At 42.7% G+C, this 288,358-nt stretch overlaps 1 protein-coding gene across 7 annotated transcripts; it reads right to left on the reverse strand.

Moving 5' to 3' along the window:
- Positions 1 to 9,769: 9,769 nt before the first annotated feature.
- Positions 9,770 to 201,323, reverse strand: FYN (FYN proto-oncogene, Src family tyrosine kinase). 7 transcript variants are annotated; one of them, XM_075923995.1, is made up of 16 exons: positions 200,974 to 201,323; positions 154,918 to 154,974; positions 112,139 to 112,197; positions 85,147 to 85,230; positions 65,224 to 65,481; positions 64,750 to 64,846; positions 59,587 to 59,685; positions 57,696 to 57,799; positions 52,044 to 52,193; positions 45,846 to 46,010; positions 45,241 to 45,396; positions 41,542 to 41,721; positions 34,109 to 34,185; positions 33,851 to 34,004; positions 22,094 to 22,225; positions 9,770 to 11,367 (listed from the first exon to the last, which is right to left on the reverse strand). In XM_075923995.1, exons 5-16 carry the CDS (start codon positions 65,468 to 65,470, stop codon positions 11,159 to 11,161), a joined length of 1,770 nt encoding a protein of 589 aa, XP_075780110.1. In that variant the 5' UTR covers positions 65,471 to 65,481; positions 85,147 to 85,230; positions 112,139 to 112,197; positions 154,918 to 154,974; positions 200,974 to 201,323; the 3' UTR covers positions 9,770 to 11,158. The 7 variants fall into 7 exon arrangements, with proteins under 7 accessions (XP_075780110.1, XP_075780105.1, XP_075780109.1 ...); XM_075923990.1 differs by lacking the exon at positions 45,241 to 45,396 and having other exon boundaries at positions 200,974 to 201,322; XM_075923994.1 differs by lacking the exon at positions 45,846 to 46,010 and having other exon boundaries at positions 200,974 to 201,320.
- Positions 201,324 to 288,358: the final 87,035 nt, after the last annotated feature.

Consider the following 288,358-nt stretch of genomic DNA (forward strand, 5'->3'; position numbering starts at 1 on the left):
AGTGACTTGTCCACGCTCACACATGGAACTGGGAATAGATCCCCAAAATCAGGAGTCCTCATGTTCCTTAATCAGAAGGTCATCCTTCTTCTTACAAAATAACAGCAAGGAACAATTCCCACCTATCTCAGTCAAATTAGAGGGTTGCTCGCAGGGGGCTAATTAGAACCCACTCAGGAAGAAACTGGAGTCTGAGATCTGCTGGTGATTTCCTCAGGTGAATTATTCTAGGGGACCAGTGGGCTGAGTTTGCCTGACTGACACCAATCCAGGCTTTGTTAGCAAAATACCTGTCACCAGTGACAATCATAGGACATGCCAGATGGGAGTCTCATCTGAGCTAAATGGATTGTAGCTACTCCCCCTGTGTGTCCACTTCTTCTGCAGCAGGCTGCTGGCATTCTGCCAAAGAGCAGCAAGCAGCAGCTGATGGGCCTGTGGTTAGTCTGCACATCCACTATGGACAACTGGAAGGGAACTCTGAGCCACAGGGGAGCCAAAATCAGGATCTCAACATGTGGAGTGCCCAGTTTATACCTTTCAGTTAGCTCTGTTACAGTGCAGCAAAAGGGGATAGTCACAATCACAGCCATACAGGCAGCAAAAACTCAAGTTTTGGTGCTGCAGCTGATTAGGCAAGTTGAAATGGGGAGGGCAATATTTGACAGTGTTTTTATAGTGCTGAAAAAACAATAGACATCTTTAACAGGACCTTCCAAAATCAGCTCCTGGTCTCACTCATGTGTGGGTATGGGAAGAACTGCCTGTAGGCAGAGAGCATTGATACTCACAACCCCAACATTTATTTGTGTAAAAGGCTTTCTTTACAATACGTCTGGGTCTGAAATCTCTTACCTGAGCAGCAGCATCAGGAAGGCTCTGCTCTGATCCCTGTGGTGCATCTGCGCCAGAGTCAAACGCACGCTTCCAATTTTACCCCGTGCAGGGATGAAAGAAGCAGAAAACAGCCAAAAGCCTGTGAGAAGGAGAGGAGGTGAACCTAATGAGCAAAGTGGAATCCCTTCCCATAGAGTATCCTAGATGTCGATATAGTGCTTCTCACTCTGGTCTGACAGCACCAAAGAGAGTCCAGTGTGTGTGGTCCTGTAGAGGGCATGGCTGGCAGGAAGATAGAGCCATGCATAGGTCACTTTACCCAGCATCAGTAAAGCCATGATGAAATACCCCAAGAATCAGTATTGACCTCTTGCTGCAGATCGCCTGCGCTTGGATCACAACCTCTAAAACGGAATGCATGTTCAGAGTGGCAAATGCTCCAAGATCCACAGGTTTGTCTCAGACCTTAGGACAGTTACATGCAGAAATGTTGGACTAGGCTCTGTTCCTTTTATGGCTTGCCAAAGCTCGCTCATAGGATGGCATGATGCAGAAACTTGGTCTCTCACCTAATTTGGTCCCTGTGAAGAATTTTTTTTTCCACAAGAGGTGGCATAATCCTACTGAATATTTATTTTTAGTGAAACCTACACAAATAAATATCAGTGCCTACCAACCTAATAGTATAACTCTAGTGGTGGAAAAACCCTTCTCCTGAGGGTATACGTTGCTATCATCTGTTCTGTGGAGATTAAGAGGCTCCCTTACAGTTGATTCTGCATCTCAGATAATGAGCACCTGTCCCCTCCTCTCCCAAGCCACATCAATAGTCTGTTGCTTTCTAAAGGCCTAAACCTACAGCTTGGAAGTTTTATCATTGACTTCAGTGGAAGCAGGCTCATACTCATAATTGCTTTAAAGCCAACACTTCTGTCCCCTCATTTTACAGTATTTCAAGCTGAATGTGAGGTGTCATTTGGACTGTCCATCTTATAAAATGCATATTCCTATTCAAAGAGCAGAACTTGACTGCACATGCTTGACAAGGCACATAACAGGAAACCTTTTTATTAGACATGGTCGGTGAACAACAAGATCTGTAGGATTTGGAATATTTTTCTCTTGATAGGTAGAAAATGTCACTAGCAAGCATGGTTTCTTACATTACCTACCTGGTCTGTTTATTCAGAGGAGTATTCAGTAACTCATTTTTGCTTCCAACTGATTGATGGTTGGAAGGATAACAGTTGAGTTTTTGATCTTAAAATTAAAATAAAATAATGATTTGAGTTAATATTAAAAGAATTAATGCACAGAGACTTTGCCCAGTATTCTTTAGGGTAAATAAGCATTTAGTTACTTCCCTTCTTGTCCACAGTCTGCCAGGTGCTTACCATTTTTGCACTCACAACACAAGAGGACTGCTCTCATCCCTTTCCAGCTGTTTGAGATTCTTAATCACATGTCTATATAAATGGTCTTTACATCTTTTAAGCCTTTGTTTTGCTGTTTGTTAGTTATGTCCTGGTGCACTACCTCAAAAGGAAAAAAAACCCCAGTGTCTCTGTTAATTTATCAGATGCTTCCAATTAATCTTCTCTTAATGATAAAAACCCCTCCTGACATTTGTTAAAAACTTTTCCCACAGCATTATATATCCTCTTAATTAAGAGCAGAAACAAACTAATAACTGTTTTATTCCCTCTTGCTTCCAATTAGTCCTCCATTGATCATTACCCACCAGACTCAAGATAATTAACAGAACAAAAATACCCAAACAGGATATATATTTCTTCAGAAATGACATGTCTGGAATAATGAAAGTGACCCAGCTTTGGAGTGTAAAGGGGTAAGAGGTGGCAGAGGGGGTGGTAAAGCATCCCTTGTGCATCAAAGACACAAGGGACATGAAAAGGCAACATAGGTAACATGTACACTTTATATGCACCATGCATTTGAGATGTTGCAACCCATATCTGCACAAACACCTAACTGGGAAACACAGGAGCAAAAGGGAAAAATGTGGCTTTCATTTTACAAAAGGTTTCTATCCCTCCTTCCCTTGCTCCTGAAGTTTGCCTTGAAAATGTAACCCAAGCACTTGATTGGGTGGCTTGTTGCTGATTTTTCATGAAGACCATAGGATATTCGTAGTTCCCCACCAGTCACCCATTGACTCAGCTCCCTCATGCGACTGAATAGCTAAGATCAGTTTCCAGCACTGACGCAGGGCTTTCCTGGCTCCCGATGGCAAAAAAGGCTCCACAAATGTCCTCCCAGATAATGAGCGCTGCTAGCATGGAGCCCGTGCGAACTGTGCAATGGAAGTAGCTCAATGGCACCCGAGGCAGCACAGAGGAGGCACCAGGAATTCAGCACTTTCAGCAGGGCCCTCTCTGGCCCCAGACATGTCACGTATGCTTCTTGTTGAAATATTCCTACTTGTAAATCAGATATGCTTCAGGGAGAGCCAACAACAGAGTCAGATAATCCAACATGCCTGTAAAAACCAGCTGTGTACCAATATACACCAGAAAGCACACACATCCGTCCCCCCGCCCCCCACCTCCTCCATGTTAGCAGCCTAACAAACCCCAACGCCCTGCTTGTTTTCCGTCACCAGCTTTTTAAAAAGTTTTCAAGGGACAATTATGCCCAGACCTCACCACAAGATGCACTTTTATAGCTGTGGTGTGGGGAGGGACTGGGACCCATGCCCCCCCACCATTATTAATTTATTATGTAAGTTTTGTCCATTGTGCCTGAAGCATATAAATTTTAAAAAAAAATCACATTACTCCATTTCCCCCCAATTCTTCCGACTGCTCACAGAGTAGCACATGGCAGTGGTGTGAAGTCTATTACATTTCCTGGGGAGGCTGCAAAATATCTGGCAAGCATGTCAGCATATTGAGTCAGTTGCGGCTCTGTATTAATACACTTTTTATATGTTGCAACACCTCATGTCCACAATAAATAGAGAACTTACTTAGATGGATTCCAGGAGCTGATTTGTCAAATCAGAATGTTAAGCAAACGAGAAGCCTCCACTGATAAGCGATTGCTCACGTGCTTAGAGTTAAGGGTGTACTAGAGCGCTTTGCTGGATTGTGGCTTCAGAGCATCTTGCAGGACTGAGCCGGGGGACCCAGACACGTCTTTTCCACATGAAAAGCTGTGGAGTGAGAGGAGGCAGCTTTAGGTTTAGATTTATTTACCATGCATCCCAAAGGGGAAATGGAGAGTAGCATCCACTGCCATTCTTTTAAAGATCTTTGTGCATTTTAAAGCTCACCTCACACACTCTTAATATGCTCTTGTGATCAGCTGGAGTCTCTTGTAACTATTCTGACCTCTCAGGATGAAAGGAAGAGGGCTGGTGCTTTATGAAGCCAAAGCTTGCTTTATTGGATGATAAACCAGACCTGGCAAGGGAACAATGCTGGGCATAGAGGTCATTGTATGCTGGCACTTGAAACACAAGTCAGTCGTGCTTTCACTCCCAGTGCAATTCAGAGATCCTACAATCAAGAGGAGTGGGGACAACCAGAATCCCTGCCTCTAAAGTGAGTATGAGCCAAATGCTGAGGCCTTCCAGATATCCCTGAGGAAGAGATGGGAGAGAGAAAAAACAAACAACCTTCTAGGAAGGAGGAAAAACACATACACGAGACCTGTTTAAACATACTGTGAAGGAAAGTTATAGACAAAAAACAAGATAAAAGTGAAGTTCAGCCACACAAGTTGTAACAGCCCCTTGGCACCATCTGAGTCTTTAGCCTCAATTCTGAGCTGCTTTGAGCCACCTTTCAGTTCTGGGCCCGGCCAAGTGCCTGACTAGCCCCAGTGTAAATTTAAAAGTGGCGAGGAGTCCTGTGGCACCTTATAGACTAACCGAAGTGTCGGAGCATAAGCTTTCGTGGGCAAAGACCCACTTTGTTAGATGCATGAGTGTAAATTTAAAGCATCCATTGGCAGTTCTAACAAACACAGTTGCTTATAGGCTGCTCTACCAGAGCAGAATAGCTAGAAGATGGAGTACCCATCCAGCCAAGGGTGGTGCTGTAGGCTCTTTAGATTGGATCTACCTCACCCAGGAATCACTCTATTTGTGGAATTTCCTGTCTGGAGGAATCCAATAATATAATGGGGCTGGAAGACAGCTGAGAACTGGGCCTCGGTGACAGATGTGTGTACAATTGAAATGAAATGGTCCATAGGCTTTTGGACAGGCCTTCTGCACAGGAGTGAGTCCCACTCTCAGTGAGTAAGGTTGTACTTTTGTTAGCAAGCCATGTTTCTTAAAAAGAAAAAAAATCCTATTAAGTCTTTAAGATAGGTGTGAGCAGAAGTGATGATAAACAAGTCAGTGATGATAAACTTCACGGGGACCACCAACGTGCATTTTGCTTGGAAGCTGAGGGCAGGGTTTTAGAAGCAGCACTGGGAACATGAAACAGCAAACCAGAACCATCACCTCATCTGTGACTTTCTTTGCTGTGGAGGGGAGGGGGATAATCTTACTTTTTTTAACCTTTGCTCATTTAACCATTTTGACAGGGCCTTAATGCTCAATTATTCTAGAAAATGAGCAGAATGATCAGTTCCCCAGCTCTCTTATTCATATGGCTAACAGTAGCTCAGATTTAGAAAGCCCTTTTCCTATAGTGACTCTCACACTTGCAGTTTCCTGCCTTGTGTAAATAATATCTTGTTGCTCCTGATTTAAACACAGGACGCTGCTACATTCTGGTATGAAAACTGGAGCGCAGACCCACCAACATTGTTTTAATCTGATTATATGAATCCCTGGCCAGAGTTAAACATACTGATGCTGAAAGCACAGCTGGTGCTGCAACCTTTAAATCTGTCCGTAAATGACATGATATATTTTCAACACAGTCTGCAAGCTAGTGACCCATTTTTTCCCCCCAGAAAGGTACTCTCAGAATCCACCCTCTTTTCTGCTCTATCTGCTCCTCCCTGCACACCCACGTCACTGGTCCCAAGTGGCAGTTATTCTCCAGGGCTGGCTGGATGAGCTGCTCTCTGAAGTCTGTTTATGTTGCTCTTTGCAATAGCCGAATAGCTTACTATACATCAACTCACTGCTACACTGCAGGAGCAGAGCATGCTTCTCCCACAACTCTTCTAGCCCTGTGTTGTTCCAGGGACAAGAATCATAAACACAAAAGTAATTGGACACAAAGATTACAGTCTACTCTATTGTTACACCATCCTCTCCTCTAGTCAATTACTCTGTTTTAGGTCTCACAAGTAGCTGTTATTTTGCTATCATTTCTCTGAGAAATGGGATGAATAAGAAGGAATGGATTAGTGTATTTACTGCTTTGAATTTTTTACAGCCCCTACATTCTCATACACAAAAAAAAATTTTTTTTTGTCACTTGCACATTTTTGCATACAGATGTGGAGTCTAGTTTGAAACTCCATGCAAATAGGTTAGTTGAGAACACAGAAAGCCCGGCCCCATTGAAGTAGATGAAGAAACTCCTATTGACTTCAAGGGTGCCAGGATTTCACCTCCTATATCTGGGCTGGGGAACCTTTTTTGGGCGAGGGCCACTGACCCACAAAAAAGCCAGTTGAGGGCTACACATAAGCAAGAAGCAAAACAAAAAAACCCAAACCCAAAAAACAACAAAAACCCTACCCCCACTGACATGGCCCCCAACTAAGGAGAAAGACACTCCCCACATTCCCCTTCCACAGCCTAGAGGGGTCTAGCCTAGTAGATTTTGTGTGCTCCAGCCCTGCAGTGGGGCAGCAGGGGGGCTGGAGCACCAGCACAGGTTCCCCAATATGGGGGGGAGAGGGGACTGGATCCAGGCAAGCCAGAAGCTGCATCCGGCCTGAGGTTCTGCACCCCTGTCCTATATTAAACAGAATCCTTTTCCTTCAGGTTGGACAATGAACATTTCTATGATAACTAGACCTGAGGGTTTAGGTGGGCAGAAGCTAAACATCCAATAGAGGTACAATCACATCTAACATCTGAACCTGCTCTAGTTTGTATAGCTAACCTGTTCATCTTCCTAAATTAAGATAGTAGGGAGGACTGTTCAAATTAACACTACAGAAATCCTTTCAATGGTGAATTCCCTGCATATGAATTAGTCACTGGGAATTATAATTGCTTTTTAACAGGCCTGTAGAAATGCTATGTAATTGCGAAGTTACAAACCGCCTCTAATTATTCTTTGAAGATGGATAGTCCCCTTCTTGTCACGACCTGAGGGAAAAGGTCAACATCCTTCCACCTGAACTGTTTCAGCTTATGCTCTCTAAAACCCCTCTTACTTGTGCCTTTGGTTAATGAGTACAGTACACATATTAAAAGAGTCACCACTGTGTTATAGCAACTCTTTTACATTTCACCAAATTATCTTGTTTCTAACCTCTAGATCCCAATATGTATTTATATTAATTATTGAAGTATCTGAGGGCAGAGCAGTATGTATTAAACCAGTGTTTCTCAACCTTTTTTTTTTTTTAATAAAATGCTCCCTTTAAAAAAATTATAAGTACCCCCCAGTACCTACAGTTTTCAGACACACACAAATTTTTTCTACCATTGTGACACACTTTTGTTTAAACAACTTAATCGTAGCCGGGCGGGCAATGAAATTTTTCGGTGTAAAAAGTACAAAAATAATAGAGCACTGTAAAACTTAACACAAAAATTCAGCTCTCTCCAAATTTCAGTTGTGTTGACGTACTACTCAGAGTTCGAGTAACCCTTAGGGTATTCGTACCACTGGTTGAGAAACACTGTGGTAAACCAACAAAATTTAGGCAGCCTTCCACTTACCTTCTAGGTCTGGTTGGTCCACCTTCTTGGCCCTACAACTACTTTTGAATTTGTGGAATCTACTAGCAACACCAGCAAAGGAGGGAATATTCTCCATTTTCATTTTTTTTAGCTCTATCAGTTAACCAGTTTTTAACCCAATCAATGCTTTCTACATTGATTTTCTATCATGCTAATTTTTTTTAAATTGAGAATTTTATATGTGGCATTAAGTCAGATGCCTTGAAGAAGCCTAAGTTCAATGTCAACACCTTTATCAAACTTACGATCTCATCAAAACAGAGCAAGACATTTTTGACAATACCTATTTCCCACAGAACTATATTTATTGGCAACAATCATGTTTACATAGTTTATTCTTTATTGTGTCCCATAACTCCCTTTCCATGTTTTTGCCCTGTTTGATGTCATGCTAACCAGATTATATAGTTATCCAGGTTATCCCATGTACCCTTTTAAAATATTGGCAGTTTATTTTTTTTCCAGTAGTACTCTAGAACCTTCCTAATGTTAAAAATCAGCATTAATTCTTTTAATACTCAGCCAATTATTTTAATACTCTTGGAAGCAAGCTGTCTGATCCTGCAGATTTTAAAGCCTGGATAGGTGAAAAAGTGTGATTTCAAAAAAATTTGATGGTGTTCCTTTTCAGAAGTTTCAGAACAGTTAGATATCTGTCAGTGCCTGCTAACGGATTTTTATTAATTTGTAATATGCATGTCACTGGCTTGTTTCAATATTGCCAATATTTGCATTGTTTCATGGAGGTAGGAGAATTTGTGTACGTGTGTGTTTTGTTTTAATACTAGGCATTAGAAGCAGAATAGCTACTACAGGAAAAAGTCTGCATTTGTCAATCTGCAACTGCAAGGATTTGCATATAACTTACTTGCAGACTGGCCTAAGGCAATCATGTAGCAGAGTCCAACATGGTGATCATGGCTTGGCAAATGAGTCAAATGACAAACCCAAAACCAACCAAACACACATTTGCTTCCCACTGGAAATACATACAAGATCTCAGCCATTCCCAGTGCATAATCCCTATCCTATGTGCATGTAGTAATAGAACAAAATTCTTAAAAAGAGCGGGAAATAAAAGGAAAATGCTTAGTTGTACTTAGTTTGTTAATTGGGGAGTACTTTTTAGGATTTGACGCATCATCAATCAGCTGTATCAAAACTCACTATGCTTTGAAATAGTGTATCAAGATAATTTTTAAACTTTACTTTAGCAATCTCTACTCCATACGTTTTATTTTTAAGGTTGGTAGTGATTAAGGGAGAAAGATGAACATCGCTCATTTGGGAAGATTTATATGATGAGAATGGTTAAACAATCCTAAAAATATTGTCATCTTGAGTATTCAATACCTAGAAGGACAGCAATATCACATGCACAATATTCATTTACATAAATAATGCTACCGTTTTTGTGGTAATTGCAGCTAAAGTTTTGAGCGCTTTTCTTTTTTTAACAGAGCATTAGCTTGTTAGATAGAAAGTAATACTGTGGTACAGTTTTATAAAGCTAGATTTGTGAGCTGCTTCTTTGAGAGAAAGCTTTCAGTCATGATCAACGTTGCAAGCGCTGAACAACTTATTTCCTGTATTTCACCAGATTATTGTTTTACTATTTAACAATTGAAAGAAGGCCTATTAAGTTAATGTGAATATTCAGAATATGAATATACAACCTAAGCAATGTAAAATATTAAATAAAAATTGCATTTCGACGATTAGAATATATTACTTGAGTAAACATGGTTTCATTTTTATGTAATACAGTAATAAGATTAATCAATTTGTCTATGCATAAAACAATCTTTTCCCATGACACTTAAATGCCCAAATATTAATGATGAAATCAAGAGAGCTACTTTAGAATAAATAGTTCTTCAGAACACAGAAATGTGAAATAGTCTGTATGTTTACCCATCCTTGACACTGAATCATAATTTGGACAATGATCCACAAACAACAAATGCCCAAGCACAACCACTATTAAAAGGTGATGTCAAATGGTATTTTCCCCTTCTTCTCTCCTTGATTTAAACAAAAAACAAAAAACAAAAAGCAACCAAAAAAAACCTCCAAATATCCAAAGGTAAAATGCTCTCTTTTAATTACTAAATTAAGAAAGTTAAACAGTTTTAAAATGTAAACTTGCAAATAAATCATAACAAAATGTAATTAAGACTTTAAGTTTGCAACTCAGTATTAAAAACTCAATAGAAATAGAAAGGAATTGTTTTTTTGGTTAAATGTAAGTCATTCAAGGCTGGTACAAATAGACAGCTGAAAAAGTAATACTTTGTTCTGTGCATCTCCCATGAAATGTAAAGAAGTGCATAGTAATTCCACTGGAGAACTTGCAGACATATAGAAAGTAATTTCATTAGCAGTACAGGACATTTAACACACTTATTTTACAATGGGCAATGTTACACATAAAACAGAAAATCCTAGTTGCATGATAAACAGTTTAGTAGGTGATCATGACTAAAATCCTATGGGTTTAAGACCATTTGAATGTGGTTACAATGTTTATTAAATAAAAGTTTTTGAAATATTTCAGTATATATGTTTTGATACAAGGACTTGCAGTTTCAGTCTTCCAGTTCAAATGATGATGGTGTGGTTTTTCTTAATTTAAATTATGTTCATTTTAATTTGAAGAACAAATCATAACACGCTTGTCAAACATTGGAAACATTACTGTAAATACAGCACATGATTCCTGAAAGAGCAAAGTTACAACCATCTACAGGTATATATTCGTAAACAAAAAGTGCAATCCATTGAAAAAAAAAAATCATGCTTGGCAGAAGCCAAAAAATTAGTTCACTGGCCTTCAGAATCTCACCAGTGTTTACTTGTTTGCAGTAAAATTATCATGTTCTGGGTACTACTGCATCAGCTTGGCTCATTCAATCCAAAATGAGTTCCTCTGCAACAGAACCCATATACTGTATGTACAGGTATGTATATATTATATATATTATATATATATATATATAAAAAAAGCAAAAACCAAACACCTGTCCTGATTTATTTTTGTTAAACCATGAAAAAAATGTTTTAGACAAAGAGGCCACTTTTGGAAAATAATACTTTGAGTTGAATTGGGAGAAGAGAGACTAGTTAAAATCACATAGGTTTTGCATTTTAAAAAAGGAAAGCACTAGGATCAGTTATTGGCACTAAGTCACTATTTACACTGAACAGAGGTTTTGCAGTTTACATAACATCAATACAATGCAGTTTCGGAGTCTCTGATTAAGAAAACGCAAGTGTTTTTCTCCTTGTCATAGAGGACATTCAGATTATTAGGACAAGTGGTCATGGACAAGTTCTGTAGAAGTTATCAACTTCAGACTTATATGCCTTCTGATGCTGGAAGATGCTGCACTTTGGAGAAGCCAGTCACTGAGTTGGAAGCTAATGTTGGGGGACACCTGATAATGACAGTCTGTGTACACCAAGAATTTACAGGTTGTCACCAGGCTGGTACTGGGGTTCTGTTGCAGTAAAGTAGTCTTCAAGGAAACCCTGCAAATATTCAAAAGTTGGACGTTCCTCTGGGTCTTTTTTCCAGCAGTGGATCATAAGCTCATGCAGGGAGATGGGACAGTCCTGAGGACATGGCATCCTATAACCACGTTCTACCTGCTCCAAGACTTCACGGTTATTCATACCTACAAAGAGGCAATGTGAAACGATCATTGTTAAAATACATAGACTTCTCCATGTGTAACATATACAATTTTTCCAGGCTTGTTCAGTCCTTTTAGTAAAAAACAAAAACAACCAAAACCACCACCTGAAAGGTTCTAGCTTTACAACTAGAACTCCAGTATAAACTGGATCCGTTTTCTTCCTAAGCAATGAACTCCTCTAAATCAGTTACTATCAACCAGTGGTACGAGTACCCTTAGGGGTACTTGAGATATGTCTGGGGGATACATCAACACAACTGAAATTTGGAGAAAACTGAATTTTTGTTTTAAGTTTTACAGCGCTTTATTATTTTTGTACTTTTTACACCAAAAAATTTCATCACCCACCCGGCTACAATTAAGTTGTTTAAACAAATATGTTGCAATGGTAGAAAAAAAAATGTGTGTGTCTGAAAACTGTAGGCTTTCTTATCCTAATCACAATCCTAAATTTTTTTTAAATATGAAAATTGATTTTTAAAAGACAGTCTGAGTTTGCAAAATTTTGTAATTTTTCTTTTTAGTATTTGCCAGGAACCTAATGGGCAGATTTCACTAAGAGTACAAACGACACTGCTTTTAGAATATCAGATCTCACGGGAAGCATCTTGATATTTGTACAGAAACTTCTTATTATTGGTGACCTACTTTCCCTTGTTCTGAGTCTGACATTCTTCATCCTGAGTTATTTGATATTAACTGTAGAATTTGCTTTGACACCAAACTGTCATCTACCTATACATTTTAGAAATGTGTGTCTGCCTGTCCATCTGTCTGTAAGTCCATTTGTTTAAGAACTTTTCCTAAACAATCAGAGCCAGGACCACCAAATTTGGTATGAAGCTTCCTCTTAACTTAACTTAGAGCAAGGTAAGGGTTTGGTGGTGCCAGGACAACGGGATGTGCCTAGAATTTGATTGTTTCTCATCAAAAGGAAAGGGAGAGGTCTGGCAGGAGGAACAGTTATATTATGGAATGACCACAAGTGGCCCATTCAGAAGCCACTGGCCAGCAGCAACCCACACACCACCCTAGGTCTGGGGAGCACTGGTGGGTAGCCTGCACAGCCGCCCCACCCTTGGGCCATCTCACCCCGGGAAGCTGCTGGCAGGGGCGCATGACCCCCCAACCCTCAGCTGCACCCACGGTGAAACTGAACCCCCCCCAGCACAAGGAAGAGGTTGTGCCCCCCCATTCCAGGCTGACCAGGGGAGAAGACAGCAGCCAGGGTGAGCAGCACCACTCCAGTCCCAAGGCAGACCTGGGCTATTGTGAGTAAGTCTTCTGCTGGATACATATGGGAGTTCCATTTTAAGAATGAGTTAGTGCTAGTATAGTTTCGAACACATGCCATTGTTCCTTCTATTACTTCCTATCCCAAAGAGAACAAACTAGTTCTGACTGAGGAGATGGACAAAATACAAACAAGATTACCCTGCTCACAAGGAGACCAATTCTCTTTGTATGGATATCTCTACTCATGCTATGAGATATACTTCCCACAATGAGGTCTGTTGCCAGATATCTGCCTTCTTTATCTGTGCCTTGGGTTTCCAAGTTATTCCCTCAACAGCAGATCACTCAGCTGAAATTTTTTCACTCTAAGAAGTTAAAACATATTAGCAACCTTAACATCAGCTTAACCAAATTCTTTGATATTTTTCTTGGCTTTTTAATAATATAAAGGAAAAATACCAGTATCCCATCATATGGAAGTACTTATTAGAATATACGTACATTAATTATATTTTAAATGGCAGCTTAGATTCCAGCTTACTAGTACTGTAATACGTTTTCGACCAAGCTATACCTGCAGACTAGTATCCTTAATCTTGTGAGTCCTGCTGAGAAACTCTGTAGGCATCTCAGTGGGTTTAGGACCTGCAATGGTTCTTACAGCTACTAGACTCCCTGGAAGGCTTAACAGTCTTATTAGTTCAACGTCCTGAAGCCTACATTTGACAATTCTGCCAAGTTCATAAGACTCTAAGTTCACTAAGTCAGCCAGACTTTGGCATCTCTTAAAAATCTGCCACATACCAAATGGACATGCAGATGGACCTCATTTGTCAACATGTAATTTCCAAAATATATCCCACCAATGGCAAAAATACCACCACCAGTGCTCTCTCCACAAGTCGTTCACCAGAAAGGGAAGGTGATGTTTCTAGGTCTCAATGTCTTTGAGGCATGCCATCACAGCAGTGAAAATGTGTCACACAGGCAAGTATTTGTTTCAAGACATCAGTGTACAACACATATAATGCACAAAAGCATAAAGGCAGCTCTTGCCTCAATGAGATTACAATTGAAAAGAAGGCAGATAAACAGCATGCTTTGGGAAATACTGAAGTTGTTTGACAAGGTTTTGTTTTTGAATTACAAATGCCCCTAATTTTTCAAACCCTCATCTTTGAATCAGCTGGATCAAGTCATCTCACATTTTGGTGTAAAAATCTCTTCAACACTTCTCATCCCTCACAGGCTAAATTATAATTCTTTCAAGATTACATAGATAAGATATTTTTAGTAACATAGGTAAAAATATTGTTTACATTCTAGAATTTTTAAGTTGGCAGGGCCCCTCTATGTGTCAGGCAAGTACAACACCATCACCACAAACTGCCCTCCCAAATTGGAATTAATTAGTGTTTTGTTATTCTGGGATATAAGTTTAGTATTTGTATCCAGTGTATTATTTTCTACAGGCCAATACATGGTGACACTTGATAGCAGACTATACGCTGTAAGGAAAACTTAAGGAGAGAGTGAGGGAGGGGAAGGAGAAACCATTCTCAAACCTTTTCTCTTTTTTAAAAACACGTGGGAAAGATTAACAAATTCCATGTACTGCACTAAGTGGAAACATATTGACATTCTCCCTCCACCCCCAGAAAATCCAGCTATAAAACAATGAATCTGGCAATTGCTTGTCATCCTAGTGCTGTCCAGAAGAATTCATCCTGCAAAGTCTGAGACTCAATCAAGCTACCCTTGGCATTCATTCTGAAATTCCGATCACTGCCAATAGTCACAGAACCCATACTTATCCAATAAACTTCACGTTGTTTTAAATGAAATGAGCTATCAATTTGAAAGGAACACTGCCAAGGTAAAAACATTATCACATTTTAGTCCATCTGAATTACTAATATATTTAATGTATTGACTCACTTAAAACATTTTTTAATTCTTATGCTGTTTACTTTTTAATAGGATACGTGCATTTAGATAGGTCCGTTTCACTGTTATTCTATATTACCACAAAGCTGTTGTATTTCCATTTCTAACAAAGCAGAGAATATTTAAACAGTTTGTACAGTTCTAAAAAAAGTCCAACCTTTTCATTTACTTAAACAAATACATACATATTTGTAGGAGGCTTCTAAACCCTTTGAAGGTTCTCTTATAAAATCTATGTCTAGAAAACAGACTAATAACATGTTATTTCAGACAGCAGAGATTTCACTATACTGGATTTCAGCTACATTCAAATTTTTTCTAGTAGTGAAGGATGTTGCCATTTTAAGATCATACATTTTCCTCTCTCAGATTATTAGAGATTTGTATGTGAATCACTAAAGCTGCTGGGAAGCTATACAAATCTGCTACCTAAAGCTATACTTATCAGAAACAGAGATGTTCTCCCACCTGGTTCACCTAGAAAAGCTCTGACAGTTTCTCACTCCTGATCACTCACTTTTATTTTGGGGTAAAGGGACAGAGTGTCATGAATGAGATCTAAAAGCTCAGTTCTGGCTTGGAGTGAAGTCCTGATAGCACAGACTGAGGAAGAATACTGCAGGCTCTCTTCCCAGGACCTCCTTGTCAGCCTTGGCGCAGGAGGCAAGGCAGAGGGGGGAGGGGCACATGTGCTACAGAGACTGAGGGCAGCAGTCGGGGAACAGGTTTTTGTAACATAGCCTCTAGGGCTGTCTACATTTCAGCAGCAGCCTCTTTAGCCCTAAATCAGGAGGCTTTTATCGTGATGGCTTTATGCTTACCCTTGTCCCTCAGCAGAATTTTATGCTGCATCTTTTAAAGGCACAGCACATAATCACATTCTAAATTAAAAGTGGGATATTTCAGGACACCCATGATTTGTCATATCTTTTCCACAGGTTAATTTAGGTTTCTCTTCCTACACAGCTCTTACAATGATGAATGGCTTTATCATCCAAAGGGTATCTCCTTTAAATAAAAGCTCTCTCATTTCCTGCAGTATCCTCCTCTGCATGAATTACTTCTCTGTCCCCGTCTACCAAACAACCACCCTCTCTGCTGTCACATCCCTTCACTGTACATTTCTTCTGGGCTACCCATAAAAAAAGTTATATGTACAGCCGTAACACCACCAAACCTCAAAGTCAAGCCCACAGCTAATTTCTCACAATACCTTTTGCATCTTTTAGACTGCGTCTCATTACTTGGGTTATGTTACCATTTCTTGTGTATTTTTCTCTGAAAGCAAGAATAATCCTCATGGCATTAGCCAATATTCTCAAGAAACAGCTTGGACATTTTTAAGAGCTAACAGACTCTTCCTCACAGTGAACAGTATTTTATGATACAAACAGTTCCACTGAAATGCATGTGTATATGTTGTAGGTACAATTTGCCAGGAGACCTGGCTGCACAATCGTGCCCGTCACTTTTGCAAAGGGAGCTTTGCTATTTTCCAAAAGCTGCACTCAGAGGGGATTCTTTACAGAATTTGATAGCACAGTGGTATTTACTTCCAGTAGAACATGTACATATGCTGCCATTCTGTGCAAGAACATACTAATAGCAATTTTAACACCAGAAAGCAGGCTAGGCAAGGCCAGGGGCAGCCCGTGAGCATAGACAGATTCGGCGGTCGCCTAGGGTGCCGCCGGCCCAGGGCACTCAATGATGACATCACAGGGTGCCCAGGCATCCGATGACGATGTCATGGCCATTGACAGCCGTGCAGGCAGGGGCACCAATTGCATCTTCTGCCTGGGGCGCCAGCTGCCGCACCCGGCCTCAGGCCGCTCCTGAGCAAGGCAGATGTGAATGTTCAGTGTAGCTGGACTGCCTGGTAGACAACATTTAGAAACAAGGATACTGAGGTATGACAGCCAAAGATTTGTAGCTCCTACTTCTGAACTGTGGTAAAAGATTAAGATTCGAGGGGAAACTGGGTAAAGCAAAAATGGTAAAACTAAAACTAAGATGAAGTTCATTTTTTACTTTGCTTCTCTCCCACCCCAAATAGTTTTTATTTCTCCCCACATACTACTAGGCTGAGTCTAGACTGGCATGATTTTGCAGAAATACTTTTAACTGAAAAGTTTTTCCATTAAAAGTATTTCCGCAAAAGAGCGTCTAGATTGGCACAGATGCTTTTGCGCAAAAAGTGCTTTTGCACAAAAGCATCCATGCCCAGTATAGACGAACTTTTGCACAAGAAAGCGCCGATGGCCATTTTAGCCATTGGGCTTTCTTGCGCAAAAAATGAAGGTGCCGGTCTACACTGGCCCTCTTGTGCAAGTATTCTTGCGCAAGAGGGCTGTGACGTAGTGGGGGTACCTAGCTGGTTTCTATGCTGCTGGCTCTGGGGTAAACCCCACTGGCTGCCGTGGGTACCACGACCCAGCAAAACAGGATGAGTCACTGTGCAAACCAGTATGGCCAGACACCCCCCATGGAGAGGAACAAAGGAAGGTGGAATGCTGCCCTGGCTGGGGGGCAGGGCTGGAAGAGGGTTAGTTAGTTGCTGGCTGGAAGCATGGAGGAGACAGCCTAGGGAAAGGGGCTGGAGTTTAGGGGCCCAGTCTCCCCCATCTCAAGGGGGCCTGAGGCAGCCTAGCCCAGCTCTGTGACCAGACTACATCTGTGCTGTGCTGTAACCTGGAGAGGCAATAAACTTCCTCTATTCCACCGGCTGGTGCAGTCTGTTTGTGCCATTTCGGGGTGCAGGAGACGGGGGACCCCCAACGCGCCGTCACACTGGTGTCAGAAGTAGGATGCACTGCACCCCGTGAATGGAGCTTCCAGCGGCGAGCGACAAGGTGCAGTAGAAGCAAGAGCCCTGGAGCCAGGAGGCCAGGAGGCTGGCGGATGAGTTCACGGAGAGCCGGTCCGGGTGTGAACGGGAGTCCCGGAGAGAAAGGGAACCGCGCAGAGACCGGATCTCGGCTGAGCGATGGAGGGAGTCAACTACGGAGCGAGACCAAGGAACAGGTCGTCTGTGCCCCAGAGAACCAGCCAGGGCCTGGACAGAGACAGCCCAAAGCCTAACTTGCCATCGCTGTGGGCAAAAAGGCCACAAGAGGGCTCAGTGCACCAGGTCCCATGACCTGGGACTTTCCAGGGTTAACTGGCTGGGGCGGGAGGAAGGGCAGGCTGCCCCAGAGGCAGGGGCTGGCAGGCAAACCTCAGCTCAGAGAGAGGGGAAGGATGCTCAGTGCACCTCCCCTGGGAGGTCTGACCCTCGGGAGGCGGATTTCTCCGTGTACCAGGTGGGGGCAGGACGGCCCCTGCGGAGCGAGTGCCTCATACCCCTGGAGGTGGATGGTAGGAAGGTGACGGGCTTCTGGGACACAGGGGCGGAGGTGACTCTGGCCCGATCCGACAGTGGCCCCAGAGCGGATACTACCCCACACCCAGCTGACCCTGAAGGGCATAGATGGGTCCCCGTTTAAGGTGCCTGTAGCCCTGGTGCATCTGAAATGGGGGGCGAAGGAAGACCTCAAGGAAGTGGGGGTGCACCCGCACTTGCCCACTGAGGTGCTGATGGGGAATGACCTAGAGGAGTGGCCCCATTAATCCCAGCGGGCTCTAGTCACTACCCGGAGCCAGAGCCAGCGGGGGGCTGACAACGTGGGTCCAGGGAAGGACTCCTGGCAGCGTCCTCAGGGTCCCATCCCAGTGGACACGGGGTCCAGCCGGGCTGGGACTCCGGACCTAGGTAAAGGTGGGGAACAGGTCCCAATCCCTGCCTCAGCAGCTGAATTCCAGGCTGAAGTGCAGGCAGACCCCTCCTTGCAGAGGCTGAGGGACCAGGCTGGCCTCCGTGCAGCTCAGCCCCGGGGGAGAGGTGGCCAGGAGAGGTTCCTGTGGAAGCGTGGATTCCTGTTCCAGGAATGGCTTCCCCCCAGGAAGGTGAGGGCATAGGGGGTCCAGCGGCAGCTGGTCGTCCCCCGAAAGTATCACCTCAAGCTGCTGTATTTGGCCCACGACATCCCCGTTGGGGGCCACCGGGGGATCCGGAGCACCCGGCTGAGGCTGCTCCAACACTTCTATTGGCCGGGAATCTTTACAGCCGTGCAGCGGTACTGCCGGTCCTGTGACTCCTGCCAGAGGGGCGGGAAGGCCCAAGACAGTAGGAAAGCAGCTTGGGGGGTCTCTACCCCAGGTAGAGGACCCTCTGGGCTCGCTGAGAGAGCTATGGGAGGGGAAGACCCCCCTGGATGGAGCGTCGGGTGTGGGAGCCGCCCTGGCTGTCCAGAGAAGGATCGCTGGGCTCATGGCCCTGGCCCGAGAGACCCTGGCCAGAGATCAAGGCCAGCGGAAGGGTGGGTGTGACCCCCGAGGACAGGCCTGTGCCAGTCGCCCTGGAGCGGGGTGGCGAGTGGACAGAGGGAAGCCAATTCATGTGGGGCCTCGCCACGGCCGGCCCGAGTCAAGGGGAGCACCCATGTCCCCAGGGCGGGTTCCCACGCAGAGGACCCAAACTTCCCTAGGTCACGAGCGGAGTGACCCTGCTCAGTTCGCTCTCGGATGGGGGAGAACTGTGACGTAGTGGGGGTACCTGGCTGGTTTCTATGCTGCTGGCTCTGGGGTAACCCCCACTGGCTGCCGTGGGTACCACGACCCAGCAAAACAGGATGAGTCACTATGCAAACCAGTATGGCCAGACACCCCCCATGGAGAGGAACAAAGGAAGGTGGAATGCTGCCCTGGCTGGGGGGCAGGGCTGGAAGAGAGTTAGTTAGTTGCTGGCTGGAAGCATGGAGGAGACAGCCTAGGGAAAGGGGCTGGAGTTTAGGGGCCCAGTCTCCCCCATCTCAAGGGGGCCTGAGGCAGCCTAGCCCAGCTCTGTGACCAGACTACATCTGTGCTGTGCTGTGCCCTGAAGAGGCAATAAACTTCCTCTATTCCACCGGCTGGTGCAGTCTGTTTGTGCCATTTCGGGGTGCAGGAGACGGGGGACCCCCAAAGCGCCGTCACAAGGGCTTATTCCTGACTGGGAGCATCAAAGTATTTGTGCAAGAAGCACTGAATTCTTACATTAGAACGTCAGTGCTCTTGCGCAAATTCAAGCGGCCAGTGTAGACAGCTGGCAAGTTTTTGCGCAAAAGCGAGTGCTTTTGCGCAAAATCTTGCCAGTCTAGACGCACCCCTAGAGACTAATATCTTTGAAGTTGCTTACTTGAATACCCTGTATTATAAGGGGTTAAAGAGAGCATCAACACATTTATTGAATATTGCACTCCATGGGCTAAGAAATCACTGCTGGTAGTGACTACTATGGTTGGGATGTAAGGTTTAATTGTGAACTTTGACATCTCTTCAATCTCTACCTCCTTTTCATCTTAGGCTATGTCTAGACTACCTCCCTCTTTCGAAAGCGGGATGTAAATTAGGCAGATCGAAATTGCAAATGAAGCCAGGATTTGAATTTCACATGCTTCATTTGCATAATGGCGACTGCACATTCTTTTGAAAAAGGGCTTTTTGAAAGTGAAATCGCCATCTAGACGTGGTTCTTTTGGAAAAAACCATTTTCGAAAGAACCGTAATGCCTCAAAAACTGAGGTTTACAGGATCTTTCGAAAAAGTTTTTTTCCCCTGAAAGAACCATGTCTAGATGGCAGTTTTACTTTCAAAAAGCCCTTTTTTGAAAGAACGCGTGGCTGCCATTATGCAAATGAAGCACGGGAAATTCAAATCCTTGCTTCATTTTCAATTTTGATCTGCCTAATTTACATCCCTCTTTCGAAAGAGGGATGTAGTCTAGACATGCCCATAGCATCTGAGGGTCACAGCTTTGCTCCTTCTCACTCAAAATGGAGCACTAGGGTGCTTGATTTGCAGACTGAGGGAAGAGAGAATGCCAGACTTTCCATTCATACACACAATTTCCTCTTCTCTGCAGCGTGTTCCCGTTTCTGCTCTATGCTGTGCCTTCCCTTTTAACGCAATCAAAATAAGATGATAAAGTAACCCTTTTCTCTCACGCATTCGATGGCATGGCATCTTTGCAATCCAGACATAGGTATGTATGCACAGAGGCAAACAATCCACATACATTCTGTCTTCTCATACATTTGAAGTGAAAATACTTTCTTTTTTCCAACCCCAAGACTATAAGCAGCAGCATATGTAGACTGCCCTTCAGAAGCTGGCATTTGATATATGGCTCTGAATGCTTTGATAACTGCAGAAATGGACTCTAAAGCATCACACACACTGCTTTAGAGTACTTTCAGTTATAACCTACCATCAGTCTGTTATTTACTATATATTTGAAAGAGTTTACCGATTTTTTGACTCTTTCCCATTGCTGGCTGTTTCCCTTCATCTGGGAGCTATGGTAAAGTGCACAGTTTGCTGCATTCCTCATTCTAGCTGGGGAGTGCAGGGGGCAGATGAACCCAGACCTGCCCCATCCAGGGGACATGCACCCCTCCCCTGGCCGTTCCTGCTGAAACTTCAGAGGCCATGAAGAGGCGCTTCTCACCTCGCCTCAAGTGGCTGCAGTGAGAGGACTGGGGTTGTCCTCTCTCCCCAAGGCAGCCTTCATACTGAGCCCCTCATCCCCAGCCCCACCCCAGAGCAATGATTTAAATGAAGAAAGACAAAAATTATGTGACTTAAGGTCCCAAGCAATGCTGGGTAAATCTTCTAGAAGCATATAAATCCCATGAAGTGATAAGCTTAACCAGTGCTTTCACAGATTGTATTCACAATGTTAGGTAAAGAAGAGATTTATTCTCAATGAAGCGTACTGTGTTCACTATTCCCTTCCTCCCATATGAACACCTTCATCCTTCAGAAACTGTTAAAGTGAAGCTGGTCCTTCTGAAAACATACACAAGTATATCCATTCATCCTTAAAGTATCACTCCATGGCAAGGTTTCAACAAAAAAAGTAATAGACCCTCACGTTCCCCGGCCTGGAGAATTAAACCCATTTTGAACTTGCATTGGATTGGGACCTACATGTTACATTAACAAATTCTTTCACTTCCATTCATCTTTATTCCCAGGATTGAGATTTAGAAGTATCTAAAAAGAGATTTGGAAATGTTGGGTATCCAAAACTAGTACAGCTCGACTGATGTATAATCAGTTAAATCCATTCTGTATCTTATCTCCAATATCATTAAGAAAAAATTGAATGCAAGTGCTATTGAGATGTTTATGGGCTAAAATCCAGCACTTCTACATTATTTTACTTATTTTGCTGGCAAAACAATCATCAGCTTAATTGATATCAGTAAAAAGGGATCAGAAAGAAAGTAGGTTAGATGTACTGCCCAGATACAACCTTTACAATGGTACACACATACTAAGGCCCAAAATTAGGAAAGTGTTTAGGCACATGTTCAGCTTTAAGAATGTGATCCCATCTGAAGTCAATGGAATGACTTACATGTTTAAAGTTACATGTTTGCTTAAGAACCTTCCTGCATTCAGGCCTAGAATGGTATTGCTGACTGTTTCAATCTCTTACCTGGGTATGGAACTCTTCCTTTTGTTACAAGCTCTGTGAGTAATATTCCAAAAGACCATACATCTGATTTTATTGTGAACCTTCCATACAATGCTGCTTCTGGCGCAGTCCATTTGATGGGGAACTTTGCACCTAATGAAAGAAACAATTGGGTTATGATCAAAATGTGGTCAAGTACAGAAGTAACAGATGACAGTTTCATTCTGTGGGAGCTGCAACAGTCAAAATATTACATACAGATATTAGCAAATAACTCAGTGGAATATGTTCAAGGCTACAATGTGTGATTCACAGAAAACAGGGTGGGTAGAATTTGTGGGTCAGAAGGGAAAGCTTAAGAGGAGCTTGTGGAATATGTCTCTCTACCCCAGCGTCCTTGTTAGCATGTTTCTCTCAAGGAAACATCAAAAAGTTTAAATTCAACATTGAGGTTTTATAAAAGGTTAAAAAAAAAATCAACAGAAACCTCTTGTGCAAGTTCTTTCCCCAACAAGAATGTTTTTAATTAACATTTCCCTGCAGCATTCACAACTCAAACATTGCTACACCAGGCTAGTGCATTAGAAGTGAAATTTATTAGAAACACACCTTTCTAACGTTACTGTCCAGTGGGAGCAGAAATACAAACAGTAAAACATACACTTCAAAATTATCTAAGATGTTACTAGTAACATTCAAGGATTTAAAAAAAAAATTGCAAACGAAGTTTCTTTGCATGTGATGTCAGGGCAGACTTGTGGCCTGTGATTTATGTCTTGACAGTTTCCTTTTAAGTTCCTAGAACTGAAAGGTCTATAGAGATGTGCATTTCTAATGTGTTCATCCATCAACCTAGCATGTAGGAAACAATGATGATAGCAGGGGTGATTTTTACCTTTATCAGTGAGTAAAATAATGGATCCTTTAAACATTGATTTATTTGCTTTTCTAATCACTCATCATGTGGGTGCCTAAAAAGTTAGATATTTAGATACCTGAATAAACATGGCCTGATTCCACAGTGCTGTGCACCAGCCATTCCCGCTGCCTTCAAGGAGACTTGTCTGCACTCCGCATGCCTGAAAGTCTGGCCATTTCATACTTTTGTGCATACACCCAGGATTAGGAGCTTAATTTTAGGCATTCAAGTTTGAAAATTTTGAATACGAATGTTTCCTTATGTTACTTCCTGAAGAAATTGGTTTGAGATTACAGAGCTTCTTATCAAAATCTGCAGAGAACCACTTTATCATCTTCTAAATTATTCCTTAAAATCCAATTTGCGGTGGTGTCTACAAATCACAGCTGTCTACAACTAATGAGACTTTCTGTCTGGAATCCATACTCCTCCACGCCCTCTCCAGCATCAGCATTGGCTCTGGGAGGCTGGCACCTAACTGGCTTCTCCTCAATTATCGAGAATGCTAGGAGGACTACAAGCCCCACACAGCACCCTGGAGAAAGCACAAAATGCACATGAATATGGTTTGTGCTTTGTATCTGTTTCAATTGCTGCTGCAGATGGCCAGTGGTGAAAGTAACTTAAAATTTCTTATGGGTACTGTCCTATTGCAGCTCGGCTCCCTGCAGCTCTTTAAATAGCTCCCTGCTGGCTTTTGCAGCAGCTCAATCACCCTTTGCCAGAGCTGTGCACTGAAGCACACTCCCTTACTTCACCTCTGCAGATGGCCCTGTTTTGCTTGAGAATGGGTCATGAAGGGCAGGGACTACATCCCATTGTGTTCACATACATGCAGGTGCTACAGTGGAGAGTCACCTCTCTTTACTAAGTACAGGCAGTCCCCGGGTTACGTACAAGATAGGGACTGTAGGTTTGTTCTTAAGTTGAATCCGTATGCAAGTCGGAACTGGCAGCTGAAACTGACCAGCGGCTGACTACAGGAAGCCGGAGGCAGAGTTGCTCTGTCCCGGGCCTCCTGGAACCAGCCGCTGATTAGTTTCAACAGCGACTGAATCTGGACGCCAGTTCCGACTTACATACAGATTCAACTTAAGAACCCCAGGCGTCCCCAAGTCAGCTGCTGCTGAAACTGATCAACTCTGCCTCGGGCTTCCTGTAGTCAGCCGCTGGTCAGTTTCAGCAGCAGCTGACTTGGGGACACCTGGGGCAGAGCAGCTGGGGTGCTGCCGGGTTGGTTCAGTAGCGCCGAGAGCAGCACTGCGGGACCAACCGGCAGCGCCCCAGCTGCTCTACCACAGGCGTCCCGAGAAAAGCCTGGTCTGCTGGGGGGGGGCAGGGGCGCACTAGCTGCGCCGCCCCCCCAGCAGACCAGGGAGACGTGGGCGGCGGGACCGAGATGTGCTGCGGTCCCGCCGCCTGGGTCCTCCGCAGCTTTGCTTCACATCTCCCTGGTCTGCTGGGGGGGGGGGAGGGGGACCCTCAGCAGACCAGGGAGACGCGGAGCAGCTTTTCTCGCCCCGGAGGACGCGAGCGGTGGGACCGCGGCGCGTCTGGGCAGTCCTGCCGCCCGCGTCCTCCAGGGCGAGAAAAGCTCCATTCGTAAGTGCGGATCCGACATAAGTCGGATCCGCGTAACCCGGGGACTGCCTGTAGTCTTAGATCTGGAGGATTGGACTTCGGATAGGGGTGCTCCAAGGAAGCCAAAATCTTAGTTTCATTGTTATTTATTTATTGTGCATGTTTAGTTTGTTAAATTTTCCTTTTTCTGTTCCACTCAATCACTGAGCAGTTTTCTTCTCTTGTGCTTCCTGCTAGGATCCAGAGATGGGAATCATCGGGGTCTGGCCCTGGAGGAAAGGCACCCCACCGGGCTTCTTCACACAGCTCAGTGTTTTTATAGATGGTTGAGGGATTGCAACAGCAAAATACTATCACAAATAAGCCTCCTGAATGCTGGGGTGGGTGCTCAGCTAGGCTGATAACTTTGGCACAAGGCTATGGCCAAGGCCTGGCTTCCATGAAAATCAGCTTTAATTACCACCAACGGTGCCATTTATGGCAAGCTGGGGGGAGTAACATTCCCCCTCCCGCCCGAGTTTGAACCACTGGATTTCATATTTAAGGTCTGCTTAAAGCCCATGTCCTGACTCCAGAGAGAGTTCTTAAATGTAACAGAGTTTGAATTGCTTGCAGGTTGCCTTTTGGGTAGAGAATTTGTTATAAAAAGAAGGAGGCAGGTAATTTTAAGAACAACAAAAGGCTGGGCGTTCAAGTGATTGAAAGATCATTAGATCCTGAAAACTTTGCTCAATACTGCACTTAAAAGATGGGGGGGAAGGAGCAGGAATGAAAGTTGTGGTACAGGAATCTGCATTTGGACCAGTGCTGTTAAATTCATAAATGTTCTTGAAAAAGGGTTGAACTGAGACTAATCCAAAGCTGTCTGCAAAAAGTTACAAAGGGATCTCACAAAACTGGGTGACTGGGCAACATAAGGACAGATGAAATTCAGTGTTTATAAGGGTAAAGTAATGCACATGGAAAAATATAAACCTAACTATAGATACAAAAATCATGGGGCCTAAAATAACTGTTACCACTCAAGAAAAAGATTTTGGAACCCTTGTGGATAGTTTCCTAAAAAATCTGCTCAGTGTGCAGTGACAGCCTAAAAACTAAAAAGCTAACAGAGGATTGGGAATCATTAGGAAAGGAACAGATAAGACAAAATACCATGTTGCCGCTATATAAAGTCATTGCATGCCCACATCTTAAATATTATATGCAGATCTGTTCATCCCATCTAAAAAAAGATATTCTGGATTTGGAAGAAGTACAGAAAAGGCAACAGAAATGATTAGGGGTAAGGAACAGCTTCTCTATGAGGAAAGATTAACAAGACTAGAACTTTTCAGCTTGGAAAAGATAGGACTAAAGGGTGAGGGGATATGTTAGAGATCTACAAAATCATGAATGGTGTGGAAAAATAGAATAAGGAAATGTTATTCATTTCTTCACTAACATAATACAAGAAACTAAACCAATTAAATGTATAGGCAGCAGATTTAAAACAAACAGAATAGGTGACAGGGGATGGATCATGATGATTGCCTCTTCTGTTTATTCCTTCTGAAGCACCAGGCATTGCCCACTGTTGGAAGACAGGATACAGGGCTAGAAGGACCATTGGTCTTTTCTGATCTTATATAGAGCTGAAATGTATCTGCCCCCTGTTGTAACCCACTAAACTCTACTCCTCTTCCAGAGCCTAGGAGTCCTGACAGGGTCTCTCTCTCTGTCCACAAAGTAAGGATATACATTACAATTTTGAGCCTAACCAGTGTCCCTTAAGTGACTTGCCACAAGAAGTCAGAATATGTTAGTGTTAGAGCTGAGTGGGTCTAATATTTATTTAATTTTCTTTCTTTGATCTAGGAATTAGATACAGTGCTCCTATTAGCTAACTACTAAGTTGTCTGCCAAAAAAGGAGAGTTTTCCAATGCCTTAGTAGCCCCTGGATACAGGTGACACGTGTGTGGGCAATGGCAGATGCGGCTGGTTCCCCTCCCTCCATTTGGTGCTTGGTTTGTACTAAGCCTGCTCAATAACATTGCTGAAGCCTCTGTCTTCAGTCCATTCCCCTCATGCTCTCATTCTTCTCCCCACCCCCGATCATGGCATGCTAAGTCATTCCCTCCTCACCAAAATCTGAAAAGGCGCCCCGACTGCCACTCCTAAATGCACTCCTCAGTGTGTCTGCCTCTGCCTCACAGGGGTAGTGCCTCAAGACGCTGCAGTTCAGATGCTACCCCAGCACATCTTTTGATCTACAAACTGCAACTGAGCCCATAGGCTGCAGTACATTATGTAAAGATGCAGACAGGTCTAAGACAGTACATTGAACTAGCCACCTTCATGCTGTGAACAAACATCAGATAAAAGTATCTGACTGACAAATGTGCTAAGTCATCTCATGGGCCAAATCCTCAGCTGGTGTAATTTGGTTTATCTCCATTGGTGTGAATGGTGCTCTGCAGATCTTTATCAAAGGGGAAATCTGGCTCAGTGGTTTCTGCTGGCAGGGTAAGTATTGTGTTAATATTAAAAGCTAATAGATCTATAACATGACTGACATACCAATCACTATTTAAATGTATTCGGTCAGCACAGTCTGTCCTTGCCCTCCAGTCATGTCTGAATGGATTGCTTTTATACACACTTATCAAGCCAGTTCTGAAATTAATTCTCAACGAGAGAAGCAATTCTTGCTAGGCTGTGCTGCTTACAACGTAGCCCTCAGATGTATGGCTAGCTCAGTGGAGTTAGTGAGAGGAAATAACGTTCGGGAACTTTAGTTGTTAGGGCAGCAACTCTACTAGAAAAGGAAGTTAGTAAGAGTCAGAGGCCTGTTGTTAAACTCCCTGAATGTCTGGGCAAGATGAGAGAGAACCAGACTTTGTCAGGATCCGGAGGACTGTAACCCAAGGTTCCCTCTAAGCTAAGCAGCTGTCTAATAAGCCCCGTGCAGGGGCTCAGATAAGCCCTGTGCAGGGGTTCAGCAGGGCTAGATTCAGAAAGGAGTTTTAAGGACTGCAGCCCTTAAAGCCCCTCTGTTCTGGGTCAATTCTTTCTGGTGGGTGGGAGGGCAGTTCTACATGCTACCATTCCTTCCCCTTGGGCTGGAGCGGTGTCATTGCAAGTGCTAGGAAGCTCTTTTCCAGCAGCCCCCATTGGCTGGGAATCACAGCCAATAAGAGCTGCAGGAGGGCAGTGCCTGCAGGTGAACACAGAGCAGCACAGAACCACTAGTTCTTCCCATCAATGCCAGGTAAGCACCCCGAATAGTGATAGAGATGTAGCCGTGTTAGTCTGGGATAGCTGAAGCAAAATGCAGGACAATGTAGCACTTTAAAGACTAACAAGATGGTTTACACCCCCACCTCCTGCCTCAGCCCCTTCCACCAGCCTAGTCCCTTCCTAGACCCCATACTGCAATCTGAGCCCCCTCTTGCATCCTAACTGCCCGGATTCCAATCCCTACCCCATCCTCTGGCCCTGAGCCAGCTCCTACCCTCCAAACCCCTTAGCCACAGCCTGCAGCACCTCCTGCATCCCAAATGCCTCATTCCAGAGCCTGGACCTCCAGCCAGAGCCCTCAGTCCTTCCTAACCCTGAGCTTCCACCCCACACACTGAACCTCTTGGTACTACCCTCACCACAGATCATCCATGAATGAATTTTCTTATTTGCATCAATATGGAGGTGAAATCTCACACATCACCTCCATATTGAAAGTCCATAGCCGTGGTAGTCTGTAACTTTAAAAACAACGAGTAGTCCTATGGCACCTTAAAGACTAACTATATATATATAAAACGAGCGTTTGTGGGCAAAACCACTTCTTCAGATGAGATGTTCTTGAATGGAAAAAAAGGGACCTTCAGAACAAGAAGGGAGAGGGAGAAAAAAAAGTACTTGTCAAGTCCCAGTGCTAATGAGGCTAATAGTGTGTCCCGGAAGCATCCCATACTGAGCTTTTGATGTCAATAGGGTGCTGAATTTAAGGAAAGCTGATTTTATAATATATCAACCAATTCAAGACTTTATTCAGGCCAAGGGAGATTGTGTCAAATTTGTATATGAAGGTAAATTCTGCACTCTCTCTCTCTCTCTATAGTTGGCTTGTGAAATTCCTTTGTAGAAGAATGGCTACTTGTAAGTCCATTAATGAGTGCCCAGGTAGGTTAAAATGTTCTCTTACAGGTTTCTGTGTGTTACCATTTCTAATATCTAATTTGTGTCCATTAATCATTTGTTATGGAGATAGTCCAGTTTGGTGTGTGTATATTACAATTTTGTTGTATGTACCCATATGGAGGTAGGTGTATGTACACACACACACCCTCCATATTGGTGCACATGAAATTAATTCTGCATATGAACATAAAAAATTTAAAGGGAACAGTGCCCAATTCAATTCCCCTTCTCACACTAAAATTTCATAACTGGAATATGGTAGTGCTGAATGGAATTGCCAAAAGGTATTTTCTCATGCTAAGGAAACTTTTCAAGGTTTTTGTTTTGTACTTTTAAGTTTAACACCATGCAAAAAAATAAACAAGCAAAACCCCACAATGGAAACTGTGTTCCCACTGTCCCAAAACTGCTGCTGTATCCCTGCAGCCTATACTGAAACAAACCTGTTTCTAGGTCACCAAAGACAAGCATGGAGCCTGACAGAGGACACTATCTTTCTTGAGTAGAAAAGAAAAAAAAGACTCGGAGGGTTTTTTTTTTTTTTTTTTTTTTTAAAGAAGCTAACATGATAAACTATGGAAACTATTAGGTCAACTATTACAGCATTTAGTTCAATGTTAAGTAAAATGTGGTGCTGGAAAGGAAAAGCCACAGAGATAATAAAAATGCTGAAGCAAGCACGTAACAGGAAACAATTCAGTGTTGGTAGACGACTTTGAGTGACAAATACTGTGTGTGGGAGGACCTGAGCCAAAAATGCACTATTAAAACTTGTATGCTGAGAGAACAAATATGAAATTACAAGTTTGGTAAAACATTAGAAATGAGAACAAGGATCTTTATCCCATCTCACATGGGGAAATGGATCATAGGGAACTCCAAGTTTTTATCAGATCTCTGACTCTTCTATTCTTTGTCCCCTCTTTGAAGCCCCAACCCTTTTTGACCTGCTCACTCTCCTATTGGCAGAGGAAAACTGGATGAGATTTCCTTTGAAGTCTATCAGTGATTTTCCTCATACACCCAGGGCTTGCTACTGAGGAAAACAAAACAAAACAAAACCAAACCCCAAATAAAAAAATGAGTCATTATTCCTTTTCTTCCATGGTACTGCTGGTCCTGGAAATGAAAGATGAAAAACTAAAACCTGGATGTTCTGGACCATGGTAAAGTCAGTTACAAACGTGGTGTGTTAGGTGGAGAACCAGATGACATTTCTCTATAGAGCACAAAGGAACCTCCCATTTCAAGAAAAATCAAAGCAGATACACTAGAGTAATGGGACAAAAAATGTGTCTGAGAGTTCACAAACACAAGCTACAAATATAGCTCTAGGTGGTCTGGAAGGCATCAGAAGAATCCTTATTGTGTCATCGGTGTTGGAGTAGCATGACCGCAAGTGCTGCCAATACATGCAATAGACACATGGTTTGGAAAACACATCCCCCTTTACAAAGGCCATTTTAAATTTGTATCAGCTGCTACTGCTTTTAATAGGAACCACTCCTTCCCAGCAGCTCTCCCAAGCAGACTACTATGTGCCTGCTAAGACTCACATCACTGATCTGGTTCAAGGTTTAATGGGAACAATACCATACGGGAAGCTGCAAGTAGGATATGATGCAAGGACTCTGACTCACTGGTCTGCAGGAGAAAAGGAGGTAGTATGGAGACATCTAACTCTGAAGCTTGCCTTACAAGGCTGACAAGTAAAAGTAACACCACTTAAGTCAACCATGCAGAAAAATGAGACTGTGACCTGGAAAATGATAAAATGGCAACTAGGAAAGAGGATGCACGCCTTTCAAATGAGTCACATTTTAATATACAATTATTTTCCTTTAATTATTTGCTCATTTACTAGAAAAGCAAGAATTTTTGACAACAAAGCAAGACAAGAAAAGTTAAATGTTCACTAGAAGCCAAATGACCTTTTTCATATATTCAATGGCAGAACATAGTTTCTAGTCACATTCTTAAATCACACTGGGTGTGACCATCTATTTCCTGCCTGATTACTAAAAAATGATGGATGCATGGAACTAACCGCTTTCTATTTACACCTTTCATAAATCGTGAGCAGTCAGACCTCTTCGCTTAAAACCAAAATAAATGTTCTGGTCAACAAAAACGTTACGCTGAGAAAGATTAATCTGGACCAAGAATCTCTCATTCTAAAGCACTGGGGTTTAGATAGCCCCCCATCTGTTTACTTTCAAAATGGATCCAAAAGTAACTCTTTTTGGGAACTTAGGGGAAAAAAAGCCACCCAACCAACCAAGCTCTTGGAGAAAAGTGTGTGACCCTATACTACTTGATTGTAAGCTATAACCTTCAGAAAGGAACTGGCAGTCTGTCCCCCCTCTTTTTTCCACTCCTGTGTGTCAGAATCACCACAAAGGCAGTAGCTGCCTAGATACACAGAGAACTCCACAGATGAATGCTCACAGAGGACTAGACTGATAGGTCATGGGAAACGCACAAAGGTAGCACAACCATACTAGTGGTCAAAATTGAGTTAAGAAACCATAATTAAAGTCAATTCAAATCAGATTCCAGGCAAAAATGTTAGGTTATGAAGTGATTTTAAACCAGTTTCTAAGTCCCTAGGTTTGCACTGGTTGCCCAAATTGTATTAGAAACTAGGTTAAGTGAAACTGAGGATATACACAGTTGCTAAGCTCAGTGAAAGAGTAACTTAAGAGCAGGATTCATCAGCATTAGCAAAATTAGGAAACCAATTTAAACAAGATCTATAAACCTTTAGCACAGTAGTGGCTGGAGTAATCCTGGGAGCATGCAGTTCATGCACGCCTCTTGCTCAGGGCTCTGCTGTAAAGCACAGCTGATAGATAGCTCTCAATGAGGTAACTACGATGCAGTATGGTAAGTAAGAAAGAATCTACATTTCTCAGCAGCAGAAGCTGTGGCATAGAAAGTACTTGTGCACAGTACATTTGTGCTGGACACACAGAACTCAGTTCTCCTGACTTGCAGGCATGTACTCTAACCACAAAATTATCCTCTCTCCCTAACTTAGAATGCTTGCTTGTCTTCCCATGTGCAAACACTCTTTACTCTCAGTCCAAACTTCCTATCCTAACTTAAATCACTTTTTATTAGCCTACAAAATCCAAGATCATCTACAATGTATCTAAAACAGGGCACTTGGGGCTTCCAGGGATTTCTAACATGAAAAGAGCAAAGTTATTCCAGGAGATGTAACCCAGAAAGGAAACAGGACATGTAAGGGTTTCCTATGAATTCTGAGCTCAGAAAAAGTTGTCCAGTGATCATGTAGTTGCCTGGGTGACAGGCAGGGATCACGTGAGGATTGCCTGTAGTGTTTCCTCCCTCTGAGCATCTGGCATTGGCCACTGTCGGCAGACAGGATACTGGGCTAGACGGACCATTGGTCTGACCCAGTATGGCTGTTCTTATGTTATGTTCTTACTAATACAAATTGTTAGTCATGCAAAATATAAACTGGGGGCTTTCCAAAGAGATTAAAAAGGGCACTGAAACAAAAAGAAGATCGTACTCTTTTCTACTGTGCATTTTTTCAAGCTAATGTTATGGGCTGGATCCTGCTGCCTTTACTCAAGCATACTTCTCAGTCTGCAGGGACTAGACGCTATATATCAGAATGTGCACTGACTACAATTGCTCTGGAGATGTACATCTGATGTGTAGCTACTCCTGGATGCCAGGAGTGACTGGAGCCCTGAGGCTCAAATCAGCATTAGTTAACTCTCTGACTCAGTATTTATCACAGCTTCTTTACAAGCCCAGGCAGGAAAAAAAGAGGCTCTCTGTAAGCGGATCCCTTAAACTGCTCTCAAATAAGAGGAAAGACACCGTAAGCAACTGTTCGCATTAGTGTGAGTGCAGGCTGGTTAGGGCGCTACATTTCTGTAAACAAGTACAGCTGACAACAGCTGAAAGAAATTTATAGGGATCTGAATGACATGATAGATTTTATTCTGACTGAAAAATGCAGCAATCTGTGAACTCTTTGGCTCATTTGGTGAACATGTGAGAGCCAGAAAGCAAAAGAAAACTTTGCTAAAACAGAGATTCGACATTAGAACAGCGACATTTAGTTAAGATAAAAGCTCTTAATGGGTTATGAAGTACTTAACACTTCCTACTTTTTTAATCTTGATTGGTTTAACAAAAGGCCCATGGGTTAATGGAATTCCAATATCTGGAGTGGCATTTATTGATACATATTGGGCAAGTGCTGCCACTGGACACACCAAAACCAAATCCACTGGCTTTGTAAACGTGAACAAGCATTGAAAAGTTAGGAACGATTAGTAAAGAATTATGAGTACCAAGTTTGTGTGTGTGAACATCATGGCTCAGCATGAACATAGTATTTTTAAAAAGGCATCTTTAAAGGGAGTGCAGTAAGAATTGCTATAAAAACTAATCAGCTCAAACAGTTTTGTGTATCAGTGGTTGCTCATGCCCAGCAACCTGTATGGCAGTGGAGAATGGTTTTTATATTAAAAAAAAATCCCTAAAAGTTCCCAGAGAAAATAGTGCTCTCAGACACGCAGCTACATTAAAGAATGAGTACTTGATAAAAGTAACTTACTCCAAAATGGACAAAAACCCAAGAAAAATTAAGTAGAGCACAGCAATATTTACAATGGTCAGTGTACACAAGAAGAAAAACATACATTTAATTAGAATATGTGTATGAGTGCGTGCCTCAGCTTACACACATAAATGAGGAGATTTTTTTTAAATTGTTCAGCTTTCCTTGTGAAGACAGGGGGAGGCGGGGAGGAGAGGAGTCCTCTATCTGTTTGGGCACTCACATGATATTGTTTTCAGTTGAGGGTTGGCCAGAATTAACCAAACAAGTGACAGTTAAGCAGTTACACATTCCTTTTCTCCTGGGCTTTAGGTACTGCCTCAGCAAAGCTCTCAGATCTCTATCAGGATTAGGAATTAAAACATGGGTTTTTTTTTTCATAGAAGGTCAAATCCTGACCCTGGAGCAACCTCTTGGTACTTTAGCATTTTTTTTCTTTATCTCTGTTTAAAAAAAAACCATATTCAAGGTTACATTTGTTATTGCTCCCACCTTGTCTTGCTGTGTATTCGTTGTCTTCAATCAATCTTGCTAATCCAAAGTCAGCAATCTTGCATATTAGGCCATTCCCCACCAGGATATTTGCAGATCGCAGGTCTCTATGTATGTAATTCATTCGCTCAATGTAAGCCATCCCTGCAGCAACCTGTTAGAAGCATAGTTTTCAATAGGTGTGATTTAAAAATGAAGTTCTACACAGTTGCAATACAAAACACATTCAGTTAATTACTTATAATTTTGAAGACATACCTGTGCTGCCATGTCCACCAAATTTGGTAACTTCAAGGCTCTTCCTTCTCCATCTTTTAAGAAGTCTAGCAAACTCCCTGAAAATGTAAGAGTTAACACTGAAGAGCCACTTTAAGAAAACAAGATTATAAATGAGGGAAGGATTCAGTTTAGTGAACAGTATTTAAAAGCAATATTTTTGGCTGAAATGATACTATGTCAAGTTTTTGGAATTAAGGAAATATTTCAAAAACAAGACAAGCCCCAATTGCAGATACATGTTAATTACAAATGAATTCTTCACTACATTCTTCTTGTGGAAGATTATGTAACTAAAGCAAAAAAACCCCCCCCCAAAAAAACCCAAAAAACAAAACAAACAAAAAAAAAAACACAAAAAAACCCACACACCAACCCGTTTTTCATGGGTGGCAGATATCAAAAGCCCTTCCCACACAGCTTTTATGTGGCCCTTCTCATACTCCTCCTCAGACCCCCTTCTGCTTCTCACTGGCCATCTGCTGTGGCTCTTTTCCCATAGCTGGGACTATTGGAGGCTGGCTTGCAGCCAAAGACTCCGGGTGGCAGGAGATGGTGCTTGTGCCACTCGCCAGGTACACTAGGGATGGAGGGGAGGGGCATGCAGCCTGCCTGGTGCTCTAGGCTTAGAGGTACTCAGGCAGCGAGGGGGGCACTCTGGGCTCTGGAGGTGGACTGGGGGTGGCAGAGCGGGGCTTTAGGCATAATTGGTGGGCCAGGCCAGAGACTAGTCTCCCTGAGTCCATGGTTCACCGCCCCCATCCCCATGTCAGTTTTAAATTTTCCTAAATATACTAACAAAATACATAGGTCTAACTTTTCATGCAGGTGCTAATGTTCTTTGGGCCTGATCCAGCTGAAAATATCCACACAATTCCAAGACTGGAAGACTAGCAAGGGGTCAAAACAACTCCCTTATTAGCTCTTTAGTGACCTGAAAATTTTAAAAGAAATCCCAGAGGCAGGGATCTGAGCATCCTGGAGAGGAATACAGATGGCGTCAATAGAAGAACTGCTGCTTTCTTGACCACAGGTTGCTGTTCCAGGAGGGAGGATTGTTGGGAAGAGATAGGGCCCGTCTGAGAGCATCTTTGTACATCTTTGAACACTGACTCATGATGGGACAACTGCCCCATACAGGGAGAAGAACGAGTTAAAAACGGCACCAGGCAGGCTGAATAGAACCCGTTAGCCAGAAGAGGGCTTATTGAGACAGCCAATAACCTAACAGAAGAACAACTACAGGAGAAAAACTGAAACTTCAGTAGAGCTTATCAGAGAAACTGAAGAATTGGTTTGAAATCGAAAAGATGGAATTCACTGAAGACAAATGCAAGTATTACACGTAAGAAGAAAACAATCAAGAGCACAAATGTAAAACAAGAATAATTGGCTAAACAGTACAAGTTGAACCTATCTAATCCAGGACCTTCTGTAACTGACCAGTTCTGAACAAGAGAATCTTCCTGACCTCAGGAGGTCAAAATTGTCTAGCAGCATTACCAACCCTTCTACTGCTTACTGGGCTGTTAGAGGACATTTAGAGGTAAATTAGAGCTAAATAACAGCACAGAACACTGAGAGCCAGGACCGCAGAAAACTTGGCCATACCCATGACAAGTGGACATCTAGCTAACTAAAATAATTCTGGACAAGAGATGTTTCCAGACCAGAGAGGTTGGACAGGGGCAGATGACCATTTTGTGGGGTCCAGGGCAGCACAATTTCATGGGACCCCCCTTTACCACAGCGCATGCGCGGGGTTTCTTCAAGCGCGGGGCTCAGGGTGGCCGCCCCACTCACCCTGCCATATATCCGCCCCTGGGTCTGGACTAGAGAGGTTCAACTTGTCGCACTGCTGAAAAAAAAGATGGGGAGGGTGGGTTGTGGTTTACGAATTGAATGAGAGTCAGCAAAGTGATGTGGGTGTGAAAAAGGCCAATAAACAGAAGTGTTGTAAATGTAAAACACAGCAGGGGACTGTCCCACTCTACTAGGCACTGGTGAGGCTTCAGCTGGAATAATCGTCTCCTGTTCTGGGCTTCACAGTTTAAGAAAGTTGTGGACAAACTAGAGAATGTCCAGAGGAGCAAACATGATAAAAGGTTTAGACCTATGAGAAAAGGTTAAAAAAATGGCATAGTTAGTCTTGAGAAAAAAAGACGGGGGACTTGATAACAGTTTTCAATCATGTTACAAAGAGGATCCTGATCGGTTGTTCTCCACGTCTCCTGGAGATAAGACAAGTAATGAGATTAATTTGCAGCAAGGGAGAGTTAGTAAGATAAAACTTTCAAACTATGAGGATAGTTAAGTTCTGGAGTAGACTTCCAAGGGAGTATGTGGAATCCCTGTGTCTGAAGTTTTTTAAAAACAGATGACAAATACCAGTGTAGATACACTTGGACTTCCCTTGCCTCAGTGTGGGAGGTTATATCATGTGACTTCAAGAGCCTCTCCGGCTTCTATTCTATTCTGTCCTTGGAAGGTTGCAGATCCTAGCTTAGCCTATTCCAAGAGAAAGACCAGACTGAAGCCCAGCAGGCCTACAGACCCAGAATTCACAAAGACGGATTTTCTTGAAAGATCGAAATCAGTAGCACATATATTAAATACTATGTAATAAGACATTACATTTCAAAGACTGCAGTGTGCAATTGTTGAAGACAAAGTGGAGGGTTGAACAGAGGACTGAATAGAAGCAGTGGTTAAAGCAGACTGAAAGAGGAGCAGGAGCTCTCACTGCACCCACTAAATTGTCTGTGGGTGCTAAGCCACAGGAGAAATGGGTCTCCCTGATGGCTCATTCATGTGGGAGGGAGACATCATCTCTCTCTGGTTAGCCAGTTATGCAATGGATTGATTTTCTACCTTTGTAACCAACACAGAAAAGTCAATGCAAAACCATCCAAGATAAACTACAAACACTGAAAACATTTGGCAGTGAAAAGGAATATGACACAGAGGGGAATCACTCTGTCTGTGAAAACAGACCAAAAACTTATTCAATGTATCACAGGGGAAGAATCCATTCACTGCGGCGATACCTTGATGAGTGGAGGTGCTTCATGAAAGACTGCTAGCCCCACGGAACTAGAAAGACTGAGCTTTAGGGTGAGAATTTTCTTTACTAGTTACTTTTGCTATTAATAAATTATAAGCCCTAGCTCATGTTATGTATGTAAACAGTTGTTTCCATCATTCACACGTGTCTATTTGAATCTCCAGTCTCAAATCATTTTCCTTTCCTTTTACTATAATTGAACTCATGCATGTGACACAGAATAATGAGCGAAGGCAAAACTAGTAAATAGAAGAGCTGGGATCTGTGTATGTATCCAGTGATCAGCAGCTGATTATCATAGGGGGACACTGAAAAGATGCTGAACAGGTCAATTGGCAGGGCTTGGGGAGGAGGGGAGGGAAGTGCTTGAGTAGCTGACAGGCTGGCTGTGGAAGGAGTTGACACCTAGCTGGCACAGGCAAGACTCCCTTGCATTGGTGGCATGTAGCAACAAGATGACTCTTAGTCCTGCCAAGCAGCATACCAGGGAATTCCCCTTCACTTTCAGCAGAGTAGGGAGAGCCACGCCTCCTGTTTCCCTCCCCCATTACTTGAACATCTGAGAAGTGATGGGAAAGTATTTAAGTGAAGAAACTGATTTAATAAATATATAGAGAAGACAGAAGATTAGGCATTTCCCCTTGGTTAAATCTTCAACCAAAGCCGTGAACCAAAGGTCCATAATGGTACAATAAAACTTATGTAAAGTTTGAGCCAAAATAAGCTTCATCTTTCAGAAACATTTCTAGAACAGAGTGAGTTTTCAAGAAAAGCATGGACTTGCACTGAGAGCCTTTAATTGTAATTAGGGATCTTAGATCCTCGCACTGCTGCCTCTGATACAGAGGCAGCAGCGTGGGGTGGCAAACAGGAGCTGGTCTGTGAAGGGAGCCAGTTTAAAAACCAGTTCCCTGCACAGATTGGTTGCAGTGCAGGTTGGCAGCAGCTCCTGTCCATGAACAGAGGTGGTCTGTATGCAGAGCAGTGAAGGGGGGCAGAGGGCAACATAGAGGGGAGGGAACTGGCTGGGGGAACTGGCTTTTAAGTCGGTTCCCCCCCAGCACTGGCTCCTGCCTAGCCCCCCTCGCTGCCTTTGAAAGAGACTGCAAGGGAGGGGAGAAGGAGGCGGGTGCATGAAGCCGACATGCACAGAGAGCCAAAAGCCAGCTCCCCGCACACATCGACTCCAACTTGCCCCCTCACCTGCTATGCTGCTGCCTCTCTATCAGAGGCAGCAGCGTGTGTGTGTGTGGATCCAATGCTCAAGGAGAGCCTTTAAAGCTGGCTCCTCATGAGCACTGGCTCCCACTCCCCTCCTTGCTGCCTCTGATACAGAAGCAGCGGGGGAGAGGGGCAGCAGGGAGAGTGCGAGTAGTTGATAAGATTACCTGATAAGCCAATGCTTATCAGTTAATCATTTACTGGACTACACATTGACATCCCTAATTGTAATATGCAAGTTAGGCAATGCTTGGATGCCTCTGAGGAAAGACAGGGAGGGACACCTGCCAGGAAAAAAAAATCATCTCCGAATAGACTAAAAGAAACCACTAAAAATGTAAAAAGTATCCTCCACTGTAATGAAATTCTGTTAGAACTTGTTCCTTTATTTGGTTCATTTAGTTTTCCAAAACAAACATGTCGTTTGGTCTTCTCTTCAGCACTGGTGCAAAATTTGACTGACAAGTTAGCTAAAAGTTTTCCTTTGCTCATTTTACTAGATTGTTACGATAGTTAAGTAGCTAAAAGCATGTGTTCACATCATTTAGAACAGTGGTTCTCAAACTTTTTGGCCTACGGCCCACCCTGCTCAATGCAAACCTTTCCATGGACTACCAGCCAACCACCCAGAATGACAAAATGCCTTCACTTATCTCTAAATTCCTTAAACACCAAATTATTCATATTAGGTTACTGGAGGTATCACATGAGGGGGTGTATACAACTGATAAGAAAGGAAATATTATTAATCAAAATCAAAAGAATTACACCAATTAAGCGCTTTAAGTTTGTCATTTTAGCTTACTAAACTTTGTTTTAAATAAAGTAAAATATGAATTTATGTCCAACACAAAAGGTTTCAATGTTGTTTTCATTTATGGCAGGGGTGGGGAACCTTTTTTGGGTTGGGGGCCACTGATTCACAGAAAAATCAATCGGGGCACACAAAAGTGAGAGGCAACACCTCCAGCTCTCTCTGATGTGGCTCCCAACTAGGACCCTCACTCCCCTGGTGCTCCAGCCCCAAAGGGGGGAAATGGCAGGGAGGACCAAAGTTCAGAGCTTTTCATCGGCCAGATTAACTCTATTGGGGTCCCAGGGTTAATAGATTTTGTGAGCTTTCTTATTCTCTGCTATGAGACCAAAAATGAGGGGCTCAGTGTGCAGGACCGAACTGCCAGGGAGTGGGGGTAGGGATGGAGGTGTAGGAGGGATTTAAAGAGGGCGTGGGTCTGGGTGGGAGGTAGAATGCTGGAGTGGGCTGATGGTGGGGTGTCTGGCTGGAGAGAGGGTACAGCAGTGAGCTGAGGGTGAGTGAGGTGGATGGAGTGTGGGGTCTGGGTATTAGGGCCATGGGGGGGCCACTTATCTGGCTTCATGCACCCCTGCCACTCATGGCCTCCTGCTGCTCCCACTGACCGCAATTCTGAGCAATGGAAGCAGCAGGAAAGCCTAGAGGGAGCGCATGTATGCGCTGCTGTTGCTCCAGCCGGAAGGGTGGGTGGTGCAGTGCATGGAGCCATTTGCTCTTCCCATGAGCTAGATCCAGCAGCAAGGCTCAGGGCTTTCTTCCTCCACCCCCCAGTAGGAAGCTGGTTCTGGTGCTCAAACCTTGTGGGTAGGGCACTGCGAGGCTGGAGTGCCAAGGTGTGCTCCCTGCTGTGGGAAAAAGTGGGGAGGTTGAGCTCAAGCCACTAGTGGTCAGCAGACTGCAATGTGAGAACCACCGATTCACAATGGTACATAGAGCAGGCTGATATTTAAGCTGTCTTCTGAGAACAGTGCATGTGTCCTATAAGAATCAGCATGAACACTGACAAGAGATTCAATACGAACATCCTGAAGCAACATCATTTACAACAACATATATTTGAGAGAGTTTGTCCAACTGTGTTTGCGTGTTTGTCTGATCAAGAACTCCTCCTAAATGGTAAGAGCTAGACTGCTCCGTGCATCATTTGTAAAGGACATGCACATACACTTTAAACCAAGGTAACAGTTTGGTTGTGCCAGGCAAATGGGATGTGCCTGGAATGGGATTGCATCTCATCAAACCTAACAGAAAAGAGAGAATCAGGCAGGTGAAAGGCTCCCAGCCTCCTGGCACCTTTTGAGGGAGGTGGAGGCATCCCTCCAGATTTATACAGGGACATCGCAGGCTGTTTCCCTTCATCAGGGAGCTAAGGGAAAGTGCAGTTTGCTGCATTCCTCACTCTGGCTGCGGAGCATGGGGGCAGACGAACCTAGACCTGCCACAGCCAGGGAACATGCACCCCTCCCCTGGCTATACCTACTGGAGATGCAGCAGTCAAGTAGAGTTGTTCTCACTAGGCCCCAAGGTGCTGCTGTGAAAGAGGGCAGGGTATTCCTCTCTCCCTGGGTAGCCTGCATACTGAAACCCTGATTCGCAGCCCCATTGCAAAGCAATGATTCAAATGAAGCATGTACATTTTCCGAAAAACAAAAATTGAGTTAAGGACCTGAGCAACACCGGGTAAATGTCTAGTACAATATAAATCAATGGTAAAAAAATCTGAAACTCTTGTTATCAATAGGGATGTGAATGGTTCACCCATTAACCAGTAAGCATCAACCTTGCCAGGTGATACTTCCTGATTATGGTTGACCAGTGGGGGCTAGAGCAGCATGCCACCCACCGCAGGCAGAAGGCTGGTCCAGCTTGGTGGGACCTAATGTGAGCAGGGGTGCACCAGCCCAGCTGGAGCAGCCCCTGACTGTGGCAGGCAGTGTGCTGGGCTGGTGCGCCTCCTTCCCCACAGATTAAGCAGTTAATTAGTTAAACATGACATTTAATGAGTTACCTAATAAAACGGGATTTTACATCCCTAGTCATTAAGAAGGATAAGATACTACTTTAACTGGAACACTTACACTACACCTGCCTGTTTAATTTTCTTCTTCAAGCTGTGTGCATCTTGTACCATATAAATGTATTCAATTCTTGGGACCCAATTCTGATTTGGAGTAGTAATATGTGCCTACATACGCCCAGGACTGAATTCAGTCCAATTTTGTTTACACTGTGCATGCGCAGCCACCAACCCAGAGTGCTTGAACATACAAAAAAGCATGTTATTGATAAGGCCTGAGGTCAGAAGCCCTATTTTACCTTTATTCATATATTCTGTGACAATGTAGATTGGCTCTTCAGACACCACAGCATAAAGCTGGACTAGCTTGTCATGCTTTAGCTTCTTCATGATTTGAGCTTCTTCTAGAAAGGATTCTGGGGACATCGTGCCAGGCTTCAGAGTCTTTATTGCCACTTTCGTATTTCCATTCCACGTACCTACAAACAGTCCACATATATTTGTTATATTAAACATCCTTCTGTCTGGTAAAGACGACAAATTTCTAACGTTAAGTGCAAAGACACCGATATTACTTTTATTTTTAAAACTGCTTTATGTTTTTTTTCTTTTTATTCTTTACACTTCTTCCTATCGAGTTAGTCCTTTTTTGTTATGGCAAAATAGTATTTTTCATTTCCATTATCAATACTGGGCCTGAGCCCTCCATCCTTACTCAGGCTCTGACGTCAGTAGAAGTTTTGCCTGAATAAGAACTCTTGATGTGGAAATGAACACTTTCCCACCTGCTTTATAAGACAGTATCAATGATGTCACTGAAGCTTCAGGAATAGGGCTGGTTAGGTCATTACTACTACATAGCCAGCACTTTCCAAGAAGTATGGCTGTACCAAATGTACAGCCATGAAAAATGTGTCATGGACTGTGAAATCTGGTCTCCCACTGTGAATTCTGTTTTTTTAATGCTTTTCCCCTATACTATATACATTTCACAACATTTCTCAGATTGTGGGTTCTGACCCAAAAGGCCATTATAGGGGGTTGCAAGGTTATTGTGTGTGTGGGGCGGGGGGGAGGTCAGAGTATTGCCACCTTTACTTCAGTGCTGCCTACAGAGCTGGGTGGTCAGAGAGAAGCACATGTTCGCTGGGAACCCAACTCTGAAGGCAGCACCTCACCAGCAGCAGCATAGATACAATACCATACCATGCGACCCTTATTTCTCTGCTGGTACTTTCAGAGCTGGGTGGTGAGAGACTGGTGGTTGCTGAAAGCTCAGCTCTACAGGCAGTGGTGCAGAAGTAAGGGTGGCAATACTGCTGCTGGTGGTGGGTCTACCTTCAGAGTTGGGATTCCAGCCAGCAGCAGCTGTTCTCCAGATGCCCAGCTCTGAAGGAAGTTCTTCTGCCAGCAACAGCAGTACAGTAGCAGTACCACCTTCCCTGTCTCCAATAACCTTGTGATTCCTCCCCCTCACAGCTCCTTTTTGGGTCAGGACTCTTTCAATTACAAAATTGTGAAATTCCAGATTTAAATAGCTGAAATTATGTAATTTATAATTTTGAAAATCCTAGGTCTTTGAAATTGACCAAAATGGACTATGAATTTGGTAGGTCTCTACAGATAAAGTAGTGAAATACAAGCTGGAAAGAACACTGGCTTGACTTTTAGATTTCAGGGGGAACATTGCAGGGTTGTCAGAAAATTTTACCACCTGCAAAACTGTATGCATTTTATATGGACTCACTGAAAAAGAGATACATACAATACCATTTACAGAGTGACTTTGTGGAATAACAGCACATTTTTAAATGCCATGTACATGTATACTAAGGGTGAAATTCTGGACCCATGAAAGTCAATGGGAGTTTTGACACTGATATCAAGGAAGCCAGGATTTCACTCCAGCTTCATGTCAAATTAATTACACATTCTCTATTTATTCTTGACTTATTAAAATATCCCCAAACTCATTCTATCAACCTTTAGGGGATGCATGGTTTGTGATTCCATTGTAAAAGTATTTTCTCTTCTCCAAATTTCTCCAGTTTTTTTAAATCAAAATTAAAAGGTTGTTTAAAAATCCCCAGAACCTCACTACATTTTTAATTAAAATAGTTATAATTTTTTATTATAATTTTCTATTTTCATATGCTATTGTGACCATCACTAGCAGTAATTTCCATTATTGGAGATACACTTATGTGCAGTATTTTGTCAATAGTTGGGTGCCTACTATTAAAATATATTATTAATGGATAATTAGCAAAATCTGAGGGTTTTTTCAGTATTTAATCAATTCAAATTTTGTGCTGCTTTAGGATCGATCAGATTATTACCACATGTTATCTATTTGTTACTATAGACATGTTCTTAATTGTGCTTGCATTTCTTTTTTATTTTGTTAGCTGCACTGCTTAAAACTATGATTGCAGTATATTTAAGTACTAGTATTTGGGACAAATTGTATTATATTTGCAGCTGAAGTTGATTCTAACTATTTAAATCTATGACATTCAGAGCAATTCACTTAAGTTACAGAAACTTTCAGGAAAGTTTATACAAATCCCCTTGTATGTGTTTCTTTATTTTCAGTCATAGATTGATGGCATTTCCTATGGACATTAATGTAAAATACAGCTGGTTTCCTTTGTATTATAGGTCATTAGCAATTTTGTTATCCAAAGCATTTAAACAAATACTCAGATTCACTGGTCTAATCCAGCTGTTTTGCACCATTCTCACAATGCAAAGCAGCTGTGAAGTCCCAGTTTAACCAACTAGTTGAGATGGGTTTATAGCTGCTTTGTGTCACTGCAGTAGCACAAAAGAGCTACACCACACTGGCCCACGATTCTTAGGTAATAAAATTGCTAATGATGATGTTTTAGCATACCAGGAAGCTTTTAAATTAATTTTGATAGGGCTGTATAGAGTATAATTGAAACTGGGCAAGTGACAGGAGTGGGAGCAGGATCATGGATACTGAATTGACCATTTGCAAGAATCCCTTGTTTTCAAAAGCTGTGGCCCAGCTGTGAAGACCATACTTTGTCCTCCCAATCCCCAGATTTCTGTACTCAGGGGATATGAATTTCAAACTAAACTGCTGAAAGGAACACATGGAAAAACAGGCCTGGCAAAGTCAGCTATCTCCACATTCACTTATTTTTAAAATGGGGAAGTGGCTCTTTTAAGGCCTGATTCTGTAAAGACTTCCCTGTGTGAGGAACTTTACACACCTATGTGCTTTTAGGACCAGCTGCTTAATTAACAGTTTTGCTGTACACATTCAGTATTACTTCTGCTTCATTAGCAAACTTAGTTATTTAGTCATATGAGTATATTTAAAGCAATTAATAAAATGTAAAGTAATAAATCCCTCACACCAAGGCTATGTCTACACTCGCAGCTTCTTGCGCGTTCTTGTGCAATTAGTCTTGCGCAAGAAAACGTCCACACTGCCATGTGCGAGCTGTGCTTTTGTGCAAGAGCGCCCATGGCAGTGTGGATGCTCTCTTGCGCAAGAAAGTTCTGGTGGTCATTTTAGCCATAGGGCTTTCTTGCGCAAGAAATCCCTGCCAAGCATCCACACTGCCTGGTTGCGCAAGAGCTCCTGCGCAAGAGGGCTTACACCAATTAAAAAAAGAGCGTAAGTCTTGAGCAAGAAGCCCTCTCCTACCACACCGTACTGTAAATTTCCTTGCGCAAGAGCGGGCGGGCAGTATGGACGCTCTGCAGATTCTTGCGCAAGAACGGCCATACTTGTGCAAGAAGCTGCGAGTGTAGACATAGCCCGAGTGAATGTCAGTGGAAGAAAGCAAACACAATGTTTGCCCTGTGGTGATCGTAACAATCTCTCTGATCACTTCAACAGACACAGGGCAATACTTCACACAACTTAAGTGTTTTGCTTACAAATCTGTACTCAAAAGGTTTATTTCTTTTAAGATGGCCTGAAAAGATCCATCCAAAACAAAACATATTCTCTGCCTTACCACGCCACACTTCAGCGAAACACCCCTGACCAAGCTTCTGTTCCAGAAATAATGAATCACGTGCAACTTCCCATGCATCTTTAGCCAATCCAACAGTTTGTGGGGTATGATTCGAAGCAATCACAGTTAAGTTAAAACACAAACCATCAGCTTTCTCTATGGGAAAGGAAATTAATAAAAATACTTATAATCCACAATTATGCATGCATTGAGAAAGATGGAAGGTGATTTGCTCTTCAGTGCCATGAAGTTCATTTGCCAGCACTCACATTTGAAACTGAAGGTATGGAATTTATGACATCTTGCTAAAAGGACATTTGTTTAATTAAGATAAGACCACAAGCCTTGATGTATTATTAAGGCAAGGGTAATTTGTCAAAACTGAAACCTTTCAAAGGAACATATGATATCAGTTTTCTTTCACTATAAATTACTTCAGATGTTTGCAACTAAAATTTTTCAAAGTCAGAGACATGTTGTCTAAGACATTTTTCCTAATTAAAAAAATTTTTTTTGGGGGGCTGGCCACAACATTTTGACTTCCACCTTCCACCTTGTAATTCCCAAACAGGAAGACTATTTTAGAATAATAGTTCACTCCATACCCATCCATACTTCCCCAAACTGCCCATTTCCCAGTCTCTTGATCAACTGTAGGGATTCTCGTGGAATTTCCCAGACATCTTTGGTTTTGACAGATAGATCAGTAAGCCTTGGCATTCCTTTATGACAGGGGACTACTAAGCGGCAGCAAAGACCCGCAGCTCTCTCTGATGGAGCAGAAGTGCAGCAAAGAGGAAAGAAAAAAGTTTGACACATGAAACAAAAACAGTAAGCATAAAACCAATGCTACTCACAACAGCTGTTAGCAGCATAACAGAGCATATTTGAAGATTAGAAATTGAACACAAACATATTCACTTGAGACAGAACAAGAAATAATTTAGTACCTGCTTCTACTCTCTTGAAATGAAGCTGACTGCCAACTGTTTTCTTGCTTGAGATAATGCCCTGGTATTATCTCAGGTTTTATTTGTAATACTGCAATAATTCATGTTCATAATTAATTGGTACAGTATAAATTAATATATTTATCTAAAAATACCCAATGGTAACCCATAAATGGGGTTATTTATATATTTCATGTGAAATTGAATTACAAAAAAAAAACCAAACCAAACCAAACCAAACCAAAACAAAAAAAACAAGTAACAATTGTTTCAGTTTTTCTGAAAGCCACTGAGTGGCAAAAAACTGGCAGGCACTTTATGGAATTATAGGTTTTTGTATGCAGGAACAGAACTGGGAAATGCTAGACCTGAAAGCATAAGCTGCTATAGCTTCAACTAAAGCTTTGTAGACAAGGGCTGTATATTCACAGAGAGGTGGGACCAGTAACACCTACTCCCTGGTACATTACAGCTGCTCTTTTTTGAACAGATTAACACTACTTCTCATTGTAAAACACACAGAAAACAGGTTAGCAGAAGATAGGATTGGAACAGGAATGACTCTTTTCACACAACTTGAGGCTTTCCATTCTATTATTAATGATCATTATGATTTGTATGTTGCTGTAATAGCACAGTCCACTTCCAAAAAATATATTGGGCAAGAAGGCTCCCTGCCCAGATTACTTTCCCACTAACAGAGACAACAGTAAATGGCAAGGTGCTAGACCAGGGGTCTCCAACCTTTTTAAGCATGAGATCACTTTCTGAATTTAAGTGCAATCCAAGATCTACCTCAGACCCAAATACCCTGGTCCCACCTCCTTTGTGCCCCTTCTGAGGCCCCGCCCCCTGCTCACTCCATCCTCCCTCCCTCTCCCATCCTCCCTCATCTTCACCCGGCAAGGGCAGTGACGTGGGGTGCAGGCTCTTGGATTAAGGGATTTGGAGTGCAAGAGGGGCTCTGAACTGATCTTGGGGCAAGTAGTTGGGTGCCCGAGGGGATTCTAGGTGCAGGCTCTGGGAGGGTGTTTTGATGCCGGGGAGCTCAGGGCTTGGGCAGAGGTTTGGGATGAAGGAGGGGGTTCATGACTGGGGTAAGAGTTCGGGATGTGGGCTTCAACTGGGCACTGATTACCTCAGGTGGCTCTTGGATGATGGTGCAGTGGGGCTAAGGCAGGCTCACTCCTGCCCTGGCCCTGCACCACTCCTAAAGCAGCCAGCAAACTCCATCCCAAGTCCTGTTGTGCCCCCTCTCTGCTCTGTGGAGATAGGATACTGAGTGGGAGGGGGCACCTTGACATCAGAACTCCTCCTCTCCCTCCTCTGCCCTGCACAGAAAGCAGGAGGCTCCTGGAAGTGGGGGTGGGGAGAGCCACTCCAAGACAAAGGGCAGGAGATATGCAGCACTGGGAGGAGGGGCAGCTGAAGGTGCCAGCACTTGACAGTATCTTCACCAAACCAGTCAGGATGAGGGTTCCTTTGGATGTTTGAAAGCCTCTGCCTGACTTTGGGTGGCTATAATGCAGAATTTAGGAATCTCAGGTCTCCTGCTCTCCTTTAATTGAGAGGAACGCTTCAGTGCTGATATACAAGGAAAATATGTGCCTAAGAATTAGGGCTCTACCAAATTCACAGCCACAAAAAATGCGTCATGGAACATGAAATCTGATTTCTCCCTGTGGCTATGTCTAGACTGCCACTGTTTTTCAGAAAAAAGTATGCAAACTGCTCTGCAATTTGCGTACCTTTTTCCAATTGTTTTTTTGGAAGAAGCTTTTCCAAACTTTGGCCCGTCTACACGGGGCCAAATTTTGGAAAAACCTCCTCTTTCGGAAGAGTCCTTATTCCTCATAAAATGAGTAATACAGGGCTTCCAAAAGAGCTCGACTGCTCTTCCGAAAAAAATGTCAGAAGAGCAGACATGTTCCCTGGACGCGGTGGAGTTTTTCTGGGATACCACCCGGAACCTCCGGTATCCCGGAAAAACTCCGTAGTCTAGACACAGCCTGTGAAATCTAGTCTTTTATGAACTTGTATCCTAGGCTATAAAGATTTCATGGGGAGACCAGCATTTCTCCATTTGGGGTCCTGACCCAAAAGGGAGTTATTGGGGGGGGCTTATTTTAAGGGAGTTATGGTATCGCTGCTCTCATTTCTGCATAGCCTTCAAAGCTGGGCAGCCAGAAAATGGTGTTAATTGAGGCCATATCTCTGCAGGCAGCAGCACAGATGTAAAGGTGGAAATACCACACCATGTAATCCTCACTTATGCACTGCTAATGCTGGCAGTGGCTCTGACTTCAGATATGGGCTAGCAGCCACCTATTTCTAGCTCCCCAGTTCTGAAAGCAGCGCAGAAGTAAGGGTAGCAGTACTACAACCACATTTCAATACCTTGTGGACCCCCGCCCCCAACTGCTTTTTGGGTCAGGACCTCTACATTTACAATACTATGAAATTTGAGATTTAAATAGCTGAAATAATGAAATTTACCATTTTTAAAACCTATGAGCGTGAAATTGACCACAATGGACCGTGACTTTGTTGGATCCCTACTAAGAATAGACCAGACCCATTTTTTCCATGAATAACTCATCACTCCTCATATTAATGCCTGGTTGACTGGAATTGTAGCTTCAAGTGCCCTGTTAGTGAAAAGAATGATTGAGCTCAGGCTATCCTGAGTAAGAGTTGGCATTACAACTTTATCCATAAGCCTATGTCTATACTACCAGGTTATTTTGAAAAGTTACTTAGTTAATTCAGAAGTTATTATTTCAATTTCAAAATAAGTTTATTCCTCTTCACAACCAGGAGTTATTATTTCGAAATAATGTGAGTGGTAGTGTGGATGCTTGTCTTGTTATTTTGGAATAAGGGGAGTTATTTCGAAAAACTCCCCAGAGCAAGCGTGCCCTGAAAGTCAGGATACTGTACCAGAGATTAGAAGAAATGCTTTGGACCCAAGGGTCTAAGTAATTATTGTTTTGTGTAAAATCACCTGCAGCATAAGTTATAAGAACTCTCTCAGGTAAGACCATCAGGAAGAGGGAAGAAGAAAAAGCAGGGCAGGGCAGGAAAATGGCACATAAAAAAGAGAGTATGGATATAAGATACAGAAAAAAATCCCATGAAAGCTTTTCTTAAGGCAATTCAAGAGCTTAGATGTTTCAGTTGTGTATATTGTATACACAATTTGAAGCTAATCATGAAAGATAAAACAACACAATACATCTTGCACTTCTGGCTATAGGAAAAAAATATCACTTCATTATTTTTATGCAGTGAAAAAATGTTGAAGGATAGATGGAATATAATCCATTGCCCCAAACGAATTACTGCAGAAGTCATCCTCTTTACTTTTTTTTTAAATCAGATATTATTTTATATACTTAGAATATGGAGAGTGTTGAACATATAATACTAATTCGGTGGAAAAATATAGGCAATATAATATACATACATGTATAAGGCAGTAGTATACATTTCATGTCAAATTATTTCTCTCTTTAATTCCACTGTGTTTAATGACACTTGCAGACATGGAGTCTGCTTTGTCCACTAGTAATAATTTTCTGTAACATGTTATATGTCAGCACTTGCTAATGCAGAATAAATTCAGGCGTTGAAATGCAAGAGCAGGGCTGCAATTGCCCCATGGCAGTAGTGGTGGCTAGAGCCCTGAGCCATTTAAAGCCCTGCTAGAGCCCTGCAGGGTGAAGTTTAGATGACACTGAGGGCTGGTTGTCCTAAGACCCTCCCTTTCCAGGGGACCCGGAACCCCAGCAAAGTCAGTCATCAGCCCCATGTGAGAGTTAAATTCTGTAGCTGTGTTGCCTTACACATGTAATTTTGGCAAAAAACCTTTATCATAAAAAATACTATGTTTCATAAGGTATGAATCAGTTTCATGTACTATTTTTGGCCAAATCAACTGAGTTCTTTAAACTGGTTTCTTGTTTGTACTAGTGACCAATCAGTGCACATAAAAATGGTCAATATCAAGAGACTGTGCAGGATGCGTGGAAAGATTATATGCTTTTTGTTTAAAGTGCAAGGTGCTGAAACGTGCAGCACTGCCGTTTTGAATGCTCTGGGAGTGTTTCAAAGAGGCAACACCCGCAGAGGTTGGGGTCAGTGGGGGAGTCCCATCTGACCCCGGGCTTCGGCGCTTTCACCTTAGAAGTGTAGCAACAGCCCTAGGCTACATTGCTACACTTCAAAGGCAGAGGTACCCTATCGACTAATCGAATAGTTGATGCAAAAATGCATCAACTATTCGATTAGTCAATTACCCGAATCTTAACTTCCTTAATTTAGAAAAGTACGCAGATCACATTTGTGCCTTGTCCCAACTAAGGGGTGGCCCTTCACAATTATTCCTGTCCGGCCTGGCTGAGGGTCATATTTAATACTGGTGATCAAAAAAGTTAGTGGAAAAAGACTCTTTTTGTATTAAAAGTGTGGCATAGCCTTAGAGGGATAGATAATGAGGTTTGAGAACCTTTCACCTTGCTGAATTAAATCCAGTTTAGGAAGGTGGTGCCAGAAAGTTGTTAATATCTAACATCTGTTTGAAGGCCTGTGTATAATATGTTTGCAGTCTGAATCCACTTTCCATTAAAAAGTGGAGACAACACATCACCATGACAGGTATTAATTAGCAGAGGCACGCTGGCAGTTTTGCACTGGATTCAAAGACTGAATCAACACGGAGACTATACTATTTTTCCACCCTTGCATTCAGGCACAGTGGCATGGTTGTATGGGGAAGGCTGCACTACAGCTGTTCATGAGCTATTTGATCTGCTTCTAAACAGAAGACTTGTTCTCCAATTAAACACAAAAATCTAGAATATGATATTAAAAAGGACACAGTGTTGGCGCCATTCTCCTTCTACGGGCCTGTCTATGCAAATAATTAGTTTGCAGCAAGCCAGACAATGAATCTACACCACACTAAACTGCCAAGGACTGTATGCACCCTTGCTGACATACATTAACAGTTCATCAGTTCCCTCTGATCTAGTCCTCTTTGAAATGGGACTGGATCAATATGCACTAACAAACCCCACATTCTTACAGATTCTGAATCCAGATACTGATCTGAATTTTGCTGTTGACCAAGATCTGATTTTTGTGGTTCAAGCACATCTGTAGTCTAAATCCTGGTACCTGCAAAATTATTTTTGTTGAGAGAACAAAATGTATCCAATGCAAGTAGAGAGTTTAAAAAATGATGTCTGAAATGCCACATACCAAGCAGCAATTATTTGGATAATTATGCTACTAGGAAGTTCTATTTAGCCCTGCCCCATAATCATGCAGTTCACAAAAATGAGTGCACCAAAGTGCTTTGAGGATTCTAGAAAGGAAAAAAACAACACAAAACAAAACAAAACAGGAGAACAAATGAAATGTCACTGCCTATATGTACCCTATGAATGGGGTGTAAAACTCTAAACAATGGGAAAGGAAGAATAAAGATGCACTGCAGTGAATGAGAAACCTAGTAAAAAGACCCTTAGGACAGTGGTTCTCAGACTTTTGTACTTGGGATCTTTTTCACAAAGCAAGCCTCCGAGAGCTACCTCCCCTCCCCCCCATCTTATAAATTAAAAACACTTTTTTGTATGTTTTTAACAGGATTATAAATGCTGAAAGGAAAGCGTGGTTTGGGGTGGAGGCTGACCGCTTGCAACTTCCCATGTAATACTCTCGTGGTCCCCTTAAGGTCTTAACTCCCCAGTTTGAGAATTCCTGCCTTAGGACATCTTAGAGGAGAGCTCAACAGCAAATATTTTTGTTTTGCAACAGCTGAGAGTATCAGATATTTATCTGCAAAGTTACCTGAATAATGCTGAACTAGCTGCTGAAGAGTTTCAAATTGTGCCCTAGTTGTGATATAATATCCTCCACTGTCAAGTTTACGGATCTTATAATGTTTGACATGGTCTCCTTTCATATCATCCCAGTCACGAATAGACAGGGAATAGGCACCTGTTCAAAGGGGAAAAATATAAGCAGTCATTTGCACAGGTTTTTTTTAATAGAACGTTAGTCACATATTATTAGATAAAAAACCAAACGGCACATTTTATACTTTAAATAAAAACTGGTAAGCCTAATACAATTACAAAAATCTTAGGCCAAGGCTTTCATTTACACAAAGTCCCCTTTACACTGGTCTAGCAGGAAACAGGGATCTTAGTGTAGATGAGAATTCACGTCTTAACATTTACTAGTTGAGGTTGTTAAATTTACTTTCCCGATTTTAAGTGTCATGTTACAGTGCAAATACTGTGGCTTAAGTAAATGGCAAAACAGGATAAATGTTGAGATTTTCACGGCACTCTCTGGATATAGCGATTTTACAGTCATGTACTGTAATGCAGAAGAATCCCAAATTACTTTTCAAACACTGACAACCAATTAATAAATGTTATATGCAGCGATCACTTTGTCTACTACTGCAATGCAGCCATATCGGAGAAAGAAAGCACGGCAACTTAGTCTATTTCTTAAGTAGGAACAGAGAACTGCAAGTATGAAGCCCACTGAACATTTGTATTTCCAAATTCATGGCAGGACTCTAGATCAGTGGTCCCCAACGCGGTGCCTGCGGGCACCATGGTGCCCACCGGGGCATTTGTGTGCGCCCGCCTAGTGACCAGGGCCAGCCCGAGCCATTCTTGCGCCCCGGGCTCCCGGCGAATGCACGGCCCCTACTCTGGGCATGCGCCATGCGCGGTGCTACCCCCGGGCGCCCAGCAGCCCCAAAAGGTTGGGGACCACTGCTCTAGACTTTAGACAGACTGGAAGACGACAGTTACCTATTTCATTACTGGTGTTCTTCCAGATATGTTGCTTATGTCCATTCCTTATTAGGTATGTCAGCTCGCCACATGCTCTGGTGCCGTAAGTTTTTCCCTCAGCTGTACCATAAGGGGGTGACTTTGGAGACCTGTGGAGTGGTGCCCTCCTGGTATTGTGTAAGGAGTGCTGCCAGCTCCCCCACCCTCAGTTCCTTCTTGCTGGAAACTTCAACAGTAGGGAAGGAGGACAGGTTGTGAAATGGACATGAGCAACACACCTCAAAGAACACCAGTTACAAAATAGGTAACTGTCTTTTCTTCGAGGGCTTGCTCATGTCCATACCCTACTATGTGAATCCAAGCTGCACGCGTGGAAGCAGGTAAAAGTTCACAGCCACACCGATTGCAGCTCAGCCCTGCTGCAGCAGCTTCTGAACCTTCTGCATGAGGAGACTTGTGAGAAGGAACCTTGAGGAGGAGAGAATGGGGAGGGAAAGGGAAGAAAAGAATTGGAGGATATAGCCCTGTGATACTATGTTCAAGACCCAGCTGTCTAACACTATAGTGGACCAAGCTATTTCAGTATGTTGTCCCGGGGCACACCCTCAAAATGATTTTAGTTGCATGTGTGGTGTGGGATGACGGTGGGGGCAGCTGACTTGGCATGTGTAGCCTTTGCTTTTCATGGCAGGTGATTGCTGATGCAGCTGGGTCCTTTAAACTAGAGGGTGTTGAGGCTGGAACCTTTTCAGGAGAGGGCCAGGACATAAAACCCAAGGGTCTTTAGGGTGGTATATGAATTCTTAAGACTGTATCATTTTCCAGGAAGGCTGGATGGACCCCCGGGGTACCCATGGCACTGCTCATTGTCCCTATGGACACACAGGGAGGTGGTGCCACCCCTGTATGGCACTGCATCAGGCACTGGTGCGTGTCCCTGTGGCAGAAAGCCACGCTCAGTGCCAACTTCTGAGGCCTCACACTCACTGCCTAGAGACCAAAAGAGCTTTTTGACTATATTCTGCATGGTGGTGAAAACTGCAGATCTCTGAGTGGGACGAGTCTCTGCCATAGGACTTCAGGGATCATTGGGGATAGGTGGATCAGTGATGAGAAACTAGGAATTGACGTCTCCCACCACTCACATGGTACCAGGTCCTAAGGCCAGAGGACCTCTGAGACCACGAGGACTTGCAAGACGGGGAGTGGAGCCAGCATGACTGAAACTGACGACATTGTTCACCTGAATGGTCCCAGGAGCAGTGCCTAGGTCTTGGGGATACAGAGATCCCATCTGAGTGCCCATGACAGTGGTCGCAGGCCTCAGCTGGTTTGTCTGAAGGCTCTGGCAAGTGTTGCCTATAGTCTGGGGACCGAAAGGGCGCTTGTGAAGCCTGTCTTCCATTGTCCGAAAAGTGAAGGGTGCACTAGTGGGATAGTGCTTTGGCCGGATAGTGCTTTGCTGGCTGACTGGGGTGGAGACACCTGAAAAAAGCCCAATGGTGGCCTGCCGTGGGACTGTGATACCAACTAGGTCAGTATCACTGGCACTGGCAAAGTCAATATGCCCTGCATTGCCCACAGAGCCTTCCTCACAGCTCAGTGTAACTGGCGTGGGATGGGAAGGGCTGGACTTCTCTACCTGAGCTGGGGCCTGACTCCCAGACAGAGGTGATGAGCTGCCCATGGTGGGTCTCCCGTCTTCACTTGTCAGGATATTGGGGACCATCCACTTGCTGAAATATTTGATTTCTTGACTGGAGATGGTGAGGAGAAATGCTACCGGATTGAAGACGGCCCTGCTGGAGCACTCCTCACCAATGGCACAGCACTTGAGGCTGAGTCTGATTTGTGCTCTGGTGCCAGAGTCAGTGCCAACTCCCTCAGGAGCACCCTGAAGTGGATGTGTCTTTCTTCCTCCCTCATCACTGAGGTTTGGAATACAGCACTTCTCAATCATGGGCATTTCAGACAACTAATGCACGGGACATTACTAGGCACAGGACGCTTCACAAGTTTTGAAGTCTGGGGATTGGGGCATGTCCCATCCCTAGGCTAAAGTCCTGTCTGGGGCAACTACAAAAGCTACAAACTACCACTAAACTATATACCAAGGGAACTGAGCGAACTATAACACAACAGAAAAACTGCATTTGCGGGTAACAAACAAAAAAAAGAATGGTTAAAGCCACACTGTTCCATTGCACCGCTACTGGTGGCACGAAGGAACTGAGGGGGAGGGGAGGGGAGTGTGCGCAGTATCCCTTATATTGTGCTTTGAGGGTGCCACTCCATGGGTCACCAGAGTCACATCTGGTACTGCTGAGGGAAAAACTTCTGGCACCAGTGCATGTGGCAAGCATACATACCTAATGTAGAAGGGACATAAGCAAACACTCAAAGGAGAGGATATACAGATCTGTCCTTTTCCTTACCAGAGGTGACAATATATCCTACAGCATAAAGCAGTTCTCTGACTAAAAGATTAATGACTCCAGATCAGAAGCTGAGATATCATCTCTTTATTCAAAGCTTAAAGGAGACTGTGTCCACACAGACTTGATTCAGTCTCATTAGAACCTGCACTATCATAAATTCTATTATTCTGGTACCATTTTTTCTCCTCATAAATTAAGAGGTAATCAGAAACAAGTTGGTGGCAGTTGCCAATTTCAGTCTACCCAATATACGGGATTGGTCACTAACACCTCCAGTTTTGATGAAAAACCATACTGACTGGCTGTCCATTAGAACTAATTGTCTCTTTTGTCACAACCAACAGATTAATTCCTTTCAGTACTATCACTGGCGAAACAGTGCTTAAAAACAGCTACACAACCAGCTTTTCTGCTGGAAAATTTCTCTCCAGGACCATCTTGGAGACAACTGCAAGGAGGAGTCAGATACAGAATTAAAAAATCCTCTGGTCATATTGGATGGTACCAGACTTCCTATGAGCTATTCACCACAGATATGAAAGCATTGCTCACCAGAACTCAAAATTACGTCTATGCTGCAAAGAAAAACCTGTGTTGAGTCTCAGACCCCAGATTTAGGTTTAGGCTGAGGACTAAAAATATTGTAGATATTCGTGCTAGACCTGGAGCATTGTCTCAGAATCTCCCCCTCATTGCTGAGTTTTGAGAAAATCAGCATTGCTATTTTTAGGTCCGTAGCCTAGGTATGTAAGTGACTAAATTGACTAGTCGACTATTGGATGAACAAAGGCTTATCAGATAGTTATCTGATGAGTGTGTCTAGCTGCTTCCCCCCCCCTTCCTGTCTCTATCACAAAGAGGCCGCAGGAGGGAGGGGGGGGGAGAGGAGGAGGTGCTAGGAGGTGCCGGCTTAAAAGCTGGTTCTCACCAGCTCCAGCTCCATGGGAGGGGGGGAAGGGGCGCAATGGCAGCGTTCCAACTTTGAAATGTACAAGAGTGCCCACTGGGGATCTTGTAAATTTCAAAGCAAAAGCACTGCAAGGAGCATGGGTCCCCCGCTGGCCCCAGTCTCCATGCACCGCTTCCGCTTTGAAATGTACAAGAGCCCCAGCGAGGACTCTCGTCTGTTTCAGAGTTGGAATGCCGCATGGAGACTGACCCCAGGCTCCAAGCGGGTGCTTCCCCTTTGAAATGTACAGGAGACTCCCCACTGACCCCAAGCTCCATGTAGCATTTCAATCTTTAAAATGCACAGGAGGGGCTCTTGTACATTTCAAAGGTGGAACGCCCCCCCAATCCTTATTGACTAATTGAACAGAGAAAGGAAATCCCATTGACTATCCGATTTGTTAATTAATCAAAATTTAACATCTCTTCTGTAGCCTCAGTAATTGATCTAGACTCTGGGACCTGGTGCTGCAGGTTTTTCTTTTCAATGCACACACATCCTGAAACTGCTGCAAGAGTTCTCCAACTTTTGTTATTCACCCTTTAGGATTAGAAAAAATGCCACTCAGAAAACTGCCAGTGTTTTTATATGATTCTGTTTCATAAAAGAGGGAAATATACTCAGCAAGAAAAAGATTTTTGTTAGCATGGAGCAAAAATTATAGATTTTGGAGCTTATTTTTCTGAAGAGATTTCCCTATTGAGATAAACACATCTCTGAGTTGAGAGATTCTTTCTAAAAACAGTTTGGGGGCCAAGGGAATAAGCCTTCTCTCAAGCTATGTTCTGTATTGATATTTTTACATCTGAGTCCTACTCATGCAAGCTTTCTGGGTATAGTTCTTTACCTAGATAAATCAGGCTTCTGTGAGAACAGCTGTATTTTTCTTAGTCACACTCGTTGGCTGATTTGCATTTTAGATTATTTGGGAAAACGTAAACAGTCTTAGGTTCCAGTCCTTCAAATGGATCTGCATGGGCAACCCCTTAAATTTAAAAGTATTAAAAACATTCGGTGCAACTAACATTCAGAAGAGATGAGAAAAGTATGGAGAAACACTGCTCTCTTCAAATCCCTTACTTATATCCAGCTGAGGTGGTGAGATGTGGACATTTTAATTGTACAGCAATAAATAATGGTTTTCACTGAATTGAGTTGAAGTGATCATAGCAGTCTGGCCAGGCAAGGTCATGCAATCCTGGTGTCATTCACCAGAGAATTTTACTGACCTGTAAAATAATCACAAGCTAAAATTCTCTTTGACATGCACTATTAATAGTCGTAGAACTGGCCATCTTACCTTTGGTGGTTTCACTTTCACGAATAAGGAAGGTACCTCGTGGATTTCCAAATGACAACAGCTGTCTCTCAGCATCTTTACGGCCAAGTTTGCCAAAATACCACCTTGAAAACATAAGAGGAGGTTTGAAAAATGCAATATAGGATGCTCAGTAGAGTCACTCAACTTGCAGAGTTCCTAAATTGTAGATCATTTAAGAAAACTACAGGTCCCATTGTTCTGTCCACTGTGGTCCTCATGCGTTAGGCTTTGCCCTGTAACATAAGTGATGTTCTGCTGTATAAAACAGGGTCATTGCCATAGTGGGCCTGAGTGGGCTGTGGCCCACTCACTTTGCATCCAGGCCTAACCCCTGCAGCCCTCTATGACTCTCCTCATGCCCCAGCATTTGCTCTGCTCTACCAGCTTGCTCTGTGCTCCAGCTGAGGACAGATGGGACGGGGAGGCTAACCTCGCTCTGCTGGGGAGCAGAGTTGGAGTTCGGGGGCTTGCCCTATTTCAATAGGCATTCCAATCGGGGAGCAGGGACGAAGACTCGCTCCACTCCATCAGCCAGGTGCTCCAGTCAGGGACAGGCGTTGGAGTGCGGGGGTTTACCCTGCTCTGCCTGGGACTCCAGACAGAGTGCAGCAAGCCTTTGTCCCTACTTCCTGACTGGAGCGCTCCAGCCTGGGAGCAGGCAGGCAGAACAGGGTAAGCCCCTGCACATGTTCTCTGAGTGCATCCCTGGGGCCTGAGCTCCCCTAGCCAGCACGTCCATCCTTTCCTCCCAAAGTGTGGTTTGGGGAAAGGTGGCCCAATCCCTCTTGCCTCCTTGCCTGCCCACCTGAAGTTGGGGACCACCCAACTGTCCTTTTTTGGCTACACCACTGGTATAAAGGTTAAATGAAGTAGCCTCTCTTTGGGTTTGCAGGGGTGATCGACATCCACCTCAAACCCCTGGTAAGTGCTGATACATGGTGCTTGCCAGAATTTGGACCATTGCATAGAATGGAAAGAATAAATGAAAAGAAGTTGGAACACATTTTTAAAATATGCTGCCACTGGAAAAAGCTGCAATCAGACTAACTTATAAGTTAACTGTATATTTTACATTTTGTGTTAAATTGCAGTATAATAGTTTATTGACCAAAAACTTCTTGATTATATAGCCATTTTATTAATTTCCAATATTTTCTCTTGAGCCAGAGCTAATAAAACTGAATACAAGGCCAGATACAATCTACGAGGGTACTATTTTTCATGATTCTTTAGGTTTTTATGCTCTCAGTGCCAGTGTGCTAGATTGATTTCTTTGTTCTTAGCACCTAATAATTTAAATTTGTTTGGACTCAAACCATTCATTACAATAAGGCAATTTTGTAATATAACATTTATGGTTGGTGTTTCAAATACTGATTGCTCTAATGGCACAGAATGCTGATTATGAGATAAATATAGGTCTAAAATGAAGCCATGGCCTCTTCAAGTGTCAGTCCACAGAGGCTACAGGACCTAGGAAACAATGCTTTATTAGCTGTTGTAGACTTCCAGGCCATCACACCACATTCAAAACGATGGTTGATATATCTGTTCTGTTTTTATGTAACAGAGTTGTTCCTGGGGCACTGATAAGTTGGCATGGGCAACTCTGATCTAAAGCAAGAAACTGACTAGAACAGAATAAGGTCTGCTTCATTTGCAATGGTTTCTTCCTCTTTTATTGACATTGAAAAATGGCTCAGTTTGTGCTCCCTTTGTTACTAATTACCTAATTATTTATCAGTGCAGCTGAAACTTGAAATAAAAATGATGTAAGTCACTTGAAAAACACTACAATCAATCAACTCAAATTCTCAACTCTCCTTCAATTACAGTGTTAATATCTCTTTAAAATGAGAAGAAAACATACTCCTCTGCTTGGATGGAGTCCACTGGAGCCACATAATTACTGGGAATGTAACCAGTTTCTCCTGTTGTCAAGGAACGTGCCTCCCACCAATCTCCTTCACTGAAGGAATAGAGGTGAGAAATAGTCAAAGAGAAATTCTGTTGCAAAGAAAATTATCTGACTGTTAAAGCATGAAGCTATAGGTAATGCTAAGAATTAACAACAACTCACCCCTTTATCATACAGCCATGTTGGAGAGAGAAGGTGGCACCATTCTAAGTCAAATTACGACACATATCTGTATGCACCAATTTATTTTCTTAATTGATATCAGAAGTATAGTCTTTCAAATTCAGCATAGAAGCATAAATGGATATTTATTTTCACTGCAATCACCCTTAGTAAGGACTGAGTTTGACCTGGAGCGCTGAATAATTGGTGTGGGGCCAGTTTTCAAATATAGGCACTTTAAGACCCTGAAACAAAATACCAGATCCAAATTTCTTTGAAAGTTTGAGTCATGTCAAACTCTAACCTTAACAGGACATGGAAACTCAAGAATGTAACAAGGCTCGTTTACTTGCTTTGTTACAATTCTGCAGCTTGAGAAAGCCTCTGAAAACTGGGCTCTGTGTCGCTTTTCAGGGTCACCAACAAAAGCAGTTTTAAACAACAAATGATGTGGCTACATTTTCAAATCATTGTGCAAGCTATTTCTCCCAAATCTTTCTAAAGAAAGAAAAACAGCCCCCTTCCACACATGTACACAACTTCAGTATATGTCAATAAGAGGCATTTGCATACAACAGCAATGGGCAACCTAGGCTATTGAGAGGACTGCATGAGTGGCCCTCCATCTCAGTGAACTGCAAGACTGTTGTAACTAAGATGGTCTCCTAGGAGAGGGTAGTTTTGCTAACTGCACTTGGGTACTTAGACTTTGTGGGGTGTGCCAATTGGCTGTGAGAGCTGTGCACTCTGTTTGCATCCAATCAGAGTGCTGCTACAGTTCCGTGTTGTGTGCAACTAGCACACATCCCACTTTACAGGCTCTTGCTTTATGTGCGTGTCACTTTAGTAATATCAGTAAGAAAAAAATTATGTGGATGGAAATCAGAGGACTTGGGCAATCCTGCACATGGGCAATGGTAAATAAAATGTCTTGTGGGACATTGACATAGAACCCCAAAGGGCCACATGCAGCCTATAGGCCACAGGTTACACACTGCTGGTATAGAATGAAGACAAGAGATGGCCCTTAGAAGAAAATCTGCTGTAATGAAATGCAATAGTTTTCTTTCTCAGCTTTTTGGGAGCTGACTAAAATATTTTCAATCAATAACTGTTGAAATTTATAGATAGGCAAAGAAAAATGCTGCTTGAGAACATAGTAAGTTTGACTTGAGGCTAAAAGTTTGACATATGATGAGTATGTTTTAAGTTATAAAGCTTTAGCTTTCTGAATCTCAGTATCTATTGTCATTAATTAATTGTCTTATGTAGATTTTTAAATTTTCAGTTGCAGGAAAAATGAGTAAACGTTGAAAAAAATATCAAAACAAATATTGATATCGTCCATTGAAATAACAGTAATTCCACAAGGTCTGAATCTCTTCCATATGTAAGTAAAACACTGTGGGATATTTGTTTATATTAGAAGTGTTCTGACAACTTGAGGTCAAGGCATGAGGTTAAAGTGCTCCTAATCATACTGTACTCCTGATTTAGGAGAACATCCCTATTCCGGACATCACTTATGCATGTATTTAATTTCAATGAAGTCACTGAAACTTAAGTATTTGCTAAAAGTGAAGCACATGTTTTCCACCAAGGAAATTAATTGTCTCAGTGCTTATGTTTTGGCACCTCACCATGGAGAGCTTTTTTTTTTTTTTTAAACAGATGAGATGATTCTTGATTGAGTGGCCTGAACACAACTCCAGGAGCCAGATATTCCTGACTTCTAATTCAATCTCTAACCAAGGCCACCTCTACCCTGCACACAAGAGTATGACTTACATGGGACTGAATCACAGAACTCACGAAAGCACTGTGCTCTAAGCGTCCTGTGTGAACACTACTGGTTTGAACTAAAAGGTACCTAATTCACATTAGCATAGTCCTCTTTCAAATAGGACTATGTAATCACAAAGGCCAGGTCTGCACTATGGGGGAAGATTGGCTTAAGTTACGCAATTACAGCTACGTAAATAATGTAGCTAGAGTTGATGTACCTTAAGTTAAGTGTGGTGCCGTCTCCACTGCAGGAGGTCAATGAGGAAATGCTCCCATTGACTTCCCTTACTCCTTGCAACAGTGAGGAGTACCGGCTCTGACTGGGACACCCTCAGAGTTCAATTTAGCAGGTCCTTACTAGACCCGCTAAGTCAAACCCAGGAAGACTGATTGCCAGAACGTCGACTCTCCTGTAAGTGGAGATGTGCCAAAGTAGGTACTATTTTGTTAGCATCAGTATTGTCCACTCAGGTAGTTCTCTCTCAACACTTTGAAGCTCTCTGCAATTCACACTGTGGCACAATGTTGCCAAGCTAAAGATCTTCTTAGCAGCTTTGGACATTTTATAAAGTATCTCTAGTTCCAAATCCATAAAATGGAGATTTATTGAAATTTATCAAATCATGAAATGCAAACTAAGCATCTTAAAGATTTCAATAAGCAAACAGGAACTATAGAAATCAGATCTGGGCAATGCTGTTTTGAACAAGTTTTTAAATTATAAAAAGATGAAGTATTTTAAAGATTTCCTATTTTTCTGTGAACTAGTTTCTGAGAGAACTTGTAAAATGCTTCAGAGGATAGTTCAAACAGCTGAATGTAGAAAAAGAACATCTCCTTTTTTACATCTTTTGAGCTGTTGATTTGTAATCTTATAAAATGAATAACAGAATATGGATTTTTGAGTGTGATTTTCCTCCCCGCATGTCTGTTTGCAGTAGGCTACAGGCAAACTCAGACATGATAATTTTTATTCTAGCAATTTTGGTTAACACTATCTAACCGGAGTACCTAAAAATGGTCATAGCCTGGTTCTCAGGAATTGCTGAGCACACACAGATATCACTGGCTTCCTAGTGTTTAGCACCTCTGAAATTTGGGCCACTTCTATTTATGGGCCTGACTTTAGTCAAAGTCTGGAAATCTTTTGTTAATACAATTTAAAATTCTCTATGAAATCTTTGTTTCTATTATTGTACAACAGCGATGTATTATTTGTTTCTTATTTCAAATGTATAATTGCACATAAATTCCACTAGATGGAGGTATTTTATCATATCTATAAATGTTACATACTGTATGTTATAAAGTGATCCAAAAAGAGAAAAAAATAAATCTCTCTCAATGTGCCAGTGAGGAAGGGAATTAAATTATATTTTATATCAATGTACATCAAATCCCGCATTAATTTTAGGGAGCCATGAAATAGCTCAGATAAAGTTTATTACTGATTTGAACTTTTACTCAGGAGATTAACCAAACCCGAACCTCTTTTAGATTCAAAAAGAAGTCTGTTAAATTGAATACAAAAAGTCATTTTGTGCACCTGTGGGCTTCATGATTCCTAGGAGCACCAGAAGAGCACAAAAGAGGTTTATCTTGAATTATAACCTGCCGGAACTGGAACATAAAAACAAGTATGAATTCTCACAACAAAGCCTGTTCTTGTAAGGTTTCCATCCTGATTTTCAACATTCCAGGAGTGTGGTTAGCAAGTATGTAGGGCCTGATCCGGATGCTTACTGAGCACTCTACTCTTAAGGCAGTCAAATGGTAGCTGATTTTTCCTCTCTATAAAACCTTCCTCCACACAATATGCACCAACATCAAAATGCATGCATTGCTATCATTCATGTGTGGGTGGAATCTGTTCTTTTTCTCTGTCCTACAATAACTACAAATAATGTGGCTTACTGTGAGCTCCCATTGACTTCATTAAGTGGAATGTTTAAGGAATTTATAACAGGTTTTTTTCATTTCAAGCCCTGATACAGCTTGTGTCAAGGCCTCCAAGGAACCAGGCCATGTGAAAAAAAGGGGGCAATCTAAAATCTTTTGTCAGATTTTTTTTTTGCAATTGCTAATTTAGAAGGGGAGATGTTTTTAAATTGCTGTTCTATTTACAAGTCTTATCTAAGGCTTCTGTACTTTCATCCACATCAAAGCTCTCCAGCTGTACAGTTTCATGAAATATTCCACAGAACTACCTGACTCTTCATTTTAATGCACACTGGGCCAATCTGAGCCTCAAAGTTATTCTATTAAAACTGACAGAGTTACATCAGGGATTAATTTGCCCCATTGTCATACAATAAAAAAACAGAATGGGATACTTCTTTCATCCCTTCTTGTATACTTTTGAATATTACCGCATTTTTATTTCGTTTTGACGACAACAACATTGCTCACAACACATAAAGCTTTCTAAAAGTTATTCTGAGATAAGACTTGCAGTAAATCATGAGTATTATAGTTTTTTAGAAGCAGATTTTAACTCCCAATGAGTTCATGGACAGTAGCTAAAATTCATTTTAAGAAACTGATTCAAAGTGAAGTTCTAAATTACGACTGTAGAAATGGTGCATTATTACTCAAGGGGTTACCTGCCTGTGCATATTCAGAGTTACAAACTCTTACTGTGGTGTCAAAAATAAGACGTTATTGCTTTTTACTCCTTTGGCATACAAAGCTGGACTGTATTCCTTCTTGTGAATCAAAGTTTTTTTTTATATATACTAAATTCCTATATGTAAAATAGTGAAGACAATGAAATTGTAGAGGTGTTAATATAGGCCAATATTGGTTTGTAGCACTTCTATTATTGACATGAGGCACTAACGCTTTGCTCTTAATTCTAAGATTGAATGTGCTGGGAATTTAAATTCTATTAGCTATGGAAATCACTGAAAAGCTGTCATCATGGAACTTTGTGGTGCCACTTTTACAGATGCACTTTACAAAGAAAAATTGCAGTTCTGGAAAATTATTCCACAATAAAGTCCTTCAAAAGCAGTGGAATACGAGCACAAGACTTAAAAAGCATATTTCTTGAATGTGTGTTACATAATCAGTAAAAGGAAATGAAAGTTGATTAAGAGAGTTGTTGGCATTGTCATCTTTAAATTATAAAATAGTAACTAAAAAGCATGCCACCCTCTTAAAACTCACGAGCTGTTAAGTATCTGAAATTTTTCTCCTTTCTGAAAACTTAAGTCATCTTCTGTTCTTGCTTCATAGTCATAAAGTGCCACAAAAAGAGTTACACCTGAAAAAAAGAGAAGATATCTGAATAGTCCTTTCATTGTGATACCATGCAATGATGTATAAGTAAGAGGGTTCAGCTGGGTTTGTCATTACTATAGGTAATTAGGTTACCCAATTGCTTACAATTAGCAAGTACTATATGTTAGTAGTAACATGGTTGAAATTATGGTTATTCTACTCAGCAACTTCAAAGCTTAGTGAAGTTTATTTTAATGATTACATTTCAGGGGTGACTTTTCCAAAGTCCTTTCCCTAAGTCAATAAGCTTCTTTAGAGCTCAGAGACGTCTTTGAAATTAGATGTACTTTATACCAAATAGATATATTTTTAAACAATGCACTAAAATATACCATGAAATAAGCTCGTGTCAGGACCTACCTGTTCCTCCTCTTGTACGCAAAGTTCCAGTATGAGAAGAGGAATTGACACCACCAAAGACAGTCAGTCCCTGGCCTCCTGTTGCGTGGAAGTTGTTGTAGTTTGGAATTGAAGTTACACCAAAGCTCGGGTAATGCTGTGGAGTGGGATCTGTGCCATAGCGATACCCTGAACTCTGAGTTAAACTGCCATCCCTCTCGTCTGTCAGTTTTGTTGCTTCTTTATCCTTGCATTGCACACAGCCCATTATCTAAAATCCTACAACAAAGAAAGACAAAAAGTGCTTATAGCAGTGATGTATTTCATAGGCACTAGAAGCTAAGTTAGGCTTGCCACTTGTGAGCAAAAGTTCAATTTTTGCTGATAAATCTATATTTACTTAAATCTAGATTTATGCATCTAAAAAGTGGTTTATTTTAAAAAGAGCTGAGAACCTACTGACTTCACATGGAGATAAGGCAACACTGATGCCATTATGCAACAGACAAACATAACGAAACAGGGTAAGAATAATGGAGGAGACATTACGCAACCAAACACTAAAGCTATGGAAGAGAGAACTGGGAACAGAAGAAGCTGAAAAACAAAACTTTTCTGAGTTCAAATCTGTCCGGACCTCCGGGGTACGTATTATGGCAACTAACTCAAGGTGTAGTCTAAGCTATCCCTGGCTACACTTCTTATTTTTAATGCACCAGCTTGAACTGAGCAAGTGTCTCTGCCTGTTTGCACTGCGAAGTAGTCTCGTTTCTCGTAACTGCAATGTAGACAGACTCAACAGAGTGGCTGGAGAGGGGGCTGGAGAGAGCTGGTTATGATTCCCCAATTCTGAAGAAGTGGGCTGTGCCCACGAAAGCTCATGATTCCATCTACATGTTTTGTTAGTCTATAAAGTGCTACCAGACCATTTGTTTGTTTGTTTGTTTTTTTTTAAGTGCAGTTAGGGCTGCTTATGTAGTGTAAATTGGCCTCATCCAACTTGAGAAATGCATCCATATTTCAAATTAGTGTCATACTGCTCTTTAGCATCCTGAAAATGCTTCTTCCTTTAAAAACATGGGAACACATGCAGCTGCGTAAGGACAAGTCACTTAATTTCTTTCTTTCCCCAACTGCATATAGAACCACCATTATCTACTATATGTTTGAGAGCGTTTGTTTGTGAAAAAGCGAGTGAGTTTGTCTGTCTGTTCAAGAGCTAGGACCACTAAATTTGGCATGCAGCTTTCTTTTACCATAACTTAAAGCAAGGTCAGGGCTTGGTTGTGTGCGAGGGAGGAAAGGCTGAAGCTCCCCCCAGATGCATATGGAGGCGCATAAAACCATACAGAAAAGACACAATCACTAGGCAGGTGAAAGGGGCTGGCTGGGGGGTGTGCTGCCCCCTCCCGATTCAGGCCTGCCCAGCCCCAAGTCTCCCACTCCTCTTTAGGGAGGGCAGGGGGGCTGCAGCCCTCCCCCAGTTGTATGGAAACATTACTGGCTGTTCCCCTTTGTCAGGGAGTGAGGGGAAAGTGCACAGTTGGCTGCATTCCTCACTCTGGATGGGGAGTTCAGAGGGAAGACAAACCTGGACCTGCCCTAGCCAGGACACCTGCACCCCTCCCCCAGCTGAGCTTGCTGGAGCTGGAGCAGCCATGGAAAGGCACTTCCCATCTGGCCCCATGCTTCTGTGATGACAGACGGCCCAGGGGCAGCCTGCATCCTGAACCCCTCATCCCCAGCCTCACTCCAGATCAGTGACTTAAATGAAGAAAATCTAAAATTAATTGATTTAAAGACCCTAGTAATGCCAGGTAAAATATAAATCTCATTCAAAGCTTAATATTTCATTGGAAAATTACATTTTCTTAATTCTCTGGAAAGTCTCTCTACAAATTGTAAATAAATAAGAAAATAGGTTTTATTGCAGAAAAAAGCTCTTGTGGGCACTCTATATACATGCTGCCATCATGCAACTTTAAAGACGGAAGTAAGGTACAGTCTCTATAAAAAAGCAACACAACAGGAATCATGCACATCTAGCTTTGCAGTTATGAGGATTTGGCCTCTAATGCAGAAGGCGAACAATACAAATCTTAACTAATGAATTGTGCCAGTGTGAGTGAAATTCCTAATCACACACAGATCCACAATGAATAGGAAAATGCAAAAATGCTCTATAAAAGTGCAAAGTATTAAGAAACTGGAAAATCTCTCAAGAGATAAAAGAGCAGAACAAAATTTTTTCATTTGGAAACTTTTTCTGTCATGAAGGATTTATTATTTTATAAGAAGTGACATTTTCAAGGACATTTTTATAAAAAAATAGGCTCTGACAAGAGAAAGGAAATCCTTCCTTTCCCTCCTCCTCTTCCCACTTTGGCACTGAAAAAGGTAGCAGGGCAGAAAAGACGGAAAAAAGAGAAGGAGTACACCCCAAGAACTTCATAACAAGAAATAAAATTTATCTGAAAAAGGCTCTCTCCCAGCAAATTAAAAAAAAAAAAAAATCTATGAAGATAATTATTGTCTTTTTGCCCAGCTCTACTAAATATACATAAATCTCAACTGGTATAAACTGAAATACAGGTTGAACTTCTCTAATTTGGCACTCTCTAGTTTGGCAACATCCGTGGTCTGGCATGTTTTAGTTAGCTGGATGTCCACTTATCATGGGCATGGCCAATTTCCCACAGTCCCATAAAGTTTATTTAACAGCCACCAGTCCTGGCTCTCAGTGTTCTGTGCTGTTACTTAGCTTTAATTTACCCCTAAATGTCTTCTAAGAGCCAAGTAAGAAGTGGAAGTGTTGGTAATGCTAGACAACACTGACCTCCTGTGGTTCAGCAAATTCTCTGGTTCTGCACTGGTCAGGCCCTAAGGGTGCCAGACTAGAGAGGTTCAACCTGTAGGTCTACTGAAGTCTGTTACTATGTGCATTAATTTATAGCAGCAGATGATCTGGCCCCACATATTTGGTTGACATGTTCAGTCAGTCAATGAGAGGAAGTTAAAATTACAAATGCCTCAAAAGTAAAATTATTCAAGTGAATAATTCTAAAGGAGTGAATAAATTAGAAAATCATAACCTCAATGAATACATTTGTAGACCTTGAAGAAAAATACCTTTGCATTTTAATCATAAATATTAACAGAGGATTACTAAACTGAGTTCTTTCTCCAGATCTGCGCCAGTGGCTTTTAGTGTATTTGCCCCCATTCTCTTTTCTTGTTGGCGTGCAACTTGTGAGTCAGAGTTGGGTGCAGAATGAAGAAAGGTCTGATGAAGAGGGCTTTTTCTTTCATTTGTCCTTTTCAACTCCGTCTAGACTGCTCAAGTATAAAGACTGCATGATTGTAGTATCTTGTAAAGTGACACAGAGGGTGTAACATACATGCGCCTTTTCAAGCCAAATCTTTGAAAAGTTGTCCATTCCTGGCTCAAAGAAACTAACTAGGCAACAAATTATATCATGCATAGTTACATCTGGGAGACTACACAAACACATTGCTGGAAATGAATCAAGATTTCTCTGGGGTTTTCACAGATAATAAATACCTCTATTCAATATCACTGCTCTAGTTATATCAATGACCAGACTGCAAGAACTGATCTACATTACCACAGAACTGATCCACCAAATGTCAGGATTTACAGTTTTGTAAGGTTGGAAACATGTTCATTAACAACAGACCACAGATGACCAAATAAAATCTGGAATGAATTGACACCAAACTCTCAGGAGATCAACATACCACATTGTTCATCCAACATACTGCAACTTCTGGTAAATGAACAAGTTTCTGTTAGGAAATGCAGTATTTTTCGCACATACAATGTACTGGGTCATGCGGCAATTTGTCATTGGTGTTACTACCAAAGCAAATAAATGGCTTAATTATGGTTAAATTTTCAAATGCAAACAAGTTACATGTGTTTCTGGTTTGTTTTGGTATGTACAATTTCATGAGGAATATAAAAAGTTTGAACGTTTTATGAGACTTCCGTAGTGACGACTGAAAATATCTCCTGTAGGACTCGCCTCTTTCTTGTCCATGTGAACTATCTGGAATCTGGTAATTCCATTGCAGGATACTTGGTGTTAGTCTGGACAAAGAAAGGGTTTCTTTGCAAGTGGCAGAAACATTCTTCTTGCATAAAAATACAAAACCAATTCTGTCATTATTATTTATACTATTGTAGCACCTTAAACTTCATTACTTTTGATTAGTAACTAAATAGTCTCATATTCTTTTATCTATTAAAATGATACTACTCTACTTTTTCTTGAAGATTACGGATTTTGAAAATTATTCTAGAGAGAAGCTGAGACTAAAGAATAACAAAACCACCTACACTAGGGCGTTCAAAATTAAATTATCTATTCACAAATTCCTGCTTCACTAAGTCAGGTTTTGTTTCAATATTTAGCTCTCTTTCCCTGACACTCCTTAGATTATTTTCATGGAAGATAGAGATGTAATCATGAATATGCATTATAATTTTAGAACTTTAACAAGCAAAGCATTTTTGAGAGCAGGGGGAGGTTATTCACGCACTTTGCTATCAGCATTTCATTTTTATTGAAAAAAAGAAAAATGGTTTTACAACAGGCTACAAACATTGAAAACATTAATGGTAACAAAAATATTTGTGTAAGCTCTTATGCTTGCTTTCCTCCCACTCTCTGCAGCCATACTAATTGTTTCCTGTTGGAAGAGAGAAGAGAAGCCAAATGAGCTGAATCTGACTTAAGCCAGCTTCTTGGCATGCTATAAAGTTTTGAACAGAACAGTCAAAAAGCAGGTCAGTGTTATGCACAATTACATATCTTAGTTAATATCTACATGCAGTCTCTGTTTCATGTACATTAAACTAAAGAATACATTAGACTTGGAAGCTTGATTTTTTTGGTAAATGTCAAACACTAATTTCACTGTACTTATTTATACACATTGACGACAATATTTCCAATCAATAATCGTTGAAATTTACAGACAGGCAAAGAAAAATGCTGCTTGAGAACTTTTTAGAGTTTGACTTGAGGCTAAAGTTGTCTCACCTAGATTTTTAAATATTCAAAGTTGCAGGAAAAATGAATTAAATATTGAAAATTATTATTAAAACATTGCTATTATCCATTGAAATAACAAAAATTTAATGTCACCAAATCTAAATCTGTTCCACATATATGTTTATACCAGAAGTATTTTGAGGTCATGGATATGAGGTTGAAGTGCTTCTAATCACACTAATTCTGATTTAGGAAAACATCCCTATTCAGGACATCATTCACACATATATTTAATTTCAGTGAAGTCACCAAAACTTAAGTATATGCTAAAAGTGAAGCACATGCTTTCCACTATCAAAATTACTTCTCAGTGTTTATGTTTTGAAACTTCACTATAGGGAGCTTCTGCTATTTTAATGGTAGTAGCAGTTACTACTATACCCTATCTGTATTTCATAGAAGATTAAGATTGGAAGAGATCCCCGGAGGTCATCTAGTCCAACCCCCTAGTCCAATCCTGTGCTCAAAGCAGGACCAAACCCAGCTAAATCAATCCAGCCAGGGCTTTTTAAAGTCTGGCCTTAAAAACCTCTACAGATGGAGATTCCACCACCTTCCTACGCAACCCATTCCAGTGTTTCATTAGGTACACCAACTGAGATGTACATGTTAGGTTCCATGATAGGGGCAGAAACCCCATTTCTTCAAGGGACAGCTACTAGTCAACTCCTTACTAGGAAGGGACAGAGCTTTGGGATGTGATCATATAGTCCAATACTACAACTGTTCCATTGGTCCCTGTTCAGTCAAACTAGAAACCCTCTAGTTTCTGAAGCATGTAGAAAATCTGAAAATTTCTGTAATATTTTTCACTATGGCACAAAGGGGTCTTAAAGGAGAAGTTCAATACTTCTTGCTTCTCAAACTAAACTGAAGCTGACAAACCATAGCCTAACTATGCCCATACTAAAAGTCATCAGAAATATTTGGAGTGGACATTTACCACAAATGTATTTCTTTAGGCTATTAATGACTGTAAGAAGAGTTGTACAGCCTTCTATTGCAAATCTAAAAATTTGCTATTCTTAAAATGCAGCTTTCGTTAGAACTGAGTAAGTACTAGATTCAGGAAGAGAAGATGCAGCTCACAGAGCTATTGATGCCATGCCCCTTATCCTCAAATCTATTGTCGTGATGATAAATCGCTGCAGCTCCAAACTGAATCTGTTCACTGGGACAAAGACAATGAGATGCAGCAGGGACTTATTCTTCCTCTCTCTCTCTCTTTTGGCACCTAGAGTTGACCACAAGGTAAATTCCTTGGAGAATTTTTCCTTGAGTTGAGAAAGTGAAAAGTCCAAAGGAAGTAAATGGCTAACATAACTGCTTCTTCATAACTTTTAGAGGTTGGTTGGAAATTACTAGCAGTCAAGCTAGAGAAAGGAGTCTCCGGTTTCACTGAATGGCAATAGGAATAATGAAAACCTGGGCTTTTACTCAGTTAATATGATAAATGTTCTCATTAACTCTGCCAAAGGGAAGCACCCAAACACTTTCCCTTAATATTTTCCATTTTGCTGAAAGCATCCCAGATGGCATCATTCTGTAACATCAAGGATACTACACTGAATGAATTAATAGTAGACTTCAAAGGCTAGATCTATATTGGAAATGTTTGGTGATGAAAGTGCAGTAGACATGCAAAAGTTGCCAAAACTGAACACTCACCAAACCTATTTTTCTGCCACCCTTTCTCAACATATGGTCGCATTGTTAGCTCTCCTGTTGACAGAAAAAGCAAAGCAATGTGGGTAAGCATCCCACAATGCCTTGCATCACCTTCAGTCGCTAAGCCTTGTAGGAATGCGCACCATAGTGCTAGACATTTTGGGAACATGAAACGCATCTTGTCAATCATCTCTTTGCTTTCTAGCCCTTCGGGGACTTCCGGCTTAATTTCTTGCCACTTGAATGACAGTCCTTGTTGTGCAGCAGCATCATGCGTCCCAGACTTCTCTCCCACATTGTGTTCAATGTGCTTAGAACATCAAGCATTGCAGTAGAGCTATTTATACCCTTAATAGCAGAGGACGAAGACTCTGATGTAGACGACAATGTAAGTGAGAGAGACAGCAGTGAAGTGGCATTGTATTGCCACAGAGCAGCTGTGCACAGTATAGTGTGGCTTTTGGGTTACGGAAACCAACATTGAGTGGTGGTATCACATTTTCATGCAGGTGTGGGATGAAGAGCAGTGGCTACAGAACCTTCCAATATATAAAGCAACCTTTCTGGAGCTGCATGCTGAGCAGGCTCCCGAACTGCAGTGCAAGAACACCCAAATGAGAGCTACGCTCTCCATAGAGCGCCATGTTCCAATTGCTTTGTAGAAACTGTTGACTCCCAATTGCTGCCATTCAGGTGCAAATCAGTTTGGAGTGGGGAAGTCTACACCGAGACAGCACTCATGCAAGTGAGCAGGGCAATAAATCACATTTTGCTGGATAGGACTGTGGGTGACATAAAGCCTGGCTTTGCTGACATCAGCTTTCCAAACTGTTGTGGGCAGTTGATGACACACATATCTCCATTATAGCACCACCCTACATTACCTCAGAGTACATCAATCAGAAGGGATACTTCTCCAAGGTGCTTCAGGCATTTGTGGATCACTGTGGATATTTCACAGATATACATGCAGGGTGATCTGGAAAGGTACATGATACATGCATCTTCAGGAACTGTGGCCTGTACAGAAAGCTGAAGGCTGGGACTTTCTTTCTAGACCAGAAAATTCCAGTGGGGCATGTGAAAATGCCCATTGTGACTCGGCTTCCCTCTTAAGAGTCCTGACTCATGAAGCCTTATATATGGCACCTGGACAGCAGTAAGGAGTGGTTCAACAACAAGCTAAGCCAATGCTACAATGTTGTTGCATGTGCCTTTGGCAGATAAAGGGAGATGGAGGTGTCTCTATGGCAGGCTGGACCTTTTGGAGGATCATGGGGGCCTCATGCTGTTGCTTACATAATTTGTGTGATAGCAAGGGTGAAGTGTTTGCCTGTGGATAGAACAATGAGACACACTGCCTGGATGCACAGTTTGAACAGCCAGATACTCATGTTATCAGAGGAGCCCACAGGGTGGCCATCAATATCAGGGAGACTCTGAGGAACCATTCTGACAATGAGAGGCACTGACATTTCTCTGTGTTGGGATTGATTCCTTACCTCAGCCCACTGCTCATCCTAAGTGAGGCATTTCCATGAAACTAAGGCTTCCACTGGGGACAAAGGGATTGGTGTAGATTATGTCATACAAAATAAACTCATGGAAACCAGCATCACATTTATCTTTATTGATGTCTTTCAATCAAGATGCAGCAGTGGTAATGGATAGTAAAGTTTATTGGAAGACTTCACAGTGGTGCTAACAAAGTTGTCAAAGCCACAGCTGCTTTGATGGAGCGTGGCGCATGCTGGGAAAAAAGCATTACTTGATTAGGAAAATTAGTGTGCAGGCACAGAGGGAGGATGGCTGGTTAAAGAATTTTGCATGTGCAGCCATGGAGGCTGATGTGTGGGCATAGATGGATGACTTCTGCCAAAAGAGCTTTGCAAATGCTGACAGGGAGGCCTTTGATTCTGTTCACGCTGCATCTTTATAAAACACTTCATCTCATTTTGGTCTTCCATGAGCTTTAGCATGCGCTCAGCGACTTCTGTTCTGACTTGTATCTCCCTGTCACTCCTTTCCTCTCTTTTCTCCATTTGAAGCATTGAATGCAACAACACATCCTTGTCACACAAGATCCTCTCTTGTCCTCCAAGGTTTTTTCCTTAATTGATAAGGGTCAGTCTGTGGGGAAACATGCCTGACTTTTCAAGGTTTGGTCTGGAAAAGAAACCATTCACAAAAGAGTGACACTACTTTTCCTGATAAAGATTGTAACATTTCACTAACATGCCCCTCTTCCCTGGCTGTACTAGAGCAACTTACTCTCCCACATGGCTGCTGCCTGCACTGCCCTGACCCCACTTGCATAGTAACTTACCCTGTGTCTCTTCCCTTGCTTCACACTCCACGTCCAGTTGCTGAGAGTCCTTACAAACACTGAGAATTGAGAACAATTCCTTGCTGCCTCGCGCACAGGTGGTCCCTGGATTGAGCCCCACTCTCTTCATCTGCTTCCATCTCTTTGTTAATAACTTCTGTCTTCGGGATAACTCCAGTTCCTGTCTTTGTGCTATTGAAAGCATCCACATTCTCCTTGGGATTGAACATGGGTTGCCTACGCAGGACTGCTTTCAGTTCTTTATAAAAATGGTATGTTTTGGGAGTAATACCAGACTGACTATTTGCTGTCTCTGCCTTCTGGTACCTTCTGGTATGCTTGTTGGAGTTCCTTTGTCTTGGCTCTGCATTGTAGGGTGTCTCGCTCATGCCCCTTCTTGTGTGTGTTCCAGTTCCTATGGGTCACTTGCAGCTGTGAATCCTCCAATTCTTCACCCCACACACTAATAAGATCCAAAAACTCTGTGGTTCTCCTGGCAGGGTGAGTGACTGAAATGACTGCCTGTCTCAGATTTCTCCAGCAGTTTTCTCTCTGTCTCTCTCTCTCATCCTCCTCCCCCAGCTTTCCCTGCCTTAAAGAGACAGTACATGGCATCTCTCAAACTTATCCAGTAGGCAGACAGCACACACATGCTCTGTCTCACTTCCCCACACACATTCTGTGCCCCCCCCCCACACAATCTCTCCCTCTAGCCCTTGTCTTGCCCCTTCTGCCTGAGGCCTCACCCCTGCTGGGGGCCCAGAGATGGACCCTCATGACTTACTAAAATGCATGGAGCGGCTCCCCTGCAAAAATTATTGCCCACTCCTGATCTCTAGTATCTTTAGCTTGCCCCACCCATTCAGTTTTCTTAGATTTACTCTGGAATTTATAGTAGTTAACAGGGCTTTTTTTTTCATCTTTAATAGTTTTTTTTTTTCAAAATTTTAAACCAGCATAATATGTGCAAAGTAATAACTCAACTTTCACTATTTATTTTTTTTAATTCTCAGAAGTTTTCGGAAGACCACTTTCATTTTGGTTCTATTAGTGATTCTACAGTTTACTGGACTCAGACAACAGTTGATGAAGATGCTCTACAAATATTAAATTTAACAATTTTGAACGCCATCTATTGTTTCTCAATTTTTAGAAGGCATTTTCTAAACATATTTATATTTTTAAAAACTGTGACTAGATAATGAGATTTTTAAAGATACAAAGAAAATTAAACAGATACATTGATATTTCTCAGCAAAAGGCCATATATGCCATAGTCAAAACTTGTGTAACAACAAAAAAATCAGTGAAGGTGTTTAAACAAGATTCATGTGAAAAACAGGAACAATGAAAGATCAGCTGCATGTATTTGATTTTTGAAAGAGCTATCCTTTAGAGCTCCAGACCCAGGATTTACTTAGCTGTATGAGCACAAAGTTTCAGCATTTTATGATTACCTGCTTGCCTGAAGCAACTAGATGTCTGAATAGCATGAATAGGCTGATAACGAGTAACAACTCCCATCTATTAGAGGTACAGCTGGAAGATGTGGCCTAAATGAATTCCTACGACTGCATTATGCTGGCCCAAAGCAAAGGCCATTTGGCCAACTCAGTGCTCCAATCATCCCCAGTTGTCCAAAAGGATCTGCAAGAAGTTTAATATGAAGGAATTTTCTAAAATGAAGCCAAGGAATATTTTAGGCAAATGAGACACTCCTAAAGCCCTGAACAAACAGAACTGGTTTCTGAGCTTCGGGGAGACAAATCCATTGCGTCATTCTTTGACACTTAAGTGGTGCCAAGAGAGAAAGTCCCCAGAGTAAAATGCTGGAATATTCACAGTACAAGAGAAAGTTTAGTTTGCATCATATGCCCTGTAGAGGAGTATGGCCTGGCTTGACTGCCTACTGTTCTTCCTTTAGGCTATGTCTAAACTACATTCCTCCTTCAAAAGAGGAACATAAATGAGGCTGATCAAAAATTCAAATGAAGTGCAGCGTTATAAATCTTATGCTTCATTTGCATAATCGCGTGAGCACTTTTTCAGGAAAAAACATTTTTTTGAAAGAACCCGTACACCTCATTTTTTCAGGAGTATGGGTTCTTTCGAAAAAGGTTTTTTTTCCCCTGAAAGAACCTCGTCTAGACTGCCGTTTCTTTTTCGAAAAACCCCTTTTCAAAAAAGCTCACACGATTATGCAAATGAAGCACGAGACTTGTAAATCCGCACCTCATTTACAGTCCTCTTTCAAAGATGTGCCCTCAATGGTCTTTCTTTGTCTCCCATGCCTGATTTTAGTTTACTCACATATTTCTGTCCCTGGTCAGCCAGCATGGGAGCCCACAGATTGGAGAGGGTGCATGTAAACAAAAGAAGGTAAGAAGGTAAGGGACAAAATGCTACTGGACTGGGCCTCTCTGCCAGACCAATCAATAGCAGATATGTTCACAAATGCAGAATGGTGGCAACTAAATCAAAGAAGGAAAGATTTAGATGACAGTCTGAGAAACAGTATGATTCTTCCTAATGTTGATATTCAGGAAAGCACCTCTCAGATCCCTGCATTGCTTTAATGTAAAAATCCATAGGCAAGAGAGGAACAGGAAAGTCAGTGTTCCATCTGGGCAGTTGTGGCAAAAACTGACTTCACTTGCTGTGCTTGTTTAAGGAACAGTTGTTGTGGTGGAACTGGCCTGTTGCCCAAGGGTTGGAGGTCACCTGGCAAATTCACAAGAAAACACATTAGCACAAAGCTTCTGTTTGAGCAGGCGTAATCAAAAATTCCCCAATGCAACAAGTGAAAGAAGAGGAGGCTCACCCTCCAAAGTCCAACAAAAGACCACTTTGCCACTCTTTCTAGTTTCTGTAGTGTTTCCTTGCCAGATGAGTTTGTGAATGTTATGGCCTCATCTTTTTTAGAAACAGGGAATTCTTTTTCATTCTCTAAAGCATGCCAATTTTAGTCAAAACTGCAGTATCTTAAAGAAACAGTAACTGCAATTGAACCTTGTAGATCATTCTGGGTCATTGTAGTCTTACTTGATTTATTATAAGCACGCATCATTGAAATCCACAGCTCAGAAGGTATGTAAGTTAGACATGTTCTGCTGAATAATTCAGAATCTAAGCTTATAAATTGTATTTTTTTCCTTAAAGAAAAGAGGATGTATGCAAAGCTATCCAGGTAAATAAAGCCTTCGGTCTTTAAATGAGTGCACAGTGCACTCTCTCAGTGCAAGGCAGATAGTCTAGAGATGAGAATTTATTTTTTTTATTTTAATGAGTTAATTTTAAAGCCTTATTTAAGGGTTAACACCAATAACTAAGCAAAGTGAACATAATGCTTATTACATACTTTAATTTAAACAATGAATAGAACTGTGGGTGAAATTTTGGTTCTGAGTGTGAAGGTACATTCTATCTATACCCAGCTGTCTGTGCCACTCTGAATGCGGGACTTAAGAAGGTCTACAGGAGCATTTTAAGACACTGATTCTAAGGACTTGTCCACACTTGAAATGCTACAGAAGAACAGCTGTTCTGCAGTGGTGCTATTGTGTAGGCTCTATGTATGCCACTGGAAGGGTTTTTACCAAGGCAGATGACTATTTTGCGGGGCCCAGGGCAGCCCAATTTCGTGGGGCTCCCCTTTGCCACGGCGCATGTGCGGGGCTTCTTGAAGCCCGGGGCGGCTACCCCACTCGCTCTGCCCTATATCCACCCCTGGTTTTTATCATCAGCACAGATAATCCACAGGAAGAATTCTGTTTCAACCTAGCTCTGTCTATGCTGGTGATTAGGCTGGATTAAGTACCTCACTTGGCGATGTTGATTTTTCACACCTCTGAGTGACGTAAATCATCCTATAACCCACCCACTCAATTTTTACAGCTGCAAAAAACTGACAATTCACCTGAAAAGTTTCAGCCATTTTGTGGAGGGAGAGGGATTGTGCTACTAGGAGTGGGAGCCAGTAGGTAGGGCTGCTTCTCCTTTACTCCTTGCCAGACACTGGAGCTGAGAACTGTGCAGGAAAGTGCAACTAAGCCTGAGCTACAACTCCTTGAAGCACGGATCCCCCTTGCTCTAGAGTTCAATTATCTGAGCGAGTGAGAAAAAAGCGGTGCTCGGATTGGGTGAAAAGCAGACGGGGCATAAGAGGGATGGAGGCAGCAACCACATCAGTGAGAGGAAATGAAAAGCTGCTTCTCCTTCCTAGGCTTCTGCCTAGCTCTACTGACCCAGAAATTTTGATGCTTGAGAGCCACTTCCAGGTCACGTCTCATTGGCTGAGCAATACCGGCCTAAATCTGCACAGAGCGCTGCAGTATAAACCGACCACACTTGCTAGTTTTCACTGTTGCTACTAGAAACCTAAAGGGCATCAGAAGTGACAAGAAATCAGATCAATGTAACTCTCCTGAAACCCACAAGCAGAAACAGAGGAAGTTACTGCTCAACTGCTGGTGGTAACAGAACAGACCATGTTTCCATCCTACACACTATGGAAATAATGTCAGTACAAGGTAAACCTTGTGAGGTACTATTTAAAAACCTCAAATTTCTGATCAATAATATGGCACAATACATGTATCAGCATTATATGTCAAGTTATAAACATAAGCTGAGAACATGACTAAAAGTGTGTTTTCCAGATAAGTCTGAGAAATGGCTAAATGGTTCCTCAAAGACAAAGGGCAAGCTGATGCCTCAGCCAGGTGTAACCAAGGCTGATGGACCATTACCTGCTAAGTGGACATTTTGTGGCAGAAAAGAGGCAAGAATTTAAAAAAAAAATCTATATTTTAGCAAAGAAAGCACAGAGATCTCCTTCTACACAGAATGATTGTCACCTTGCTCCCAGCTAGAAATGCTTCTCAAAGGGGGAGGACAGTACTATAAAATAAGGGCTGGAGACCCCAACACATCCTTCCTTCTCTCCTTGCCCATCACATGAATTGTACTGACAAAGACAAGGAAAGCAGCCATTAGTCTCTTGTAGAGGGGTCCTAACCTGAGAGCTTGGTCAGTAACCTGCTGGAGCGTATGGGTAAGACAACAAATTCTACTGGATTCAAAGCAAAGTTAATTTAGGTGCCTGTTGGTGTTTTATATTTATTTTTCTTGTAATTATTTCTGGCTTTTATATCTCATGCCCTGTACTCACTAAAATCTGTCTTTGGAGTAAATACTCTTGTTTTATTGTTTCCTCTAATCTGGTGTGTTTAAGTTGAAGCGTCTGGATTTTGAGTCCCAAGTTGTGTGCATATTATTGCCTTCAAGGAACAACGGACTTTATATATGAACTGTCCAGGACATAGATTTCCAGTGTGAAAATCTGGGACTGAGAGTGTGTTGGAGTCACCCTGTGGTAATCTTTATAGCTGGTAAGAGCTATGGCGTGGCTGGCTACAGACATACACATAGCTGGCAATGACATACATGATGGAGGTTCTTTCTGAGCAGTCCAGGTTGGAAGCTACAGCATCAAAACATTGTAAAGGTTATGCCTGGCAAGGGTGTCCCAGCTACTCTGTCTGGACTGAACCCTAGTAAGGCTACGTCTAGACTACAGGCTTCTTTTGGAAAAAAATGTTTTGGAAGAGATCTTTTGAAAAAACTTTTTCCAAAAGAGAGCATCCACACACAAAAGTGCAGCAATGTACTTTTTCAAAAGAGAGCATACAGACTGATTGGATGCTGTTTTGCATAAAAGGCCACCTAGAACTACTTGAGCCAGGACTTTAGGTCCCTAGTTGCTTCTGCGTGCTGGTGCCTTGCAGAGAGACACGCTTAAAGGGACCCTTCTCCCTCCCCCCAGACAGCTGTTTCTCTGCTTTTGTTGCGTACTTGCCTACCTCTTCAAGGGACAGCAAAGCTCTTGCAGTGCCTGCTGTGGATGCCCTGCTTTTTTGGATGCCACAGCTTCTCTCTTGGTGCCATGGAGCCAGAGCTGCCCCTGGGCATGTGATGTCCCCACATGGCCATACTGCAGTTTTTGCAGCACTGTGTACCAGCTGCCTTCCTAGTCCTGACCGAGCTTGATCCCGAGCTCATTTTGGGGACCCTCTCCCTGGGTACAGGAGCTACACTCTGGCAACTGCAACCTACTGTGGAGAGGTGTTTCTGGAGGCTGAACACCAGTTCGGACTGGTGGGACCAGCTGGTCATGGAGTGATAGGTGGCCAGCAGTGTCTCCAAAACTTCTGCATACAGAAGGCCACCTTTTTGGAGATATGTGCCTGGCTCGCCCTTGCCCTCTGGAAATGCGACTCCCACCTGCAGCCCGCCGCCCCCTTGGAGAAACAGATTGCAATCACCCTCTCAAAGCTTGCCACCCCCCGACATCTACCAATCAGTGGGCAACCAGTTTGGCGTGGGGAAGTCCACTGTTAGGGCTCTCCTCATGGAGGTAAGGCACTCTGGGGCTGCAGTCCCAGCAGAGGAGGTGGGGAGGGAGAAGTCCTGGTTAGAAGATGGATTTTGTCTTTTTACCCAGACATTGCTCCTTCCACCCATTTAGTCCTGGATTTACTTGGTGTCTGATCAAATTTTTTAAAGCCCTGTTTATGAGCCTTTGGATAAATATGCAAGAGGTTCTTGGGGTGAGCTTTAGGAGCCCAAAATTAGTTTTGTGTATTTCACGGATCAGTGGGAGTTGTGTGCCATATCCTGGCCTAATTAGAGAATATAAGTGTTATAGCCCCCAGCTACAGAGCTTGGCTCTTTAAATTGTAAAGATTTCTGGTTTGTCAGCCAAGATGGTGGCTATTCCATTTGCAGGGGTGACAGCACACAAACTTGAGAAAGTGGGATTTGGAGTCACTTAAAGGCAGTAAACAGCATCTCCTCTCTGACATTGGTTGGATATAAATGCTTAGAAACGGCACTTTAGATATAACCTGGTGGGTGCAGACACCATTTGCAAAGTGAAGAAAATACCTGTGAAGATCAAGCTAACTGAACGGAATCAAGGATGGCTGCTCAACCCAACTCGCAAGGCTATCAAGTCAGGCCACAAAGAGCTCTGGCTCTCCAACTGTCCAAAGATGACAGCTGATCCTTGTTGGGGAAAGTATGCTAACAAGACTATAAAAAACCACATTCCTCAAGGTACAAGTGAACAACTGTAATAGTGTACTGTCCTTCCAGGATCTATCTTCAAGACTGGATAGTCTTCTGAAGTTGACAAACAAGGCTTCCTGGGTGGTGATGTATATCAGCACTAATAACGGCTTCAAAGGACACCTTGTGGATTATAGACTAAGTAATCTTCTCAAAATCTTTCCTTTCCCACAATGAACTGGCTAGGTAAGTGGTGTAGGGTAAAAAAAGGCTTTTGTTCACTGGAACAATGGCCCAACTTCTTTGGCAGTGATCCCCAACCTTTTTAAGCCCAAGATCATTTTCTGAAGTTTAAGGGCAACCTAAGATCTATCATGCTCCTTCCCTGAGATGCTGCCACCAGCACTGCTTACTGGCAGCTGAATAGAGCCTGTGTGTGGGCCCACCAGCCGAACGGGATTCTGGACCAACAGAGGAGCACCTGGACACAGGGTTGGTTACTGAGTGGAGTCCTGTGGAGCAGACTAGTGCTTCCATGTGCAGAGTCAGTGGCCGAGTGGGACCATGGGCAAGCAGCAGAGCCCCCAGCCAGGATCCTGGGGCTAGCAGCAAAATCTGCTGGGTGGTACTTACTGTGGATGGCGGCACGGTGAGGCTATGGCAGGCTCTCTGCCTGCCCAGCCCCATGCTGCTCCCAGAAGAAGCAACAGGCCCTTGTGGTGGGAGACATGTGGCTCTTCATGCTGCCCCTATCTGCTGGCATTGCCCCTTAGCTCCCATTGGGCACAGTTTCCCGTTTCTGGCCAATGGGAACTGCAGGAGCTGGTGTCTGCAGGCAAGAGCAATGCACTGGGACTCCTGCTCCCCCCCCCTTCCTCCATACATGTGGGGCCACAATGACTACTCCCAAGAATGGCCAGAGGTGTGAGGCCAGGGCTAGTTGATCACAATCCATTGCAGGGCCCCCAGGGTCAACCAGTAGATTGTAATCGACTGGCTGATGACCACTGTTCTATGCAGAAGGGCTTGTAGAGCTGGGAAGGCCTCCAACTCAGTAGAATGGGAACCAATCTTCTAGGGGACAGGCACTAGATTACTATCATGCCCTCCTGACTAAAAGCCAAAAGATGAAAAGAGAACAAATGAGTGTTTGTTTATCACAAAATGAATAAAGGCACCCAGGGATGAAATGAGAAGAAATTATTTAATTGCTGGTACACCAATACTAAGAGCCTGGGTAACACACAAGAGGAATTGTAACTGCTCATTTATGAACATAAATCCAACCTAGTTGATAACTGAAATCTAGCGGGAAGATTCATTGATTTTGAAAAGATCAAGAAGGGAAAAGGGGAGGGAAAGTGGCACTCTGTCAAAAATGCTAGTGACAAGTTGGAACCAAATGATCTTTTGCATCTGGAAAAAAGCCAGACAATGTATATTCATGTATACTCCAGTCATCTGAAGTTACCGTTGGATTGGAGACAGCGGTTACTCAAATTAAACATTTTAAAATCAGCAAATCTGGATAATTTGCATCCAAGAGTTTGAGGAGAGCTGACTGAAGAGCTCTCTAGATTGTAAATGTCAATTTTCTGTAAGCATTGGAACCCTAAGGAAATTCCAGAGGACAGGAAGAAAGTTTACTCTTGTGCCATTTTTAAAAAGGAGTACTGGAATAACTCAAGTAATTATAGGCCTGTCAGCCCGACTTCCCTCCTCAGTAAAAAAAATGGAATGGCTGAAGTGACTCAGTTAATAAAGAACTAAAGAAGAGTAATAAAATTAAGGGGGCAAATAGATCTTGTCAAACTAATTTGAGATGTTTTTATAAGATTACAAGCTTGAAGGCATTTGACGTGATATTGCATGGCTTTTTTATTTAAACATGAATGATACAAAATCAACATGGCACACATTAAATGGATCACAGCAGCCTGACAGGCCTCAAAATATAACTGTAAACAAGAAATCAAACAGGTGGCTCTCTCACAATTGGTTCTGGCACTTTGCTAGATTTATCATTTTTTAATCAATGGCCTAGAAGAAGATATAAAATTGCTACTGATAAAATTGGCAGATGACAAAGTCTGAGAAGTGGTAAATAATGAAGAGGACAGGTAACAGCAAACTGGATTGCTTGGTAAGATGGATACAATCAAACCATTCGCATTTCAATGTTGCCAAATAAAAGTTCATACTTTTAAGAACAAAAAATGCAGCCATGCTTACAGAATGGAAGATTATCTCCTGGGAAGCAGTAACTCTTTGACATCACATGTATACATCATCTGAACACGAGTGAATAGATATATCAACAGAGAAATATTATCTTTGTATTTGGCACTGGTGTGACAGGGTTGCCAGTGTCCAGTACTGACCCGAACAGTCCGGTATTTTCACCTCCTGTCCCGTAAAAAAATCCTGAAAATACCGGACACCTAAAATGTCTGGTATTTTCTGATTTTTTTTTAAACCAGACAGAAGGTGAAAATACCGGACACCTGGAAACCCAACGACACACTCGGCACCTGCGTGGGGTGTTAAAAGATGGGAGTATAGGGGTACTTTGATCTGTGTGTCAATTGTTGGCATCAGTTCATTTTAAATTTCTGGAATGAACCCACTTATTACAATTGATTGCTTTGATATAAAGCTTCTGTAAATAAAATGAATGGAATAGTCTAATTTACTTGAGCTAAAATCTGATTCATGAGTTCCATTCCAGAGATTTAAAAAGTATTATTTTATATAAACATTTAATTAGACTCAAATTGTCAAGTTCATTAAAAGGAGAAAGTGTGTTTGGTACTTTCCGTCACTTTGGTAAAAAAGATGTCTGCTAAAATACAGTACTCCATTTAAAAAAAAAATACACACACACACACACACACACACACACACCCCCCCACCCCCACACACCATTGCTCTTTGGCAGAAACACCACAGTAGCATCCCAATAAAACACAACATTTTTGTCATGGAAAGTTTCTGCAACAACAAGTGAAATTCAGCATGTTAGCAGTAAATATGGCCAGTTTCAGTAAGAATGGAAAAGCTAAGTAAGCATGCTGATGACAATCTCTCCTATACCTTGATCAACAGTTTCCTGAGACACTAACTGTGCAATTGGCAATTCTTTTTCAAAACTTTTGTTAAGCTTATATCAGTTTCAGTAGAATGTAAAATGGGTCAGATCACAGCCTCAGAACTACGGATAGAATTATGCTGCATCACAGAGGGCCAGTGACTATCTTGTATGCGAGTGTCTTCTCAAGAGGAGGCTTTTCTAACTGTTGGATCCCAGAACTGTCTATTTTTATCTCAACGGTCTTTGTCCACTCAGAATCTCTTCTTTTCCCTGGATGACTCCCACTTCCCCAGTAAAGCCCAGGTGATTCAATGTCATTTTATGTATAATCCTGTGGTCTCCAGATTTGTTATTCATCTTAAATGATACGTTATTTGCACTCAGACACCTGAAAATAGGCAGGATAGAAAACCTAATTTACGGAAAAAGAGACCATGTGGTCCTGGCAAATTTCCTAATTCATACATACATTATCTACACAGAAATGGTATTTTAAAGAGCTCTAAAATACTGAAGAAATTAAAAATTCCATATAATAAAAATAATATTGAGGTTAATTTTTGAGTCCCAGACACGAAGAGAAAGGGAACTAAATAGGAGCATGCAAGACTAACCTTTGTAATGCAACCAGACTAAAGTGAGAATAGGCACAGAAGCTAATGCAATGAAGCCCAAGAATAGCTGTTTTGCAAATCTCAAGAGGCAACACTGACCTGAGTTGGCTGCAGTTTCTGACTCAATTGTAGTTTGAAGTATTCCAGTCTGACCCTCAAGTGACAATGCTGCTGGAGGACATACTAAGACACAAACACAAGCAATTGTTTCACATAATTCTTTTAGATGCAAGCAAATACAACCTGTTGATGCAAACAGAAGTACTAAAAGGGGAGGCTTTATTTACTCCTAATTTAAAACATGACTGAGTGGGGCTCGAACAACAATGTTAATATGAGAAAGGGAGGAATAACATTATGTTGCATATCAGTACGTAATCACAAAACCGCTTTCCCCACACAGAACAACAACAAAACCCCTAATATATTTGTGTAGCATTACTTGTTTTGTAATTTGGATTTATAACTCAAGCTAGTATGAAAGAGGTCCTTTTCCCATATTATACATAGGAAACATGTTCTTTCTCTATGGGATGTTAATGTAAAATCCCAGACTAGTGTCTATCAATTCTTGAGAGCTGCAGCACCGAGATACTACTTAATGATTATCGCATCTTCCTCCTCCCCCATCCCGTTGTCCTTTTAAGATTCCAGGGACTGCAAGAATAAGCCAAACCCACTTTCACTAGTATGACCAGGATCAAACACTGTCAACAGTGGTTTATATAAATGGTCTTTAAATACTTCTTACAGTCATGTAGATGGTATGCCAACTCCCAGCATGCCAGAACAATGCAGGCAACTTAGTTTCTGTAATCCCATCACAGTAATAAAGATCTTTAGTTTCAGATCTAACTGAAATTGGGTAATAGTGAATAATTCAAGGAAACAATGAGAAACTCCAGCTTCAATTCCAAATGGCATATACTTTCAGACGTGTGTATTATGGTGGGGTGTTAAGTAGTCCAACTTCAAACTGTGCTACTTCTGTAGATTTATGAACAATTCTCAAAATACGTGTGTAGTTAATCTGTATCACTACCACCACCATCCCTTACGTGCCTCCTTTTTCCTTGGTCATTCTTTACATTTCTTCCTCCATACTTTCCATTTTCCTTCCCTTCTCTCCTGTTCCCCAGTTTTTCTTCACTCAAGATCAGCTCAATCATACAATGCTAGGGCTGGCAGAGACCTCAGGAGTCATCGAGTACAACCCCCTGCTCAAACCAGGACCAACCTCAACTAAATCATCACAGCTAGGGCTTTGTCAAGATGGGACTTAAAAACCACTAGGGGTGAAGATTCTAGCATCTCCCTAGGAGTGCTTTGCCACCTTCCTAGTGAAATAGTCTTTCCTAATATCCAATCTAGACCTCCTCTACTGTAATTTGAGACCATTGCTCCTTGTTCTGCCATCTGTCACTACTGAGAACAGCCTCTCTCTATCCTCTTTGGAACCTCTCTTCAAGAAGCTGAAGGTTGCTATCAAATTCCCCCTCACTCCTCTCTTCTGCAGACTACATGAGCCCATATCCTTCAACCTCTTCTCATAGGTCATGTGCTCCAGCTCTCTAATCATTTTGGTTGTCCGCCGCTGGACCCTCTCCAATGCGTCCACATCCTTTATATAGTGGGGGCCCCAGAACTGGATGCAATACTCCAGGGCTATGTCTACACTGTAGGCTTCTTGCGCAAGAACACTTGTTCTTGCGCAAAAACTTGAGGAGCATCTACAAGCCTGCTCTTGTGCAAGAAAGTTTACAGTAGATAATCAGAAGAGAGGGCTTTTTGTGCAAGAGTTATTCCTCTCCACGCGAAGAATAAGCCTTTTTGTGCAACAGCTCTCACGCAAAAAGTCTCGTATGAACGGGAACCGGGGTTTCTTGCGCAAGAAATCCCTACGGCTAAAATGGCCATCAGAGCTTTCTTGTGCAAGAGAGAGTTCACACTGCCATGGACGCTCTTGCGCAAAAGCACATGGCAGCGTGGACGCGCTCTGGCGCAAGAACTTTTGCGCAAGAACTCTTGCACAAAAAGTTCTTGCGCAAGAAGCCTGCAGTGTAGACATAGCCCAGATGTAGCCTCACCAGTGCCAAATAAAGGGAGATAATAACTTCTCTAGATCTGCTGGCAATGCTCCTCCTAATGCACCCTAATATGCCATTAGCCTTCTTGGCTACAAGGACACACTGTTGACTCATATCCAGCTTCTCATCCACTGTTATCCCCAGGTCTTCTTCTGCTAAACTGTTGCTTAGCCACCCTGTCCCCAGCCTGTAACAATGCTTGAGATTCTTCTGTCCCAAGAGCAGTACTCTGCACTTGTCCTTGTTCAACCTCATCAGATTTCTTTTGGCCCAATCCTCCAATTTGTCTAGATCACTCTGGACTCTATTCCTACCTTCCAGTGTATCCACACCTAGTCGCTGCTTGAGGGGGAAGATGGAATGAGTTTCTGCCTTTTGTCAATGGCTTTACAGGTTGAACCTCTCTAGTTCGGCACTCTCTAATCCAGCAATATCTGTGGTCTGGCAGGATTTTAATTAGCCAAATGTCCATTTATCATGGGTGTAGTCAAGTTTCCTATGGTCCCATAAAGTTTGTTTACAGCTACTAGTCCTGGCTCTCAGTGTTCTATGCTGTTATTTAGCTCTGATTTACCCTTTAATGTCTTCTAAGAACCCAGCAAGCAATGGAAGTGTTGGCAATGCGGTTAGACAATATTGACCTCCCGTGGTCTTGCATAATCTGTGGTTTGGCACTGGTCAGGCCTGGAGGGTGCCGGACTAGAGAGGTTCAATCTATACAAGTCTTTTCCTTTCACAATTTTATTGTCTTTAGTGTAGCTTTCTTGAACCATGAAAAATGACACTATATATTTCTTGTGGTTATTCTGCAGAGCACAGTTTTAAATGCCTCAATGAGAAAAGTGAAACAGAAGAGTCTCTGACTTTCTTTAGATTTCCACTAGTGCATTTTGTACTTTTTTTGTGCTTTTTCTCTTGTAAGTTCAGCACTGAGTCTAACCATGCCACTTTTTTTTTTAAAGTGATACATATTAGTTCATCTGTTTTCTCTGTAAAGTCTTTTGAATTCTTTGCAGAGGACAGGAAGGATGTGGGCTCCTTTTCATATTCAAATCAGGCAAATTAGTCTTTGCTTAGTTCCTGCAATGCAATGCTTATTTTACATTTAAAACACGAGAAAGGAGGTGGAAAATACACTCTAGGTAGACTATCTCATTTGGCCTGCTCTTTCAACCTTATTTTAGACCTATATAATATTGGGGAGAGTAACATTATAATTATGGAAAGTATGATCAAATAATTTGCATAAATGGAAAGCATCCAAGTGGGTTTGACCATAGTACACTTGAAAAATGGCTTGAAGACTCAAGGCTAAAAATGGAAACGATCTTTACATCTGCTTAAGTTATCCACCTCCTCCCTATGACCGCAACCATTAATTTTATAAATACACCACTGTAAAAGAAGCATGGGAAGCATTTTACAGGCAAGTAGAACAGTTAAGTACCTGCCCTTTCAGAATACAAGCTCTGAGCAGACAGCCAAGGGATGGGCTACAACAAAAGCAGGTGACTATTTTTTCTTGCATTTCAGAAATCAAGTGTGTAAGCACATACTATTAAGCTTCTTCTCACTCCAAAGTGGATAGTATACTCACATTATTTAGAACATTCCACAGCTAAAAATACAAAATCTACTGTTTTATATGCCAAGTTAAATCCTGAGGGGATTTTCCCCCTACCACCACCAGGTGGGGATTCATGGATAGGCATGGAAAAATGGAATGGGGAGAGTAGTGTAAATGGAGAGGCAATGGCTTTGGTGAAGACTAAGGGAAGCTGAAGCAGCAGGCAGGTAAATCAAAGCCATGTTGGGAGTTTTCAGGGGTGCGGGGGTAAGAAGAACAGATACAAACAGCAGCTTGTGCACCTATGAACATTACAAGTGCTGCTGGTTGTGTGAGAAGGGGCATGTGCATGGTAGAAGAGGTGAGCCTGGTAGGAGAGGGTCTGCTGAGATAAAGTATAATAAATGAAAATGCTAAGAAAGCTTTCTGCACATGGCACTGTATTGTCTAGCAGTTAGAGCAGTGGATTGGGAGTCTGGAGACATTGGGTCATATTCAAAACTCATTGACTTGCCAGGTGATTTTTGCTATGTGACCACCCCCTCTCTGTGCGTCAGTTTAACTATTTAGAAAATTGGGATACGCATCTGCCTCTGCACAAAACATTGTGTAAAAGGCACTGAATACTGAGGCTATGTCTTTACTGCCAAAACGGTGGCTTTTTATACTGAGATAATTAATATGCATTAGTTATCCCTATGTAAGCCTTACAGAAGATACAGGTAGTTCTTATCCTAATGCAGCTGGATGAGGTCAGCGCTAAACCCAGCACCTGTGGTTGACCTAAAATAGATAGAGCAGGGTAAAAACTACTGCACTTCATCTCTTCTAGGATTTCAGCTTTATGTGAAAGAACAGTGAAACAACTAGCCATGCCACTGTAAAAATACACCTATTTTGATAATGATTTGCACTTTCAGGGTATCTTCACTATCAGTGTGAATGACTTAAAAGCACATTTCCATAATGGAAAGTCAGGACAATTTTGGAACAAAACAATGCTACAGTAAAAAGTTATGATGTACAGCATCAGGTGTGCAAAAGGAAAGAAACAACAGTGAATGCAGCTGTTAGAAAGGCTGTTACTATCGTCAAATGAATATCTTTCACTAAACCATTTGATTAGTAAAGCAATAACAACATGGCATGACCTTTTGGCAATGCCAACGACATTTAATTTTAATTGATTGTTTTTTGTGTAGACAGCTAATCATATGAATTACCCACTGACTTTAAAGTGATCAGACTACTGATGGGAAACCACAGTGTGTGTTCATGTGTGCACATGTTTGCAGTGTTTCTACTGTGAGCTCTGCAGAAAAAAGGCTTAGAAATGGATTTGAGTGGAACATCTCTGTTCTTAACCATTACTCTAAGGCAGGGTGTCTCAAACTCTCGGCCTGTAGGCCATCTGGGACCCAAGCAGTTCCACAATCTAGCCCGCACACAGCTGCTGGCACACGAGTACCTGCAGCACTGGCTATTTAAGGGACAAAAAGATTTTGAATACATACATACATACAAAGATGCACAATAAACATGAACCAAAATATGTCTAGGAAAGAGTACCACAGAAAGGGATCTAGGGGTCACAGTGAACCACAAGTTAAGCATGAGTCACCAGTGTGACACTGTTGCTGAAAAAACAAACCCCAAACACATGATTCTGGAAGGCATTAACAGGAGTGTTGTAAGACATGAGAAGTCATTCTTCCACTCTACTCTGCACTGATTAGGCCTCAACTGAAGTACTGTGTCCAGTTCTGGGCACCACATTTCAAGAAACATGTGGAGAAACTGGAGAAGGTTCAGAGAAGAGCAACAATAAATGATTGAAGATCTAGAAAATATGAGCTATGAGGGAAGACTGATAGAATTGGGCTTATTTAGTTTAGAGAAGACGACAGAGGGGACATGATAAAAGTTTTCAGGTATCTAAAAGAGTGTTACAAGGAGAAGGGAGAAAAATTATTCCCCTTAACCTCTGATGATAGGACAAGAAGCAATGGACTTAAATTACAGCAAGGGAGGTTTAGGTTGGACATTAGTAAAAACTTCCTAACTGTCAGGGTGGTTAAACACTGGAATAAACTGCTTGGGTGGGTTGTGGAATCTCCAACACTGGAGATATTTAAGAGCAGGTTAGACAGACACCTGTCAGGGATGATCTAGACTAGGGATGTACCAGTATAGTCGATTAACTAATAAGCAAAAGCTTATAGGTTAATGATATAGACTACACACATTACCACCCCCACCACCCTTTGCCAGCAAATTTTTTAGCAGGCTGGCCAGCAGCCCAGCTCAGTCCCGGCTTGCATTGGGTCCTGGACCTACCCCCGCTACAACTCTGCATTTAAAGTGTATTAAAAGCAAGCAGCCTGGCTCAGTTCCGGCTTGTGCTGGGTCCGGGAGCTCAGATCCCTCCCTCCCGGACAGGGGCTGCCCGGGGACTACAGAATAGTCAACTAACCAATAAGAATTCATGAGCTTAATCGACTATTCAATTAACCGATATTTAACATCCCTAATCTAGACAGTGCTTGGTCCTGCCGTGAGGGCAGGGGACTGGACTCAATGACCTCTTGAGGACCCTTCCAGTCCTAGAATTCTATGAATATATCCAGTTCAGTGTCACTGATTCAATTAACACGAAAGATAGTTCTATTACTCCTAATGCATTTATCAAAAACAGATTTAAGTATGTTCAAAAATAATAAATGTAGCTGTTGATTGCAATGGAAATTGGATGCATAAGAGACGTAGGCCCTAATCCTACAAACAGGTACACAAGCTTAACTAAGTTCACCGAGTTCAACTGCATATGTATTTACAGGACTGAGGTCTTACTGGATTATTTATTCCATTTCCCAGTGGGGCAATGCAAGATTATTCCCCATTTAGAATATGATTTTTAAAAGGCGTATTCAACTGTTTAAATCAGTTGACGAGAGATGTTTCAAATCACTTTAGCGATCTAAAAAAAAAAATCCCCATTTAGCTAGTGTCAAGGATGATTAGTTTACAGAGACCTGCTGAGTTATGCGGGTCATCACAGAAGCAAGCAATATCTCAAACAATTTTAGAAGTCTCAAGATGCTATCTAATTTTTTTTCTACAAAACAATGTCAGTTTTAAGATGAGCTTTCTTGAAAGCTTGAGGAAGAATGGAAAATTACTTATCCCACTGGGAAAATGCAGGTGAATGGTTTTAAGGTACACAGTAATGCAATTTCTCGCATACATTGCATCTACTTCTTTTTGATAGTCACAGCAGGCTGTGACTACACTATGAGCTAGGGTGCAATTCATCTGCTTGTATGTACAGACTTATGCTACCGCTCCTTGAACTAGCAGCATAACCATTATAGCATAGGCTCAGCCATGCTCAGTACATCTCCACTATGGGTTTGTGATCAGCTATGCTTCCACTGCCACTACCAGGGCTACTATAGCTACACTGTTGCTTATACTCTCATTAACTCAATGACGGCTAATGTGAGTATGTGTATACAAGGAGTGGAATTTGCAGAACAGCTAGGATAGATAATGTGATGCCAATTTTTAAAAAGGGTTCTAGAGGTGAGCATGGTAATTACAGGCTGGTAAGTCTATATTACCGGGAACAAAATACAGGACTATGTAGCACTTTAAAGACTAACAAGATGGTTTATTACACGATGAGCTTTCATGGGCCAGACCCACTTCCTCAGATCAAATAGTGGAAGAAAATAGTCACAACCATATATACCAAAGGATACAATTTAAAAAAATGAACACATATGAAAAGGACAAATCAAATTTCAGAACAGAAGGGGGATGCGGGGGGGGGGGGGGGGGGGAGGAGGGGGGAGAAGGTAAATGCCTGTGAGCTAATGGTATTAGAGGTGATAATTGGGGAACCTATCTTGGTAATGGGTAAGATAACTAGAGTCTTTGTTGAGCCCCCCGCGTAGAGTGTCGAATTTTAGCATGAATGACAGTTCAGAGGATTCCCTTTCAAGTGCAGATTTAAAAGGCTTCTGAAACAGGATGCAGGTAATTAAGTCATTGAGACAGTGTCCTTTCTGGCTGAAATGGCAAGAAACTATTTTTTCTTTGTGATCCTGTCTAATATCTGTTTTGTGGGCATGATCCTTTGGCGAAGTGTCTGAGACGTTTGTCCAATGTACAAAGCAGACGGACACTTTCGGCACGATAGCATAAATTATATTTCTGGATGCGCAGGAATATGTGTTCTTGATCTTATAACTCACTTGGTTAGGTTCAATTACCGGGCAAATTGGTTGAAACTATAGTAAAAGAAGAATTGTCAAACACGTAGATGAACATAATTTGTTGGGGAAAAGTCAACATGATTTCTATAAAGGAAAATCATGCCTCATTAATTTACTAGAAGTTTTTGAGGGGGTTAATAAGAATGTGGACAAAGGGGATAGTGTACTTAGATTTTCAGAAAACCTTCAAGAAAGTGCTTCACCAAATACTCTTAAGCAAAATAAGATGTCATGGGATAAGTGGAAAGTCCTCTCGTGGACTGATAACTGGCTAAAAGATAGGAAACAAAGAATAGGAATAAATGGTCAGTTTTCAGAATGGAGAGAGGTAATTAGTGGTGTCCTGCAGGGGTCTATACTGGAATCTCTCCTATACAACATATTCATAAATGATCTGGAGAAGGGGGTAAACAGTGAGGAGGTAAAATCTGCAGATGATGCTAAACTGTTTGAGATAGTTAAGCCCAATGCAGACTGTGAAGAGCTTCAAAAAGATTTCACAAAACTAGGTGACTGGGAGACAAAATGGCAAATGAATTTTAATGTTGATAAAGTAATGTATATTGCAAACTAATGCATATTGGAAAGCATAATTCCAACTACATGTAGGATACTAATTTAGCTACCACCACTCAGAGATCTTGGAATCATTGTGGATAGTCCTCTGAAAACATCCATTCATTGTGCAGCAGCAGCAGGCAAAAAAGCAAACAGAATGTTACGAATCATTTAAAAAAAGGATAGAGAATAGATAGAGAATATCTTATTGCCTCTGTATAAATCCATAGCACACCCACATCTTGAATACTGTGTGCAGATGTGGTTACCTCATTTTAAAAAGATATTTTGGCATTTGAAAAAGTTCAGAAAAGGGCAGTAAAAACAATTAGGGGCATGGAATGGCTACCATATGAGAAGAGATTAATAAAACGGGGATGTATTAGACTGGAAAAGGAGACAACTAAGGGAGAGTGGGGGAGGCGTATGATAGAGATCCATAAAACCCTGACTGGTGTGGAGAAAGTAAATAAGGGAAAGTTATTTACTTTCTCCCATAACACAAGATCTAGAGGTCACCAAATGAAATTAACGGGTAGCTGGTTTAAAACAAACAAAAGGAAGTACTTCTTCACATAACACATAGTTAACCTGTGGAATTCCTTTCCAGAGGATGTTATAAATGCTAAGACTATGGCAGCATTAAAAAAAGAGCTATATAAAAATTCATGGAGGATAGGTCCATTAATGACTATGATTTCCGTAGCCTCTGTTAGTCAGAAGCTGGGAATGGGCGACAGGGGATGGATGACTTGATAGTTACCTGTTCTGTTCATTCCTTTTGGGGTACCTGGTATTGGCCACTGTTGGAAGACAGGATGTGGGGCTAGATGGACATCTGATCTGACCCAGTATGACTGTTATGTTCTTATGAATCACACCCTAGCTCATAGTGTAGCTATAACCTCAGATGCATGTTATACAAATTTCTCTTTCATACAGACAGCCGGGGGGGGGGGGGAGGAGAGAGACTAGTCCAGCAACTAGTTAACTATCCGATAAGCATTTGCTTATTGGATAGTCAACTAGTCGCTCACATTGCTAGAAAGGAACACTAATGTGCTCCAATGATCCTGGATATGCAGGTGGGACTGTAATGTCTGAGCGTCTGTCAGGCTGGACTGATCAAAGAGCAGAGACTAGATAAAAAGCAGACCACTGGTTCTCCAAGTTGGTGGTTGAGCAATAGACCAATAAGCTATATCCTTGTAAAAAATGTAGTCATAGAAACACAGCCACATAGTCCTATCATACTGTGGAGCCTTGTTTGTGTGCTAAGCAATGTCTGACCTTGCAGGGAGGATTCAGATTAAGCTATTACATAAACATTCACTAATAGCAGGCACTGAAGCTAGCAGCCACTGACCACTTCTTCCTACAATCCAACAGTGGTATAAGCTCTTATAATCCTGATGTGTGCCACATGAGCAGGTCATACAGATAAGTCTTATCAGTACTCTCCCGTGTCCCACGTCCTTATTCTCTTCCCCCAAACAGAAAAGTACTAGTGTGTAAGAACGTATCTACCATCATTCATACAGGCAATTCTGTGAAGCTCTTCCATAAAAATAGCAGGCAGCTAGACTAGCCTAGAATAGATGATCCTGGAACAAAGCTCAATCACAAATTGATCAAACATAATGAAAGGGAGACAATTATAAAAGATAAAAGGTATGCTCTAGACCAGAGGTTCCCAAATGAGAAACCCTCATCCCCCCCTCCCCGCCAAAAAAAAATAGCAGCAAAACTTGTTAAAAAAAGGGGGGGGGGGAGACACTGACTGGGGACAAAAAACAAAAATAGCAGCAAAACTTGAAGGGGGGGGGGAGATTGATCGCCTCGTGCCCCCCCTGGAATTTCTTCACCCCTCCCCAGTTTGTGAACCCATGATCTAGATGGTGCTTGGTCCTGCTGTGAGGGCAGGGGAATGGACTTGATGACCTCTCGAGGTCCTTTCCAGTTCTATAATTCAAACCACATTTCAAGGGGATTAGTCCCAGATTCTCCAGAACTTTCTAGATGGTCAGTCATATCAGTCTTACAAAAGTAGCACATGAAGTTTGCTGGTGGTCTACCAGTGTCACTGAGCAATTGTCCATTAAAGGACCTTAGAAAACTCTACTATTCAAAATCTGCTATGGTACTGGCCACCTGCTGCATTCACACCACCAAGTAAAAGATTAAGAGGTTGAGAAGAGATCTTATATAGACTACAAGATTTGAATTTGCAGGATGCATGAAGAGTAGAAACAATGTCACGGGGACTATGAAGCCACATAAAACTCCCAGGATTTATCCCTGACATATTGGAAAACTAATAATGCTGATGTGCAGCCCGAAAACAGAAAAAATAAATGAAAAAAGATGGAGTTGTGATGTTGATCATATGGAAAGTGATGGGGAACTTACTGTTTATTATGTAAAGAAGCTTTACAGAGCAATCAAATCTAAAGAGCTTGTTGAAACAAGATAGAGGTCTGGGGAATGCACTCTGGGAATGGCATCAGTCTGCTAATTGTGAGGAGTAAAGGAAGAGATGGTGGTGAGAAATTAGAATCTAGCAACAAAGTCTTCATCTTTATTTATTCAGTTAGTAGCAGAATTACATAGAAATTCAATTTGAAAAAACAGAAGTCTCACATGCAGTTATAAATGATGCACGCATTGCTAGACTGCGTATCAAAGGGTATGTCTAGACTACATGGCTCCCTCGATGGAGCCATGTAAACTAGTTTACCCAACATAATCAATGAAGCAGGGATTTAAATAATCCCCGCTTCCTTAAAATAAAAATGGCCGTCGCTCTGTGCCAACAATCAGCTGATCCGGCACAGTGCAGCAGTCTAGACGTGGATCAATCGACAAGGGAAGCCTTTGTCGACCGCTCCCTTATGTGAAATCCCTTATTTAAATCCCTGCTTATGTAGTTTAGACATACCCAAAGAGAAAAAGCACCTCATAATTTTACAGCCCCCATACATATTCAGTAAAATGTCTAGCAACAAAAGTCAATTAGCCACTTCTTCTAAGAGTGTAAGGCCCCGATCTGGCAAATATTTACATGCAAGTAGTCCAAGACAACTCACATGAATACAAATAAGCATGTGGTATAAATGTTTGCAGGTTTGGGGCCTAAATAATGGACTTATCTGACACACGAAGACATAAAAATGTGCCAGGAAGGAAGAGGCAACGATTGACATAAATAGGATTACAACCTTACTCTGTTTAAGTAACACATGAGCACACAAAACCATATGGAACTGATGGCATACGTCCATCAGTACCATACCTTGGTTCAGATACTGCATTCTTTCCCCTCTGAGCTTAGTCTCTTCTTCACCTTTTGAGAGTGTAAAGCTGCTTGGGCAGAAACTGTTTTTCTGTGCATCAATACAACATTCAATACTTTGGACATGACTAATGTCGCATATATAATATAGTTTATTTTGAGTTTTAGTCTATGATCTTAAGCTTTTTGTTTTTGTTTAAGCATTGAAGTAGGTTACTGTATCTCTGAATAGCCCATCTCTCTCAGATGAAAAGTTTTCTGTAACTCTGGTTTAATGGAGGATAACTGGTGGTTAGATCCAAACCAAACTTCTCTATATAATTAGAACTTAGTTAGAGAGCCAAACTTAAGACAGTGACTACAGCAAACTAAAAAAAAAAAGTAAATCAAATCAATTTTTGGCATGTAGCATATATTAAACTGGGTTTAATTGATTTCTTAGAAGTAGAGTTATGATGGTGCCTATTTCTCCCAAAAGACAAAATAGGGTAACTTATTCTTAAAGTATCACATTTGAACCACTCAACCATTGTTCTGTGTTCTAATACCGTAAGCCAAACTAACTGTTCAGAGCAAACTATGACGAAGAATTATGAGATGTGCATAGTATCTACCATCTGTCAGTCTCCTAGTCACCACATGGAATAAATTTGCAGAGACCATTCTGCTTCAGTGACAGTGCTTTATTGTAATTATTGGATCTTTTAGCTGCCCCCTTTCTGCGATTAAAGTTTCTGGATATACATATTAATTTTGTGATGTGTTAGATATGAGGAAAATAAAAACAATAGGACTATACATGATAATCAGAATACTTGATAGAAAAAGAGAGAGTTCAGGTTGTGTCCTAAGAGCGCAGAACTAGGTGAAGGGGGAAGGAAAGAGAATGACTTTCATAAAATATTGCAAAACAAGAGTAAGGCCTTCTCTATGCTGGAGATTTGCCCGTTACAGTCATCAACCACTAGTGTCTGATACAGAGGCAGTAGCACGGGGGGCAGCAGCTCCTGTTTGCAGAGGGTCTGAGCTCCCCACAGACAGAGGCTGTTCCATGGGATGCAGAGCAGCCTCTGTCTGTAGGTAGCTCAGACTCCCTGCGGACAGGGGCTGCTTTGCGGCAGCCTCCCCTGACCTGGCCCCTGTGCTGCTGCCTCCAACAGAGGCAGCAGCATGGGGGGAGGGGGGCAGGACTGTGGAACTGATGCTGGGAAAACTGGCTTTTAAACTGGCTCCCTCCAGCACTGACTCCTGCCTCTCCCTCTCCCCCACTGCCTCTGTAGGAGGCAGCAAGGGGTGGGACAGGTAGGTCCGTTGACCAGCACACGAGGGGAGTCTGCTTGAAAGCCAGCTTCCCACATGTATCGGCTCCAGCCTACCTCCCTCACCCTCTGCACTGGTGTCTCTATCAGAGGCATCAGCGTGGCGGGAGGGGACAGAGGGGAAGAGGCAAATCCAGTGCTTGTGGGGAGTCTAGGCTCACCGGTTAATCATGTAGTTGTCTGTATGATGAAATACCTAACTCAGTGGGGCACATATTAAAAGATAGGAAATAAACTTCCAACTTGTGGTGAAAGGCAGAAAGAGCAAAAAGCACTTGACAGGCATATCCAGTCCAAGGCCTATGGCAAAGTCTGTCTGCTTTAAGAGACATGTTATTGTCAGTTGGTAATTTGGCCAAGTGAATAGGAACAGGCATCACAGAGTGGATCAAAATGTAACAATATTTTACATTTTAGCATATACTGAAGATCTTTATGTAGTACAAAGCAAGCTATTTTAGAAAACTGTGGGAGAAGTTTTTACAATATTTTTTCAGTTCCACTGTCTGTAAAAGCTCATGAATAAAACAGAGTAATTGAAGCAAAATGGTAAAGGTATAACTGAAATGAGGAAATACAAGCATAAATGAATTATTAAAGACTAAAAGTTTAGTAAATAAAGTCTCCTCTAAGTCAGCATGTTGTGAAACACCTTCTCAGGCTAACTACAAACAAATTGCTAATAGAAAGGTAGGATTCCTAAGCTCCTACTTGTGTTCAAAACTGTAACAAAGTGTGAGTTATTATACTGGAAAGCACTCATTGTTTCTTTGGTTTAGTTATTTCTTGGCATCTTTCCAGGACTGCATACCATTCAAGCCTTGAAGTAGTACAGATTTTCAAATGTGGCGCTTCTTTGATCAAGTCATTGGGCATTGGGAAAACCTGGATAACAGACTACAAGGTTAGATGTCCACCTGAAAGTGGGCAAAGGTGGGTGACAATGCCAGGAGGACAAGATATCTACCTCTATGTTGTTCTTAGAGATGTGTTGCTCATGTCCATTCCAATAGGTGTATGTGCACGATCATCAGAAGGTTTTACCTCAAACGGTACTAGGAGCGCCATTTGGGGGGGGTAGCCCCCCCTCACGAGTTGAACCCCTGGATTATATGCTTGAGGTCTGCTTAAAGCCCATGCCCTGACTCCAGAGGCAGTTCTTAAATGCAACAGTTTGGATGGCTTGAAGCTTTGCCTTTGGGGGCCAGGAGTTTGCTATAAAAAGAGGGAAGGGCAGGGTGATTAAGAATAACAAAAGGCGGGTTATTTAGGTAACTGAAGAGAGCATCATGAAAACATTAAGTGAGTACTCCACTTAAAAGATAGGGGGGAAGTATAGGAAACAGTGTTGTGTCGCAGGGATCCTTGCTGTTAAAGGTCTCATAAATGTTCTTGGAAAAGGCGTGAACTGAGACTAATCCAGAGCTGACTGCAAAGAGTTACAAAGAGATCTCACAAAACTGGGTGACTGGGCAACACAGAGGCAGATGGAATTCAGTGTTGATAAGTGCAAAGTAATGCACATGGGAAAATATAATCCTAATTATAGATACAAAAATGATGGGGCCTAAAATAGCTGTTACAACTCAAGAAAGATCTTGGGATCCTTGTGGATAGTTCCCAAAAACATCTACTCAATGTGCAGTGGCAATTTAAAAACTAAAAAGCTAACTGAATATTGGGAATCAGTAGGAAAAGGAATAGATAAGACGACAATAATTCATTCCTTCACTAAAAAACACAAGAAGCTGACCCTACATTTATAGGTAGCAGATGTAAAACAAAATTAATTATTTTTTCACGGTCAACTTTTGGAACTCTTTGCCAGGAGATGGTGGAAAGGCCCAAACTATAACAGGGCGTGAAAAACAACAAAATAAGTTCAAGGAGGATAGGTTCCTCAAGGGCTACTAGCCAGAACGGGCAGGGATGGCATCCCTAGCCTCTATTTGCCTGAAGCTAGGAATGGGCAACAGGGGATGGATCATGATGATTGTCTCTTCTGTTTATTCCTTCTGAAACACCAGGCATTGGCCACTGTTGGAAGACAGAATACTGGGCTAGACGGATCTTTGGTCTGACCCAGCATGGCATTCTGATTTTCTTATATAGAGATGAAATGTATCTGCTTTCTGCTGTAACTCACTAGACTCCACTCTCCTTCCAGAGCTGAGAGCATGCTCAGGAGTCCTGATAGGATCTCTTTCTCTCCTCAGAGTTAACAAAATAAGAATATACATCAAAATGTTAAGGCTAACTAGTGTCCCTTAAGTGACTTGCTACAAGACGTCAGAATACGTTAGCGTTAGAGCTGAGTGGGTCTAATACTTATTTAATTTTCTTTCTTTTATATGGGAATTTGATACAGTGCTCCTGGCAGCTACTAAGTTGTCTGACAAAAAAAGCAGTTTTCTAGTGCCTTTGTAGCCCTGGGAGAGAGATGATGCGGGACTGGGGGCAGGGACAGAAGGAAGTGCTTCCCCTCTCCATTTGGTGCTTGGCTTGTAGTGAGCGTGCTCATTAACACCACTGAAGCCACTGTCCTTTGTCTGCCTCCCTGTGCTCTCACTCTCTCGTCTCCCCCGCTCCCATCATGGCATGAACAGATGGCCTCCCCCACCAAAATCTGAAATGGTGCCCCTGACTAGTACCTGTTGCGTCTTCTGGGGAGTTCCCTGGAGTAGCACCTTCATGGTAGTATATTTAAGTCCCTGCCAATCTGCTGCCTACTCAGTTCGTTTTTGCTGGAATACTCTGACAAAGGGGGCAAGATTTGGTATTGACATGGGCCACATATCTGAATTATTATTCTGCGAGAGGTAGATAATTTTTACTTCTTTGAGTGCTTGCTTACGTCGATTCCACTAGGTGACTCCCAAGTAGCATCCTTGGAGGACAGGCTGGAGTTCATCTGGTTGCTAATCACAGTTGTCCTTTGCCTGTTGAGTGACACTGTAGTGAGATGAAGATGTGAAGGGACAATCATGTCGCAGCTCTATATACGTCCTGAATAAGGACTTGTGCAAGGATGCCTGTGCTCTTGTAGAGTGAGCTGTCAATGCTGGAGCTGGAACTTCGGCTAGGTGGTGGGCTCTGATGCAGTATGTGACCCACAATGGAATGCGCTGGGACAAGATGGGAAGGCCCTTCATTCTCCCAGTTATTGCAATAAAGAGCTGTGGTGATTTTAAAAATGGCTGAGTGCATTCAATGTAGAAGGCTAGGCTGGGCCTGACAACCAGCGAATGGAGGGCTTACTCTTTATTGCTGGAATAGCATTTTGGGAAGAACTAGTTCACATGAAAAAATGAGACCACCTTAGGTAGGAACGTTGGTTAAGCATTCAGCTGCACCTTATCTTGTAAAAGACTGTACTGGGTGGGGGGAGTGTCAGAGGCAAGGGCTCAGAGCTCTGAGGCCCACCTAGCCTAGTTTATGGCCACCAGGAAGGCAATCTTCCAGCAGGACAAGGGGCATGTCACAAAGGGCTTGAAGGGAGGTTCTATGAATCTAAAAAGGACCAGGACAAGGTCCCACTGTAGAACAGTGTCTGAGACATGGAGTTATAGTCTATTCAAACCCTCAAGAAAGCCGCCTAACATGGGGTTACGAAAGATCAATCTGCCCTCAGCACCATAAAATCATGAGTAGTGTGGAGAGGGCCAATAAAGAAAAGTTATTTATTAGTTCCCTAAATATAAGAACTAGAGGACACCAAATGAAGTTAATGGGTAGCAGAATTAAAACTAATAAAAGAAAGTTCTTCACACAGTGTGTAGTCAACCTGTGGAACTCCTTGCCAGAGGAGGCTGTGAAGGCTAGGACTATAATAGAGTTTAAAGAGAAGCTAGATAATTTCATGGAGGTTAGGTCCATAAAAGGCTATTAGCCAGGGGATAAAATGGTGTCCTTGGCCTCTGTTTGTCAGAGGCTGGAGAGAGATGGCAGGAGACAAATTGCTTGATCATTGTCTTCAGTCCACCCTCTCTGGGGCACCTGGTGCTGGCCACTGTTGACAGACAGGATACTGGGCTAGAAGGACCTTTGGTCTGACCCAGTACGGCCGTTCTTATGTTGTTATGTTCAAGATGGCAGCCAGGTAGACACTAATGAATGAAATAGCAAGACCCTATTGTTTCAGGTGTAACACGTAGCTAAGCACAGCAGGGAAAGAGGCTTATTGAGGGGGAATACCTTTTTGGAGGGACCAAACTGAGAAGCACTTTTTGCCACGAATGCTGTGCATTTGGAAGGTTTTTGGCTACCCAAAAGGACTTCCCTAAATGATTCTGAACACTGCAACTCAAGCAAATCAGGAATGGAGTTTCCATGGCATGAGGTGGAGGGACTTCAAATTGTGGTGCTGTAATTGATCATGGTCTTGCAGGATGAGGTCTGAGAGCAAAGGAAGAGCCATTGGTCTGTCCTCGGATAGGTTCAGTGGTGAACCAGTGTTGCCGGGGCCACATGGGTGCAACAAGAATGACTAATACTTTGTCCTTCCTGATCTTGATGAGGACCTTGTGCATTAACAGGAAGGGTGGGAATGCATACAGGATGTGGCTCAACCACAAGAGATTAAACACATCCATTGCAGAGTGAGGGCTGCGATTCTGAAAGGAGCAGAACTGGTGATGTTTCCTGTTGCTTGAGGTTGTGAAGAGATCCCTATGGGGATGACCCCACCTCTGGAAGATGGCGAGGACAATGTCTGCTCTGAGTGACTCATGGGTGTTTAATGAGTGGCTGAGGTCATGGGCAATTGGTGCAGCTGGGACTGGGGAAGGGCAGGCCCCCAGCCCCACCTACAACCCCGCCTCCTGTGGCCCCACTCCCTACCATGGGGAGGCGAAGAAGGGGCCCAGCATGCTAAGTGCGCATGTGTCCCCCCCACGATGGGCAGGAGAAGAACATGTTCACATGCCCCCGCATTCTTGGAGCAGTGGAGAGGGAAGAAGCCACGTGTCCTGAGCCTCCCTGATCCTGGAGCAGAGGAAAAGGAGGCAGCCAGGGCCTTAGCCAGCCCAAGCTTCCCCAGCCATGGGAGCAGTGGGGAGGGAGGAGGCTACACGGCTCTAGCTTCCCTCTCCCCAGAGCAGCAGGAAGGGAGGCGGCCAGAGCCCAACCCTCCCTGCCCCCTGAAGCTGTGGGAAGTGGTGGCATGGCCCGAGCAGCCCTGGAACAGGGAGGGAGAGTGCTGGGGGCAGCAACATGCCGCCCTCAGAACATCTACAGCAGGCGTTCTGAGGGCAGAGCATGGGTGAGGCCAGGCTGGTGGTTTGGGAAGGCAGTGCCTTCCCCTGCCTAAGCCACTGGATACCCATGGTTGAGGTGGCCCGCTAGGTCATTCTATGTCCCCGGCAGGTCAGAAGCCTGTAAATGGATGTGATAAGCTATGCAGAAGTCTCAGAGTTGGAGTCTTGGCAAAGGGCACCAACTCTCCACCCCCGATGCTACATTCAAAGTGGTTCCACACTCAGAGCTGAGGTAGCTGGCATTGTCAGTACTGTGATCGACAGTGCAGGGGCATCCGGTGCCATCACTGCACAATGGACTGCAGTGCCAGGGATTGCATAGGCTGGCCTGGGGACACAGATATCACAGCTATCAGATCCTGTGCAGTCTCACATATATCTGATGTGGAGGGAAGGTTGAGGCCTTCTTCCTCCAAGTGTACCAGAACCGGAGAGTTCAACTGCACTACTCTGGCCACCCTCAGCAGGCTGTTGAATGTCAACGGTGGCAACTGTCAACTGTAGAATGGCCCCTGTCTGCTTTCTTAATGGCACTGGTGTCTGTGAATAGTACTACACACTGGCGGTAGGTCTCAATGTTGCGGAGCTGTGCCAGTGCTCCTTACTGGAGACCTTCCTTTGTGCCAAGGAGAAATTTTAAGTGCAAGTCTCTCTTCCTCTTCATTCTGAGATCAAAGCCCCTACAGATATTACACTTATCCTCCTGAGGACCTTCCTTGAGGCAGGCTTCATGTGGATCCCCACATGGTATAGGTCTCAGGCATTTCAGGAATTTCTCATAAGGACCAAGGCATGCCCCAGAATGGGGAATGAAAAACAGGGAAACTTCCCAACTACTACTATTTTAACTACTACGAACAGCAATTTAATACTACTACTATTTAACTAACAACTAACTTAACTAAGAACTATTTACAACAACCTGGAAGAAAGACCATTACATACGTGTGTGTCATAAGCAAGACTGAACTGTTCCAACAACTGTCACTGATGGTAAGAAGGAACTGAGGGGGTGGTGAGTCGGAAGGGGCGTATCTACTCTGCCATGAAGGCCCCACTCCAAGGGCCTGTCCAATTGACCAGACATGTACCACTAGAGGAAAAATCTTCCGACAATCATGCGTGTAGTGTGCACACACACCTATTGGAATGGACATGAGCAAACCCTCAAAGAAGAATACCATTTATAATAGGATTGCCTAAATTCTGCCATTGATTCCAGGGCTTTCATCATAATACATACACCATTCACCAATATAGACTAAATACTTATGAGTAAGGATTTAAAACCTTGATTAAAGTCTTTATTAAGTTGGTTTCACTTCAGGACATAGTATTATAATATTCCTTTCCTTATCAAGTTTGAATGGGACAACTCCTTCATAGTTCACAAGTGTCCAGATGATTTGATTTAAATCACCAGGCAAGAAACTTTTATATAAATATAGATAGTGTTTTGCAATTGTACTTAATTACTTTCCTAAGCAAGATTGATCCTGACACCTAATTGATTTGCAATTAAATACAACTTTACATTAAATTCAGTGTTTCTCATTGCTAACCAGGATACGCTGTATCTATACATTTATTTTAAGCAATTACATAGTTGAACTTCTCTTTATTCAGATTATTTTTACATTTTTATATTAGAAAATAGAGAAAGACACATTTTCTAGTTTAATTTTTTCATTTGTAATTTCTGCCAAATTCTATTAAGATGTAAATTTAAATTAATTTAAAATGCACAAAGCCACCTTTTTAATTAAATAAATCTGCCTTAAAAGTGCTAGAGAGATGAGAAAAGGTTTTGTTTAAACCAAAGTGATTAAACAAAGGCATATCATCTATAATTAGTGAATTTGGACATCAGGTCCTTCGGAATTTTAGAACTAATAAATCTCACACCAAGTTTTTTAGATTAAAATGAACCTTCCTGCTTTTTTTCAACTCTCATTTGGTTTCTTAACTTGGAATGCACAGTCATGCACAAGCTGAATAAGGTGAAATGAAGAAAATATGCCTTCTCTGTACCTACAGAACAGTCTACCACGGTCAAAAGCTGGCTTAGCCCTTCTATATAGTCAGGTGACTTTTACCAGTTCAGTAGTTTGACTTCCTTTAAAACTTGGTAGAAAATATGTACTACATTTTTTAAAATTAATTTAAAATATGTTAATAGGATTATAATAAGTTTAAAGTACACCTTGCCATAGGTTGGCAATTTAATTTTTAATAGATTAAATTAGTATTTTTTTTAAAAAATAAAGCTATTTAATTTAAATACCAAAATCAGGTAATTAAAGAACCCTGATGTTGAATATTATTAATTTTTATCTGCCCTGATAAATGATTGCTACTCATTTAGCCACAAGGGTTTCTTGAGAATAATGGAGGATGCTTTAGGCAGTATTCCCAGTTCCAGTTGGCCTAAAGCACGAGAGACCAGCCAGGAATCTGATCTAGCTCTGAGTGTAGCTCAGTTTGCTTTTGTTTTGTAAATGGATATTATGATACAGCTTTTCAGACATGTTAAAAATTCCCATTAACATATGATTTTCGTAATCTTTTTTCAGTGTCTATTCCTGGACATTCTGGATCTCTTCTCAGGTTTTCATTTTTCTTTGATCTTAGCAAACTGATTAATATAAACATCTTGTCCAAAAATACTCAGTCTTGGTCATGCAAAGGCGGGCAGGGGGAAGGGATACAATCATCTTCTCCTGAATAAATGTTCATAATTCTCATTTCTCACACCAAAGAAGAGATTACCAAAAAGAAGAAAAGAAAGCTAACATAATAGAATGGTGTTTAGAATGTAGGAAGTGAAAGATATTTGTGCCCACAAATATTACCACACAGTTTTCTGCAGAGATATGATGAGACCAAATGCAAGGTTTAGGAATCCCAAAATACATTTCACAAAAGGCACTACTAATCTCTTAAAATAAATCCCATAATTAAGTAAACTTTTTTGGAAATCTTACAATACAAACTTCTGTATTTCATCTAGTTTTGTGGACCTCAACTATGCTGGACTGGAAAATAACTCTCTAAGGGATGCAGAGCCTCATTGTCTATAATTGGTCAAGAATTCATATGCTGTATTGAGTGGAATTAATATTGACATAAATCAGAGTATTTCAGACAAAACACAACATCCAAATTGAACTGATTTATTGCGGCAATCCTATGAAGCATAATACTCAGCTGTCAAAAAGTGACCAGTCCATGTGTGTGCACATAAGCTTATTCCAACCAGCAGATGGTCCCTCCTCCACTCCCCTCCCTTTCATAAACAAGGCTTACTGTCTCAGATGGCACATCTACACTTGGAATGGGAAAGCATATTTCCAGCTGAAGGAGACATATCCATGCTAGCTCTGACCGAGCTACCATGATAAAATATATTTTAGCCATGGCTATGAAAGATGCAGAAGAGGCTCACCACCCTGAAACCTTATATATCCACTTAAGACACTAGGTATGTTTGGTAGTGGGCAGCTAGCAATTGTGACACCACAGCTACGCTTCTCCTCTGATCAAATTAAAAGTTACACTTCCAGTACAAAGTGCAGATATAGCTGTGATCTGTTGTAATAAAAAATGTTGGTGGGAGCAGGTACAAAAGGGAGACAGAAAGAATAAATTAGTCTAAACCAAAAGGGCTTACTGATAAGATTTAAGAACTATGTTAAAAACATTCTTGTTAAAAAACAGAAGATGTTCAACAGGAAATTAATAACCCAATAGTAGTCTGTTGGGTATTAGGCTTGATTGATGGTTAGAATAATGAGGGGGATTAACCCTTTTTGGATTCTTAAAGCTACCATGAAAAGAAAATCTCAGCATTCTTCATCTTATTTCTACTCTTCTCAACTGTGGGCCTCAGCTGGAAAGAGCAAGGTGCTAGCTCCCTCCCTCCCCCGAATGAGGGTGCTGTGACACCATGTCCCCATTTTTTATGGAAATGTGTTTTGAATATGAATGTGCATAACTTGAACATGCTTTATGCAAAGTGGGGCAAATAACCTATCAATCACAAGCTTGCAATACCCTAAATGTATATATTCCTTTTTTTATGTGAAATTAGAAATATGGAGTTTATTAATCTAGGCCTTCTAGTGAAAGCGATTAAGGGCACTTAAGGAACTTAGCATCCTGGTGCTTGAGTCAGGGATCAATGAATAGTCTTGTTTCCTGTAAGTCTAAATTGTGTTTGGTCCTACAAAAACATGAACAATGCCACCTGGTGCTGAAATTCATTTTGAATTTGGGATTTTTCCACAGACGGAGGAGCATGGAAAAAAAGATTTCCCGCCCTAGGGAAAATTCTATTTAAGGAAAGGGAAGCAAACACTAATTGTTTCAGTTGGCTTTACAGACTGCTCCCAACTTCAAGAAAATACATGAAAGGACTGGGAAAGAAAAAAATTCTAATGAGGGGAGAACTGTTAGTCCAAGGTCAAGAAAACATCAACTCTGGTTTGGAGCATTTTACCTTAAATCAGGAGTAGCCTGCTAAATTTCTAACAATTTCTTTATTGTAGTAGACTTAGCTGATGTGTTCTGCTTATTCTAGCTTAGTAACTTGCTTGGATCTGTCGGACATCACTTGCAATTGCTTAAATCTTACTTTTTATACTAAAAATCACTTTTGTTTATTATCAAAACTCTATGAGCTTTCTCTGAGTAAAACTTTTATACAGAGTAAGAGATTCCTTTGGGGGTCTGGTCTCTTTGGGGGCTATGCTCCTGGGTGCTGTCAAGTCCCTATAACAGAGCCCTCCCAGAACTGAGCTGTAATCAGTGTCTGTCTTACTCTGCTGAGGGCCTGTTACCCCAACTCTGTGCCTTTTCTGGGGGAGACCAGAGCTTCCGGCCTAACAGGACAGGGTGGTGAGGTGCCCCAGAGAGCAGGTAGGTGGGCTCAGAGGTATGATCTGCACTTTGGGTGGCAGTCTCACGGGGATCTCTGTAATCCAACCAGTCACACATGCATCTCATCTTCTCTGACTGGAAGACTGAGGGAGCAGAGCAGATGGAAGAACTTTCTCTTACACCAGTTTAAGAATATTGTTTTTTTACCTGCAGGCCCTAAAAGACACATATCATGACATTCTGTCCTCAGCTCATCAGAGGTGATTCCTGGTTGTCAGAAACACAGAGACTGTAAAGTCCCTTCCCCTTTCTATTACTTTCTGTCCTTCTTTCCTTGTACCTTGTGTTTCACAGTTTTAGCTTTCCACTGAATCCTGCAATCAACTACATTGCATCAGCACAGTGAGAGGATACAGTCATAGTATTGCTCTGTCTAAACAGAAAAGATCCAGACAGATGATGTCCCTGACTAGTGTGAAGCAGGATCCAAGCAACAGGAATCATGGTTGGCCTGCCGGTCAACACATCGATTCACAACTACCAGCTGTTCAGTGTTCCAAAAACAGTCAGTGACAGCAGTGTCCTACCCCCAACTGTTTCTATTATCTATCTTAAAAACAGAAGTCAAAACCCCTTACACATTATGATTGAGTAAAACTAGCTCTTTTCTTTTCATCAAAATGAAAATAAGAGACTAATATTTTGCCTGCAAAAGATTAGTGACTTTCATAGATTTTGATTAAGTTTGTTTTGCATAATTAGTCAATTTAAATTTCAATATAAATGCTGGTTTTGATTTCTGGTTCTTTCTACTGATTGAGCCAGAAACGTTCAACTTCAGAATCAACACTTTCAGGTCGTCTTCACAAAGAAACCAAGTAAACCAGCACTTTTGTAGAAATCTGCCCCCCCCCCCCCCCCAAACTCTGTATTACTGTTTTAATGTTGGATAGTGAAAATTTATATCACCTTTAATACTTTTGACACTTGTGGTCAATACAACAGACCTCAACTAAAACTCCAACATCAGAACAATGTACTGTGTGTGGTAACTTCTGATGGGTTATTTGTAGGGACTGAACATCAGGTCCTCTAGACCTGATAGCATGAGCCTCTATTGCTGAGATAAAACATGTATTTTAAGCCAAGGGCTTCAGTGAACTCAAACTTCTCTATGGTCCAGACTATGGTGGACAGAGAGACACATTGTGTAAGTATGGATTACACTTGGAAAGATTAAGTGGGTAAATACAAAAGGAAGGTGACTAATTTTATGCAAGGACACTGTGGTAACAGTTGGAAGGAGAGGTGTGGACTGGTATGAAAAAGACTGAAAACAGAAAGTTAATATACAAAGTATTGCTCTCTTTTGTACCAATCCAGATACTTAGATCTTCCCTTAGTAGTATATTTACTTGGGAGGGACTAGAAGCTGATGACTGTTTCAGCACTTTTCTGCTGAAAGCTGCACTAAATTACACTGGTCAAATTTATAAATGCCTGGCCAATATCTGTGCTGACATCCAGAAAGGAGCTTTACTGAGTTCTTATTTAAAAACACAAACAAACCAATCAACCACTGGTCACCCTGCCCAGAAAGATACCATCAGTCTGGTTGATTGGGTTTTAAATTCATCTGAGACATCCCACCCAGCACTGAAGTACACTTCACTAATCAGCTCCTTAATCCATTATGATTTTTTTTTTATTCAGAGACCAAATGACCTTTCCTAGGACCTCGATGCAAGATGACTAACCTCTGAGCTTCTTAGCTCAGCTGCTATGTCAAGATAAATTCAGAGAGCTCTCTTGATGGCCAGCATTGCAGCCTACCCTTCTTGAAAAATCAGTGGATTAGCAGCTATTAGGAGCTGGAAACAATATTTATTTTCCCAAATAAAACACAGAAACTGTTCGTGCTCTGAATTCAGGCAGAGTCCCACAGACAAAATATCATAAGGACTCTTAAAAGATAGGACCAGATGTCCCCTGACTTTTCTGGCTGAAAATGTGGCCACAAAGAAACACCATGAGGTATGAGCATAGGAAATTGAAGTGAGGGGCTGTGAGAACAACAAAACCCTAGAGACTTCAGCCAGTTGTAGCAGAAGAATGGAACTAGCATGCATTCAAGTCCAAAGGTGCAGAAGCGGTGGCAAACAGTGATCTACTCCAGAGGCACAGAAGCAGATATACATGGGAGGAGAAACAGCAGGAGGAAAGAACCTTTTCTAGATTTTGGTGGGTGAAGGGCCTGGATGAAGGAAGGAGGGGGTTGTTCAGTATGGAGATTTCTGTGGAAGGGAAAGATGCTTGTCTAAGGTGAAGTGTGGTCCTAAAGGTTCTGCGCTGAACAGATTAAGAGCAAAGGTGCCAACCCTTGCACTGTGGAGAAGTGAATGGCGCTGATGAAGAATATTAGGGGAGATGAATATGGTATTCCTAAATAATGAGCTTAACTATTGTTAGGCAGTGTCACCTATGGCCTAGTTCGGGGGGGGGGGGGAGAACATTTTTGGGTCAGGGTCACTGACCCACAGAAAAATCAGTCAGGGGCCACACACAAGAAAAGCAAAGCAATCCCTCCCCCCAAAAAACCCCAACCCTCACTGACTTTGGCTTCGTAGGCGTGAAAGTGGGAATTGTAGGGATTTTATTCCCTTTCTTACGTTGCATGTGATTTCTATTGTCCTGAAGTAACCCTGTGTGTGCGTGTGCATCATTTTCTGTGGGCATTGCGCCAATACCTACTTGGGGACAGGTATTTTGGTTGTGACTTCCAATGAGAGAGGATGCTTCAGCCTCTCCCCAACACAATGGCAGATACCCTTTGTAAGAGCCCGGGTGACACCTTTTGCCCAGAAAGTGGGACAAAGACTGGAGAAGGAGCCTGAGTGTAGGGCTGGGCCCAGAAGCAGGAAGTAAGTCAATCTCAGATATCTGGGAAGAAGGCCTGGGCCCTGGCCCTTTCAAAGACAAATTGTACTGACTGCTTCTGGTTACTCTGCTGACAAATCTGTTCTACACTGTGTCCCCGTTACCCAGTAAATCTTATGTGCTATCTGATGGCTGTGAGTCTCCTCTAACGGTGGATAGGAGAGCAGGGCTTTCTGGCTCCCCTGCGCCTCGGTGATACTTGGTACCTAGGATGTTTAATGTGTTTTAAAATCTTTATTAGGTTTTCTCTGTAATGTTTTTACCTTAAGAAAAAGTGTACTAGCTTAGAAAGAGCTGTGTGATTAAGCGTAACTGTGAGCAATACATTGGTCACAGTTTTTGGAGAAAAAGCAAAGCACAGGCAATGACAGCACAGCAGACTAGGAATATCACAGGAAAAGGCAGGAGTGATTGCAAGCTTACCCCTCCTGATCAAAAGGCAGTGGGACAAGACTTCCCTACTCTGACACAGATGATGGCTGGAGTCCTGTCTGGGCATTCTGGGAGTGGACCATATAAGTGCATGATACAGGTGTTATTTTGAATCTGAGACAGTTACCATGAACTTTTTTTAAAAAAATAGATCTTTATGATTCCCCTGCTTCAGGTGTTAGCTTAGAGAGCCTTTGAAGTACTCTACAACAGCTTATGCATTAAACAGAAGCCATCAATAAATTAAGTGGTCAAGTGCACTCTTTGCCTTAGGGCCTGGTGTAGTTTTTTAGAAGTATCTCATTATCCCCTGAAAGTCTTCATTAAAAAAAAAATAATAAATCACCAGCATTAGTGACTGTGCCTTTGTAAAGTTAGATTTTCCCCAAGTAAGTTTGTTTTTACACTGGAAATGAAAAGATTTAAAACAGCTTGCCTCTACTATCACCACTGCAAAACAAAAAAAGCAATGAAGGCAGCACCACTTACCAGAATGTCCCCCCAACTGAAGTAAGTTGATATTCACCACATTTCTTCTAAAACAGGCCCTGCAAACACAAAGAGGATTGATCAGTGACTGACTTATTTTCACAACTAAAACAATGTGAATTATATTACAGTGCTTTTCCTCCTGGCATCTTCCCCATCCTCCATTTTTAGGCAAGAGGTAATTGGATTTGATCTTTCACAACTCATTTCTGAAATCCATCAGTTGATCTCACAAAACATTAAAACGATTATAGAATCCCTTCAGATCTGCTCAGACAGATCACTGTTACAGACTGCTGGTTATTTAGATTTCAGCAGCACAAGATAAAGAACATACAGCAGGCAGCAGCAGTAATGAAAATGTAGCAATTATTTTAATCCCACCTCCAGAAGGTTGATAAACCTGATGATTTCTCATGGGTAAAGAAAAGGAACTGATAAACTGGTTTTATAATCCTGCAGTCTGTCCTAAAATTTTAACAGATTTGAATTCACACATAAGAGAAGAAGCGTTGTCTAGAAAAATCAATCTTTAGATTTCATTTGTACGTACAATGGAGTGCAATTAGCAAAAGGTTAAAAAACTAAAACAAACCAAGACAGACATACATCATAACAGACTTCAGGAACAGTCTGAGAAGCCTGAAGAGTAACACTGACAAGTGCCACTGTTTTGCTAAGACTGACTAAATTTCAGATGACAGCTATTTTTCTCTCCAGCTAAATCATTAGACAGACTGACTCGCAGTGTACACTAGCAGCAATGTCAAAATCAATTTTTTGTTAAAAAAATTGCTGGAGGCGAGAGAAGCGGTGTTTTTGTTGTTATACAAATTTGGGGGAAAAGCGCTAGCATGGACTCAAAACTGAGGGGAGGAAAAGGACTCTGCCAACAGTATCTAACGGTTTAATAAGTGGAAATGGACATGTATTTAACTACCCATCTAAAGTTAGTTCTAGGTTTTTCCCCCCATCATCAACAAAATAATAAATGATATAAAACAGTTTCTTAAAAAGACATTTGAAATGTCTTTGTATGGATAGTGGGGCAAAACAAGGAGATGAGTTTTCTCATTCCTTCTCTAAGCAGAAAGGCTTCAGAAGTGCAAGCACAGACACCACATGCATGAATTCTGATAAGAATGGTTTTGTTAGAAGAATTTCACTGAATACCAAAAACATATGGAAAAAGGTTTCATAAGAACCAAAAGCAAAGAGAAAATATGCTTAGTCTGCAGCCCAAATAAAGAATCTTCTAAGAAAGTGCGAGTAGCTATCTGGATTTTTCAGGGTAGAGGTGAGCGTGCAGTTAAAGCGGAGTAATTCAACAATTTTGCACAAAAATTAAAGGACTGAATTACTGATCCAACGGCATTGCAGAGGCTATTGTGGTGACAGATTATTACACCAGTAACGTTCCCAAAGTTGTGGGGTGCACATGTATTTGGGAGGGAAAGGAAGAGCAGAGATTTTTTCCCTGGATTAGATTATCTTTTTCAGATAAGATTATTTTTGCAAAGAAGCATCTGAAGGAATCTACAGTAGAGGAGGCAGGGGGCGGAGAGAGGAGGGGAAGGGTAGGATTCTTTCTACATCACAGGGAGTGAGGGTTGGATGCTATAATGTGAATGGGATGAGAAACAGGTGTATATTACCTCAGGTCTAACTGCTCAGAGTTTGATGTTGTACATAAAGGTTTGGCATTAAGGACTATCAGGAACACCAGAAATAATAGTTGAAAATATTTCCTCCAAAGTAGTAGGGGCAGAAATACTTGCTATGGATCTTGAAAATGAAACATACAGGGAAGAGCCAATTTCTGTTAGTTTGGTGGTAAAATGATCACCAAGTTTACAGCTAGAGGGAATTCCCAACAACACTAAAAATGAACGCATTTTCTGAGACTTAGTTAAGACATTTATAATTCCAGTCCAGTCTACTTCCCTCAGTTTCTAGGAATTTGTATTAAAAAGAAAAAAATTAAAAAGCCTACTTCTTCCACAATTTGGGTAGCAGAAGTATCTGAGGCAGTTAACATTTTAAGAGAAGCCAGGCTTTTGCATGTTCTTGAATAGTGAATATCCCAAATTGGGATGTAAGATAGAATTACCTTTAAAGCTACGTGAGAGAAAAATATGGTTTTTACAGTTCCTTGCTGACTTTGCATAGTTGCCTCATAATTACTGATGAACGTTTGTTTGAGTTTTTTTTTTTAAATCTATTTTGTATTTTGTCTGAATGAAGCAATTTTATACTTTATTCTGCTAGTAGTAAAAACATTTTAAAAACATCAGACAGACAGAAATTGGGACCTTCCAAACAAAACAGTGAACTTCTCCCTGCAGGCTTCTAAGTCTTTCAGGAACTGACTTTCTTATCCTAAAGAGAGATGGAGAAGAGTCAGCCAAAACCTAGTAAATTTCTCATCTACCAGTGAACCAACAGGGGCCAGAAACAGAAAATAAGGGGAATCCTGCACATCTAACAAATAGAATAGGAAACTAAAATATCACCTCCTGTATAGAAACTCTCAGGGTATGTCTACACTACAAAGTTAATTCGAACTAACAGACGTTAGTTCGAATTAGCTTTGATAGGCGCTACACTAGCGCTCCGCTAGTTCGAACTTAATTCGAACTAGCGGAGCACTTAGTTCGAACTAGGTAAACCTCATTCTACGAGGAGTAAGCCTAGTTCGAACTTACTAGCTCAAATTAAGGGGTGTGTAGCCCCTTAATTCGAACTAGTGGGAGCCTGGCCCTCCCCAGATTTCCCTGGTGGCCACTCTGGCCAACACCAGGGAAAATCTATTGCCCCCTTCCCGGCCCCCTTAAAGGGGCACGGGCTGGCTACGGTGCCCGTGCCAGGTGCATGCCTGCCAGCACCCAGCCAGCAGATCCTGCACCTGGCACGGCTCGAGCCACCCACCCGATGCCCCCCAGCCCTCCCCCTCTTCCCGGGACCAGGCTGGCGGCTCTCGGGAGCTTGCCCGGGACCGCAAGAGGCGGGCACCCGCCTGGTCTAGTGCGGACATCGTGGACCTCGTCGACGACCTCCGCACTAGGCACAGGAAAGTGGCCGTCTAGGGCAGGAGAGCTGCCAGCCTGGCCACCCAGGAGCAGGTGTGCATGAAAATCAAGGGGGTCCACTGAGACCCCCGACCCTGAGCTTACAATGGCCGTACTGGGTCAGACCAAAGGTCCATCTCGTCCAGTAGCCTGTCTGCCGACAGCGGCCAACCCTAGGGACCCTGGAGGGGATGGACCGAAGACAGTGACCAAGCCATTTGTCTCGTGCCATCCCTCTCCAGCCTTCCACAAACTTTGGGCAGGGACACCACTCCTACCCCCTGGCTAATACCACTCCATGGACCCAACCTCCATGACTTGATCTAACTTCTCTTTAAACTCTGTTCTAGTTCTAGCCTTCACCGCCTCCTGCAGCAAGGAGTTCCACAGGTTGACTCTTTGCTTTGTGAAGAACAACTTTCTGTTACTAGTTTGAAGCCTGCTACCCATTCCTTTCCTTTGGTGTCCTCTAGTCCTTCTATTATGGGAACTCAGGAAGAACTTTTCTTGATGCACCCTCTCCACCCCACGCGTGCTTTTATAGACCTCTATCCTATCCCCCCTCAGTCTCCTTTTCTAAACTGAAAAGTCCCAGTCTCTTTAGCCTCTCTTCATATGGGACCTGTTCCAAACCCCTGATCATTTTAGTTGCCCTCCCCTCTTCCACCCTCTCTCTTCCCCTCTCCCACCTCCTTTTCCCAGTCTCCCCGAGTTTTGTTCAATAAAGAGAGATTCTATTTTTGACCACACGTTTTCTTTATTTTGTACCTCAGGAAGGGGGGCTAGGGAAGGTTAAGTGGAAGGAGGTAAGGGAGGAATGAGGTACGAGCCCCCGATGGGGAGGACTGGGCTGGCTCTGCAGGCTTGGGGGAGTGGAAGCTCTCCTGCAGCCCCCAATTGCCCTCTCTCCCCAGATGGCAGCCTGCGGCAAGTGCAGCCGGTCTGATGGCCGAGTGCTGTGATGTGCCCAGTATGGGCACTCCAAGCCAGGACTGCTTTGCAAGCGGGGCACCCCTGAGAATTGTCTGGGACCCCTGAGAATTGTCAGGCGGCAGCTTTGCTCGGGTGTCCCTGGTCTCCTGGGGGGGTCCAGCGGCTTTACTGGATCCCCCCCAGCAGACCAAGGGGACAGGAGCAAAGCCGCACAGGCAGCATCCCACCGCCTGTGTGGCTTTGCTCGGGGGCAAAGGGGCAAAGCCACACGGGCGGCGGGGTCCCTCTGGCTGTGCAGCTTTGCTCTGGTCTCCCTGGTGTGCTGGTGGGGACTCCCCCCAGCACCCCAGGGAGACAGGAGCAAAGCCGCACGGGCAGCGGGGTCCCTCCGCCTGTGCGGCTTTGCTCGGGTCTCCCATGTCTGCTGGGGGGGGGGGGAAGGGGGCACAGATAGTGCGCCCCCCCCAGCAGACCAGGCTTTTGTTGCGGGACGCCTTGGGTAGAGCAGCTGGGGTGCTGCCGGGTTGGTCCTGCGGGAACCTACCGGGCAACGCCCCAGCTGTTCTGTCCCAGGCTCCAGATTCAGCAGCTGTTGAAATTGATCAGACTGATTCCAGGAAGCTGGGGGCAGAGCTATTCTGCCTCCAGCTTCCTGTAGTCAGCCCCTGGTCAGTTTCAGTGGCAGCAGCTGAATCTGGAGCCAGTTCCGACTTACATACAAATTCAACTTAAGAACAAACCTATAGTCCCTATCTTGCACGTAACCCGGGGACTGCCTGTACTACTGTTCAGGAAACTGGGCACTTTAGCATGCCTCTAGCCTACCATTCTAAAAACTTAAACTTGACTAAAAAAAAATCAGGGACTTTATCATTTTGGCCTCATTTCAGGAAGTAATTAATATGTATCCAGCCCATCTCTCTAGTTAGAGAAGAAACCTGGCATTTGGGGAAAACAAACAAAAGAGATGTGTTCCCTATAAAGAGAAGAAACAATTCTGGTTACATGAACTTTGTAATCAAATGACAGTGCAGTATAGATGGTTGAACAATGGCAGGCTGAGAGAACAAGACCTTCCCAATGATTTAAGTAAAATTTTAAATTTCTAAAATTTAAGTTTAGAACCTTCTTAGGGGACCTATTTGTAGTGCCTGTATAGACAGACTTCATAATTCTCTACTTCAATAATTCCAAAATATCAATCCCTTTAATTGAAGGCAATCTGAAACAGGATTCTGATACTGTTAATAATTAATCACTGACAGACACCTTTCAGAAGAACTAAACTACATTGGTAGAGGCAGGCACAGAAAAAGACAACTATTTGAATACAAGGTCTAAGCCCCAGACATTTTTGGTCTCATCTCCCTAACAGTACTGCAAGCAAAGCTGGTCAGGAAATATTGTTTGGTTCCATTACATGTTTCAATACAATTGTTTTTGTTACATATTTTTGGGATTCATATTTTTGGGTTTGTTGAAAAAAATTAAATCGCTCTTCCCCAACAATGAAATTTCAGTTTTGTGATTTTCAATGAAAACTGAAAAAATACATAGACAATAATGGACATTTCCATAGGAAAAATCATTTCTGAACAAAAATTTAAGGGCTTTTTTGTTTGAAAAAAAGATTCAAATGACATTTTTTTAAATCAGATTTAGCCACAAGAGGCTAGCAAAGGCCAGTGCACACACAGGAAAAAAAAAAAATTTTCAGAAGGTTACTAGGTCTACTTGTAGGTATGTAACATGGGGAACCCAAGAAAGCTTTAGTTACTTTTTTCTCCAAAGTGAAGAAGGAAATGTAAGGAAGAGATAGGACACTGGGAATAACACACTATTTGAAAGGCAGAGATCCCCTCTAAATCACACATTAAAAATAAAAATGAATCTAAAAATGTACATCTTATAGTGCACTAAAACTAACCTTCTTTCTGTAGTATTTTAATAGGAACTATTCCCGAGTATGTGGTATCATGAGCTTTCGTGAGCACAATCCACTTATACCCACAAAAGCTCATGATATCATCTACACGTTTTGTTAGTCTCCAAGGTGCTACAAAACAATTTGTTGTTTTAAGTTTTTTCAGTTACAGACTACCTCGGCTATCCCCCTGAAGCTTTTATTCCTGAGTATGCCAGTCTCCTCAAACAAACAGCAATAAAAAACTTTAGCACAGAACACACCACTGTATTTTGTCTGTTCTGCTTATTTTTATTTAATTTTTGCCTTTAAATGTCTCATACCTATTTCACCATTAAAGTAAAGCTGCAAAAGCTGGATGCTAATATAAGAACAGAGAAGTAAAAACATAAATGTAATGAAAGTTAACATGCGTAACAAAATTTTATTTAGCATTGGTATCTGATATAGCTTTAATACATCATTTATATTACCAAAAAATGGAAACTATTGTATGGCTTGAGCCAAGAGATTTGTAGAAGTCTGGTATAAAAATAATTTTTGAAATTATATCATGTTCTGTAGAAGACAGAACCTTTTGATGGTTATAGCCACTGTGTTGACCACAGCCCTCTTGGAAGAGGGACATGCTGGAGTGGCCTCTCCCTGCCACAGATGAGGGCTGCTCCACCCAGGTTGGAGCACCCACCACCTATGGGAGACCACATGGGACTGAAGCAGCCCCTGCCTGTGGTGGGCAGGGGGCTGCACCAGCTCCCACTGGTGAACCAGTGAACCATTAACTTCCCTAAACTAGACATCTGTCATCAATACTGGACACAGAGTTAATTCTAGTATTAACAATGGAGGAAGACAGATCACTGACTTGACATTAAAATCAGGTATCTTTTTAGCACATGGAAAGACTCATCAGCTTCAGGGAGCTTTGGATCAAACCCAAAGGCAGCAAGCTTAAAATTACTCAAAAAGAAAAAACACAGACAAATTAACTACCAAACTCTAAATGCTCCATCAGAAAGGTTCATTTTTGTTTTAATGAAAATCACCACCAATTGTCATTTAATTCAGTGATGCCAATGTGATTTCTGTCACTACTGACAATGCAGAGACAAGATGGGTAAGGTAATATCTTTTATTGAATCACCTTCAGTTGATGAGACATAAAAGCATTTGAGACACACAGAGCAAGGCAAGATGTTTTAATAAAAGATGTCACCTCACCCATCCTGCACCTCTAACATCTGGGATTGACACAATGAAAATATACTGCATACTTCTGGTAATGACAGATGATTCCTAAGAGTGAGAAAAGACTTCTGACGCCACAACTTGAGAGAGATCCCTCTAGCTTATCTGCTGGAAAGGATGGATGACCTTATTAACCACTGGACTGGGCCTCTGACGCTGCCCTTCTTCTGGGTGCTTTGATAAGTTTCATGTGGGACGTTGCTTAATCCATCTGTGCTATCTGGAGGAGGGGGGATATTCATCTTTCCTCACACTGGTTTTAGGAGGGTGAATTTCCTCAAGTTTGTGACATGGTCAGAGATTACATTGATGATAACCACAGAAAAAGTCTCTAAATAAATACTGACTAAATATGGATCTTGTTAATAAATAGATATTATTTAGCCTGTCTGAGTACCTCCAACAATCCAGTCAGACTCGCATATTTGCTATGTCATATGATCATAATTAGGAGGGTGCAAAAAACAAATATACACACACACACACACACCACATGCAAGATTAAAAGCTTATTTTTCTAGCACTGAGAAATCTGGATCAGTATCTGCAGTTTGTGAAGGTTTTAATGTAAGATTTGGATCTACACATGAAGGAAGTGGTGTTCACTACTGTGCTAAATACACTAAGGCTTGTACAAGGGACGTTAGATATCAAATTGAACATAACGCACAGCTAGTGAACTTATTATACCCAATTCCATACAGAAACTATATAACTTAAATTCTGCCTACATAAAAGCAATCTAGTACCATACAATACCAAAGTATACATAAAAGATTCTTGTCGCATGAACATCTGAAAGTTTTCCATCAATAAAACCTTTTTTTTTTTTTTTTTTAATCAAGGAAACGTTTAGGTTAACCAGAGAAACAGAAGCATTGCTGTTAGCTTAAAGCCATTCTTTAATAAATGGGAGTTCAGATGGCAAGCATGTAATATGAAAAAGTAGAGTCATCAACAGGGGGAATCTAGAAGCAGCAAACTGTAAGCTCCCAAGGGAACAGACTCCCTCAGTCTTCCCCCGCTGTGACTGACAATACCCTGGACATTACCAGCCAAATCCGTCAAGAGTACACACTCACTTTTGATGGTTTTCCTCTCAATGGGGATGAAGTCAGAAAGAGGGCAGTGTCTATGAAGTAGGGCAAGTACAGTATCAGACTCTTTCAAAAATCCAGTGTCTTCTTATAATCATTTTGTACCACCAAACTTCAAGAGATGAGCAAAGGCCCTACTGGTTCCTACTGTGGCCCCCGAGAAAATAGACAGAAATCGTGTTTATTTCCAGCACCATCTTCATAATATCTAAGCTCTATATGAGTATTCTCATGATGCAGGCCTCATCATGGAGAAACATCTCAAAGTCTACAGCTCTTCCCAACTGCAGTTGTGGGGATCTACCACTCTTGCAATTGCAGCAAGTGTTTATGCACAAAAAAAACTTCAGGAAAGTATTTACGTATTTTTAGATGTGTTTAATTCAATGCATTATCATTTAAAAGAGTGTAAATAACTTTTTTTTTATATATAATCTCCTGTCACATCCAATCTATTCTTTTACTGCCAGCATATGCTTCTTTACCACCTGGGGCCATATCCTGCACGTGCCTGCACGCTGGCCTGCCCCTGCATATGCTTCCCTGTATGGACCTTCTTTTTCCTCCTGGACATGCTGCTTGGCTCTCATCTCCCTTGGATACTTCTCACATACTGATGGCTTCCGCCTCACTGGCATTCCTGCTAGTGCTTCAGCTGATGGTACACATCTTCAGTTCACCTGGCTGTCTAGTCCCTGACTTCTTTTCTTTGCTACCTACGTGGAAAAAGCTAAACTGTTCAGTTACTCTTACTATCATCTATTTTCATTTCAAGAGCCACCCTGGACATGGGCTAAAGCAGCTGGAAGCATGAAAAAACTGACACTGTGTGACTGCCAACTTTCTAAGGCTGCTGATCCAGGTGATGTGCAAATGTTTGTGGACAAGTGGTAGAGAAGGCTGAAATATGTACAAAGATAGGAAGACAGAAGTGCTAAGAGCCAGGAACAAGAAAGGTAATGAAAAACAAAACACAAATGAATAGATTGGAATGCCTCAGTGTGAACGAAACTGAAGATATTGTAGATTATACAGAGATACTGAGACTGTAGCTGCAATCAGAGTGTTTCTAACTTCTGCGTTTTGAAGTATGACAAAAAGCCCCATATTCTTAAAATCCCCCTGCTATTCATTTTTCCTTGTATTTTCTAAATGAAAAAAATCCCCATATTTTATCTGTCTTCTTTTTAAATGATTGAGAAACAACGTAAAGCACACATGGCTCATGCCATCAGACGTCTGGCTTGGAGTAAGTTTAGGTTATCTCGGGCAATCAAAGGAATTGGACAGTCTTCAGAAAAAGTTACTGTGAGGTTCGAGAATATGTGCATTTAGAATGGGCTAGCCTATAGTTTCCAGATGTTCTTCCCCTCAGTTGCATACTCATAAAAATTGTGTATTCCTCAAATAGTAGGGAAAGGATATTTATGAACCATGGGAAAAGCACTTACATTTTTACACCCAGGAAACAGGAGTCCTATGCAAAACCAGCCAGCCAAATACTTTTTTATGAATGGGCCCCACAGTTCTCAAAATAGATCAGAGAATAACTCTCATAGCTATCTCTTGGAATGTTTCTGGGATACTGTGGATGGTCACGGAAAAGGACAGTACTCTACCAGAGTCATTAGGGCATGAAAATAAAGGGCATTTTACCAGTGAATTGAGCAGTGTTAGAAGTATTTATTGGTATTACAAAGCCACCTAAGATCCTCTTATTACCACTGTGTGTGGCACTGTACAAACACAGAGCAAAGAAAGACATTCTCTGTCCTGAACAAGTTATAATCTAAGGCCTTTATCCTTCCACGAGTTCTGCATGCATGGGACCCTGGTATTCACAGAGCGCTCATTGCAGAATAAATCCCCAACTATGCATCACTTTCTGTATCCTTAGGATATTTTTGGATCACAGAATTACAAAGAGTTTCTAGTAATCAGGTATGTTCATAGTCACCTCAATTTTTAATATTTATTAACATTTCTATTTGAGCATTTATTTGGAAAAATTCTATTTTACCACAGTAGAATCTCAAAGTATGCTACAAAATTAGGGATGTTAAAATGTGGGTAATTGTGTAAACGTGTAACCGCTGAAAAACTCAGCCGTGACACTGTTACACCCACCCACAGCTGGCTCCCCAGTACACAGCCAGTACACGCGGTGAGCCAGCAGGTTTTTAAGGCATATCCCCACGTGTACCAGCTTATCAGTTAGCTGTTTACATGGTTATTTGCTCACATCCCTACACAATACATTAAATCATTTTCATAATGCCAAAGGGGAGAAGGCAACACGGACAGTTCATAAAGTTAAACTAAAGCAAAGACATTAAGGGGCTTGTCTGATGTCACAGAGGAATTGTGTGCCAGAACGAGAAATAGAATCTAGGAGGCGTAGCTTCCTACCTTCCTGTAAACATAATGCTGAAAACTATGTTACTTCCAGAGAATGCAAACAGAAAACTTACATACATCAGATTCTCCTGTTGGAACATTGCAATAAAAAACAATTTCACAGAATTCAGAACAAACATGAAAGAGAGAAACAGAACAGGCTACTCACTAAAATAGAGTGACATAATTCAACTCATTTCACTTCAAGGTGGTTGTTTGGAAAACGGATACCAATTGCAGGCTTTGCTACAGAGATTTCCAATTCTGCAAGGAAACATAGCTAAGATCCCCATTCTTAAAGCACAAGGTTGCAATGTCAACAGTCTTCAAAAAACACAAACCATTTTTCAAAAATTCTCTTAAATACTCATACCTCCTCTCAGTCCAGAGTTTCATGTGCCGTCCTATTTTAACCCCTAGACTTTCTGTCCTGATCCAAGTAGAACTTTTTTTCATTCGTTGGTACCAACAACTATATGCAGGCTGCACATGGTTCGTATCTTTGGCAGGTTCAACTGCTCCTCAACAGGGAGAGCATGGTCAGAGGCTACAGCTATATTATGCTCTATTGGGAGCCTGGGCAGGCTGGACAAAAGATGGGGGATTAACGTAGCATGAGCTTGGTGGGTGAAGAACTGGGACTAGAAAAACTATATGATTTGTGGTGACCAACTACATCCCACAGTAGACACAAGAAATGCTCGAAGTATGACACTTATTTAAAAAAAAATCTGGACTGCAATAGAATAGATATGACACGTACTTCAAAACTTTTCCCATGAAGTCCAAAGAAAAATAAAAAATATAAGTTATTCTTTTTCTATAACCAACTACCAATGTGGCGTATCAGGCATAGTAAGACTCTAGTTGAAATTTAAGTCTGTAAAAATGCACAATTTGCAAATTAATTTCTCTGCTAAAACTCATTCAGCAGAAGAATGTTAGTACAACAAAAATTACAGCAACATGACCACATAAAAAGGCAAACTGCATTCCCAAAACAAGTTAAAATGTATCATTTTTACTTAACCAATTGTTATATCACAGTCACTTAGGCTCTGGCAATATGGGAAAGAGCAAATGAAGATTTTTTAAGAAAGCACTTAAAAAATCACAAAAAAGACAGAATGATATTGATAGTGGTTTCACTGCAATCTGGAACTTGAGCTTGTTACTCTTTAAAGCAGGGATGGAGAACCTATGGACTGCAGGCCAGATCTGGCCCACAGCTTGCCTTGATCCATCCTGTGAAGCTCAGGTTTCCCCACTTCCGGGTCAGCTGGTGCTAGTTTCTGAGCCTTGGCAACCCTTCCCCCCCCCTCCCCCCCGTGGGTGGAGCATCAGTTCCAGCCCCCTGTTCTCCATTGTGGGGAGAAGAGCCCTGAGCCTCTTGAGCTAGACCAAGACAAGCTGCAGGGGCTGCATGCTACCTGCAGGCTCTGCTTGGCCAGAAGGAGGAAGCGGCTTAGCATGGCAGGGCAGAAAAGTTCTGTCCCTAGACTGCGTGCAGGCTCCACCCTGACACTCCCATTGGCTGGGAATCAAAGCCAATAGGAGCAGCAGTGGGGAGAAGGCATCTGCAAATATAGTAATGCAGAGCCACTTGTGCCCCCTGGGAGCTGCACCAGAGAGATGCCCCAATCTCCTGCTTCCTCCCTCCTAAGCCCCACACCTCCACCCTATCTCCTGTTCACACCCTGCACCCCGACCCCCAGTCTGCTCCCTGGCAGCCCCTCCTCCTCCACACTGAATCCCTGATTTCTGGCCCCACCCCAAAGTCTAACAGAGCTTTACAAACTCTACAAGCCTCAGGTCCCCAGAAAAAAAGCTAATCCAGTGTTAGGGGGAAGCCCTGAGCCTCGGTGCTCCCCCACCCCGTGGGGCTGGAGTACAAGGCAAGTGAGATGAGTGTCTCTTTTTTTGCATCTCAGCTGGGGACTGCATCTGTGAAGGTTCTTCTTCTTCTCACCTGAGGGGCAACATCAGTGAAGGATTTTTTTATTTTTTATTTTTTGCGCTTTTCACTTGTGTCTGGCCTATGTCCGATTTTTCTGTGGCTCAGTGGTCCCTGACCCAGAAAAAGTTCCCTAATTCTGCTTTAAAGGGTCACTAAAATAATTTTGTCTAAATTTGTTTTACCTATTATTGTTTCAACTAAGAATACTGTAACTAAAAAAGATTGAAAATAGTTGATTTTTCTAATTTTACTTTGTGCATTAGACTAGGGATGTTAGACTGTGATTAACTGAATAATCATGTAACTGCACAAAATCTTAGTGGTTACACAATTACAGGCAGTCCCCGAGTTACGCGGATCCGACTGGGGAGGGGTGCAGGCGGCTCTGTGTGCTCTGATGGGTGCAGGGAGTAGGGATGTAAGCAACTAATTGACTAGTTGACTATCTGATAAGCAAAAGCTTATCAGAGAGTTAACACACTAGTCAGAAAGAGGCAGCAAGGCGGAGAGCAGAGAGGAGGAATGCTGGGGGGAGCTGGCAGACAAGCTGGTTCCCTCCAACTCCAGGGGTCAATGGAAATTCCAGCTCCTGTGCCCCCCCCCCCCCCGCCCTGCTTAACACAAAGTTAAGTTACATTCTTCTGCCCCAAATGGAGGTGGGTTTCAGCCCTGCCTCCCAACACTTGGTCTTTGGGCATGGCTCAAGTGAATAACAGCAAGGCAAATCAGCCTCCTGGAAGGAATACAGTAGTCTGGAAAGGTTGAGAACCACGGCATTGAACAGTAGCTTGTGTATAGCAAGTATCTCTATTTGGCATACAGCAACAGAAGACGGAAAAAACAGCTTTAAACAAGAACAGGAGGTTCTCAAGCTTCTGACAACAAAAATTACTACAGGATCCTAGGAGGGAAGACCTATTCTGAACTCACCTGAGTCTCTCCACCTTGGGCAAGAGGACCAAAGCCCAAGCCCAAGGGCTTCAGCTCTAGGAAAGGGACCTGTAACCTGAGCCCACCACACCGGGATGGAGCCCTGGGACTTTGGTTTTGGCCCCCGGCAGTGGGGCTCGGGCCCTGGCCCCAGATGGAAGGACTCAGGCTTTGGCTTCTGCTCCAGCAAGTCTCATGTCACCCAAGAGACCCACAGTTTGAGAACCACTGAACTTGAAAAATGTTGCTGTAAAAACTACTGTATCTGGCAGGGAGAAGGACCAGAGGAAGATATCGTTCTTTAAACTACGTTAAGCTTCATTTTTTAAAAAATAGTCTAGATTTTGAGGAGAAAACCGTCACAGTATTTGGACAATTTTTTATTCCAAAACAAAAGCCCTGTTCAAACAAAATGAAGAAACAGGAAATAAAGTTTTCAATACACAACTACAAATGAAAAGATTTTGCAGCGACATGCTTCAGTACAGAATTCATGGATGAGTTTGTACATTATAGCCTAAAATACAGTTATTCCCTTAAAAATAGCCATCCCATGGGCTATGTTAGTATAAACCTCCTGATGTCAAAAACATTATTTTTCTAGCAATTGAACTACAGTATTCTATGGGTTAAAAATATCATCCTATTTTCCTAATAACTTGCTCTAAAACAACAAACAGCAGCAGCTCCTTCCTTTTAGTTCATTACATTAAACAGTGAAAAAACAAAAAGTGGTATTAGTGGCATACAAAAATAAAGTTTAAGGGCAGTACTTTACCCTCTAGTAACCTAGAACAGAATCTGGCCTATTGTTTTCTGCACATTTCAGATGTGTCATTGGTTTCCTGCTTAACATTCTTTTATCATTACTACATAACCGTATAAAGTAAGTCTTGTCTCTAAAGGCAATACGTTTGCTCACATCCTTATAATGGATTCTTGACTCTGCTCTTCTTTTGTTCCTGTAACTCCTTTTACTGCTGTCAATAGGAAATTGGCACATGTTGAGAAAGCAGAAAAATCAGTCAAGACCTATTAGAGTAATCAAGGCTATGTCTCAATTAGATAATATTTCTTCAAGTTTCCTATTGTTGCTTCCACTGTTTGAGCATGTATCAGTGGGAACACTAGGGCTGTGTCCAGACTCAGGGGTTTTTTCGGGAAAAGTAGCCTTTTTCCGAAAAAACTTCCCCTGCGTCCAGACTCAAGCCGTGTTCTTTCGAAATTAAATCGAAAGAACGCGGCTTTTCTTTCGATGGCGGTAAACCTCATTTCACGAGGAAGAACGCCTTCTTTCAAAAGTTCCTCTTTCGAAAGAAGGCGTTCTTCAATGTAAATAGGGCTTCTTCAAAAGAGAGCATCCAGACTCACTGGATGCTTTCTTTTGAAAAAGCGGCTTGCTTTTTCGAAAGTTCAACGTGCAGTCTAGACGCTCTCTTTCGAAAGAGGCTCTTTCGAAAGTATCTTTCGAAAGAGGCTTGCAGTCTAGACATAGCTTAGCATACAGAAAGGGCTGCAGTTAGCCATCTTGTCATCTAGAACTACTCTAAGCACGGTTAGACAACAGTGGTTAAAATACTGATCCATAATCAATACCCACCATCAGCTGTGTAGAACAAAAGTGGAAAGTTTTAATTCACAAACTGCGAATACGAGAGATTCACAATGGTTTTGCTTTAACTTTATCCCCTTTTCTACATGCTGTGAATTGCAACACTTTAAAACACCCAACTTAAAAAGCTAAAGAAAACTAAGCATTGTTATAAGGGCAAACTTCTTTTCTGTCCTCTATTACTGAACTGACCAAGAACACTAGTAAGTTTCTTCCACAGGTTGAACCTCTCTAATCTGTCACGCTCAGGACCTGACCAGTACCGAACCAGAAAGTTTCCTGGAGCATGGGAGGTCAATATTGTCTAGCAGCATTATCAACACTTCCACTGCTTACTTGGCTCTTACAAGTCATTTAGGGGTAAATTAGAGCTAAATGATAGGATGGAAAACTAAGAACCAGGACTGGTGGCTGTAAGCAAACTTTATAGGACTGTGGGAAACTTGGTCACACCCATGATGAATGGACATCGGGATAACTGAAAGCAAACCGGACTACAGAAGTTGCCAGACCAGAGTGGTTCAACCTATACTTTCAGTTGAAGCATGAAAAAAAAAAAAAATTCTATAATGTACTGTTAATGATTTACAGTACAAGGCAAGGCAAAAACAATTGGACAAAATGTTCATAAAGCCCCCCTGCTTTGCTGAAAATGTCTAGTTTGGACTTAAACAGGAAATGTCACATTCAATTTTGACCTATAATCAAATATATTCAGCCTCTTTGAAATACAACACACGCCATTCATGCAGTGTACTAAACATGAATTCCAACTGCAGAATGTGGGTTACCAGAAGCAGAAGATATTTGAGAAAGAGCATTCAGAATAGAGAAAATGTATTATTTGCAGCAGTGAAGACATTTTTATGGAGTCTGAAAGTCTGCATATTGGAGAATATGTCAATAAAATCTGTGGAAGTACATACCCACACACAAATTCTAAGACAACAGCATAAGTTAGCCAGAGTCACAATGAGGCAAGAATAATTTGTTTTACATATAGACAGGACTCTGAATGAAATCTGTAATGACACTCAGAAATGACATCAGCTCAAACTGACAGATATTTTAAATTATTTTTAAAAACAAAATACAATATATGAAAGTTATTTCTTGATCACAGAGGGTCTGACCTAGCAAAAAAGTCTACAGCTTCCCAGGTTCTATATGTTCCTACAGGCCCCAGAAGCTTTGCAGCTGGGCATAGTATGATGCAGAAAAGCCCTTCACAGCTGGCTGAACTATAAAACAAAACCCTACCTTCATGCTAGAAAGCTATTAAACAGAGGAAAGCTCTTTTCTGAGCTTCCTATCCTGTGTTCCCCATATTCCCATTCATGATGTTACAGTTCCCCTCTCCTAGCCCACCTGTACGGATGTGCAGATAATCATTCCTGTAGTTATACAAGCAGGATGTGGTCTCCCCCACTCTCCCACCTCCAAACACCCCCCACAAGGTCAGGTTAGCCTATTTGACATTTACACAAAAAGCACTTGACACGTGGGTACATGAGTGTCGCTCCTATTCGCACTGGCTTCTTTAGCCACCCACTTACTATTTGTTTGAGTAGTGGCCTGCATAATCTCCATCCTAGGATATTAAAGGAACTGGCATATGAAACTGCAAACTCAATAGAAAGGATTTAATCATCCATTTGGGGGTTATGCCCAAAGTGAGGAGTATTGCTTATATAGAACTTATTTTTAAGAAAAGAGGAAAAAAAGTGAGCCAGGAAAGTATATACCCATTAGTTTTACCCCAGTTATATGCATGATCTTGGAACAAATTTTAAAATGGAAAGTAGTTAAGGACTTAGAGGTAAATGGTAATTGGGAAAAATATAATACCGTTTTATAAAAGGTAGATGGCATGGTGCCAGACCAGCCTGATCTGTTTCTCTGGGAAGATAAGAAATTTTCTAGACTGGGGTGGCCAAACTGTGGCTCATGAGCCTCAAGTCACTCTTTTATAATTCAAGTGCTGGTCTCCAAGTTGTTCCCCCTCCCCCCCCCCACATTCTCTACGTAATAGAACAGGGGTGGGCAAAAGGGCCTCCATGGGCTGGATTCGGCCCTCCAAGTGGGTTGATCGGACCCGCAGAGGCCCTACTGCTCCCCCTACCCCTAGGCCAATTAAGCCTGGGGGGGGCGGAGGACCAATCATGGTCTGGGGGTGGGGAAGCCTGGAAGCATCCTGGCCCCACCCCTTCTGGTGCGGCCCCCGGCAAAAAACTATTGCCCACCCCTGTACTAGACGGTTTGGGAGAACTCTGGGCTTATGCTCTATAGCAGGGTGGTTACCCTGAGCCCACCCTGCCCCATGGGGCTAAAGGCCCCCAAACCCTTAACCCTATATGGCAGAAGCCCCAAGCCCCTTCACCTCACCACAGGGCTGAAGCTCCAAGCTCCAGCAGACAAACCCCAGCTCTCAAAAGCTGAAGATTGTTTTACGTGGCACAGAAGGTTAGTAAGTTTGACCATCTCTGTTCTATACAAAGGAAATAAAGTTGATTTAATCTACCTGGTTTTCAGTTAGGCATTTGATAGCGCCACATGGGAAGTTATTAGTTAAGTTGGAGATGATGGGGATTAATATGGGAAATGAAAGGTGGATTAGGAACTTGTTAAAGGAGACAGCTGGTCATACTGAAAGGTGAAGCATTAGGCTGGAAGGAGGTTACTAGAAGTTCCTCAGGAACTGTCTTTGGACCAATCTTTCTTAACATTTTTGTTAATGATTTTGGCCCAAAAAGAGAGTGTGCTAATAAAATCTGTGGGTGACAAAGATGGGAGATGTTGCCATTATGCAAGAGGACCGGATATCATACATAAAGATGCAGCCACATTGAAAACTGGAGTAATGGAAATGGGATGAAATGTAATAGCGCAAAGTAACACACTTACAAAGTATCAACAAGAATTGTTGCTATTAGCTGTGGACATGGCAGACAGAAGCAACAAAGGTAGAGAATGACCTGATAATACTGGTTAATAACACGATGACTAAGCCACTACTGCAATGCAGCCATGAATAAAACTAAGCCAATCCTAGGCTTATGAAGTATTTCCAGTAGACATGCAGGTGTTCGTACCATGATACATGGAACTGGTAAGATCTCATCTGTGCAATTCTCGTTTCCCAGGTTTACAAAAGATGAACTGAAACTGGAACAGCTGGAGGAAAGGGCTGCTAGGATGATTAGAAGAACTGAAAACCTACCTTACAAGAGGAGACTCAAAAAGCTTTATTTGTTTAGCCTAACAAAACAAAGGCTGAGGGGAGATCTAATTGCTCTCTATAAATATATCAGAGGGATAAATAACTCCTCTTTCTCTTTGGCATTGAAGCCAAGTGCCAATGTGGACACAAGAACAAATGGATATAACCTGGCCATCAACAAGTTTAGATTTGAAATTAGATCTGTGGCTGATGGGTCTTGCTCACATGCAAGGTCCAGCTGACGGCCATATTTGGGGTTAGGAAGGAATTTTTCCCATGGTCAGATTGGCAGATATCCTGGGCCTCCCCCTCCTCCACAGCATGAGCTTGGATCACTTGCAGGTTTGAAACAGGGCAGTGGTGGGCAATAGTGGTCCTATCGGCTATATGCAGTTCACCAGGGTTAACCCCTGAACTCCCGCCAGTGCTTTTATTTATCTGCACCTATGAAGGTACGGCCACTCAAAGCTCCTGTCTGCTCTGGATTGCTATTTCTGGCCATGGCAGCTACAGGAAGTGGCACAGACTGGGACACTACTGCCCACAGCTCCCATTGGCTGCGAACAGTGATCTGCTGCTGATGAGAGCTCCAAGTAGCTGTACTTACAGAAGTGCAAGTAAAACATTAAATGCCGGCAGCTGACCAGGGGCTAAGCCTGGCAAGCTGCATCTGGCTTATTGCTCAATCCTGAACTAGAGTAAACGTTGAATTCTCTATAACTTGAAGTCATTAAATCAGGATTTGAGGTCTTCAGTAATTCAGTAAGAGGTTCTGGGGCTATTATAAGTGTGGGTGGGTGAGGTTCTATGTAACGTGCAGGATGTTAGACTAGATGGCCAAAATGGTGCCTTCTGGCCTTAAAACCCATGAGTAAGTCTGAGAAGATTTCCTTTATAAACCTATATGAGCATCCAAACATTTCAGTTAGCCAGAAAGTTCTTTTGTCAAAACGTCGTCTATATTTGACTGACTGGCAGCATATGGGCGGGAAATGCACTGAGCATCATAGATGAAGGGAAAAACAAAGAGGCAACCTAATAAGGGGAGCTCCAAGCTACAGAGGGTTTTTACTCCTGGGCAAGAACCTTTGATTTTAGGAGTCACAAGTGGTTATTGATAAGTTCCTTGAGTATGCAGTGAGTCTTTCAAGGTTTGAGTAGGCTTCAGAGGTAGTCTTTCAGCAAAACCAAAAAGCAGTCCAGTGGCACCCTAAAGACTAGCAATTTTATTATGGCATAAGCTTTTGTGAGTTGCAACTCACGTCATGAGATGCATGAAGTGAAAGAAATAGAAACAGTGGGGATATAGAGATCAGAGTGCTACAGAAGAGCTAATTCAATCAGGGTAGAAGTGGATAAGAAGGTTTAAGTTGCTACAGTTTGAACTAGGCTAATTGGACACATTTACGGAGAAACAAGTAGTAGGACATAAAAAAATATTGAAGCTTTTATTAAAAGGCGAACATATTACAGAGCTTGAGAAAAAGAATCTGTATACATCTGACTGTCATGCTTACATTATCTACAAATGAAAATACTACATTGCAATTTAATTTTAAAATCTCAGATAAAAAGACCTCATTCAGCAAATTGTACCCTAGTGAACCCCCATTCCCCTAAAAATCCAACAAGTATTGCTTTTACTTTTAACAATGGAAATAATTTTTACAGAGATCAATTATATGATTCCAACAGCAATTAGATAGTTTTATTATATAGATTTCACCCTCAACTCTCTTTTGAGGGTTGGGATGGGGGCATGAACAGGGAAATGCTGAAGTCCAAAGAGGCACGAACTAAATTGACAGGGACACACTAAGTATTTTGTAGGATTGGAACAAAACCCCTTTTGTAGATTTCATTTAGTGAAAGAATTTATGTTAACACAGTGAGTTGTTTATAGCAACTTTCCATAGACATCAACTGTCCCTTGGTTCCTGTCCTTAGAAAGCTGCATTTCATAACTTGAGAAATCCTCTTTTAATCAAGAAGAATGGGAAAGGGTGGGGGCTGCAATTCCATGAGGCCCACCCTACCACCTCCAATTATACCAGACATAGGGTCTTACTGTCCTGTCAACACAACTGCACTGATGTTTGAGTGCGGATACAGAATAAAGCCATTCTTTTGCAGATTTAAATCACGAGGAGTGAGTTGCAATTGTAAATATATATGTGATCATTTAAAACTTTCAGGGCTATTCATTTCAGTAACACATCCCAGAATAATGAAAAACAGCATGTTCCTCTTCAGTGTCACACACACTAAGTGAAGGCTGTAGGTAACACTAAAACCAACATGCACTATGAAGGGTTACAGTAAAACCCATTAATGATGTACAATACAATCCGGTTTAATTGGTTAACTGGTCAACTTTATGTTTAACAGGTTAACCAATTAAAGGATTCATGGGGGGCGGGGTGGGGGAGGTGGGTCAGCCCCACCATCTGCCGAGGCTGGGCTGGAGCACTCTCCTCCAAGCCTCCCTCCCACGGTAGGCAAGGGCTGCTGCAGCTCTGGTGGAGCAGCCCCTGTCTTCAAAGTATCTGCTCTCCGATTATCCGGAGCAGCCCTTGACTGTGGTGGGCTCCCCATGGGGCTGGAGCAGCTCCCTGCCCGTGGCATCACTCCAGGCCCCACCCATCAAGAGTGATGCTTCTCGGTTAGCTGGTTAACCTTTCACATCCCTAAAATGTATAAGCATTTAAAAGTATGGAAACAAAAACTGGGGTGGGGGAAAAGGTATGTATTCAAATGTCCTCGATACCTCTCAAATAAATGTACGTTTTGAAAACCACATTTATTTTTCCCCATGTACATCTGAGCTACAAAAAAAAAACCCCATCACCAACAACAAAAAACCACACACACACACAACCATCCTCCCTCTTATATCTACTCACCCTGAAACATACACATTTTGAACATAAAGTATAAACACTCTGACAAAATACTACTGATCCACCTCACAGATCATCTTCCACTTCTCATGGCCACTGCAGGTTAAAGGAACATCAACGTTTGACTATTTACCCTAAATATACAAACTGAAGTCCACTACTCTTCAGCCTGAATTCAAAACTATGATTAAGAAACTACACATAGTGTAATACACACAAAAAGATGCGTTAGAAACACCATCATTTCTCCACTCATATGGGGGCAGAAAACCTAATTTACCCACCTCCACTCTACAGATTAATAATGTCATAACACCTTTCCTATTAACTTCTATATGGGTATGTCTACACTTACAGCCTAATTCGAACTAGGGCTGCAAATGTAGGCATTCGGAATTGCAAATCAAGCCCGGGATTTAAATATCCCACGCTTGATTTGCATTTTCCTGGCCAGGCGCCACTTTTTGAAATTTACAAGCCCAAACTAACTGCCCGCATCTACACGCGGCAGTGAAACGGGTGTTCGAAATAAAGCCCTAGTTCAAACTACCTGTTATTCCTCCTGAAATGAGGTTTAACAGGTAGTTCAAACAAGGGCTTTATATCGCAGCCCAGTCTCCCAGCTGGGACCCTCTGGTTGCGAGCAGAAGCCAGGGAGGGGGAGTGGCTCCCAGCCCCTCCTGGCTTCTGCTTGCAACTAAAGGGAGTGCCTACAAGGGGCGCGGCCCCTTGGATTCCGGCTGTGGCCAGTGGCTGCACCCCCTCCCACCTCCAGCTCTGCTTCCTGCTCCCCTTCCTCCAGCCCCCCTCTTCTCCCGTCCAGCCCTGCGGCTGCCGACCCCCCCCCCAGCTCTGCTTCCTGGCCCCCCCCTCCTCCCAGCCAGCCCTGTTCTCCCCCCACCACCCCCCCACAATCAAGTGTGTCTGTTTTTTTGGCGGGGTCTACCTGGCAACCCTAGGTGGTGGGCAGGTTTTAGGACAAAGTCAATATTGTTTTTAGAATAATCTGTAGAGCCCTGCATATCTACAGACATCTGCTTTATATCCACAGGTATACACATATCTGCGGATATCTGCGGCTCCTTTTTGTGAATACAGATGCAAACTGGCACAGTCGTATCTTTTTGTAAGCATTCAAAATTAATGAAAGTATCCCAACATTCCTTATACATTCAGCTTCCCATTGGGATCATAGGGAATTCTGAGCACACAAATGCCTGAACCCGTGAGAAGCTATCTGAACTCAACTTCTACTTCATATCAATAAGATGGGATGGCACATCATAGGATCACTTCCAACAAATATTCTGAGGCAAGGAACAATAAAATAGTTCACAAAAAATATTTTGCATAGAGGAAATATTAATTTATTAGTAATAAAAACCACTGTTGGAATTTATCAAGCTTGCTTTTTTTTTTTTTTTTTTTTTTTTAAATAAAACAGTGCATGGTTTTTCTTCTTTGTTCTCCATGTAGCAATAAGCAAACTCATCTGACTTTTAAATATTACTGGAAAGTAAGATTCCAGATTAAATTAAAACTGGTGCCTCCACCAAAAAACAAAAACACAAAATACAAAAAACCAAACCTTAAACTTGGAGAGGGAGCGTGGAAGTCACACTTCTATTATACTACCTTCTCTTTCTTTCTTCCCACTTCTTCTCAACATAAGTTTTCCACACACTGCTTATCCTGATTTTCTCCAGTGGTGGGATTTTTTTTTTTTTTTGTGCTATCCAAGCATGATGAATTGGCCCCAGAAGATAAATAGTCAGGAAATATCTGAATCAATTACAGGTTCATATTTCCCACAAAGGCAATGGTCTTGTTGAAAATCAGGCCCATATTTTAACATATTGCATTAACATCAATATACAAGAAGTGAAAAAAATAAAATCCAATAAAGCTTCCTCTCCCCCACCAAAAAAAAACCCACTGCACATTCCGCAAGAGAGAAGTTGCTACTTAGTTGTCATCTCACCTTCTGTACCTGAGACATCAGGTGGGTGAGGTAATATCCTGTAATGGATCTACTTCTGTTGAAGAGAGAGAGGAGAGAGAGAGAGAGAGAGAGAGGTTTTCAAGGTTACACAGACTTCTTCTTCGGGTCTAGAAAACATACTCCGAGTATCTTGGCATTTCTTCAAATACAAGATCTGGTCTCTCAATTGATATCCATAGGAGTTTTGCCATTATCTTCAGTACAAGCAAGGTTAGTACATAAGACTTGATTCTGGAAAGTGCTAAATGCGTGCAGTGCTTATTGAAACCACTGAGTTTCAAGCGCTGCACTCAAACAATTACTAACATGGCATTGAGGGGCTCTATGTTGACAGTTTATTCAATTTCCATATCCAAAAGATCAGTTTATAAAATGATTGCAGTCACAATAATTAGAATTGCAAAAATCAACTAAGGATTGAAGAGTTAAGCTAGTTATTTCTCTAACTCTTCCTCATCACTGGTAATAAAGATTCCCCAGGTCAAGCAAACTCTCAGATCTATGCTATACCAACCCTCACATTGTGTCCTCAGTGACATGTCTAAACCTACACCATCTCTTGCACGCCTCAACAACTGAAATTTAGTTTGCTGGTGTCAAAGAATATAGAATCCATCATGCTCTCTTCTCTCTCCAATACTAAAACAAAAAGTGTCACATTTAGGACTCCAAACACAGCAAGTTTTCTGTTGAGTAGAGTGGTCATTTCTGCAATCATAATTCTAAGATTCACATTAAGAATAGATTTTAGCTCCAAAATTTTGTAGCTTGTCCTTCAATCCCTGAACTATATTGGCAAAGAATGACATCAACCATATAATAATTTCTTGCATAGTTAAAACCTCCATCCATCCAATGTCTCAATCATATTTCCTGGTGACAGAAGTCTACCAAAAGAGCATATATTACGTTCACTATGGCTTCGTCTAGACTGGCATGATTTTGCAGAAATACTTTTAACGGAAAAGTTTTTACATTAAAAGTATTTCCACAAAAGAGCATCTATATTGGCAAGTGCCTTTGCGCAAAAGATTTTGCGCAAGAAAGCTCTGGCGGCCATTTTCACCATCGGGGCTTTCTTACGTAAAAAATTCCTGTCCCTGTCTACACTGGCCCTCTTGTGCAAGAACACTGACAATCTTACATTAGATCGTCAGTGTTCTTGCGCAAATTCTCGCGGCCAGTTTAGACAGCTGGCAAGATTTTGCGCAAAAGTGGATGTCTTTTTCAAAGATACACAGTAGCTGAAAACTAACTCAAAACAGAAGTTCTAGGATTCAGGCAGGAATCTTGGGATGAAAAAAATCTATGATCTGTCTAATTCAGGAGGGCAGACAACATAAGCATCATGGGTTTTTTAGTCTTAAAGTCTTTGTGGCAATTTGAAGTCTGAACCTACAATCTAATGTAATAACGCTGAAAAACTGAAGAAAGCTTTAAAAGATAGGGCCCATATTTTATATATAGCTATAATAGGACATGATTAAATAATAAATCAACTACCACTTTCAACTTCAAAGGCAGAGTTATTTTCAAGTCAATCTGGTCAAGACAGTACTGGTACTTGAGGTTTAATTCTGTAACGATTATACTGAGTATAAATTGATTAAGAATGCATAGATAGCTACATCTGAATACATTTTTCCCTTTTACTTATAACATCTGATACACTTAAACTTGTCTGCAATGGTTCCTCTTTTATACGTTTTAAAATGAATTAAAAAAAAAAAAAGGAAGATTTCTCCTCACGCACTATTTCCAAAAGTCTGTTCACTCTAATTGTAAAGTATCAGAGAATACAGAGAACAATAGATATCGGAAGCTTGTTTGTGGGTATGCTATGAACCATTTTATGCAACAGTCATAAATGATAGTTATTTTTATGGTAAGCTAGAACAGTTCAACTGATACTCTAATGGTCCCTATTATAAAGTCACAAGGTGGGGATTGGACAAAACTTTTAGATTCATGAGTATCAATAAAGCCATTGTGATTCTCACACTTTTCATGGACATTCACAGTTGACGCAGACAAAACTAAATACAATGGCAATGGTAACAAATACTATGCAAACATCAATGGGAGTTGGCGTAGTAAAAAGACTATGTTTCTTCCATTCTATTCTCACATAAAAAGGTGCAGGAAGAGAATGTTAATCAGAAAAACAACAAGAGATTATGACAATGCAACATCATCTTTTCCTCACTGGATCAGATACTCTTGGTACTTTGCAGAGATGTAAATGTAGATATTTAGACCAAGGACTAATGGGTGTCTTTGGTCCCAAACATACTAGTCCCTGGCTATGTGTGTTGAGTCGCCTTCCCTCCAAGTTCCTACACCATCATTTCTCAACCAGAGCTCCAGAGCCTCTGAGGGGCTGCCAGAAGGTTTCAGGAGTCCACCAAAATAAAGCAGAAAGCAAGCAGGACTAATATTAGATACACTGGGGTCCAGGGCAGAAGCCTAATCCCCACTCAGAGCACTCTTGACAGTTTGGGGCAGCCCTACCAGGCGCAGCACAGTCTGGGGAATTACCAGGAGGACCTGGGGCTGGCAACAGAGGTCTGGCCTGACTCCACATTCACCAGTGGCAGTGGGAAGTGGAGCAACACAGCAGCCTGCTCCACTCCACCATCTCTAACCAGATCACTCCGCTCCCCCATGACAGCGAGAAGTGAAGCAACCTGGCTCCAGCCCACTCTGCTCCCTGAGCTTGGAGGAGAGGGCTTCCAGGAAAAGGTGTGGTGGGAAAAGGTGTGTCTGGGGCCTCAAACCCCTCAGACACAGCCCTGACCCCATCACCTGAGGTGGAGGCCCAAGCAACTTAACTACATGCAGTCTTCTGTAGCTGAAGCCTGAGCAACTTAGCTACATAGGGAGTCCTGTGGTAGCAACTGCCTTGCTTGCTACCCCTTAGCACCAGCCCTGGCTTTTATTCTACTGGATATGCAGAAAAACCGTTGTGGCACAGGTGGGCAATGGCATATTTATAATATGTTGCAGATGGGGGGTGGGGAGAAGAGGCTCAGAATGAAAAAGGTTGAACATCCCTATCCTATCTTCTCATCCCTCAAGCCCTGGTGGCATGGTACACTTGTATCCATATCACCACTGGCTTCCCATTATAGCCTGTGTTCTGACACACCTCTGGGGTATATATGGGGGAATTAGAGCATTTAATCTGACTTTATTCCCTGTTTTCACATTTCACAGATGGCTCACGATGAGGCACATTTTTTTTGTTATTTAGGGTTTTTTGTTGTTGTTTTTTGAAGTGCAGATGGAGTCTGCTATTGAGTGGAACATGCCCCTCATATACCCACTAGGGTTTTCTTTATTGATACAGTTTTGTTCCTGCCCATGTTGCAGAGGAGGAGACAGCAGACACAATGACATGATTTATTTATTCTATAGCCTAATGTTTATCTGTAATAAGTGTTCTGAAGGCAGACTCCCAGCACTGGCTCTGTCATTTATGACAGCTGTCCCTCCCGCCTCAAAACAAAAAGTCAGTGCCAGTTATTCACAGCATTAATTTTTCAAAATTAATGATATTTGTGGCCCAGAGTGAAGCAAAAGAAGAAAGCTATTCCCTTTAAAAAAGTGCATTAAATTCAAACTAATACAACCAGTATGTAACATGGGGGGGAGGGGAGAAGACGGGGAGAGAATTGGACTGAATCATAGCAACTATTTTTTTCATAATCATCATTGTGGACTTTCTTAATAGGCAATTCAATAACCAAAATAAAATTCATGTAGTGTCTTTATTTTCCCCCTCTGCTGGAGCATTTCCATGTACTCTGCCACAGTTTGGCACTGCAGTACTCCATACACTGTCAGTGAGTGTCTATAACAGATCATCTCTGTAATGTTTTTTATTTTACAGTGTATTAATTGTGCTTGCTCTACTGCCTGATTGTAAACTGAATTGGGAAACAACTGTACCTCAATGAATAAAAAGTTTGTTTAACCAAAGCATAGCTGGAGTTGCTTAGCACCGGGGATGAATATACCAATACACCAGCTGATGCATCTCACAAAGATGGCTGTACTACATCTTCTACACTTACTTGTATTGAAAACATAATAAACTACTACTTTGGAAGCCTGCAATTTATCCAAGCAAGATTTTCTCATTAACTCAAAATAAGGTCTTTTAGATTATAGTAGATTTAATTTGTCTATCGACAAAGTTTAAATAAGTCTTAATGCATTTTTCACAGCTCAAGGGTTTTTTTTGGGGTGGGGAGGTGATTTGAGGATCTATATTCTGCATAGACATTCAAAACCATAAACTCTTACTAGTATTTAATATGAAAGTGTAGACATACCACCCCATATATAGCATTAAATGTAAAAAAATGACTCCTGCTGTTTGCTATTTATACTGAAATTTGTATGAAATCTGATGAACAACGTTAATCTCAAGGATTAAATTTCTGCAAATGCCAGACTACTGAAGACATTTTAAACCAACTCTTATGTGCTATTAATGCATTTGACTTTGCCACACTGATTTCATGCTTTTAAATATGTATGTGATAACTATAGCAACCAATTGTGCATATTTTCCCCTCTCCTACAAGTTTTTACATCATTTGTATTTTAGGGCTCATAAATTTAAATCTACTGTGTCAGCAAATTCAAAGTTTCTGCCAGAGTTCTATTTGAATCCAGAAATCATAGTTCTCAATGTCAATGGTTACAAGGAGCAGCCTCTTGAGCAGGGCAAGAACAGATGCTTTATATTAAAGGGCAAAATCTACCAAAAATCTCAAGATATACCAATGTGGAAGTACTGCAGACGCAAGAGGCACAATTCTGCTTTCTACAGATGTTAATGGCAAAAATTCCCCATCGTTTTTATGAGTCAGGCTCAGGAAGTGAATAAGTCACCCTGTGCTCACAGATTTGCTGCCAGTCCCCCACCTTTTTATTACAGAAACATTAATTACAAACATCACATTTAGAAATCACAACCACTTTCTTTCAAGAACTCTATATGAAATATGACAATATAGACAAAACCATAGACTGATATTTTCAAAGGCACAGAGGGCAGTTCAGGCATTTAACTCACAGTTGTTTCTCTGAAAATCTAAATAAAACAGGAACAAGAATATAGACAGACAAGAGGACCCAACTTACACTAATTTTAGATATTTCAAGAAGCCTTCTTTTTACAACTAAGTTGGTTCTGGTTTCTAAGCTACCAGGTAAATTACAGAACCACGAAGTGCAACAGGAGCTGAAAAGGAAGCTCATGGAAGGCACATCAGTGGTAGCTCAATACTTCTTTCCAGTGCAAAAGCACTGGATAGCAATTTAAACTACAGTTAACCATGAGAATTAACATTTCTTATAAGCACACAGAGGAGGACATTGTTCTTCTATGTAGCTATCTCCTATGGAAGGCTGAAGAGGATGAAATTAGAATTCAGAACAACCTCAACAAATGGAGAATTGGTCAGAAATCAACAAGATGAAATTCAATCAAGAAATTACAGACTATTGCATTTAGGAAGGAAAACAAAAATCAAATGCACAACTACAAAATGAGGACTAACTGGCTAGGTGGTAGTACTGCTGAAAAGGATATGGGGGTTATAGCAAATGACAAATTGAATGAGTGTCAATGTGATGCATCAATGAATAAGATAATATTCTGGCGTGTATTAAAAGTGCTGTATGTAAGGTACAGGAGATTAGGGATGTAAAATTCCATGTAACTGATTAACCAATTAAGCATTATGTTTAATCAGTTAATTGATTAAAGGGGGGCTGGAGTATCTCCCCCCACCCCGTGGGGCACCCAGGCCTGCCATAGTCAGAGGTTCCCTGTGGGGTGCCTGGGTCCACCATGGACAAGGACTTCTGCAGACAACCGGAGCAGTTCCAGCCCATGTCAGGCAGGGTTTGCTCCAGCCCCCATCGGTTAATGGTTAACCAGAATCAGTAAGCATCACTGGTTATGGGCAATGCTTACCAGTTAACTGGTTAATCTTTCACATCCATATAGAAGATAGTTGTCCAGCTCTACTTGGTATGGGCAAGGCCTCAGCTAGTGATCGATTCTGGGCAATACACTCCAGGAAAGATGTGGATAAACTGGAGAGTCCAGAGGAGAGGAACAAACACTTATGACACTTTTCTCATAGATAACAAGGTTTAAGAAATTGGGTAGTTAAGCCTTGAGAAGAGACGTCTGGGGAAGGGACAGACACAACAATTCTCAAATATATTAAGGGTTGCTATACAAAAAAAGAGGATTCAATTGTTCTCCATGTCCACTGAAGGTAAGAGACGCAGCAAACAAGTTTAATGTGCACAGGCACGGCCCTAGACGAGCTGCTGGCAACTGACGCCCTAGGCTAATGCGCAATCGGCGCCCTCACCTCCAAAGCCCTCAACGGCCGTTTATCTTGGCGCCCTAGATGACCGCCTAGTTCGCCTGTATTGACGGGCCGCTACTGAATGTGCAGCAAGGCAAGCAGGTTTTGGTTAGATATTAGGGTAACGAGGTTCTAGAATAGTGCTGGGCAACCTAGACTGGTGAGTGGGATGCATGAGTTACCCTCTTTCGTCTCATTGGGTTGTGGTCAAGATGGTCTCCTGGGATAGGCTAGTTTTGCTAACTGCTCTTGCGTATCTAGAATTTGCGGGATGTGCCGACTGAATCATGGTAGCACTCTGATTGGATGTAGAGGGAGTGCACAGCTCTCTCAGTCAATGCTGTGTAGAATCAGCCCACAACTCACTTCACGGGCCCTTGCTTTATATGTATATCACTTTAGTAATACCAGTATGAGAAAAAAAAGCCACAGATGGAAACCAGTAGAATCGGGCAACTCTGCACATATAAACAAAAGGACAACGGTAAACAAAACGTCTTGTGGGCCCCATATAGAACCCTGATGGACTGCTTGGGGCCCTTGGGCCACAGGTTGCCCACTACCATTCTAGAATAAGCTTCAAGGAAGTTTGCAGAATCCCTGCCATTTCTAGGGTATTATGAAACATAGCTTAAATTGAGTCAAGGTTGGCATGGTTATCCCTGGTCATCTGAAGCAACTCCAGAGATGCTGAATAAAAAAAGTAATGCAGAAACACAATGGTACATATAAAATATTTTATCCATATAGCAATCGTAGTAATTGTTATTCAGTATCATATGCTTCCTTAGCCCCTTTTATAAATTTCCACTTCCTCCAAGGCCTAGTCCACCATTTGAGAAAGGATTAGAATGTGAGGATATATTGTTCAATATTACTCTGTGGGCTTATTTTTCTTTTTAAATTCACTCACAAACACTGTAGGTTAAAAATATGTTGGCTTTATTTTTGCCATTGGGCACAGAGGTCAGGTTTACATGTGTTCTTCTTCAGTAGTATATAATTTGAACAGAAATAAATTGTTCAGATGCGAAGAGGCCCATATTTCTTATGCAGACTAAACTTCCATTGAGTTTGGGAGTTTTCCCTGCGTACAGAGTACAGAAGGAGGTACAAGATGTCATCAAGCAATTGAATCCCATAGGATATCAGAAGCAGGAACAAAAATAAGTCTATAGAGCCTTGTTTGGATACCACATGGCAGTATTACATAAAAGTATTTGGGGTGCAACTTTTTCATGGGCAGGTTGGAGTGGTTAATATTCAAAAGTCTATTTCAGATTACAGAAATCAGCATAACAGAATGACGCACCTCTGTGTTACACCAGTTTTCTTCCAACATTAGTCTACTAAAGTAGTGGAGTAACACTGATACAGTGTTGAGGTAGGGTCTCTCGTGGCTTGACTAGTTCTGCACTGCACTGCTGTAGTACTAGACCCCACCAATGGGAGGGGTTCGCCCATCAGCATAGGTACTTAAGCTCCCAGAGAAGTGGTGGTAGCTAGATAAATGGAGGAATTCTTCCACTGACTTAGTGCTCTCTACAAAGACACTCAGGGGTGTGGTTATTTTCATATCCCTAAGTGAAACAACTGAGTTTACCTAATTTTCTAAGGTAAACCAGCTCTCTTAGTAGAACTTGGCTAACATAGTTAGCTAACACAAGTTCATAATGATACCGGAGACACATGTACCCAGACACACAGAATGGAACACAAAAACATTAACCCAGCCCTGAGTTCAAAGAACAGCTGTCTTTCGGGCTCTCTCCCCCTTCTTGTTTCTGGAGCAGACATATTCTATGGCATTTTCCTGCAGTAGAAGTAGGACCCCAAGTTGCTGCCAATTCCTGGCTTGCCAGGAGCAGAGTAGGTCTCTACCCTACCACATATTGCTTTTAGTTTTCCTAAAAGCATCTATGGAATCACACTTTAACAAATACAGAAAATAATGAGCCAATATACATGAAAACAAGCAAAATGGCAAATGAAGGTCTATATGCTCAAACACCACACCATAGCAAAGGGATGCAAATCCATAGGACCAGAAAGGGGAGAGGGAAACATTTAAATGTGCTCCCCTCTGAAGATGCTGCCTGCCCCTTGGCTTGTGCAGAAATGCATCATTTTCAGGGCAGGAGCCGTCTCAGCTAGTATGCTCACTCTGGTCCATGGCAAACCTAGGGACAACTTGAAAACATTAATGTTACTCAATGCTGTTAACTCCAAGCCCCTCTGCAGATCTGCAGAGCACCATCAAGAGCTAGTGACCATAGACATCAGTAGTTTCCTTCTTACTGCCTTGGGTGGGGCCATTTGACTAGAGAAGCCCGTCAACAACCCAGAAACAGGCTGTTCAAACTACTGATTAGAGCTAGAACCCAGGAGTCAGAGGCACAGGTCAGAACAAGAGTCAGATGTTATTAACCAAAGCCAAAAAGGTCAAAGCCAAAGTTCAGCACTAAAATCAGAAAACACAAGTCAGAGTCAAGGGCCAGGGCTGGAGTCAAAAGCCAGGAAAGGGGTCAGGGTGGGAGCAAGGCTGACAACAAGGCAGGCACAGAAATAATTGGAACATTACACAGCCAGTGACGAGGTGCATGCCTGCTGGTTCCCTCCAGCCAAATTGGGTGGGCCTGCCAATTGGGCATTTCTGCTGTAGTTTATTGGTGTTCATTAATCTGCCTAGACACTGAGATAGCTAGTCCCAGAGCCAGCTGAAGGCCCTCATTCCTGACACTCCATCTGTGGAGCTGGCCTGCATTCATGCTGTTGAGGACCAAGATGTCTGGCCTCTGCTCAATTTTTGGACTGCACAACCTATTTCTTCACCCTTACATTAGCCCTGTGGGCCAAAGTGTGTGAGAGGGAAGTTAAAAGAGTAATAAGAACTTTCTTGGTCCTTGCTTTAATTTTTCCATTGCTTCCATCCATACGCTTCTCCATAGAAAGAAGAAGCTGGGTTTTGTATTCTTCTGGATTGCTGGCAGATTATAATGATTAGCACCAAATCAGTATAGAGATGTAAAATCCCGCTTAATTGGTTAACTAATTAAATGCAATTCACAACCCTAATCAGTATCAGTAACTACAAGAGTCAAAGTAGTTTAGGTTTCAAGAGAAACCTGTAGTATTACAAAAAAAATAATTAATTATTCCAGAATACCCTCTGTTCTAAAGATGAATTCATTTTTTATGAAAACTGTTTCAAGTTAAAATGAAAAATATGGCCCTTATTAGGAAATCTTCAAGAAATAGAAATGATTAACAAAGGAAGATGTCAAATATGTGCCCCACATTTCTAATTTAACCTGCATTCAAAGTATAATCAAAGCACCTAACTACAACTGAGTAGCAATTAGATTTATGCATAAATCTAAACATTAAAAATTGCATATGTTGTAATCTGATTGTCATGGATAACCATGCAATACTCAGGCTGCAAAACACTAGTGTCCATCCACTTTCCTCTTCCCCTACAAGTTGTGGGTGGATAAAGATGTTACATTTAAATTAACCAACTAATTGAATAGTTGATGGAATTTGCTTTGACTACTCTATTGGTCAATAAGGGTGCCTCCACCTTTGAAATATAGCAAGAGCCCTATCAGCTCTTGCTACATTTCAAAGGCGGAAGTGCTACCAGGTCCCTGCTGCACCTCTGCCCTCTCCACGGAGACAATGGCACGCACTTCTGCTCCCACCCTTGCTGCCTCTCTCTGACAGAGGCAGCAAGGGCTGGGGAAGCGACTAGTTGAGTCACTAGTCGACTATCCGATAAGTATATACATCCCTATGGTTGAAATGGAAGCAAGCCAGAAGCCATGCTGATCCCCGAGTGCTTGGGGAGGGGAGAAGAATGTGACTTATCACTGGCAAGATCAGCATATATGGCTCTGTTTTAAATCTCTGTAGGAACTCTGAGGATTCCCCGGAACACCCCACAGAACATTGTACCGGCCTGTAGTCTCATCACCTCAAGTTATGACTATCAGATCTCAAACCAAGCAGAATCTGACCTGGTCAGAACTTGAGAATGAGAGTTCCATCACCGGTGCTTCAAGAAGTGATATTGCCAATACACTAACATCCACTTCCCTGAATCAGATGCCAGCCAGGACTTAAGCACAGCGAAAGAGCTGGTAACAGCACCAATCTCAGCTTTCATTAAAGAATACACAAACCTAACTTTTTCCATTGCTAAAATATAGGGTAAAATGACTGCTAGAAAAGAAAGTTGGGTTTCATTTTTCCTAAAAACCTATCGGTGATTTAGTCCGTCCCCTACCCAGAAGTGACCTTCGAGGTCCGTGAAATCCACAGCTTATGCATCTTCCCAATATTTTTGTCTCCTCAGATAGTGAAGTTACCCAGCCCACAACCAATGTTACCGTGCCTCTCTCTCTGTAAGACAGAAAATAGCCTGCAGTTCAGTGGAATGAATAGAAATAATTGTGGTGAAAGAAATACAAGAGTCTGCTACTGTATTTCCAAGTCTTTAAGACTTCTCCCCTAGAATCATTTTTTAACACTGTGTCACCTGTGCAGAGGTTCCATCACAAGTAGCTGAGTGCTCCAGCCCCCACAATTAACCATTACGAATGAGGCTTACCAGTTGATCAGTTACCTATTCACATCCTTAATAGATGTTGATCTAGCGGATAGATATTTAAGAGCAGTCTAGATCAACATCTCAAATTGTGGAGATTCTACAACTTCCCTAGGCAACTTATTCCAGTTCTTAACCATCCTCACAATTAGAAAGTTCATCCTAATGTCCAACCAAAACCACCTTGCTATAATTTAAGCCCATTGCTGCTTGTCCAATCATTAGAGATTAAGGAGAATAACTTTTTTCCCTCATCTTTGTAACACCCTTTTAAGTACTTGAAAGCTGCTCTCATGAACCCCCTCAGTCTTCTATTTTCAAAACTAAACAAACTCAATTATTTGTAGGTCATGTTTTCTAGATCTTTAGTCGTTTGTGTTGCTCTGCTCTGGACTTTCTCCACATCTTTCCTAAAATGTCGTGTACACATACAATACTCCAGTTGGGACCTAACTGGTGCAGAGTAGAGCTGAAGAATTACTTTTTTTATGTCTTGCTCACAACAGTCCTGTTAATGCATCCCAGAATCATGTTTGCTTTTTTTGCACTTTTTCCTCACACTGTGGACTCATATTTAGCTTGTGGTCCACTATGACCCCTAGATCCCTTTCTGCAGTACTCCTTCCTAGACAGTCACTTCCCATTCTGTATGTGTGAAACTGAGTCTACTGCTGTTCATTTATCCAATTCTTTAGTGGTCTTTGGGACTGGGGAGTGAGTAAGGTGATTCTGTGTGGTTGGGGAGTTGGGAGATTGTAGGTAGTAATGGATAACTGCCAACTTACTGGAAAGGAGTTTGTTTGTTTGGATAGATGGATAGGTAGATATCTTAGGGTTTTTTTCTTCCTGAATTAACTGTTTCCTTTCCCTTAATAAAGATTCCTTTGTTTTTAAAGTTTCAGAGAAAGTTTGGTTTTCCCAGATCACTAGGGATGGGGGAATCAGCTAGTTTACTTAATAATCGAGAGGGGGGCCTGGATATAGTGAACCTGTTCCTTTTTATTTCTGTTAGTTACCTGCAGAGTTTATTTTACCCAGTTAAACAGTGGGTGAAATAAAAGATTCCATCAACTGAGGATCATGCAGGTTTCGTTAAGCGAAAGCCCATATTGAATGATACTGACATTTGAATATCCAACAGGACTTTTCCCTCTTTATGGCGATGTGTTTAGTGGCATGATGCAGCACTCTTTTGATCCAGCACAGCAAGAAAGCTGCTTAACCAGGAGCACGACAGTGGCAGACAGATCAGTTCTATTCTTAGATAAGTCTAATAAGTGAGGCAGGCTTATGCTTTACTCAGGGCAAATATTCTAACTTGCTCTTTAACAAGTCACACTGAGTCTTATCCATGTGATAGGTGTATATGAGTCTCCTAATTGGGGTTTCAGATTGGTTCCTGATTTAGCTCCCCCACTATAACAGCCTTTCTTGAAGACTCCTGCTAAGATTTCAGAAAGTAACAAGTGATTTGGAATACCTGAAATGAGACTCCTCTAAAGGAGCTTGATCGTCACAAAGTGTTGAAAACCACCACCTGAAAATCAGGTCCTTTGGGGGGGCTAGATTGGCCACACAGCGCCACTTTTGAAAATCTTGCCCCCCCCCCCCCCCACATATTTATATGTCTGCATCTTTCAGTAGTAATCAGTGGTTCACTGTCACATTGGGAGGATGTAGCTGTTGAGGTCCCACAAGAGTCTGTCCTGGCTCTGGCACTACTCAATATTTTCATTAATGACTTGGAAAATGAAGTGGAGACAGTGCTATAAAATTTGTATGACACCAAGCAGAGAGGGGTTGCTTCCCATGGTTCCCCTTGGCTGGAAACTGTGAACTGGAGCCAATGGGAGCTGTGAGGCTCCATGGCTACAGACCCTTTAGGTAAACAAAGTGGCACGGGCCTGCTAGCAGCTTACCCAAAGCAGGCCCATGACCTAAATTGAGAAACGCTGTTCTAGGATATAATATATGAGAAATAAGGTCAGGGATCTAAAAGGTTAACTGGTGAACATCACCCTAAACAGGTGATACTTGCCGGTTCCAGGTAACCAGTGGGGGGCTGGAGCAGCTGCTGTGGGCAGGGGTCTGCTCTAGTCCCGCAGGGTGCCCACCAGGGACAGAAACTGCTCTCATCCAGAACAGTCCACAGCAGTCTGGGTGCCCCATAGGCAGGAGGTGCTCTGCTGTTTAGAGTATCCTCTGTGTGTGGGGAACTGGCAGCAGCCCCAAGCCTGGATCCCGCATTAGTCGGTTAACTGTTTAAACATTAGATTAACCTAACATTTAACCGGTTTACTGATTAGTGAGGATTTTACATTCATACAATCTAGATGGTCCTTGGTCCTGCTGTGGGGGCAGGGGACTGGGCATGATGACCTCTCAAGGTCCCTTCCAGTTCTAGTGTTCTGTGATTCTGAGAATACTTTAAGTATCTCTGTACGTCTGTCTCCCATCCCAAGGGAACTACTTGTCCTAGTCCTACCTGGATGTGCCACCCACTACCCAGCCCAGCTTCATGAGTCAGCTTAGTAAGAAGTCACAGGAGCATTTAGTACCTTTGAGCAGAGTCTGTTTGCAAGTGAACTCTTTGCAACAAGGTAGAGTGCTCTCTCCTCACAGAGGTCCTACCTCCCAAAAATGCAACTTCATGTATAGTTATGCGCGGAAGTTACACTAAAGGAATTGTGAGTGATACGCAAGTCAGGTTCTCTACAGCAACACTCTTCCATTTTCCTCCTCAGAAGGAATACAGAACTCTTTCCCTCTGCAGCTACTGGCCATACTTACACAGCAAAGAGAAACTACCAGAATTATCATAGGAAAGGAGAAAGCTACAATTGGAAAATCACGAGGCTACTCTAGAAATAATTCTAATGAGATGCTGACAGATTCTTGCTTAAACGCCATTTTTGTTAGAGTGAGTGGGCAAAACAGATGGAAAATTTAGTGAAAAGTGTCAGAATGAAAGCCATGGAGGCAGATGCCCTTCCATGTACATACAAAACAAATAAAGCACAGGCAATGGCAACAGAAGTCTACGCACTCTGAATTAACCTGTATCTAGGATTGAATGGACAGCGCCACTTCAGCAATGAGCTGGGAGTAGGGTTACCAGATTTTATAGGGACAGGTCCAGTATTCAGGGCCGTCTTTTACAGTAAACTTCCAATAATCCAGCACCTTTAGGATCCAGGGGGGGCCGGATTATCAGATATGCCGGACTATCAGAAGGGGGGGGGGGCTATGAGGGGTCTGGGATGGGGTGGGGGGAAGCTACCCCAGACCCCCTCATAGCACCCCTTCCGATAGTCCGGCTCTGCCCCAGGAGTCCCTGATTCAGCCGCTGCTGGTCAGTTTCAGCAGCAGCTGAATCAGGATGTCTGCAGCAGAGCAGCTGGGGTGCTGCCGGGTTGGTCCCGCAGCGCCACTCCTCGGCGCTACTGGACCAACCCAGCAGCACCCCAGCTTCTCTGCTCCAGGTGTCCCCAAGTCAGCCGCTGCTGAAACTGATCAGGGGCTGATTCCAAGAAGCTGGGGCAGAGCAGCTTTGCCTCGGGCTTCCTGGAGTCAGCCGCTGGTCAATTTCAGCAGCGGCTGAATCGGGGACAGCTGGGGTGCTGCCGGGTTGGTCCCGCAGTCCCGAGGGGCAACGCTATGGGACCTACCTGGCAGCACTCTAGCTGTTCTGGCCCCAGCTTCCCCGATGCAGCCACTGGTCAGTTTTAGCAGCGACTGAATAGGGGAAGCTGGGGGCAGAGCAGCTCCAATGGTCCGGCTGGCCGGAGCACTTCCAGGTTCCTGATGGTGCCGGAGCATCAGGAGTGCCGGACCATCAGGAGTTTTACTGTACATAGGCATCTATCACCTCCCAAACTTTGTCCCAATTTTTTCACAATTTCTAGGTCACCCTATCTGGGACCAATTGGTTTAGTGGAATTGGTATCAACCACGATTTAGCTGTAAGTGCCGACAAGGGCAAATCATGTTCAGCACTAGTTCTGCTAAGCCAACTGCTGAAAAGGTATCATTTCCAGCACTGATAGGACCAAAGTTTCCATGCTGATCTAATCTTCAATGTCTGTTAAAACTGCCAACAAGAATGGTAATCAGTGCCAATTGTGGGTGTGTTTCTGTGACATCTGTCCACCCAAAGAGGGAAGCCTCAGGTAACATTCTGAACAGTCCAGGAAATAGCACCTTCAACTATCAGTAATACACAAAACCTTCACATTTAACTTAAATTTACTATCAAATTATCTTGTTAAAATTTTTATACATCTTCCTTATAATGTTTTAAAGAACATTAGGTTTCATGTGGAAGACATATTTCTTTGAAAATAAACTACTTGAAACCAAGTGATAGACACCATCAGTTTTGTACTTGTATTCTCTTTACTGAGTTTCCATTTACAGATAAACTTGGTAAAGCCTTATAGAATAACCAAGTTGGAAACTCTTCTTGCATAATGAAGGAAGGCTAAAGGTAAACAATAAGAATGGCCATTTTGGGTCAGACCAAATGTCCATCTAGCTTAGTATCTTGTGTTTTGACAGCAGCTGATGCCAGGTGCCCCAGAGGGACTGATCAGAACAGGTAATAAAGTGATTACATCCCTTGCTGACCACGACCAACCTCTGGCAAACAGAGGCTGGGGGAACCATCCATATACATCCTGGCTAACAGCCACTGATATATGTATGCACTGTAAAAAAAAATATAGTATTTTGAAATTCACCTCACACAGGTCCACTCAATCAATCCTACTTCTTGCCTGCAGCCGTGACCTGACCCTCAGCCTCCCAGCTGGCTCTCCCCTCTTGCTGGCCTCTGCTGCCCTGGTGGGCAACCCTACCACCTTTGTTTGCCCAGCTCCTGCTGTAGCTCCCTGCAGCACTGCTGCCCTTCTGGGCAGCCCCACTACCATGCATGGGCTCCCATTGCCCTGCCAGCCTGCAGAGTTCCCAGGTACTAGCTCTCCACCCGGACTCTCTGGTCCTGGAACATCCGCAGTCCAGAAGGACCAGAGTCTCACAGTTTAGCCAGTTTCAGCCTGTACTTCCATACAGAATTCCACCAATTATTCATTGATAATAAAAACAAGGAGTAGTCCTGTGACCCTTAGAGACTAACAAAAATACACATATATAATACAGGTTGGACTTCACTGGTCCAGCACCTTTGGGACCTGAGCGGTCCAGAATGAGGAAATCTGCCAGACCAGCGCAGGTCCCCTGCCACCAGCCCCCGCCCCGCCCCTCTCTGCTGCCGGCTCCTTTGGCCCTGCTGCTGGCCAGGACACACAGCTGCTCTGGCCCCTCTACCATAGCTGCTGCTCCAGCGCCACCGCTGGCACAACAGCTCGCAGCCCTGGCCTTGATGCCGCGGCACCAGTCCCACTGCTGGCTGGCCTCCAGAGTCAGACGGGCTTGCCCTGCTGGGCTGCTGCAGCACTATCCCCTCTGTCGGGCCAGTATGCAGCCCCGCTCAGGCAGCCATGGCACAACCCCGCTGCTAGGCCTGCACATATGGGCTCCCTTGGCCCCAGCTAGGTTGTCGGGCTGCCTCTGCAATACTGTTGCCGAGCTGCTGAGGCCCTGGTCCCACCACTACCAGCCTTGCTGTGCACAGGGCTCTCATCAGTTGGCACTCTTGCCCCAAGGCACTCTCATTCAGCAACATCCAATGTCTTGCCAGACCACGGATGTTGCTGAATGAGAGAGTCCCAGTTTAGGGAGGTGCAACCTGTATCATGAGCTTTTGTGGGCAAAATACACTTCTTCAGATGAGATGATCTTAGACAGCCTTGTCTGACTCAGAACTTTATAATTACATTATTAAAAAAAAGTACTGATGTATTAATATCTTTATTCACAGAGCTGTGGTAAAGCAGTGTATTTACACAGTCAAGTGACTTTACAATAAATTTAGAAACCGATTTCTCATCTGAGTCACCTACATTGTTTTGTGAAGTGCGGGTATCAAAGATCATGAACCTCAGATTTTGTGGGTTACTTGAAGTCTGCTTACTGGAAAACAGATGTCTAGATACGAACTCATGATTTCCCAAAGCTATTTAATGTTTACTAGAATGGTAAGGGATTAAGAAAATATGGGTTTTCCTGATAGAAAGCAGCCGAGGAAAATAGAGAAACAAATACAACAACTAACTTTGACTAAATGGGAATAATCAATTTACAAGTTTTGTAAATTAAGCCTTTGCAAAATTGGTTTCAATTATTAGTTTCTCTCTCTCCCCCCGCTCCCATCCATGGGGTTCAAACCTGCATCGTATTTTAGCAAACTCCCATTGCCTTTTGAGTCCCGTCCCCCAAAAAGGTTTTACTACAGGAGTGGACCTTAGTATAAAACAAGCAGTAAACTGGATTATGTATATCTCATGCAAACATTGCTCTGAAGAAATAAAACATGTCAGACATCAAAAAGCACAGTGAAAATAGTATAGTAAAATCAAATTCTAGATTAAAAAAAAATCACTCAAGTCTGTTCTAGAGTTTCCCAAGCTGCAGACAGATTTTTCTCTCTTGATAATTGTATCAAATTTCCACAGGAAAGGAACTGCCCATCTGCAGCTGAGCTCTTTCAAAAAACACACCCAAAGATTTCACTTCAAATCTATTCTTCAGCAGCCTGTGATGTCACTGCATATGCAGGTGCTAACATTCTAGACAAAGAGCAGTTAACTGTTCATGTAAAAGTACAAACTCCCAAATTAAATCAGACTGCAAATAGCCGTGTGTACTTTCTATACATGCTGCTTTTAAAGAACTGCTGAGGGAAAGAATTATGACACCATGCTGCTTTGAGAAATTCTGCTCTGAAGGCCTGATCCAAAACCCAATGAAGCCAAACTGAAATCTTTCCACTAATTTAAATAAGCTTTTAGATCAAGCCCCAAATTTCTATAATTTCTAAAAAACTTATAACAGAATGGCAAAAAATCCAGAGTAGGCTCTTCACTAAAACTGGTGGTTTAATATGCTGTCTTGCATTTTCCAATTACTTAAAATAAGCAGCTATGGCTTTATGCTTCAGCACCTAAAGGCTACGTCTAGACTGGCCCCTAATTCCGGAAAAGTCATGCAAAGCAGGTAAGTCAGAATAGGGAAATCCGCGGGGGATTTAAATATGCCCCGCGGGATTTAAATAAACATGGCCGCCGCTTTTTTTCCCGGCTTGGGGGAAAGCCGGAAAAAAGCATCTAGACTGGCGCAATCCTCCTTGAAAGTAGGAATAAGAGAGCCTCCGGAAAAGGGCTTTATTCCGGAGGATCGCGCCAGTCTAGACGCTTTTTTCCGGCTTTTCCCGAAGCCGGGAAAAAAGCGGCGGACATGTTTATTTAAATCCCGCGGGGGATATTTAAATCCCCCACGGATTTCCCTATTCTGACTTACCTGCTTTGCATGACTTTTCCGGAATTAGAGGCCAGTCTAGACATAGCCAAAACTGTCATAAAAGTTTCTAGCCAAATGTGAACTTTGTGTCACTGATGAAATCTTCCTTAATCTTCAGGGAGTTCCTCTGCTTTACATGAAGACATACACAGTTCTTTCACCTCTAAACATGACTGACTACATACATTCCTGAACGTAACATCATCTCCCCTTAAGGCAGGGGTGTCCAAACTTTTTTCAAAGAGGGCCAGATTTGATGAAGTGAACATGCGTGAGGGCCTACCATTTTGCCTAACATTCTTTGAACCATTAAAATTAAATGCAAATTAACTATTTTATGCAAAGTTTATTGCAAACAGCATACTTTTCATTTCGTCACATGGATGACAAATCTAAACAGGTGTTAAATCACTCTGCCTTTCATATCTGAAGGCCAGATGAAAAAAAAATCCAAGAAGCTGAAATATATGTCAGGAACGTTGTAAAGTACATTACATGTTATTGGTAATAAAGGTTGTCTGTCAACTTTTAAGTTCAAAAAAGATGAACAGGAACATAACACCAAGTATACATGTTGTGTCCAAATATATTTATAACTGATTTAGACCAACTGACATTAACTGAGATTTTACAATGTATTCATCTCAATACATATGGATTCGTTGGGGGCCATAAAAGATAGATATTGCCAAATTACCTGTGGGGCCGTATTAAACCGGAACACGGGCTGCAATTTGCCCGCGGTCCGGACTTTGGACATGCCTGCCTTAAGGGGTCACCCAATTTTTAGCTTCAGTATGCAGAGAAGTATGCAGACACAAGGGACTCCTTGCATTCCTCCCACAAACTCCGTGTGCGCCACCCTCCCATCCCTCTGTATTTTCAGGGGCTACCTGCAACCATGCCAAGGTCTCTGTCTCATATGTGCATGAATCTATTCTCTTCCTTCCCTTCTCTCACCCAACTTAGTATTCTATTTGGGAGACACATCATTAGAGTGTCAGCATGTTGGGAGTCCAGAGGAAGATGAAACAGGGGTATCGAGTATTAGTAGAAAGGCTATTTTACCTCTATATTTGGCTCCAGTGCGACTGCTGCTGAAATATTACTTCCAGTTCTGGGGGCCTACAATTCAAGAAAGATGTCAATAAATGAGAGAGAATTTGCAGGAGAGCTGCAAATTAAGTCAAGAGCAGATAAATTTTGAAAAAAAGAGACTTCATTGGAGAACATTGGCTGCTCTGAGTTAAACTCTTAATTTATGTTACAGTGTGAGGGCTTCTAATGTTAGAAAATTTTTACTCTCTGGGGTATTCATTTAAGTACATGCTTGCAACATCTGCCATGGGTCATAACTTCTTAGCATTAACTCCTGTGATAAAGTGACTCCGTTTCTCTTTTGCTGTAATCACAAACTAAGCAGAACTCAATGGTGTGTTTATCAGTCAGTTTTTTTTTCAACTTTTAACCGTTATTTATTTATAGCACATATCCTAAAATGGATTTCTCAATTGAAGGCAACTGAAAGAGGATGAAAATTAATGTACTAAAACTGACAAAAGAAGTGTCAAAAGGTTAAATTACTCTTTATTTTGCCTCATATTAATTTAGTCAAATTTACACATCAAATTATATACTCATTAACTACTTGGAATTCAGTTAAGTTTCACTGTACAATCATTGAACATCTCTTTTCAGTTTAAAGAAAATCCACATCATCTCAGACACACACACTAGAAGCCTTTAAAAACTGAACTCAAGACACAAAACACATATCCTATTGAAACTGTTTACAATCCCACTTCTCGAACTAATAAAAGAGACTACCCAGACAGTGTACAACAGAAAGAAGTTTCAAAACACGTGGCTTAATTAGTGCAAGAATTACAATTTACAACATTTTTCATATAAATAGTATGGCATTTCTAGTGTAATTACCTAAAAAGAGGAAGCAATTCAAATATATCTGCTAGAGACTATTTTATGTAATAGTCTTTGATTTTGGAAAAAATCTGAATGGTCATGTTGCATAAATTAGGGCCAATTCTGTAATCATGCTGACTAGGGAAATCACATTAAGTAAAAGGAGATGTGCCTGTAGGTGGCCTGCAAGGATCAGGCCTTTATTAGTGAAATCCTGGAAAATGAAGATTACATGCCAACATTATTCTGAACAGAAAACTGATGGTCAAATTTAATTATGAAAAGTCCTCCTGGGTTTTGCGTAATGAAATCTTTCAAAGCTTCTACTGACTAGTGCAGATGCCAACATACTTTTTAATTGAATTTAGCCTTAAACATCATGTATAGCTATTGTTAGTACAGATGTTAGATATTGTATTTTAGTAATTGTGTAGCTGCAACATTTTTTAGAGGTTACACAGTTACTAAAATACTCTCTGGGGGTGAAGCTGGCAGCCAGTGCGCTCCTGGCCCCACTTCCACTGACACAGAGGCAGCAGTGCAGGGTGGCAACAGCCCCTGTCTGTAGGAGGCCCCAGCTCCCCAAAGACACAGGCTGCTTCAGCATCCCACAACCTTAACACAAAAAGCCCAAGCTTGTCCGCCCCCGCCTCTGTGTGAGGCAGCAAGGGGGGGGGGGGGGAGAGGGAAGAGACAGGCAGCACCGCAAAGTCAGCATGCATGGAGAGCCGGTTGAAAAGCTGGTTCCTCGCACGTATGGGTTCATTCTCTCCTGCCCCAACCCTCATGCTGCTGCCTCTCTATCAGGGGAAGCAGCATGGAAAAAGGGGGTTCTGCAAAAGCCGGTATGCATGGGGAGCCGGCTTGAAAGCTGGTTTCCTATGTGTTCCAGTTTCCTCCTGCCCCCCTCATACTCTGTGCTGCTGCCTCTCTATCAGAGGCAGGAGTTCAGGAAGGGGACAAGACAGGTGGCTCCACAGGATCTAGGTCTCAGGGGAAACCTGCTTAAAAGCCAGCTCTCCCTGAGCACCAGCTGCTGCCTACCCCCTGTGATGCTGCCTCTGTGGGAGGCAGCTGGGGGTGGGGGAAGGCAGCTCTGTGGGAACCAGCATGCATGGGGAGGCAGCTTAAAAGCAGGCTCCCCACAGGCATGAGTACTGGCTCCCACCCCCACTTACTGCATCTGATACAAAGGCAGCAAGGAGGTGAGGTTGCGTGTAATCATTTGGATTAACTGATAAGTCTAGGTTTACCAGTTAATTGTTTAAATGGCTATACGCTAACATCTGCTAGTAGTACTGAAAAGAGCACTTAAATGAATCCTTAATTTATACTAAATATATTTAAGAAAATAAATGTTATTGCTGCTTGCTTGTGGCTGATGTCATACCCATGTCAATAACATCCCTAGTATGCTGACAGTTTTTCTTTGCTTCATTTGTAAATTTGAGTTGACAGTAACAAGACAGCACACTTCAGATCCACTAATGCACTTCTAGGTTATTCTTAACTACGACTCTACCCTGCACTTTTTAAGCACTACTCAACTGTACTGTAATCACCCAGAGATGTGCTTATTGTCTTTTATGCACAATGAGGTACAAGTTATGATCCTGAGCTGCTACCCCATAATTACATGTCCTAAAAGAGTTACAGTGTAAATATATGAAGCAAAAAACAGGACTATGTAGCACTTTAAAGACTAACAAGGTGGTTTATTAGGTGATGACCTTTCGTGGGCCAGACCCACTTCCTCAGATCAAATAGTGGAAGAAAATTGCACGACTATATATACCAAAGGATACAATCAAAAAAATGAACACGTATGAAAAGGACAAATCAAATTTCAGAATAGAAGGGGGATGAGGAAGGGAGGTAAATGTCTGTGAGCTAATGATATTAGAGATGATAACTGGGGAAGCTATCTTTGTAATGGGTAAGATAATTAATGCCTTTGTTTAGACCTAGGTGTAAAGTGTCGAATTTAAGCATGAATGACAGTTCAGAGGATTCTCTTTCAAGTCTGGTGTTAAAATGTCTTTGAAGCAGGATGCAGGTAATCAAGTCGTTGAGTCAATGCCCTTTCTGGTTGTGAAAGTCAGAATAAGCACTTGAAAGTAGGAATAAGGGATCCTCCGGAAAAGGGCTTATTTTCCGGAGAATCGCATCTACACTGGCGCTTTTCTCCGGCAAAAACCCCGAGCCGGAAAAAAGCGGCAGCCATGTAAATGCAAATGCCGCGGGGGATATTTAAATCCCCCGCGGATTTGCAATTCCGAAGTGTCTCATTAGCATCCTTTTTCCGGAAAGGGATGCCAATGTAGACACAGCCCATGTGTTTTGATGTAAGTGGAATTACATTTTCCGATGAAATATTGTTCTATAGACAGACAATCCCTGCCTTGAATGTGAAAAAAAAATCTAGTTTAAGATAAGATGTAACAAATGAGAATGGATGAGAGAATTATAGTTTAACAATTACACAGATCACATAGGTATGTAATTTGATGGTCCTGCCCATCTACACTGGGCCAAGTTTTGGAAAAACCTCCTCGTTCGGAAGAGCCCTTCTTTCTCATGGAAGGAGGAAGACAGGGCTTCTGAAAAAGTGCATCTGCTCCTCCGCAAAAGAACCCCAAAACAAAATGTAAGAGCAGACATTCCCTGGATGCCCCGTAGTCTAGATGTAGTGAAATAGTACACTGATAGAGTTCTTCCCCACCACCTACATGTTTCTCCCGAAAACACAGAAGCAAAACCAAAACCATTTTCCATGTACTTCAGTAAAATAGTGAAAATCTGGAGGGGAAGTTAGGGAGCCGATAATTCCTGGATAAATTTGTATGAGGTCCATAAAACCTAAGCACTAGAAGTCAGGTTAGAAAGTAAAAAAAATGTATGATCATAGTACTGTCTGTATGATTACAGACTCTGGAGCTGGTGAAATACATACATAGCACAAGTACAGTTTTGTCATTTTATCAACCAACTCTCAAACTGCTAAAAATATTTTTAAATGCCATCCATAAAAATTACAGAGTACTGTTATTTTTGCCCTGTAATTATTTGTAAAGCTATATAAGTTTCTCTCTGAAAAGTGTTTTTGAAGTTTTGGCCACAATCTTTGTTTATAGGACTACAGGAATTAAAACCATTGTATCCAAGCAAGATCATTTTTGGAAGCACTTGGCTTGCTTCTCAATTGTGTATCCAATGATTCTGTGATTGATCTGAGACAGGTTATTTCCTCTTAGCACCACACTGTTTTTAGAAGCATTTTGAAATCAGAGGAGTTTCTATTCTCCCAGTTATGAACATATTTGCATTTTAAACCTCTTGCAGCATAACAGACTGATCTACTATCCTAAGTTCCATCTCTGCAGATCAGACAGTTTGATTCTATTTTCAGTTTCACTCCTGAAACCACAGTGAATCCATGGAGCTCCACCAGTGCATGCAAACAAAGGAAGCAAAAGATAAGAACTAATGATGGCCCAGATGATGCTTCCCTATGAAAAAGTCTGCACAAGGGAACAGAATTAAGAAAAAAATATGTAGCCACAGAACCACAGAAATGGTTTTAGGCCAGAGTGGAAGAAGTAGGGGCTGTATCCAACTAACCTATGTCTCAGAGGTAGTGGTGTTCGTGTGTGGTACCTTAAAGACGAACAATTTTATTATGGCATAAGCTTTTGTAAATTGTAAATCACTTCATCAGATGCATAAAGTGAAAGGAAAAGAAAAATAGGGATAAAGAGATGGGAATGTTACATCAGAGTTAATTCAATCAGGACAGATGCGGATAAGAAGGCGAGAATATCTAAAGTGAAAAATTACTTATGTTAATGAGCAAGTTGTTCCCTATCCAAACCCATTCTGATGGTGGCAAATTTGCAAGTGAACTCCACCTCAGCAGCTTCACTTTATAACTTGTTTTTGAAGTTTTTTTTTTTGCTTGAGTGTAGTAACTTTCAAGTCTGTTTCTAATTGTCTAGGGAAGTTAAAATATTCTCTCACTGGTTTTTGTATGTTACCATTCTTGATGTCTGATTTGTGTTCATTTATTGTTGAGCAGAAATAGCTCCATTTGTCAAATATACATGGAAGAGGTGCACTGCTGGCACATGACGGTATACATCACATTAGTATATGCGCGGGTGAACGAGCTTTTGATGGCATGGCTGATGTGGTTGCTTTGGAGCTAGGACTTGAAATCTGATGTCAGGTGGAAGGAGAAGATTACCTTTGTGCCAGGAACATGCCTGTCATTTTCTAACTTGTGTCTCCTTAATCTTGCAAATTTAATGATTCAGAAACTGCACTAAAGTATTTACTTGACTATAAGGCAAAAGCCAATAGTGAATGCTCTTTTAGTGAAACTCCATTTCAAAGGCAAAACAAACCTCTTACCTTGCCCATTGTTTCTCAGTACCTTTCCACTTTAGTTTTAAGGGAATGGGGTGTGATCTGGGGTGGAAAAAAAGGGCAGAAGTAGGATTCCTGGGATTATATTTCCACTTCAACCTTTGATCATAAAAGGAGTTACTGCACATCTTCCTGCTTCAATAAATTGGGTATACTATCTACATCACAGAAGCACTTAAAGGCTTAAGTGAATGTTCTTGGAAGGCTTTGAGATTCTGAAATGAAGTGTGAACACTGAAATAGTTGTAAGTATTTGTACTAAAGTTTAAATGCTATATGTACAGTTTTAAACCACACTTCAAAACATTCTGGCTTCAATTCATTAGGGATTCAAACTATTTGCACAAAATGTATTATGCAATATTGCACAGCATCTTTGTTTCCATTTGAAAAGGCATATTCTCACCTTCGTGCACAAGAGAATTACACAGTAAGCTTCATTTGCCATTAATGGAAGTAGCTGTAAAATCCTTAATGAGATTAAGGACCTATACATATTTTGTGCTTTTAGTGAAGCAGGTTCAAGGAGCAAGAATTTTCAGTCACATGCACACATATTTGCATATTTCCCCATAGTTTTATCTTAAGTACATTTAACCCTCTTTAACTAGTGTAAACACTTTTCCAGGAGTCTATAGCTCAGTCATTGATGCATTCTTATTATTTTTCAGTTTGAAAGAAAAATAATGGAAACACAGCCAACATTTCAAAGTCTTGCATACTACTTTTTAAACCAGGGTCACCTGAACAAATACGAAACACCACCCAAACCCAAGTCCCTACCCAGTTTGGCAGATGGTAGTTTTTACAGCTACAGCCAATCCTGCAGATACATGTATTGGCCTTCCATTTAAGTCAGAGGAAACTTACGCATTAAGGCCGGAATTGGACACCTACTTTTCAAGCAGGAAGACCTATCATTTTTGCTGCATCCCCATAGCAAAGTTTAATCATAATAGCAAAAAAATATTGTTAGAGGTAGCCATAATTCAAGATTTTGAATGGGACACAATCTCACTAGTTACTATAATTCAAGTAAGAGTAAGGGCATTGTTTCAGAGCAGCTCACAAGAGCATAAAGGCATTTAAGCTCTGGAACAGCTGCCCCTCACATGCTTCATTCCTCTGAAAGAACTGCTAGACAGTTAAGCTAAAACTTGAGAGAGGCACAGAATTAGAGTGAAGGACGATTTTTTTTTTAAACTCTAATTGTAGGCTAGTGTCACAGTGCTTCTATGGCAGAGCTATACCTGCCTTGGCCATCTCTCTGATCTTTTATATTATGTCTCATTTCAGCCCTCTCTCGTCTCCTGTAGTTTTCACCTAAAGTTAATCCCACTGGAAAATGAACTAACTTAAATTTGAGTGTGTAGAGATTGCGAAAATATCATTAATATCTGCCATTCTAGAATGATTAAATGATGCAAAAATGTGTTGACATTTGACTATGTGGATTTAATTAAAGGGATACATGTACTAGTGCAGTGTTTCTCAACCAGTGGTACGCGTACCCTTAGGATTATGCGAGAGAAGTCTGGGGGGTACATCAGCACATGTGAAATTTGGCAAAAATGTCCAGGATTTTGTCCTGCAAAGGGGATCAGGAGGGAAAGGTGGCAGGTGCCTGTCAAATTCAATGTTCAGAGCCGCACGCCTGAACGTTAACAGCCGCTCTGTGCACGCACCCCAGTGCCTAGTGTGAAAAACGTGTGGCTGTGGTGGCGGCGGCTCTGGTGAGATCCAGGGCAGTTCCAAGTTGGGAGGTGGGTGAGTGATTGGGGGGGGGGCCAGTTACCTCCGTGCTGGAGTGGAAGCGCATAGCCTCACACGGTGAGCCCAGCACTGGCAGGCCACTTACTCCCTGCAGACAAGCCGCTAAGGCAGGGCCTAGCAGCGGGAGCGGGCACTTCAAAGGTAGAGTTACCATACATCCGGTTTTCCCCGGACATGTCCTCATTTGCCCATGTTAAATTGCCATTCAGCCGGCTTTTTTAAAACAAAAAATGTCTGGGATTCAGGGAGGAGGTGGTGGCATCTGTCTTCCAGGGAACGTTCAACTGTCTTTCAGAGCCACGCGCCTGGACAGTTCATAGCCGCTTTGCGCACGCCTCCCAGTGCCTGGATGGAGAAGTGTATGGCTGTGGCAGCTGCTCTGGTGAGACCCAGAGTGTTGTTAAAATGATCTGGGGCTGCCTGGCTCTGGGGGAGGAGTGGGTGGGTTAGGAGCAGGCGGGGCTGGAAGTGCTTGGCTGTGCGTGAGGAGTGAGAGCATTGAGTTAGACAGGGGGTATTTAAATTTTGTTTTAAAGGGATACTTTATAAAAAAGATTGAGAAACACTGTACTAGTGGACATGTGTCATATGCATGTGTTTTACCATCAATAAATAATCAGAGCACATCTCCATACTTCTGGTTCAGAAGAGCAGGACTTGCCCTTACCCTGGAACAATTTTGCCCTTTTATGGGCTGTTGACAATTAGAAGGTATAGAAAGAGCTCCGTTTTCTACAGCGAGGCAAACTTCCTTTGTAATGGCAGCTTTCCCTCCAGCTTAGACTGAAATGTAAGCAACAGTTTTGAACCTTAGTGCTATATATGCTGTGATAAATAAATTTACATATTGATATATGCAAATATAATAAATTCCAAGTTGCTAGCTGATTTAGGTAATAAGTTAGAGATGCAAGGGATCCATTTTAAAAGAAAATTTAAAAACATTTCATAGTAGCTACTAGAAGTTTTACCCAGCATTGCTCAGATCTTTAACTCAATTTTTAGTTTTTGGAAAATTGAATGAAAATGTACATGTTTAATTTAAATCATTGCTCTAGGTTGGGGCTGGGGAGGAGGAGTTTGGTATGCAAGCTGCTCCAGGAATAGAGGGCTACCCCAACCCTCTCTCACTGCAGCAGCTTAGGGCCAGGAAGGAAGCACCTCTCCATGGCCACTGCTGCTTCAGTGAGAACAGCCAGGGGAGGAGTGCATGTTCCCTGGCTGGGCTAGGTATAAGTTCATCAGACCTCTGCACTCCACAGCCAGAGTGAGAAATGCAGCAAACTGCACTTTTCCCTCGCTCCCGGACTAAGGGAACTGCCTGCAATGTCCCCCTACCAATTGGATTTGGGAGGCGACGGGGGGGGGGGGGGGGAGGGCAATCAGCAGCTCCCTGTTCTTCCCAAAAGGCACCTAGGGGGACTGAAGTTGGGACAGTCTTAGACTAGTGATTCTGTTTCTTTTTTGTATGGTTTTATGAGAAGCAAGCCCATTCCAAGCACATCCCATTTTCCTGGCACAATAGTCTTCTACCTTTCTTTAAATTATTATAAGAGGAAGCTGCATACCGAATTTGGTGGGCCTTGTTCTTACTGTTTAGGAGGAGCTCTTGAACAAACAGACAGACAAACTCAAATATACAGTAGAGATGAAATGCCTGCAAAAAAATTCAACTTTCCTGTAATTGTGCATAGCTCTGGCATGGTTTTAGTTTTTTTCTCTCTTGAAGCTGCCATCTTGCTTATCACAGAAGACAGTGGGCTGTTTGTATTTGCTCCCCATGCACTGTTCTGACTCCTCCAATATCCCATCAGGTCACATTCCATATGTTTAACAAAGGCCATTCCTCCCCAATTCAGATTGCAATATTGTTCCTGCTATCTGAATATGAAATCCAGATGACATGTGTTCTGAAGTCTGGGAAGGCATTCCCTTTTCACACACAATAGCATCCATTCCCCAGTAGATCCAGAACACTTCCTTTGTGTCTCACTCTCCACTGACCCCACAACTTTACTTTGTTCTATGCCTACCTACCAATTTAGTAATGTGACTACCAAGTATTTTAATTCCCATTTAATCTCACATTCATTGAGTTACAGTGCTAAATGCCCTAATCCCTTTAATCAAACATCTTTTGAAAACATAACCCCCCTAAAGTGGACAGAAAGAACTGGAAATATTTCAAAATTTCATATTGCTGCAATTGAATGATGGTATACCAGCCCAACCCTGGATCCGAAAGCATTTTACATACACCAGTTTTCTAAATAGCTCCCAGAAGGCAGACAAGAACACTGTCATGACTTAATTAACAAAAGGTAGAAAGGCAGAACACAGCAGTTGTTTTTAGCACAGGAAGTGAAGGTGGAACACAGCATCTCAACAAAGGAAGTGAAGAACACTCTATTCAGCTGAAGCAGCAGGATATACATGGTGTAACTGGAACCTAACCAGGACTCCAGGTTAATGTCAATGTTCCCTTTTTCTCTTGTGTGAAGAATGTCTAATTCGGTGCTACGCTCATAGATATGACTTTCATCCTTTAGGACAAGATGTTCTCCATTTACCCATCACTTAGGAGTTCAATCTACCTACAACTGTCTTCTCCCTTTATCTCAGTCTTGCCTCATTCCATTTCTCTCTTCCTCCTTCACTCTTCCTCCACCCTCATTCAATCTCTCTTTATCATCCAATTTCACAGGTTTTTTTTCCCCCCACTCAGCTTAGTCTCACTTCTTGTGCTCCATGGGCACACACACAAGGTCTCTCCCCCTCTTCTCCTTACACACACTCAGAGGAGTATGAGAAAATAAAAGCAGTATCAAGTTCTTCACTGCTGCTCTCCTCTCTTTGCCCAAAGCACTGATCCAGCCCAATATTCCTTTGTTTGCAAGTAGTGCTATGTTCTGTGTCAAAATCTGATGTAGTTGCAGACCTAAAAATGAAAGTGTGTTTTTAAATGAAGTCCTCAACGTATGAGAATTACCTCTATAGGATTGTGTCATCATAAAAGAGCGTGGTATGTTACTACCACTACATCTACGTCAGCAATTAACCCACTTCCTTTTTCCTGCAACTTGGGAAATGGGCAGCTTTTTCTTTCAGTAAGTCTAGTTATCACCACAATACTTAAAAAAAAAAAGCCACACAAATCAGTCACCCCACATTGCAGTTTAACACGTATTTTGGGTGCTGAATATGTGAGTGCCCATGACAGGTGCCAAGATTAAAAGCCTTGGCGAATTAAGCCTTCTGTTCATCCACAGAACAGTTACAGCATAGGCAGCATCCCTACAATGTCCAGCTAGTGCCATTCTCTCAACTGGAGAAGGAAAGCCAATTCAGTTTCCATGCCTAATCACTGCTTAAGCTCTCTGCTGAGAGGATGAATCAGGATTCTAACTGATGTGAATTGTTGTGGTCTTCTTTTGCAAATCGGACTGGCCAAACACATTTTCACACAAGCTAACGAACAGGAGGAACACTTACTGTTCTTTAACTGACTACTTATGCTGCATTTGTAAATAATGAGATATGTAAGCAATATGCTGGTTTTCACAATATGGAGAAAGACAGGTTTTGTGTGACAAGATTCACCTTTCAACATCGTAAGAAGCTACAGAAAGCAACACATGGCCTAAAGAAATAAGAGTCATCTCTAGAGTCTAGATCAGTGATTTTCAAACTTTTTTTCTCATGACCCAGCTGAAAAAAAATGGTTGATTCCCACAACCCATCATAATTTGATTAGTGTGGGCTCCGGTGTGGGGTTGAGGATGAGAGCTTTAAGGTATAAAAGGGGGCTTTGGGCGTAGAGGGGGGGTTGGGTCAGGAGGGGCTTACCTTGAACAGCTCCAGGTCAGTGGTGCAGCGGGGGTGCTAAGGCAGGCTTCCTGCCTCTCCTGACACTGCTGAACATGCTGTGCCCCAGAAGCAGACAAACAGGTTCCCAGTCAATAGGGATGTGGAGCTAGTGCTCAGGGCAGGGGCATGGCACAGAGCCCGGTGTGCTTCCCCCACTCCCTACCTAGGAGCCAGTCCTATTGCTGGCCACTTCTAGGTGCAGTGCAGTCTGATGGTGCCAGGATAGGCAGGTAGCCTGCCTTAGTACCCCCCAGTGGTCACCTGACCCCGCGTAGCAACAAGACCCAGTGCCTGACATTCCATGACCCAGTACTGAGTTGCGACCCATATTTTGAAGACCACTGACAGATGGTCTCACTTGCTTCTTCTTCAGGGGATGTTGTGAAGGCCAAAAGTACAGAAAATAAATTAGTACTTAGGAAATAATTAGCCAAATTCATGGAGGATAAGTTCACCAATGGCTATTAACCAAGATGGGCAGAGATGTACCCCCATGTTCAGGGTGAGTCTAAACTTCGGACTGCTAGACATTGGAACTAGATAACTATGGATGAATAATTGCCCTGTACTGTTCATTCTCTCTGAACCACCTAACACTGGCCAATTTGGAAGACAGGATACTGAGCTAGATGAATCATTGTTCCAACTCAGTATAGCTGTTCTTATGTTCTATAGGACCTGAAATATTCTGGGAAGCCATGTTATCGCTAATCTTTTCCATCAATATGCAGATTTTTTCCATCCATGTGTGGAATAAATTTATGTGCACTGAGGAATGTGCAACATCAGCAGAAACTAAAATCTAGTTGTGGGTGCTCTGCTAATCAGCTAGACAACATTGGAATCCCTCCTCTGTGGCCGCACAAGTGATGAGCAGAGCAGTGTTCTGACGTCTTTCACATAACTAGGTTGCTCAGAACCAAGTTACAGTTAAACATTTATTCAAACAGGCTTAACTAGGCTCATCTAATGAGGTGCATTCAGCCCACAAAAGCTCATGATACTACATATTAATTAGTCTCCAAAGTGTCATAGGACTACTCGTTTTTAAAGTTACAGACTAACATGGCTACTCCTCTGAGGTTTAACAGAAACAGAGAATAGAAGGCTCAGAATATTGTTAAGGATATTGTATTTTCAACTTTAGATTGACGATCTAGCTATGGAGTAGGCTAGTAACAAATAACTTATTTACTTAACTTACTAGGATATATTGGCCCTTTAGGAACTAACTAGGTCAAAAGCACCCCTCAGCTCCTAACTGATCCTTGGAATTCAATACAATACTGGTGTTTGCATTTCAGCAGTTTTACATGACCAGTAAAGGTTATATTTGGGGTTTTCTTAGAAGGTGGACATTAGTACACTGCCAATTAAGCCAACTGGAACCGTAGTCCTTTGAAGCACTCTACAAGATCTGAGAGGAACCAGTGATCCCACAGTGAGGATTTTAGCATAGGCAGCTGGAAGGAATGAGTTCTGGCATGCTCTGGAATTTTCCCCCACCCCAATTAAGGGAAAATATATTAAAAAATAATGTAAGCCATAGAATGAGGGCCTAACGAAGGAAGAACCATATATATAAGTTTTGCGAGCTTAAGATTGCAGGTGCCACCCAGGAAATTGGGAAGACTTTAGCAATAAGAGTGCTGTCTTATTTACACAAGGAGAAGCCTGAAGCTACCATGTTTGGATTTGTCAAATGTTCAGTGCTATTACTTGAAGCCCATTTCTGCAAATAACCAAACAAATTGGTGATCCCAATCACATTCCTAGCCCAGATCTACAGTAGGGCAGTAGGGTTTTATTTTCAAATAACCCCCCTTAGGTTGAATTTATAATCAGAGCAGCTACACTACCAAGCCCATTATTTCAAAATAACAGGCTGCTTATTTCAAAATCTGTACTCCTGCTTTTCTCAGGGAATAATGCTTATTTCGAAATAGCGTTAGTGTGGATGCCCTGGTGCCGCTATTTTGAAATAACTACTCCCCAGAGTAATTTGAACTAATTACTCCCCAGTGCTTCCAGGGGCTCCAAGTCAAGATAGCACATCCTCATTAAGGGAGCCTGCTTCAGACTAATTAGAGACTTCCCCATAATGGGGACATGCTATTTTGATTTTGTAAAACTGTGAGTTAAGTCAAATTTAGTTATTTTGAAATAGTTTCCTAGTGTAGACATGCCCCAAGTGTAAAGTTGTCTGTCTGTCATGACAGAGGATACTCTTGTTTATAATGTCAGAGCTATTGCAGTTCTTAACAATAATTACAGGTCATGACTCGGAATGTTACATTTACTTAAGAATAAGTTAGGCTGGCATTGTGAAATGCAGCAAAAACTCAATCTAGTTTCCAAATTCCATGTTTTGTTTCAACATTTTCATTTTTATTTTTCAAAATGATTGTTTAAAAATTTCCTTTTAGTTTTCTAAAAATAGCAGTAAGTATTATTATAGGCTCAAAATCAAAACAGTGTTTTGAACAACTTTTTGTTCAATTCAAAATAATTTCTTTTATTTTTCTAAATTGACAATGAACTGAAAAATCCAATAGTACTAGTCTGGGTTACGAGTGATTGGGGTCTGTCTGTCCCTTCCTCCAACCTTCCCTACAAAAAGTTTCATAGAAACAGATATTGGTAAATATCATATTTTGGTAAAAGGATTCTGACCAGCTCTTTAAGGGTATATCTACACAACAAAGAAGATTGACGTTGCTGCTACCAATCTTACAGGATTTGAATGATCAGTTCTAGTGAAGATACCCTAATTCAAACGGGTGGGGGCACTTTGGTCGATGCCAATAGTCCTGCTTCCATGTGGAGTAAGAGAAGTCGAAGGGAGAGTGTTCTTCCTTTGACTTCTTGCAGTATGGACAGTGCCAAAAGTCGAGTTAAGGTACTTTGACTTCAGCCATGCAATTAATATAGCTGAAGTTGTGTAGCTTAATTTGACCTTGTCCTGTAGGCCAGACATTCCTTAAGTGTTGGGCAAAATCTTACAGTGCGTAAATCTGCGTTTTCACAATGTTTGGGCAGTTTGTTACATGACTCCAGCATCAACACCTTGGCAATCTTGCTTAAGAGCATCTTTCTGAGATCCTGATGCAAGCACAGTATTTAATAAAAAACGTATGAAGAATGGCTCAGTCTAATCTCTCATTCACATGTTGTTTCAGCAGACAGTAAGTCTGTCCAAAGTGAAATCACAAAATGATTACAGCATACCTTTGCACTGCTTCAATGAAACAAAGTAATCAGCAGTTAACCAGTTTATTTTATATATATTTTTAATATACGTGAAGATAAAATATGCAGCTTTTTGGACGCTTTCTGTATTGTGAGTGGTGCTTTCTCTAGCTGCAAAGAATAGAGGTTTCATGCAATGTCAACATCTGCAGCAACTAAATGATAAAAGTTAAAAAAAAGGAGGAAATGGCACAAAGTAGATTACAATATCTACAATTCTAATGGACACACAGAGTGACAATGGAAAAGACTGATATTCTGTAGTGTCTTGCAGGAAATCAGTCACAGGATGTGCCCATTTGAACCTAGGGCATTAAGTCCAATTCTACTTGCATGCTGAAATTCGGTCGTCAAATTTTTTAATACTTACAGTCATACAGCATTTTCTAAATGCCATAATTAGGCAGCACTAGGCATAAGCAGACTAATTGCTTAGGTCCCAAGCAGCTCAAGGGGCCCCTCTATTCACTTTTTAAGTATGTGTTCTACCAGAAGGCCCCCAATGGGCTAACACGGCCTCTGAGATGCAAAACCTTTAAGATATAGTAAATGTATTTATCCAGTGTCTCATTCACTTTGTTCCAATAAGCAATACACTACAAAATCCTTAGTGGTTGATACAAACGCAATCGGATGTATCCAACAACTCTATAGCTACATCAAGAGGCTTTATTGTAACCTTTTCTCCGAGCACAATATAAACCTTGTTACCCACAGAACTTCAAAATGTCATCAATAGTAGCCTAGATGCATGAAGTACAGCCACTGAGTTGGCTTTTATTGTCTTGAATGCTAATTGGCAAAGGGCATGTTTTTCTTCTTACACAGCATAACAGGTTTTAATCAAACCTCCAGAGATTTCTGATCCAGAAGCTTTTAGGAGAAACCCAAGTCCTGCAGGCATAATATTATTTTACAGCTTTAAAATTAATTAATATTGTACTATAGCAAAATTGTCAAACAAAACCAACCATCACCCTTTTTCCAAACCTCCCAAAAGTTTTAGACACACAAATATTCCTTTTCCTCACAGTAATTATATTAAGGCCTTTTAACATTAGAGCCAGCAGCTTGACAAGTCTGATGTGTTTAATTTTAAAAGTACTTGAACACTAGAAAATGTGGTTGGAGAAAATAATGGCAACAGGCAGCTTAGTTATATATTCCTTTTACTCTTTAAAAACAACAACAACAACAAAAAAACACCCTCAAAACCAACCAACCAAAAAGAAACAAACCCAGGAGTATAATAGATTGTAATATTTCCAGCTACTGTGCAAATGCATTTTCACCATATCGATTGTCTTTAAATTTTATTGGGATAAATAGCAAAAAGCTAAGCATATTAACTATGAATTAAAATACAAAGGGCACTATTTAATAAGAGATTTAGTAAATTATATTTAATTTCTTTTCCACATACATTCTCTAGGTATCTCAAAATCTTGGGAAATTAACCGGAAAAATTCATTTTACAATACTTCTAACAACTCTGTGATTAGAAACCCAAATATACAGCTGCATCCTTTTCCCGTGAGGCTCTAGTTCAGAGCAGCATAGAAGTCTAACAACTTAGATGCGTTTTTTTGTTTGTTTGTATAGACAGATCCAACTCTGTTTCCAAAGGAGCACTGCCACTGATTTTTAATGGAAGATGAACTTGATGCCGAATTCCCAAAGCAAAATTTCACTGAGAATGTGTTCAGGTAACTATCAATGAGACAATCAGGAAAGAAAATGATTATGTAATTAAAGAAGGTATAATGCGTACACACAATGAAATCTTTATTCTAGCATTTCCTGAGTGCTTGACTTTTTTTTCCTATATGTACCAAGTGTAAATCTGTATATTAATCATTAGAATAAATCAGATTAGCCTAGCAAGTATGCAGGAGTACTCCTCTGTCTTCCCTGTTCCATTTTTGTTAGCCATTAAGATATTTTTAATCATCAGTGGAATGCCTAGGGTTTGCTCTTTTTTTTTTTTTTTTTTTTTTTTAAAACAGAAGAGTTCTTCAGAGTCTGATCAGTATATATGGTAGATATTAAAAAGGGAAAAAATCCTAACCCCAACCAAATTAAATGATATAAAGTTGAAAGAGTACGGATATATTTTAATACCCTTAATACATTTGCAGAAGGTCTCATTCTTCCTGTCAATAAAAGAAAAACCTGTTCTAGGCTTCTGCAATGTCACAGAAACACAGTTTTAAGTACAGCTGACTGTTTTTTTACCCCACAGCTACAGCTACATCCTGCCTCTTCAGAAGGAGTGCAGAGAAACGTCCACAAACACCCACAAACAGAAAAAAACAACTAAATTTCCATTCTGAATAGATTACACCTGTTGCCCACAAATGGCTCTAATCACACAGAGGCTAGTTTGTCATGTTTGTCACAATTAGTGAATGCAACAGCAAATGTTAAGGTTTCACACCCGCCCACTTGCATCAAAAATTAGTGCCAAGACCTATGCCTCTGTCTAGTGCATTACCTCATACAATAAGCAATATAAAACCTTACTTTACATTTTCCCCTTTCTTTTTTGCACGGTTATTTTAATGTGATGTAATTATTCACACACACACACACAAAACCAGTGTTAGAAGAACATAAGAAAGGCCATACTGGGTCAGACCAAAGGTCCATCTAGCCCAGTATCCTGTCTGCTGACCAGATGCCCTAGAGGGAGGGATCACAATAGGTAATCCTCACATGATCCCTCCCCTTTCACCCATTTCCAGAGAAAAAGAGACTAAGGATACCATTTCTATCTATCTGGGCTAATGGCCATTGATGGGCCTAACCTCCATGAATCTACCTAGCTCTTTTCTTAACCCTGTTAAAGTTCTAGCCTTCACCGCATCCTCTATCAAGGAGTTTCACAGGTTGACTGTAGACATTAACTTTGCAAAGTTAAGCACTCAGAAGTTAAGAAGTGTCAGAATTAAGGCTTCCTGTGCAACCATGATTTGCCCCCCTGGTGCCGACTGCATTAGAACAGGCTTTAACTGCATGATCACAGATCATTACATGCACATGAACCCTGCCTTATTCAATGCACACGAGGCACTGTTCCGGGGATAAATCCAGGTTCTATAGCGAAAGAGCCTTTTCTGCAGGCCCCATGCTTTGCCTGTTGCAGAACAAAGGAAGTATGAAGTAAAAGTTGCAAGAGACTGCAGGAAGAGAAAGGAGTGTCTCATAGCTGAGGAAGCTGAATGTGATACTGGAATATGGAAATCTACCCGTCTCTGCCACAGTGCTCATGTTTGATTTGGAGCAATGCTAAGTACTCACAGACACATCTAAAGTCAACAGGAGCTTGTGCTCGGAACATAAGGTATTATACAGTGTTAAGAATGCTGAAAAAAAAAGTCTTATGGGCCTCAAATTGGGCAGATTAAAAAACTAGCAGATCCTTTCAACCATCAGATTCCCAATTTTAAAATGGGGATAGTAGCTCCCCTCTCCTCACAGTAGTGTTCAGAACTTGAATTCATTAATGTTTGCAAATTATTCAAATAGTGTAGCGATGAACACCATAAAAAAACCATAAAGAAATTAATAGCTCTGTCTTCAGAGAAGGGTTTGAATAGAGTTGAGTAAATAAGGTTGGGGCAACACTTTGAATGCAGAGAAAAAATATTTGATAGTTGTTCACTAACTGAGCGCCATCTATCTTGTACAATGAATGAGGCAGGTGTCCTACAGAAAAAACAGCTTGTCATTAAATTTGTATCATAATGCATGTGCACAGCAGGGCTAAATAAAGGATGAATGGACAACCTTAATTCTGGCATTTCTAATTTCTTCCTTACTTTGCAATCTTAATCATGTTTTTTTTAATACTTTTTTAATACACTCTTCTGTTTTTTAAGACAGCAAACTGAAAAAATAGGAGTACAAATATGTAGCAACACCTTCATGGTTAATCAGATGGATTCATTCTCACCTCAGATAGCATCCAATTCTAGTGTCTTTTCCATCCTCAGGCTACTTGTTTGAGTCTACTCTCCCTGCCACCATCACTGTCAGGTAGACTCAAGTTCTTGTCCCCTCTGCTTCTGCATTAGGTCGCGTGAGAGATACCGATTTCCTGCTCTCAGTATCAGTGCCAGCAGCAGCCAAGGGAAAGTCCTCGGCCCCAGGATGGAGATTATTTAGAGTTGGCAAAATCTTCAGGGAAATTAGGGATGAAGATCTAGCAAATCTCACTGTGCATGTGCTAAGTGCATTTTTCAAAGGCATACAACACAGCTAAATTTGGGCAGATTTTCACAAAGATAGCAAACAGCACACCCTTGACATAGAAGAAGGTTGACTGGGTGTCCAGTTTTCAATTGGAACACCTGGTAAAAAAGTGATCCTGGCATCTCTGGTCAACAGCACTGCCGAATGGGCCATTAAAAGTCCAGTCAGAGGTGCTGTGGAGCGGAGGCAGACTATTCCCATCTGTCCTGGTACTTCACTGCATCCTGGCAGTGGCCAAGAGTTCCAGCTCCTAGGCAGGAGGACCACCACCTTGAGCACCAGCTCCGCACTCCCATTGGTTCCTAGTTCAGAGCATCCACCTCTCCTTGCATGCCAACCCCCAAGCCTGAGACCCTTCCCAAACACAGCCTGCTCTTGTATCCCAAACGCCTCATCCCTGAGCCCATTCCAGCCCACAGACTGCATCCCCAGCCTTCACCCCCTGTACCTCAATCTCCTACCCCATTCCAGCCCCATCCCACAGCCCTCACCCCCCCGTACCCTAATCCCATGTCTCAACCCACTGCCCCCTCCTGCATTCCGAATCCTTCACCTCCACCCCCAGACTGTAGTCCCTGCCTGTACATCAAACCCCACATCCCCAACCCCACTCCAGAGTTTACACCCCCAGCTGGAGTCTCCCTAACTCCTGCACCCCAACTACCTGCCCCAGACTGGAGCCCCCTCCTGTACCCAGAGCCTGAACCCCCATTTATAGCCCCAACATCCTGCCCTATCCCAGTGCAGGTGAGGGACAGCAAACCACTGATGGAGGAGGAAAAGTGAGTGGGTAGCAGGGCCTCTGAGAAGGGGTGGGGCTAGGTTATTTGATTTTGTGCCAGTAGGAAGTTGGCAACCCTATATAAAGGCCACCCCTTGCCAAGGGGCACATAGGAGCTGTTCAAAGAAATAAGATTATCAAAACTGAACATGAACATGGACAAAAATGTGTTTTTCTCTAATCTCATTCTTGGAAACAGCTGACCATTTTGGCTGTATTTCAAGAGCAAAAATAAGTAAAATAAAGATGCCTCAGGAAGACATGCTGCACATGATTTCACATCAAACAATCAAGTCATAAGAATGGCCATACTGGGTCAGACCGAAGGTCCATCTAGCCCAGTATCCTGTTCTCTCAATAGTGGCCAATGCCAGATGTTCCAGAGGGAGGGAAAAGAACTGGGAATCATCACGTGATCCCTCTCCTGTCATCCACTTCCAGCCTCTGGAAAGCAAAAGCTAGGGACACCGTTCCTACCCATCCTGGCTAATACTCATTGATGGACCTAACCTCCATGAATTTATATAGTTCTTTTTTGAAACCTGTTAAAGTCCTGATCTCCACAGCATCCTCTGACAAGGAGCTCCACAGGTTGACAATGTGTGAAGAAAGACCATCAGTCATGATTTTATAGACCTCTATATCATCCCACATTAGTCTCCTCTTTTCTAAGATGAAAAGTCCATGTCTTTTTAAACTTTCTTCATATGAGACCCATTCCAAACCCTTAATATTTTTTGTTGCCTTTTTCTGAACCTTTTCCAATGCAAATATATTTTTTTTAGATGAGATGACCACATCTGTACACAGTACTCAATATGTGGGTGTTCCATGGTTTTATATAGAGGCAATAAGTTGTTCTCTGTCTCATTCTTGATTCCTTTTTTAATGAGTCCTAACTTTGTTTGCTTTTTTGACTACCGCTGCACACTGAGGCTATGTCTACAAGTTTTTTCGGCAGGTGTTCCTGTGGGATTGATTAGCATAAGTCACAACATCATTAGCATATTTTCTGCCGAAAAAACTCGTAATGTAGACATAGCCTGAGTGGATGTTCTCAGAGAACTATCCACAATGACACCAAGATCTCTCTCTTGAGTAGTTATAGCTAAATTAGTCTGCATCATATTGTATGTATAGTTTGGATTATTTTTTCCCCAATGTGCATTACTTTACATTTATCAACATTAAATGTTACAGTAAACTTCCGATAATCCAGCACCTTTAGGACCCAGGGGGTGCCGGATTATCAGATATGACGGATTATCAGAAGGGGGGGCTATGAGGGGTCTGGAGTGGGGTGGGAGGGGATGCCACCCCAGACCCCTCATAGCCCCCCCCTTAGGATAGTCAGGCTCTGCCCCAGGTGTCCCTGATTCAGCTGTTGCTGGTCAGTTTCAGCAGCAGCTGAATCGGGGATGCCTGCAATAGAGCAGCTGGGGTGCTGCCGGGTTGGTCTGGTAGCGCTGCCCCTTGGGGCTGCGGGACCAACCCGGCAGCACCCCAGCTGCTCTTGGGGACTCCTGGGGCAGAGCAGCTGGAGTGCTGCCAGGTTTGTCTGGTAGTGCTGCCCCTCGGGGCTGCGGGACCAACCCGGCAGGACCCCAGCTGCTCTGCCCCAGGGGTCCCCGATTCAGCCGCTGCTGAAACAGAACAGAGCTGCTCTGCCCCGGGCTTCCTGGAATCAGCCGCTGATCTGTTTCAGCGGCGGCTGAATCGGGGACCCCTGGGGCAGAGCAGCTGGGGTCCTGCCGGGTTGGGCCTGCAGCCCCGAGGGGCAGCGCTACCAGACCAACCCGGCAGCACTCCAGCTGCTCTGCCCTAGGCATCCCCAAGAGCAGCTGGGGTGCTGCCGGGGCTGCGGGACCAACCCGGCAGCACCCCAGCTGCTCTGCTCCCGGCTTCCCCGATTCAGCTGCTGGTCAGTTTCAGCAGCAGCTGAATGGGGGAAGCCTGTCCGGCTGCCCCAGCACTTCTGGGTTCCTGATGGTGCCGGACCATCAGGAGTCCCAGAGCACTGGATGCCGGACTAATGGAGTTTTACTGTATTTGATATTTTGTTGCTCAATCACTTAGAGTATGTCTAAACTTGCACCCTAGTTTGGATTAGGGATGCAAATGCAGGCATTTGAAATTGCTAATGAAGCAGGGATTTAAATATGCCATGCTTCATTAACAAGATCTTGCCGGCGCGCTAGTTCGAATCACCGCTGATTCGAACCAGGAAATGCGCACTGGGGCGAGTTAGTTCGAACCAAACTCTTTGGTTCAAATTAACGTTACGCCTCAAATGAGGAGTAACGTTAGTTTGAACCAAGGGGTTTTGTTTGTACTAACGCATCCCAGCGCGCACTTCTTGGTTCGAATCAGCAGTGATTCGAACTAGCACGCCGGCGAGATCTTGCTAATGAAGCGCGGGATATTTAAATCCCCGCTTCATTTGCAATTTCAAATGCCTGCATTTGCATTCCTAGTATGAACTAGGGTGCAAGTGTAGACATACCCTCAGTTTGGTAAGATCTTTTTGAAGCTCTTCACAATCTGCTTTGCTCTTAACCATCTTGAGCAAGTTAGTATCTGCAAATTTTGCCACCTCACTAAGGACCCGTGGGGAACCCCACTAGTTACATCTCTCCACTCTGAAAACTCACCATTTATTCCTACCCTGTTTTTTAACCAGTTAGTTAAAAAAGGACTTTCTCTCTTGTACCATAACTACTTACTTCACTTAAGAGCCTTTGGAGAGCAGGCCTGGTCTTAGGAAAAGGTGAGCAAGGTGGTTGCCTTGGGCCCCGTGCTGCCCAGCACCCACCCGCCTGACTGCTCGCTCGTTGCCATGGCTAGGAGTTGCCCTGCCAAACAGTGCAGCCAACCACAACATGCTGTCTTGGCCCCACAAACTCTTTGGCCGGGCCTGTTGGTGAAGGACCTTGTCAAAGGCTTTCTGGAAATTTAAATACACTATATCTACTGGATCCTCCTTGCCCACGTGTTTGTTGATCCCCTCAAAGAACTTTAGAAGATTAGTAAGGCATGATTTCCCTTTACAGAAACCATGTTGACTATTCCCCAACAAATAATGTTCATCTATGTGTCTGACAATTTTACGCTTTACTATAGTTTCAACTAATTTGCCAAGTACTGACATTAGACTTACCAGTCCGTAATTGCCAGGATCACCTATAGAGCCCTTTTTAAATATTGGTGTCACATTAACTATCTTCCAGTCATTAGGTACAGAAGCTGATTTAAAAGACAGTTTACAAAGCACAGTTAATAATTCCGCAATTTCTTATTTGAGTTTTCAGAACTTTTGAGTGAATGCCATCTGGTCCCAGTGACTTGTTACTGTTTAGTTTATCAGTTTGTTTCAAAACCTCCTCTGATGACACCTCAATCTGGGACAATTCCTCAGATTTGTCACCTAAAAAGAATGGCTCAGGTTTGGGAAGCTAAGATCCTCAGCCGTGAAGATCAAAGCAAAGAATTCATTTAGTTTCTCTGCAATGGCTTTATCGTCTTTGAGTGCTCCTTTCAAATCTTGATTGTCCAGGGTTGAGTCTTATAATAGCAGCATTAATTAAAAAAAGAAGCAGCAGCAGCAGCAGCAATGCTAGTAGTATCATCTACAATAATCATATTAGGGATGTGAAATCCCAGTTAATGGATTAAACCTTAGGTCTAACCAGTTAACTGGGATCCTGCTGCCATATACCTTCCTCACGCTAGACTGCTGCTTCCCTCCCCCCCATGTACAGGGGGGCTGGCTTCTGCTCCTGGGGCCTTCACGTGGGTGGCTCGCTCTCGCCCCCGGACTGCATAGAGAGGTCAACTACCAATCCCAAATGGCTGGAGCAGCCCTCCACCTGCAGTGCACCACTGGCAGGGGGCTGCTCCCAAGTACCAGTTAACTAGTACCCGTATCAACCAGTAAGGGTGATGCTTACCACATGTAACAGTTGCCCATTCACATCCCTAAATCATATCATAGAAATGTATGGGTCATTTAATCCATGTCCCTATGCTAAATTATTCTTGTAATTCAGTTTTATTAATGCTTACTCCAATCAAATTTTAAGACTCCTGAGTGGCAGTGCTTCCATTTTTCTAATATTCGACCTAAATTTTACTTATCACTTTTATTTTGAGATTTTTCACATAGCATATGAAGAAAGACTATAAACCTGGTCCCAAAGTTTACAGCCAAGCCACCTGAAAGACAATGTATATTGGTTCTACTTGTGTGTATGCATAATCATAGTTAACCTGCAGATGCCTGGATAGTACATGACCAAGTTCCATCACATTGTGAGCTGTACCTCCAGCAAAGGAAAATAAACCACTGATGTAAGCAGGACTTATCTATCAGGTATATTTCATATTAAAATAAGAATCTTCAGATTGGCCATAATCCATGATTTTGTGCAACTCTACGCTGCTGTGGTCAGAGAAGCAAAGTTTATCAGTATCTATCCCTCCACCCACACTCTCCTATTTCAACATTCCTACATGTTTTGTGGTTGCAGATCTGGCCTGAATAAACACTGCTAGCTTTCACCATTTCTATATCTAGTATTGTCATAGCAAGGGTCTATTTTAATCAAATTGAGATACTTGGTAGACATGTAGGCATGTCGATCCCCAGAATGCTTTTACTGCCCAGAGCTATTTCTGAATGCTGCTGATGTCCGTATCTGAAGCAGACAGATGAGGGTATACGTGTGTTCTGAATTCTTCTCTACAGTGTTTTGAGTATATTTAAAAAAAACTAAACACCAACACAGGAGCTTATTCAAGTTTTAAAACACAATAAACTCTCTCCCAATGTTATATCAGCACTTCTATTCTTTCTACAGCAGAAGCAAAAAACCAAACCAAACCAAACAAAAAATTACGTAAGTAATGACATTTACTTCCCCTTAATGAAGAGAAATGTCTACACTAAGAATGCTTTATTAATATAAGAACACTTGCATACTAAACTGCTACACAACTGGCAATGTTACTGCAGCTTTATACTAGCAAAGCTGTGCTTGTCTATCCCCTTCCCACAGCTGCACATGAAACAAGCTACAAAGATACAAGACTGTAGCACAGATTAACCTTGGCTACGTCTACACTGGCCCCTTTTCCGGAAGGGGCATGTAAATTTCACCAGTCGTCGTAGGGAAATCCGCGGGGGATTTAAATATCCCCCGCGGCATTTAAATAAAAATGTCCGCCGCTTTTTTCCGGCTTTTAAAAAAGCCGGAAAAGAGCGTCTACACTGGCCCCGATCCTCCGGAAAAAGTGCCCTTTTCCGGAGGGTCTTATTCCTACTTTGAAGTAGGAATAAGACTTCAAAGTAGGAATAAGACCCTCCGGAAAAGGGCACTTTTTCCGGAGGATCGGGGCCAGTGTAGACGCTCTTTTCCGGCTTTTTTAAAAGCCGGAAAAAAGCGGCGGACATTTTTATTTAAATGCCGCGGGGGATATTTAAATCCCCCGCGGATTTCCCTACGACGACTGGTGAAATTTACATGCCCCTTCCGGAAAAGGGGCCAGTGTAGACGTAGCCCTTGAGTGTAGCCGATCTTGCGCTAAAGCAGTGGTGAGCAACCTGTGCCCCATGGCTCTCACAAGCTCATTAGGACAAGCCACTGGTGGCTAGTTTACCTTGTGTCCATAAAAATGGCTGCCCGCAGCTCCCATTGGCCATGGTTCACCTTTCTTGGCCAATGGGCATGGCAAGAAGCGGCAGCCAGCACATGGCCACAGGGAGCTGTGGGTGGCTGTACTTGCAGACCAAAGGTAAACAACCTGTCTGGCAGCCTGCCAGAAGTGTACTCTGACGAGCTGTATGTGCCTGTGGGCCACAGGTTGCCCATCACTACTCTAAAGCAAAAGACTTACAGCAATGAATGACAGAGCAGCTCACATATAGTAAGTGGCTGCAACTAACTGATTTATTTTACAGGGATTCTTGTCAATATTGGTTGTAAGTAAGACCAAAATTTAAACTGATTAGCTTCACTGGTGGAAACACTTGTGTGGATACTTCCTTGTCTATAAGAGAGGGGTTTTTTTAAGGCTAGTTAAATATTTTCCCAAATAACTTTAAACTAAATCAAAATTAGCAGCTCAACCTTAAATATAAATACTGACACAGGCTTTTGCACTGGTTTAACTAGATCAGTGTATAAAACAGATTTGTTTTAAAACTGTTAGAACTGTCCCATGCAGACAAGGCCCAAGTGAGAAAAAATGGGCTTAATTTTTAGCCCACAAAACACCACTTCAGTGAAAGAAAGCGAAGAAACCAGACTACCTCCAGAAACTTGTAAGGTAACAAGCAATTCATTCACCCCAAAGACTACAACAAAAAATATATGTTTTTGAAATGCTGGGTTCTCCCACCCATTCATTAAATTTCAGGAATAGATGGGGAATCTCTCTTTTGGTTTTCCTTCTGTACCAAGGGGATTATTTTAGTTGGCAAGATCATAGCATACCCAGTGTGCAAACCAAATCTGAAGAAAGGTGCCATTGCAGCTAAAAATACAGAGCAAGCATGAAAGTAGGATACTTATGGTCTAAGGCCCCGATCCAAGAGTCCATCCAGCAAAACTAAGGGAAAGTTTTGCAAAATTAAAATACGCAAATGGAAATCCCAGCCGAGGCTGGAATTAAAGATTCTGCCTTCCTTGCCTTTCCCTACACAAGATGCTAAATGCCTCATTGAAGTTAAAAAGGCACCAAGAGTACCCAGCACCACAAAAGGACCAGCTAAATAACATGGCATTTCCTAAATACAACAGTGAAAAACTGCAATTGAGTCTTCTTCAGAAAATTAAAATCCAAGCTCCAGGAAATTAAGGAAAAATGTTGAAACAAACACTAACCTAATATCTTTTGAACATTAACTACGTGCCTTAAAGTTGTTCAGGTCTATTACTCCAAATGCAAAAAGGCTCAATTCTGCTTGCATTTAAGTTATCTATGGCAAAAATCCTGTTTTCAGGAACAAATGTAGCCTATTAATACTACTCAAGTACTGCAGCTGGCTGGTGGAACAAAACTGTTAGCTTGCTGGGCACACTCAGAAGGCAAACTGCCCAGTACTTTTTTTGTATCTTCTACTGATTACTGGTAGCGGGGGGATATGTAACAGAACCCTGTTCATTTCTTTTTAAGAGGACAATTCTCCCATCTGTACACCCAGAGAGCGACATAAAACCAATGAAGAACATTCAAATAAGCCCAGTGACAAAGGGACCTCCATTGACACTGTTTCCTTGTGCACTGACTAGGCATAGTTTCTGCACGTCTTCTAATAACAAGCCCCTATGTTGGTAGTGGTGGGAGGCTTTTTCTTAGAGAGAGAGACACACACTGAACCCTCCTTTTTTTTGGTCTGAATTTTTTAAAAAATCTACTTCAAATTGAGAGTCATTTGTCACTTTTAACATATTTGATTCAGCAAAATAATAGCCAAAGCACATTTCTGACTATTTGAGTTATATACACGTTCCAGCTAGTGTGCACAAACACATTTTGGACGATTTAAAACTTCAGATTTTTTCCTGCTTCAGTGCAGGAGTGTACATATTTTTATTCATGGGGAAAGCAAGAGCAACCTTCTGAGCCAATGGAGAAACACCTATTTTCTTGTAAATAATGCACTTGGGTTTGCTCCCCTGCTCTTGATTGACATGCAGCAGTGCCCCTGACCTTATCCACTCTTTTTAAGCTACTGGTTTGCCATAGAGTAACAGCTATTTACAGAGAAAGCACTACATTGGCCATGGCCATCTGCCAGCATTAACAAAAATATTTGTAGGCTCAACCTCCATGACATCACTTTATGCACAGGCATTTTCAGAGCACTATATAAGTCAAGCATGCGACAAAAACGAATCTAGAAGCCAGTGCTCCAGAGTATGTTGAAAATGTACATTATATGCTAAACATACCTAAACCCAAAACTGGCAGAACTTGACTTTAATACAATTTGAACACTGTGAATCCTTTACTAGAAGGTGATAGAGAAAGGTTCATTGCTCAGTAAGAAGAAGAAAAAAAAAAAGAAGCTGAGCTTTTAGCTGGCAGTTTATGTAAGACTGAGTAGCAAATGCTAAAATCTAAAAGATCTGACTTTAAATAAACGCCATCTTCAGTACTGCAAGCATTCATAGTCATGAGTCAGGCCCCACAAAAGTAATATTTTAAGAATTAAAAAAAAATCTTCTGGTATTATAGTAATTGTGATGATTGTAGAGAGACATTTCAACACATGCATTACAGCTAAAAACTTAAGAAAAATGAAAGCAGATATTCTGAGCTAATAACAAATGTTAAAAACAAAACAATTCCCTCCCTCCCCCCCCTCCCCCGTGAGTTCATGATCATTTCAAATTGCCAATGTTGACTCTTTCACTACTGGTAAGTATCCAAAGCTGAGTATTTGAGCAATTTTAAGATTTCCTACCTCTGAAACTTTGTTAATGATATCAAGTGAGAAAAATGAAAAATACTGCTACGGTTCAGTCAGCACAGCCTAACAATTCTAGGTACAAAACAACAGTTAGTAAAAACTACCCTTTCCTGAGAGATTGTCGTAACCAAGACAGCCTTGCGGCCCACTGAGATGGAAAAGAGTCACTCATACAGCCCACTCATTAGCCTAGGTTGCCCATCACTGTTCTACAGTATTATGACGAAGGCTAATTGGCAGAACTTTATATTAAGAGACCAGCTGATTAGGGAAAGGTGAAGTGGACGGGCAAGAAGGGGGCAAGGACAGAAACAGACTTGCTACAACTAAACGGTGTGGGGCTCAATCAGGACACAATGAATTTGTCAAAATTAATAGTGGGGAATGGGAGGGAAAAGCAGTGGCAGCAATAACCAGAAAAGAATGGAGATATAGAGGAAGTCCTTCGGTGGGATAGAAAATAATATTGATTTATCCCTTCTCTCTCCCACAAAACCAAAGCCAAGTCAAACATGCTCTTCCCTACAGCTGCTTCCTTTCATGCCTGCCTGAGTGCTCTGGGAATGAAAGAGGATCTTTAATTATTGGGTACAAATAGGGAGCAAAGGAGCAAGCAAGCCCCTGAGGAACAGCACTGATTCAGCACAGCTTTCTCCAAATCACTTTTTATGGGAGGTATGAGGAACAACTAGGAAGTAGGCATAGAATAACAACTACCCATGCCTGTAGGATCTCTTTCTACCCAAGGTTCTCTGCAACAGCAGGTTCTGTAGCCTCTTATAACTGACCCAGGCCTTCAATGGGGGCAAGGAGTTGGAAGAAGTGGGCAAAGGGGACAATTACCCCGAGGCCCAGCTTTTCAAAGGAGCCTGGAGCTCCCAGCTGCTGCCCCTTTGAATTGCCACAGGAACACTGCTCTGCACAGTCTGAGGGCTGGGGGGTCAGCACCACATTTGGGGCAACACTAAGGACTGACTGCCTTTGGCCCCTCACCTTCTGCCCAAGGTTCTGCCCACCCAGGGGCATGGAGCAGCCCCCACACACCTTGCCCCCAGGCCCACTGTGGCTGTCAGCCCTGCTGCAAATAATCTGTTAAAATGTTGATATATTACTGTACTGTTATTCACAATTAGGGACATTGGTGCTACATGCTTGTTAGTTATTAAATAGGATACTTAGTAAGCCACTTTAAATGTCACATTCAGTAACAAATGTGAAGATTCAAACTATCACAGGTACATAAATAGAACACACAATGCTTCTATTGGTAGATGTTGTATTTTCTTAGATGTATCGTCTTATTTTATTCAGTCACGGTGTTACTAAATTGTTTCCTCAGTTTATATTACTGTATTCTGTAAGAAAACTGCTTTGTGCAAAATGCCAAGATTATGTGCTACACAATATGAAAAAAAACCAAAAAACCAATGTTTCCGGTATAAAGTTAGTCACTTTATACTGACTTTGGCATGTTATCCACCCTTTTAAATATCAAGACATTTTAAAATACAGCAAGAAAAACTTCAAGTACACCAACGATAGCTCAGATCCTCAGCTGGAAATAACTGTTAGAGTCTCATCAGCTTCAGTAAGCTAAGACAACTTGTAACAGAGGATGTGTCTGAAAAAGCCTGTTTAATTTGCTAAAAGTTAAAAAGAAAAGCACTATTTTACAGGAAGAACCCCGTAACAGACCTCTAATAAAATAAAAACTCTTCTTCATTCTAGAAACAGACCCCAGTTATACTAGCTAAGTTAAAGAAAAAAAACACAATGTGAACAGTAAAAGAAAATCTAAAATAAAATAAAATGCTCATGATTGTAGGTGACATTCTTTAAAGTGGCACTTTTTTCTGTAGATGGTTATACAAATCACTTTCCATGTGATTTTACCATTTAAGCAATCCTAAACTAACTTAAATCTGCTATGCGGTTTGACTGGTATTTCCTCTGCACATTTTCTCAGCCAAAACTAGTATTGTATATTAATAATTCAATGGCACTATAAGAAAGTTTTTACTGTCACAAGTTTGGGGTGACCAGACTGCTCACATACAAGTCTTCCTAAGCGAGTAGAAATAGAAACTCTGCATCATCACATAGGTTTTAAGAACAAGGAACAAAACAAGACTGTTTTTTTACCTTTGCACACTGAACAACATTAAATCCATGAATAATTTTATATAATGATTGGACATTTATAAAAATTGTTAAATACAAGAGCACATATATATGACCTATATAAATTTACTCAGACGACAGAACAATGCCTTTAAATTGCATTCCCATATGTAGTAAATCAAAGAAAAAAAGCCACACATTTTCCCTCTCATTGTAACATGGTTTGAAAAAAGGATGCAATAATGAATAGAAATTAACTCTTGTAATTATAGTTCAGAATCTTACCATGTTACGGTCTTGTGATCACACTTCTGGGCAGTTGTTAAAGGTGCAACTTCCTGTGAGTATTACAGTAATCCCTCCTTCTGGGGGTAGAATACATTGAGGAAACACCTATGTATTCTTATGCCTCAAAACTAAACTTTAAAATAAGTTTACTATCAATCTCTGCAAGCTCCATGGAAACTTTTCAAAGACACCATAATTGAGGCCCAACTTAAATGTATACCCCAAATTAAAACAAACAAACAGTAAAAGCCAAAAGAGGACCACCATGGCTTAACCAAATAAAAGAAGCAGTGAGAGATAAAAAGACATTTTTAAAAGTGGAAGTCAAATCCTAGTGAGGAAAATAGAACGGAGCATAAACTTAAGTGTAAAAATATAATAAAAGCCAAAAAGGAATTTGAAGAACAGCTAGCCAAAAAATAAGTAATAGTAAAATGTTTTTAAGGACATCAGAAGCAGGAAGACTGCTAAACAACCAGTGGGGCCCTTGGATGATCAAGATGCTAAAGGAGCACTCAAAGATGATAAACTCATTTTGGAGAAGCTAAGTGTCTTATTTGCTTCAGTCTTCATGGCTGAGGATATTGGGGAGATCCCCAAACCTGAGCCATTCTTTCTAGGTGACAAATCTGAGGAATTGTCATTAGGGGAGGTTTTGAAACAAATTGATAAATGTTAACAGTAACAAGTCACTTGGACCAGATGGCATTCGCCCAAGAGTTCTGAAAGTACTTAAATGTGAAATTGCGGAACTATTAACTGTGGTTTGTAACCTATCCTTTAAATCAGCTTCTGTACCTTAATCCAATATCTAAAAAGGGCTTCAGAGGTGATCCAGGCAATTACAGACTGGGAAGTCTAACATCAGTACCAGACAAATTAGTTGAAACTATAGCAAAGAATAAAATTGTCAGACACGTAGATGAACATAATTAATTGAGGGAAAGTCAACATGGTTTCTGTAAAGGGAAGTCATGCCTTACTAATCTAGTAGAGTTCTTTGAGGGGTCAACAAACATGTGGACAGGGGGGATCCAGTGGATATAGTATACTCAGATTTCCAGAAAACCTTTGACAAGGTCCCTCACCAAAGGCTCTTAAGTAAAGTAAGTTGTCATGGGATAAGAGGGAAGGTCCTCTCATGGATTGATAACTGGTTAAAAAAAAAAGAGACAGGAATCAAAGGGTAGGAGTAAATGGTAAATTTTCAGAGTGAAGAAAGATAACTAGTGTAGTCCCCCAAGGGACCATACTGGGACTCATCCTATTCAATTTATTTATAAATGATCTAAAGAAAGGGGCCCACAGTGATGTGGCAAAATTTGCAGAGGATACTAAACTTCTCAAGATAGTTAAGACCAAAGCAGATTGTGAAGAGCTTCAAAAAGATCTCACCAAACTAAGTGATCAGGCAACAAAATGGCAAATGAAATTTAATATTGATAAATGTAAAGTAATGCACATTGGGAAAAATAATCCTAACTGTATATACAATATGATGGAGACTAATTTAGCTACAAGTACAATTTAGTACAATTTAGGTACTCAAGGGAGATCTTGGAGTCATTGTGGATAGTTCTCTGAAAACATCCACTCAATGTGCAGCGACAGTCAAAAAAGAAAATAGAATATTAGGAATATTATGAAAGGCATAGAAAATAAGACAGAAAATATTTTTTTGCCCCTATATAAAACCATGTTACACCCACATCTTGAACATTGAATATACATGTGGTTGCCTCAGCTAAAAAAAAAAAATGAATATATACATACTCACATATACTGGCCTTGGAAAAGGTTCAAAAAAGGGCAACAAAACTGATTAGGGGTTTGGAATGGGTCCCCTATGAAGAGAGATTAAAAAGACTTGGACTTTTCATCTTAGAAAAGAGGAGACTAAGGTGTGTATGGGGGGGGGAGGGGGGAGAATATGACAGAGCACTATAAAATCATGACTGGTGTGGAAAAAGAGAGTAAGAAAAAGTTATTTTCTTATTCCCACAATTATAAGAACTAGGGGTCACCAAATGAAATTAATAGGCTGCAGGTTTAAAACAAACAAAAGAAAGTTTTTCTTCACTCAGCACACAGTCAACCTGTGGAACTCCTTGCCAGAGGATGTGGTAAAGACTAGGACTTTAATAAGGTTCAAAAAAGAGGTAGCTAGATTGATGGAGGTTAGGTCTATCAGTGGCAATTAGCCAGGATGGGTAGGAATGTTGTCCCTAGCCTCTCTTTCTCTGGAGACAGATGACAAGAGAGGTATATTATGTGATGATTACCTGTTATGTTCCCTCCCTCTGGGACATCTAGTATTGGCCATTGTCAGCAGACAGGATACTGGGCTAGATAGACCTTTGGTCTGAGCTAGTATGGCCGTTCTTATGTTTATGTTCTTAAGTAGTGTCTTCTAAATTTTAACATTTTGTTGTGGTGCACAATGAACATTTATCTTTTTCAGATCACTTCTCACACAAAGTATTTTTCAAAGCAATAAAGTATGTTTATTTTGTGTTATCTCCTTCTCCAGAAATAAGATACCGGATCCACCACAATAAAAAGACAACGCTTGTCATTACTTTTGATAGGTACAGGATTGGACTGCAAGTTTTGGATAAAATCTGTAGTTTTATTTAATAATAAACAAAACAAAAAAAACCACACCAAACAGTTCTACTGAACTATATTGGCCATAAAAGGATAAAATATATCTTTTGTAAGATGTAGCTTACATGACACGTCATTAAACAGTTGACCACAAAGACATCATTTGGCTGGCTTGTTTGACAAATTCTTATGCGTGGAAAAAATATATCCCTACAGTTGTGTAAATGAATGCTCAATGAGATCATCATGAATATTACGTACAAAGGACTTATACCATCCACTATTCATTAACCATGTGACAATATGTATAAAAATTACAAGATGAACTCCAGACAGGAATTGGGTTGAAGGATAAAACAGATACAACCGTTTCTATTCTACATACTAAAGCACAAACCAAGTCACTCTACACTTGAAAAAGAACCCAATCACCCTATTACCATCTCCTATTTCTACCTTTTATATGACAGCCACTGTAGCTGCTCTCAAACACACATAAAATAAATTCTATTATAAACTGACGCTTTTATTATTCAACACGTGGTGACTAAACAGACATGATGAGGTGCACAGTTCCCCTTATGTTCTCGTTAGTTCATAATTTCTTTTGTTCATTTTGGCATCTCTGCTTGGATGTTAGGACTAGACACTCTGCTCCAGTTTTCAGCATGCCAGTAATTCTGGCTTAAGTGAGTAAGGTTGGCAATTCTACCTTGTGCTCTAGCTCCCTTCATTCATAAAAGGTAGCCCACTCAACTTCAAGCAGGAGGAAAAGATTTTTTTCATAAGATTTCTCTCCTGGGGGCTCTCTTCTCAGTCAGTTTGTTCATTTAATTTTACCACCAAGAAAACGCCTAAATAATAGCAGTTGGAAATCAAAACTAAGCACTAATGTGTGCTTATGCAAAGAACATGCAGCCTGTTATTGCATGACATGGAAGGATTAGATTTTTATCAGTAAATGTTGCCAAACATTAATTTCACCATATACCCATAAACCTATGAAAAAATGTTTTTAACGATAATAGAAATTTACAGAGGCAAAGACAGACATATGCTGCTTGAAAATGTATCAGTTTAATTAGAAGCTCTTTACTTTGTATATTTTGACATGTGATGTTCACAATGTATGCTTTAATGGATTTCAAGCCTTAAATTTTTAAATATCAACATACACTCATTAAATTGTCTGACTCCAGCCTACCCCATAATTTTGAACTGAAAATGTAGAGATAAAAATCTAAAAAGGGTACTTAAAATAGAACATTGCTATTATTTGCAGATTACAAAAAACAAAACAAAAGAGAGTTCTGCCAAGCCTACTATAATGCTAGGAATTAAATCAGTCTCTTGAACTTAAATTCCAATCATGGGCCCTACAAATTTTCATAGGATCACAAAATTTTTCAAGAACTATTGCAATCATAATAAAATGGATCGCATGAAAGCTCTGGGTTTTTTTCTTTGTTTCTTTTTGAAGATCAAATGTTATGAGAGGCCCACTTTTGAATAAATAAAAACAAGGAAATTCTCCCCATTGTGCAATATACCTGCAGGATCATCCCTTATCTGAACATTTTTGCAATACTTTGCAGCAGATTATGGAACAAGAGGATTGTGTTAGACTTGCATCAGAACCTTCTTGTCTCAAGGATTTTGGTCAAACCCGTAATATTCTTTGAAAGGCTTGTGTGTTTATAGTTTCAATTCATTTTTAATTAAAAGACGACACTCTTGGCCATGTATTTAAGAAGTCACATCAAAACAGAATAGAAGATTGGATGATTCGAGGGATTTGAAATGGGTTCAAGTTTATGCTCTATCCTTTTCCCTCAAAGCCACTAGTTCAAACAGCACATATTGTTAAGTGACTGAAAATTTTAACATCTGCTGGCTGCCTGGCTTCCTATGTGAAGAAAGATTTGTAGTTTCAGACCAGGTTTCTAGTGGTCAGTTTTCCACTGCACAGCTGGTATGATCTGCATGAGCATGGACACCAATCTCCTCTCAGCCTCTCATTTTTAAAATCCTCATCTTTAAGCTTCTAGCATAAGAGAAATTTCAGATATTTTAATAAGTGTTGACAGACTCTTTATGATCCATTATATACACTGTAACCACATTATGTGCATTATTAAGCTAACACATGCCATTTACTCTACATGTGTTCCATCCAGAGTACAGTATCCTGTAAGTAGCAGTATGGCCGAGTGCACTTATTGGATCCAAACTTAACTTTTTTTTTTTTTTTTAAAAGGAGCCTTTTGGACTCTAAAGAGACCATTGTCTCATAGCTCTGCTTCCTGAGTTCATCCAGGCTCTCAGTGCCACAAGAAAGGAAATTCCCCATGATTTTTTACCTTAATATTTTGCAACCCATACTAGGATAGCCCAGGCTGAGAGCTCTGCTTGGCTATGCTGCTGAGTGCCTCGGGTGTTGAGGCGGCTGTCATCTGTGCCTCCAGGGGGGCTTCAGCTGGACTTTGGGACTAGCAGTCAGATGCAGAGCCAGCATTGCGGGGGTGGGGAGGGGTGCGCGGAGGGAGGAGAGTGAGGCCCTCTCCCTACCTGGAATGACTCTGCAAGGCTTCAGTGTCCAGGGAGCTGTGGATCAGCCCCATGCCTGAGCTCCTGAGACGAGTGCCACAGGGTGAGATGCAGAGAGGGTAGCTGGCACCCGGAGCGGTGGGACCTCCCAACTTTCTCAGTGCCCAAGCCTGGTGAGGGGGAAGTGATCCTAGCGGTGATCAGTAGGTGCCTCATGCTCTGGTTGTGTGGGTACCATCCGGCAGCAAGGCACAGGGGCACATACTGCTGGGAACCTCCTCGGTGCATGGATGGCCTATGCAAGCGGGCTGAAAGCCTAAGAGTCTGTCTGGTCTGCTCTCCTCCCTTTGGCTTCCCAAATGTGCAGCCCCAAGCTCCCTGACTCCTGAGCATAACATTCAGCAAGGGGGATTCAAGGGGATGGAGAATGTTCCAAGTCAGAGAGACATGGGGTGTCCTGATTTGTGCCCTGACATGATCTGTGACTTTTTACAGAGCAGCTGCATGAGTCTTAGCTTATTTATAGGGAATGAGAAGAGTGAGATTGGTCCTGTAATTGTTTGTAATGCAGATGGGTATGATGGAGTTATTATATTGCAACCAGGCAGAGAGAGGAGTGTGTTTCCTTTACTCTCTCCGATATGTCCTCATGAGCGCTTTCTGTTGAGTTCTTGAACTTTCTTTAAAGTAACCATATTTCACTTCATGTTGAAAGACCTTGGCCCAGCATCTCTGAAAAGTTGCCTAAACCTCCAGGATGAAGATCTTGAGCTACAACTTTGCTCCTCAGGCACAAGGTAATTTTCTACCAGCAGGGTAAAAGCTCATTTGTGTGGGAGACAACTTCTCAGGAGCTGGTTCAACATTGTGGCACACAACTCCCAGAGGAACTATGAACCATCACAAACCTCAGCAAATGCAGCTGCAAGCTCCAGGGTTCTGCTTTTACCCACTGTTTTATTTTGTATTTTTTTGTTTTATGTTTTATTATATGTATACTTGTATCCTTTTTGCCCAAGGGCTACCACTGCTAGTGGCGGCTACTTCCATCTGCAACTGAAACTTCTAAATACTGTAAATAAAACCTGTGCAGCTGTGTCAAAGGCAACTTTTGTGTTGACCAGCTTTTTACAAGTGTTCCCTGTGGGGGCCTGCAAATGTGTTTACTGTCAGGCCTACAAAAAATTAATCTGCGCCTGATTGCAAAAAGCTCTGTTACTCAGATATCCAAACTAAAAATACTCACGGGGGGGGGGGGGGGGGGGGGAAACAGGGGGTTGCATAAATAGCTAACAACATAAACAGTGCCTTCACACTAAGGATCTTAAAGCATCTGTAAAATAAGGGTAACTTATCCTTCTTTGTAAAGTGGAAAAGATGGAAGCACAGAATTTAAGATGATTCAGCAAGAGTGTGACCATATTTGAACTTTCAAAAAAGAGGACACTCCTGTGAGGGAGTCTATCTGTATCAGTAGCTACCAACTCATTTTGTGTTACTGTGTTATATAGTATAGGGTTATATAACACATTAATACAGGGGTTCTCAAACTTTGTGATACCGCAACCCTCCTCAAAGTTGCTTGCGACCCCCCCAGAGGGTCAGGAACCACAGTTTGAGAAATGCGGCATTAATACAATGTGAGTTGGTAAATACTGATACAGATACACTCCCTCTCAGGGGTGTCCTCTTCTTTGAAAGTTCAAATATGGTCACCCTAGCAAGACATCAGTTAAGAAAGGAAGAGCAGCAGACATGTCTCCCAAAATACCCTTTCCCTCATATTGCTGTCTGTCTGTTCATGTATCTCCATCCAATGGGAAAGCAAAAAATGTAAGATAGAGACCCTGTTCTATCATGTTAAATTAGATAGTGAGAGAGATTGCAAGAGCCCTATCTTCAAGACTGACTAAAACCCAGGTAAAATGTTATTAACCTAATCAATAAAAGTATGGACATTATTAGATAAACAGTATAACTGGAAAGGTAGAACCCTTCGTTCCTAGTCTTAAACTACCCAGTGGTTATATCAAAGCCACTGTTTCTTATAAAATATGTATAAAAGAAAAACCCAGCCATAGTTACAAACATTCTCACTCTGAGCAATAATGGAATTAATAGCTCCAATACACTTGCTGTAATCCCCACAGTCGAGTTACAATAGCAATGATGTCAGACCCATTATAAAATGTCATATCTCACCTTCCAGTCTTATACTGCATGTAAAATAATGACCAGCTGAGGACCAACGTATGGGGAATTAATTAGTATAAAGAAAAGTCTATGGAGAATTAACGTGAATCAAAACTGAATATATAAAATACTGACAACTGTTACTTCACGCTTAACACTCTCCCATGAGTCATAGGATGTTGGATGATAAGTTCTCAATATCAGCCTTCACTAATATACTTGTGAAACAATGTTTCCAAAGCAAGAACTACCTTGACAAATGAAGACCTGACAAATGCTAACAACACAAAAATGAATAAGAATGCAAGCATGTCAGAAATATTCAACACATTTTGAGCAGTTCTAATTTATTCTTTTTTACTAGAGAAAAGTGCTGTAGAATAGTGGAAGCAGCTTTCCTTGGTTTCGTTCTTTTCCTTTTAAATATCTAGGCATTTATGCTGTGTTCTTCACAACAATAACACTGATGTTGAGGCCCTTGATATCACATTTACCATTAACCCCAGTTTTTGCTATCTTGACAGTATGGTCTTATAAAATGCCAAGATGTGCTATGAACAGTAGAGAAACTAAGTGGCATAATTCATAGTTTTTGCAAACTGATCATATCTCGGAGTTATTTTGGTACAAATATTGTCAATTAAAAGGAGGGATTTAACATGTCACAAAACTGACTTGCTGATGTACATCTACTCTACTTTTTATTTTGATAGTAGTTAAAACATAGACTAATGATATTTTATTCACTCCAAAGGTCCAAACATCTTATTTACCTCGCACTAGTGGATCTGCAAAATACTGAATGCTTAATTTAGAGCGTTCCCTTCAGAGCTAAGCTAATCCACCCACACCAGACAATAGCTGGAATTCCATTGAGAGACTTAAAAGAAGACTGCCTGCATTTGGATCCTATATCTTCGCTGATATACAGGCAGTCCCCGAGTTACGCGGATCCGACTTATGTCGGATCCGCAGTTACGAACGGGGTTCCTCTCCCTGGTCTCCAGCAGACCAGGGAGAGGAAGCAAAGCGGCGGAACACGTGGGCAGCGGACAGGGCTGTCCGCTGCCCACGCGCTCCGAGGCTTGGCTCTGCTTTGCCCCCCCTCCCCCGCCTGGTCTGGGCTGTCAGCTGATCGCGCGCTCCGCGGCTTGGCTCTGCTTTGCCCCCCCCCATCCCCCTGGTCTGCAGACCAGGGGGACGGGGAGGGGGCAAAGCAGAGCAAAGCCGCGGAGCACGCGGGCAGTGGACAGCCATGGCGCGTCTGGGCTGTCCTGCTGCCCCCGTGCTCCGTGGCTTTGCTCCAGACACCTGTGGTACAGCAGCTGGGGCGCTGCCAGTTGGTCCCGTAGCGCCGCTCTGGGCGGTACGGGACCAACCGGGCAGCACCCCAGCTGTTCTGCCCCAGGCGTCCTGATTCAGCCACTGCTGGTCAGATTCAGCAGCGGCTGAATCAGGACGCCTGGGGCAGAGCAGCTTGGGTGCTCTGCCCCAGGCGTCCCCAAGTCAGCCGTTGCTGAAACTGACCAGTGGCTGACTACAGGAAGCTCCTGCCCCGGGCTTCCTGGAATCAGCCGCTGATCAGTTTCAGCAGCAGCTGACTTGGGGATGCCTGGGGTTCTTAAGTTGAATCTGTATGTAAGTCAGAACTGGCGTCCAGATTCAGCCGCTGTTGAAACTGATCAGCCAGTTCCGACTTACATACAGATTCAACTTAAGAACAAACCTACAGTCCCTATCTTGTACGTAACCCGGGGACTGCCTGTACACCAGAAAAAGTAGATTTGGGGGAACTAAAATATTGTATGTTGCAAGTTACCCTGTTACTAAAGGTCAGGCAAGAGGTATGCAGCAGTCATAAATGTAAAAAAAATCAGAGCATTTATGAACTGGGTGATTATCTGGAAAATAGTATCATGAATTGCAAATGCATGCTCATACAATATAAGGTTTGTATGCATCAATTTGGAAAGACTATATTACTCACAAGTCATATAGCTCAAAGTGAATCCTGCAATGTATGGGAACTTGTTTGAGTTAAGACTCTTATCATCCCAAATACTATGTAAATGTTACATACACAAATATTTGAGAAATTTTCTTTTTCTGAAATGGCACATAAGCCGTGAAATGCATTTCACATCTTAGTAAAAACAAAACAAAACAAAACAAAAAAGCAGTCATGTAGCACTTCAAAGACTAACAAGATATTTTATTAGGTGAGGAGCTTTCATGGGACAGTCCCACTTCTTAGTTTGTGTTCTTAGCAGTTATGGGCCATGTTCACTGCTAGCAAAATTTGACTTAACTTCATTGACTCAAAGTTGCATTCACTTAACTTGGTGCAATGTGGTCCTAAAACTATGCCTGAACAATAACAAAAAAAGTTACATTCTTTGAAGTATCCATAATGGTAAAATAGAAGGGATGAAGTCAAAGGCCCGTTTGTCTTTATATTGTGGATCAGTGGTTTTCAGTCTGTGGTCATCACATCCCTATGGGGTCTAGAAATCATGTTTAAGGAAACCACAAAAGGTGACCATGAAAATAAAATTTCAGACCCCAGAAAAGGCATTCTGTTGTTTGTTTTTTTTGTTTGTTTGTTTTTTAAAATCAAAATATGTGAATACCCCTCCCACAGGTCAAAACCCAGAAGTATAGCTGTTATTATAGAAGCTCACAATTTAGCACCCTTTTAGGGATGTGAAAGGTTAATGGGTGATGCTTACCAGTTCCAGTTAACCGTTAACAGTTGGGGGCTGGAGCAGCTTAACCAGTTAACTGATTAAACAAGCTTTTATATCCCTACTTTCTCACGGTGCATGAAGTTTCATGCTGAACTCTATTCAGCAAGTTTTCAGTCCAAGACTTCTTCGGTAGGGGTCTGTGGATCATAGGCTGAATTTCTAAAGGAGTCCATCCGCAACTCCATTCATAATATTTTAGGGGTCCACAACTGAAAAGTTGAAACTACTGTCCTAAATAATAAACCAATTAACAGATGTGTAAAAACCTAGCTGGTTTGACTGCACAAAAGTGGAAGCTTTGAAAAAAAAATCTATTACAATATGAGTCTATACAAAAGTGGATGCCTGAATCTTTCAAATAAGGAAAAAATCCAGTTTATGACAATTTCATCTCTTTTTTTAAAAAATTAGAGGGTCTTTTTGTAATGTATCTACATTCTTCAGTCATCAGCACTACATAAGCTTTCTTTTTCTCTGGTGCTGCTTTTCAGCACCTTTATATCTCATCATCATCTCTTCATCCGGGCATCTCCTTAGCTTCTCTAACTTTTTTTTTTTAAAAGGGTCTCCCCTACTTCTTTGCACACTATGCTGTTACTGTCAGATCAGCTCCAAAACAAATTTTCAGACATTTCATTACAAAGGACATCATTTAACAAAACATTTTAAAAAGGGCTTCTAAGGCCGTCGGCTTTAAAACTGACACTTCATGAGTCATCTGAAGCATAAGCGCTGTGATTTAAGATTAACATAACTTTGTTTTCAAAATGAGGGCCCTAAGTTTTAACTAGCACTTATCTTTTAGTGCTATGCTACAGCATTTCCTTTACATGGTCCTACAAAGTTCTTTCTAGTGCTATCCTAAAAAAACAGTATAGTGCAAACTGCAATTATATGATGTGAAGCACTCTCCCTTGACTGCACAGCTCATTGGACACCCACCTGCTTCAGAGATAAACATGCCATAGAGTAGCAATTTCCCAACCTCACTCTTTCCAGCCCCTTTACAACTACTGCATGCGCACAGTATGGAATCAACATGATTTATGTAGACTCAAGAGAAGAGGGAGTACACTGTGTTGGCTGTTTTCCTCCCTTTCTATCACTTATGGGGATTTTTCCTACTCACTTCTATTTGCTTACCTCAGCCCTCATAACTGCAGAACATGGTTTATTTTACTGCATTGGGTGTCAACATGAAGCACGGTATTTAGTAAACAGAGCTGCTGTTTAATTCAAGATATTTTGTGTAATTCATTTGCTTACCGACAAAAACCCTCATTATTTGTTTAGCAAAAGAAATTTTTTAGATACAAGACTTTGCTGGAATTAATGTCATCCTCTCAGTTTAAAAAAGGTTTTATGTTAAATAAAGATCTTGGGTCCATCTATGTGCTAGCCGTTTAGTAGATTCACTCCCTGACATATGCTTCCATAGTTGTGATAAGCAGGGTGTCTGAGCTACAATTCCACTGATATGAAGAAATATAGGTTCCTGGCCTCCCAGGTTCTTCAACTCGCTTCCTCTCTTATTCTAAAGTTGTCCAAACAGGATATTTTGTGAGGCTCACTTTTATGGGCACTTTTTGGAGAGGGGGAAACACATAGCAGGAATGTTGATAAAGACATGGAATTCAAAGAGTAAAGTTAGTTGGAAAAATTAGTTCCATTTAAATTGAAACTTTTCAGAAGATTTATTTAAACTGTGTATAAGTTTTGTTTTGTAACAATAAAAATCAAAGTTCTGACAGCAAAATATCTTGTTTTGGCTTTTTTGGACTGAAACATTTTTATTTTTTGTTGTGAAACAAAAATGTGAAACAAAGTCAAATTATACATTATAAAAGAAGAGAGTCTCCACATTGGAAAAAAATAAAAAGAGTCTCAACAGACCTGGAAGGGGAGGGGGGAGGGGGTTGAGACCTGGAAGTGGCGGGAGGCGGGGAGGAAGAAGCTTTGTGGTTTTCCTCTGTGGAGAATTTTGAGAGTCTTGTTTTCATTTGAAATGAAGCTAAATTTCAAAATCTGTTGTAAAATGAATGGTCATGTTTCAGCCAGAGTTACAAAGGAGATGGTATATTTTTGCTTTGCCACAATGTCTAATTAGTTTCTAAGTTACTAGTTTTATGTTTATGGCATCTCTTCTGAAGAGAGACACTTAATTTTACAAATAAATATTCCCATTGACTTCAGTGAGACTGCTTTCATGAGTAAAATTAAGCAAATACACAAGTGTGTAAGAATCAGGTCTTCCATTTGACGTAATAAGTGTCAATGGCACCTGAGCCCAGGTTCTCAAGAGGATGCTGACTCCACTTGAAACAAAACACGTTTTAGACCCACAAGGTTTTGAGAATCTGGGCTGTACAGTGTAAGACAGATGCTTTTTGGACAATTGCTTGTAAAAGTAAAGTAAAATAATAGCCCTTTTCAAGAACTTTAGTGCCTGCTGACTTGAGTTAGAGTTGCAAGTGCTCAGCATCTCTGAAAAATCATATTCTAAATAAGTTGCTGACTTGCAACATATACATGCAAATCCTGCAAGCGTTAATAGAGGCAGACCCTGGTTATCTGCAGGAAGAATCAAACCTGGGGCCTCTGGAGCTAAGTGTATGAGCCCTAAAAGCCAGCTAAAACTGTGAAGCAGACTCATTATTTTCCCTGTAAGTAGTCCCAATGTTACTAGATAGGATAGTGCATCACACCCTGTAGGTGCATAAATTACCCAGCCCTTATTCGCAGACCTCCCATTAGTCCATATACAGACTTTGGCATCACACGAGAGTGTATGTAGCACCAGTTTTATGACTTTCTCACAATTGAAAATATGACAGTTATGTGAGATATACACAACATTAAATCATTATGGAGGGACCATGTAGTTTTAACTTGTTTAACTGAATTTTTATTAGACCATAAATCTATTGCAAATTATATCATGCTTGTGTTCATTTTAACCTCGCTCATATGGGCACTGGCCCCAAAGGTATTTTTAATACTACACTCCACATGTGCATATTTGGAAAACGTTACTCAGATGCTTCATGCAGTATAACTGTTTAACAATTACAACTACATTAAAGACAATTGATTTTACAAACCTCTTTATTTTACCCTGAAATTGTATATTTATTAACTGCCCTTAATTTTGTTTTAATCTAATAACAATATTAGTGAAGTTAAAAGTAAACTTTATCTGCACTTTGCCATCATATCTATAGTATTTTCACTGACAGCTATGCCTAGCATTTTGTTTCATCTCTCTCTAATAAGGACTGTATTCATCCAATCTGAAAACTGTTTCCTGTTAAGCTATATTAAAGTTTTATAATCAAGCAATATCCCTATGCCACTACATGCTTAATCAAAAGATTATACATCATGACTTGAGTTGTGTGGCCAGAGCTGAGGGTTCATAATAGTGCCAAAGTTAATTACCTTGCAGAAGACACCCTGATGAAGGAAATCATTGCTATTGCACAAATATGCTATTGAAATGAGTTCACAAACTGACACTTTCTAAGTTATTTTAACATTAGTGCTTAATACAATAGGCTCACAGAAGAAAAAAAAACACACCCCACAAGAACAATTTGAATATTCTAGTGAGCTTCTCACATTAGTTTACAGAATAGGCGTGAAATAAGATTAATCCACATTATAACTGAAAAAGGAAGCTATTAAGCCATATTACTATTAATGAAAAAAATAGTCACTGTCACAACAAAATGTATTAAAAATGATTCCCACTCCTTCCCCCAGAACAACTTGGCAAGACACTTTGTTTTTTAAATTATCCTGATTTAAATTTCAAACATAATTAACATCCATCGGGTTCAACTATTTTTTTCTTAGAATGAGCATTAAGCATTAAAGATTTGAGTCGATTAGTCCAAGATATTCTGCACTTCTGGCTTGAATAATTTTAACTTGGGGTGAGAGTAGACATGGCTGGGAGGAAGACAGACAGACACTTTTGGTTCTTTTAAAAAAAAAAAAACCCTAAAATGGTTATAACAGAAATATTAAAGCCATTTTCCCCCTACATATTCCCCCATTTATAGTTTGCTTGGTTCATTTAACAGAACTTTATGCACAGTTTTCTCTGTGTGGGTTTGTCATAGCAGAAGACCGAAAACATATTAAAAAAAAACCCCAAACTGGAAAATGTGATTGAAAACCCACAAAATTCAACACGTGAATGTAGAGTTGGAAACTACTTTCAGATCGTTATTAAAATGGTCTTGATTTCAAGTTGACAATTTAATTTACTGTTTTTTATCCACGAGGGTTAGACAAAACCCCTAACAAACCCACTTCCTCTAAAAACATGTAAGCAAAGGATCTTCACCTGCAGTTGTTCAGAGCACTGGCAAGGGAGTACCAGTTAGGAGATATTTAGAAAACTGGAAAGTATGACAGTTGTTTGAGTGGTTGGAGGAAGGACGTGGGAGTTAAGGAGGCAGCATACAAGCAGGAAAGTGACAAGGTCTTTAAAAGCATTTTCAGTATGCCCTGCCTCTCTTACAAACCTGCTGGGTTATTAATCATGCTAAGAAATTGAATGTATCACACTTACTGTGGAAAAACTGCAGTGTGGTCCCTTGCACTTGACCAAAATTTTTTCCTTAGGCATTAGCCCTATCTCTCTCCCTCCCCCACCACTACTGAATGGATGAGGCTATTATGTTCTCATTTTAGAATTAAAGAAATCTACACAGAGCAGCAAAAAAGCAAGTTATTGAGGCAGTAGAAACCATTAACAACATTATTAAAGAAACTTTTGCTGTATACAATACTGTAGCTCTGCAGATGCAGCAAAATGTTGGCACCCATGGCGTGGCATTTGGTATCTTTCACTAATCTAAATGTGGCTGGAAAAGAATTGAGAGCAGATCAGCGGCCTCATCTGGGGAGAGAGAAGCCCCAGGGAACTGGGAAAAGAAACGAGAAGCAAACCTCCTTTCAAATCCTACCATGCTTGGGCATTTTGTGCCTCTCTTCTTTCATTACTGAAAGAGTCCTTTGTCACATACACAAATCCTATCAAATCTGAGAGGGACAGAGGGTCGTTTTATTTATTATTTCTCCCTCCCCTTTTCTCTCCCTCCTAAACTGCAGCAAATAAAGCCCAGTGATGAATCCCAGTTACCCTTTTCTAGCTCAGTAACTTAATAAAGCCTGTGCCTGTAGCTCAAGAGTTAAAACGGGGGTGGAGATAGAAATGGGACAAAACCAAAAACATGCAAATGGTCCAAAGCAGGAGAAAGGCAGCATGGGTCAGAGCCAGCTATACATGAGCATCAATTATTAAATGATTACATCACAATTCGCATTTAGCTCCTCGAGAGAGCTTCAGAGCCACAAAACATGAAACAGAAACGTGAACCGATCCAGCCGCACAGCACCACGGCTCCCCCCCGGCAGCCAACAAGCCTGTTATATTCTGCCAGAACTCGCTTACCATCGCCCGTCAACCTCACCATCAGCAGGGTCACAACAAGCCACCCTATGGGCCAACCCTGCGCAGCCCACATGATCGCCCGAAACAATAAAGCGGCTGTTTTTCGTGGGGGGTCAACCCAAGTAACAAATGTTACAGGGGAAAATACATAACACAGATGTAAGGCTGCTGTAGCCGCAGCCTCCCCTCTTCCTCTCCTGGCATCGCTGCCCCGCTGGGCTCCAGCTGCACGCCCAGGCCAGGGGGCTCTGGATGAAGGGCACCTGCAACGGCGATGCCCGCACCTCTCCCGAGAAAGCCTCCCGCCCACCCAGCCCCACACAAAGGAAACCACCCAACAGCGGCGCCGCAGCATCCCCGCCTCCCCCGGGCTGCAGCCGCAGCAGGGGCCCCGGGGCTCTAGCTCCCTTACCTGGGCTGGCGCCGCGGGGCCAGGCTCACAGCATCCCCCTCGCGGCAGGGGCCCCTCCCCAGGCGACTCCTCCCCGCCCGCCGACGCCGGCCGGCACCACGCGGGAGCAGCAGGGAGCGGGTCGGGCGCGCAGGCACCGAAGACCCCGGGAGCCAAGGAGGCGGCGGCGGCGGCGCGCGCGCGGGCTGCAGCCGGGGGAGGGCAGGAGGGAGACGGGCGCGCAGGGGCGTCGCTCCGGCTCGCTGCGTCCTCCTCTCCCGAGCGACAGCGGCGGAGCCCGGCTCCGGCTCGCTCCCCCCGCTTGACAGATGGCGCAACCGCAGCCGCGCCCCCAGCCAACTCCGGAGCCGGGTCTCCCTCCTCCTTCCCCGCGGGGGCGGCCCGAGACTGGCAGCCCCAGCCGGCCTATGGCGAGGCGCAGCGGCGGGGGGCTGCCGCAGTTATTGGTAGAGGCGGCGGCAAAGGAGGAGCCGGAGTGCAGTGCATTAGGTTGCCCCACCCGCCACCGGCTTGCAGCCGGGTGGGTGCCCACGCGGGGTGGGCGCCTTGGGCGAGCTGGAGTACCAAGCACAGCGCCCTTCGTATGCCGGGTGTGCTCCCCTCTGTCCTTCATGCTCCCCAGCAGATCCCCGCCCCCCCCCCCCCACGCTTGGGCTGGTACTGGGCATTTTTCTTCTTGACGGGGGAGGGGGAAGCAAAGTTCGGAGAAGGTTGGAGCAGGGGTGCTGCACCTCCTGCCTTGAAGTAGTCATAATAAACACCCAATATAGGGGTTCCCTCTTCAGCACCCCGCTGTAACACATGTGCCTGCACCCCTGGGTTGGAGGTTCCAAACTGTCCTCTCCTCCACTGCAAAAATGCAGGGACTCGGGAGTGGCGACTTGGATAGGTCCAGCCCAGCTTTGATGGCCCCCTTCCAGTCAAAGCTGGATTCTGGAACCTCACAGATGGGGAGGGGAAGGATGAGGGGTTGTGTTAGGGCTCATCCCTACTGCTAATGTTTTGCAGTATGAAGTCACAGTGTTGTCAGCCCTTTGCATGTTATTGCTCTTAAAGTAGTAGGCTTTTTTCTGAAAGCAGGAGCCCCTGGAATCTGGTGATTATGTGAGACCATTAGTTCCCGTTTATTTTTAAAATTAGCCTCTTGCTTCATGGTGGCAAATACGAAATAAGTGTATCCTAAAGCTCAGAAATAAAAGAATTAAAAGAAAACAATAACTATTTAAGCCAACAATTTAGAACATTTAATGGCTTGGGGTTGGCAATATATAAGAAAATACTGTCAGTAAAATATACAGTTCTCACCAGAACTGTAGTTTTTAACCGTTTTCATTTGTTTTAATTATTATTAATGGCAAATATTTAGCACTTCCATAATGCCTTTCATCCAAGACTCTCAAAGCACTTTACAATGTTGGATATGACTAGGTTATGAACTCTTCCAGACAGTGTGTGTCTACTTTTATGTCTATACAGCAGGTAGCACAGTGAATGCCCCCTTCTCTTCCCCTCCCCACTCTGCTCTTGACCGGGGCTTCCAGGAAGTACAATAGTGTAAATAAACACACACAAACATTTATTTTAGTTGAATAAGGATACGCTTCATCAATCATGGAAATAATACATGAGGGGGAAAGTCTCCTGTGTTTCTTGTATTTCCTCATTGCCTATAACATTGACAGGGACACTCCAACATTCCATACGGCTTTCACTTCCACCTCTAACACCTACAGAAAAGCAGTATGTATCCTAACTTCAAACTTGTGTTATAAAACAAAATCTTAACAGTAATCTCAGTTGCTCTTGTTTCAACAGATGAGTATATCTGATTGCTATACATTCCTTACATATGGGAGGTTATTCTCCCTTAAAGTTGTTGAGGTCATCGTTAAGATTCTCTGATAGAGTGTGACAAAGGAACAAGAGGGGGTGAATAAGAGAGAAGATCTGTGGAAATAATTTATTTTAAATTTGTATTATATTTAATAAGTCTGCACCCTCTAAATGTTTCCTATTGGCTTTCTGATATATGACCCAGTGAAGCATTTGATCTTGGTGATTTACTATATTAAAATAATTTCTTGATGGAATTATAGTCTTAATATGTTCAACTGGGGGCTTATTTTGTATCAGGCTGCAGCAATGTGACTGCAAAAAGAACACGTCAGCTTCCTGGATTTCTGTATAGATGATTTTTGTCTGTTCATTTTTATTTTGGACCTTGGTGTGCACATATAGTGACTTTGTATGTGGAGCTACTTTCAAAACCAATGGGAGTTCTTAAGCGCAAAGTGTTGGTCACAGCTGAGCAAAACATTTTGAACGAAACTATTTTTGCCATAAATTGAAGATGTGGGTGAATCAACCAAAATATTTCACAAATTCATGTGGACTCAAACTGATTTTTTCCCCCCAGAACTGCGAGTGAACTGAAAAATCAACTATTTGCACAACTTTATGTATGGTCTACAGTGCTGTTGCTTAAGTTATAATTTCAATACAGGAACACAAATCATCAAAAATTCTCAGGATTTTAAGTGACAGTGACAAATTCCCCCCTGGTCTCAGTTAAGACAGGATTTAAGATAAGTTTTCTACCATTAGGCCTGGTCTATATTTAAACAGTTTATGAGCTTAGTTATGAATAAAGTGCATGAAACCCCCAACCCCCACATCCAGTCTATATAGATATACCCTAGTGTAAACTGCAGTTGTACTGGTAAAAAAAAATCATTTTGAGTTTATATAGACGGTTTTTGCAGGTATAATTTACACCAGTTCCCCGAACAACAGATGCTATAATGGCAGAAAGACTTTGTTGATACTAGAGCTTCTGTTGTTCGGGAAACTATATTTGAAAAAAAAACCTCATTGTATAAACTCTGTTTCTACTAAGAGAGTTTGGTGGTACAGGCAGTCCCCGAGTTACGCGGATCCGACTTATGTCGGATCCGCAGTTACGAACGGGGCCCTTCCTCTCCCTGGTCTCCAGCAGACCAGGGAGAGGAAGCAAAGCGGCGGAACACGCGGGCAGCGGACAGGGCTGTTCACTGCCCACGTGCTCCACGTCTTGGCTCTGCTTTGCTCTGCTTTGCCCCCCCCGTCCCCCTGGTCTGCAGACCGGGGGGGGGCAAAGCAGAGCCAAGCCGCGGAGCGCGCGGTCAGCTGACATCCCAGACGCGTCTGGGCTGTCAGCTGGCCGCGTGCTCCGCGGCTTGGCTCTGCTTTGCCCCCCCCCCCCGTCCCCCTGGTCTGCAGACCAGGGGGATGGGGGGCAAAGCAGAGCAAAGCCACAGAGCCCGAGGGCAACAGGACAGCCACGGCGTGCCTGGGCTGTCTCGCTGCCCCCGTGCTCCGCGGCTTTGCTCCGGACACCTGTGGTACAGCAGCTGGGGCGCTGCCAGTTGGTCCCGTAGCGCTGCTCTGGGCGCTACTGGACCAACCGGGCAGCACCCCAGCTGCTCTGGCCCAGGCGTCCTGATTCAGCCACTGCTGGTCAGTTTCAGCAGCGGCTGAATCAGGACGCCTAGGGCAGAGCAGCTTGGGTGCTCCTGGGTTGGTCCAGTAGCGCCGAGGAGCGGCGGCGCTACTGGACCAACCCAGCAGCACCCCAGCTGCTCTGCCCCAGGCGTCCCCAAGTCAGCCGCTGCTGAAACTGACCAGTGGCTGACTACAGGAAGCCCCTGCCCCGGGCTTCCTGGAATCAGCCGCTGATCAGTTTCAGCAGCAGCTGACTTGGGGATGCCTGGGGTTCTTAAGTTGAATCTGTATGTAAGTCAGAACTGGCGTCCAGATTCAGCCGCTGTTGAAACTGATCAGTTTCAGCAGCGGCTGAATCTGGACGCCAGTTCCGACTTACATACAGGTTCAACTTAAGAACAAACCTACAGTCCCTATCTTGTACGTAACCCAGGGACTGCCTGTATAGTTATTCCAGGAACTTGTTTTGTGCATGCAAGCAACAGTTGTAACACATAAAATAGATGCATTTTAAAGAGTTTATAAACATTAACAAGGATGTTGAAATAGTAGAAGAGTAACAAATACAATGACAAACAGGAAAATAATAGATGCAATCTACATAGTGGCTCTAAATCGGAGTTAGTGTTGGGGGAAGTGTGGAGATGCACAAACTCAGAAATATTGGGAGAAATCCTGATCCTGGTGAAGTCAATAACAAAATTCCCATAGATTTCCAGGAGGACATATTTCATCATTGTGTCTGAGGCAGGCACAGTGCTTTAGGAAAAGTGAGGTTATTGTTGCATCTTTTGAAACGTATATGTGCAAGGGAGACAAGCACAGATAAGGGTGCCATGAGTCAGTGGGAGCACCTCAGAGGCTAGGCTGTGGTAGGAAATAACATCTTTTCCAGCTCTGGGGCCACAGCAAAGAAGATTCAGGTTCTTGGCTGCTGGGGGAGTATAAGCCAGGTGTTCCAGAGGGAATGAAGAGAGCAGGTAATCATTAAGTGATCCATCCCCTGTTTCCCATTCCCAGCTTTAGAAAAGAGAGGCTAGGAAAACCATACCTCTCCATCCTGGTTAATAGCCGTTGATGGACCTATCCTCCATGAACTTATCTAGCTCTTTTTAGAACCCTTTTATAGTTATGGTCTTCACAAAATCCTCTGGCAAGGGGTTCCAAAGGTTGACTGTGGATTATGTGAAAAATGCTTCCTTTGGTATGTTTTGAACCTACTGCCTATACATTTCATTTGGTGACCCCCCTATTTCTTGTGTTACAAGAGGGAGTAAATAGCACTTCCTTATTTACTTTCTCCACACCAGTCATGATTTTATAGACCTTTGTTCATATCTCCTCTTAGTCATCTCTTTTCCAAGCTTAAAAATTCCAATCTTATTAATCTCCCCTCCTATGAAAGCCATTCTCTATACCCCAATCACATTTACTGCCCTTTTTGGAACCTTTTTCAATTTTAAAACTTTTTTTTAGATGGGGTGACTACATCTGATGATAGCCACAAGAAGAAGGTCTGGGGAAATGTGGGACCCTTACTGAATGGTGGAAGCAACCTAGTGATGATGATGTGGAAAAAGTAGAAGTGCTCAGTGTTTTATTTGCCTTGCTCTTCACAGACAAGATCAGCTCTCAGACTGTTAGTCTCAGTGGGTAGTGATGTCTAGTTTGCAGATGGTATCAAGAAGAGTGCCCCCAGTGCTTGTTCTGGGGCCAGTTTTGATCAACATCTTCATTAATGATGTCAATGATGGGATGGATTGCACTCTCAGTAAGTTTATGGATGACACCCAGGTGTGGGTAGGGGTAGATTTGTGGGAGGGTTAGGGATAAGGTCGAGAGTAATAGTCAAATTGGAGGATTGGGGGGGTGCATCTGGTGAGGTACAACAAGGACAAATGCAGAGTCTTGTACTTAGGACAGAAGAATCCCAACCACTGATACAGACTGGGGGCCGAATGGCTAACTGGCAGTTCTGCAGCAAAGGTCCTCAGAATTACAGTGAATGAGAAGCTGGATATGAGTCAGTGTGCTCTTGTTGCCAAGAAGGCTAATGGCATATTGAGCTGCATTAATAGGAACATTGCCAGCAGATTGAGGGAAGTGATTATTTCCTCTGTTTAGTACTGGTGAAGCTACATCTGGAATATTGTATCCAGTTTTGGTTCCTCCCACTTCAGAAAGGACGTGAACAAATTGAAAAGAGTCCTCCAGAGGGCAACAGAAATGATTAGGAGGCTGGGGCACATGACTTATGAGGACAGGTTGAGGGTACTGGGCTTATTTAGTCTATAGAATATAGTTCCAGAAATGTGGCCGTGGGTGTCCAAAAGTTCTGCAACCAGTGCTCATTGTACCATACCTGCATAACAATGAGGTACCACCAATCAGTGCTTGTGTCTTAGGCTCAGAACTGGTGCTCCACCATCTGTAGCTGCTCCACAAATGCCAACAGCCACCTTGAATTATTTCTTTCCATTTCTCAAAGCACGACAAACTGCAAGGAATCATCATATTCACCAATGCTCATCTCACAGCTCTGAACACACCGTGGGATCAGGTGCATTGTGTTTGTAATGCTCACAACAATACTAAAAGGCAATGCAGGATCCATGCTTCTCAGACGGAAGATGCATAGGTTCGCAGGGTTTTTGAAAAAAGGCACAAAACATAATGGGATGCACTGCATCATGGGAAGTTGAAACCATATACTCAGTCCCCCTGCATCATTGGCTTTCCCCCACGAGGCACTTCAAAACTTTTTCAAAATACTCTCTGCTAGAGAGTGGCATGCTGCAGCCAGCCAGCCACCCATGACACCCTTTTTTATCCTTAAATTTATAAAATAAATCTAAATCCACATTTAATCATACTTATTTAGATCCATCCATATTGCCATCCATAACTTCTTTCCCAGGACTAAAAAATTTGATGTCATTTAGTTTTTCCTTGGCTTTCCACTTCTGCATCCATATTGTAATATCAATGACATGTGGAATTCTAACATCCTGGGTTATAATGTGCACATCAAATTCCCAACAATCTTCATATATTTGTAGGGTACTTTCATCACTACATTTCCTACTGACTTTGGCCCAGAAAGTTAGGTCCAGTAATTTCATTCATAGTATAACTTACATCTAACTAGAAGCTATCTACAGCATGTGTAGAGGTGTTGTAATAAATGCACCTATTTGTAGTACCTAAGTTTGCATTAAATTTCATTTTGTAAGTTCTGATTTTGATGCTGATCCAAAAGTTTGGCAGCCATAGTCATTGTTGGCTAGTCTGATTAAGGCTATGTATATCATCAGAAGCATTTTTTTATCTGCCCCCAATTATTCCACTCTACTCTGTGCTCATTAGACCTCAACTAGAATACTGTGTCCAATTCTGGGCACCACATTTCAGGAAAAATATGGACAAATTGCAGAAGGTCTAGAGAAGAACAACAAAAATGATTAAAGGCCTAGAAAACATGACCTATGAGGCAATATTTAAAACCTGGGTTTATTTAATTTGGAAAAGAGAAGACTGAGAGGAGATAGAACAGCTTTCAATTACCTAAAAGGATGTTACAAGGAGAAGGAAGAAAAAATATGTTCTTTAACCTTCTGATAGGAAAAGAAGCAATGGGTTGAAATTGCAGCAAGGAAGGTTTAGGTTGTATGACAGGAAAAACTTCCTGTCAATATGGTTAAGCACTGGAATAAATTGCCTTGGGAGGTTGTGGAATCTCCATCATTTTAAGAGCAGCTTATACGAGCACCTGTCATGGATGGTCTAGATCTGTGGATGTCAACTGATGGTTGTCAGCCGACGGTCAGGGCAGTGAGTCCCTTATGACCGGCTGAAGTTCTTTTAAATTGTGCTTGGTTCTGTTACAGCAACTGAAGGAGTCAGGTTAAAGCTTAAACAGTTACTATTTTATTGTTACAGGGTAAACTTAGTTGTTAAATGCTACTGCTGTGTTACAGATAACACAGCCACTACAAAGGAAATTACACTAAGAAGTTACTTACAGGTACCATGAAACCCTTTTGGTTCTCTGAGCTCTTATTAAATGCATGCAAAATACACATAGCAGGTATATATTCTCACCCCTGCGTTCCAGACTTGGCGTGGCCAGCGTCTTTCTCTCAATCCCTCGGGAAGAAGTAGGGCGAGGTTGGGCGTCCCACAGACCTCGGGAGACAATCAATACCTGCCAGCAGGTATAGATGATTGGAGCTCAAATGGGGTGGGCGGCTGAACCTCTTTTATACCCCTTGGGTCATGAAGGCTTCTTCCTAGGCTCAAGTGGCCAATTAGGAAAAATGGCTTTGAATGCCAAGTTTCCCACGAAGGGTGCAAAGCATAATTTACACCTGGGAAAATGCAGACAATGGGCACCTCTGGTATGTGATGGGCGAAGATTCCTCTCTGGGACAGTGCAGGCGTGTCAATTACTGGTACTAGCCATCAGGGCGACGGGAGGCCCCGGGTCATCAGCTAGCCCATTTACTGTCTGGTTTCTGTTTATGGTAGAGTCAGGGACAGGTAGCAAACCTGTGTTCCCAGGGCATCAAAGGCTGACTGCCTTTCTCTTGCTCTCTGGGGGGGGGGGGGGTAAAACAAGATGGGGCTCGTGGAAAAACAAGATGGGGTTTTGTGTCTGGCTACAATGGTCCATGGTGACTTTTTCAGTGGTCCACAGGAACATTGTCCAAAGTGACATGGTGTGAGCAGGCACTGCTGTTAGGCTGTTTTACTCCGTGTTCACAAGCATGTGGCGCGTCATCCATAGCGTCACCTAGAACACAACCTCGTCGTGTTGCTAGTAACTTCTGTCCGAGGCTCTGAGTGTCAGTGTAGCTGCTGCCGTCATGCTGAGCAGTTGCTGTATCGTTAGTCCTGTGCTACATGTGCTGTTTTACAGGTGTGGTGTAGTTCATTTATAATGGCAACGACAGGAAGAAATAACAAGCGCAAGTATTCGGAGGACTACATCAAATTCGGCTTCACTTGTCAAGAAAAAGAAGGTGTTGATTTGCCACAATATGTTACTTGTTTCAAAGTCTTGGAGAATGATTCAATGAAACTGGCTAAGCTGAAACTCAGTCTCGAAAAGTGTCACCCCCAACTTGTTCCTAAAGGATGAAGATTATTTTGAGCGGCAGTTATCAGGTCTGACACGGCAGTGCCTCTACTCAACAAGTGCATTCTACAACAAGACAAGCAATGCAGTGTGCGCTTCCTACATTGTTGCATACAAAGTTGCACAGGGCAAGATGCCTCGTGCCATTGTAGAGCAACTTGTGCTCCCCTGTGCAAAAGAGATGGTGTGGCTTGTTCTTGGTGAGGAAGCAGCAAGGAAACTGAATGATATATCTGTCTCTAACGACACAGTATCGAGACGGATAAATGAGATATCACAGAACATCAGTGAACAAGTTGTGGATGAAATAAAGAAGTCTCTTGTTTGTCATACAATTGGATGAATTGACCGATGTCGCATTATGCTCTCAGCTATTGGTGTTCGCACGATACATGGTTGAGGGAGACTTCTAAGACGAGTTTCTTTTTTGTAAGACTCTAGATACCACCACAAAGGCTCAGGATGTGATGGAAATTGTTAACAATTTCTTTGAAGTACATGGTCTGGATTGGGTACATCTTGTGGGTGTCACCACTGATGGTGCACCTGCCATGCGGGGCTCAAGATCGGGCTTCCAAACGCTGGTGAAACAGCACGCTCCAATGGTAACCAGAGTTCATTGCTTCATTCATAGGGAAGCTTTGGTGTCAAAAACATTGCCTGATCAACTGAATGCCGTTTTCAAAGGGTTGGTGAAAGTGGTGAATCACATCAAATCATTGGCTCTGAACACCAGGCTGTTCAAAAGCTTTTGCCTGGACATGGGTTCCGACTTCGATGTGTTGCTGTTCTACACTTGTGTACAATGGTGGTCAGCAGGGAACGTACTCAACAGAGTTTTTCAATTGAGAGAGGAGTTGGATTTATTTCTCTAGGCTCAAGGGAAAGAGGAATTCCAAAATGTGCTGACACAGTCAAATTTAGAACTTGAGTATCTTGTCGATATTTCTGGAATCTTGAACAAACTGAATCTTCAGCTGCAAGGGAAAGGCACAAATCTGTTCTCTCACCAAAGCATCATCAAGGCTTTTCTTGACAAATTGGAACTCTGTATCGTAAGAGTCGAAGGCAATAATTTGGTTCAATTTCCAATAATGTGGATGCCATGCGCTGGGAAAAGGAAGCCATTCAGACGCAAATTCTCGATCATTTACGGAAGCTACGAGACAAATTCCAACAATACTTTCCCGAGGTGGACAGGACAAGGGATGGATTATCTTTCATCAGGAATCCATTTATAACAGATGTTAATAGTGTTCCAGAGGATCTGCAGGAGGAATTCTTGGATCTGAAAAATGATTTTGCAGCTCAAGACATGTACCAGCAGTATACCATAGAGAAATTTTGGGCGCGTGACCAGGAGTTACCCAAATCTGTCAGCACACGCAGTCAGATTTCTTTTGCCATTTTCATTAACTTATATGTGTGAGACTGGATTTTCGTGTTTGTTGCATGTTAAGTCCAAACAGAGGAATCAGCTTGCAGTGGAAAGCGATATTAGTTGTGCATTATCAAGTATCACTCCAAACACTGAAAAGCTTGTCAGTGAGAAGAGAATCCAAAAATCTGTTAATAAGAAATAAATTTCAAACCAAAATGTTCATTATCTGCTCTTTTTTATCGTGTCTCAGAAAGGAGGTGGTCCACAAAAATTTTTTGATTGGCTTGGTGGTCCGTGGACTGAAATGAGTTGAGAACCACTGGTCTAGATGGTGTTTGGTCCTGCCATAAGTGCATGAGAACTGGACATGATGACCTCTCAAGGCTCCATCTAGTTTTATGATTCCCAGCGAGATTTATAAACGGGTTAATTCTTTCTATACCTTTATCTTGAACATAGCCGACATAATCTTTCCAAAGTAATTTAGTATCAAATATTAGAATCTTTTACCATATCTGTTTTTTCTCTATACACATACGCTGTGTCTACATTGGCACCCTTTTCCGGAAAAGGGATACTTTCAAGTAGGAATAAGGAATCTTGTGGAAAAGGGTTTATTTTCCGCAAGATCCCGTCTAGACTGGCGCTTTTCTCCGGCAAAACCCCGAGCCGGAAAAAAGCGGCAGCCATGTTCATGCAAATGCCGCAGGGGATATTTAAATCCCCCGCAGCATTTGCAATTCCGAAGTGTCTCATTAGCATCCCTTTTCCGGAAAAGGGTGCCAATGTAGACACAGCCATATAGTTTACATTCCTCTGTAATTTTCTTTTTTGTATAGATCACGCCTGAACTTGAAACCCTCACACATTTTCCTATCAGAAGGGTCTTGTAACATTTTAATGATTCTCTTTTCTGCCACCTCAGTATTCCTGTTCCTAATCCACAGAGCACTAGCATCTGTGAATAGAATGGCACCTACTTGTTTTGGAGATTATTTACTATTAGATTAATTAAGGTCAGGTTTATAAAACTTCTTTGTGTTGCATCATTTTTTATATTATATTAGTCCATATAACTTCAAACACTGACCTGCCTGGTTCTTTTACTCAAAAAGTCTGTAATCCACCAGTATATTCCCCTCCCCCTATCTTTAGTGTACCTACTTGGTATAACAAGCCATCCTTCCACAGCCTGCTATATGCCTTTCAATATCTAGAACAACAGGTATCTTGAAACCTTTATTCCGTATACTTTTTGTATTTCAGTTTCTAATTTAACAATGTGATCAATGATTCATCTTCCTCTTCTAAAACCACTCTGCACCTTATCTCACAGACTCATTGACATTAAGGTCAAAGGGGACCATCATAATCATCTAAGTCTGACCTCCTGCATGTTGCAAGCCACAAAACCCCACCTGCTCACCTCTGTAATTGACCCAGAACCTCTGGCTGAGTTACTGAAGTCCTCAAATAATGATATAAACCTTTAAGTTACAGAAAATCCACCATTTACAGTTGTTAAAACCTGTAAGAGTTTGTCCCATACTGGAGAGGAAAATCTTTCCCAGCCCTAAATATGGCAAACAGTTAGACCCTGAGCATATGGGCAAAATCCACCTGCTAGACACCTGGAAAAGAACTCTCTCTAACTCAGAGCCCTCAGATGCAGGTTTCTCAATCCCATCATTTCATGGGCATCCTACTAGATTTCAAGCTGATTTTCAACTGCCATGGTTACCTGCAAGCCATTCAGCTCTGTCAGAAAGCATGGCTCCTGTACTGCTCTCTTCAATAGTGTATTGTGCTTTACATAAGCATATAAGAGGATCTCACTGAGGGGTTTCTTGGCCAAGGGAGGCCTTGAAGAAGCATTTTAACAATGAGGCACAGTAATGTATGTTGTAGTGTGATGAGCCTGGCATTGATTGCACTATGCTATGAGCCTTGTAATGATTACCATTTGTGCCTGACTATAACAATGCACACATGCCTATCACTATTGTCTGTGAATGTTAGCAGCCGTCACCATGTGAGAGTCAATAAGAAAGATAAATTCCGTTTTCATAATAAGTAGGTTTTTATTTCACACTCATGCAAACATATCTATATAATGCTCAGGTAAACTTTAAACATGCAAGGAAAATATCTTTAAAGGGGAGGGAAGAGGGAATTCACAATCATATACAGCCACAGGGCACTCACAACTGGGTGTCTGTGAGCCTACCATTAGATTTACTCTCCTGCAGGGTGAAGTGCCTTGAGTTCTACTGTAGTCCTGGAAGATACATGTGGGGGGAGAGGAAGGAGGAAGTGTAGGGAGGGATTCTGGAATGCTGCTTCTTTTCTAATTAAGCTTTATATGATTGGAGAAGGGTTCAGCCAGAATTAAAAAAAACCTCAAATATTTGAATTTGTTTCAGATACTATTTACATCTTTCTCTATTGATTTGTTGTAGAATGTTATAACTCACTGCAGTATGACGTGTATAGAAAACTCCCTTGTAATTCGCTCCCCCTTCTTCCCCACAATAATTTCTCTTTATATCAGGACTTGTGCCACTATGCAAAGAGGAAGGGATTTGACTTCCTTTGCCTATGATTTCTCTATAGCTACTAGCTTTCTATTGTAAATACATTTAGTACTATAGTACTTCTGCAATTGAGAATTGAGGCAATAAATTCAAAAGATCATATCAGAGCAAACATGACTATAGTTGTAATGGAAAGACACAGATTTTTAAAATTGGAGGCACTTGTGATGGGGTGTGGTCACAGAAGACCCCTTGGGATTGTTCCCAAGTGTGCTGATCATGCCACTGACATCCACCTTCTTGCTCTCTGGGGCTCCTCACTATGCTGTCCTGCTAGGCCAGATCCTCTGCTCTCTGCCTGACAAAGTACAGAGTTGGGGTTACTGCCTCCCTGAAGAGCAATGCAGACACTGTACCACTTCAGCTCTGGGAACATGCAATTTTAGGGTGCAGCACCCTGGAAACCAACCACCAAAAGGGACCAAAAACTCAAATAAATCCATCATTCCCTGTGTAAAAGTTTTACACATGGAAAGCTTGTAAGGTTGTTCTCCCTCTTTATCAATGAAAGAAAGATGTGCACATTAATTATTCCCCCAGGTAACAGTTATTCACTCTGAGCCTGATAGTAAATAAAAGTGTTTTTATTAAGTACAAACAGTAGGGTTGAAGTGGTTGCAAGTGAAAACAGACAAATTAAGTTACTAAATTAAAATGAAAAGAAAAAACTTAGTTAATTCTAATTAACTACAAAACTTATTGTAATCAGATTCTTACCCTAAGAAGCTATTCTTATTTCAGGTATACTCTTCAGGTCAGAGATTCTTTTACTCTGACCTTGGTCTTCAGCCCTTTGTATCCTTACTGGGTTTTCCAGGCCAGCTGAAGACAAAGAGCCGATAGCTTCCCATTGCTTTGGCCCAGGGCAGATGCTTTTATTCTGCATCTCCTGCCTTTGATGGAAAAATACCAGGGTGAAAATGGAATCTCAGTACCAGGTGGTGAGGTCTCATGGCTTACTAGTTCAATCACCTTTGGACTTATGGGACAAACAGGGCTGTTTACAAGTCATTTAGCTGATCACAAAGTTATTAAGCCTTTCGGGGGCGGGGGGTAGGGGGTAATGAAAGCCAGTAATGGCTTTCATTAACATGTTTAAAACAATAAACAGCCTCATACTTCATATTGCTAACTTCACATATAAGAATGATACATGCACCAAAACAGGATGTACAGCTCCAGCAGACTGTACCATTAAACCAGATAGGTTACATGAGTTATTTTGTCTAAAGATCTTTGAGTTATGAATGCTTATATTAATAAGACAAACTTCATAAAGCATGGAGGGGGGGGGGGGCAACCATCACAGCACTAGTCCAGTTTTGAGACACATAACCTCCAACCGTCCACCCCTCCTTTTACAAAGATCAGAGTCCAAAGGATACCACTGTGTTTACTGTGGAGGTAGTTTCAAGTCATATTGTTCTGATTACAAAAGCTCATTCCAATTCTGACAATTCGTAATGTAATGGAAATACATTATCTGTCCACATGACACTGACTCACTTTTAATAATGCTATACAGAGTCATGTAACACTGCAACTAATTTTAACAGAATATGTTTACTAAATTAAAGATGTCTTGAAAACTGCTTTTGTTTTAACACAAAAACCTTTCTCAAGAGAAATAACCCTCTTTTCTTTAATGAATAATCTACAGTAGGCATACCCTCTTTCCCTACAGCTTGAGGCTAAACATCCTGACCCCCATCCAGATTTTCCTCCACATGGCACTTCCACCCATATACCACCACCCTGACCCAAGCCTCCACCTTTCCCCACAGCTCCCATCCTGACTGCTTTCCCCACCATATGCCACCACCCTGATCCCAGCTCCCTGCTTTGTAGAAGTGGTATGTTTGTGACTCTACACCACAGTGACTCTTAGCCTCTCTTGCCTTTTGGTATGCCTGCCATAGCTCTTTGATTTTTACAAGCCTTTCTCCAAACAGTGATAGAAATGTAGCCGTGTTAGTCTGGGGTAGCTGAAGCAAAATGCAGGACAATGTAGCACTTTAAAGACTAACAAGATGGTTTATTAGATGATGAGCTTTCGTGGGCCAGACCCACTTCCTCAGATCAAATAGTGGAAGAAAATAGTCACAATCATATATACCAAAGGATACAATTAAAAAAAATGAACACATATGAAAAGGACAAATCACATTTCAGAACAGGAGGAGGATGCGGGGGGGGGGGGGGGGAGGGAAGGAAGGAAGGTAAGTGTCTGTGAATTGATGATATTAGAGGTGGGGAGAGTGGGATGTTTGTGAGTTAATGGTATTAGAGGTGATAATTGGGGAAGCTATCTTGGTAATGGGTAAGATAGTTCGAGTGTTAGAATGTTAGAGTGTTTCTCCAAACACTGAGCATTCTGGCAGTAGATATCAACGTTCTTGAAGCTGGAGTGGAACTGTGCCTGCCCCGTATTTCCTCTAATTTTGTATGTTTATGTGAGGAATGAATTTTGTTATGTGCATCGATATGAAGGTGACATGTGATGGGGTGGGAATGAGGGATTGGAAGTGTGAGAGGAGGCTTAGGTCTGGGGCAGAGGGTTATAGTGTGTGTGGGGGTGAAGGTTCTGCCTGGGGGTGAAGGCTCTGGGGTGCGGTTAGAGATGAGGAGTTGGGGTGTGGAGAGGGCTTAAGGCTGGGGCACCGGGTGGCTGAGTTGATGAGTAAGTGATCCCACTACATTTTTCAATATTAAAGTAAAAAGCTCTTCTCCTTCCGGTTCATACCATGACAGTAGTCTCTACATGAGGTCTGAAAGTCTGGATGTCATCAATTATACACTAAGCAGGCTCTCCTGCAGTATGTGGGAAACTAGCAAACAACATTTGATGTGACATTTATGCCTGGATCTGATGGGAAGGGAGGAAAGATGCTAAGAAAAAGACAACAGTTGCTGAGATCTGGTCTCCCCCTGCCAAGGCACAATCTGAGTCCACTGAAGAGTAACACAGACACTGAACCAGTTGAGCTCAGGAAAAGTTCAGCTATAGGAACAGCACTCAGAGAAAGCTCATGAGGTCAATCCCTGTTATCAATTAAAGAGAGATATGCACAGTGGCTGCTTCCTCTCGGGTAACAGTTATTTAAACTGGCCTTATTAATAAACAAAAGTGCTTTTAGTAAGTATAAAAGGTAGGATTTCAGTGGTTGCAAGTGAAATCACACAGATCAAAGTAAGTTACTAAGTTAAAATAAACAAAGGATGCCTGCTAGTTCTAATCCACTAAGAAACTTGTTACATGCAAATTCTTATCCTAAACAGCTGTTCTTATCTCAGGTAAAAAGCTTCAAGCCAGAACTGATCTTTATTCTGCCCTGGTCTACAGCTTTTTTTCAGAGTTCTTTGTTGCCAGGTTTCTTGGTGTGTATCCTCTGGGGAGTGGGGAGTGGAGAGGGAGGAAGCAGTTTCAAAAGCTAGTAGAAGACAAAAACTGATTGCTCTTCTTTCCTTAAATAGACTTCCCCCAGGGTGGGAACCCTTTGTTTAGCCATCCCCATCCCCATAAAAATGTACCATATGCAAGGTGGATTCCAGTTCCAATTGGTATGGTCACATGTCTGCAACCAACCATAGTTTGGATTTACAGGACAAACAAAAGCATTCACAGATCCTTGGTTTGAGTACTGAGCTATTATGTTCTTAAAGTATCCCTAATGGCTCTCATTAGCACATTCAGAATTAAAACCAGATTAGACTGTATATTTTTAACTTTACACACAAGAATGATACATTCCCAAAAATAAAATAAGATTCAACAGACTGTAACTTTAAAATTAATATGTTACATGGTGTATTTTGCATAAAACATCTTTGAGTTATACATATTCATATTCATAAGCCAATTTTCATAAAGCATGGGGGCCCATGACACTAGATACACAAGCACAGTTAGAAAAACTACCCTATCCCAGGAGACTGTCTTGGTTACAGCAATCTTGTGGCCCTCTGAGATGAAGGAGGACCACTCATACAACCCACTCACTAGTCTATGTTGCCCATCGTTGATGTAAAAGGAAACATTGAAGTTAGAGTTTCATAGAGTGTAAGGCTAGAAGGGCACATCAGCCCATCTTATCTGATCTCTGATATATCCCAGGCAATTCATTTCCACCCCCAATACCTTTATTTAACTTTAGTTAAAACAAAGCATTTCAGCCCTAGGAAGCTACATTGTGTGCCACTTGTAAAGAATGACAGAGACCAAAATGCCATGTCAATGTGAATCTTTCCATTAATTTCACTGAAGGTTGGATTCGGTGCAAAGCCTGAAAAAGAAAATGTCACACTGGAGATTACAAAACAAATTGTGGCAGTGACTGCAATCTGTTACTCACACATCAGGAGCAGAATTTGTCTGTCAGTGTACCGTAAGTGTGCTTTGAGATCCTCTGAAATGAGATATCTTATTACTACTTTATTATTTAGCACTGGATTTCTTTTGAGAGAGAAAGAGAGACAGAGTATTAAATCTCATTCCTCAGGAGAAATAGGAGTTTAAGTCAAGAAAATCATTGACACTTCAAACAACAACAGGAGAGCTAGCATTCTTTAATGAATTATTTGGCAACATAATATGACAAGACCCAAAAGATTCACACTTTTAATTTAAACAACAAAAATCTTCAAAGAAAGGAAATTGAAGTTGGTGACTGAGTTTGAATCTTGAACGAGGAGCCTTAATTGTATCTTCAATGTCTGTTGTTTTGGTTTGCTTTGAAGCTTGTGGAACTTTGACAGTTGTTGATATGGGGCCATTTTAGACATGCTAGTACAGGTTGAACCGCTCTCGTCTAGCACCCTTGGGACCTAACAGGTGCCAAACCAGAGAATTTGTGGGGCCATGGGAGGTCAATATTGTCTTTCAGCATTACCAACACTTCCACTGCCTACTAGGCACTTCCAAGACATGTAGGGGTAAATTAGAGCAAAATAACTGCACAGAACACTGAGAGCCCAGACTGGTGGCTGTAAACAAACTTTATGGGACCATTGGAGACTTGGCCACACCCATCATAAGTGGACATCCAGCTAATTAAAATCATGCTGGACCATGGCTGTTGCTGGATGAGAGAGTGCTGGACTAGAGAGGTTCTACCTGTAAAACATTTTTGACAGTGACGTATGATTTGCAGTAATTAATGATTCAGCACCTCTCAGATATTACCAGTCTAAGGGCCACATCCTCAGTCTCAATATGGCATCTTTGTACTGCTCTGGTGGTGCAGAGGTCATGAAGCCAGATTAATTGATTCCCTGGGAATTCCCACACAACAGGGAGACTCCCATGGTGGTTCAGCGCTGGTATAACCTTTCTAGTAATGTACCCCATGACTATAAAGAAACACTGTCAATTATGGTAAGCCTAAAATAATACCTATGTCACACGACAACTGTGACTTACTATAAGAGTGACATTATAAATGTGATTACTATATTCATTTGCACTGCCCTTCTGAACCCATATGCATTTCCAAAGACTATAGCTGACAAGATTATAGCTGAGAAACACTACATAAATAATTCCAGGATGCTCATTCTCTCTGCAGTTTCATGCATATAATGTTTTTCCTCTACTATGCCTTGTGTGCTCTGGTTTTGGGCTTACACTTTCATAGCACTTTGCATTTTCTAAGTGCTGCAAAGCATGAACTGCTCAACCTTCATGAAACACTATGAAATATGTAAGGTAGCAAATTGAAACATCCCAGAGCACAATTCTAAGTGTGCAGCTAATATAATTCTTGTACATTACTATTTACAGTATATTCAAAAAATGGAAAAGACACAACAGGCAAATTGATGGTCAAGATAGAATAAAGAAAATGCTAGGAGCTTTTGCTCCAAAACAGCTCATGTCATATTAATAAGCTTAACATTTTATCTGTTTTGATAATATCCTTTTCAAAGCCCTAAGGGTGCATCTACACTGCACTGAAACTTGAAATAAGATACACAATTTGAGCTATGCAAATTGTGTATCTTATTTCAATGCTATTTTGAAATAGTTTATTTTGTCATTTGGTGCAAAATTTCGAAATAAAGTGCTATTTCGAAAAGTCCCTTAAACCTCGTAGAATGAGGTTTACAGGGACGTTGGAATAGCAAGCCCAAAATAACGGACTTGCTGTGAAGATGTGGGATAGCTATATCAGGATACTCCTGTATCCCAAAATAGTGTGGTAGTGTAGATGTAGCCTAAGTGATGCAAGCCTTATTTTTGTGTTTTAACTGTAACAAAAATGTACATTTTACATTGACATAATTTACATTTTTAAAATATTCCTGAAGTAGAAAATAAATTGTAACAATAATAAGTGAGACATATATATTTAATGGATTCTTATGTCTGGAAAAAGGAATTAGATTCGAATTCTACACTTTAGGCTGTAAGAATAAAAGAAAACGAACATCAATTTTACAAAGGTGATTTTCTCTAGTGCTCTCTTAATTAAGTACAGTTTTCAAAATATCTTAATACGACATCTCAGTCCTTCCCTGGACACTTAAATTGGCACATACACACATAAATGTCTTGTTTACATGCCTAAGTGCCAAAGTGGGTCACAAGGGCCTAATATACTCCCTTTTGAAGTAAATGGGCATGTCTTTCCATTTACTTTAATGGGAGCTGGACAGAATCCCAACTGTAAGCTTTGGATAGTTTATTAATGAACCAGTATTTGAAAACAGGTTTATGTATATTTATCAGACCTATTCAGCCATATTTTTATATACACCAAGGACTGTTTAACTTGTTATTTTGTAAAAGCGACGAGGAGTCCTGTGGCACCTTATAGACTAACTGAAGTGAAGTCCTACACTTCAGTTAGTCTATAAGGTGCCACAGGACTCCTCGTCGCTTTTGCAGATTCAGACTAACACGGCTACCCCTCTGATACTTGTTATTTTGTTGTAAGGTGTCCTTAGTGTAAATAAAAATCATAGTTTTAATAAATGTTTGCTTTGATTAACTGTATGCTATTTCTATTTCTCTTTCCTAGACAGCAGCGCTATTTCAGGATATCGGAAGTAAATTAGACATACCGACATAGTCAATGAAGCGGGGATTTAAATATCCCCCACTTCATTAGAAAAAAAATGGCCGCCGCGTTGTGCCAGCTCAGCTGTTTGTGGGCACAAACTTCATGAACATTTTTGTGAGCAACTGTATGTCCAGGAAGTTAGCATGATTAAATGCACTTAGCCATTTCAGTGCCCATTTATACACATGACCAGCCAGATTGCACACACAACCATGATAAAATATGTATTTGACACTTAAGTCTAGACATGAATTCTGTTAATGATTTAGGGCTTAGATAATTTGACATTATTGTATTCAATTGTAAAACATTTCATCCACATTAAAAACAGCAGACATTTTTGCTTTTGTATGGGCTCCTCCACCTGCCTCTGAGTAGAACTAAGAAAATAAGAACATCAGAATGGCCATACTGGCTCTGACCAAAGGGCCATCTAGTCCAGTATCCTGTCATCCGACAGTGGCCAATGTCAAGTGCCGCAGAGGGTAGGGACACCATTCCTATCCATTCTGGCTAATAAGTATTGATGGACCATTAGTTACCTCCCTCCATTCTGAAAACTGACCATTTATTTCTTCTCTCTCTTTTTTTTTGTCTTTTAACCAGTTATCAATCCATGAGAGGACCTTCTCGTTTATCCCATGACAATTTACTTTGCTTACGAACCTTTGGTGAGGGACCTTGTCAAAGGCTTTCTGGCAATATAAGTACCCTATATGCACTGGATCCTCCTTGCACACATGTTTGTTGACCCCTTCAAAGAACTTTAGTAGGGTAGTAAGGCATGATTTCCCTTTACAGAAACCCTGTTGACTTTTCTCCCAACAAATTATGTTCATCTATGTGTCCCACAATTCTGTACTTTACTATAGTTTCAACTAATTTGCTGGGTACCAATGTTATACTTACTCATCTATAATTGCCAGAATCACCACTAGAGCCCTTTTTGAAAATTGGGGTCACATTTGCTATCTTCCAGTAATTTGGTTCAAAAGCTGATTTAAAGGACAGGTTATAAAAAAACCAGTTGTTAATTCCGCAATTTCACATTTGAGTTCTTTCAGAATTCTTGGCTGAATGCCATCTGGTCCTCGTGTCTTGCTAGTGTTCAGTTCATCAGTTTGTTCCAAAACCTCTTTTAATGACACCTCAATCTGGGACAATTCCTCAGATTTGTCACCTAAAAAGTATGGCTCAGGTTTGGGAATCCTCTAACATCCTCAGCTGTGAAAACTGATGCAAAGAATTAAGTTAGTTTCTCTGCAATGACCTTACTGTCTTTGAGTGCTCGTTTAGCATCTTGATTACCAGTGGCCCCACTGCTTATTTAGCAGGCTTCTTGCTTCTGATGTACTTACAAAACATTTGGTAATACTTTTTGAATTTTTGGCTAGCTGTTCTTCACATTCCTTTTTGGCCTTCCCAATAATACTCATTTGACAGAGTTTATGCTCCTTTCTATTTTCCTCACTAGGGTTTAACTTCCACTTTTTAAACAATGCCTTTTTCTCTCTCATTGCTTCTTTAGCTTGGTTGTTAAGACATGGAGGCACTTTTTTGGTTTTTGAACTGCAGGTATATATTTCAGTTGAGCCTGTATAATGGTGTATTTGAAAAGTTTCCATGCAGCTTGCAGGGATTTTACTTTTGGCACTGCACCTTTTAATTTCTGTTTAACTAACCTCATTTTTATGTAGTTCCCATTTCTGAAATTAAATGCCAGAGTATTGGGATGCCGTGGTGTTTTTTCCCACCACAGAGATGTTAAATTCAATTATATTATGGTCACTCTTTCCAAGCAGTGCAGCTATAGTCACCTCTTGGATCAGATCCTGTGCTTTACTGAGAACTAAATAAAAAATTGCCTCTCCTCTTGTGAACATGACTTTGCTCTCTTTAGGAGTGTTTCCAAAAACCATGTATTTGCCATTTGCAGTACTTTGTAAGACCCATAAGTAGCATCATAAGAGGGGACTGATTCTGCTCTCACATGAAACGTGCATCAGGAGGACAATAAACCAGAGGCAGTTCACTACGGTTAGCTCCTGGCGGACTGCCATCACTATTACTGCTGCATCTGCAGGTACATCTGCTCTCTGGTCCTGTTGGCAGTGGGTGGGAGCTATGGGAAGCCTCACGGACTGGGACACTGCTTCATACACTTCCCATTGGACAGGAACAGCGATCTGCAGCCAATAGGAGCTGCAAGCAGCTGTACTTGTGTACTGCTCTGGAGGATAGGATCATAATTCAAAATGATCTGGACAAATTGGAGAAATGGTCTGAGGTAAACAGGATGAAGTTTAATAAAGACAAATGCAAAGTGCTCCCTTAGGAAGGAACAATCAGTTTCACACATACAGAATGGGAAGCGACTGTCTGGGAAGGAGTACGGCAGAAAGGGATCTAGGGGTTATAGTGGATCACAAGCTGAATATGAGTCAGCAGTGTGATGCTGTTGCAAAAAAAGTAAACATGATTCTGGGATGCATTAACAGGTGTGTTGTGAGCAAGACACGAGAAGTCATTCTTCCGCTCTACTCTGCGCTGGTTAGGCCTCAGTTGGAATATTGTGTCCAGTTCTGGGCACCACATTTCAAGAAAGATGTGGAGAAATTGGAGAAGGTCCAGAGAAGAGCAACAAAAATGATTAAAGGTCTAGAGAACATGACCAATGAAGGAAGGCTGAAGGAATTGGGTTTGTTTAGTTTAGAAAAGAGAAGATTGAGGGGGGACATGATAGCCATTTTCAGTTATCTAAAAGGGTGTCATAAGGAGGAGGGAGAAAACTTGTTCATCTTGGCCTCTGAGGATAGAATAAGAAGCAATGGGCTTAAACTGCAGCAAGGGAGGTTTAGGTTGGACATTAGGAAAAAAGTTCCTAACCGTCAGGGTAGTCAAACACTGGAATAAATTGCCCAGGGAGGTGGTGGAATCTCCATCTGTGGAGATATTTAAGAGTAGGTTAGATAAATGTCTATCAGGGATGGTCCAGACAGTATTTGGTCCTTCCATGAGGGCAGGGGACTGGACTCAATGACCTCTCGAGGTCCCTTCCAGTCCTAGTATTCTATGATTCTTTGATTCTATGTGCAGGTAAATAAAGTGCTGGCAGCCTGCCAGTGGCTAATCCCGGTGAACTGCGTCCAGTCCGTGGGCCACTTATTGTCCATCCCTGGCCTAACCTTACTTAATTCACTGGAACTACTCCTGTTATACACTAGTAGAGTTTGGCCCTGTAAATTCAGAAGACAGGCAGGGGAGTCCCTGAAATATATAATCTATTTTCTTTGCTATTTCAGACCCCAGTTTCTTATTCATTCAGATTCTTTTCTGAGGCTATGTCTACACTGCAGGTCCAGGGAATGTGTTTCCTCTTCCGCTTTTTTTCGCGGAAGAGCAGATGTGTTCTTTCAGGGAGCCCTGTATACCTTATTCTACGAGGAATAAGGGTTCCTCCGAAAGAGAAGGCTTTTCCACCATTTAGCCAAATGGCAGAGATGCCTCTTTCGGAAAAGCAATCTGAAAAAGCTACGAAAAAAAAAAAAAAAAGCTATAGTGTAAACATAGCCTGAGTCTCAAGATTTCATTTAGTTTTATTTTTTCAGTAAAATATTTTCATTTTTTATTTTTTTTATTCTTTCTACTCCTGTTTTCTAACTGGCACATCTGATATATTATTTGGCTTTTCTCGCTTTCCCTCCATCTTCACATTTGTATGTTTCTCATTTTCTTGTTCACTCTGTTTCCTCCTTCTTCCCTCACTTAATTTGGAGTTTTATAAACAAGGCACTCATTGCTTGGAAAATCAGGGCCAATTTCTAGACCTGAGATGTGAAAGCTACAGCATACAGAATGGAAAATTTCACAATTCTATGGCTTCAGAATCCCTAAGTAGCAGTAGGATTCAAATCCCCAATGCATCTTGATTTACAGAAGACAGATGCTTTATGCCATGGAAGCTACTGCCAGATACAAAGTTGAAGAAGGTCCAGCCCTGGATTCTTTTATGTCCACTTATGATTCTTACCACTGTGGTTTTTTCCAAGTAAAGGGATTTGAAAACTGCATGCTAACAGCCCCACCCAAAATAGAGCTAGCATTGCTGACGTGAAAAGTTGGAAATCTGTTCATGATTTAGCATTGTGGAAGGCACTGAATCTGGTGTTGAATGTTGTTGAATTAATAATCAAGAAGATACAATAGGTTTATTTAATGGTATTGGAGGAATGTATTAAAGGGGAAGAAATTACCTGGAATTATGAAAATGCCCTTGTCACTATTACTCTTGAGAGATTGATTCTGATGAAAATCATCATTCCTTCCAAAGAAGAAACAAATACTCTGAAATCCTCAAGAGTAACATGGGGAGTGCTATGCTGAGACCAAATAATCTAATGCATGACTATGCTCAGCATTTTCTTTATCTTCAAACATTTACAGCTAACTTACATTGTTCTTTTTTATACATATTTTCTGAGAGCTTTATTCAGTTTGTTAGAGAGGTTTTTTTTTAAAGTTTTGAATTACTTTCCAAAAAGATGCAGGCTATTTTACAGCACATTCTTAATTCTCTCTCTCTAAACTTCTGAATAACTTATGCGCATCCTTTGATAATGCCCTATTCCAATTCCATTGCTGTGATATATTCCAGAAACTGTTAAATTCTCATAGAGATAACTCTCTTTTTTCCACATCCTATGAGGCTTACTAACCTGATCAGTAAAATGGTCATTTATAGCAGCAGCATTATGTAGAACACAAACAGTGCTTCAGACTTAGGTACCACTTCTTCTACATCACCACTCTCCTCAAAGACTATGACTGAAATATTTGATCCGATCATTTGCAACCTTCCACTAAAAAAATGTATTGACATAGGAACCAAATTCCAAATCTTTCTTAACACTAAAGATGTTCTCTAGCTGAAATAGATCTCACTGTTATGAGTGAGGAAATGGACTCCCCCAGCAAATAGTTTCTCAGAGGGTGTATCTTCCATGGCAAGATGAGTCTTAGTTCTATCCCCTTCTTTATTTCTTATTTTCCAGTATCTTCTTTCACTTTTCTCCCTCTTCTCTTGACCTACTTTTATCCATTATATCTGATATTCCTCCTCAACCATATAATAATGAGGCAAGGCCTACTGGAGTCCATTGAGTATATCTGTACTACTCCAGCCTTGTATGTCAGGTAGGTTGCTCCCAGCTGGGATGAATCAATTCAAACATAAGCCACTTTCAACTTAGGTCAGGTCTATAATAGAACCAGCTTGAGGTACACAACTACATCTATGTAAATAATATATCTAGAGTTGACATACCTTAAGCCAAGCATGGTGCCATCTCCAAGCTTGTAGGTCAATGAGAGGAAATGCTCCCATTGACTTCCCTTACTCCTCGTGAATCAAGGAGTACTGGCATTGACCAAGGGCACCCTCAGCATTTGATTTAATAGGTCCTACTAGATATGCCAAATCAAATGCCAGAAGATTGCTCTACAGCACAGTAAGTATAGATGTGGCCTCAGATGAAAAGCTTCTTCCTTTAAGATAGTGCTTGGAAAAATGTGTCTGTTATTTATGATTATCATCATAAGTAGTTATAACTACTATCATAACCTGAACCAAAGGAGCAGAAACCCATAGTGTTAAACATTGTACAGGCAGTACCTGGCCACAAAACTAGGTTCCCAGGAGCGATGTATGTAATAATTTTTCTACATGTTCTTGGTGTCCACTATGCTGTTCTACAATAAATATACAAATTAGGGGAGAGGCTTTAACATTTCCAGAAAAATGCTATCCCCTCACCTATTTAAGGCCTAGATACAATAGGGCTACGTCTAGACTGGCCCCTAATTCCGGAAAAGTCATGCAAAGCAGGTAAGTCAGAATAGGGAAATCCGCGGGGGATTTAAATATCCCCCGCGGGATTTAAATAAACATGTCCGCCGCTTGTTTTCCGGCTTGGGGAAAAGCCGGGAAAAAGCGTCTAGACTGGCGTGATCCTCCGGAATAAAGCCCTTTTCCGGAGGATCTCTTATTCCTACTTGAAAACTTGAAAGTAGGAATAAGAGATCCTCCGGAAAAGGGCTTTATTCCGGAGGATCGCGCCAGTCTATATGCTTTTTCCCGGCTTTTCCCCAAGCCGGAAAAAAAGCGGCGGACATGTTTATTTAAATCCCGCGGGGGATATTTAAATCCCCCGCGGATTTCCCTATTCTGACTTACCTGCTTTGCATGACTTTTCCGGAATTAGGGGCCAGTCTAGACGTAGCCTAGAAGTTGGAGGAAGCAGAGATGCTACAGGAAATAAATCCACTTGATGAGTCTTTGAGACTGAAATTGTAAAGCGTATATCCAAGAGAGATGTGACAGATGTGCTATGTTTTTAGGAAACCAGAAACAGCAGTAAAAAGAAGTTCCAGCTCCACGGAGGGCACCAACCACTGTTCCCTCTAATTTTTTCCATCCAGGTGCAGAATGTATTTTGTTATGTGCATTGAGACATGAGCAGCACCAGTAGAAACACATGCTGCCAACTGTAGGCATTCTGCTAATCAGCTAGGCAGCATATGAATCTCTCCTTGGGTGGCCCCAGGAGAGGCTCAGCTTACACAGGGAACACTGCTGCTAACACTCAGGGCTTCTAGTCTGTGGCTAGTGTCTGCTCCATGGATTGGTTCAAATTAAGCACAGGGCCAAATTCAGCCTATAGGCTGGAGGTTCCCCACCCCTGACAGTGACTTCATTTAATCCTGTCCCTCCCCAAAGTAAACAGCATGATCACCAGTCATGCTTAACAAAATAATTCTTGCATCTAATACTGTAGCAATAACTTTCTAATAGTTCCACATGTTTAGTACATGAAGGGAAAATAGGAAATCAAATGGTGTGTACAAGTTTACCATTAAAACATCTGGATCCAAAGTCTTTCCAACAGGCAAGTTCCTAATGACCTCACATGTTTCCTTCAAAGAAAATCGCTTATTTAGGGCCTTTGTGTTCCTAAGAGATCTGCAGGAAGTTCAAATAGGAAAGAGACCTCCATTTATTTTTAGTTATGGACAAAGCTTCCTTAAAAATAATACTCATCTCGATCAAACAATATAAACTGCTTCTTGGGACTAAGTGCCTGTGATGTATTTTAACAGGACGATCAGCAGATCTAAAATAACTATATTTCAGTCTTTAACCAAGAAAATCCATGTTTTCTTATTTCACTGGTAATTTCCCTGGCAGGGGTTCCTACCCATGCAAGCATGAGAATATTTTGTGCAATTCTGCTTTAGGAGTGCCTCTGTATCAGTGTTTGGAGAAGTACATAAATAAACTGTCACCTTGCTGAGTGCCCAAACTTACTAAGATGGAAAAATCTGCCTTAAAAGAATTGTTATTTTCTAAAAGAAGCTCTATTTGTGCGGGCAGTTGCTGGACAAAATTCCGAGTAAGAAAGCCTTCCTTTTCTGAATGTGCTCATGTCCAGGGCCCCAGGGAGTAATGAAGACAGGAAAGAGGTGTGACTGGGAAGTCATTCCAATGTCCACATCCGCTATCCAAGAGCCTTTATTTAAGGGAAAAGATCTACTCATAAATGTGTATTTTGTGATTTGGGCTAAAGAGTGTAGACATGTCCTACAGGTGAAGAAATCCAAAGTTATCCCACAAACTAAATGCATACAAAATGCAGGACAATGTAGCACTTTAAAGACTAACAAGATGGTTTATTAGATCATCTAATAAACCATCTTGTTAGTCTTTAAAGTGCTACATTGTCCTGCATTTTGCTTCAGCTACCCCAGACTAACATGGCTACTTTTCTATCACTATTCTAAATGCATACAGATATTGACACATCCGTAGACTGTCCAGGTAGCACATTTAGTGACAATGACTGCTCCAACATCTGTGGGCATAAAGGACCAATGCTCCCTGTAAGTTGAGTGCTTGGATGGCCACCCAACAGAAATGCAAATGCTGTCTAGCTGGTAAGCAGAGTGCCCACATCACCCAGAGCCAGCAGCATGGTGCACAGCTGCACATGCTTCAGTGCACATAACAACATTTATTCTGCACACTGTAAAGGACCCAGACAGGGTGAAACCAATGAAGTTTTGATGCATAGTGTGGGTATGTAAGGATTTTGGGATCCTATGTAGAAATTCATATCCCCTTATAAGGCAAGACAGGACGTTCAACTTCAAGAGGAGAAGGACTAAGAAGATCCAGAGCTATGGAGACCCATCTGCTGTTCCCCCCTTGGAACCAGGGGACGGGGAGGTGAAAAGTGGCATGTAGATAGTTTTCAGTCCTGTGGAAGGAGTAATAGCAAAATAATTGTTTCACTCTTGCTCCACAGGATGAGGGAGGAAAGACTGTCTTCTCCAGAACAGTGTTTTGCTTCAGCTCAGTCATCCCATTGCCTAACTGCTCCCAGTTACAGTGATTACATCTACAAATTAGGTGTTTGCAAGTGTTAATGCATGAGCAGAATGACATCAGGGAGCCTGCATTAGCAACTGGAGTTGGGAAGATGTAAATGAATTGTGCAGCTTCTTAAGTACAACATGATAGGCACAATATACCACGCTAATAGGTACAGAAAAAATTATCTCAGTGATCTTGCTGAGATGGAGTGAAATATACATGACACTCCCTAATCACTTCATATATGTAAATGGAATTTTGTGGTCAGTAGCCTGACAATGGTCTCATCCGTGGACAGAATTATTTTTTATCTCAGCTGCTCCCAGTCCCTCAAATCCACTGGGTGTTGTGTTACTCTAGGAACTTCAGATACAAATGTAGGTATGTTGACCACATCAGGCCTAGAAATTGAAAGAACATTGAACAAAGTTATCATGGGAGGAAAAGTGGGGTGTTATTGTAGTAGAGGATGACTAGCAAAGAGATGATAGATGTTGTATGGCAGATCACTGGGAGGTCAGCTGCTGAGTGCTTCAAGTTAGCAAAGAATATTGAAAGCATCTGAAAATTATGTTACGATGTCACCAATATTCAGAAACAAATAAATAGCTGTACTTAGGAATCCCTTTCTAGAAAAGCTGTTTGGGGCTATTAGACACATTTCTGTTTCTGAAAGATCTCTAGGTCTTTGGAAAGGCCTTTACAACCATAATAGGCTCCACATTCACTTCAAGCATTTAGGACATTTTTGCAAGAAGACAACAGAAAGTCATCTGCTTTTTTTTGTATCCTTTCAAATCTTTCTTGATCAACAGCTCATGAAATTTCTCTGACAATTTGCCTAAATGCTGACCAGCCTGTCACATTTTATCCTAACACCATGAATGGGAAACAATAAAAAAATTAATCAACAAAGTGACTCCTCTGACGTCAGTGGAATGACACCATGAATGAATTTGACCTAATGGAGATTGTTAGACGCTTGGCATATCTGGGTCTTTGTTCTCTCCTCCCTGCATTCCTTCTCCTCTTCTGTTTTAATCCCTTACATTTTATTTAAGTGTTTCTTCCATAGCCATGCATGGTTATTTTTGAAGTGATTATAGACAGCAGTTATCCCTGGGTACGTCTACACTACAGCGCTAATTCGAACTAACTTAGTTCGAATTAGTTAATTCGAACTAAGCTAATTCGAACTAATGCGTCTAGAACTAAAAACTAGTTTGAATTAGCATTTTGCTAATTCGAACTAGCAAGTCCACATTGAGTGGACCCTGAACAGGGCTTAAGGATGGCCGGAAGCAGTGCCGGCAGGGCATCAGAGGAGGACTTAGAGCGTGGAGATGCTGTCTCAGGCTAGCCGAGGGCTGCGCTTAAAGGGTCCCGACCCCCACCCCGGACAGACAGTTCTAAGGGGTGCCCCGCTTGCAAAGCAGTCCTGGCTTGGATTGCCCGGAGTACCCACACTGGGCACAACACACCACTCGGCCATCAGCCCGGCTGCACTTGCCGCAGGCTGCGATCTGGGAAGAGGGGGCAATCGGGGGGCTGCAGGAGAGCTTCCACCCCCAGAAGCCCGCAGAGCCAGCCCAGTCCTCCCCATCGGGGGCTCGTACCCCATTCCTCCCTCACCTCCTTCCACTTACCCTTCCCTAGCCCCCCTTCTTATTGATGTACAAAATAAAGATAATGTTTCTTCCAACATTGACTCTGTCTTTATTGAACAAAACTGGGGGAGACTGGGAAAAGGAGGTGGGAGAGGGGAAGAGAAAGGCTGGGAGAGGGGAGGGCAACTAACATGATCAGGGGTTGGGAACAGGTCCCAGATGAAGAGAGGCTACAGAGACTGGGACTGTTCAGCTTAGAAAAGAGGAGATGGAGCGGGGACAGGATGGAGGTCTCTAAAAGCAGGGGTTGGGTGGAGAGGGTGCATTCAGAAAAGTTCTTCATGAGTTCCCATAAAGAAGGACTAGAGGACACCAAAGGAAAGGAATGGGTAGCAGGCTTGAAACTAGTAAGAGAAAGTTGTTCTTGACAAAGCAAATAGTTAACCGGTGGAACTCCTTGCTGCAGGAGGCTGTGAAGGCTACAATTAGAACAGAGTTTAAAGGGAAGTGAGATCAAGTCATGGAAGTTGGGTCCATGGAGTAGCCTTAGCCAGGGGGTAGGAGTGGTGTCCCTGCCCAAAGTTTGTGGAAGGCTGGAGAAGGATGGCACGAGACAAATGGCTTGGTCACTGTCTTCGGTCCATCTCCTCCAGGGTCCCTAGGGTTGGCCGCTGTCGGCAGACAGGCTACTGGGCTAGATGGACCTTTGGTCTGACCCAGGACGGCCATTGTAAGCTCAGGGCTCAGGGTCGGGGGTCTCAGTGGACCCCCTTGATTTTCATGCACACCTCCTCCTGGGTGGCCAGGCTGGCAGCTCTCCTGCCCTAGACGGCCACTTTCCTGTGCCTAGTGCGGAGATCGTGGACGAGGTCCACGATGTCCGCACTAGCCCAGGAAGGTGCCCGTCTCTTGCGGTCCAGGGCAAGCTCCCGGGAACCGCCAGCCTGGTCCCGGGAAGAGGGGGAGGGCTGGGGGACATCGGGTGGGTGGCTCTGTGCCGTGCCAGGTGCAGGGTCTGCTGGCTGGGTGCTGGCAGGCTTGCACCTGGCACGGGCACCGTAGCCAGCCCGTGCCCCTTTAAGGGGTCCGGGGCCGGGAGGGGGGCATAGAGTTTCCCTGGTGTTGGCCAGAGTGGCCACCAGGGAAACCTGGGGAGGGCTAGCCTCCCACTAGTTCGAATTAAGGGGCTACACACCCCGTAATTCGAACTAGTAAGTTCGAACTAGGCTTAATCCTCGTAAAATGAGGTTTTCCTAGTTCGAACTAAGCGCTCCGCTAGTTCGATTCAAATTCGAACTAGCGGAGCGCTAGTGTAGCGGCTATGAATGTTAGTACGAACTAACGTCTGTTAGTTCGAACTAACATTGTAGTGTAGACATACCCCCTGAGACTATGTCAAAACTGCAGGCTTCTTTCGGAAGAAGCTTTTCCGGAAGAGATCTTCCGAAAGAGAGAGTCCACACTGCCAAAGCACATCGAAAAGGCGATCTGCTTTTTTGAAAGATAGCATCTATTCAGTCTGGATGCTATCTTACATGTAAGCTGTGATTACTGTGGGCAGAATGTCCACCAGGGCATCTGTGCTTTTTCCTGCTTTCCTCTTCTTGCGAAAGAACTCCCTCTTCCCTGTCCACACACGCCTTTTTCCGAAAGAGCTCTTTTGGAAAAAGGCTTCTTCTTCATAGAAAGAGGTTTACCAATGTCAGAAAACCCCCTCAGTTCTTTTGATTTTTTTTTGAAAGAACGTGATTGCAGTGTGGATGTAAGTGAAGTTTTTTTTTTTAAATGGCTGCTTTTCTGAAAAAACTCTGCAGTGTAGACATACCCTGAGTAGGTATTGGGGCAATGGGAGCTCTGTAAAAGTGTGTGTATGCGTAGGGTGACACTGGCACTTGAACTATGGCCCTGCCCCCATGCCAACCCTTCTCTCTAAGCCTCCTCCTTCTCTAAGGCCCCATTCCTGTGCCTCCTCTTCCTCCCAAGGCCCTGCACCCCATTCACTCCTCTCTACAGTTTCACTCCTGTCACTCGCCCTTATGGTTAGTAAACAAGTGGAAGGGCATAGTAGAAGTGATGGGCCCCTGTCACCTCCACCCCAGTTCTAGTGCTCCTGGTCGGTACCCTCCTCTTTTTCTCCATTGTAAAGTTTTTGAGACAAACAACAAGTTGTTTGGCTGCAGTCCTTTATCTGAAGAGGGAAATTAAAATTGCACTACCAATGACATTTCTCTCACATCTGGCTGTTTGGCATTGGCATGCAATGAGTGCATTTCAACCTCTTCCAAAAATCTTTGTGCCTGAAATGGGTGGCCAAATATACAAGGAGATTTAATCATTAGTGTAAGCCCCATGGGTATGTCTACACTACCCCGCTAGTTCGAACTAGCGGGGTAATGTAGGCATACCGCACTTGCAAATGAAGCCCGGGATTTGAATTTCCCGGGCTTCATTTGCATAAGCCGGGCGCTGCCATTTTTAAATCCCGGCTGGTTCGAACCCCGTGCCGCGCGGCTACACACGGCACGAACTAGGTAGTTCGGACTAGGCTTCCTAGTTCGAACTACCGTTACTCCGCGTGGAATGAGGAGTAACGGTAGTTCAAACTAGGAAGCCTAGTCCGAACTACCTAGTTCGTGCCGTGTGTAGCCGCGCGGCACGGGGTTCGAACCAGCCGGGATTTAAAAATGGCGGCGCCCGGCTTATGCAAATGAAGCCCGGGAAATTCAAATCCCGGGCTTCATTTGCAAGTGCGGTATGCCTACATTACCCCGCTAGTTCGAACTAGCGGGGTAGTGTAAACATACCCTATGTGTCTTACCTGGCCTCACTGACCCAAACTTAGCAAAATATGGTGTGAGAGGGAGCAAGCAATTGCTGTGGAACTTTCAGGGTCAAATTCACTGGTGAAATAAAGAGGGCTGCACAGTTATAAACTAGGTGTAATTTGGTCAGAAAAGTGTGGGAATAATAAGGTAGTATAACTTACTCTGATTTTGTATTATGTATGGGCTCATTGTTGAGCCCCACAGGGACCCCTTGGCATCACTCAGCCCCAGTATGCATATGTGTGTAAAAAGTTGGCATAATTAGTCCTACGCTATACCTGCCCAGCCTCCAATGCAAAAACTATGTCTAGATCTCACTGTTCTCTGGCATTCCCTAGTTGCTAGATGGATGGTCCATCATCGCTGGGGTGTAGTTTAGAATAGCCCAGCATAGCATGTAGCAGAGGGTTGGCTGTATAGGATACTAAAAGCTAAAAAATGTCTACATACTCTTTTGATTGTTTTCAAAAGCTCACAGTCTCCAAGCTAATCCTGGCAGAAGGGGGCACACCTCCCATTTACATCACTGAAATTGCTTCAGCTCTCACCAGTCCTCACTTTGGTTCATGCTGTATGTTCCCTGAATGGTGATGCTCTTCATTCTTCAGGCCTAGTGTCTGTGACTTTACTCGTGGCTTTATTTTCAGTCACAACAGCTCGTTCTTTTGCATTGTTGTAAAAGCTCAGCTCTAAGAAATTTCACATCCTAGTCTGTACTAGCAATATCAGCTAAGCTTGGGTTAAACAAATGGCATAGTCAAAGCTGGGAGGCTCTAAAGGCTCACCCTGCTTTTTGTGTGATTTAAGGTTGAATTATGTATTTTTCCAAGAGAAGGCTGCCAATAGTGTGGACTAGATCCAAGAAAGGCATAGAAAGGGGCTGTAAACATACCTCTCTCACAAATGTCAGTGCACTTAAATATCCAGCAACAACCCTGCTAGGGTATGTCTACACTACAGAGTTAATTTGAAATAACAGACATTATTTCAAATTAACTGTAATAGCTGTCTACATGTACAAACCACTATTTCAGAATAAATTCAAAATAGCAGAGGCCTTATTTAGAATTAGGTAAACCTCATTCTACGAGGAATAATTTGAAATAGCTAATACGAAATAAGTGCTGTGTAGACACTTATTTCGAATTAGGGGGCCTCGAGCCCTTCCCGGTTCCCCCGGGTGGCCACTCTGGGCCAAACCAGGAAAACGCCTCTCCTCTTCCCCAGCCCTGAGGCCCTTAAAGGGGTAGACTCTGGCCAGACAGCACTGCCAGAGCCAGGACTGCCAACAGTCTCTGCCCCTGACCCAGATGAGCCAGGCAGCCGGTGCCAGCCAGCTCTCCCCCGCCCAGTCCCCCAGAACCCAGAGTTCAGCTGGGGGCTGTAGATGGCACGTGCCCTCGTGGACCTCTTTGAGGTTTAGGGGGAGGACCCCAATGTCCATGATCTCTGCACTAGGTGGAGGAACACGGCCGTTTGCATAGCGGCTGCCATGGCCCAAAAGGGACACAGGCGCACCCAGGAACAGGTGCGCCTGAAAGTCAAAGAGCTGCGGCAGGCGTACGCCAGGGCCACCAGGGGCGGGGCTGCAGCAGGGGCTGCCACCTGCTTCTACTTCCCCGCCCTTGACCAACTCCTGGGGGGCGGGGTTGTCCACACCAGCCCGGGAGGCAGCGAGCCAGGACTGGAGGGCCCTGACCTGGGTGCACCGGAGGGGCCACCACCAGCTGTTCTGGCACCAGAGTCAGCAGGGTCATTCAGGGAGGCCATACCGGGTAAGTGCCAGCAATGTCCCCTGCCTGGGGAGGGGAAAGGAGGCGGGGAGGGAGACCAGGGACCGTGCTCATGGGCCATTCCTCCCATGGATCACGCAGCCACCTGTGCACATGCTAGCACGTGCCATGCCACTCTTGGGCAGGTGGCTCCAGCTGCGTGACACCCAGGGGCCGTGGACCAATAGGCACACGCGTATATGAAGAGACCTGACACGCTTCCGACCCTGGGGCGGAACCCAGCAGAGTGCTCTCCCTTCACATGCCCCCTCTACACAGAGGCAGGGGACATTTCCCCTGCCCCCCTGGCCACACTCTACACAGCACAGGGGCATGGGTGCGGACTTGGGGCAGCTCCCAGTCCCGGGGAGAGCCAGACATCCTGACCATGGCCTCTGTGCAAGCACATTGGCTCTGACAGTGCAGGCCATGGTCGCCCTCACTTCGCGGGGGGAGGGGAAGAGGAACTGGGCATCATCCACTGCATCCCCAGGGAGAACTGACCATTTCTCTTCTTTTTCTACAGCCGCACCAGCTGCTTGTGCAGGGCGCACCACCCTGCCCGGGACATGCTCCCGCACCCGCGGCCTGCTCCGGACCACCACCACGCAGCAGAAGTGCTGGGACCAGCACCTGGGGGCCCTTTGAGCCCTGCACTGCACCATCCAAGCCTGGATGCTGGAGGACCTGCAGCTGCATCGGGAGCAGCTTGCTCAGGACCGAGTGCTGAACTCAAACCTGCAGGCCCTGCTGCAGAGCATGGTGCCTCGTGCCAGTCCTGTGCCTGCTGCCCTCCCAACTACTGTCCCTTCTGCCACTCCTGCCCCCCTCCCACTGCTTCCTCCTCAACCTCCACACCCCCCACCTAATCCTCCGCACCCTCCTCCCCATTCCCCCGGGGACGCCGAGGCCCCCTGCCCCACCATGCTGGGAGGCGGTTGGCCCAGCAAGACCCCCATCCCTGAGCCCTGAGCTTCCCCTCCCCCTTGTTCCCCTTGCTTCTCCCTTCCAGTTCCCTCCTCCCAGTTTTCCCCCTCCACTCTTCCACCCTATGTCCTGCCCTCTCCCGCCTCCTTTCCCCCGTCTCCCCAGAGTTTCATTCCCCTTCCCCAGTTGTGTTAAATAATCCCAGTTTCTATTTTTGAAAATATGTGTCTTTTACTTGACATCAGGAAGCGGGGGCTAGGGAAGGGTAAGTGGAAGGACGAGAGGGAGGAATGGGGCACGAGCCCTCGGTGGGGAGGACCTGTGTGGTTCTGAGGGCTCCTCAGGGTGGACACTCTCCTGCAGGGCCTCCTGGATCCTGACAGCCCCTCGATGGTCCTCCTGGATGGCAGCCTGCAGACAGTGCAGCCAGGCTGTTGGCAACGTGTCCACAAGACGCAGCAGAGTCCCCGGGGCCAGGTCTGGTTCCATGTTGCAGAGTGCTGTGGTGACCCGAGTGAGGGCAAGCAGAGCACTCCGAGACACAAATGCTTTGCTGTCCCTCAGTGGTGTGGACCAGCAAGAAGAGAAACCTGAGAACTGTCTGTCCGGGATGGGGGGGTCGGGTCCCTTTAAGCACAGACCTTGGCTAGCCTGAGGCAGCAGCCCCACACACTAAGTCCAACCCTGATGCCCTTTTGGCACTGGTTCCGGCCAGCCTTACCTTCGATTCAGGGTCCACTCAATGTGGACATGCTATTTCAAATTAGAAAAATGCTATTTTGAATTAGTTTTTGGGTCTACATGCGTAATTTCAAATTAGCTAATTCGAAATAAGTTAATTCAAAATAACGCTGTAGTGTAGACATACCCGTAGGTTACATCTAGACTGGCATGATTTTCTGCAAATGCTTTTAACGGAAAAGTTTTCCATTAAAAACATTTGCGGAAAAGAGCATCTAGATTGGCACCAGACGCTTTTCTGCAAAAGCACTTTTTGCGGAAAAGCGTCCATGCCAATCTAGACGCACTTTTCCTCAAAAAAGCCCCAATTGCCATTTTCGCGATAGGGGCTTTTTTGCACAAAACAAATCTAAGCTGTCTGCACTGGCCCTTTTGCACAAAGCTTTGTGCAAAAGGACTTTTGCCCGACCAGGAGCAGCATAGTATTTCCGCAAGAAGCACTGATTTCTTACAAGATCGTCAGTGTTCTTGCGGAAATTCAAGCGGCCAGTGTAGACAGCTGGCAAGTTTTTCTGCAAAAGCAGCTGCTTTTGTGGAAAAACTTGCCAGTCTAGACACAGCCTTAGAGACTAGCTGATCATAATGGTCCCTTTTGACCTTAAAGTCTATGAGTATCTTGTAGGGACCAGATTAGGGCCACCAAATTAATCTTCATAACACAGTAATCAGTCATGCCCTTTGAACATTGCCTGCTGTGTTTCCACTTCCAACTGATTGGTTTCTCCCTACTGAAGAAATACTATTTCTATATAGATCATCATTTTTCCACTGATAAAATGTGATGTTCATCACCTTCACCGGGACCTCCACAGGTGAGAGGTACTTATATTGGTACCACTGTCAGAGTAAGATGTGATAATATTACTGCCACAATGGTAGAAGGGTAAGAAAAGAGGGGTTAAGGAAAGGTTGGAATCTTTTCAGAAAGACCCCTTCCTCCAATGCCATCTGGGGTGGTGATGCTGGCAGTGGCTGCCTAAGGTTAGGCAATCAGGGTTGTGAAATTTGTGATCTAAAAATATAAGGAACAGTTCTGGTTCCTAGGAATGATAACGTATTTGTTATCTGAGGAAGTGGGTTATGACCATGAAAGCTCATGATACTATCCCTGAGGGTACGTATTCACAGCAGGGCTAACGTCGAATTAAGTTACGCAACTTCAACTATGTCAAGAGCGTAGCTTAAGCTGAAATAGCTGAACACAGCTTTTGGCACTGTCTACACAGCAGGAAGCTGAAAGAAGACCACTCTTTCTTCGACTTCCCTTACTACTCGTAAAATAAGGGTTACCATGAGTCGGAGTAAGAAGTCCTTCAGCTTGACATTATTTCGAAATAAAGGCTTGTAGTGTAGACATTCACTATGTTATTCCGAAATAATGCTGCTGTATAGACAAACCCTGAATCTTCTCCTTTGAATGAGTCAAGATGATATTGCAGCCGATGTGTTTACATCACAATTTACCATCTGGACCATAGCCATCAGGGGTAATGATGGGTGAATCTCAGCAGCTGTGGAGTTTTGAGTTGGATAAGCACTATAAATTGCATATAGACATCTTGAACCTTAGCCAAGCCTCTTGAGTCCACAGTCCTGGGTTGGGAATTCCATGGGAACAAACTTTGAAACTTAAAATATCAAAGATATATACAATCATAGATGGTAGAAGTGGAGAAGTGCTAGTAAAACACAGGATTATTCAAAAAGGAAAATTTCTCACATGGCTAAGTGTCTGCAAGAGTAGGCCAATAATAACAGCAACTATGTTTCTTTATTTCTAATCTGACTGATTTCTATTCACATTGGAACCAAAAATACCACTAAAACAAAGACATCTGTTTTGTGTTAGATGTCGCTTCTAAGGGGAAGTTCTATGTATGAAGATGTAGTTGAATCAGCCCTGTCACCACTTCTGCTTTCAAACCAGATGGAGTAAAAAATTTCAGACTTGCCCTGAAAACAAGCAGGTAAATTGCCCCCCTTTCTTCTCTCCCAACTCCTAGCTTTTGAGAACAATGTAGATAAATCCTGAATCTGAGTCCCATTTTCTGATTTGGATACAACATACAATGCTACATTTATAACAGCTGCCTCAATATTCATTTCACATGACATATCCTGATCTGATTGCTCAAATGCTAGTTAGTCTCCTACTGTGTCTTTGCAGAAATGGAAAGGGGGAGGTGGGGAATAATTGAGTGGCATGCTAGAGAAAGCCTGTGCACAGCTAGCATATACAGGAATGTTTGTTTGAAAGTGTTACAAACATTCATTGATTCCTAGCGAAATAATGGGATTTGATTTGGGATGTTGGAGTCTAGAAGTGGAAGGGCTGATTAATGCTGAATTACATATTGTAGATTACAATGTGTAGCTCAGCAAGCAGTATTCTGCTCTGCTTGCAAGCTCCCCTATTGGTACAGAGTGCTATTTAGATGAGTCAATTGCCAGGCAAATATAATGCGACCCTAATTTTATTCTGAATGTGAAACACAGCAATAGGTCTGTCAGAAATGCAGATGGATCTTAAATTTGCAAAATCTCCAGAGTAAGGACCATTTCTTCATTTGCTTGAACACTGCATAGCACAATAAGGGCCCAAATCACCAATGCAATTGGGAGCCCTGGCTCTACAGAAATAGAAACATAATAATAATTAGATGAAAAAGCACTGTCTTAATTTTTTTTTTTACAGCTGTGATGGGAAATGGTGCAAGACTGATGCATGCTTTTTAAAAACACTGTGGTGGTAATGAAGACATAACCATAATAATGGTAAACTACAAGTCAAAGGACTTCTTGCGGATGAGATCTTGCCAACAGAGGAGGAGATGAATTTGGATGGATATCACTAAAAGACTCCATTTACACATCACTGTTCCTGTAGGAGAGCTGCCTTAGTTCTATGGGAGTGCTCATAAAACTAGGTATAGATGAGTCTCCAGTGTGTGATGTTTTGCAAATCTCTTAGGCTAGGTCTACACTACAGCTTTTTCTGATTTTTTTTTCAGAAGAGGCTTTTCTGAAATTTGGCCCGTGTACACTGGGCCAAATTTTTGGAAAATCCCCCTCTTTCGGAAGATCCCTTCTTCCTCATGGAATGAGGAAGACAAGGCTTCCGAAAGAGTGCGTTTGCACTTCCACAAAAAAAGCAGAAGAGCAAACGTGTTCCCTGGTCCCGGCAAAGTTTTTCCGGGATACCAGAAGTATCCTGGAAAATCCTCAAAGTGTAGACATACCCTTATTGTGTACCAGGTTTGCAAAACTCATCTAAGTTTGTGGCCATTTTTTCTTTGTAAATTAAAGGATTGCTTTCAATTTAGAACAATTGGATTTGAAACACATTTCCTGACCAATGTTATCAGAAACAATTTTGATCATTAAATCTGATATATTTTAAAACTCTGATTTATTTTTCTCTGTTTATGTTCTGTGCTTTGCTCTCAGCATGGACAATGAAAGTCAGTATCATTTTTTTATGAACAGTTTCTTTGTAAATGTCTCCATGGCATTTGATACGGTCTCGCATGATATTCTTATTGATAAACTAGGCAAATATAACTTAGATAGGGCCACGATAAGGTGGGTGCATAATTGGCTGGATAACCGTAGTCAGAGAGTTGTTGTTAATGGTTCTAAATCCTGCTGGAAAGGGATAACAAGTGGAGTTCCTCAAGGGTCTGTTTTGGGACCCGTACTGTTCAATATCTTCATCAATGATGTAGATATTGGGATAGAGAGTACGCTTATTAAGTTTGCAGATGATACCAAACTGGGTGGGGTTGCGACTTCTTTGGAGGATAGGGACATAATTCAAAATGACCTTAGCAAGTTAGAGAAATGGTCAGAGGTAAACAGGATGAGGTTTAATAAAGAGAAATGCAAAGTGCTCCACTTAGGAAGGAACAATCAGTTCCATACATACAAGATGGGAAGCGACTGTCTAGGAAGGAGCATGGCAGAAAGGGATCTAGGGGTCATAGTTAATATGAGTCAACAGTGTGATGCTGTTGCAAAAAAAAGCAAATATGATTCTAGGTTGTATCAACAGGTGTGTTGTAAGCAAAACTCGTGAAGTCATTCTGCCGCTCTACTCTGCACTAGTTAGGCCTCAGCTGGAGTACTGTGTCCAGTTCTGGGCGCCACATTTCAAGAAAGATGTGGAGAAATTGGAAAGGGTACAGAGAAGAGTGACAAGAATGATTAAAGGTCTAGAGAACATGACCTATGAAGCCAGGCTTCATGAACTGGGCTTGTTTAGTTTGGAAAAAAAGAAGATTAAGGGGGGACATGATAGCGGTTTTCAAATATCTAAAAGGGTGTCACAAGGAGGAAGGAGAAAATTTGTTCCTCTTGGTTTCTGAGGACAGGACAAGGAGTAATGGGCTTAAAGTGCAGCAGGGGAGGTTTAGATTGGACATTAGGAAAGAATTCCTAACTGTCAGGGTGGTCAAACATTGGAATAAATTGCCAAGGGAGGTGGTGGAATCTCCCTCTCTGGAGATATTTAAGAACAGGTTAGATAGACATCTGTCAGGGATGGTGTAGGTGGAGCTTGATCCTGCCTTGAGGGCGGGGGGCTGGACTCGATGACCTCTTGAGGTCCCTTCCAGTCCTATTATTTTATGATTCTATGATTCTATGCCACAATATTTGTGTGGCAAACATTACAGTGTGGTGGAATTAACCCTTTGCCCAATCACAACCTTTGAAACATTTATTATTTTCCAGTTTAGCAAAATGTGCGTCCAAATGTGAGCTGACAGTTGCCTTTCAAATTCTTTTCTATTGAGATTCTTTTATTTGACAATGTTTTTCTAGCTGAAGAGAGACGTGTCATCCTCACCAGATCTTGGAGTACCACGAAGTGACATTAAAGTTGCTGAAAAACAGAAACTGAAGATTCCTCCAGCTAGAGGAATCTTGTGCTGGCATAAATCAGGTGTCAGCCATTTTAGTCCCCTCTGGGGCAAGATGCATGCCAGGACTGACTGGCTGTGCCCAGTGCCAAGACATGTGCTTCATTGATTCCTGACTGCAGACAGGCGAGGCTAATGAGCAATATGCACCTCTGATCCCAGTCTGGCATAATGCTTTCCTACGGCACTGTTCTAGGCAGTATAAAAGCAGCACGAAGACTCTAGTGCCTCTCCTGGTGATGGGATTGCCTGGTGCCAAGTGTGGGGAGCGAAAGGAAACCTGGGCCAACCTTACTTTGTCGGGTTCTGACTCAGGGCCTTTCAATACCAGTTACTTTGTTACAGGGCTCAGAGCTCTGTATTCACCACTATGTCCCTGGGGTTGCTTCCTTTGTTCCAGCCCTGATATCTTATTGGCTGTTACCAGCTCACTGTCACCTTTGGTCCTGATGGCTGGCAGATTTTTCTACAATGTAGTGGGTGCTTAGTCTCAGCAATCTGGAATTCTGGAGAATTCTCAGCAAAAACCTGCAGCACACGTCTGCTCTCTTCCTCAGCCAGCTGAGATTGAGCTGAGCTGCTTTCTTTTATAGGCTCCTTCCACCGGAAGTATGCCCAGCTGGGGCAAAAGGGGCATGGACCAGAACAGTTGGTTAACCCTTGCATCACCAATGAGGGGTGAGTACATCCTATCATAGGCCCCAAATGCATTTGAGTCAAACTTCCAAACTGTGTTGTTTCACTGAGTCTGAAATCAGACAAAAGGGAGTGTTGCCCATGCCAGCTTAAAATCTAAATCATGGGTTCCCAAACTGGGGTGTGTGCCCCCCAAGGGTGTGTGAAGAAATTCCAGGGGGGGGGGCGTGAGGTAACCAAGACCCTCCATCAAGTTTTGCTGCCCTGCTCAGTTCGTCTTTTTTCTTTTTTTTTGCTCAACAAGGTTTTTTTGGGGGGGGGCATGAAGGCTTTTCAAAAATCAGAAAGGGGGCGTGATGCTGAAAAGTTTGGGAACCACTGCTCTAAATGATAGGAAATAAATAATAAAGTGGAGTTGTTTCTATGTATTTTAAGCAGGGCTTAATAACTGGGTAATATCTTAACTGATTCATAAAAGGCAATATGTCAGTTTTTTGCCCAATTTAAAATCCAGGCTTTTCATAGAAGATGCTAGAAAAATATTACTATCAAGAATTGATAACATGCCTGAAAAGATTGTCTGAAAAGTGTAAGGGAGACTTCAGTTCCTTCAAAGTTATCTTATACACTCTGCTGTTCTCTCAAGAAGCACCAATAATATTATTAACAGCTGACTCAGGTTTCCACTTGTGGTTTCATTTGATATTTCAACAGCAGGACTTTACACTCTTGATCACAGAATGATCCTTAGCCACTTAGATGGGATTGCAGTATTCAAATCTACGGAAGCACTCTTAGATGATTTCTTGGCATACATTTATTTCTGAGCCTTGTAGTACTTAATCATAAAGTACCAAAGAGCTTTATCTAGTAGCACATCCTCTCTTCCATCTTGTAGTTTGCCCTTGCATCCTCTCAGTGTAGCCTTGGTTTTCATTGCTATACAGATATGAAACAGGATCCATCTTCTGAGGTCATTGCAGAATACATATAAACATTTAACCCTTGCACACTGCATCCAATAATAATATGATGCACTATACAGGCAGTCCCCGGGTTACGTGCAAGATAGGGACTGTAGGTTTGTTTTTAAGTTGAATTTGTATGTACGTCGGAACTGGTACATATTGTAGGGGAAACTCTAGCCAAACATTTCTCCAGAGCTCAGTTTTATTCTCCCATACCTCACTTCCCTCAGTCCTTTATTCTCAAGCTGAGGTGTCTGCTGAGAAAAGCCGCTCCACGTCTCCCTGGTCTGCTGAGGGGGGCGCTAGCTTCGCCTCTCCCTGGTCTGCTGGGGGGAAGCAGCTAGTGCGGGGTTGCCTCACCCCGTTTGTAAGTAGGGATCTGATGTAAGTCGGATCCATGTAACCCGGGGACTGCCTGTATCCAAATCTGGATGACATGTCACTGCATGAAACTGAATGCAAATAAAATAGAGGTCTTATTGTTTAAATTAATCAGGGGAGGTGACTGTAGGATGCTGTTTCTTTTTGGTTTATCATTTTTGTCCATGTGCCTCAGCTTTCATCATTGACCATAAGATACCTTAGGTCTGGATTTTCCACTACCTTGTATATTTGGTAGGTATTCACATGTGTGCAGAGTGAAGAATGTTAGCATTCAGATTTGGGAGCATTTTTAACCCACTATAGTCAAGTGTAAATGAAATGTAAATGAAGGCGCAGGGTAATGGTTAAGGAGAGTCCCATCTTGCAATGTCCACTATGGAGCTCTGAAACAAACTTTTTGTCAAATCACAAATGTTTGCAGTATTGAGACTGGGTTTGATGAGAAAACAAGCAATTGTTCAACTTCCTTTTTATTTCTTCACACAATTATCTATATTGATATATAAAATAATTATTTCTGTCTGATCAGTACACTGAATTCCAAACAAGTCCATCCTTCATAGCAGCACTTTATTTTTGGATTTTTAATCACTACCATGACTTTCAGTAATATAGCACGTCACCTTACAGATTCTTTCATACACCCTACTAATGGCAGTTTTCCAGAGTACTTCTGCAACTTTGTTAATATTCACAGACATTTTCTATACCACTATGCAGCAATATTTATGTCATGTCCACAGGTATGAACAATTTATTTCAGCTCTTCAATGGCTGGTTAGTAGTTTTACTCTCATCTGGAGTATTAGCTTCTTGATAGGTTTGGAAAGCAGGTTCTCATTCTGTCTTTAAACAATTGATTTTGATTTGATAGGGCCAAACTGGTTTAATTAGAGTAAGAACTGCTGTAAACTCTCACTCTTGCACAATCTGTTTAGCTTCTTGTTGGAGATTCAGATAAACTAAAGGGCCGTGGGTAGGACCTAAACTTTTGCCTTGTTACTTTGAGACGTTATTTTTGGGGTCCACTCTACTCCTCATCAGGATTCAGCAAGGAGGTCTGTTCCCTCAACCTACAATTGTATTAGTTGAAGTCAGCCAGGCAGTTCTTTCCTTAATCAAAATGAGGATGGGTTCATGCCTCTTTCTGCTGGGCTTACTGGCCTAACAGCTTATCAATTTAAAAAGCACCCTGAGAATTGCCTACATCTGATGCACCACAGTGTATGACTGGACGAATGAGGAAAACCACAGTTATTGCCTAGATACCCCAAAGGATGGCAAGTAAGGGGAACCCAGGAGGCGAGGGTGTGAGCTAATAATGTGGGGATGAGATCCTCTCCTGAGCATGAAGTTGAGGGAAGGGAATGGGAAGAAGCCAAGGGAACAGCCTCTAAAAGTTTAACTTTGTTGGACAAAAGTCTGAAATCTTGGGTGCCTATCCATGCACTTTCAGAACCACTCGAGGTTTGTCCATTGCTCTCTGTCTGGGGATAATACCAAATGCCCATTTTAAATATACGTGGATACTTGTGCGCTTACTATATGTAGATAGGAAGATGTTCTATTTTTAGATGGACATGATAGCTTTCTACATAACTGCTAATTGATAATGTGATACTATAGTGAAAGGTGTGAAATTGCTTGGTGAATTCTTGAAGGGAGTCCCACTTTCTGTCTTACAAAATACCCTTTGTTATCTTTACAGCCCATGATAAGATCTACTGGGTGGCTGTGTGGTGCAATGAACTTCTGTAACAGATGTAACTTTTTTCTAAAAACTTCTAAAAGGAGCTTATGCTTGGCTTTGATTTCATTCTCAGCAATTAATCTCTAAAGCTTCTGCATCTACAAATAACAATCAAAATGAATTAGGAAGTTAGGGTATGTCTACACTACAAAGTTAATTCGAACTAACAGCCATTAGTTTGAATTAATTTTAATAGCGGCTATACATGCAAACTGCTATTTCGAATTTAATTCGAACTAGCGGAGCGCTTAATTCGAACTTGGTAAACCTCATTCTTCGAGGACTAACGCCAAGTTCGAATTAAGTAGTTTGAATTAAGGGCTGTGTAGCCACTTAATTCAAACTAGCTGGAGGCTAGCCCTTCCCAGGTTGCCCTGGTGGCCATTCTGGGCCAAACCAGGAAAACTCTTCTGCCCCCCTCCCAGCCCCAGAGCCCTTAAAGGGGCACGGTCTGCCCACAGTGACTGTGCCAGTTGCAAGCCTGCCAGCATACAGCCAGCAGACTCTGCACCTGGCACAAGATGAGACAGCCACCTGCTGCCACCCAGCCCTCCACCTCTTCCCAGGACCAGGCTGGCGGCTCCCAGGAGCCTGCCCAGGGCCGCAAAAGGTGGGCACCTGCCTGGACTACTGCGGAGATCGTGCACCTCATCGAGGTTTGGGGGGAGGCCTCCAATGTCCACGATCTCTGCACTAGGCTCAGGAATGCGGCCGTCTACCGCCGCATGGCTGCCAGCCTGGGCACCAGTGGCCACATGCGCAGCCAGGAGAAGATTCGCTGCAAAATTAAGGACCTGCGGCAGGCCTACTCCAGGGCTTTCCAACCAGGGGCCGACCCGGAGGCCTGCCCTCACTTTGAGGCCCTGGACCGCATCCTGGGGGCTCATGAAGTCCATGCCCCCCAGGTGGTGGTCGACCCCGGGGCAGAAACAGAGGAAGAGGAGGACGCCGAGAGCCAGGAACCACAGGAGCCTGCAGGGAGCCTGCCCAGGACCCAGGACCCCTGAGTCATCCCACAGAGCACATCTGCTGTGTTGTCTAAGGCTGGGGAGGGCTCCACATGTGAGTGCCATCATGCTCCCCTTATGTGTATGGGGTGTGCGTGTCTGTGTGTAGAGGGATCCCAGGGACCGTGTGCCTGGGCCTTACCTCACCTTGCAGAGGTGGGCTGGGTTTCACCCACTGTGTCCCCAGGGAGAACTGACCACTATTCTTGTTCCACCACAGCCGCAGCACCTGGGACTGCAGGGCGCACCACCCTGCCTGGAACAGCTACCTGCACCAGGGCCAGCAGGCACACCCACAACCAGGAGTACCAGCAGCGGCACCTGCAGCTACTGGGGCAGTAGCTCCACAAACATGAGCACTGGGTCCGTGAGGACCTGCGGTTGTGGCAGCAGAGCTTGCAGGCGCTGGAGGAGCAGGGCTGTGCCCTCAGAGGTCACCTCCAGACCCTGGTGGACAGGTTCCTGCCTCCTCCTGCTCCAGCCCCTGCGGCTGCCCTAGCTCTTGCTCCTCCTCCTACCCCTTCTCCCCGTCCCACTTACTCCGCCCCCCGTCCCTCCTGCCCCACCCTCCACACCCACTACCCCCCGATGCCCCCGCACCCACAGTGCTGCGAGACGGGAGAGCCTGCAAGACCCCGAACCCTGAGCTTTCCCTTCCCTTCCTTCCCCTTCCAGCTCCCTCCTCCCAGGTTTCCCCTCCCCTCGCCTATCCTCATTCCTCCCTCCCCCTACCCCAGTTATGTAAAATAAAAGAGATTTTTGTTGTCAAAACAGGTGTTTTTATTTTACATTAGGAAGGGGGGTTAGGGAGGGGAAAGGGGAAGAAAGGGAGGGTGGAAGAAGGCCCCAGTGGGGCATGCAGGGAGAGTTCAGTCCTCCTCCACATGGAACCTCTCCCGCAGGGCTTCCCGGATCCGGATGGCCCCCCGCTGGGCCTCCCGGAGGCCGTTGGTACAGGGCTGCACGTACTGGCCAGCCAAGTGTTCCGCCTCAGCCATCCAGGCTGGCAGGAAAGCCTCCCCCTTCCGTTCACATAAACTGTACAGCACAGAACATGCTGCCACCACGGAAGGGATATTGTGCTCGGCGAGGTCGAGGTGGGTGAGGAGGCATCAGAATCGGGCTTTCAGGCATCTGAAGGCCCCCTCCACCACGATGCGGGCCCTGGTGAGCCTGGCATTGAAGGCCTGCCGGGAGGGGTTGAGGTGTCCCATGTAGAGCTTCATCAGCCAGGGCTGTAGGGGGTAGGCTGTATCCCCCACTAGGCACACGGGCATGTCCACGTCCCAGACCCTGATGTGGCGGTCGGGGAAGAAGGTCCCGGCGTGCAGCCTCTGGCACTCGGAGGAGTTCCGGAACACCCTGGCGTCATGTGCCTTGCCGGACCAGCCCACATTAATGTCCGTGAACTGGCCCCAGTGGTCAGACATGGCCTGCAGAAGCACAGAGAATTAACCCTTGTGGTTAATGTAGAGGGAGGCCTGGTGTTCCGGGGCACGGATGGGGATGTGCATCCCATTGATCATCACCCTGCAGTTGGGGAAGCCGAGGGCGCCGAACCCCTGGATGACCATGTCCGGGTCAGTGAGAGGGACCACCCTGCGGAGCAGCACTTGGTTGATGTCCTTGACCATCTGCAGAGAGACACACCAAACCAAGAATCACTAGGGTGCTCGGGTGGCTGGGAGTGTTCGTTTCCTGGCACTGCCCCGCACCCCACTCCCAGAAGCAACCCCCGCTGCGATCCTGGCCACCGTGGGCAGTGTGTAGTACGGCTGGGACAGACAAAACCCTCCTGTACGGGCCACTTTCGCCTCCTCCCCCCGTTTTCCCTGGGGTGGCCCATCCCCTCCTTGCAACCCCCTTTTTCCCCCGGCCCAGTGGCCGGTGAGTGCCGTACCTGCATGAGCACAGCTCTGACGGTGGATTTTCCCACGCCCAACTGGTTCCCAATGGATCGGTAGCTGTCCGGCGTGGAGAGCTTCCACAGGGCGATGGCCACCCGCTTGTGGAGGGGAATGGTGGGCCTCATGCGAGAGTCCCGTCACCGCAGAGCAGGGATGAGCCACTCACAGAGCTCCAGGAAGGTGTCCTTCTTCATCCTGAAGTTCTGGGTCTCCCCAGTGCTCCAGGACGATGTGGTCCCACCAGTCGCTGCTGGTGTCCAGACACCAGATGCGGCAGGGCACACTGGCATCTGGGCGCTGCTTCGGCTCCTCCATGGTCCCCAGGGAGGCCAGGGGGACGGGCAGGAGGCTGATGTGTATCAGATGGTGCCAGGCAGCCTCCAGCCATTGGTGCCAGGCTTGCAGCACCAAGTCCAAAAGCTGGACCAGAATACCCCGGGCGAGCTCTTGCTCCATGGTGCCAACTGCAGCGGTGTCCCCAATGAGAACCACTGAAACAGGCAGGCGGAGAGGAAAATGCTTTGCTGTCCCTCGGTGAGGTAGGCAAGCAAGTGGAAAAGCTGAGAACCGGCTTTTCCAGGGAGGTTCCTTTAAGCACAAGCCTCAGATAGCCTCAGACAGCAGCCACACAAAGCAACTACTGACCTGATGCCCTGCTGGAACTGGTTTCAGCTGGCCTTAAATGCGACCCAGCGTTCAATCAGTGTGGATGTGCTAATTTGAATTATCAAAATGCTAATTCAAATTAGTTTTTGGGTCTAGATGCGTTATTTCGAATGAGCTTATTTTGAATTAACTAATTTGAAATAAGTTAATTCGAAATAACGCTGTAATGTAGACATACCCTTAGGTTTTTGAAGAACATGGTTAGGATTGATCATAGAGAAAAAAAGACACTTCCTTTGCCTTTATACAAATCTTGTGTCCCACTTAGATTGACTAAGATTTTTTCACAGGGAAGGGAGCCTAGGAAAGGAACATTTCATTCTCCACATTCACCTTGTTCCATCTTTGTGTTTTATGTCTTCATCTTATTTTCCTAAAAGCTTCCTTCTTTTGCAACCCACTCATTCCAGTTTGCCTGTTTCTCACCTCAGGTTCGCTGCTAGCTGCCCTTTTATTCTTGCTTTGGCCCCTCCGTTCAATAGCTTTTGAAGAACCGCTTTCTGTCATTCTTTCCTCATCCCCTCGTCCCCTGTCCTCCTGTTCATCTTTTATATTTCCCTTGAGTGTCCCAATTTTCTGCATTTTTAGGCTTCTGTTGTGAGGAGAGGGGGAGGAGGAGAACATGGAATTCAGCTGATACAATGTTAGTTCCTGTCAGTGGTTGAACTGGGAAAGTAGTATGAATATTTCAATGAGGTGACTGGAGAAGCGGCTGTGGAGGGGAGGATCCATCCAGCAGGGTCTCTTCCCATTTGAGGGCAGGCAGAAGAGAAGGCAAAGGAAAGAAGAAAGGGGAGCAGGAAATCCTGTATTCTATCATTCATCCGTTGTTTATCCAGGTAAAGAAACTGGTTACTTATTACTTTAAACCAACCAACTGGCCTGGTTCCTGCTTTGACTGAATTACCACAAGGCTTTTAAAAAAAATCTTCTAATCCCAGGCTATGTCTAGACTGACATGATTTTGCGGAAATACTTTTAACGGAAAAGTTTTTCTGTTAAAAGTATTTCCTCAAAAGAGCGTCTGGATTGGCACGGATGCTTTTGTGCAAAAGCTTCTGTGCCCAGTATAGACACGCTTTTGTGCAAGAAAGCTCCGATGGCCATTTTAGCCATTGGGCTTTCTTGCGCAAAAAATTAAGGTGCCTGTCTACACTGGCCCTCTTGTGCAAGTATTCTTGTGCAAGAGGGCTTATCCCTGAGCAGAAGCGTCAAAGTATTTGTGCAAGAAGCACTGAATTCTTACATTAGAACGTCAGTGCTCTTGTGCAAATTCAAGCGGCCAGTGTAGACAGCTGGCAAGTTTTTGCTCAAAAGCAGTCGCTTTTGCGCAAAATCTTGCCAGTCTAGACGCACCCCTCGTGTCTTAACTATTTTTCTTAGGAAACTCATTTATCAGGTTTTGCCCTAGCAAGGAACTGTCCCATTGCCAACAGAAATAAGCTCTTTTGCAGTAGGGATCCTTGGGTCTAGAAGATGTAAGTCATGAACTGAGTGTATTTCTACATCCATTTTTAGCAACCAGGTGCAGAATGAATTATGTGCCAGCAACAGGACAATCTGCATCTGGCCAGTGGTCCTGGGCCAAAGAGCAGCTTCCCATCTGTACTGGAGGAATTTTCTGTTATGAATCCTTGGATGAATGTGTTTCTCTGTGTGGATTGTTACACAGTATATATGTGTAAAAAAAACCAAACAAACCAGAATCTCCCAAACTACATAAGTTAAAACTAGAATCGGCCATTAAATGAATGGTATTTTGAAAGGATTAATTATGTCAAAGATAATTTTTGTTTACTGACAAAATAGAACTATAGGGCTAAATTCTGGTGCAAGTCATGCCAGTGAAAATCCAGAGTAACTCCATTCAGTCCCATTCACACCTCCAGATCAGCTACTATAAGTGGGCCTCATCCTCCCTGATTGGATCCACCTCGTCATCTTTAGCCTGATTCTGGCCTGCATATTTATACCTGCCTCTGGAAATTTCCACTACGTGCATCTGACGAAGTGGGTCTTTGCCCATGAAAGCTTATGCTCCAACACTTCGGTTAGTCTATAAGGTGCCATAGGACTCCTCGCCACTTTTGAAGATTCAGACTAACACGGCTACCCCTCGGATACTTGACTCCATTTAGTCTGAAATTGGAGTTACTCTGGATTTCCACAGGTATTACTCAAAACAGATTCTGGCTCCTAGTAAGTGACATGTACCAGATAAACCCAATTGTACATCATAGAGTTGCCAACTTTCCAAGGGCAAAAAAGGAACATCCTTGCCCCGCCACTGCCCCAAGGCTCCACTCCTTCCCCTTCTCTGAGGACCCAGCCCCACTTGCTACATCCCTCCTCCCTCCATTGCTCACTCTCCCCTACTCTCACTTTAACCAGGCAGGGTCAGGAGGGTGGTGAGGGTTCCAGCTGAAGGTGTAGTTTCTGGGGTGGAGTTTGGCATGCAGGAGGGGGGTCAAGAGGCTAGGATGGAGGGTTCAGGGTGTGGGCTCCGTGAGGGAGCTTGGGTGTGGGAAGGGGCTCCAGGTTAGGGTAAGAGAGGAGCTTACCATGGCTCCCAGGAAGCAGCTGCCAGGTCCCTGTGGCCCTTAAGTACATGGGTGGCCAGGGAGGCTCCATGCATTGCCCCCACACCAACAGGTGCTGAATCCACATCTCTCATTGGTTGCAGTTCCCAACCAATAGGAACAGAAGAGCTGGCACTCAGGCGGGGTCAGCATACAGAGCCTCCCTGCGCCTAGGAGTCACAGGGACCTGGTGGTTGCTTCCAAGTTCCAAGCCCCCACTAAGCTGCCAACTGGACTTTTAATGGTCCGGTCAGTGGTGCCAACTGGAGCCACCCCAGGTCCCTTTTTTACTGGGCTTTCAGAAAACTGGCACCTGGCAACCTTAATTAGGTATTAAAGAGAGGTGGAGAGCCAAAGCTCTGTATGTGCTCAGTGTTTGCTGGACTTCAAATGGGAGTCATCGGCCTGTGACAAGGCAGAGCTTGCCAGTCCACCTGACTTGAGGTAGAAAGTGCAAGAGCAACCAAGGGAATAGGAACATCGGACAAAGGACAAAAAGAATCCTCTAAAATTGCCTTCCTCAAACCCATTCTGAACATTGCTCCTAGAGACACGATCCTAACTTGTCACTCTCAGCACTTGACTCCTCTTTGTGTCCCACCACTGGCTCCCCCTTTGGCACCTCTCAGCAAACACAAGTTTCTTTTCTTCACGTTCTTGGATCCCCACAGTTTAACCCTGCTCTGCCTATCAGCTCTATTTTTTCATCATCTCACAAACTCCTCATTTTCCTCTTCCTGAATCCTAACCTGGATTGTTCACTTCTCCCACAAGTGCTCTTAGGCTTTTTTCATGCTGTCCCAGACAGGCACATAATGCTTCTTGTTATGATACACTGAGCTGCCCTCTTCTCTGTCTGTAAATTTACTTGTGCCATGATACTGACAGCACATTATGGGCCAACAATGAATAGGCAGGTGTTGGGCTGAAACCGCTGCTTATTCCACAAAACACTGTCCTCCCACTTTACCCATATTGCATTTAGTTGTTTCATTCACTGTTCACTTATTGTCATAAACCTAAATGTGAGCTCCCGTGTATCCTTTTGTAACTTGCTGGTACAGTGCTTAGAGTAACACAGCCCAGCTCCTTGACTGGAGCTTCACGTGCTACTGTAACACAAATAAATAATAGCAATCATAAAGCTAATGATGAGAGGCTAGTGAAAGTGAACCCCTCCAGTGCCTTTGCTGTGCTCTGTAAATAATACAGTGCTGTCTCTGAGAATGCATCACAATCTAATGGTTTGCCCTGCAAATCTTGTGGTGATTTCTTTCTGCTAAGAAAGTCAGCGGGTCTGTCATTGGACAACTCATGGGACTATCGGGGCTTTTGTTTTTCTCATGATAGCCTTCCTTCCCTCACTCCCCCTTGCCTCATGGGAGATGCTGCAGGGTCTGAGCTCCCTCCCTTCCACCTTCCTCCTCTCCCCCACAGGTAGTTATTTAGGTTCTTGGAAAGCATTATACGAATTCACACTATGTGCCTGTCATCAAGCTCTGTACACACAGACATCTGTTTCCATAGTAACTAATGTACTTCAACAAGTAAGGAAAAATCATGGAACTTGAAAGATGAAAGAAAAAAAAAAGCCTGACTTAAAAATAAGCAGTATATATAAAATACATGACAGCGCTAGAGGTTTTATTGTACTTATTTTGAAGACTTGTGGTACTTGTGAATTGCCTCATACCTCATGAGAAATACAGTCATCCTGAAGTCTTGGAAGTGAAAACTAAAACTGTAGCCCATACCATTACATACATACAAGTCATGTAACATTTGTTCTATATTTACTCACACGTGCATGTATGCATGGATGCAAGAACAGAATGAGTTTTTGTTGTGCATTTTGTAGTGGACTTGTCATAAACAAGATTGATGAACCAGCCTGTGAGTGTGAAGAAACTTGCATTCGTCCTACATTCTTTCTCTGTTCACAAAGCGTAGCAGCCAGGAACAATCTCAATCTGTCATAAATGTAACAGAACTTGGACAGGGCCACTCTACGATCTTCCAGTGTGCCTAAATCTGTCACAAGTGCCACCGTCAGTACAAGGTATAAAAAAGCGTGCTGGTGCTGGCTTGCCTGTTCTTAAACACCCGTTTTGGAAAGGCATTTTATAAAATCACTATCACTAACCCTTCTAGGCTTGAATCAGAGAGAACCCTGAGTCAAAGGGATCAGAAAACTAAACAGAGTTACAGATTCTCCCCTCCCCATCTCTGCACAGCTCAGAGAACAGGGATGGTGTTCAGAGGTGCATGATAAATGAATTTATGACATTATTCCACAATTTATCACCCATCACGTCCACATGCTTTATTGCTATATGCTTGCATAGTCCATAGGCCCCTGTGTTAAGAAAATGTAAAGGTTGCATAGTTCAATGCTCAGAAACCATGAATTTTCAGTGATAAGGATACATATCTAACTTTGCACCAGCAGTTACAGTATATGCAGAAGTCTGAGTACTTGCACCATTAATTGCCTGACTGAAGAGCCAAATCACGTAATTATAGATGAAAACACTTGGATTTGCACTCACAATTCATTTTACAGATGCAAAAGCCAGGGCATAAATTCTGAAAGTGAAAGTTGCACTCACAAACAGAGTGGACAGGAAATATACCCAAGAAGCATAATAACCGCAATTCATATTATGGGTGGTATGCAAATAATTGATCAGGAAATGTATTGTACACTGCATAGCCAGAATGATGAATATAGTAGATAAAATTAAAAAAAAAAACAAACAAAGCATATATGGGCATATAGTCAGAGGTTAAATACTATCGGCATTGGGCCTAGCTAGATGAAGATATTAATCTACACCTAGATCCATGTTCTTTGCCTTGTATGAAATTAATGAAATAAATAAATAAACAAATAAATAAATAAATAAATAAGGAAACGTACAATGTACATATATATCCATTTCCAACCCCGGTACCCAAGCAGGCCAGAATGATAAAAAGGACACAACACTATACAATCAGCACAATCTTTTCCCCTAAGGAATAATCAGAGCTGGTCTTAGGGACAGGTGAGCTGGGTGGTCATCTGGGGCCACCGTTTTCAAGGGGCCGCCGACAGAACTGGTCTTAGGGGTGGGCTGTGACTGCATTTCGGCCCGACATCCCAAGTCCTCCACCCAGGTTTCCCTGGTTACTCCCTGACCCTTTTTTTGTCCGGTATCTTTTTTTTAAACCATCTGGCAACTCTATGGGTGAGCTGGGTAGTTGCCCAGGGCCGCCAATTGGTTAAGACCGGCCCTGGGAATAACATTTAACAGGAAAGCCAAACAATTTTAATGGAAGCAAAATCAAACAGGCAGAAGACTCCCGAAGGCTGGGATTCAGTGCTAGTAGTAGAATCCTGCCGCCTTCCCAAAGGAATTCTCCTGGTTCGTTCTCCTCAGCACCTTTGCTTTGCCTGGGCAAGAGAAAGGAGCACCGCTGAAGTGGAGTTAATCTTTTGTTTGGCTTGGCTTGGGAACCCTTGCATGCTATCAAAGGAAGACTGACAAAAGGAAAACAAAGAACAAGAAGGCAACACCACCAAAGGGTATAGAGGTATAAAATTGTTGAGAAGTCCTTTGTCACTGTTTACTGATAGCAACAGCAATATACGATACAAATCTGCACAAAGCACGCAACAACATGTGCCTTCTCAGCAAGTCAAAGGCTAATGCATTATGCTCTCAATAAAGAAACTGCACAGATACACAAGTGAATATGGAAAATATGATTCATACAATCTCCAGAGCAAGGGTTCTTCCATTCAGTATTCTTGAAAAATGCAGGTCACTCATTACATGTAACCACACTGCTACAGCAGTGGCTATATTAGGCTAATACTGTAAACTGTGTTGTAGTAGATAGGAGCTAACTGTTAGGCTTCATCTCATTCTAATCTATCCATATTTTTCTGCACAAGGACGACAGAACCCTGTGCATGTTAATTCTCAGATGACACAGAGTTACAGTTTTATGAGATTTATATTTAAAAGGAAATGCAGCAATTCTGCCTTTTGTGGATGGGACTCAGATGCCGTACTGGAGCTCCCCCTGCTGCCCACATGTTCTCTGTTCTGAGATTTTCTTTATACGACTGTCACTGGAAAACCACACCATGCTGCTATTCACTGATGGAATATAATTTCCTATGCCTTGTCAAGAGGAGGGTCCATAGATTAGATGTATAAGAGAAACTCTAAGCTGTGTTATTACTGAGACATAATTACTGTAGCCTTTGTCAAGGTGTTATGTTAAGATTTCCCGTGTCAATTTGTGGCATGAAACATAAAGTCACAGAAAGAACAACAGAAAATTGGCAGAAAGCACAAGAGCCTCTCCCCCCAGCTCCCTGTGTTGGTGCAGGGCCAAGTAAGCCCAGACCATCCCTGACAGTTTTTTGTCTAACTTGTTAAACACAGAGATACCTGTGATGGGGATTCCACTGTCTCCCCTAGAAGCCTATTCCAGGGCTTAACTACCTTTATGGTTAGATTTTTTTCCTAAGATCTAACCTAAATCTGCCTTGTTGAAGAGTAAGCCTGTTATTTCTTGTGCTACTTCAGTAGACAGAGAGCACAGTTGATCACACCCTCTTTATAGCAGCCATTAATGTATTTGAAGTCTGTCATCAGATTTCCCCCTTGCTCTGTTTTTTTTGGCAGACTAAACTTACCCAGTGTTTTTAACCTTTCTTCAGTGGTCAGTTGGTATAAATTTTGATAGGTTTTGTTGATTCTCTCCAATTGGTTCACATCTTTCTTAAAGCAGGTGCCCAGAACTGGACACAGTCCAGCTGAGGCCTCACCCGTGCTCAGTAGAGAAGAAAAGTTGGCACCAATTCCTTACAGATAATGCTCCTGTTAATACACCCCAGAATGATATTAGCCTTTTTTATGACAGCATCACTTTATTGATTCATATTCAATTTGTGACTCATTATGACCCACAGATCTTTTCAGCAGCACGGCTGCCTAGCCAGTTATTCCCCATTTTGTAGTATCTTTGATTTTTAATTCCTAGGTGTAATTCTTTTCATTTATCTTACTTGGATTTTATCTTGTTGATTCCAGACCAATTCTCCAATGTGTCAAGGTCATTTTGAATTCTAATCCTGTCCTCCCGAGTACTTGCAACCTCTTCCTGCTTCATGTCATCTAACCTCTGTGGGACTCTACTAAATATATTCTCCCAGTTTGACAGCACACTGTTGACAGCTACTATTGGAGTACAGGTTTTTTTTTTCAACCAGTCATGTACTTACTTCAGAGTAATTTAATCTAGATGACATTTCCATAGTTTGCTTACAAGACTATTACTTCTTAATTTGCTGGCTAAGTGTGCATAATTGAAAGACCTGTCTGGTCACTCAGTCATAGATTTAAAAGTAGCCATTTTTCTACAAAGGAATTTCACTAACCAGTTATAGAGAGAGTCTGCGAAACTGGAATTCTTCTACAGATTTGACACCTTTACTTTGGGCTTGAACAAAGACATTAACTGGTTGGCACATTACAAAGCCAATTTCTCCTGACTTTAACATCTGCAATTCCACAGCAAAAACTATGGGGCATATCCAACCAACTTAATTAGCCCCATTAATACAGGTCTTACAAGTGACAGATCTATCTATCTATCTATCTATCTATCTATCTATCTATCTATCTATCTATCTATCTATCTATCTATCTATCTATCTATCTATCTATCTATCTATTGTAACCCCCTTTTTCCTCCCTGGGTTACTCAGGAGCAGATAACACTCACATGTGTGCCTGGGCGCCTGATGTTTTTAACATAAAAGGAGATCATTAGTACCCCAATGGTGATGTTGTTTAGTTGCACTTCTCTGGATTCAGAGTCCCAGACTCTTGCTTGTGTGGGCACACTTGAAGGTCTGCAGCTGGAGTGGAGACAGCACTGAACAGATTCAGTGTGTGTTAGTCCAGGCTGAGCAGCCATCTGCAAAATACCTCTGCCTCTAGAACATGCCCCATCAAATTTCAGCAGCTCTGGGTTCCCTGGGCAGATCACTCTGGCTCTCACTGGACTCAGAGTCAGTTTGTCTTTTGTGCTCCTTCCCAGGTAGCACTTTTCCAAAAAGGCCAGTTACTCACAGTCACCTCCTGTGTAGGTTGATGTAAGCTCTTCCCAGCTACAGGTACAACCAGGATCTCTCCCCTCCAGGGACAATCAACAGCAGCCCCCAAAGCAGCCTGCTAGATCCAAGCTCCAGCAGTAACAGTAACAGGCTTTAGCTGCAACACAAAAGCTCCTGGCCTGGAAAAGGCTCCACACCAGCAGCCTGGCTCCTCTCTCCAAAAAATGGAGCCTAGCCTAACTCTCTGTCTGCATAGCCTGGAAGAGGCACCGTTCCCCCTTTTTCCCAAGAGCTCATGGCAGTTGTAGTCTCGAGGGCTAGATTGAAGCACAAAGGATCCTCCCAGTAAAAGTCAGACTCCCCTTTAATAAGGGGACTACACTATTATTTCCCCTCCAATTCATCTGATGAAGTGGGTTTTACCCATGAAAGATTATGATTTTATATATTTTGGTTAGTCTCTAAGGAGCCACAGGGCCACTTATTGTTTTGGCATGATTGAATATAACATATTCCTCTCTAAACTATCATTGGAAAGATTTATAACTCAAGCATAACTTGGTAATTTCAATAACTTAGTATTGTACAGGTTGAACCTCTCTAATCTGGCACTCTCTGGTTTGGCAACATCTGTGGTCTGGCATGACTTTAATTACCCAGGTGTACACTTATCATAGGTGTTGTCAAGTTTCCTAAAGTTTGTTTACAGTCACCAGTCCTGGCTCTCAGTGTTCTGTGCTTTTTTTTTTAGCTCTAATTTATCCCTTCATATTTTCTAAGCCCAGTAAGCAGTGGAAGTGTTGGTAATGCGATATTGACTCCCAAGGTTTGGCAAACTCTCTGGTTCGGCACCGGTCAGATCCTAAGGTTGCCAGACTAGAGAGGTTCAACCTGTATATATAAGCTATATTTACCCACCAGTAGTTTTTGATATCTATTATCAATATTCACATGAGTTCAAAGTCTCTACTTCACAAATAAGTAACCCTTGAGCTCCTCTTTCCAAATTAAAGTCAGAGTGCTAGCTAACATAGGAGATCTAGACATGAGCTGAACTCCTGTTCTAGCAACTGGGGAGTTATGCCAAAAGGAGAGAGGTTGGGAGTGGGTGAAGGTTGAATAGTATAAAGCTCCTTAATAATCATGGCTCTGTTTTGTTGCCATACAGGCAATGTCTAGACTGCATTGCTTTTTCAGGATACTGGAGGTATCTCGGAAAACCAATGCCACGTCCAAAGAACATGTCCACTTTTTAAAAAAAGATTTTGAAAAAGCGGATGTACTCTTTCGCCATCTCCTGTAAACCTTGTTCTATGAGGAATAAGGGATGTGTTGAAAGAGGACTTTCTTTCAACATTTGGCACCATGTAGATACGCCAAATTTCGATTGAGCCTCTTTTGAAAGTAAATTGGAAAAATATACTTTTACAGTTTAACATTGCAATGTAGACCTTGCCAGAGGGTCAGTAACCAAATATTCTTGTTTTTATTTTGCTCTCACTCCCTTGCTAATTTTTAGTGAGAAACTAATTGTGTGAGGGGAAGTCCAGATGAAAATCTCATTGCATTACTTGGTGTTATAAGATATTTGCAAGACTCAGAGAAGCACTTTAAGTATTGTGGAGGAAAGTTAGTCTAATGGTTAAAGTATTGTACTAGGTATTGAGGATACTGGAGATGTCATTTCTTGCTCTGCCACGGACTTATTGTATGATGGCGGGCAAGTCACGTACAGCTGGATTTTTCAGTAGTGATGAGTACTGGAAGCACCATTGAATGAAATATGAATGGGATTTAAATCCTAGCAATGGGGTAGTAGGCTGGGCTTTCTGAGTGTCTTCCTGAGCTGAGGGTAACCTGAAGAGACTGCCTGATGAGAGCTGATGAAGTCAGCTGCAGATAAGCCCTAAAACAAGGCTGGTTCTTCTCAGGCTACTTAATAAAAAGGATGAATTGCTCAGTGGAAACCAGAAATAGGAGCTCTATAGGCATATAAGATTTGAACCAAACTGTCTGGTTTTGATGTTCAATCCATTAAGAGGGTCACATTTTAACACCTCCTACCCAAACTTAACATTGCAACTCAATCAAGTTTGCAAACAAATTTAAAGGTCAAAGTAGCAGGTTTATGGGAAAAAAGACCTTCAAGAAGAAGAAAGGTTTTTCATCTAGTAACTAAAATTATTGTTATTTTGACCATTCACTGTACTTTTTAGTTTTATTCTGAGGCAATGCAATGTTTAGCTTGGATACATACAAGTCAGTAGTGAGTGATGAAGGAACTAGTTAGATTCCTCAGATGTTCACTCCTAGACTTTCTGAGGCCTGGAGAGGATGGGATTCCAGAGAGCTGAGTTCAAGTGCCACAGTCTTACTGGATAACCTCAGGCAAATCACTTAGCTTTACATTGAGTCAGTTCCCCATCTGTAAAATGAGGACATCAGTGCTTCCTTGCCCTCCCCCCCCCGCCCAAGTGTACCTCTTTGGGGCAGGGACCACCTCTTACTATGTGTTTCGAGAATGCCTAGCATACTGGGACCATGCTCACAGTTGGGAGTTCTAGGTGTTACTGCAGTACAAATAAGTAAGAAAACTTTTTTTTGTACATAAACTTCTGAATACAAAGTGTAATACTGAATTTGAGAGTCAGGTGATCTCCATTGAAATGCACCTTCAACCTTACATGTATTTTGATTAAATGATGATTTTTGTTTATTAATTTCCCAGGCTTTTTATATGAACACCAAACATTTACACTGCCTGGTGGTCCTCATTGCCTCAGAATAAAACTGGCCTATGAAGTCTGCAAAAGTGGAGCTTTGACAATAAGACAAAGCTCAAGAAAGCAGGTGTAACTCACACACCTACTGGGTGTGGTTCATTGTCCCACATACAGCACTTAGACCATTTACAAAGGGTGTGTCTATACAGCAAAGTTGTTTTGGAATAACGGCTGGTATTCCGAAATAACTATGCGAGTGTCTACACAGCAATTCTGTTATTTCGAAATTATTTCAAAATAACGGATGGCTTATTCTGACTTCTGTTAGCCTCATTCTACGAAGAATAATACCTATTCCAAATAGATATTTCTGAATAGGGGCTGTGTAGATGCTCCACTTCTGCTATTTCAAAGTAGACCCTCGCCTGGGCCATTCTAAGTTATTCCACCTGGGGCTCTCAATTGAGATAGCATGTCTACATTAGGAAAGCCTGTCTCGGATTAATTTAGAGGCTTGCCTGCAGTGTAGACAAGCTATTTTGAAATAAGCTATTTCGGAATAACTATTCAGGAGTAGCTTATTCCAAAATAACTGTGCAGTATAGATGTTGCCGGAGAGAAAGAATGAGTTTGCTCTACAGCCTCAGCTGAGAGCCAGCTGGCTTTTAGCTCAAGTGGTCAGAGATATAAGTGGGGGACTCCTCTGGGATTTCAATTGAGATGTCTCTGAAGCTCGGGATTCACTTCCTCAGCTAGGGGAAGTATGTAACACACCCATCTATTGGGCGGGTTTCACTGTCCCATGTAGTGGCACTTAGCTGACAGAGAGAGAAAGGCTCATGCACTGAGGTTCCAGGTTCGGTTCCATGTGTCGGCATTATACAGGCAACTTAAGGCAGAGGTGAGATTCATTTATGCCAGCTGTGGAGTTTAGAGTAGGACACTTGATGCTCTAGCATCCACTGCAGCTGAGCGGCTGCATCAGCTCTCTATGGCTTCTGCTTAACGTGGAAAAGCAGGGCTTGGAACTGTAGACAACTAAGCAGCAATGCCAAGCACATTCATAAAGTGGTGCAATAGACTGTCAGCATGGAGCCAGTTTGGGCATAATCATAGAATCATAGAATACTAGGACTGGAAGGGACCTCGAGAGGTCATCGAGTCCAGTCCCCTGCCCTCATGGCAGGACCAAATACTGTCTAGACCATCTCTGATAGACATTTATCTAACCTATTCTTAAATATCTCCAGAGATGGAGATTCCACAACCGCTCTCTCAGTACACTCTCCTCTTGTACACACTCTATGGTACATATGCATTGGGAATAACTGACACTGTTCATCTCTTACTGTCATTATTAATCCAAGGCCCTTCATGCCAGAGTCTTCGGGGGAGATGTGATCATTCACATAACTGCCAAAAGCCTTAGACAGAATCAAATCTGCTTCCAGAAGGCCGTCAATTAATGGCAGACATTCCCTTAAATACCTTCCTTTAAATCAAGTATTTTAAAAAAAATTACTTTTTCATTTATTTTTGTTATGATTATACAACCATATGAAAGATGTGAGTATTGCACAATGATTAAATAGCAATCCTGTACTCAGTTTTTATGGCTCACTTGCCCTGTACAAACAGCAACTAAACATTCTCACCACAGCCCTGGGAGGCAGAGAAGCATTACCCTCCCCTTTTGCAGATGTTAAAACTGACAGAGCTAGGTTAGCGCTTATGTATATTTCCCTACACAAAAAGCAACCATGTAATTGCAATCAAAATGATTTTATTTTAGAGCCAGGGGAAAAATAAAAAAAAAACAGAAATCAAGTCTCCATGAAAATACATAGTTTGGGGCTCCTTTCTAACATGGTGCATCGACTGACTCTAAAATGGCAGCTGTTCCTACAGACAGCACACTTCTTAGAAACAATGGCACAATGCAGAGCAAATACACTTTCCAGTTGCAAATGCACATACGCCACAGTAACTCTCTTCAAAGAGGTTGAAACTCATGGAATAATAATCCTACGCTAGCTCCGACACTGACTTCTTTGGAACAAGTTATATAGCATTAAGGGGATTTAAAATGGGAGGAAATGCCATGTTGAGAAAATTCCCTGCGCAAAGGGCTTCTCCAGGAGATGCAGAGTTAGCAAAAGGAATTTATATGAGCCCTGTTCTCAGCCTCCAGTGTGAAGGGATGGGAGTGGAATGTACAGCACAACAATTGTTCCCTGTGTCTCAGGTTCTGTAAGGGACCTGGGGAAGTTCTAACTTACATCAGGGCTGAGCAGGCCCTAAAACAGCCTCAGAAAATGGGAAGCACAAGGGTGGCTTTAAGTGCAGGAACAGAGGAATTAGTCCCAGAATGTCCATAAAGTATTTCTGAACTTGCACCTGATATCAAAGTAACATATGCAAAAAAGGGTGGTATATAGACTTGTGCTGGGTCCTCTACCTAAAGAGACTCTCATGGTAAACTGCCCCACCAGCCAGAGCACATATTCCCTTTTCAGCTGAGTAATTGCCATGCAAACCTTATCATCGGTACAAATATTACTTCATGTAACACCTCAAATCATTTACATGTCTCCATCTCAATACCAAGTAACAGATGGACAAATATTGTGTTGAAACTTTTAATGTATAGCTGAGATCCTACTCCCTCAGCTTATTATGAGTTCAAAATAACCCTAACCATTATTAAATAAACATAAATACCAAATTAAAGCATGAGCTCATTTGGGGAAAATCCCAAAGGACACAGCGATTCCAAGGCCAGGTGGCACCTCTGTGACCGTCCAGTCTGATCTCCTGTATAACCCAGGCTTTAGAATAATTCCCCCCAAATAATTCCTAGAGCAGATTTTTAGAAAAACATCCAATTTGCATTTAAATATTGTCAGTGAAGGAGAATCCACCATAGCCCTCTGGCTAGAAATCCAAAGGCATAATGACTTTGCTCATGGTCATTATTATTTATTGGTACAGCAGGAACATCTAAAAGCCTCTTCAGGAACTTATTCATTGCTCTATAACTTTGATTGCAAACTTGATAATAAAAAATAATACACCACCGTGGACTTTTCACTGTGTTCTGCAGTTTGGAGCTCCAGAGCACAATTATTTAAACTTGGTTTTCCTTCCCAGGTTGGCTTTTGTCTTTTAATTGTGAGCTGGAAAATCTGTACACAGATTGTTTTACTGAGCACGGATTAATCCAAGTTCCTTACTATGCAAAGCTCTATTATTGATATGTCACTAGGCATTGTACGCTGTCCTCTTCAAATCAGGGCTATACTAGACTGGGTGAGCACATTACATAATGAGAATCACAAGTTTTGGATACATTTGACGCAATTAACATTTAAGATGCTCCTTTGTCTTAAAAATTACTTCTTCTGGTAAACTGCCTCACCAGCCAGCCAGTCATACATACTACACTCTCAGAGTACATCTACACAGTACTTGGTCTTGCCATGAGGGCAGGGGACTGGACTTGATGACCTCTTGAGGTCCTTTCCATTTCTATGAGTCTGTGATTCTATACACAGCAACATTATTTTAAAATAACTAGTGTTATTTCAAAATAAAGTAGTCCAAATCTACCCAGCAGGCAGTTATTTCAAAATAATGTTGAGATACTGTCAAACATGAGGACTTCTTACTCTGACTCCTGTAACCCTCATTTTCTGAGGAGTAAGGGAAGTCAGAGGAAGAGTGCTCTGATTTGAAATAAGTGCTATGTAGATGCTCCCAATTTTGAAATAAGCTATGCAATTGATGTAGCTCAATTTACGTAGCTTATTTTGAGTTAAGCCCTGCTGTATAGACACCCTCAGAGAAAGGTTTAAAATTCATTTAACTGCCCTTAATTTTCAGCCGAACTTCTCTGGAGTTGCATATGGATTAAGGCAATATTTACTGGACTGTGTTCATCATTATGGAGACATTAACTACAAGGGGAAAGGAACACAAGTCAGAATAGGGAAAGAACAGGCTAAGAAAATGTGTGGTGTCTCCACCATTGGAGGTGTATAAAAAGAAGTTAGACAAACACCTGCCAGGAATGGCCTAGGGATAGTTAGTACTCCCTCTTCATGGGGGAAATGGGGGCTGAACTAACTTCCTTCAAGATTCTTTTCAATCCTACAGTTCTAAAACTCTGTACCCAATAATCCCTTATTTAAATGTATGTTACATGCAGCTAGGAAACTTTAATTTTACTTCATGATTCACAATGTAACTTTGCCTGTCAGTTAGCATGTGCTTTATTGTAATTGTGATCTCTGGTGTACAGATCTTATTAGGCGTATGCTTGACATTCATTGTTTACTAAGATAGGGCATTTTTTACCTCATGAGAAGGCTGAGATAAGACTGTGATAAGTGGCTTTTTTGTGTATTTTGGACATGATTAAAAGAAAGAAAAGAAAAAGAAAAGAATGCTTCCTGTCTCCTTGACTATCAGTAATACAGAAGTGACACAAGGGAATGCCACAGCCAAGTCCTGTACCTGGAATAGCCCAAGCCACATGTTGAAAACCGTAGCATTTTTTTACCTTGATTTAATTCTGTGAGGAAAAAAATAGCTAATATTATTTAGCTCATCAGCATTATTTAATTTTTGGAACTGGATCTAGAATACATATATACGAATATGTTTTATAAAGGGAAACAAGGCATAAAGGGAAACAAGAAGACCTTTTATAAATACATTAAAAGCAAGAGGAAGACCAAGGAAAGGATAGGCCCACTGCTTAGTGAGGAGGGAGAAGCAGTAACAGGAAACTTGGAAATGGCTCAATGACTTCATTTCGGTCTTCACCGAGAAGTCTGGAGGTGTGCCTAACGTAGTGAATACAAGCAGAGAGAGGGTAAGTTTAGAAGATAGGATACACAAAGAACAAGTTAAAAATCACTTAGGAAAGTTAGATGTCAGCAAGTCACCAGGTCCTGATGAAATGCATCCCAGGATACTCAAGGAGCTGATAGAGGAGGTATCTGAGCCTTTAGCTATGATCTTTGAAAAATCATGGAAGACAGGGGAGATTCTAGAAGACTGGAAAAGGGCAAATATTGTGCCCATCTATAAAAAGGGGAATAAGAACAACCCAGGAAACTACAGATCGGTCAGTTTAACGTCTATCCCAGGGAAGATAATGGAGCAGGTAATTAAGGAAATCATATGCAAACACTTGGAAGGTAATAAAGTGATAGGGAATAGCCAGCATGGGTTTGTGAAGAACAAGTCATGCCAAACTAATCTGATAGCTTTCTTTGATAGGATAACGAGCCTTGTGGATAAGGGAGAAGCGGTGGATGTCATATACCTAGACTTTAGTAAGGCATTTGATACGGTCTCGCATGATATTCTTATTGATAAACTAGGCAAATATAACTTAGATAGGGCCACGATAAGGTGGGTGCATAATTGGCTGGATAACCGTAGTCAGAGAGTTGTTGTTAACAGTGCTAAATCCTGCTTGAAAGGGATAACAAGTGGAGTTCCGCAAGGGTCAGTTTTGGGACCCGTACTGTTCAATATCTTTATCAATGACGTAGATATTGGGATAGAGAGTACGCTTATTAAGTTTGCAGATGATACCAAACTGGGTGGGGTTGCAACTTCTTTGGAGGATAGGGACATAACTCAAAATGACCTTAGCAAGTTAGAGAGATGGTCAGAGGTAAACAGGATGAAGTTTAATAAAGAGAAATGCAAAGTGCTCCACTTAGGAAGGAACAATCAGTTCCATACATACAAGATGGGAAGCGACTGTCTAGGAAGGAGCATGGCGGAAAGGGATCTAGGGGTCATAGTGGACCACAAGTTGAATATGAGTCAACAGTGTGATGCTGTTGCAAAAAAAGCAAATATGATTCTAGGTTGTATCAACAGGTGTGTTGTAAGCAAAACTCGTGAAGTCATTCTGCCGCTCTACTCTGCACTAGTTAGGCCTCAGCTGGAGTACTGTGTCCAGTTCTGGGCGCCACATTTCAAGAAAGATGTGGAGAAATTGGAAAGGGTACAGAGAAGAGCGACAAGAATGATTAAAGGTCTAGAGAACATGACCTATGAAGCCAGGCTTCATGAACTGGGCTTGTTTAGTTTGGAAAAAAGAAGATTAAGGGGGGACATGATAACGGTTTTCAAATATCTAAAAGGGTATCACAAGGAGGAAGGAGAAAATTTGTTCCTCTTGGTTTCTGAGGACAGGACAAGGAGCAATGGGCTTAAAGTGCAGCAGGGAAGGTTTAGATTGGACATTAGGAAAAAATTCCTAACTGTCAGGGTGGTCAAATATTGGAATAAATTGCCAAGGGAGGTGGTGGCATCTCCCTTTCTGGAGTTATTTAAGAACAGGTTAGATATACATCTGTCAGGGATGGTGTAGACGGAGCTTGGTCCTGCCTTGAGGGCAGGGGGCTGGACTCGATGACCACTCGAGGTCCCTTCCAGTCCTATGATTCTATGATTCTATGATAAGACTGTTTGGAGCCAGCAGCCTTATAAAGAAGGCAGCCAGGGTGAACTGAGTGAGCAGCGAACATGGCAGCAGCCAATAGGGGAGTTTGCCTGGGAGTTCGCCTTGGAAAGAGCCCCACAGAGGTTGATGTTTTTCTTTCTTTTTGTTCTCTTCTTTTTTCCTCTCTCTTATCCCATTCAGGCTTTGGGGAGCAATAAAAACAACATCTGAGGATCCTCTGAAAAGGAAGACAGCATGGATAATGAGAGATCAGCTGTTGTGACGTGCACAGCATGTGCCATGTTTTTCTTCCTCCCAGAAGACAGAAGTGATTTTATCTGTACTAAGTACAAGCTGGTCTCCATATTGGAAAAGAAGGTTAAAGGAGTAGAGGCCCCAGAGCTGGCTTTAGGAAATGTGGGGCCCAATTCGAACAGTTTCGACAGGGCCCTGGCAGCCAGGATTTTTTGTTGAGCAAAAATAAAAAACGAGCACAAAAAAAAAAAAAAAAGAGTCACAGCCCCTTTAAATCCCCAGCTACAGAGCAGAGTCCCACCTTCCCGCCAAACCCTGGGGACGACTCTCCCTCCCACAGTGCAGGGAAACCCATGCGTTCAACTCACCCCTCCCACAGCGTGCCCAGCACACCAGCACACTTCCGGCTTTAGGGCGTGGGGCCCTCTTAGGTGCGGGGCCCGATTTGGGGGAATTGGGCAAATCGGCCTAAAGCCGGCCCTGAGAGGCCCAATATCAAGCCTACATGCCATCAGAGAAGATGAAGATTTTCTGGATAGAAGGCAGCATTTGATACTGCAGGCACAGCAAGCTGAAGAACCAGTGAGGGGCAGTACAGAATGGGGAAGAAAATTGGCAGAATGTAACCTTTAGGAGAAGAATGACAACTCAGGTATCCCCAATGCCAATGGAGGTAAGTAACCACTTTGAGGCTCTCTGCACAGGTACTATGCTGAAAAACACTTTGGCAGAGACCTCTAAGGGAAGGGATCTGATGGAGACTCTATCGATCAGAAGGCAGGGGATGCATAGTCCTAGGGATGGGGGTTCCATGAAGGAGATGGGTAGTGGTGGTCTGAGACTCCCTCCTAAAAGTGACAGAATCACCCACCTGCCTTCCAGACCAGGAATCTTGAGAAGTGTGCTGCTTACCTGGAGCTAGAATTCAGGATGTGACCAAGAGTCTTCAGAGACAGATCAAACCTTCGGATTGGTACCCCTTCCTACTTCTCCATGTAGGCACTAATAATACTGCCAAGAATGAACTTGACTGGGTCACTACAGATTATGTAGTGCTGGGAAGAAGGCTCAAGGAGTTTGAGGTGCAAGTGGTGTTTTCGTCTAGCCTCCCTGTTGAAGGAAAAGGTTGAGGTAGGGATCATTGAATCTTGGAAGTAAATGCAAAGTTGTGCAGGTAGTGTTGGAGAGAGGGCTTTGGATTTTTTGACTATGGGATGCTCTTCTGGGGTCAAGGATTGCTAGGAAGAAACGGGATTCACATAATGAAGAAGGCAAAGAGCATCTTTGCAGGCCGCTTTAAAAACCTAGTGAGGAGGACTTTAAACTAGGTTAGTCGGGAGACAGTGACCTAAGCCCTGAGGTAAGTGGAGAGTGGGATACTGGGAAGAAACACAAGGAGGAAGGTGCAACAGAGGAGGACCCCTGATTCATACAGAGAAGGTAGGGCAATCAGGTAGTAATCTAAGGTGTCTGTACACCAACATAAGAAGCCTGGGAAACAAGCAGGAAGAATTAGAAGTCCTGGCACAGTCAAAGAACTATGATTTGATTGGAATAATGGAGACTTGGTGGGATGACTCACATGACTGGAGCGCTGTCATGGAAGGGTTTAAACTGTTCAGGAAGAACAGGTGGGGGAGAAAAGGTGGAGGAGTTGCACTGTATGTAAGAGAGCAGTATGATTGCTCAGAGCTCCAGTATATAGAGGGAGAAAAGCCTGTTGAGAGTCTTGGGGTTGAGTTTAGAGGCAGGAGCAACAGAAGTGATGTTGTGGTTGGTGGATGAGGTAGATGAGGCTTTATTCAGACAACTGACAGAAGCTTCCAGATCACAGGCCCTGGTTCTTATGGGGGACTTTAGTCACCCCGATATCTGTTGGGAAACCAATACAGCAGTACACAAACAATACAGGAAGTTTTTGGAGAATGTTGGGGGCAACTTCCTGGTACAAGTGCTGATGGCACCAATCAGGGGCCATGCACTGCTGCTCACAAACAAGGAGGAATTAGAAGGGAAAAGTAGATGTGGGTGGTAATCTGGGAAGCAGTGATCATGAGATGGTCGATTTCAGTATCTTGACGAAAGGAAGAAAGGAGTGCAGCAAAATACACACTCTGGACTTCAGAAAAACAGACTTTGACTCCCTTGGGGAGCTGATTGGCAGGATTCTCTGGGATGCTAACATGAAGGGGAAAGGAGTCCAGGAGAGCTGGCTATATTTTAAAAAATTCTTATTGAAGGCACAGGAACAAACTATCTTGATGCACAGTAAGAAAATCAAATATGGTAGGTGACCACCTTGGCTTACCAATGAAATCCTGGGTGAGCTTAAACACAAAAAGGAAGCTTACAAGAGGTGGAAACTTGGACAGATGATTAGGGAGGAGTATAAATATATTGCTTGAGCATGCAGGAGTGTAATCAGGAAGGCCAAAGTGCAACTTGAATTGTAGCTAGCAAGGGATGTGAATGGTAACAAGAAAGGTTTCTACAGGCAGATTAGCAATAAGAGGGTGGTTAGGGAAGGTGTGGAACCCTTAGTGGATGAGGGAGGTAACCTATTGGCAGATGATGTAGGAAAAGCTGAAGTACTCAATGCTTTTTTTTGGCTCTGTCTTCACATAGGTCAGCTCCCAGACTACTGCTCTAGGCAACAGAGTATGGGAAGGAGGTGGGCAACCCTCAGTGGAGAAAGAACAGGTTAAGAACTATTTAGAAAAGTTGGACATACACAGATCCATGGGGCTGGATCTAATGCATCTGAGGGTGCTGAGAGAGTTGGCAGATGTGATTGCAGAGCCATTGGAAATTATCTTTGAAAACTTGTGGAGATCAGGGGAGGCCTTGAATGATTGAAAAAAGGCCAATGTAGGGCCCATCTATAAAAAAGGGAAGAAAGACAATCCAGAAAACTACAGACCAGTCAGCCTTATCTCAGTCCCTGGAAAAATCATGGAGGGGATCCTCAAGAAATTCATTTGAAGCACTTGGAAGAGGTGAAAGTGATCAGGAATAGTCAACATGGATTCACCCGACCAGCCTGATTGCCTTTTATAACAAGCAACTGGCTCTATGGATATGGGGAAGTTAGTGGATGTGATATACCTTGAATTTAGCAAAGCTTTTGATAAAGTCTTCCACAGTATTCTAGCCAGCAAGTTAAGGAAGTATGGACTGGATACATGGACTGTAAAGGGGATAAAAAGTTGGCTAGATTGTCAGGCTCAACAGGTAGTGATCAGCAGCTCAATGTCTGGTTGGCGGTCAGTATCAAGCAGAGTGCCCCAAAAGTTGGTTCTAGGGCTGGTTTTGTTCAATATCTTTATTAATGACCTGGATGAGGGGATGGATTGCACCCTCAGCAAGTATGCAGATGACACTAAACTAGGGGGAGAGGTAGATACGCTGGAGGGTAGGGATAGGTTTCAGAGTGAATTCCACTGAATCATAATGAGCTACTGCAACAAAACAAACTGTCACGACAAAAAATCCTGTCTCACAAAGGAGATTCAATATTTTGATTCCAGGCCTATAGGGGTGCATCTACACTGCAGGGATGTTGGAATAGCAAGCCCATTATTTCAAAAGATATTTCAAAATAATGGGCATGCTGTCAAGATGCAGAATAGCTATTTTAGGATACCAGAAGTAAAAGATGTAGATCTACCCTAGGGCTTTGTCTATGCTATGGCTTTTGCTGGAAGAGGCAATGCAATGCAATGCAAATGAAGCGCTGATTAGCATTTTGTCACGCTTCATTTGCATAATCCATTCTGAGCCGTTTTTGCGCAAGGGGTTTTGGGCAAAAATAAATAGTATGGACATTTCCTCTTTGTGTAAAAAGGTTTTTTTTGCACAAAACGGACACGTCCACACTGCTTGTTTTTGTGCAAAAGCCCCTCGGAATAGATTATGCCAATGAAGCACAACAAAATGCTAATCGGCGCTTCATTTGCATTGCCTCTTCCGGCAAAAGCCATAGTGTAGACATAGCCTAAGTGTCCAAAGATCCTGAATTATCTGTAAATAAAGCTAGAAAACGCCTCAAGATTTTTTTGAATATTGAAGCATAACCTGCCTTAATTATATTTTTGTCAGTCCATCTTAATAGGTATTTCAGTTCAGTACCTACTATTATTCAAACATAATCAATGAAAACCAATAAAAAGGAATGATAATATATGCAGTCAGAAATTGAAGTGGTGGCTGACAGGTTTACATATGAGAATATGCAAACCTCACCTATAAATCGGTTTCAGGATAGCAAATTTATGAAAATTTGTGGAGGAGGAGACCAGGCTGCCTGCGTGTGTAAAAATACAATTCAATGCAATCTGCTTCATTCTGGAAAACATCTAGTATTAATGCTGCTGAAGTGTTCCAAAAATAAAGGCGCTCCATCGTTAGCCTTCTGAGCATTTAAATAGCAGAGGCATCGTTACCCAAATGATATCCCCTAAAAAGGATTTTCACACAAACTAAAAAAAAACAAAATATTTAAGCAAAAAGCCATTTTCACTGCCTGTAATTTTCTGTATTCTCCCAACCCTCACGGAAATAAAGCCTTCCTCTCTCACCAACCGATTCTCTTTTTTCTTAATCTAAATGTGAAATTGTAAGACTCAGTGTTTATGACAATAGCTTGTTACCACGGAGACAGTTACGTCATCATACATTTAGCCCTATGATATTACCTCCCTAGCTGCAGAAACAAAGAGGGAAAGAAGATGTGATATGAATGAGACCTCTTTTATTCAGAAACATCTATTTAAAATCTCTTTGGTTAGCACATTTGCAGCCCTTTAATAACAGGAATTTCAATACAGACTGCGTACCTAATTACATGCTATTTTGTTCTGCCATTTCAACTGCTTTGAATGTAACTTTTGAATGCAAGAGCTCTTTTTACTGTGGAATGTGTTGGATTCCCTGCATCCTAACACAATAGTGTGATGGTTTCTACTATTTCAGGCCACTGCCCTACTGTGCAGTGTTATTGGGTCCTCTGATTCGTTTTATAGCAGAAATCTTAAAAAAAAAAATCCTGAAAAAGAAAGATCTATTGTGTGGATGTGTGAGAGTGAATCCTTTTGGGATTCTAGGACATCTCCTGCAATGTGACACATGCTGTATATGCAATTCTCAGATTACCTTGGTACAGCCGAAGACTCCTTTGTACGGTAACACAGTTACCCATTTGAAATACATATACTGCAATATCCTCAGTCTCTCAAGGTTACACACACACACACACACACGTGTAATATAGAAGTGCAGTTACTTATGGAGACTAAACAGTTTTGTTCCTGAAAGAAACCCCACAAAACAAAACACAATCCCCATCCCCACCCAACAAACCTCCTAACTGCTGCTAGGCACCAGAAGATACAAAGCCATACACATGTGCAGGCACATACATATCTTCACCCTGAGTTATGAGCATTGAAATCTTCACCCTGTACCTCTGGGCTTGTGGGTGCTACCATTGCCACCACCTTGCTTTCTAAGGGCTCAATATTTCATGACCCCTGTAAGCACAAATTGCACCAACTTCCATGGGGTTTCCAGGTGGTGAAGCACTTAGGGTATGTCTAGACTACATCTCTCTGTCGCCAGAGGGATGTAAATTAGACATACCGAAATTGCTAATGAAGTGGGAATTTAAATATCCAGCACGTCATTAGAAGAAACATGGCCGCCGCTTTTTCGCGACGTGGCACATTGCACGAGGCATAAGGGATCGGTCAGAAAAGGCTTTCCTTGTCGACCGATCCCCATCTAGACTGCCGCTTTTTGCCAGAAAAGTGCCACGTTGGCAAAAAGCGGCGGCCATTTTTATTCTAATGAAGCGCGGGATATTTAAATCCTCACTTCATTAGCAATTTGGATATGTTTAATTTACATCCCTCTGGCGACGGAAGGATGTAGTCTAGACATACCCATTGGCTACGTCTACACTGGCCCCTTCTTCGGAAGGGGCATGCTAATTTTGAAAGTGGGAATAGGGAAATCCACGGGGGATTTAAATATCCCCCGCGGGATTTAAATAAACATGGCCGCTGCTTTTTTTCCGGCTTTGGGAAAAGCCGGAAAAAAGCGTCTAGACTGGCCCGATCCTCCGGAATAAAGCCCTATTCCGGAGGATCTCTTATTCCTACTTTGAAGAGATCCTCCAGAATAGGGCTTTATTCCAGAGGATTGGGCCAGTCTACACGCTTTTTTCCGGCTTTTCCCAAAGCCGGAAAAAAAGCGGCGGCCATGCTTATTTAAATCCCGCGGGGGATATTTAAATCCCCCGCGGATTTCCCTATTCCCACTTTCAAAATTAGCATGCCCCTTCCGAAGAAGGGGCCAGTGTAGACGTAGCCTTAGTGACTGGGGAAGGTTGGAGGGAACAGGAGGCAGATTTAGGCATTGCAAGGAATGGGGTGCGATGTTGGTGGCAGGAGGGAGGCTGAGGATGGTGATGGAGGTGGGAGATGGAGGAAATAGCATAGCAGCTGCCCCAGCCTGTGGAAAAGGCTTGGTTAGAGAAGAGTCTTTCAAGCAGCCAAGGACAGACAGCTTTGGTAGCTCTCATAAACTCGGGGGATTTTTCTGCCTCGAGGAGGAGCTGCCGTGATGATGGGAGCAGCTCCTCTATTTCTGCTGTTTTCAGGGCTGTGCACATGGACAGATCTCGGTGTGAGATGCTTGGAGCTGAGGGCACAAATCTGCCCTAGCATTTAGCCCTGCCCAGCATGTATGGCCTTAGCACTGAGAGAGGGTCCTGGGCAGTGGCAATTACCACATGGGCCCACCAGGCTCTTGCCAGGGGTCCCAGCTATTTTTGGGCCCATGGAAAAATCTGTCCCAACTGTGACCCTGGGGCTGGAGGAGCTCTCACTATATGCCACAGCCCAGGGGCCACAGTGATGGGAGTGCAGAGCTTCTCTAGTCTTGGGGCCGCAGCAAGCGGGGGCAGAAAGGAGCGAGTGGGGGTGGCGCCACAGGGGAAGGGTCAGAATAGGGGTGGGGCCACATTACTAATGCAGATCCCTTCTCCCATTTGTCTGAGCCCACCGCCCCACAAGATCTTAATCTGCCTCTTGTCCTGGGCAGTGGGAGGAAAGGGCTGGGAAAGGCAGAGAATGGTGTGGCTGAGTCCCAGGCAGAGAAATCCCAGGGCAGTAGAAGTAGATATCTGTTGCTGCTGGGTCAAGACAGTAATAGGAAATGGAGGTGGTTCCCAAATCTTAGGGGTGAGGAAAGGGCAAGTAAAGTCCACATCTGAGAATCCAGGGAGATGTGTGTATTTTTGTGAGCATCAAAGGTTAACTTTTAAATCTGAAATTATCACACACTTGGGCAGAGGAAGTGAGGGGAGTGAAAAAATCAGGAAGGGTAAAACCCAGAGGCGTAGCAAGGGTGTTATGTGCCTGGGGGCAAAGGCAAAATTTGCCTCCTCCCACTCACCACCTCAGGGCCCCAAACATGGCACACGGCTGAGCCCGACCCTGGGAGGACTGGGGAAGATTGTACCGTGTCTTCCCTCGCCCCCTCCAGTTTGGGGCCAGGCTCCCGCACACACTAACCTGCCAGCGGAGATGGAGGAAGGTTGGGCTGGGGGCGGAGAGGCGGGAAGGAGGCTCCAGCCAGTGGCGGCGGGTGGAGGATGAGCAAACGAGTTGAGGGATGACAGGGGGAGCGGAGGGGGACTAAATTGGCGCCCACCTAGCGTGGTGCCTGGGGGCAACTGACCCCTTTCCTCCCCTTGCTACACCACTGGTAAAACTGTAATTTGATTTTAAAAGCTTAACAATTTTTCAGAGTCTGACAGCTGAATTTTGATCTCTTGAGGTTGGCAATACTGGACTGATTATCCCAGATATCATCCCTGCTAAATGAATATTTCAGTTTAGCCTCGAATAACTCCAGAGATGGCAATTTCACAACTTTGCTTGGTAGTTTTTGCTGCTCTTGAAAATCTGTCCTGTCATTTTACCCATATTTTCTCCTTAACAGCCTTAGCCTACTACTTCTCATTCCATCCTTGATGACTAGCTAGAATAATAATCTGGGTAATATTTGTAATATCCTTTTACAGTTTTGATATGTATATCTCCCAAGGGACTTCTTTTACTCCCAGATGAAACTTTCTCAGTTGTATTAATCTTGCCTCATTTTCCAAACATTTTATAATTTTTACTGCTCTCCTCCGAACTTCCTCTATTTTTTTTTATTATTCATGGTACTCCAAAACGATTAATTTAGATTAAGGCCTAACCAGGTTGGCCTGACATAGAAAAATACCCTGCTTGTTTTACATTTTAGTAATATTTCTAACCATAAAACCCTTATAACACTTGCCTCTCTGTGTGACAGTGCTACATTGATGTCTCTGATTCAGGTGATCATCCACTATAATGTGACACTATTTCCATATTTTTTATGGAAATATGTTTTTGAATATGAACATGCATAACTCAGATAAGCTTTATGCAAAACAGGGCATATAACCCATCATTCCAGATCCTGTGAGTCCCTGAATGTGTACTGTATATTGTATTTGTCTACATGTATCATTTTTGTATGTGAAGTTAAGAATATGAAAACTAAACTCGATTGTTAATCTAGAATTTCAAGTGAGAGCCATTAGAGGCACTTAAGGGGCCAAATGTCCTAGTGCTCGAGACCATGATCTTTAAATGGCTTTGTTTTTCTTCTAAGCCCAAACTGTGATCCATCCTACAAAGACATATGACTATGCCACCTGGTGCTGAAATTCATCTTGAATTTGTTATTTTTCCATGGGGATGGGGAAAGTTAAACAAAGGATTCCAGCCATGGGGGAAATTGTATTTAAGGGATGGAAAGCAATCAGTGATGCTCTTCAGTTGACTTTTGAAACTGTCTCACCCACCCTAAGAAGATACAAATGAAGAAACCTGAAAACAAAGAATTCTAAGGAAATAAGAAGCTGTTTGAACTAGGGTGCGAATTAGAATCTGTAACAATCTCTGTATTAGAAGCTTCAGGGATAGCTGAGTTAGTCTGTTAGGGTATGTCTACACATCAAAGTTAATTCGAAATAACAGTTGTTATTTACTAGCATCTACACAGAAACCTCCGTTTCAAAATAAATTCAAAATAGCGGAGCGCTTATTTCAAATTTGGTAAACCTCATTCTATGAGGAATAACGCCAAATTCAAAATAGCTAATTCGAAATAAGTGCTGTGTAGACACTTATTTTGAAATAGGGGGCCTCCAGCTTTCCCAGGGTGCCCTGGTGGCCACTCCAGCCTAAAACAAGAACACTCCACTCCCTCCTAGCCCTCCCCGGAGCCCTTAAAGGGGTAGACTCTCGCCACAGTGCCTGTCCCAGCCCCAAGCCTGCCAGCCCAGAGCCAGCAGTCACTGCCCCTGACCCAGTGGCCTCAAAACATGAGCCAGCAAGCCACTGGCAGCCAGCCCTCCACCGCTCCCCAGGAGCAGTCTACCAGCTCCCAGGAGCCTGCTAGGGCCTGGACAAGGCACATGCCTTCCTGGTCCAGAGTGGAGATCAGGGTGGACCTTACTCAGGTTTGGTGGGGGGATGCCCCCAATGTCCATGATCACTGCACTAGACGGAGGAACGTGGCCATCTATGGCAGGATAGCTGCCAGCCTGGCCACCAAAGGCCACATGCGAACCCAGGAGCATGTTTGCATGACAATGAAGTTGGTCCGGCGAGACCCCCAACCCTGAGCCCTGAGCTCCCCCTCTCCCTTCTTCCCCTTGCTTCCCCCTTCCAGCTCCCTCCTCCCAGTTTTCCATCTCCCCTCTCTCATGCCCTCTTCTCCCGTCCCCCACCGCCTTTCTCCAGTCTCACCAGTTTCATCCCTTCCCAGTTTTGTTAAATAAAGAGCGTTCGTGTTTATGAAAATACATGTATTTTATTTGACATCAGGAAGGGGGGTTAGGGAGGGGTAAGAGGAAGTACGTGAGGGCGGAATGAGGCACAAGCCCCCAGTGGGGCAGACCAGGGAGGCTCTTAGTGCTCCCCAGGATGCAAGCTCTCCCACAGGGCCTCCTGGATACTGACAGCCCCCCGATGGACCTGCTGGATGGCAGCCTCCAGAAAGTGCAGCCAGGCTCGCAGCAACGCGTTCATGGGAAGCACCAGAGTGTCCAGGGGCAGCTCCGGCTCCATGTTGCAGAGTGCTGTGGTGTCCCAAGTGAGGGCAACCAGGGAACACAGAGACAAAATGCTTTGCTGTCCTTCATCGAGGTAGGCAAGCAAGCAGGGAAAGCTGAGAACCAGCTGCCCGGGGGTGGAGGTCCCTTTAAGCACAAGCCTCAGATAGCCTCAGGAAGCAGCCACACAAATAAACTCCTGACCTGCTGGACCTGGTTCTGGCCGGCCTTCAGTGAAATTCAGTGTCCACTCAGTGTGGATGCACTATTTTGAAATAGCAAAATGCTATTTCGAAATGCATTTTGTGTGTAGATGTGTCATTTCGAAATAAGCTATTTCAAATGAACTATTTTGAAATGAGATATTTCGAATAACACTGTAGTGTAGACATACCCTTACAGAAAAAAACCACAAATGGTCTGGTAGCACTTTATAGACTAACAAAACGTAGATGGTATCATGAGCTTTCGTGGGCACAGCCCACTTCTTCAGATGCCCAGAGTACTAGTTGGCATGTTTTGTTTATTTTAGATTAGTAACTTGCTTTGATCTGACTTTTTTCACTTGCACTCTCTTAAATTCTACTTTTTATACTTAATAAACACACTTTTGTTCATTGTCAAACCCAGTGTTAATAATTATTACCTGGAGTAGTGGTGGTGGGGGGGGGGAGGGAAGGGGACAGAGGGAAGCAGTCACTGTGCACATCTTTCTTTCATTGATAAAGGGAGTGAGCCTTTGGAGCTTTCTCTGTAGAAATAGGATTTATTTGGGATTTTGGTCCCTTTTGAGGGTGATACTCCTGGATGCTGTCACATCCCTACAGCCGAGCCCTCCTAAAGCTGAGCTAGTTCCGAGACTGTGTTGCTCCGCTGGGGGACTGTTACCCCAACTCTGTGCCTTGGGTGTGGGACACCAGAGTTTCTGGCCCAGCAGGACAGGGTAGTGGTGGGACACCCTAGAGGGCAGAGAGGCAGGCTCAGTGGCATGATCAGCACACTAGGTGACAGCCCCAAGGAGATCTCTGTAATCAAACTTCTCACAAATAGTTCTATGCAGGTTATAGTATTGAAGCAATATCCCTATATTCTATCTCCATGCATTTGCTTTTTTCCTTTAGAGAGAAGTCATTTCACACATCTTTTTTTAAATCTTTTTATGGATTGCACCTCATTTCATTTCTGCAATTTATCAACATTACATTACATTTCAAGTGTGTCCTTTGAAGCATCATCTTGTGATCACTCAGTTTTTCTATCATCCCCAAACTTTTTTAATACATCCTGCACTCACTCCAGGAATGAAAGTACTCAAAGGGAGAGAACCGGTAGCTCCTTCTATGATCCCTCTGGGCCTTGCTCATCACCTCCATTCAACTTGACACTGAACCATTAAGAGTTCCGATCACCATTTGATATTTCAGTCAATTGTCTCTTTCAAGATACTCTACATCTGCTGAATTTCTGTCAGTTACAATATTATTTCACTGACTTGTTCCACATTTTTATCTGAACCTTGTACAGCTCTTTAAAGATAGCACAAAGTGGGCCCTACATGGCAGTGCTTTCATAGGCCCCCTTCTCTCTGGCATGAACGTAGGGGATGCTCGTTGATTGAATTAAGGGTTTTTATTTGTTGCTTTTTCCCTACCCTGTCAAAGAAGGAATGAAGGGCTGAATCCTATTGACTGCTAAGCACATTAGAGAAGTGCAAATATTCAGTAAAGGACAGCCCTTGTTCCAAATAAGATGAAGGTAGAAGTGGAAGAGGGCAGTGCTTGAGTTTAAGGTAAAGGGAGAAAACAGTGTATGGCTATGTCTAGATTGCATCCCTTTTTCGTAAAAGGGATGCAAATTAGACGTATCGCAATTGCTAATTAAGCGGGGATTTAAATCTCCCCCACTTCATTAGCATGAAAATGGCTGCCGCTTTTTTTCGGCACGGAGCTTTGCCGGAAAAAAGCACCAGTCTAGACGTGGATCTTTTGGAAAATAAAGCCTTTTCCAAAAGATCCCTTATCCCTCTTAAAATAAGGGATAAGGGATCTTTTGGAAAAGGCTTTATTTTCCAAAAGATCCACGTCTAGACTGGTGCTTTTTTCCGGCAAAGCTCCGTGCCAAAAAAAGCGGCAGCCATTTTCATGCTAATGAAGCGGGGGAGATTTAAATCCCCGCTTAATTAGCAATTGCGATACGTCTAATTTGCATCCCTTTTACGAAAAAGGGATGCAATCTAGACGTAGCCTGTATGTGTTTGTGGGAGACAGATCTGAGGGAGAGACCATCAGAAAATGGAACTGGGGAATAGGAATCTCCTTATACATTTCATCCTTGGCTCTGGAAATCCTTACTCTGGGCTTGGCCTCAAAGTCCCAACTGCTTTCTGGAGAAACATCTGAGGACAGAGTAACATGTTCATTCTTTGTTTCTTTTTAGGTATTCAAAGAAACTCTTATTATTTCTTTAGCTGTAAACATAAGATACTTGCCACCCTGCAGGAAGCACAGATGTCTGGCTAATCCTCATACCATGTGTGGTTTTCTGTGTCTACTGAAGCCAGATAGCAAAGGAAGAACCCCCACATATGGAAGGCTATAGCCCTCTGCTGCATAAAAATAAACAAATATTCATGCTTATAGACACAATATTTGATGATGTGTTATTTGGCAAGGCAGACATAAAGAGATGCTGCTAACATTCTTGGAAACTTTCTGTCTCCAAATGTGTTTTTAGATAGGTTAAGCACCATTGACTGAAAAAAGAAATGCAAAAGAAAGAATGTCTGCTTATCAGTAAGCAGCATAAGCCTGGGGAGATGGTTTGGGAAGAGTTATTAGTATTACACTTCTAGTTGATACTGTAGTGATCAGTGAGGTATAAAGGCAGAAATAGAGTTGGTGCAAATACGCACATAATGGTACTTTGCTTCATGACTTTGTGAGTTTGCCAGTTATCCTTAACACCTGAAAACAGCTTGCTTGTTCCACTTCATAAATGTTGTTCTTTTTTGCATATGCAACAATTAACTAAATAGAAAGGAATACAGACTGCCAATTTTTCCCTAATAGCAAATCTTTGTCATGCATAGTTATTTATTTCCCTGTGTTTCATTACAAGCCTCTGAGTAAGTAATCTAATCAAATGGCCTTTTTCCAGCTCATGAAATTTAAATTGCATTAAGTAACCCTGCCACAGAATCCCTGCCTTTCTTTTCTATAGTCTTCCTTGAGGAGTATAAAGCAAGATTATATTGCTGATTCAGCTAAGAGGGGTGGGGAGGGAGAAGAAGAAGTCTTCATATTAGTCTATCTAATCTGTCAGTGGTCAAGAGAGTTCAAGTAGGTGGCTGTCTCAACAAAATAAAATGGGAGTTTGTTTGTAGCATCAAAGAATGTTTTTAAAATTTTGCAGAAATGTTGGTAGATGTCTTCATTTGCCAGAAACCACCACAAAGCTATTAGAAAAGACTTGTTAGTCTCTAAACTTAAAGCAAGGTAATGTTTCAGTTGTGCCAAGACAATGGGGTGTTCCTGGAATGAGATTGCTTCTCATAAAACCACATATAGAAAAGAGACATAATCACCAGGCAGGTGAAAGGAGCTGACTGGAGGCACGCTCCCCACCTCCTGTCAGGGACTGTCCCAGCTCCAAGCCTCCTACTCCTCAGATGCCCTTTAGGGATGGTGGGATGGGCTAAACCCCCTTCCCTCCGTGATTCATACGGGGACATTGCTGGCTGTTCCCCTTCATCAGGGAGGGAGGGGAATGTACACCGTTTGCTGCATTCCTCACTCTGCTGGGGAGCACATGAGGAAGAGGAACCTGGATCTGCCCCAGATGAGAAACATGCACCCTTTCCTAGATGAGTTTGCTGGAGCGTCAGTGGGCGTCGACAGACGCTTCTCATCTGTCTCCAAGCTGCTGCATTGAGAGAGGGCTGGAGTAGTCCTTTCCCCCCGGGGCAGCCTGCATACTGAACCCTCATCACCAGACCCACCCCAGAGCAATGATTTTATTTTCCAAAAAACAAAAATTAACTGAGTTTAGGACACAAGCAAGGGCAGGTAAATCTTCTAGTGCTGCGTATTTTTCTCTCTCCTATCTTGACATTAACAAAAGGGCCACGAATTGGATGGAAACCTCACATCTCTTGAGATTGACTTTAGTGCTGTAAGAAATTACTTAAATCTCTGTAAACTGGAAGCATTAACAGATTTCAAACTGTTGATCTTACAAGTAGCATATTAAGACAACTTGTGCCCCGAGGCAGGATAACGTGTCCACTTTGAGTCTATATCATGACCGTCATCAGTAGAATGAAATACAGTGAAAGGATGAACTTTTCCTAAAAGGTGGCAATGCCAAAGCTATTTAATAAGGAGGTTAATTGAGGCAGTATATTTGCAGTGTTTACCAAATTATCAGGCCCTCTCTGAACACTTCAGATAGAAGGCATCGGCTTCAGAATATGCCTACCACCTGGAAATAAGACACATGACAGAACATCAGTTTTTCTGTTTTATAAACCTCTGGGATTACTGGAATCCCAAAACAGCATTCTGAACAAGCACTCCTTGGCCCTTTTCTTCTTATTAGGACCTCATAAAACAAAATCCCATTGCTTTAAAATTAATTTATCTGCAGGGCTCGGGTGTGGTCCCACAAAAGATGAGTGTTACTGATTGGGGAACTGATAGAGGCCCACTACCCTACACAAAATGGAAGAGCAGAGCACTGGGCCCACTGTGATTTCTCCAGTTGGGAGAATGGCTGCCAATAGGGGGAGGGGAAAGGGAGCAGTTGCCCTGGGAACCAGTGCTTTAAAAGGGCCTAACCAGGACTTCAGGTTGCCACTATTGCAGCTGCAGCAGTGGTAGGCACCCTGGACCCTTTAAATTGTCACTGCAATCCAGTTTTCCCTCTAAGATTTTCCATTCATGGGCTGAGTGAGTTTTGTCTTGTGTTCTAATAATGACGTCATGGGCGCTTGTTTGGATGTCTGCCACCATGGCACCCACCAGTTACTACCATTATTTATATACATACTTTTAAGTTGTTATGGAAGAAAAAATACTAAAACAACGGATAATTAACAAGGTGCCTGACCCTGCACACCCACATCCTGAAAACCACCCAGCTGCGGGCCCCACCCTGTTCTCACCCTGTCAGCTGTATGAGACAGGTAGTGCGGCCGTGGGGACAAGGCTACAAAAGCACACCTGCCGCTGTCCAGGAGATGTGCCCACATGCGCAGCAGGGCTCCCTGAGCAACACTGGGGAGGAGACTGGCCCTGGATCCCTGGCCAGGTTGAAACAGGAGACCTTGGGAGGAAAGGCTCGGTGCCCCCCTGCAATGCAGAACCGTGTGAGCCTCCCAGAGTGCCTCCAGGACATCCAGGCCCTGGACTGCTGACTGCTGGGCTACCCAAAACATGCCCACAGCACTGCTGTGTCTGACCTGCTCATGCCACACACTTACCAACACTTCTCCCTCCCTGCAGTTACACTGCCACTATGGTGCCAACCAAAGAGGCTCAATTCCTACCTAGCTGGGCACAGTCCATGGGCTGGCGCCCCAGGCTCTGCCCCAATTATTAGATCCACACGGTGCCTGGTGCAGGCAGTGGCTGGGGAAGACACAGTGTGGGGCCAAGCACCATTAGATGGGGAGCAGCTCTCTACATACCACTGGCACTAATCCAAAGGGAAATCAGCTTGTCCTAACAATAGCTCAGCCCTCAGCTGGCCCTGCTATAAAGCAAGTGCTGATGGTTACTGCAGGGCTGGGCGAGGACCTTCAGAAACACAGGGCGATTTCAGAAACAGCATGCCTCATGTGCCTGGATGTGAGCCAGGGCCGAGGTCCTATTTTTAGTACCATGGTCCCGGCTCCAGCAGCCATGGCCCCAGCCACTCTCAGGGGGTCGGACCGTGTGGTGGGTGGCTGTCCCATGTGCCAGGACCAGAGCTGGGTCTGCGGTGCTATTTTAAGTACTGCAGCCCAGGCTCTAGGTCTGGCAGTGGCTGCCCAGCTACTCCGGGTGGGACAGCCACCCGCCATGCAGTCCTGCTCCTGGGAGCAGCTGGGGTGGTGGCTGCATGGCTCTGCTGAGGGGGGGTGGGCAGGACTGAAATTCTTGGTGTACACCTGTGGCACCTGTGAGGGCTGGCTGCTCCTAGTCTTGCCCCTTCTCCCAAGGTCCCTCAGCCAAGCCACCACCTCCCAGGGTACGTCTAGACTGCAGGCTTCTTTCAAAAGACAGGGGACAGGCTGTTGAGAGTGTGGGGTTTTTTTTGAGAGGGCTTGGAGCAGGATGGGGAACAAGGCCAAGACCCTTTCTCCCCACGGTGGGTGGACTGTCTGCTCCTGGTTCCCAGCTAACAACATGTCTGTTTTACGCTGTGTCCCTGTGAACCAATAAACCTTCTATTCTACCTGCTGGCTGAAAGTCACCTCTGGCAGCAGATGGGGGTGCAGGACCGAGTGACTTCCCACATCTCAGTGATAGGGAGTCAATAGAACAGAGGAGATGGTGGCCAGTATAGGTCGCGTAGAAGTTGCTTGGTTGTTCAAAAGGGAATGGTCCTCCGGCAGAGGGCTCCGAGGAGTAGCCATTGTTCTACAGCTGTTGACAACAATTCATTGCAAGCGGGAGGCTTACACTTAAAAGAACATATAAGAAAAACAAAACTGTTACTGAATTTTTTACATTATTTGTAAATGTTATAATATTGATTAGAAGGCTAGTCTTACTAGTCCTCTGTTAACAGGGACTAGCATGAATAGTTATGTTCCTGATACTATGGATGCTGAGAGTGTGTTGGCAAAGGATGCAGCTGCTGTTTGTAGAATAACACTTACTGCTTGCAGCAGGCAGACTACATCTGAAACTGACAAGCAAACATTATCCTGCTCAGCTTTAGGCTGCCATTTCCATGGAAACAGAGTATCTCGTTCCCCTCCGCCTTGCATTGGTGGAAGTCATAAGTACCTCAGTGGAGTTACTCCAAAGTAAAACTGGGGTGACCAGATAGACAAGCCTAAAGATCATTTTACAGTATTTAGGTTTTTATACCTCACCCACTAGTAACCGAGCCCCTTCATGGTATCAGAGAATTCAATATGAGATTGGCAACCACAAAGAGAACAGTTTAAAAGAGCTTCTTGAAACATTATTACATTGGCTATATGTAGGATAAGTCTTTATAGCTTTGGGATTCGATTCTCTGTTATGTTGCTACAACTTGATCAGTGAAAAGGGTCTGAAGAGCTGATTGCTGAGAATATTATTGGTGTCAAGGAATTCATTGGGTAATGCACAGTTGGCATAACAGCTCTACATTCATATCTCTCCTTTTCAACACTCACTGTAAGGGACCACCACACATCCTGGAGGGACACTGTTCTCAAATTATTCTCAGCTACTTGAATGCTCAGTTGGGACTATAAATGGTGTACGGAAGCTTTGTTTCCGCTTATCAGGAGATCGACGTAAAGACCCGCTAAATGAACTGATGATTGTGCTCCCATTGACTCCAGTACTCCACCAGGTTGCAAGGAGTAAGAGGAGTCAATGGGAGAGTTTCTTCTGTCAACTCCCTGGAGTGGGAACACCGCGGTAAGTCCAAGTAAAGTACATCGACTCCAGCTATGCTATTCACGTAGCGGGAATTGCATGCCTAAGTTTGACTTTGCTCCCTAGTGTAGACCTGGCCTAATTTAGAGCAGCCATGTGGCTACACAAACTTGGGAAATGCAACTATGACTTCAAACTCAGTTGCTAAGAATTGCTGGCTACCAAATGAACAGTGAAAGTGCAGTTTTGCAAACAGCGTCATCAGACTTAAGGAACACAGGGTGTGTCTAGACTACAGGGTTTTGTCGACAAAAGGGGACTTTTGTCGACAAAACTATACCTGCGTCTACACTGCCACTGAGTTCTGTCGACATAACGTTGACAGAACTCAGCAGTAAACCTCATTCTACGAGGAATAACGCCTTTTGTCGACAGAGTTCTGTTGACAGAAGGTGTTATTGCATCTACACTGTCCTTTGCGTCTACACTGTCATATCACAAAGCGGCTTGCTTTGTCAACAGAACTGGGTGTAGTCTAGATGTTCTTTGTTGACAGAAGCTTTGTCGACAGTATCTGTCGACAAAACTTCTGTTGACAAAAGCTCGTAGTCTAGACGTACCCAAACAGTCCAATGTAATCATTGTCAGTCTGAGGTTGCAGCAGCCTGGCCACCAAAGGCCACATGAGAACCCAGGAGCAGGTTTGCATGACAATCAAGTTGGTCCGGCGAGACCCCCCCAATCTTGAGCCCTGAGCTTCCCCTCCCCCCCTTCTTCCCCTTCCTTCCCCCTTCCAGCTCCCTCCTCCCAGTTTTCCCCCTCCCCTCTTCCACCCTCTCTTCTCCCCTCTCCCACCTCCTTTCCCCAGTCTCACCAGAGTTTCATTCCCTTCTTCTCCCCCCCCTGTTTTGTTAAATAAAAAGAGTTTGTGTTCATGAAAATACATGTATTTTATTTGACATCAGGAAGGGGGGTTAGGGAGTGTTAAGTGGAAGGACGTGAGGGAGGAATGAGGTACAAGCCACTAGTGTGGCAGACCAGGGAGGCTCGTAGTGCGCCTCAGGGTGGAAGCTCTCCCACAGGGCCCCCTGGATACTGATAGCCTCACAATGGACCTCCCGGATGGCAGCCTGCAGAAAGTGCAGCCAGGCTCACAGCAATGCATCTAAGGGAAGCACCAAAGTGTCCAGGGACAGCTCTGGCTCCATGTTATAGAGAGCTGTGGTGTTCCAAGTGAGGGTAACCAGAGCAGGCAGAGACAAAATGCTTTGCTGTCTCTCATCCAGGTAGACAAGCAAGCAGAGAAACCTGAGAACTGGCTGTCCAGGGGTGTCCCTTTAAGCACAGACCTCAGAGAGCTTCAGGCAGGAGCCCCACACAGTAAGTCCTGACCTGGTGCCCTGCCGGAACTGGTTCTGGCCAGCCTTAAATACGATTCAGAGGCCACTTAGTGTGGACACGCTATTTCAAAATAGCAAAATGCTATTTTGAAATGTATTTTGTATGTAGACGCGTTATTTTGAGATAAGCTATTTCAAAATAACACTGTAGTGTAGACACACCCACAGTGAAAAAAAGCTTTTTTTATAATGCATGATTTGTAATGATGCCTGAATCATAGACATTGGAGACGAAACAGATGTTGGAAGTCATTTAGACCATTCTTGCATGAATGCTCTATGGCTGCCTGCCTGCCCTGCCCCTTTGTGCCACTCGGAGCATCTGCTGACGGGTGCAATGTGTCTGTCTTGGAATGCTGTGAGCCTGGGAGTGGGGTGTGGGCAGAGGCTTCACTCACTGTCCCATACCCAGCACAATCTCACAGCTCCCATTGACCGGAAAGCAGCCAATGGGAGCTGTCTGAAGACAGGAAGCTCTTGAAGTATTCCTCTCCCTCCTCTCAGGCTTACAACTGCTCCGAGTGGCAAGTGGAGGCATGGAAGATGGGGAGGCCTGTCTGAGAAACCTTCTGGGCTACTGGCTGGGAGTTTCCCAGGTAAGCATCTTTTGGACAGAGCCTGCCACTGGCATCTCATCCCCTCCCATCCCCCAATCCTCTGTCCCCCAACTCCCGCCCCCTCACTCCGTAACCCAAATTTTTTACCATGCCTGCCCCCGTACTTCATGAAACCCAAATCCTCTGTACCCTGCTACTGTACTCATGCTCCTGCCCAGATCCTCCACCCCAGTCTCCAGCCCCAGGTCAAAACCCTCTCATGCCCCAGGTCACAACCCAAACCCCTGCACTCTTTCCTGCACTCCAGTTCTCTACTCCAGGTCACAACCCCTTCTTCACCCAAACTCCCTTGCAATCCCACACCTCTTCCATTAATATGGAAAAGTGCAGCCCTTCACTCCCTACCAAATTCTTGGCATGCCCCCCTCATCAAAAACTATTGCCCACCCCTGCAATAAGAGGTACGACTACAGAACACTTGGATAATTTGCACTACCTTTGATCTAGCTGTCTTGAACAACAATATCAGTGACACTGCAATAGCGTGAGCTGGATATGAATTTAAACAGCTCTCCCATGCTGCCATGGTTTCAAAGCTATTATTACTGGAACTAGCTAGATCAAAGCTAGCTCGGGTATCTACATGAGCTGTGGTCACACCTCTGGCTGCTGCCTAGACATATGGAACTATATGCCACATGTCAGTGACACATGCCTTTTCATTACTGTGCACATGAAAAATAGAATATCACTAGCAAAGAAAAAAATGTAGCATTTCTGAACTAAAAGGGATGCGTCAGTATTAGAGTGAAGGCTACAGCATTACCTAGCTGTAGTCAAGGGAATTTTAGACGTGGGCTTTTGGAACTTCAGCAGATCCTCTCAGCTTCAAGTAGGTCTCAGGCCTGATGATGGGGCAGACAAAGGGGGGCAGTTGCCTTTAGACTCAAGAATTCAAAGGGGTCAGACTTTGCTGTTGGTACTGTGTCTTCTGTGTGAGCCCCCCCTTCAGGGGCACAGAGTTGAGGCCTCCACATTCCCAAGGGCCCTATGGAAGCTGTCAGCCCTCCTGTGAAGGGGAGCTGTTCTACACAATTAATTATTTATAGTTAATATTGACAGTTGTGCACCTCCTCTTTTTAACTACTTTCATGTTAATTCCATCACATCCACTAGTGCCAGGAAATACTAGAAAGACACACAGGGCTATAGTCTGCCTTCCAACCCTATGAACTTCACATTTCAGGGGGGATACATGGTTGTAAAGGAATGGAACATTTTGCTCATTACATTAAAATAAACGACAGGAGCTTCAGTAAATAGATGCAGAGCCTAATCCTATAGGCTGTGTCTACACTGGC

Source organism: Pelodiscus sinensis, chromosome 3 (assembly GCF_049634645.1).
Source record: "Pelodiscus sinensis isolate JC-2024 chromosome 3, ASM4963464v1, whole genome shotgun sequence".
NCBI lineage: Eukaryota > Metazoa > Chordata > Testudines > Trionychidae > Pelodiscus > Pelodiscus sinensis.

What these genes read in the sequence shown, in the direction of transcription:
- FYN (XM_075923995.1), bottom strand. Translation starts at nt 65,470, where the DNA reads ATGGGCTGTGTGCAATGCAAGGATAAAGAAGCAACAAAACTGACAGAC. An exon ending in GCTAGTTCAGCATTATTCAG is followed by an intron (nt 46,011 to 52,043) that starts GTAACTTTGCAG and finishes CTGCTCCATCAG; the next exon opens with AGAGAGCTGCGGGTCTTTGC. An exon ending in GTTTGGGGAAGTATGGATGG is followed by an intron (nt 45,397 to 45,845) that starts GTATGGAGTGAA and finishes CCTTTCCCATAG; the next exon opens with AGAAAGCTGATGGTTTGTGT.